This window comes from Molothrus aeneus, chromosome 4 (assembly GCF_037042795.1).
Source record: "Molothrus aeneus isolate 106 chromosome 4, BPBGC_Maene_1.0, whole genome shotgun sequence".
In the NCBI taxonomy this organism is placed as follows: Eukaryota; Metazoa; Chordata; class Aves; order Passeriformes; family Icteridae; genus Molothrus; species Molothrus aeneus.
In genome coordinates, this window is record NC_089649.1 from 58,060,858 (window position 1) to 58,349,215 (window position 288,358).

Here is a 288,358-nt window from a genome sequence, read left to right on the forward strand (position 1 = left end):
TTAATGTCTATACCTCTTTTCTAAAGGCCAGCTCGACTAATGTAAATGTCCCATGATCTGAATTGCATGCAGTAATCTTGAGGGGAGAATACATATTTGGCACCATTTTCAATGATCAAGACACTTTACATGACATTCTTGTTTAAACGGCATGAAAATCAGAGTTAAGTGCTGTGCAAATGAGGGCAGAATAGAGCCCTTTGTATCTCATTTTCCAACTGCCCTGGGATCATCTGGAGGTATAACCACATAAATCCCCCGAGGATATGTCTCCAAGTCTCTCCCTTAACATGCTGTTCCCTGATCACACTGGAAATCCACTCAATTTAGATTTAATCTCAGCAAAATCTACCCAGGACTTGCTTTCTAAATTTGAAATACTGTCTTTTTGGTGTTTTTTTTTTTTTTTGCTTGGGTTATTATGCTTAACTGCATTTTTCCTTACCCATTCTCAAGCCTGCTTCTCTGTGGGGCTACCACTGTGTGCCAGGAGGGCAGGGGTCTCTAAAAATTAGAGATGAAACTGTTGGCTCAGCCTCATGCATGGGAGCATATTGCTTCCTCTGTCACTGAATGCTGCATGATGTTAGCATTCTTTCTGCCTTACTTATCTTATATAAAATATGACAATTATGTTTTCCAAACGTTTTTAACTTCCTAATTTTTTTCAACCTAAGACTCTGCATTGCATGGAGCAAAAGTACAAATATTGCCCCCACCCAAAAGGAAGCTTGTAATGAATGAGTACAGCAAATTTACAAGTAAAAAATAAATAGCAAGTCGCATGTGGGGAAAGAGAAAGAGACACAGAGACAGATGGTTTTATATAAATTCAGCTTTTAAAGTGGTGGTTGGTTGGGGTTTTTTAAAATTAAATAATTGTAAGCAGTAACCAGCTGTAGTATTATTCTTCACTGTGTAATCTGCACAGTGAAATGTAAACAGGGGGTCAGGCTCTCCTGTGGCCATATGACCCTCTCAGCAGGAAAAGGGGGCACGGCGAGAGGCTGTGCACAGAGAAGCATACAAGGATATTCATGAGCTGGGAAATTTTGCAGCAAAAAATAGCTTTCCTGCATAGTCAATGGTGCATAGCGTTCAGTTTAAAAACCCTTATTAAATTAAGAGGAGCTTTCTGCATCCCCCAGCCTTTGCTGCTGCTGCTGTTTGTACTTCCATAATGTTGTTGAGAAAACTGGGGCTTAATATCAACTTGAAGGTTTAGAAAAATGCAATAACATTCAGATACAACTTGATTACAGACCAAACAGAGATACAGAACACAAAAACTGATATGTCTCGGGAATCTAGCTCTTCTGAATCTCTTTGTTCCTTTAAAAAAGACTTATTTCTTAAAAAATAAATGTGTATGTCTATATGCATTCCTTTGTCAATACAGGAAGATGGAGGGATTGGCAGCTAGGCATTCTTCAATTTGTTAATTATCTAATGTTTTCTGTTCTTTAAAATTATCTTGTTGTTCTTCCTTTATTTTTTCTCCGATTAAAAGGCTCAGCCCTTCTCTTGCACTCTGATCATAGTTCTCATGCTGTGTATTTAACACAGCATGTTTTTTTAATTCACAAACATACTCTTTCTGTCATTGCTGTGGCCACTATAGCTCTGACTACCTTTTTGTTGTGGTGTAAACATCTTTTCCCTGCGGTATGTTTATGACATAACAAACCTTTATTTATTTCTTCATTTATTATTTTAAAAACCAATACAGTTTTCCACCTGAAATACCCATTTTTTACATAACCTTGAGATGCCTATTCATTCTTTCTCAGGAGGAGTTCAGGGGAAAGGTGCAGCGCCCCTCTAAATCACAAATGAAATGAGTTTGTTGGCTTGAATAGTATTTCTCCTTTCAACCCTCACACATTTCAGTGCATTCCATTAGTCATTGTTCAAATGAGGCTGTTTTCTGACCCCAGAGGCAGGGGAGGAGGGAGTTTGGGGCTTAAATGAGTTTGCCGATCAGTACATAGAGGCACATTGTTTCTCATCTTATATTTTGCATGTCCTGTTTACAGAATATAACCCTGGTTCCCACCACCAAAATGTTTCAGGTTTTGAGCATACTGTATGTTTGATGCAGCTAATTTAAATAAATGACTTTCACATTTAAGCAATTAAACCTATAATTAGCACTGTTTGAATGAACTAATCAGCTAATACCCCATGACACACGGTTCTTTTTTTCTCTAAATATTTTTAAAGGGAAAGGAAAGAGATTTATAAAAAAATTATAGAAGATGCAGTAAAAAAATAAGCTTTGATTCATGAAAATTAAAAAACACCACCACAACCTATTTAGACCAATGTTTGCTTTTGCCTTCCAGGGAATGTGGAATTATGCACATTCATTTCCTCTGAATTCTGGGGGAAAGACTGCAATAAACAAAGTAGTGAATCTTTTTAAAATGAGGCTAACTTCTACCACTGTTGTGTGTTTTTAATACTTAAACACACTTTCAGAGGTTCTCTGGGCTCACTGTATTTTAAAACGTGTCCATACATCTAATCCAGTGGTAGGAGAGCTGCGTAAGACACACCCTTGGGAGATTCCCTCTGACTGGCAGAACTTTAGCTGCTCTCAGTAAGATGGAAATTTATTAGGAGGAAATTGTCCTGGTGTCCTCTGAAAAACAGCATTTCTGATAAAAATCTTGTTCTCTGACAGAAGTCTAACAAGCTACATTTGTCAGCTGGTTTCACTCCTTAGATTCATCTGTTAATTTCAATTCTTATGTTGCACTGCTCTGTATTTATGTTCTGAGGCAGACATGATCTATGTGTGCACACTGGAGATTGAGAGGGTGGTGGTGAGAGAGCACAGAAGTTTAGGAGAAAGTTTCCCTTTTCTTTTTTTTTCCCTCTACTTACAGGGGAAGAAAACCCTTACATTTTTATTAAATCTGGAATTTGTAGATAAATGTTGTGCTTTTTTGTGTCCCTGTTGCTATAGATTTCTATTACTAGAGAAATAAGCCTAACTTACCATATATTTTTTCTTTTCTTCAGCACTGTTGTCCCTAAATGTCATAGTGCCGCACATAGGCCATACATCACATACCAAAATTTTACTTTTTTTTCCATTAGAACACCATTAAATGTCTTCAAATGTGGAAAACAGCTTGAACACCCTTGAGTTAAACTCTGCCTGTTTTCACAGTAGCTCCACTAAGGCTGGGATTCAAGATCCTTCTCTGCAGCCTAGTTTTCCCTCAAGCCTCTACCTCATGTGGGGTTGAGGCTGGAAGATTTCTGAAGAAGGAATGTTGATTTTTAATAAATAAAGCTGGCATTAGGAGCCCCTCTCCCAGCATTATGACTTACCAGAGTCAATGGGTATGCAGTGGTCTGTTCTTGCAGAGCAAAAGGACAGCAGGAAGATGGCTCATAATCTTTAGTGGTTATATGGCTCACCAAAACTTAGGTGAACTTGTTTCTCTTTCTGTGTGATAACTGCCCTCTGAAAGTACTTTTTCATCTGTCAACCTTAGGGTAAGAATTAGTTTAGATTTTGATTATTTTTATCAAATATTTTGGGTAGAGTAGGAGAGATAAAAGGGGTCAGATGAAAGTACTGCCATACCAAAACTTTTAAAAATAGAATTAGATTCACCCTTGCTTTGGATGGAAAGTCTCACTTCAACAGGGAATTTTATGGTGGTTTTTATTTTATTATTTTTTTTTAATAAGAGAAAGGTATGCTACTACCCTATGCAACCAATACTGAGAAGATCTGGGTTTAAATCATTTGGTTCAGAGAAGAAACTTGTACCTCAGGCTTTTACACTTTGTGGTGAAGGACTTAATCACCTAGTCATTTCCCATGGTGAGTCTTTCTGCCTGATGCTTCCAAATATTTCCTCCAACCTGGACAAGGGAAAAAAATTATTTTACTAAGATTTATCGTGATTTCTTAGCTCTGATTCTGAAAATCAGGGTAAGGATGTCTGAAGCACTGACAGTTCTTCCTGCAGATGAAATCTGAAGGAGCAGCAGATGACCAACAGCCCAGGAAAACCAAAGCCTATGTATTTAATGCTGGGCAACTAATCACTGAGGCACTCCAAACTTGAGGAATTTATAAATTTTAGTTTTAATCTTGCTATGTTTTGAAGCTAATATGCAAAACCAGAAGTACTCATGCTCTATTATAAAACAGAAGAATTTATCTGTATAGAAAGAGGTGCCTCCATTTTGGAGGTACATTATACTGGAGAAGTTTCTAGAAGAGGTCATGAGAAAATAGATAATTTCTTATTTGGGTAGCTTTGTGTAGTGAAGTGTAGTGAATATTATATGTCAGGGCTGGCAAAGTTCCCACATGGACTGAAGAACCTTTTTCTATGATAAGAAAATCCTGAGCACTGACACTCAGCACCAGTAGAAAGGAGGTGGCCCCACAAGTCACCCCACTGGATCATGGTCAGTCTTGCAGAAGTTCTCTGGAAATCTCAACTATGATCACTCCAGGGTGCAGATTAACTGGACCTTTTCTTAGTGCACATCTGCTGAATCTATATGTTGGCACAACAAAGGCCTGCTAGAGAAATTCTACTAAATTACTCTAGTCATAATTTCACGGATTTGGAATGAAGTGTTTTTGCTACCAGGTAAATCCTAACTTCTTGAGCAGAATGAAAATGGGAAAGACTTCAAAACTACTTAAATATATATATATATCTATATTATTTAAAAATGTCTGTATGATATAAAATAATGGTTGTTCTGATTAAGTATTGACAGCAATTACCTCTAAATGCAATTCTTTAAATGCCAGGAAATATCCAGCTAAAACAGCTTCTCTGACATAACCACCTCTTACACAGCACTCTAACCTATCACTTTGTTAGGGTCTGCGCCTCTCCAATGCTGTTAGAACAGCTGACCTCATGCACCAAAAATTATATCTGCAAAAAGATTCTAACTACCATTCCAGTTGGTTCAAGGTTTAAGATTCTCCTTTGAAACGTAGAAATGTTATTCTCAAAACTATTCTGCTTGTTGTTTTTATTCACTGTTTCCATGGCAGAGCTGAAAACTGTAACAGCTGTGTTTTGGGTGGTCTATTGTATGCCACTGTTGGTTTTGATTATTACATTCAACACTCTCTTGGTATGTGTTTCACTGTCCACTGTCTCCACTTAAACATGGAGTGGTGCTGCCTCCACCCGTTGTTTATTCAATTGCTCTGGGTTACAAAGTGGGAAACCTAACTTTTTTTCCCCTCTTCTGCTTAGGGGGTTGGGTTCACAACTCCTAGAAGCATGCCATAAACACTAGGTTATAGCTCAATATTTAAGAAGACATTGCTCTGCCCTTCCCTCAGGAAAAGTTGCAGAGTCAAATATAGAACACTGAAGAAGCAGCAGAATTCAATGTCCAAGGGACAATGATGGCTGGCTGAGATGAGGACACCAGGTTTCTGCTGGTCAAATTAAAAAAAAAAAAAAAAGAAAAAAAAAAAGAAAACCCAAAACCACCACCACCAAAAAAACCCCAAAAAACAACCAAGTAATGTAGAAGGACAGATCTAGCCTAAGGTATTCCTGGCCTGATTTTTAAACATACTCTTATAAAGACTTGCTAAAGTCAATCAGGCAATACATATATATTCCATTTGCCTGGAATATACTGCACAGTGTAACTTTCAATAACATGAGGTTGAATGTCTGAATTTGAACATTGCTCAAAAAGATGTGATTTATTAAAGGTTCATAACCCTCTAAACTGTATTATGAGTAGTTAAAATACTGACTGCTGTCTGTAAAATACACACATCATTTGCTGCAGAAAATATATTAAAAAAAAAAGGGGAAAATAAAAGACACAGAATTGTGAAAATGAGTGACTGATGGTGTAAAATTAAGGATTACCTGTAAAAAAGGACAGTTATAAATACTGTGTGTCTAAGCTGACCAGAAGAACCTGTCCTGTGCATCAGCTAGCCTGGCTCATGAAACCATGTTGGGGCCTGTTCTCTCCTGCTTTCAATCAGTGGCATTTGATCTCATGCAGATGAAGCAGGACCTTGCAGCCTGGCCATAAGAAACATCCCTTGGAAACCTGAATCTTAAAGTGTGCTTAGGACAGTGAGACATGTACCTGGAATCAGAAGTAGCTGATGCCTTGCAACAGTCAACAGAAAACTTTCTTATGCCGTGTATTTTTCTTAACTATGTGATCTCATGTGGTTTTAATTACTTGACGTAAGTGTTCCCATTTTATTTTGGTATTTCTTTGTCCAGTTTTCACCAAGAATAGGAAATATGCAAAGGCAAGATTTTAAACTGAAATCACAATTCCAAACTTTTGGTGTTTGTCTGAAACTCATCTGAGCTGTCTGCATGTGTGTCTCTACGTTAGTTTGGGCAATATTATTAAATGAACTTTTTGAATGTAAGATCTTCAATCATTGATGTAAGATTAAGTCATTGTTACTTGTGAATTATTAAAGGGTTCTAAAATTAGGATCAATTCTCATGAAGGAGCAATATACAAGATAGGACACATCCCCCTCAACACCACTAAGCTTTTGTATTCAGGAGAAACAGAAGCCTGTAACCCACTTGGCTTAAGAGTAGAGCTGGAGTTGGTTGAACACCTGAAAGGGCATAACTCTGGGTTAAATGGGGATGACCACAAACCACATACATCCTACTGTGAACACCATTGCCTCCTCTGTTTTCTCTGGCTATATCCAAGTCTTGAATACATATTTCAAGGAACTGTGACCTAAATTCAGATGATTGATCACAGTAGCAGTAGAGTAAGCTTTCAGTATATCTTCACATTGACAGTGAACCTGGTATCAAACTTTTACCTGCAGCACTTTGCTTTCATATAAAATAAAAATATTCTGTCTTAAATCATTACCTTTTCAGAAACCTTAACAAAAACATGAAGGCCAACTTTTTTCTCCTTTCCACTGATTTCCATATAATTCCAAGTTTCTTATCTCTGTTTTCTCATGTACTCCCCCTTACCTTTCCTGATCTCCCACAAAACCCTGGCAGACTACCAGCAGATCTGATAGCTTCTTCTGGGCTGGCTGCCATTACCATATTTATGTCCTTCAGGGTTTCTGTGGGACTGATGACGCACAATACATCACTGGGCTGCTGTGACCAAACAAGGTTTGTGTGCTGCAGCTTCCCCCAGCATTTTGCCAGAAGTGCTGAGACCTGTCAAGGGGATGAAGAAAGATGAGTAAATGTTGATGAGGGATGGAGGAATAGTGTTGAAACAGAGTAGATGTTGGGTAGGAGGAGAGGTCTAAAAACAGTGGCAGGGGGAAGAGTTAGTAGGTGTTTCAGAAATATCTGAAATTGAAGGGAAATATAAGTATTCTGGTTCAGGATAAGTTGTAAGGAATGGACTTTGAGAGGGAAAGGAAAATTGGGTATTAAACAGAATAGATGAAAAAGTTGAGCTTGTATGGGAAGAATGATGATGCTCCACCCAGCACAGGATGATGAAGATGAAGAAGAAGCTTCATTAGGATTTGGCATTTTTGTGTCTATGCCTTTGGCTGAACTGAACTCTACTTTCCAGCCTTTGTGAAATAGCCTGTCCCTTGCTGTGGTCCATCACTGAATGAGTGTGAACCAATGCATGATGAGGATTATGTCTACATGGCAGGATAGGATCCCATGGGTGAGCCTTGTAGTGATGCTCTAACTGAGTGTTAGGAGAACAATGGGATGTGCTGCCTGCCCCTTTACCTCACTGCCAGCAGAAGACCTGGCTTCATGAACTGACATGTGTGACTGGAGAGACATCAGTCTGAACAGCTGGGCAATCAGTGTCACAAGCACACTGGAGAGTGTGTCTGCCTTGATACTCACCACCGGGTTCCACTGATCCCATGCTCTTATGGTATGTGTAGGAATAGCATTTGCACACAATATGCCTACAGAAATGCCATTCTGAAATTAGCAATAAATTATGTCAAGCTGTATGCATGATATATGCTCCCAGTTTCTTACAAGAAACACCATTAACTTAAATTTTAGGTTGTTAAACTTCATTTAGCACCATTGTACCCTGTAAAAATTCAAGGCTGCTAATACAGTCACTCAGCTCACTATTCCAGTCTCCCCTCTCAGTCTCACCTCTTAACTCTTTATCATAATGAGCAGTTTCTTTGAAGAATGGTCGTGGGAGATGCATGACAACCCGAAATACATGTAAACAAAAATTTTGGAAGATGAGGCAGAGGGGTCTCTCCTTTTTATATTACAGCTTCATTACCTCACTGAGACTATGACAAGTGTAATCTCTGCCTACATAAAAGCCTGCTTTTTCCCTAAAGATTTTCCCAGTGACTCAATTTGATTGTTTTGAATCAAGGACATTAATTTGAACTTGAATTTTAGGATTTCCAAAGTGTCAAAGGCTTAAAATTGTGCCAAAATACATATATTTACAACTAAGACCTGGGAAGAAAGAATGAGGTAAAAGCAGTAAACATACAGAAATTAGTCTGGGTAAGTTATCAACAATAGGACTTTATTTTAAAATATTTCCTCTGTACAAGTTAATAAAAATGAAGCTTAAGTATTGAATACTTAGAACAACTATTACTGCTTTTGACTTATTTGCCATCAGATGAGCTCCTTAAAACTATATAGAGAATCCTGAGCCACCAAATGGAAGTGTGACTGAAGATCATATACAAACTAGCTGTCATTTCCTTGCAGAGGGAATAGTAGCAGCAAGGACTCAACTGATGGGTATATCCTTCCATGAACTTGACTACACACACTGGTCATGTGCTCATCCTGACACCCCATCCCACTGTTATTTTAATTACTTCACTAAAACACCCTCAGTGAGCTTAGCTGTGTCTGGTAAACACTGTGGTCTGGCCCATAATGCAAAGAGCTTCAGAAAATTGAAACAGTTCATCAAAATGTGAAATGGTTTAAATGTTGGGGTTTTTTCAATGGCATGTTTCAGTGTAGACTGAACTCCAGTTCTGTGAACACCTCCTTGGTTTTGATCTCTATGCAATGCATATTACTAACTAGGGTGTGATTATAATGTACGTATATACATGAAATACAAAGGTTGTATGAAGACTTAGAAAATTTTCAGTGCTCATGCTGTTATTGCAAAAATGTCCTGCAATTGTCCTTGTTATGTTCATAATTCTTTAGCTGACTAAATGTCCCTTCTCACACACTTTCATTTGTTCTTTTCCTCAAATCTTAAGATGACCAGTTTAAAAATGCAAAAAAGTATAATACTCTGACTTAGAGTCTTAATGCCTGAATTCAGTCCAGAATTTCATATCATGTTAAGGATGTTGTTAAAACAATTACAAAGTTGTTTTTAAAATAATGGGCATTGTTGTGCTACCCTTTCTAGCTAAGACATGCAGGTCCTCTGATAATTGTACTTGCTTTTTTGGCTTTTGCAAATTAACACAAATGTCTTGCTGGTTAATTTAAAGGCTTTTATCTTCCCTCCAAAATTTCTATCTTTATTGGATTCACATCTGTAGTTTTATTTAATGTGAACCAGATGTTGAAATCAAGGCAATGTTTACTAAGATACTTGCACTGAAGAAGGCATGCTACAGAGTGTTGTGCCAGTTCTCTGGGTGTTGAGAAAAATAAAGTGTTCTGGAGGTTTTTTCTGTTTGTCTAATTAGAACCAAACTTTCTAATCAATAACTTTCAAACTTCAAGCTCCACAAGCAAAGAGAAATGGGAAAATGCACTAGAATTCCACAAGCTGTTGTACTGCATGCACAAAACATTGTGTTTTTGTTAAAATGGTGGGATTTTAGTGCACCACTATAAAATCCACCATGGCATGGCTGGAGAGTACATGCAATGGGATGATGCTGGGAAGACAGCAGAGAGCAGAGAGCAGAATGCACTCTTAGAATCAGAAATCAAAGATAGCAATGAGGGTTGAAGGTGGGAGATGCAGCTGCTGCCATTGAGCAGCTGGCTGGTGGTGCCCTGTCTGCAGGAGAGACAGTGGCTCCTGATGTGGGCCAAGTTTCAAGTCAGAGGGAGCTCAGATCTGCTGCTTCTCCAGAGATGTCAATATCTTTCCATGCTCTCTGCAATATGCACATGCCAGACTTGTTTAAAATGCATCTGGTGTGTTTTAAATACTGAATTAGATCCATGTTCATTTTTTTGGTCATTGTTTGCATATATATAGGTCACTGAGTAGCACACCAGGAAGGTATGAGATATCAGAAGAACAGAATCTATGAGATAGAGTAGATAAAGATGTATTTAGTATATATTTTCCTTAGCCTCTATTTTTCTGTGCAAAGTCATTATTCACTTAAAGGAGAGGCACAGCCAGTCTTTCATCCTCATGAGCTGGAACATTTTGCTCTTGCAGCATAATCAGATTTTCCAAGCAAAACTCCTGGTTATTTCACTCACATTTATGCAGCCCTACAAGGCCTTGGCAAAATTCAAGCACTGCAGAGCATGGTAACATTTCAAATTATAAAACTTAAAATGATAACATGTACTTAAATTTTAAAGACCAAATTAAAAAAAAATTATGTTGTGTCTACAAAATATGCATACAGGTAATTGATTGCATTTTTCATGTATTGAGTGTGCAGTCTAAAGCAGTGGAAAGAGTACCTGAAACAGTGATACCCAGAATCTCAATGGATTGTATGCTGCATGCTTTCATTTCCTGGCAAGTTTGGGCTTGTGTTTTGCAAATGCAAAGGTCTAAGATCAAATTAAGATCAAAATGCTTATGATGAAGTCTTTACAAAAAAAAATGGAGTATGAATTATAAACGTGAAATAAAAGACAAAAAAAAAATCCGTGTAGTAAAGAATATTTTTTCAATATAAATTTCTTTATGCAATTGGTTGGGACTTTGTGTTAAAATAATTGAATAAATAAAACAGAGTGGCACTGCATGTTTTGTAGTAAAGTATAGCAGTTGGTTCAGAACAACATGGTGGATGCAGCCCAGGTCTTGGTGGAACCTTGTTTCATTTACATGGTAAAGACATAGTTACAAGGTCCAGATTGGTCTGAAATTAATCCCACCTTGGTACCAGGCACAGAATTTCTCCATGCATCATTCCCTTTCACACCAGTTCTCCTGACCATCCCTGGCTTGTTCTGCTTAGTATGTATATCTCTGCTGTGCAAGATCCAAATGCAAATCCTTAAGTCATAGTTTCCTGAGGTATAACTACATTTCTGCCATTGACCTCCTCAGTCATTCACCCCTCCCTTACCTTCCATGCCTGTAAAATAGGGACAGAGACCTATATGCAGGAGGTTGCACAGTTTTCTCATAGTGCTAATCACCACAGTGTCTCTATGAATGTTTATAAAGTGCTTTGAAGATGAAAATTGCCAAATAAGCTAGGGCTGATTATTATAAGTTAATGAATAAATTTCAACATGTATTTGATTGCCAGGTAATTCAGAAGGGAATCACCAACCCTACCCTCTCTTCGAAGAAGAAAAGTTGACAGTCAGCTAGTTGCTAATTAGCACTCAACTGAAATGCCTCCAGAGCTGAGTGCTCCCAGTTGAGTCCTTTAAAAAGTAATCTTTCAACTAATTGAAATATGCTGGAAGTTGAGCAGTGGGTGAGGTGTGTAACAGGTAAATTGGTATGGTGGAGTTGGTTATGTAGAAGAAATACTAAGCTTTTCCAGGTAGGAAAAGCCAGCCAAAATGAACATCTCTGGTCAATCACCAGCCAAAGCAAGAATCTCTTTTTCATATTCACATATCTGTTCTAAGACCCAGGTTAGGGAGGAAGGGTTGTTTGGAGAGTGTGTTGAAGCCTAGTATTGTTTATTTCTTACCATATTAAAGGGCAGTTATCATGATTCTTGCTTTGGACTGATACTGAAGAAATTTGAAATAAAACATTGCCTAATACATTAAAGCTGAGTGACTGTGCCACCTGCATTTAATTCTTATTTAGCTTGTCTGTAAGGGAAACTAGAATATCAGAAAGTGGCTCAGATGCTTCAGGCCCTTTCCTCTCTCCTGACCTGTCTGATTTTTTGCTGGAGGGTCAGTCTGCCAGACCATAGTCTGCTCCTGCAGCCTCCCCCACTTCTTTGGAGATTTTTCTGTGGCTGTCTGCCAACGCTATAAACCGCAGCACTGTCTTCTCTGCTGCTGAAGGCTGTTTTCTTCCTCAGCCGCTGGGAGATGGCTGCAAAAGGCAAATTACAGGAATTTCATCCTTTTCTTTCCCCTGTTTCACTGCTCTAGATTCACCATCCTCAGCACCACTTCTTCATACTTTCTTCAGGGGAAACACTCTCAGCAAAACTTGCTGAGCACTTTGAGTGGAGAATCTCAGTTGCTTCAAACAGTCCTTCCCAGCATCAGTCTCCAGTGATAATCCACCCCAAACTTCAGCAGCATGCAGCCCCATGCAGGTGGTGGGGGAGGGAAAACCCAGTTTGTAGAATGGGAAGCTACCAAGGCAGGTATGATTCATGGAAAAGGAATTCCACTCCAAAAGTGGGCAGGTATGAGCAATATGAAGGAAAAGGGGAGATGGAACAAAACAAGACAAAAGTGTTCTTGAAGCTGCTGGATTCTCAAAAGCAGCCTTCATTGTGTCCTCAGAGATTCAACAAAATCAAGGTATATTAAATCTCTTTGCTGTTTTACTAGTCTGGAAGATGCTGTCAATGGACAGCACCATATCCCTTGGTCTCCTGAAGCTGCTGCAGCCCAGATAAGCTTCCCTAGAGGTCAAGGGCTGAATAATATCACACTTTAGACCTCTTACTATCCTCCCAGCACCTATTTCCCCTAACAGTAGTCCCCCTCACATGGTCACAAAGTACTTTGTAGTTACAAAGTGTGATGCACGGTAGGTGAGGACTGCCCAAGTCCACTCAGGAGCTGCATTGACAGTGTGGTGAGGAGCAAAATGAAGCCACTTAGGCTTAAAGCAAGAGTCTCCTGTGAGCTGAGGAGCTGGACAGCAGCTGGGAGCTCCTACAGACCAGTATCCCTCTGCAATGGCACAAAGGGAGGACACTTAAACACACAGCACTGGCTTACCACAGCTTAATCAGAGAGATGGCAAGTCAGTTTGTCTGCCATATCTTGGTGGGTTTAAAAGGCCAATCAATGTAACATCAAGGTAAGATTTTCACCACTCCAGGTTTGTTCCATGGTTACTTCCCCTGCTCTGTCACCTTCGGGTACTGTGCAGGACCCGGATGAGTAAAGCAGACAGACTGCTCAGTCAGGCATGGGCAGGCTCCTCAAAGACTGCTTTCAGCTGAGCATTCATAAAGTGTCCAGACAAAATTAAATATCCATTTTGATTGAGGACAAAGACATTGTGTACATTGAAGAACTCAAAACATTCAAAATCCTTCTGTGTTATCATCAATTTAGAAGTACTTCTAGCATCACTAGTGAGTGCTGGAGCTGTAACTCTAATTTACTAGGATTAAATAGGGAAAGAGAATTCTTAGAATTTTCATTTGTATTGAATTATAATTACATGTAATTTATGCAAGGTAGGCTTGAGTCCGCAAAAAGCCTGAACCATTTAAAATATGTGAACCCTTCTTGCCACACTCTGAAATACAGTAGTTTTGGTGGGTCCTACTTATGGATTTTTTAAAAACCCTTCTGATAAAAACAATCATGCCATTCATTAATGACAGAAATTGAAAATTATTACAACAAAAGTAAAATGTAATCCACATGGAAAAAGTCTGGAAGTGTACACTGAGCTCCGTAATTTTTTTAACAATGGATTGAACAGATTTATTTGGTTTCCTGTCCACAAATTATCTGTGAAAGGGCACTGTTTTCTGGAATATATTTTTATTTCAATGTACTAATATTTAATGCAAAGAAATTACAGGTTCTACTTTTGCTATAAATTGCAAGCATCTGGTACACTCTATTCTATAGCTGTAGAAATGAATGGAAGTAACCTGAAGCCTGTCAAAATCTGTGTCTGAGCTGTGCAGTTGAGTATATGTTACAGATGGTTGGGTATTGCTGGTGGTTCTTCATTGTGCATCCCAGCTTTTGATAAGCATATTTCATGTAGTCACTCTTGAGCATTCACAGGAAAACAGTTTTGTTCTTTTACCTAAGGCCACTCCATCAGAAGTCTTCAGTACTATTTGGCTTTTGTATAAACAAAGGATATGAAAATGTAGTGTTGTTAGTTTTTTAAAAAACAATCTTGTTTACTTGAGCATTCTCAATATTCAAGTACTTGTAGTTTCTATCTCTTCATATGCTATGTGTCTTTAACTAAGATCAGTCTCTCCTTTACTGTCTTTCAACAGCTACAAACCACCTTAAATGTATCCTTGTAAACCTGATTTAAGACAGAGACTGAACAGTCAACACATACTAGGGATAAATACAGCAATTACACCTATTTTCAGCTGTATCGCTTTTCTACATTATTATGATTATTATTACTAAGCAGTTATTAAAAATAGAGCTGCCTTCAGAGCTGTTTCCATTGTCAGCCTGGCAGGGTGAGGGCTGTGCCTTTGGCAGGGCTGTGCCTTTGGCAGGGCTGTGCCTGTGGCAGGGCTGTGCTCCAGGGCTGTGCCTGTGGCAGGGCTGTGCCTTTGGCAGGGCTGTGCCTGTGGCAGGGCTGTGCCTGTGGCAGGGCTGTGCTCCAGGGCTGTGCTCCAGGGCTGTGCCTTTGGCAGGGCTGTGCCTTTGGCAAGGCTGTGCTCCAGGGCTGTGCCTTTGGCAGGGCTGTGCCTTTGGCAGGGCTGTGTTCCAGGGCTGTGCCTTTGGCAGGGCTGTGCCTGTGGCAGGGCTGTGCTCCAGGGCTGTGCCTGTGGCAGGGCTGTGCCTGTGGCAGGGCCGTGCCTGTGGCAGGGCTGTGCTCCAGGGCTGTGCCTGTGGCAGGGCTGTGCTCCAGGGCTGTGCCTGTGGCAGGGCTGTGCCTTTGGCAGGGCTGTGCCTTTGGCAGGGCTGTGTTCCAGGGCTGTGCCTGTGGCAGGGCTGTGCTCCAGGGCTGTGCCCTCCCAGTGCAGGCTGGGCAGGACCCCCTGTGCCAGGTGCTCCAGCATGGACAGATGAACAGATTGCTCTGCTTCATCCTTTCTTGCTCCCTGCTTTTGTCCTGGAAGTTTCTGCTCTTGGTTTTTGGTTCTATCGTAGTGCAACGTGGCTACTCAGAGGTGCTACAGGTATCACAGAGGTGGGTGCAGAGACAGAGGACATGCCCCCTTCTGCTCCACCAGACCCATGCTTTCCCCCAAAATGAGAGGAAATTGTCCTCCTGAGCTGTCAGGAGTCCTTGACTCGTGTGGGGTCCTTCTGTTTCTGCCCAGGAGAGGGCAATCCAGCACCCAGGCAGCAGGCAGATTATCCCAGCCCTCCTTTGGGGTGCCGAGGGACGATGTGGTGGTGAGTGCCTCGCTAGAGGGACACAAAACATGGCTCTGTGTCGGCTGGTGGGTCTAATGGCACACTTCCAGCCAGCTGGGAATCACAAGCCTGTGTCCTGGTCCCTCTCTGCTCTGGTGCCTTGTTTCGTGCTCATGTGCAGCATGAGGGCAGAGTTAGGGTAAGCCAATGCACTGTGCAGGTTTGGGGACTGGGGAACCAAGGATGTGTCCCAGCACTTCCTTCCTGGCCTCCAGGCACTGGTGTAAGTCTCACCACTCTGAGGTGCAGCAGGATTTGCATGTGCATACACCCACCTAAAGACAACTCTGCACATGGTTTCCTCATCTGTTGGTAGCCATGCCTATGCACAGGCACAGGAATAGACTCATGTTCAGATCTGAGAAGACTCTTCCTCTAGTTTTCCTCCACCTCTTTTTCTCCTCTGCTCTCATTAAACTTGTTTTCCAGATTAAGGAATATATTGACTGCCCTAAATCTTGGGCCAGATATTTGCCTTTGACCCCAGGGCCACCCCATCAGCTTGATGCCAGTGGTTCAGGGGCTTTGGAGCAGCCCAGGCAGTGGGGCTGGCTGCATGCCCCCTAACCCACGCCCCCAGAGCACACACAAAACTTAAAAGGCGGCAGATCCAAGTGGGAATCGAGATGACACTGTCAGGATCCCTGTAACTTTATGTTCCTTTGATTTTGCCTTCTGTTTTACTGCTCTGCACATCACACTAGTCTAGATGATAACAGGCAACTGGAAGAGCTGCCGGAGCCTGTAATTAGCAGGCTCCTACCCTGGGACTTGGTTCTTGCTGGTGGGCTGTAGGTGTGGGATAATTTGCCAGTTAATCAATGGGAATTATTAAAATATCACTGCATATTTTTGCTTTGTGCTAGACCCATACACAGAAGCTCTTATAAGGGGGTTGAGGGGAGTATCTGGGGTTTCTACTCATGAAAGCAAATTCTACTGCTCCTTCCTTTCCCACCACCTCAGCCAAAATAAAAATACTAATATAATTGCCATGTTTAACTTCAGTGAAACAGTGAATTTTAGCTTAATCAAAAAGCCCTTAAAACAGAAATAGCTTACAAGCTATGCAAAATTCCACCATTTTAATTACAGAGAGCAGTGTGTCCTTTCTTAGGCAAACATATTATATTTTGGATTTGCTTTGCAAAGAAGGTAAAATCCATAACTTGGCAGATTTCTGGTCGGGTTTTTTTGACATTTTTAAAAGTATGTCATACTTTGGTTATAAATACTGTGTTTATTAATGCTGTAACTCAATTTTTTCTGGTCATTTTGGGTTTAAGTTTTAAGGTAGCCTTGCTGCGATCTTTTGGAGAACAAGGTGGATGCAGAGAAGTTTTCTCGTAGGTGTGTAGCCATGCTACAGGGTTTTCATGGGGTCAGCAAGCCCTGGCAGAACACTGCCACAGTCACTGCAGCACTGCTGAGCCAAATGTTGCACATGCTATTTATTAAACTCAGCACCTCCAGTAATGGTACTGGAGTGGCAGTGTAGTATTGCTACATAGCTGGGGTGCTCTTAAAGAGAGAAGTGACATTCCTCATGTATTATCTGTTGTCTCTGTGTTTAGTGACAGAAGCTGTGGGAAGTCTATAAAAACAGCTCAATACGTCACTTCTTATGGAAACTGTTATTCCATAAGAACATTCAGAAATAGTTTTGCTAAACAACTACTGGTAGGGGAAAGATAAATTATGATTCTGATCAGTGGCCAGTAGAATATGAAGTATGAAATGTCATATTTTATCCTGAAAAGAGAGGTCAGACTTTCCAGAATTAGCCAGATGCCAGTGAAAACTAGAATTTTTCAAATATCTCTTAAAATATTCCTACATTCAGTCAGATTTAAATTAAATTTTTGACAGTGGGTAAAGCCATACCATGCTCAAATATTTTTGGGATTATTACAAAAATTTAGAAAAAGTAATGGCGTGTGCCTTGATTTCCCCATCTGTGAAATGGGCGATCCCGCAGCGCTCATGCAGAGCACTCCGACTGAGAACCGTTGTGGCTGCAGCTCATTGTTATTCTCTTAATCATATTAGTTAACTAAATCTGTTCCTAGAGTGGTTCCATTTGCTTGAATGAATTTACATGAGAGATTAATTCAGCGCTGTTTATTGTTGTTTTTACATTTATTCAGTACTGTAAATAATGCCTGATACATACAGCTGTGTATGAGGACACAGTCTGTGCTTCGAGGACTTTTCCTACAGGTAATATGAAGGCTCCCCTTCTAGACCTGGCACTTTCCCATGGAGTACATGAGCCCATTTTGTTTATTCTATATTTTTAGGACTTTTCGTTCACGTGGTGTCCGCTCCCAGCACTTTCCTGCAAGTATGATTCAACAGATAAAGTTCATCCCTCACCTCCAAGGGGGGATCTCCTCCCCTTGCCCTCCCCTCCTCCCTCGGGACCCCCCTCCCGAATGTCAGCTATTCACTGGCAACGCTCTCTAACCGCTACTGGATTAATGCCCAGCAATGATCCCCAAATCTGGGAGCAGTCTCCCACCTAGCTGCCGACGCCTCCACGCCGGACAGCGGCGTCCAGAACGCCCCATTTGTGTTGGGCTGACCCCCGCCGAAGGGCACTGCCGCTGCTTGTCCGGGGGTCCCGCTCTGCCACCCGCCCCTTTGTGCTTTCCCATTTTCCTGGAGGTTCCTGCGGCTGGCATCCGAGTGCTCTCTCCATTGTGTGAAGTGTGGCGTGCGGGGCTATTTCTTTGTGCCGTGCCGTGCCCCGGGTGCGGCCCCGGCCCGGGCAGCGCGGAGCGGCGGCCCCGGGCGGGCAGCGGGCGCTGCGGGAGCCGTCGGGCGCGGGGGAAGCGGCGCTGCCCGCGGCGGGATGGCCGTGGCCTGTGTTTATGTATTTTGTAGTAATCACATTTCTGACATTACCCGCGGGGTGATTGGCTCAGGCAGCTTTTAAACCACCTATATGCTAACGAGCCCGCCGCGGCTCCGGCGGGGGCCTGCGGGGGGACAGCGAACCCCAACCCGCACCTCTGCCAGGCGGGGAGGGGGGGATGGCATTTCTGAACTAGTCGGCAGCGCGGACAGGAAATGACCCCTCCAGAAACTGCTGCTTTAAAACCGAGCGGCGGTGCCTGAAGCTATCCAGCCTCCCGCTCCGTGTCTGGAGCCTGAGCGCTCCCGCTCCCCCCACCCCCCGCCCGTCTCCGCCGGAGCGGGCTCCCACAGCAGTCCCCAGCCAGTGCGTGCAGCCTGGATGTGTGTGTGTGTGTGCGCGCCGCTACTTTGTACTGTGAAGAACACACAGCCCATGTGCTCTGTATGGATGTTGATGATACTCTGTGTAGCTTGAATCTCTGCAAGCAGGCAAGATGTCCAGCACACCACATGACCCTTTCTATTCTTCTCCTTTTGGCCCATTTTATAGGAGACACACACCATACATGGTGCAACCAGAGTACCGAATATATGAAATGAACAAGAGGCTGCAGTCGCGGACGGAGGTAAGTCCCCCAGCCTTGTTTTCCTGTGCATGGACCGTGGTTGGTTTCAGCCCGAATTCCAGCTGAAGCGTCCCACTAGACAGTAGAGTATATGCAGGCATGAACCCTAATTAATTTAGTAGTTTAATTGGGGAATCCCTCATTATGTGTCCACGCAGAGCAACTCTTTAAGGAGATACCAGCTTAGGCTGAAATCATGAAATTACAGTACAGCACTTCAGGATTGATTATAACGCTGGTCTCAGGAAATTTCTTTGCCTTAGTGTGTTGTTTGTTCAGGATCCGTCCTGCTGGCATTTGCAGCTATAATATTGTGAAGTATTGCTTCGGCTTTTGCACAAAATTAATTCTGGAATGTTGCAGGTTTAGGGGGAGAGACGAACATTTGGGTTTTGTTGTGTGAACTCATTAAAATGAAAAATGGATGATAACTGAAAAAGAGAGAGGAGTTTTAGAAACTTATTCCTAGGCTACTCTTAAAGAACACATGTTTGGGACAACCGACAAGAGAAATTTGTGTTTACATTTAGAATGCTGTTGCTTTTAGCAAGAGAGATGGTCAGTTCACTACTTTATCATGTAGCTGTCAAAAGTACCCAGTAATGTAAACTACATTCACTGTTGGTTATGCTTTGTAAAATGTGTTAGTGGTTTATATACCTATCCTGGCTTCAAAATCCAGATCAGCCACTGCAAAGAACATACTGAATGAGAGGGGTAAATGCTTTTGTCATTAAAAAAAAAAAAAAAAGAAATACTGGGGGCTGCATCTTGTTATTTACATGGTTAAGGAAAGCACACTTTTCAAGTCTAATGAAGTGAAAGTGAATCAGGCTGCATTTCTTCCATGTGTCTGTGTTTGTGCAGCAAACATTCTTGGTGCTGCAATTTTTCATAGTAGTCTATTAGTGGTGCCCTGAAAAGACTTTTTAAAAGTATGAATCTTATCTAGTAAATGGCTTTATGTAGTGCCAAATGCCAGGTTTGTGACACACAGTGTGGTGAAGGATCTCAGGCTGGTCTGTTTGTCGTACTGTGATTCTTTAATGTAACATGAGGTTATCATAAAATAAAACACACATGCCTGAATTGTCAGCTAAGCCATGGAGAATCTGTGACGTTTAATGTATATGATACAGCTAACGAGATGTGACCTGCTTTCTGATTGGGCACCGCCACAGGGTAGCTGCTTTTCTATCCCTGTTACCACTGCCAGCCTTGAAACGTTGCTGGGGAGCAATTGGTGATACACTTTGTGCTGGCTAAAAACTCCAAGCAGCTCTTTGCTCCCAAAATCATGGCAAGTGTCTGTCAGTTTTGCCCTAAGTTGTTGGCTGCAGAGGGTTGCTGCCATTTAGAATGAGGGTTTGTTTGCTGCTGCTTGTTTGTTACTGTCTTGCAACTCTGTTCCTTACATTCCTGTACATATTAATGTCATAATTTATAGACTTTTTCAAGTGAAAAGAGCAAATATGTATCACTGAGTGATTTCTTCAGGGTTTTATATACAACCTGCTCTAAAAGCTGTCAGTGCTAACTTAGCCTTTTTACATATTATTTTAGTGGTACTTTTAATACTTGACCAGTTCCTGATTTTAGCTCCTTTATGGATGTTACACTAGAAAAGTTTTTGAGGGACTTGTGAAACAGCTTTCCCTTCCTTTGTTGTGGAGGTGTGCTGAATTAAACTTCAGCACTTTTAATTGTAATTTTTGCTGCGCAGATTCAGATGGAGTGTTGTGGACAAAAAGCAATAACCCACTCTTTCTTGTTAGGAGTGCCTTGCTAGGTTTCAGCAGCATTTTACTTTGACAGTCAGTATTTAGTTAATGAAGGCCTTATGCTCCAGCATTTCTTTTATTTGCTCAGAATAAAAATTCTTTTGCTTTGTGATTGTTCAGTGTTTACATTCTGGTTCTCTGTTTTTTCAGTTTATGAGCTCTGTGCTGTAAGCATTGTTGTTCATTGAAATGTGTTTTTTAGCTAACTTCAGTTCATCTCATTCATCTTCCTATGGAAACATCTCCATAATAAACAAACAAAAATATTAAACTTATTTCCTGGGACACTAGAGTGACTAGGTGTGGACAGTCTGTAAAGAATTATTCTGGCTTTTTGGGCAGGTCAGAAAGTGGAAGTTTCACATTTATTTTATGCACTTCCAAACATGTTTGGGATTGGTAGGTGAAGGCTTCTGGAGCATGTACAACTAGCTCTGAATTTTTTGAATCCAGAGCCTCGTATGTCATGGAAGGAATGTGCTTGTGCTGTGGGTGATACAGGCTTGCTGCATGAACGTTTCTCTTCAGGCAGTCTTTGGAATAATGTAGGCACTGGTCTCTGAAGGAGGCTGCTTGTGCTCTGTGAGCCCCAGGGGGTAGGTGAGCACAGGCAAAGCAGCTTAAGGCGAAAGGAATTACAAAGAAACTCTCCAAAAGACTGGGAGTAGCAAGCTGGCAGATTCCACATGGACCCAACTTGTGCAGAGGGACAGTGGCAAATGAGGATGCATTAAAAAAATGGGAAACTACAGCCTTTATCCCAAATATATCCATGGAAAGCCTTTGGGATTTTTCTGGTGTCATAAAACATAAAAATGTTCTTAATAACCTGTAGAGCCAGATTCTCTACTGTCCCTTGCAGAGGTGGAAGTTCCAAGGCAGAGCAAAACATACATAATTTAGTAAATTTATACAGAGGATGGATGGAGAGCCTGTGAAAGGAGCATCTATATGTCATGTCTATCTGTTTTCTCCTCTCCCTTCCCATTGTAGTGCTCCAAAGCTTGCAGGTAGGTGAGAAATTACTTAAAAAAAAAAAAAGGCAATGAGCTGGTAGAAGCACCATTGGGGAATCCACCACAGGCCATTCCTGCTCCTGCTCTCCCAGCAGCAGGGTCGATGGCTGGGGGAGGTAGAAGTGTTCTCAAAAGGGCTCAGTGCTTGGGGACCCTTCCTGAGGAATCCACTGCTTCCACTCCAGTTTCTGTCAGCACTGGGTGGAAGGGAATAACAGTCAGTGTGAGGGATGTGCTCGGTGTATTAAGCAGACAAAGTACACAGTGATAAAGAAAGGTCATTTAGATGCAGCATAGCTATCTTTGTTGTTCCTGTTTTCTTTAGGAAGAAATGGAAGTCATGAAAGTAAAGAATTAGCAGCTTTAGCTTGTGCTAGACGTGCAAACTTTTGCTCTCCAAACTTCTTATAACTTTATGGGCTCCTCAGACAGAACCTACAACTGCCTTTTTAAATTCAGGGTCAGTCTTAGGCGAAGAATTCCAATCACACCCAGGCAGGGGGTGGTTTTATGATGTAAGTACTGGCAAAAGTCCACCACCTAGCTAATTCTTATGTGATCTAAAGTAAATTAGGGAGTCTGAGTAACTAAACAGTCTACAGGAAAACTGAACCTTCCTTAAAAGTTGCTCAAAGAAATCTAATGTGGTAATACTTTTTTCTAAATTAATACATGCTTTCTTAATAATACTTTGGGAGCATCCAGTGCCATTTTGTAATGCATCAACAATCCCTATTTAAAGAAGTAAAATGAATATTTAAATGTTTAATAATCTCTGGCAGATATAAAGATAAATCTTGCTTACTTCTTTCATAGTTGATTAACTTCTGGTTAAACAAAATGCAGCTGTTTCCTTGCTCTGTGTGTGGTTTTCAGGATTTCATTCCCATTCACTCATACTTGGTTTATCTTAATTTTTTTATATCTGTGTTAGTTTAACATTTCAAGAAAGTAATCCTGTTGTGGCATAATCAGCACTTTCTGAAGTTCTAGGTAGCAATACACAATATAAGTAAATGTCTCTGTGTTTCATAAAACTTGATGTTTAAAAAGGCACCTCTTTTCCTCTTTGATGTTGTAAATCCTTTTCTGTTCTAATTTTTAATCATTTGAAACTGCTTACACTTAAAAGAAAAAAAGGTGATTATATCTTGTATATAATTATTCAGTAACATTACAGAGTGCTGTGAATAGATCGCTTAAAGTTGCTGACAGCTTAAAGTTTGAGGCGTTGCTTTATTGTCAGTAATCAAAGAAATGTAGCAAGTCCCCTGTATTGTTAGAACTTTTGTGTATCACAATACATTAAATTCACCTGTATCTCTCTCTGTCACTACAAGAGATTATGCTTTACATCACCATTGGATGCAACACACAGCTTTCCCTCTGGCTAAGGGAGCAGTGTTTTTAAGGGTGACTAGAGACCTTGATTAGTAGCATATTTATTTTAAAGACAATCAGCTTAATCAAATGATATTAAACTCCTATTAAACTGTATAGTGAATTTAACAAAGATTTCATGATGGAAAAATATATAAAGAAAATTAAAAGGAAAATAAAGGAGGATGTTATGATTATTTAAAAGCTGCTAAATGAACTGGAAGCTTACACAGACATTCATACGCAACCAAATATTTAATGCAAATCAAAGCAAAACAAATTTTCTGCAGTTTAATGAAAGTCTCTTATTTTTCTTTCTCACATTGCTATCTGATGAAATAATCTTCTTCTTCCTGATGCATTTTTAATAGATTAGTCATAAAAATCTATGTTGTGACATCACATTTGTTCGCCTAGCAACTTAGTATGGCAAACAGATCTCTGATATTGTGTACATAAGTCTGAGTTTGTCCAATGAGTTTGTTTTTTTGAGGGGAAAACACATAAACTTCTGTTTTAAAGTAATTTTGAGAAAATATTCTTTCACCCACAAATATATTAATACTTAGCAATTCTAGGAACATGAGTAAAGTATTTTGAGAGTACTTATGAACCATGCTTTGCTGAAACTAAAAGGTCAGTGTTAAAAGAAAACCCTGGAATGCCTTTAGGCAGACGCTGACTTCAGAATGGATTCAAGGCTCTTTTTACTGATTTTCTTTTATTTCATACATGTTTTCTATCCGTTAAAAAAATTTCAGTTGCAGCTGCTTTCAATTAAAATTGTTGCAAACTAACAATTCTTATGAGGCCAGGGGAGAAAAAAAAGACTCCACTTCCTTTACATGTTGATCCTTAGCTTACGATCAGGGATATCTTGCTGCTCCTGCCCACCCTCCCCCCAAAAAAAGTCATATAATAGAAGGGAAACTGCAAGCATGCTGCATTTGGGGGTAGGGGCTGGTGAGGGTGGAGAAAGAGTCACTGCAAAAGTGTAAGAATGGGTCTTGTTTGCAATTATTCTGATGCTTACTAGATCATTTTCTATAAAGAAACCTTTTCAACTCTTCTTTTTTTTTTTCTTTACTCGTTAAGCCATAAATCCACTCAGAAAAACCCCTAAACTTTGGCTTTCCCTGATGTAAACAAGATTTACTATGCAGATCCAGTCTCAAAAATAGAAGCTGTTGGTTAGTGAGAAGGAACAAAATAGAGATCATAACAAGGAGCCAGTCCTGTGCTATTATTTAAGCTGGAGTTTCGCCTGCAGTAAGATTGCAAGATCAGATAAAAAAGAAAATAATTTGGGTTTTGTATATGCATTTTCTTTGTTTGAAAAGGGATAAGATTGCTAAACTCTTTGCAGTATTTTTTAGCTGGACTTCTTACTTCAAATGGTATTTTTTGTGCATCCCTTTGCTAGAAGTTGCACATCTACTATAAACACGCATTTCACCATGCTGGTTCTTTGTTCAGTTGTTTCCTCCCCGAGAAGAGCCTTCTTCCCTGCACTGTGCTGTGTAAACAGGTCAGGATAGATCCCCACTTTTGCCAGGTACTCTTTTCCAGAAGTTGTGATTTGTGGCATGAACAAGGTTGCCCCAAAGAGGCTGACGATTAGTCTCCAAAAAAGGCTGTGGTAGGGCAGGACCTGTTGGACAGTTCTCAATGGTCCTATTTATTACAAAAAATTAGTAGTGGAAGAAACGTCACCAAACCCCTGGCTAAAATCTTTTCCCCCAAGCCTGCGCCTTTCTTTTCCCTGGTACATTCTTTCTGTGTTTGGTTACTGTCAGAATTTCAGAGAGAAGGCAATTTATGGTCAGAATACTGTTTCTATCACATTGTGGTTGACAGCCATGCCCTACTAAACTAAAACCTGAAAATTATTGATCTAGGCTGAGTAGTCCACTTGGTACTTCTGAGGTAACAGGGAATTGGCTAGACCATCTGCAGAACTTGAACCTCAGTTTGAGAACAGCAGATACCTCTGAAAACATCTCCAGTACTTGCATGCTTTAAAAGGTTAGTGAAAAACCAACTGCTCTGGAAAAATGAGACCTTTTCAGAGCTAGACATGAAGTAGAACTCTGTGTGTTTCTAAACCTATCACCTCTTCAGGATTCAAGAGTTGTTGGTTCTGAGGAGTCTTTGCAAAGGCCATAAATTTTACAGCCACAGGCTGTCCTCTCTGTCAGACTTAGGTCATCTTGGCATCACCTTGGTGTTTCTGCAGTGTTGTCAAGGAGGCATGCCCATGTTGAAGCTTCTGGCCAGGGCCTGTACCCATCCTCAGCATACAGACTTGAATCACAGACTCACAGATGGTTTGGATTGTAGTGATTTTGGGTTGAACTAGAGCCAAAATAAAAGTATCACACTAGAATTTCTCCCTGAGGTCTTTCTCTTGTCAATATTCACATTCAGGTGCTTATCCAGAGCAGAATGGCAAACTCAGAACTGATGCAGTAAAGCCCACAGCTTTATGTAGGTTTCTAAATGTGCTTAAATCTACTGCTGGGTCAGCTGCAAACCAAATAGTTTGCATCCTTTGGAGCACCTAATGAACTGGAATGTTGCTGTAAATCTGTCATATGTGATCTGCAGTACCTGTTGATATCCATCTTCCCTGGTTCTAAGCTTGCCAAGCATAGTTAGCTGAGCAGGAACATCATTTGTATGTGTATTAAAAAGGGGAGGGAGAAATCTAACCTCAGGATAGTTTTGACATCAGGTTGCTCACATAAAGCAGATTCATTATCTGTCTAGATCCCATGCTTTTTACCCAACTGCTAGCTGCAGACTGTAACATCCAAAAAGAATTGCCTGGCTGAATGACCTTATCTGTTGCATTCAAAGTACAAAGACACATTATGTGTGTAAAAAAGTCACCCCCTGATTAAAGCAGACTCAAGAATAGATTGAATCATAGATCCACTTTGCTTATTCTTGAAAAACTAAATACCTGGAAAAAACAATTGACCATGTTTGAGTATTAATATGTGCAGTGGACTATTTTGACTTTCTTTTTGGACTTTCAAACATTTGGTTTTCCCCTGACTACATTTTTATTAGGTTATTTTCTAAAGTAGTAAATTGAGAAAATTATGACTTAGAGCACATTGTGCATTTGAAGTATTTTATGTACCTTATTGTGATTTTTGTTCCAGTTGTGTAGTTTTGCTCAGCCATTAGCAGAGAATTTTATCAGACAAATAGCTGCCATCTGTCCTAGAGCAGGTTACAAATAGATTTCTGAGATATTAATAACTACATTATACAAAAAAGAAATATTCTAAATCTTTAAATACAATAGATACATGAACAGAGAAAAATGCTCAGAAATCAGGAAAATAGAGTGAAACTTTTTCATTTTATTTCTTCTTATGCTGAAGCACCTTCAGCACACATCATTCCTTAGGAAGGTAGTCAGCACCAGCATTTCTAACCATCTTCTGTGGACTAGACATGCTCGAGGATGAGGTGGTTTGCAACCAGGCCTCTAGCTTTGCAACCAGGACAACCCTTAATAAGTGGAAAAAGGGAAGATGAAATACCTTGCGCCCAGAATGCTGTGTTTAATTTCTGCAGTTTACAAAAATCTCATGCATGGGTCATTTGACAGTGGAGAATGCCTACAACTGTGTTTTACTCCCCCACATTCTAATAGTAACTTGCCTTTTCAGATTAATGCCACTCACCATCTTCCATAGTTCTTGTAGCTGGTTTGAGTACTTAAAATGTTACCATGTTACTCTATCTCTCATCACAATGATGTGAAAGGAAAAGAGTTGCTATATAATAGTTCCTTTAGAGCAAATGAAAATAATTCTTGTTGTTCAGTATGTTGCAAGAGGGACTTCCTTCCTTTTGGCACTCATTTATCCACCTTTTTTCTCCATACCAAGATGTTGAAAACATTCACAGAATCTTCACAGTATCTCAATTTCACAGAATCTCACAGAATCTCTGATGGACTTGAGAGTTGCAGTTGCATTCATACCTTTTGCTGTAGTGGATAAAGGCAACACAATAATTCTATTGCTTCTACCTAGACTTAATCACTGGAATATCAGTTAACCCTTAGGGTAATTAGGTAATAATGTTGATGATGTGATTTGAAGTATCATTTCAAGCAATTAGAAGTTCAGATATAATGTGATGCAGTTATGCATTGTATAGTGCATCTATCCATTTTACACAGCAAAAATTACCATATGTTTTTTGGGAAGCTTGGCATTTTGCAGTGACTGGGGTTCTGCTTGTATTTATGAACAGCATGCCTGTAAACTGTGGTAATAACTCTTTGAAGGCCACACCTATGCACACTGCTGATTATGTTAAATAGCATAGGCCCATTTTAATGAATGTGTTGGCATGAATAATGGGACATGAAAAGCCAACACACTGGGTAAATGTTCATTACCTGAGTGCAACAAATACTACATGAAAAATTTCCGTGACAATTCACTTGAGTTTAGCAGTGAATTTGCTTTGGCTGTGTTCGTGCTCTTTATGCTTTTCTGTGAATGTTTGATCAGTGGAGTTTTATTCTTACAAATAATTGCAGAATGCAAATTTCAATTTGTTAACCATTACTGAAAGAATTTGCTTATTTTATACGGGCTAAGCTGAGAGGCAGTGTTTCCTGTTTTGAGCTTACCTCCCAGATAGAACCATGATACTTAGAAATTAAATACACCAGAGAAGAATCTCTGATTGCTTTGCAGTGAGGACTGACTGGTGTATGAATGTAAAGCAAATTAATAACAATGGCTGGTTGCAATGGGAAAATTACAAGTCAGTAAATATGATGTATGTGCATAATTTTTTCATGGAACGGAATGCTGCTTAGTGTGCAGTTACATTAGAAAAATGGTAAAAATTTTCTAAGCTTCCTGGCATTTTAAGCTCTAGCTCCATCTGTGCTCATCCAGTCAAAGATGCAAAACAGTAACACACAATATATGACCAACTACAATATATAGTCTTAGCAGAATATTACATGCTTAGAGCACATTGCTTGTTATGAAGGGCAAGCAGAAATATGTCATAAATTTGAATAATTAGTGCATTCAAATAAATTGTTACTAATTCCTAGAAACTCTTGGTAGAACAAAGTGGTATTCATAAAAATTTTTATTTGATATGAATGATTAGCTCAACTCTTTTCAGTACTTCCTAACACTGGCAAGGTTAATAATTCAAAGTGAAAAGATTGGCCAAGATGCCAGGGCACCAAGTACTTCTCTTGCCCGACAGTGCTGTAAGATTATTTAATGCCCGTATAAAAAACATCCTTAGGCAACCGAGTTGCACCTTGACTGATCGTTTCATCCAAAGGTCTGCACTTCTAAATATGCAGTGTAGCACAGACTTCCTCGCAGGGAGCGGTGTTAGCACTGGTTTGTAACCTGAAGCCACAACCTGCGTGTCCAGACTGACAAGAATCCTACCACTTGAGCCACTGTGACACCTTGTGGCTTGTGAAGCAGCACAAGCATCTTTTAGAAAACTAACAGGTAAAAAAAACAGAGGTTAATGGGTATTGACAAATGTCCTTTCATACAAATACCAATAGAAATCTCTTTGCTAGGTTGCTATACTGGGTTTTCAAAATACAGTTAAATTAGGTTTAGTGGGCTCATTTCTGTTTGTGTCTTTATAGCATGTATTTTACTGCTAAGTGGCAAAAGCTGAGGCATCATTTTGCTAAGTCTGACCTGCTGCTATTATCTCCATGGCTTTGGTGTTTGCTCGTCAGTCAGATTACATAAAGAAACACTGGTTTTGGATGCAGTACAGAGTAAATATATTATTTGTTTGAGACCACTAATTTGGTGAACCAAAACAATGCTTGAAGGGTGAAGAGTACTTTTTGACACTGAGTATGTTTTAAATGGTAGCTAACTTCAACTAAGTTATAGTTAGCATTTGGCAATGAGCAAGTAACTCTGTACAACCATGAATCTGGGGTTAAATAGATCAACATTTCACCTTTGGATAGTTTATTAACTACAATGAAGCTGTATTTTGCTGAGAAATTACCATTAAACTTTGGCCAATAGTGCATGGAGCTTAGAAAGAACCCTGCATCTATAAATGCTCAGGACCTCAGGGTACTGTACTAGTGTCTTGATTGTCACTTGTTACATCTTCAAATAAGCATGTCCATGCTTTTCCACCATGATCCTGAGCATCTGAGGGGACTTGCCTGTAAACTCATGCTTTATGTCCTGTAACAATTTCTTGGCTCTGATGTTTTCAAAAACTAGGCAACAACTGGGCTGAAATAGTTGCCTTCTGTTGCCAAACACCACCTTATTGCTGAATACGCCCTTATGATGCAGAGGGTCTGCATCCCTCTTTGTCCCTCATCTTCAGGTGTGTCCACAGTGCTGTCACTTAGCATAATACATAGACAAACATGCCCAAACTTTCATTTAACTTGATGTTGTGGGGAAAGATAGCAGCCCAGGACTCAGGGTGTGCAATCTGCCTTATTTCATGCACATGTTGATCCTTTGCTGAGCTTTATGCTTGTAAAATTAGGTGGTTACTGATGCTCATAGTACCTTGTCTTCACGATGTGCACTTTTACTAAAAGGTTCTTGGGCCTGGAACCACCTTCTCTCTTCTTGTACAGTGCTAAACTGTAGAATTCAGGTCTGTATCTGCAGCATGCTTTTATTATTGTGCTGTGTATTGAAACTAACTAAAGGCTAAAAGTTGGTAGTAGTATTTAAAATACTTTCAAACCCAAATCTATATATATCATTGTCAGTTTGATGTCATAAATAAAACATTTTAATTGATATTATGTGTATTTATGCACTAAAAAGAATTGTCTGACTAGAAAGTACCATAATAGTCTAAGTTCTTGGAAGATGACTGTTTAATGTTATTAACACATTTTGTTACTTCTCAACTAATTCAGCACACCCGTGCAAATCTATTGGTTTTGCCAAGGAACCACAAATATATTTGAGCCAGTATTCTGCTGGTTGATTTGTACATCTGATATTGTTATTAAATAAAAATATCTTTTGCTTTTCAAGTGTGATTTTTCAGTAGATTCATGTCAATCAAAGAAGTCCATTCTAATTCCACATTTTCTTAAGAGTGGAAAAGCCATCTTAAATTCTACAGGACAAGCATATAATTTTTGATGGGAACTGGTGCTGTGGAATATGTATCTTATTTCATGATGATTTGGGGAGGGAATATTGTAAAGCCTGGTAATAAATTAAGTTCTTGTAATAAGTAGAAATGAATCAGGGAGGTTGTTCTAGGGAAGAAAGGCAACACTTATTTTTTCTTTTATTGTTTGCACTCTACTGATTTAATTAGCCAGTGAGAACAGACCCACTTTGAATATTAAAAAGACAAAATCAACTTCCCCCTCCCCCGTCCCCACATCTGTTGCCTTTTGAAGACTACTTATAGTACCAAAACTACCCAGAGTCTAATGGATTTTGCTTTTTAACAGACATTACCTGTATTTGCTCACAAATAAATGAGGTACTTATTAGTATTTTATTCTGGGTCTGGGAAAAACGTGCTGTTTAAAATGTCATTTTGAAAGGAACTGGGCTACCTTAAGCAAAACCAATGCGTTTTTAGTGTTATACAAATGAAGTCAGTCTTGATGCATTTCTGAATGGTGATCTAATAGAAATATCTTAATGGTTACCATATTATAGAAACTTAAATAATTCTTAGGACTGCTTGAAGTCAGAAAGAGTGAAGTCCTGTGTGGGGTTATATATTGGTCAGGAGCAGGAGAGCATAGATTGATAAAACTACTGAAGTGATCTCTGGTCTGTTTCATTATGCTGCTGCCTTCTGGAGTATCAATTAGATGGACTGGATTTCAGTAAGGCAGTGAAGCAGTTTGCTGCACCTCTGCTGGGTTAGGCCCACCCTTGCACAGAGCTCCAGCCTTCTTTCTAATCACAGCCTGGAGTGTGAATATTAATGCCTTACCCAGACTGCAGTGTTGCAGGGCCAAGGCATCCTTGTCAGTGGGTCCTGCTCTGTGACCATGCTATTTTGACACCTTTTATCACCAGAATTATGAATTCCCTTAGCTTTGTTTAATGCCACATTTAAAGCCATCAAAAAAGGGTGAAATTTTTAAATTGCATTTTTTCTTGCCATTTTTATAGGCATACATGAGCTACTTTATTAAAATATTTTTCCTGTTGAGAGGAAAGAACTCTCTCAATTTTGCTGAAGGTGGCTTTTTAGAAACACAATTACCTATATAATTTTCAAGATTATTAGGAAATATATGAAACTATTAGGACCATGGGAACTTGGATAAACCCACCTGGTGTGCAAATTTTGTTACCAGAATAACTGCACTAAGGTTGAGAACACTGTGTGTGATTATAAGAGTCAACTGAGAAACATAAATTGAGAGCTCAGCCCAGCAGTCTTTCCCTTCCTTGGAGATTGATGGCACACAGATGCACAATTGCAAATAACATAATTTGTAGGCCAGCGGTGCTGTTGTGATAAAAAAAAAAAAAAAAGGAAAAAAAGTGGGAAAAAGGAAAAAAAATCTGTTTCTCTGTCAGAAGCTTCCTAGGTTTGCTTCAGTTTGGTCTTGTAACTGCAGCTCCTTATACCATGCAGAGATTTCTTCTTTAAGTCAATGAAATGAACAATATATATGAAGGTGTTAGAATGCTAGAACAAGGTGCAGAAACTGGAACAGCAAAAACTTGGTTTTGTGGAACCTACCTATTCTAATGGATTTAGCAAAAGGACTGGTAATATTCATCTTTTCAGTGTTGTCCATAGTTGGCTCTGCAATAAAACTGCGTGTTCAGGGACTTGTATTATGTTTGCACTTAAAATTTCACAAAATACAAAAGGTATAATAGAAAGCATGGTTAAGAACAAGCAGCAGTCATTATTAAGGAGTATTGTGTAGCAAAACAAATAACAGAAACTGAGTGAAGTTTTTCCTCAATCAGAAATTTAGCTGGAGAGAAATGTATGGCTCATAAATTAGCAGAATAGTAGGTAGATCTGGCAGGCTGAATGAGGTGCATAATTTAGGTGAGCTTATCAACACTTTGAAAGTGGACTACAAAGCCCACATTGTTAGATGTATTAATAAAAACAAAATTTTCAAGATTTGGGGTTATTCTAATGCTGATCAAAACCAAATCCTGGATGTGCATAGTTAATATTTTCCAGTGTTTTTCTCCAGGAACTGCTAGCTTCTGCTGCTTTACCAGGAAGGGGAAGGATGATAAAATGAAATTCACAGCCTTTTAGTGTCTGCTCAGCCTGCAACTGGCAGCATTTGGGGTTTGTGGCTGCTGACCTGGCAGACTTACAGCATTTTTATGACATCAAGTGCACACATCATGGGTCTGTACAAGCTAAATACGAGCTTCAGCCTCCCTTCTACGCCCCCCACCCCCATTTGTTTTCATTTGGGAGACTAAGGACTTCTCCCAGTAAAAGTATGAGAGAGAGAACTGAGCTGTTCACTGCACTCTCAAACTTGTGTGTGGCAGCGTGACCTGAGTTACTGGGCTCAGCAGCTTGTTTTTGTAGAGATGCTTTCTATATAGTGCTTTATTTGCTTGGTATGGTAAATGGTAACTTGATGGTTTAATAAGTGAAAAATGGATGCAGCTAGCAAATCTGAGCTCTGCTCAAATAAATAGCAAGTTCTTCATTAGCTTCAATATCACCAGCACCATATAAAGTATGGATTCCTTAGATTGCTATTTGTATGAACTTTTGAGCTCTTTTGTTAAGAAAATGAGATTGAAATAATTATGTATCTACAAGGTTTTATATATCTTGACAAAATGTTACTGTCTGTTTCACACTCAGTTGTATTTAAAACCTGTGGGTGCATTTCAGGCCATAAAATAAGTTTACAAAATAACAGCCGCTTGCATTCACAGTTGTACTTAATGATTTATTTATTTCTAGGAATTGCATTTGAAATTCCCAGACATCTAAAGCTTTTTCAGCATCAAACTGACCACTGATCTTAGAAAATTATCTACATCAGCACCAACTCAATCACTGACAAGGGCTGGAGGAAATGAAACATCTGGGATCTATTAAGATTTTTATTTATGCTTTTAAATATTGAAGTGTGCATAGCTGCTTGGCTTTTACACTTTGAGCATGAATCCATTTAAGAAAGCTCTCACAACACAAACAGTTGCAAGGAGAAGTGATTTGGGCTGGAAACCTGGGACCCCACCATGTAATTGCAGGGGAATTGCAAGGAAGGCAATGACTGTGGTGATAGGTTTGTCTATTTATTGTGGTGACAGAAAAGTTCTTCCCAAAGATAACTCTTCAAATTTCTCAAGGCTTCTTGCAGAATATGCTTCACCTTTGCATTTATCTCCCTTCTGTATGCTCTGCATTTGAGGTGCAACCTTGCTGCATCTTCAGTGGTAGGTGATGGCATGAAGTTTTGTTGCTGTCAAATAAGCCCCTGCCTGCACCCTCACCAAAGGACAATGTGTTTGATTATTAGCTTGCCTGTGCTCTGGGAAGGAGGCTGTTAGGCCAGGGGCTCAGGCTGTTTCCACAAACTCTGCTAAATCTGCTCTACTCTCCTGTGTTCCTCTGGAGTGCTGGGGTGCAGGATAGAGGTTGGGGTTGCAGCCTCTGAGATGCTCTGTCACCATAATACCTAGCAGATTGTAAATATATAGTTAAAGACTGAGGCAGTGCAGCTACCAGGCTTTTTCAGAGATCAGTTAAGGACAGGCCTGAGTGGGAATGCAGTCAGGTTTTCCACAGGCCAGCCCTGCACCTCGAAGGCAGCATCTCCACCTGAACGAGGCATGTTGTGGTGGGGCTGAAACAGCTGGGCCTGCAGACTCCTGATGCTTTCTAAACACACCTTTGTGCCTTGCTCCTCCTTCAGCCAGTGCCTCTGATTGCTAAGCTACAGAATGGCCTGGGCTGCTCTCGTTAATGAGGTGCTGGCAGAGGGCAGGCTGCAGCATGGCTGCGCGTACAGCGGCCGGAGCGCTCTGCACCGCCAGCAGGGCTGCAGTGGGGCTCCAGGCAGGCACCAGTGAGTAACTGTGTCCCATTGTCACCTGGACCACTCACTAGAGGGAGGAGATCTTATAGTCTGGGTTAACAAACCTCGAACATCACAAGCATTTCGGTGGAAGATTGTAAATCCTATTTATAGTGGCTGGTGGAAAGAGAAGTGCAGTACCAGGTAGTGATCCCTCAGCTGAGGCCAAGCCTCTTCCATCCTGCAGAAACACTCCTGTAAAATATATTTGGGATTTTGTCTGTGGCTTGCTGATTTCACGGAAGACTCTGAAAATAGCATCTGGAAAGAATTAACTGGAAACCATGTGAGTTTGGGGAAGAGGAAGGAAAAAGGATGCATTCTTTCAGAGAGCAGGTACATTCAAGGTATGCCTCCCTTAGTGAGTTTTACCAGAATTTTCCATTCTTTACTTTGGGATTCATGGAAATGGGAGAATGATACAGTAAATAGTGTTAGCCTTAGGAAGAGATAGGATTTCAGAAGTGACTTTCCAACAAATACATGAGTCTGAATGGCCACAAACAGGCAAAAGTTTAAATACCATTTTAATAGACATTACTAACCTAAAGGGAACAATAAAAGCAAAAGGGTTTCCTGGTGTAGCATACAGTGTCTTTAAAAGGACATTTTGAAATTTCTTGTGACCTGACATGAAATTTCATGATTGGATAATAACCTGTAGCAAAGGTGACATAGTTAGTTTAGTTGTATTGTCTTGATGAGCTCCATTTAAAACTTGCTTAGGATGTATCTCAAAAGCTATACTGAAGCAGTAACTCATGGAAAGCTTATCTATTATTTATCAACAAATGTTAACTAGGTTGCACAGATTTGAATACCCTTCAGGATTTCCCTTTGGGTCTTTTCACAAGTAGACATAAAAATGTTAGATACATCAGCAGAAAAACTTAAAGAAAAATGAAATTTGTTGAAGTTTCACCCAGAACCTGCATTGCTGATACAGGGAACTGCAATGAATACAGATGATTCCACTGATTATTATCATTCAAAATACCAGCGCTGTGGGTTTTCCCCTATAAGTGACATTGTAAGAGAGATTTATTGTTTTACAAGTTTAAATTGGCATTTCTCATTCATTTAGAGAGATGCACTATGTTGTAATACCTAGCAACTTAAACTTAGGCTATGAATGAAAAAGCACATTTAGAAAATCTTGGAGCTAGATCATAGTGTGGCAGCTCTGTGAAAGATTGCCTGCTCAATGATTAGTTGCAGCACTCCTACCAAATGTGTTTCAATTCAGTTTTTGTCACTGAGAAATCAAGAAATAGGTGGCTTATAAAAGGTGACCACATCCTTTTATGCAAATTTAATGCACTTGGCAGGTTTATCATGATAAATAGTCAGGATGAGATGGTTCATGATGTATCTCTAATCTCTTCTGTGAAGATGTTCGTGTCTTGCAGGAAGTAGCCCCTTGAGAGTTCAAATCTTTAGAAGTATGTGACAGATGGTGATGTCTGCAGAGTCTCATAGACTTGCTTTGAAGTAACTCCAAATAGTGCCTTCAGTTCATGTTCAGTTTTTGCAAGTTCTCTGGCTTCATCTCTCCTTTGGTGCCCTCCTCTCTCCTCCATCATGTTGCCTCCCCAAGTTGTTCCACGTACTGAGAGGACCACGCGCCACATCTTAGAGAGTACATTACAACTCTCTCCCCAGTCCTGTCATATTTTTGTCTGTAAAGTTGTTCTTCCATTAGACATCTTGCATATTTTAAGGAAAGTGATTCACAACATAAAAACAATAAAACAGAACAAATGTCTTAGAAAATCCCATCTATCATTCATGCATCATGTTTAGTTTTTTAGTAACTCTTTTGAGTAAGGAGCTAGCATCAGTTGCCAGTGTCATATTAACTGTGCTATGTTGTGTTAATTATAATCAATTGTCAATATTAATTAGGCCAACTTCTCTTTAGATTAGTAACAAGAAATGGTTAAATTTTAATGCTGCTGCAGGGGATCTGAAGGAACTCACATAATCAAAAAAAACCACTGCAAAGTTTTTTATGTAAATCTTATTCTACCAGAATACAGTTAATGAAATTGATATAAAAGCATCAAAAATACATAAAAAATACATCTGAATAATGGTATATTTTCAGAGCTTAATGTTTTCACTTTTCATTACTTGGCCGTGGTTGATCTGAGTTTGGAAGGGCTTCTCTTCTAAAATCAAGTACCAAATTTCATGTAAAGTTTTATACCTGTCATAGTTCCTTTCTAAGCTCCCATTTTAGAATAATTCTTCTTAAATATTGTTGTTACTATCACCACTATACATAACCTTGTGTGTAATAATTGTTAATGTTTAGTTCGGTATACATAAATTTTTAGTGTATAGATGTTTTTTGGCATGACTTCTTTCTCAAATGGAATTCCCACAACTTTTCAAGGAAAATTTGGGGAAATCATTAACTTCCATGATTAGTCTGGTTTAAAAATTCTTGGGTTTGAGGTTGTACTTTTAGCCATCAATCTATGCCATTAAATAACCTCATTTTGGATGGTTGACATGTTTTAATGAAGTGTCAGTAATTAAATGTTGAAGGACACTAGTACATCTTCATCAACATATGTTTTAGATTCTTATTATGCTTTGAAAACATTGTACTTTTATATCACAGTGTAATTATATTATAGTAGTAGTTGTAGTAATAATAATAAAAACAAAAGCCCTGAAAAATGGTACCACAGACCTGATCAGCTGTCTATAGTCTAGGAGGGAGGTACTGATGAATTGTACAATCTCCATGTTAAAATTCTGCTTGTGAGTTAAGAAAAAGACTGTAGTGACGTTTCTGGCTCTGTGACATTACCTTTGTTTCTGATTATTGCTACAGCATGTTATCCTAAAGTGATTTATGGAATCACTTTGACTGATTCTCAATTTATAAGAATTTATTTGCAGAGCAGAGGTGTTATTTTGTTTCTGTAATGAAAAAGAAAGTCCAAAATTATAGTTGCAATCTTTATTTAAAGATATATAATTTTAATTTAAAGATACATATATTCTCTTATCCAATTGATACTCTTTATAGTCTACATCTACAAGATTTCTATTTCTTACATAAATAATTCCTGCAGTTCTAATGCAGACTCAATAAACATTTTAATAATCATGAGTCTTGTACTATATTTTAATAAGTTATGTGATGAAATGCATAGTTAGATTACCCTTAGTCAGAGAGCCTGCCTGAAAGGTCACCATTACATTTCTTCTCTTGCTTTGAACTGGCAAACCATTTGTACATGTGAATGAAACAATGATAGATAATCACCTGCTTACTATGATAGATAATCACCTGCTTACTACTGCTGTCAGTAGTTTGGCTCATGGGGACTGAAGCAGCACCTGTAACATGCTGTGCTCCACCACAGACCATATTAAAGTGGAATGGACCTTGGAGCCACTGGAGCCAATATGGCCATGACCAGAAGATTCATTTGTTCACTTCTCACCTATTTTACGATTCAGCTTTTGAAAATATGTCTGGATTGTGTGAATCCCTCTTGGTTGCTGCTGTTTGCCTGTGAGCCATGCTGGTTGTCTCTCCTTTGTTAAGCAGTACTGTTTCTTTCCCAGCTTGCTTTCAGACCCAGACCTAGACCTCCTCAGTGCCATGTTCTGGTCTAACTCTCTTCTCTGGCCTTGGAAAGATAGTTAATAATACTGTGCCATGGTTTTACTAGTGAAGTTCAGTAATGGATGTTGAACTTCTCTGCATCATTTTTGAGCCTTTCTGGAGCAGCACCCAACCAACCAATAAACCAACCAATTCTAAATTTTCCAACTTTGATGTTAGTTTTTTGTAGATTTTTTTTGTTTTGAATGATGGGCAAATAAACTTCATTCACTATGATTCTGATAATTGTCATAATTATCATATACCTGCATTGCAAAATGTATATGCAATCCAGTGGTTTCAGTGAAGAATGTCCTGAATAGTATATTCATTGCACACGTTGTGAATCATAACCCAAATCTTTTATCTAGGGCATCTTTTGACTGCTTATGAGTGGATTGCTATGATCTTCAGAAGAGAAAAGCTGCTTAAGTGGAGAGAAAAAAAATAGGAAAAAGGGGGGGGGGGGGAAGATAATGCCATCCAGACTAACTGCTTCACCAATAGGTAATATCTGTGCCCACAGAACTGATACTACTTAGCAATCAATAATATGCACTGATAAAAAAGAAGTGGAAAACACAAAATATTTACTCGACAGTCTGTTTGCTTTTATAGTAGCAACCAGTCTAGGCTTTTATTTGCAAACTGTGAACAAAAATGGAACATCAAAATAACTGTGCAGTTTCCTAAATTTTTTCTTTTTTTTTTTTTTTTGTCTCTTTGGAAGCCATTTACATGACTGTCAGTTTAGTAAATGAGCACATTTTTAAACTTCAGGCATCACACATGATAGGTGTATAAACTAGCTAGAGCAATTCACTTACAGGAATGCCAGCAAAGCTCTGAAAACTAAAGTATATGCTAAAGCTAACTGATTGTCCTGGCTGTGTGGGCACAAACATGAAGATATGGTGCCATCTCTTCTGTGTTGCTTGGCCAGACTGCCTGGAAAGAGAGATCAGGAAAAGACAGATTGGCATAAGCCCTCTTGCTCAGTTCCTGTGAACACCATGATAAAACAGATTCAAACTCAATAGTACTGGGGGCTGGCTAGCAGAGTAAGGAAAATATTGGCAAAGTAACAGCTTTAGAACAGGGTTTAGAACAGCCTGGAGGCTCTTATTTTTGTGAGTCAGTAAGAGGAAAGATAGTTGATAGATGCTATTTAGATTAGTCAGCTTTGATGCTCTCTTTCTATTACTGAGGATTGCTTTAAATAAATCTCATTTCTTTTTATTCATAGAAGAATATTCCTCTGGACTTAACAGAAGTGTTAAGAAGGGTCACCTAGTGATGATCAATACAGTAACTTGTTTTTCATCAGTGAAATGAGTGTGCACAATGAGTGAGCCTGTAACCATCATGTTTATGCAAAGGACAAAGCTGGTAAATAGTTTGAAATGTGTTACTTGACAATTTTCTGTGAGATCTAATACAGAGAAGAGAAGGTGAAGGACAGAGTCTACAAATATATCTGATATCTTATAGATGTAAGGAGCTGTAAAAGGAGATGGTACTGCAGGATTCTCTTCTGTCCCCCCGTATGTGAGAAAAGAATGTGTGCATCAAAGGAAGCAAAACAACATGAACTCCTGGCATTATCTTCAGCCAAAAAGTGGCAGTTCTGCTTACCAAAATAATATAGGTTTTGTGTTCTCAACAGGAGAATATTGTCAAAAGGAGCAAATGAATAAATTCTCTCTAAAATATATGGGTTCAGGTCCTGTGAATTTCTCATAGTTGAGTCTAATATCACTTAGGAAAATGTAGAGCCCTTGAAAACACACAAGTGAAACCCCTAGAAAATTCTGTTGTTGCTTTTTCATCCAAAGTCCCCATTTGACTTTGTTTAAGATTCATATCTGAAATTATAGTTAAAAATAATACTGTCAGCTTTATATAAAAAAACAAGACACCAGAATCCCTTGCCAGTAGTGCCATAAACAGAACAATTTTTAAAAAGGTCTTCTGTACCTACCTCACACCATTTAGTGTGTATTCTTCAAATTTGCATAGTGTTTTCTACCTGGTAGTGAAAATACATTTTTTTTTTTTAATTCCTGGTTGTGGTGGATTTTTTGGAGGTATTTCCTGGAGCTGGTTGACTGGTTGGCAGGACTACTGATAAGGGTTTCATAAACGGTAACCAGGAAGAAAAACTCCTTGTTGGAAACCTTTATTTGCCTTACAGATGCTAGCAAATCTACTTAAAATTTGTAGGTGTCTGCATATTGTGGTTTCGTTGTCATATTTTAAATACCATTGTGCAGTATCTGGATTACAAATAAACCAGTTCATTTTCTTCTACTTCAGACCTGATATGCAGGCTTAGAGATCTCAACACAGATCCATTGAACTTCTTTAGTTCTGACTATAGCTCCCAAGTTTGTCTGCTAATTGATAAAAATAGTAAACAAAGACTTAAAATGATCATCCTTACCCACGCGCACAACAAAAAAAAAAAAAAGGCAAAAAAGGGCTGGATGCTTGGCTTGAACTGCCAGACATTATCTGTTTAAATTCTCAAAGAGAGTGAGTGAAATCTGCATAGAAACTCAGAAAGAGCATCTATAGACTGAACACTTTCTCACATGTCAGTGCTCTCACAGGCTGGCATGTCAGAAAAGGCTTTGCAGTTTTGTTTTTTAGGGTGTCACAAGCTAGCACAAGCATGCAAGCCTTCTTCAATGCATGAAATTTTAAGAAATAAGTTGGATCACTGAATGAATGGAAGGAGTGAAGCTCTCAATGCTGGCAGTGAAAGTTTAACATATGAATTACATGCTTCATCCTTCAGCTCATCTAACTACTCTTGTGCACCTGATAAGAGCTGGGCTGGCATATCACTCTCTTACAGTGAAACAATTTTTGAATTTTTGTCCTAATCTGCCTGCCTAGAATCTTGTATTAATACTCATTGCATTGTGTGTGAGTACTTCCCAAGTGTCAGAACAACAATGATATCTCTCTCTTCCTTCCCCAGCAGGGATGGAAACAGTTGGTTTGTTCTTTCGTCGTCAGGGAACTCAAAAGGGGTCAGGGAGGCAGGATGGTTAACAATATGGTTTTGTAACTTAGCTGCCTGGGTGGATTTCATCCCCATTGTTGCTTTCTTCCTGCTTTGTGGTGGTTGCATGCTCACTTGCCAGCTTCCCTTCCTGGTCATTGGCACAACTCAAAAGAGGAAAGGAAGGCTCTAAGTGGCTGGGTGCAGAATTGAGGCTGGGAAGAGGTGAGATGTTGTATGAAACAGACTGATAAGAAGCTTGATGACAAGATCAGATAGAGGAGCTTTAGAAGGCTAAAGTCAGACCTGCTGAGAAAGATTTATTGCAGTAGAAAGAGGTCATGTATTTTTCTCTTGTGAAGCCCCATAGGAATGGACTAGAGTGCAGAGAACTGTGTGGCAGACCCAATAGTAAAGGAAGATGAGTTAGTTTTTCTCACAAACCAGTGGAGAGGAAGTCATACACTGAATTGTATGGGTAAATATGCAAGGTGGAAGTTGGATAGCTGGGAGCAGGCCTCAGCTTTGCTGTAGTTGGGTGCTGTGTAGTACCTCCTTCTCCCAAAGGCAGTGACTTTACAGGATCCTTCTAGTAGACTACTCATGTACCAGAAAGTGACTGAAAATATTTTTGAGTGAAATAAAAAATTAAAAATCCATTGCTGACAATAAATATTTATTGATCTCAAAAACATTTTAGCAGTGTCCATGTAACCTCTGCATGACAGCTGTGAGAGATTTCATCCTTAATCTTCTGAGACAGTTTGGATGGAAGAAGGGAAGTAGAACAGGAAAGACAGGGTGGTGCTGAGAAGCTCAGAGCCACGGGACTGTGGAGTGTAGGACCATTCTGCCTCATTAAGGCAGGAGACAGCACTGGCTCAAACATGTCAGACCTGCTGGCTGCATGGTCAGATCAAAGAAATGCTGCATTCTCACACACTGGGGTTTGCTAGGCATTCCAGAGTGGGTGAAATGCAGAGGGTTTGCATTTCTTTTTTAAGAAGATAAAATGTCTGTGCACTGTATGTCCACTCCAACCCTCTGTACAAACAGCAGTAGTGACACAACTAAGTGTAACAATGCAGCATTGCACATGATATTTCCACTGTGCTCAGTAATTTTGACAGGATTCTTAATGCAGGGAGTATTTGCAGTATGAATTGCTGCCAGAACTACAGGCACATTATTGCTAGAACAGCAAACAGCAGAGAGCTAAAAATACCAGGGGTCAAAATTTACTGTTGGAATAAATCTGAGAACTGCTTTAGTTTTGAGGGACTTCCTCATGCATGACCAATTTGCCACATATGTTGCTTGATATCTGGCCATACAAACTCTTTGCTTTCTCATTTTTGTAGTCCAGGATTTATCCATATCTGCTTTATGTCTTTTTGGAAGCAAAGTGCCTGGCATTTGAGAATTCTCTTTCCCTCTGTATTTTTTTTTCCTTCCTCTGTTTTTTAACCCTTCCTTGGTTTTGCACACCTTTGGTTCAGAAAAGCTGATGTCTTGAGAAGCTGTCAATGCACAGGATATTCCAGTGCCAGCTGGTGATTGATAGGTCCTGTACTGAACCTTGATGTCTTTCTTCATCCCCTTCCCTTACTGTGTTTCATTTCCTTTTCCCCTCGACAATATAGTGTTTTCCAAACTGAATGTCTTTGACTCTGCTGTGGCTTTAAAAATACTTCAAATTTAGATATTTTGGGAGTTCTGGAAAGGGAGAAAGAATGGTGGAGGGCTTTTGTCTTCCTCTTATTTTCTGATGAAGTTTGAATTTCCTTCAATTCCCACGGGAATTTCCCATGGGAAAGAGAGCAACTTTCACAAGGAACAGCTTTGCCAGGCTGTCTTGAACTTAGACCCTGGGAACTTGCACAACTATTCACCTGTACTATGAATGCAACAGTCAGAATATCTCCTATAATTTTCATCTTGGGATTCAGACTACAAAAAAAAAAGTTCATTCAATTATAAGAAAAAGAAAAGAAAGAAAAATAAGAAAAAAAAAAAAAAACAAGAGGAAAAAGCAGGTGTCCACCTCTTACTATGCTTCCTCTGTCAGGAATTAAAAGGCTTCCTTTTTTTCAGTGGTGTCATCTCTTGCCTTTGCTGAGGTTTTTGCAATGAAGATTTGTCTCTATTCTCCCATTTTCCTTTAGAATTTGGATTTGGTTCGTATATTTGTTCTTCCATAAAGTGGAACACAGTATCAGAGGCAATTCTTTGCACATCACTCCCTGTGCTAATGTCCCCTCCATGACCAGAACAGCCTGATTGGCTGGCAAAGCCCCTCATCTGATAATTGTATGTATTTGTTTAATGGTACTGCAACTCTCTAAAGAGTTTCCACACACCCAAACTTCGGTTATATCCTCTACATTGCAGGTATATTATCCTGTCTCTATTTTCTGTTGAACTTTGCACTGTTCAAATTTGAAACTCCCTGGTGCAGATGAGACTTGGAATAGGAAGTTTTAAGCCAGCCCATCTTCCAACTCCATATTTTTAAGTGATAGCATGAAAGAAATGGAAAGCTGATTTATACAGCCCAAGAACAATTTATCTTTGTACAGACATCTCTGTGTGCTGTGATAGCAGAGAATTCTTATGGGAGTGTGAAGTAACCTGTGCAGTATTTGGGGCAAAACTGCTGATGGTGGGAAAAAGAAGTGTTTCCTGACCACTTCTATTTTCATGGGGTTGAAAACAATGTTGGCCATTACTTGTTGACTGAGATGCTGCCTTGATCCTTTTGGCCTCAGAGACCAAGAATAAAAGTATGAAAGGCTTAACATGACTCAGTTACAGGCAGTTATTTGCTACACTGAATAACACAATCTAGACATTTTCACCCTATCTACATGTTAGCTTTGGCTTAATAGTTCAGGAGGGTGATCCAGAAAATAGCTCTCCTGCCTTAGTAATTTCAGCAAGCATTTATTTGTGTTCATATAAACTGCATGCAGTCTGAAATTCTTTCAAATAATAAATATAATTCCCTCACATGCCACATGTTTTCTACAGTCTATTAGTATTTATTTGTGTGTGTGTCTTTAAAATAACACTAGATAGAAATGCTAGTCCATGCTTTTTTTCCTGTGCATGATTCAGCTGAACCCTTCTCTCCATGGTGGACTGTTCCTACACCCCATTCCCACAGGAGGTTTTCCTCTCCTGAGATTGGTTGTAATGCCATAAGTATTAGGGTAAACACATAAATATCACGATAAACAAGCCTGATCACTAATCAACACTCAGCATTCCCCAGGTGGAACAACACCTGTTCCTTTGGACATGGGGAATATGCAGTGAAACCATTCCTGTTACAATAAATAATGTTTTGTTAGCTTTGAAATTAGTCTTCTAAAATATACAAAGAACTGAGGAAAATTCTGGGTGTATAATTCTATTAAACATGCTTGTTTTGCATTGATAAAAGTTGATGAATGCTGATGCTACAGTGACCAGATTAATTGGGGAATACATATCTGACCAACAGAAACAAGAAAGGCACCTGCCATACAGGAGCATTTTAAATTCAGCTTCCTCCTTCAGGACTGGATGACAGATGATGAAGGAGGAAGATAGCATCACCCATGTAATCCTGCTATGATCCTTCATTAAACAATCCAAAGTGATAAAGAAAAAGCAAGAGGAAACTTTTTAGAAGTGTTATCCCTCTTAGGCCTCCCTACTTAAACCTTCAGCCTGTTGATCATGTTTGAAGATGTGTTACACTACATGCCTCTGGGCCTTTACCCTCCTTCTCTAGGCACCTCTGGATCACGTTAATTGGTTTTGCTAGTGTTCTGTTGTGTTTATATTTGAGTTTTTGTTTAGTTGATTTATTTTTTTCTTAAATCTGGCTTCTTTAGTTTGAAGTGCCTAATTCAGACTTAGTTGTAAGTTTCAGCAGTGAGATTTAAATATCTTGGCCATAATGTTCATACTGCACTGAAATATTGAATCTGTTCTCGCTAACAAGGCAGTTTTTCACACATTAAAGGAATATGTCGAATGTTGAATCTGTTATACTCCTCAAGTGTTGGATCTCTCCCCTACTCAGAACAGCAGTCCTCATCACAGATTGTAATTCAACAGTAAAATATTGAAATTCTATTGAATCACATGGATTCTCCCCATGCTTCAGTTCTTAAAAGAAAAACCAAAAAAACAAAGCTCAATTAACCCCTAGAGCCTGAGACAAAATTTCATTGACACTGTTAAAAGGAAAAGTGCCTTAAAGTACTATATTATCTTTTAGCTTTATATGTCCTCTGCAAATATTAGGGGAGTGAAACAGCCATCACAACCCACAGTGATTGTGTATAACATGTACTGCCTATTCCTTCCCTGAATCTTTTCAGGTTTAGTGCATGGCACTGTCTGTGTCTCTGCTCAGAGCTTGTGTAAAACCAATATGCCTATTAGCTTTCTGTAAACTCTGTTTATATGGTCTCCTGGACCTCTTCAGGAGACATTTAATTCACTGAGAAATACCTCAGCTCTTTTATAGGTAAATGATAGAATTCTGTGCTTCAGTAAAACTGAGGTAATAACACATCTTAACAAAAAGTGAAATAGCTGGAACTTTAGGATACTACTTAAAAAAAATAAAACCTTCTAAAATAGAATTTTTAGTGAAACAGCGAGCAAAGCTGTGCAAGAAGTATCTTTAAAAAGCAACATTTCTGGGTGATTAGAGTTTGTTTTTAGTGTTAACAGTACTGAGTTGCACACATATATTGAAAGCCCATAAATAGTGCTTCAGCTCCTGTATGGGAAGAGGATGTTGCAGAAATAATAATTATGACATGATGTGATAACCCCTTCCTAAAAAAAAAAAAAAAAAAGGAAAAAAGCAAAGCAAAACAATACTGCAGTGTTCTGGCCATCAGGAAACCACTACAATGCTCCCACCTTTTTCCTGTGGCTTACCCAGAGTTCCTTCCAGACGACAGAGATAACTGACTGCTGTAGACTGGATCCTGTGCCAAATGAAAATAATTTTTTTTTGTTAAATATATAATCTGATTAAAAATTACTCTTAACAATGCTTTTTTTTTTTTTTTTTGACATTCAATTTTACAGCTCTTTAGCTAAAATATGTCTTTGTAACTTGAAAATTGCCTAATTTCTTAGTGTGAGTGTTACTCCAGCAGGACAAGGATGAAAAGTAACTTCATTTTGTAAATTCATATTTCATAAACTAACCGTGATTGAATAAGAACATTGTTCATCTCTGTTTCTGCTTAAGAAAAACTACTTAAAGTTAGCTTTTATGATTCTCTGGGACTTGAGTATTCATGAAACAATTTGTCAATAATGCTTTTTAAGGTGCATGTGACTCAGGGAGACCTTTCACAGTGTTTGAAATGCAGATGTACTCCCCTACATGTGAACCTTTGGGGTTGTAGACCTTTATGGACATCCTCCTGTTCTCTGAGCATCCATGGGTGTGTTTTACTGTCCCCTCTGTTCTCTGGGTAGGGAGGAGCTGGAGCAGCTCTGCAGCCAAGGCTGCAGCAGTGCAGGAGTTGTGGCTTTAGAGGTCCTTGGGGTCCTGCTTAGAATGAGGCCCCTTTTATCTCTTTAGGAATGGTATCTAGATAAAACACCCCATCACTGCAGGGCTCTGCAAGCATGTCCATGGGAGGTGCAGCATGGATTAGGAACTGGCTGTGACACCAGGGTACAAATAAACTCTTGCTGGGCAAGAAGGAGTCTCTCTGGTGTGTGTGAGTGATGCTGGGATCCACAGGGCCTTGCTGTGCTTCCCATCAGCACACACACACAGTTATTCCATGCTCTCCTTACAGATTGGGAATTCTTTCTAGTCCCTTGTTTTCAGCTCAGCTCACTCAGTTAATTTCCACAGGCATTTTGCAGGGTTATTTATGCTTCAGCCTGGACTTAGCAGCCAAGTTATTTTTTTTTCTGACTGGCTACTAATGAAGAATAAGTCAATTTATCCTCATCAGTTAAATTATAAATACAGAGAAAACAGAGTAAAAATGTCACCACATGGAGATGGCTTTGCTTTTTTCCATTCCCTAAATCCTGGTTTATGTAAACTGAGATAAATATTTATAAAAAATGCTGGGCACACTAACCCTCTTTTTAAAACTATTTGGATTAGCCTGTGAGATGTAACTATTGATAACACAGTTTGGTACCTTTGTAAGTAGATTTACTTTGTACAGCAATGTCATCCATTAAGTTTTAAAATAAATGTTGTGTTTTATTTGAGCTGTGTAAGAAAAGAATGTGCGAACCACCAAAAAAGAAGAAAAGCTGTCAGAAGACGGTTAATTTTTATTCTGTATATTGTGATTTTAAAAAAGAAAATGTCTTACTATCAAGCCAAAACTTGTCCCCATACCAAATGGAATTGAGGAAGACAGACAGGAGGAACTTCATGGAATGTTCTGGGCACCCAAAACTTGTGTAGGAAGCAAAGTGTCAGTGCAGGTGTGCAGGTCAGCTCCCTGCCCCTCAGCACGTGGGCTGTGGGCAATGAGGCTGCTGATTGTCTCCATCAAAGCCTCTCTCAGAGGGGCTGATCCTGCTCCTCTTGAAATCAATGCTAGGGCTCCCCTGTATTTCACATGAACAGGGTTAAACTCTTCGTTACATGCCCTGGGGTTTGTCCTCTGGTGTGACCACCTTGTGCCACCTCATCCTCACAATTGCTACTTCTGCTGTTGTAAGTGTGCAAGCCAGAAGTGTGAGAGTTTTGGGGTTTTTTTCTGAAGTATACAATGAGGGATTTCAGCATCTTGCGATGTTTTTAATAATTAATTGTCAAAAAACACAACAAAAATAGATGGAGCATTAAAGCAAATTTGCAAGCCATTGAAGTAAGGAGCTGCAAATAGAAGCAATGGCTGTGTTCTACCTTTAGCTATCAGTATAAAACTCATCAAAGTAAACCAGTTTTATTTAGACATCTGGAAAATGTACTTTGACAAACATCCACTTGATGACTGTCAGTGTCTTATAAAAAGACTTTGATATCAAAGATCCACGGAAACTGTCAGAATAAACTGATTGTTTTTTTTCTTTTGACAGAAGGTTGTTTCCTAGCCACGATTTCTATTGTCTGGATGATATGATTTTAATATCTTAATACAAAGGATTATTTTTACAAATGTTTTTGTATCTACTTGTGCAAAATGTCATGACTTTAAGAAGATATATTTACAAGTTAAGCAGACTAGAAATGCAGACTCTGTATTCCTGCTCCTTCCAGCAGTCTTAATTGTTCTGTCCTCGAGGTTAATGGATAGTGATTTTAAGACTTTGTATTTTTGATAGACTCACAGAGCTTAGGTAATCTATCAAAACCTCTTTTCAAGAAGATGAAGAGAATACAGTAATCATGTCAGTATCTGAAGGGAGGGTGTTAAGAGGATGGAGCCAGCTCTGCTCAGTGGTGCCAAGTAACAGGCAAAGAGGCAATGGGCAGAAACTGATGCCCAGGAAGTTCCACCTGAATATGAGAAAGAATTTTACTGTGCAGGTGACCACAAATGGAAAAGTTTGGCCAGAGAGGTTGTGGAGTCTCCCTCACTGGAGATATTCAAGAGTGTCTGGATGCAATTCTGTGCCATGTGCTCTGGGATGGCCCTGCTTGAGCAGGGCGGTTGGAGCAGATCACCCACTGTGGTGCCTCCCAGTCTTACCCCTTCTGTGATTCTTGGATACTGTACTTCGAGTGATATTGTTTCCTTGCATTTAATACTACTGAATTATATAGAGACAGAGCAAAATGCAGTTGATTCTGTTACATATTTTAGCCTTTCTACAAAAGGCTTTTCATCACCCATAATCCAGCATACCTCACCTTAGACAGAAAGAACTGTTTGAGGCAGTAGGTATAACTGCAGATGTCTAAAACAGCTTTTTCCTCTTGGCTTTTTTTATTTTATTTTTTATATCCAGAAAGAAGGTGTTGCCTTGCAGTGTTACTGGAGATGCTGAATACATTAAAGTAGGAAGATGAGAGGAATGCCTTGTGGGGAGTTCTTGTAAACATGCAGCATGATTGCTTTTTATTGGAAAAGGCATTTCTGCGATGTTCAGTGCAGTGCTGTAGTGCCACAGACATGTTGAAAACGCTATGAAATCCTTAACTATTTAATTCTCATAATCCATCTGTGAGCACTAAGTGATTAGTTGCAGTTTATCCCAGTATGGATGCTGGGATAATCCTGCCCTGCAAGGTCCTGCTGGAGATGGCAATGCCCAAGCTCAGTGTGGCTGGAAAACTTCTCTAGATGAACAAGAGAGCTGGCAGGGTGGCCCTGGGCAAACAGAAAAGTCTGCAATAGGTGAGCAGTTTAAACTGGTTGGAAGAGTAATAGTGTAGTTTCTTGATGGCTACAAGGATGGTTGTACTGACTAATTTTAGACATCAGATTTAGGACTATAATTTCCTGTTTTGTCATTAGGGAACAGAGACTTCTCATGTATATGAACCAGATCAAGAGGAAAGCTAAATTTTAGGATATATGTATACATACATACATATATATACACACACACACATATATATATATATATATATATATATATATATATTCTTCTCAGCCTCACTTACATAGTCTGGTATTTGCTTAAAGGTAGGTTTCTGTACATGTGTTTTTCTGGTTCCAAAGATATGCCCTGGCCATTGTCCCAGCTTTGGGCGAGCACATTGTTTTGCAGAAAGGCATTTTATGGACAGATAAAATAAATACAAGAATCTTGAAACATTTTGTTTTAGGAAAGCAGGCTGCCTTGGAGTGGATATCCTGTGTGGAGTCAGGAAGGTATAGGAGGGTACAGGAGATGCTGTGCTTGCAGTGGCTGTAGATCTAGAAATGGATAACAAAGGGGCGGGGGAGGGAAGTTAGTTGCTTTTTTGCTCATTCTCTCAGACACAGATGCTATTTTTATCTAGCAAATACCAACTCATCAGTATTATAAAGCAATCCTACTAAGGAAATACCCTTTTTTAAAGTCTTTGCTAAAAAATTGCAGAATGTTTAGTCAACTGTACTTCAAAAAATGAAATTTCTTCATTATTTCACCATTTACTTTCAGGGTGGCTAAACAACAATTCAGTTCTGTCTGAAATACTACACTATTTCAGAGCAACTGTTTGTGGTACAGGCAATTCCAGGATACAATTCTCTCATGTAAGGATGGCTGTTCAGGGAATCACAGGTATCAGCATACTGGACACAACTAGCATTGCCTGCAGCATTAACATTGGATTAAACAAGTTTGAAGGAGGCCATTTATATCATTAAGGAGATGCTGGAGAATTACCTAAAATAACTGTATGCTGATAAACTCTGTCCTGCAAGGCAATAATATAAGCTGTTTTGACTAGGTGGAGAAGTTTTTAATGCTGTGGCCTGGGTTCTTTGAAAATAGCTTGTATGTTTGTGGCAGCTATGTCCTGGATTGTATTGACTGGTTTCTTTTTATGACCATAAGTGTTTGAGCTCACCAACATGGATTTGGAGGAAGGAGCTGCTTTCAGCTGATTTGGGTGGGTTGCTTTCCTTGACCTGGGGATTGCGTTCTTCCTCTCTACCTGCACATCTTTCTTGAGGGAAGTGGCCTCCTCTGCTGGTCATTCTATTTTTTCTTCAAATATGTGAGAGACAACTAGTATCCTCGTTTCCCCTTTTTTTTGAATCCACAGAAATGATCTTCAGTTGTTTGTTTTGGCAAATGATTCCTACAAAAGGATCCGTGAGAGCAATTGTTACTATCATATTAGCTTCCCCTAAGTTCTTTGTAGCACCACTCCAAGTCACCTCCTTTCTCTGCTTTTCGTCTTCTTGACTGCTTCCACTCTGGTTTCCTTTGAGGTTTTTTTGTTCTTGTTGCCTGTTTATATCTTTTTGTTGTCTTTTCAGTTATGATTTTTCATCCATCAACTCACTGCTTTTCTAAGCCAAGCCAAAAAAATTGCAGTAGTTTGCACCTACACTCACACAGAGATTTAAATCTTCAAGCTTCTGACTGTAATTTGTCTGCCAGTTCTCACCTTTTTTCCCCCTCTGTATGAACAGCCTGTGTCTTTCCAAATTCCAATTTTGGGATGCTTTTCTCTTCCCCCGTCCCAGTTTAATTCCTAGGAAGAATAAAATCCTGGCTCCACTGCATGCTCTTTGCTACAGAGCAGTGCCCACACTTTCCATCTCTGTGACTCACAGCCTACAAAATTAGTGCCTGCAAAGCTCGAGGAGCAGGGAGAAGCTGCAGCTCCCAGGAAACCCTGTTAGCAGGCATCAGCTACTGCTCTCACTGAACATGGCGACTTTTTCTTCTCTGGGCTTATCCCTCTTGCCCGCCCTGCCTTTTTTCCTTATGCCAGAAAAAGCATTTGTGTAACTTTCCCAGATCAGGACAAGATTTCAGTTAGAGCAACTGGGGGAAATGAAAGACTAATTTGATTTGTTTTGTGTGTGTCAAATGAAAATATTTTTAGCTTGATTTTTTTCCTTCTTTTTAAGGACTTTTGATTAGTTGTTTCCAATTTTTGTTTTCATGGATTCTGTGATGATAAAGACTACTTAAATGCTGTGTGCACTGTCAGAGAAAATGTCCAAAATTTTACATTATACATCTGTTCAGGTTTTCCTGTGGTAGCCAGAGACCTGCCAAAACTATGGATTCGTAGGGAATTTCCCAGGTCTCCAATGAAATCTCATATCAGCTACAAATTTATATAAAAAAGAAAATAATAATTTTTTTTCTTTTACCACACCATTTAAGAAACAAAAGTTACTATCATGCAGAAGCTTCCTGTTTGGAAAGTATTTCAGTTGTAAGTGGAAGATGAGAAACTTGGTGTATTCAGAGCATTATTTCAGCAACTGTAGCTAACAATGTAGTTTTAAGAATAATTTAGAACACAGGATTAAAGTTGTCATGTTTGTTTCCATCTAAATCCAAACTAGTCTCCTTATTTGACTTAAATTTCAAAACTGTGTTTTAATAATTGTGTATCTGATGTAGTTTCATGTATTCAGTGTTTAATTGTTATGCTGAAAACTTACAGTTGGTACAGATAAAAATATTTAAGGGTCCAAAAAGTTAAATTATCAGATTTTGATTGATCAATATGTATACACGCAGATGCATATATATGTATATATATATATTTATTTATGCATATGTATACACTGTTTCATAAATATAGCTAACAATATGTTTTTCTGCTAGATGAAAAAACACCCAGTAGAGCAGGGTGTAAGTAGTGTAATAAGCTAAAATAAATAATCCAAAAAAGCTGAGGTGACCATATTTTGTTCAAAGCTGCATAACTGCCCATTTCAGAATTATGACATAATAGATATTTATAGCTGTCATCACAGTTTTTGTAATTCATCCAGATCTTAAAACATTTGAAACAGCACATAATATTCTTCTCTGTTTAGGGGTGCTTTCCTGTAAATTTAAGTCAGCTCCTAAATGCTAATGCAAGAGCTAGTTATAGTTCAGTTGAATTTTAACAAGTGTTTCTGTGAAATAAAATTCAGTGTAACTTTCCAGGGTACTTGCTCTGCCAAGAAATATGTAATTTCCCATGCTAACTGTATTTAATTGTTGGAGGATATCTTGTAGTTTCTAGTGGTAAAAATGGAAAAATATGCCAAAATTGGTCAGGCTAGGTAATACTATTTTGAGCTCAGTCCTACATAGATAGCACTGAGTATCTCCATCATTTCTTCATCCTTGTGGAAGGAAGACAGCCAGGAGGGAGACCCAGTGATGCTCATTTTCTTTCTGTCCTACTTCGTAGTGCAGTTGTGGATCCAGAGCAAATGGATCACTCCTTAGCCCCAGATGGAGATTATACCCATTTAACTCTGTGTTTGTTCTCTAACTCCTTTCTGAGAAACCATTTCCTCTTATAAGAAGGATGGCTTTTGGTTTTAACTGGAATCAATTCACAGAAATGGGTTGGAGTGAACAAATACCAGCCAGCTGCAATGGTTGTGTGGTGCTTTTGCAGCACACGAGGGGAAAGAGAAAGGGGCTGAGTGCAGGCTGGGGGGAATGTGAAGGAATGAGGGAGGGGTGAATGATGGAGCACACTCAGCCCTGTGTCCTGGCTGGGCTGTTCCATCAATGACCTCTTAAGCTCCTGGTTTTTGTCACAGTGGTATCCTTCCAGCCATGCCCTCTCTTTTAGTTGCAATGGCACATCTTGAACCCCTCCATGGATTGATTTGTCTTGCTGAAGAAACAGAAAGCTACCACAGCAAACCAACAGTGAAATCCCTGCAGTGTTTGCCAGGTGAATGGCTTGCCTGGCCCACAGAGGAGCTAGATGAGCCCAAAGCAGGAGGTGGAGGGCCTGCAGAGCCATTAGAGAAAGGGAAGGAAGCTGAAAGGCTGCTCATTTTGACACAAGGTGCTGTCGGACAGGCTCCTCTGTGCAGCTTATCCACACTCTCAAAAGAGGATTTATGGCATCCAGGACACTCTGCAGGGAACCTGCCACCCTAGTCACCAAGAAAAACAGGAGGAAAACCAGGAGCTGTAAATCTTGTCTTTGCTTTGGTCTTCAGGGAAACATTTCATTAGGGCTGTTGGCTCAAATGCTTCCTGAAGCAGCCCATTGATCCTTTTCTGGCCCAAATTTATTTCTTTGCTTAAGGTGCTGGTGAAGAGGTTCCTCAGCTGTCTTGCTCATGCTGAGCTAGCATGGTGGTCCCAGAGAGCTGCATATGTGCTTACTGAGCAGGGTGGGGCTGGAGAAGAGACTCTAGACCACAGGTTAGGGAGTAGGGCACTCACCTGAAATGGGGAAATCTGGGATTCAGCCCTGTTCCCAGCACACTGACCACAGCTCTGATTATGTGCAAAGAGGAGACTTCTGCAAATAGGAAGAGTGGGATTCACCTGACCAAATGTGGATGGTGACCTCTGAGTCCCTTTTCTAGACTCCATGTACTGGAGAGAAACATGTTTGCACAGAAAACAGCTCTCCTCCCATTGTGGAGATTTGAAATAGACACGATGAATTGCAGCTTCATCTTATTCTCTCTCTCATACTACAAGGAATTTAGAAAAGCAGCCCACATGTAGATGACTGCACCAAAGGAGCCTGGTTGGCATAAATGTTGCAAAAGGTAACTGAGGAATTCAGGGGTATTTTGAGAACACTTTCAAATTCTATTGTCTGAATTTTCCTATCAGCTTCTAAGCAATTTAGTGGAACTAGGTCATGATACCTTACAGGATAGAATCCTTCTGCCCCAGAATAGATTTTTCACATCCAAATATCTTAAAAACATATACATATCCATATAACAGGTGTGGCTGGCTGTGATCCAAACAGGTTGGTGTCAGAGTTTGTGGCATATGAATAAAGTCTACTCAGGACCAAACACCAGTGGCAAATAAAGACTTCCCTATCCTCCACTGCCTATCCATGGGCTATAACAAATAGTGGCCTTACTGTGATATTTTCCTGTCAATATAATTCTCCAAGTCAGAATTTAGGTTTAAAATCAACATTTGCATTTTTCATCAAAACAGTAATATTTCAGCAAAAATGGGCTGGAAGTTTTAAGAAAGAAATTATCCATTATTTAAATAATGAGATAAAGTGAATTAGTGAGAACTAATCAAATTTAAGTATTCTGTATTTATATATCTCAGAGTATTGCAGTACCTTTCAATCAAATGACAGTTGCTTTATAGTGACTGTGGTACCAATCATAGTAAAGCAACAGGTAAAAACCACAGTAATTTAATTAATTAAACTTGAAACATTAATTTTCCCTGTATTTGAGTCATAGTTTTGGGAAAGAATAACAGAAAAGTTGTGTTCATTATTAGAAGTTGTTCCTTCATAGAAGATTTGGTTTAGCTTTTTTATTTTTTTATTTTCTAAGCTTCACACAGTGGTTTGATTCTGATTTAGTTAATGTTCAGCCTATTCAGAAGGGTAAAATTACTGGAGTGAGCCTTTATTGCTGTAATGGAGGTCTTGAGAAATTTAAATTGAGAAGTATTCTAATGCATCTCTGTAGAATATTATCTGCCTCACTTCTGAATGCTTTGCTACCATGTGCAGAACATGGCACATAAGTGGCTTTTGGGGCTCAATGCACTTATGCAAGTGTTTTTCCTTGCCATCTCTTAACACAACAAAAAGACACTTGAAGCCTTTACTTGGGGCTTATCTTTATTCCAGATTTAAATGTAAAGAGACCAAAGTTCATCACAATGCACCTGCAGGCTTTTTTTTTCTTTCAACTCTAGACATTGTGATGATTTTCAATGGAAAATTCTGTTGCCAAGGAATTGCTGAAGTGAAAGTTTGCAAAATTCTATTGTTTAAGGTAGAGCCAAGATTAAATTTTAAAAAATTATTTTTGCAGTGGGTTGCAGGTGAAAATTGTTTATAAGCTTATATTAGCTAGTCAGGGAACATAAACTTTATTTTGTGCTTTACACAGACTGTTCTATAGTGCAAATGTTGAACTGCATCTAACAAATTATCTAAGGAATATGCCCTGTGAACAGTTGCAAACATTATATGCTGAGATATGTTCAGTACACTGTTCATTGAGCAACTCTGAAGAGTAATAGTAATAATAATAATAATAGGAGCCTATTTGCAGACAGTTGCAAGCAGGAGAAATGGCTAAATGCTTCAGTTAAATTATTCCTTATTTGCCTTGTCATACTATGTGGTAACAGTTAATAATATAATGTGTTTTAATAATGGATTGGGGTTTTTTCCTGTGTTACTTCCTCTGTCCAGACTATTCTCTTCCATTAGCCCATTCTCAGTGGTTTATTTGTTTGTGAAGTCCATCCAATGGTTATAGGCTGACTTCAAACTTTGCTTTCCTGCTATGTCCAAGTGATGAAGTAATGTCTTTTGTGGACACTTATCCAGCAGATCTACTAGAGGGTTTTACTGATATTTTACTGAAATTCTTCCTGGAGACTTGGTAATAGCTGTGCTGAGTATCAAAGCCGAAGATGAAGATGGACCTTGGCCCTCCCTTACACATTTCAGATAATTTCTAACCCCATTTTCTGATCTTTAATATTATAAGATACTTCAACAAATATTATGATTGAGATTTTCAAATAATCAGACTTAAGATAGTATTAGGTCACTTTAAAATTACATCACTTGAAGTTCTAATGTGAGACTTTACACCTCACTAAGCTTTTCTATTTGTATTTAACTCATCTATTACTTTCTGCAGAGAAAAGTATTTAAGCTTGTTGAGGAACATGTCTTCTCTGAGCTGTTTACAACGAGCTGATTAATGTAATGTGTTACAAATAATGTGGTATTCAGTTGTTTGGGGTTTTTTTAAACTAAATCAGTTCATATCAGATTTTATAAAAATGCTAACGGCACAAAATATATTCAGATACATCCATCTAAAAGCAGAGGAACATTGTGCAGTAGAGTGAAACAGGAGGAATTTCAGTGTATGCAGTAGATATTGCCACTTGCATAACAATTCACCTCTCTCTGTTGCTAGTGAATATTCATATTCCCATAGTAAGGCTCTTTGTATTTACTGTTCTGCCGAAGAGTGAGATGGCATCCAAGCCCTCTAGTGTTTTATCGGAGTAGACATGTCATTTGCAATGTTATTCTAAGCCTCCCTAAACAGAACAAGCTGAGATGAACAATACTCTTGTATACCTCTCCTAAAACTCCTTAAAATGTAAATGTAATGTGATATTGACTCTGTTATAACTGCCTGTTTTTGTAAAATCCCTTACACTGGCTTGACTTGGAGTACGAGTGAAGATGGGGGAAGGGAGAGAGTGAGCTTCTCTGGACCCTGGGCAGACCATATTTGTAGCCCAGAAAGCAAACTAGGAATCACCTGCATTAGAAGAAATAGATTTCAGCTTGCAGGAGAGAACTATTACACAGAAAAAAATTTCTATAAGTTACACATGAATCCATTCAAGGATTCTGCCTTTTGTGTATCTGAAGTACAAACTTTCCAATAGCCATCATTTCCTGTCTGTAGAAGCACAGCTTGTAACTGTGAACCATAGACTGCTTAAAAATAAGTAATCAGCATGATTCCTGGCAGTGTTCCCTGCTCTGGCTAGTCCTGCCTTCAGAGCTGTTCCCTTGCTTCTTACAATGTCCTTCCTACCTGTGCTCTCCCCCAGGCCTTCCCACTCTCACCTCAAGTTTTCACGTGCTTCATCTTTTTCAGAAAAGCAGCAGTCCCTGGTACCAACAGCAGCTTGGGGGCTGTGGTTGTTTGCCTCCTCTTCCTCACCCTCTGCTGCTGCCTTTCCTCTCAGTCAGCTCATTACCTCGGCAGGTTAAGTAACACCCAAGAGTTACATGCAGCTGCATTTACAGCTGCATTTGCTGCTTTTGCCTAGGGAGGCCCCACTGGACTGATCTGGGCACAAAGCAGGACAGCACTAGGTGCTCTCCCTGGCTCTGGGGGGCTGTTATCTCTGTTCTCTGAGCAGTCTGAGATGAGTGGAGTTTCAGGCAAAGCCTGAAATCAGGACTATCCAGGTTAGATCCAGACAGGAGGCAAGGATACAGCACAGCTTCAGGTGCTTCCAATGTTTCAAAACAGATGTTAATAACTTCTGTCTTGAAAGGGATTCAAACCTATCTGCATAGTCACCCTTATCAGTTAGCTTGTTCTCCTACAGTTAATTTGTACAGTGTTTGTGTGCAAATAGGGCTTTAAAGTGATCAGACAGCATAATTAAGCAAAACTGTACTTTAGAAATACCAAGTGAGTTTCCTCTTCATCTTGGTGGGAAAAGAGATAACAACCATCAGGCCTCACTCTTTAGAGTGACAGAGTTGTATGACTCTGTAGCTGCTCTTCAGTGCCTCTCTAATCAAGGTGCTTCTCTTCAGATCACAGTTGATGCTTTGGGAAATCTTCATCAGCCTTCAGTGCACTGCAAGGACTGGGAATGCAAACATGGAAATAACAACCTGTTGTTCTGATGGATTGTTGTGAGTTGTGCAGGGGCTGGTGAATGAAAATCAGAGGGGTGCTGGAAGGTTTGTGTTCAACTGTGCCAGAGAGGGCTGAGCTGCTGGTGTGCTTGATCAGGAGGTGCTGGATCCTGAGAGCAGCTCTGCAGCTTCAGTGGTGCAGCCCTGCGAACTGCTGAGGGCTTTTCTGGGAGCCATGGGACAGGGATTCAAATCCTGCAGACAGACAGACAGACACCACTAGGCAGTGTAAGGGAAATACTTGACTGCTTTTATCCACTGTCCTTATTATGTGTATTCCCAAATATATGAAGGCAGAGTTTTTGTCCTCAGACTGTGTGGTGACTTTTGCGCACCATCTGTATTCACTGTATTTTATCTGTATTCTCTAGAAATATGCCATTACAGGTAAGTCATATTTATTCAGGTGCTTGTTCCCTAATGAAAACCTCATTGCCACAGGTTTCTGTCAGGTCAGGAGCCATTCAAGCAGCAGATGGGAGCCAGGTGTCTCATTCCAGTTACATTTCTTTGACTTTTGTGTGTTGCCACTGTGATCCTGTTGGGTGTCCTTTTTGCTAGTATAGTTCTTACATGTGAGTTAAAGTACTGATTTTGTTTAGTGATTATTGCTATCAATAAAGATAATTTTAGTAATTATCTTCCTATAACATCTTAATTTTGCACCATCACTGGGTTATATTTGCTATTTGATTTTATTGCAGTCTGTTAATTTGAGTCTGATTCTTCTTACCTTATTACAATAGCCACTATATTTTATAAATATAAATAACTTATGACTTGAATCACTTGAGACGACATTATAACTTGTCATTTTGTATTTTGGAAAACAGATTTTCATTATTTTGTCAAGGAAACTTTAGGATAAAATGCCCCTACCTGTAAATGAACAGTGTAACTTAACTTGGCTGGAAGATCTGATGTAAGTTGAGTAAGACAACAACATTGCTTTGTGTGTCTTGCACGGGTGATACTTTAATCAAAAATAATGATTCTTAGAACCATCTTTTCATGGGAGTTTTTCCTTGTCCTCAACACTTCAGAACATACAAGAACTCATTTTACAGACATATATGTGTATGTAGTTAAAGATGGGGTGTATTCCAGACAGCACCAGATGCCTCTGATGGAAGAGAAGGGGAATGCAATTGCTTCTGTGGAAGTCTGTACATATTTGCCAGAATTTATAAATGTTTACAAGTAACTGGTCTTCACATAAGCAGGGCCCTCAGGGAGTGCTAGGCCCCCATCTGCTGGAGAGTTTTATGTCAATTCTGGTGATTTTTAGGTTATTTTTCCTGCATTTTTCTCTAAGAATTATCATCACTTGGCTTACTTACTTAAATACTGAGAGTGCCTGGAGAGGCAAAGGCCTTATTGTTTGGAGTAGTCTACATACATATGGTGAGAGACAGTTTCTCTCCCAACAAGTTTTCCATCTAAATAAACAAGGTTAACAGGGCTGGGAAGAAGCAGTAACTCCCCATTTCACAGGGGAAGTACCAGCAAGTGAGAGGAGCTGAGCACTGAGCCCCAATCCTGACAGGCACCAAAACGTTTGCTCCTGGCAGGGCCAGAGGGTTCTGGAAAATATTTTCAAGTTGAAAACAGTTGGAAATGTACTTCAAGAAAAATAAACACTGCAATCTGCTTGGATAGCTAAGCAGGAATGGCACAGAACTTGGTATCCCAGAGGTTCTGGGGATTAAAGGCTCTCAGCTACTTTTACTTTTTTGGGGATATTCTGTGGCCTCCTGAGTGTTTTTTGGTAGCTAAATTTGCAGCTTTTCCTTGTGGCAATGCTGCCTAGAGCTGTGCCTTTGACTGGAGTCTCTCAACTGTAGTTACACAGCAAACATGTGACTGAAGTCTGAGTGTGAAATGATCCTTGCTGGTTTTGAGGAGCCTGAGAAGGTAGCTGAGATGCCTGCCTTGCTGTTTGCAGAGAAGGCTTGCCTGAGGACACAGATGGGGACTCTTTCTAGGATGCTGTTTGTCTTCTGTGCACTGTTGGTTGGATGACCATCAGGAGCATGTAACTGAGAAGAGTCAGGCTTGTACAGAAATTCCTTCCTTTGCCCCATCTCTCCCCCAGCATGGCCACTGCAGAAAGCAGCAGTGGGAGTGCTCCTGGAACCAGCCTTACAGCTCTTGGCAGCCACCTCAGGGCACTGTGTTCCAGTGGCTGGAGTAAGATTAATTGCACACTTGAATTTCACACACATCTTTGAGGGCACATCTAATTATGAATGCATTACAGATTGCAGTTAAGATTGTAACATTGGGAATGTTTAAAAACAGACATTTGTCATCAGCAGGGAAGCCTTTAAGAAGGTAAATCTTACATTGCTATTTCCCTCTTCTCCTATGTAGGAATAGTAGTGGGCGAAGAGGGAAAATCAAGGGTATGGTAGAGGAAAAACCTCTCTGTCCAGTGGAGACAGCATTACAACATCCAGGTTTGGGGATTCTTTGGGAAATCTGTTGTTTTTCTTCTAGTAGACCTAAGAAATAGCTCACAGTCCTGCCCAAAGAAACTAGTCTGAAGCTGAGCCCAAACTGTGCCAGCAAAGAGTGGCACACATTGTAGTTTGAAGAGACTGGGTTATCACGTTGGGCTTATTTGCAGGGAAAATGAATATTTAGGTAGAAATGCATATTTAGTAGAATCTATTTATTGCTGCAAATTACAGTCACTTTGATAGTGGATTGATTTACCTGGTTCCTCTGAAGTCCTCCTTTCATTCTCTGACTTGATGTGGTGTAGAAAGAATCAAACCATCTCTATATTAAAAAAAAGAAAAGAGAGAAACTGTACTCAAACCATAAAAAGGTTTTTGGTTTCTTCAAAAGAAGAAAAGCAGTCTTGCCATAAATTTGGTAAACTGCTTTTATAGTGCTTATGCCCACAGATTTAGCTTGTAACAGGGAAATGTGCTATGTTTAAATACCCAGAAGGAGTCTGGAAGACAGATTTGTCCTGATAGCTTGTCATTTACCAAAATGGGTAGTGATAATTGGACACAGGAGACACTTGCAGATCAGCCTTTAGTGACAGTGCTGATAGCTACTGAAAACATAAAATATCTCATGGTGGAGCTTCAGTGTCTTCTCTGTCATCAGCCCAGGCAATGTCCCCAGCAAACACCATATGCATCATTGCCAACTGCATTTTATCAAAATACTCTCACTTCAATCCTTTTCTTGGTCTTTAAAATATTCTACAACCCTACACATTAAAATTTACAGAATATTAATGAAATAGGAGAAGTGTAAGGGGGATGGATAAACCCATCCTTCCTGTGTTGCTTTTGGCTGTGATAGCTCTGGCCTGGAGTGAAGCAGGCACATTAGCTGTCTACCAGGTATGAACGTGTTTTCTGAACCTTGCTCCCCTTGATCAGCATTATGTTGCTAATCTTCCCCTTTTAGCTGCCCTGTTGCTATCCTGTGCCCTAGGACTCAGTGTTGCTCTGATGGAGTGGGACAAGATGAAGAAGAAAATTACTTATTTGATGAGTGAGTTATCACACTTAACTGAGAATCTGGGTATCAAAAAGCCCTCCAAAGTTCCTTAATTAGAACCCTTTCTTTTGCATTGCTTTTAAGTATAATTTATTGCAACTTCCTTGTTATTTAGCTTGTGCTTTTGAGAAAATATGGGGTTTTTTTGGGGGGCACTGTACGCAGCTATAAAATAATTGCAGAAATCCCAGCAAAAGGTCGTCTATCATCCTGACTTCTCCAACTACACTTCTGCCAGTCAAATAACTTAGAAGAACTGGGTTTTTTTTTACATGCTTGAGTGCCACATCTCAGATGCAGGATACTTTTCTCCTTGCTCTGAGCTGTTTTTTCAGCACTTTCAACTGGTCCCTTTCCTGCTTCTTGCAAAGCATGCACAACACGGCCTGCAATGGATGCTTGTATTGCTTAGTTGTAACATTTGGCTGTCTAAGGAGCTGCTGAAGATTATATTCAGATGAAGCTAAATTGGCAGCTAAGTATTGAATTGAGCAGTAGATGGTGATGTCCCATGTGGTATTTTATTATTAATCTCATCAGGAGGTTGTAAAGAACAATACTAGTAATTAGTCATACCTTCTAACCCTGTAAACCAGGACATATTGGTTATATTGCCCTTCAAAGTGTACTTTATTAATTAATTCCTATTTTACTGATGTATTATGATGTAAGAAGGATTGCTGGATCTTAATGAAGGTATTATGTGAACTAAAGAATAAAATTTGACTGAACAGGTTAAAATTTATTTATTCATAACTAAATCATATCTTGGCATCTTAGTGTGTATGATTGAAAAGGTAGGTTTTTTTAAAAAATGAGACCTTGGATTAATAAATGCTGTAAAGATTTAAGAACTTCCTTTTCTGCCCTTTTGCTGATGTTGTTACCCTAGATATAAGGTTTTCAGGCTGTATGTTATATTCATATCCACTGCTTCTAAGACATGTGACGTGAATGTGGCAAAAAGATAATTTTATAATATAATGGTAAGAAACTATAAGAAAAGGAAATGAGGCCAGTAGCTACCCTATAATGAAGGTTCTGTTTGAGGAAAAGATCCCTGTACAGCAGAGCTGTTAATATCTGCTAAAATAAATGGCATTTAGGCATATACATAAACACACACCCCAGTGTTATTAATCAGGATCAGAAAGTTTTTTAATTCAGTCAAGATAAAACATATGAGCATGTTTTCCCTGTCTTGTTGTGGATTCAGTAAACTGTATTTTCAATTACATCATTTTACCTAAAAGTTATTGGGAAAAAAACATCCAAGGGAGTTCAGTAACATAGACTCGCTCAAGTTCTCAAGACAGCACAAATACTAAATACATTTATAGATTTAACTTTCAGGCATTTTACTAAAAATTACTTGATTTAGCATTTCTTGCAATGTGCCAGAAACAGTTCCTCTGCCCATACGTTTGATGTATGTATGAATATCAGGTTGGCTGCGTGCTTTGAACTGGTAAATATTTACATAGGAAGTTGTTGGTTTTTCTGTAGCTATCAAGCTGATGAGTGGCTGGTATAGATCTGATGTGAAGAGAAATTCCATCTCAAGTCAACGCTCCTCAAAGTAGGCCAGACACCAAGTCCATCTGTTTTGCCACAAACTTGCTCCCCACAAGCCACAAATTGCCCTTTTAGGAAAGCAAAGCAACCTTAAGGCAATAATAATCTGCACTGCTCAGGCAAAAGCACTTTTTAAATGGGCTTGCAAACATTGCTGTAGAAAGACACAAAAGCAATTAAAACTTCAAATAAATAATAAAAGAAAAGGAGAAAGAAGGTAATTTTAAATTTCAGAATGGTCTATCAGTATTTAAACTTAGGTTTGAAATCCCATCTCTATCTTGAAACCTACAGATTGGATGTAGAAGAAAAAAATCCTGCTTTTCCTCTTCAGAATCTTCAGATTTTCATTTATTCTTGTCTTTGGCACAAATGAATCCAACTTGGATAAACTTAATGTTCTATTTTTTTCAAGCGGTTGAGGAGGAAGAGGAGTACAAACCAGTTTTCAGGTCTTTAGAAAGCAAGCTTTAGTGCTTGCCTACTTTTTTTGTTTGTTTTGTCTTGGAGTGTTGGTTTTTATCACTCTATTTTTTTTTTTCTGTGAGAGATAGGCTGATCTGACAGACATTCAAAAACCTTGTAATCTGTATTTATTACTCAGTGGAAGACACAAGGCTAATGGAACAAATTGAGAGTGCTCTATATACACATGCTGTATTTACCTAGTTCTGCTTAAGTCTGAATGGAAATTTTACTTATTGTTTAACTAATAATTAGTTTACCAGCTATATTAGTTCTGAGTATTGATTTTATGCTAGTGGTAAATTTGATAGATCTTTTTACAACTATTTAATTGTTTATTTCTTTGTTTGTAGATAATAGAATTAAAAGTTCTAGCTGAGATACTGAGGTGCCAAGAATAAACACACACCTATAGAAACACAAAAATAATATTTTTCTCAGAAAATTCTTTGCAGATATCAAACTGTTTTCTGATCTTTGTACCCACATATATTTAAATATTAAATTTTTAAAATTTAATACTTGTTGAAAATACTAGTTGAAAATACTAAACCACTATTAGTTCTGAATCCAAGTGTCTGAAGTTGGAGTAAGATGCCCAGTTATAAGTCCAAATGAGGAATAAAGTTTTAACTACAGTTAACTGTCCTGCAAATTTTAAATTGAGTTACAGATGCTTAAAGGTGCATGGAACCACTGCAGGGGAGAGCAGGGATCTAAACACTACCCAGGCCCCACTTGAGTTAGTGAGGCAGAGTCCTGATAAATCTGTGTTTAAGCATTGTTCCTGGTGGGTGCATGGTAAAGAAAAGCATCTTTGGAGAAGTGTTGGTTTGGAGTGATGTTCTGTTGCTCATTTAGATCATGAACCTTTGTCAATACGAACAATTAGTGGGCTAAAGATTCCATTGACCACACGACAGGAATCAATACACACAGTACTTGTTAGTTATTTACCACAGAGTGTATTAAAGCCTGTAGATTCACCATAAATCCTTTAAAGCTGTCCTGCTATGATCCTTGCCACAACATGCATTGACACATCAATAAATCCTTTTGACAAGGGCGATATGTGAAAATCAATACCAGTTTATCAGCTATTTCCATGTAGTCTTTTCTACAGAGGTTTAAAGATCTTTTCCCAAAGCTGTACAACTGACATGGTGTAGGGACGGATCTTGAATCAAATAGTGACCTTGATTAATGCTGTTCACACAAAAAAACTTTTAAATCCCATATAAAGGACATACAACCATTTCTGATGAGGTTAACTTTTGGAAAGTGCTTTTCAAATCTTTTAATGATTTTTTTTCTTTTTTTTGGAAAGTGAATTAACTTTGTGTGCACACAGACCACAATGGGTGCTTTTTTTTCTCAAAGAGAAAGTTTTTTCTGCTGATAAAAAATTGCCAGATGTTTCTGTTTCACTAAATTATTTTCTACAACACGTTGCCAAAGGCTGTGCTATGTACTTATTCTGCTATACAAACTTTATTGCATTATAAAAATAGGTTCAATGCATATATTTATAATGGGAAGTTTACAGTTTAGGCAGAGTAGAACCATTTTTTAGTTGGTTCTTCTGAATTGTTTGAGGAACTTTGAACTGATGCTATCTGACTTCAAGTGTCAAGAAATCTTTTAAAAATCTAGGCACCTTAGGCTTCCAGTGGTGGTTATCTTTCATGTCTAAGTAACAGATTATTTAGATTCCTATAGGGATTCCTTCTATGCATACTGTCCTCCAAATGGATGCAGTAGTTTTATCCTGAAGTTTTATACATTGCTTATTTCATCAGGAAGTTCTAATTGGCCTGGAGGATGTAAAAACTTTCAGAGCCAAAGTCAAGAAAAAAAAGAAATGTCCCTAAAATACAGAAATATAGTTGAAACAAAACCAGAAAATAATGGCTACATTAATTACACTAATTGTTATTCTTTTTAATTTAAATATTTTGCCACTTTCTTGCACAAAAAATTAAATATTTTAATTCCAAGGTAGGCAAAATATTAAATTAGTTCTGCATCTTGCATTCAGGGGCATATAAGTTATGCAGCAGCTTAAAAAAGATCTCAAATTCCACAGAGAGGAAAAGATAAGGAAGCCTAATACCTGGCTCTGTGGGACTACCTCTGCCAAAATCAGCTTTGATAGAAGCAAATCCAGTTCTCTCTTTAGTCGATGGGAGCTGGCACTGCTAAAGGCAGGGTTTGGTTCTGACCCTTGGTATAATTTTTCCTGTGAAAGTTCAGTGTACTGAATGTGTTTCCTGTAAAGCTTTCTACAGATACTGACCCTAAAGGAAGGAATAAGAAAGCTTTGGCTTATGTTGTTTTAAGGGATGCAAAAGCTAAGTGTAACACTCATGATGGAGATTCAGGTCTCTTGGTCTTTCCCTGCCCAACTCTATACAACATTTCACTGTAAAAATCTTACCTAAAGCCTCCACTCTAAAATCTCAGTTATGCTGCTACGTGTATGATATAAAGCACACCTTGTTATCTGCCTTTCTTTCTCCCCTTTAGTTTCCTCTCCTCCATCATTTCTCCTTTATCATGTTCCCTCTGGTGAATCTCTTTAAGTATGGATAAATGTAATGCATTAAATGGCATTAAAATACAGGAAAAACTCTGTTTTGTTTAACTACCTTGTTTATGGTAATAAAGACATTTAATTAATATCCCCTCTTCAGTTAGATACATGAACCATCCTTAAAAATAATTAGTGAATTTGTCACTTTTCACAAAAGATTTGTTAAATACCTTCTCTCTGTCTCTTTATCTTCTTCAAAGAGGAAAACTGTTCTCACCTAATGCTGCTCTTTCCCATTAGAGTAGTCTGGATTTCTTGGTGCACAACCAGGATGGGGTTCTGGTGTGTCCCTCAGGGACTGCAAGCTGAAAAGGGAAGACAGTATGAAGAAAAGGGTGGAATAAAATCCACGTAAACAAGTGAAGAACAATGATCCCTGAATAAAAAACAAGGTAGAATAGCCTCGGGCAACAGATAACCCAAGCTCCATCTGACCTTGGCAGCATGACTGGGTCTCTATATAAGGACAGAATCCTCCAGCAATTTCATCAGTTTTGCCCCACTGTCAACCTTGCATCCATTATTATTTTACTTTTTTCCCCTTATGCTCACATGTATTTATTGCTTAAATATATTTGCTATGACTAATAGAAGGAAGATCCCTAACTAAGCTTGAGCTTTCTTAAGTCTCTCAGACTCCTGAGGACTGATGAAATTCAGGACCCTTTTTTTTGTTTCAAATCTTCTGAGCCTGAGAAAATCAGACACCAGCTCTGCATCACCAGGGTTGAATTTTGAGCCTAAGAGCAGTCTTGCTTCTCATTTTGGCATAGTTGTAGAGTGTATCTTTTGTCCTTTCTGCTGTGAATGTGGAGTTAAACTAACAGCAGAGGATGGAAAGGCAGCTGTCTTGAGCCCATCACTTGGCAGTGACCAGACCTTAAGCATGAACAGATTTGTTGAGGCAGCTTTCCCAGCCTATTCAGTACAGGGAACCAGTTCTGAGCCTTGTGTACTATGAGCTGATGGGGTCTATTAAATATCCTCATATAAAGTGTGCCAGGGGCCAGTGTAAGGGAAAGAAAGGAGTATTCACTGAGAGATGTAAGCTAAAAACTGTCTTCTGTGTTGCCAAGAATTCGTTTGTTTGTGAAGGATGCATCAATGCATCCTGCTTTAAAATTGTATGGGCTGCATGGTTTTATATCATGTAAGAATTTTGGCATTTCTTTGGCTATAACAAATTATCATGCCACTGCATCCACAGCTGGTATATATGAATGAAACTCCATATATTCAGCTGAGAGAGGAATATTGCTTAGTGGTGTTTTTCTAACAGGCTACCATGTACCCTATGCACCTGTGCTTTAAAGTCACAACATTTGAACAAGAGTCAAACACTTGTGAACTAAGCTGTACAGGATAAAAATGTGTTACCATGGTGTTTTGATGTTTTAGCCATTTTAAATATTAATATAATTTAAGAGAGTGAATTGCAAATTTTAGTTGATCATTGCAGAAGGAACATTTCTACTGTTTGAATAATTTTGTGCATATCTTCATTTGATGCTGATGAACTAATTTCCAATGTGTTTATTTTTAAAAGAAAGAGTCCTATAATTTAAAAGCACACTAGTAAAAATACTGTTAATTTTTAATGCTGCTGAAAATAAAGGGGCCTTGTGCTCATATAATTAAAAAGGAAACTTCTTTCATTAGAGTAGATTGATAAGTTATTACATGGAACATGGTTTGCTGTTTTCAAAAGCAGGGAAAAATTTTGTAGTTCTTCTGGTTACACCCATCTTCATCAGATTTTCCTGCAGAGGAGGTGCAGGGGAAGAAATCTGTGAAAAAAAATATGGTGTTGCTGCATGACCATGAGGTCTCTTCAAGAAATTATTTTTCCTTATTATCCCTTATTATCCTTATCCCATCCTCTGTAGTTGACAATTTGAGTTAGGAGAAAAGTTAAAAGTTTGAATGATCAAACAAACAAATGGGAAGAAGCAAGAGAATCCTGGGATTTCAGAGGCAAGGATTTGTTTGGGGGCCAGCAAGATGGTTTTATTCCCACCCTCCAATCTGACCCATTTCCTTTGCTTTAATTATTTCATAGTTTTATGTGAGCAGTGATAAAGCACGTGTGCTAAATGCCTGTCAAAAAGAGGTTCTATTTCAGTAGAAAGTCTGTATCAATTGCTTTAGTTAGTTTGTAAATATGCTTGTAGAGATGCTGAATTCAGAAGTCCTGAAAATGCTGCATAAATGTTTACCTGAAATAAGGATAAGGTGTAAAATCACACCAGGCTTCTAGATGGGGGAGCAACAAGCCTATTTTGGTTTCACCTTCAACTGTTGTCTGACAAAACCAAACCACCCATTCTTCACTTTGTGCCTTGCACAGAGGGAATGACAGAATATTTTACTTCTCTTCAGGTATATGGTGCTAGTGTTCTAAAAAACTCAAATTTTTTTTTTTGTTTTTCCTCCTAGAAATAATATCTCCTCAGCTTCTAGGATCACTGATGTAAAATTCTTTGAATAAAAAACCAAAACCAAAAAAAAACCCTCCAAAAATCTCTTGGAAGCCTAGTGTGTGCAGTCAGTCCACACATTATATGCTTGTTCATGGGAATTTCTTGTTTCCTGGGATTCAGACATCCCTTCCATAAGCTGACTGATACTGGGGCCTGTGCTGGACTCAGCTTAAAAGAGGAAGGGCTTACTTTTAAAGATGTCTCTGTGCATTTTGGCTGAGGTCTTTTCGGGAGCTGTAAAGAAATTTGTCAGGTGAAATGCAGCAGTCCTTTGAAAAGATGTTTTCTCATGTTTGAACAGCTCTGGTGGCCGCTGCCAAGGAGGGACAACTGCCAGTCACTCCTGAACTCTTCCCAGCCCTTTTTGGGAGAAACTGATGTCATGATTCATCTTTGCATGAGACAGTGCTCATGTTTCCCTGCTGTTTTATGCCTCAGCACAGGAGGAGGTTCTTTGTTTTCTCTCCCCTTGGGCTCGTTTCTTGCAGTCCCATGCAGGGCTGAATACAATCTGGCCTGTGGTAGATATTTAGAATCTGTTTGCTTGCTCTTCTACAGCTTTCAAGGCTTGCCAGCAATACTGTGGGAAGCCTGGAAAAAATTAAAGTGTTATTCTATCCTGAAACTTGTTTCTGCAAAAATGCTATTCTAGGCTTCCATGTTTATTGTTTCTCCATGATTCTCCATATGAAATTTGATCTGTTTCAAAAGGGGAAGGAAAAAAGCAACAAAAAAAAAGAAATAAAATTTCTGATTACCTGTCCAGCGGATGCCTTCTTTGAGCAGACAACCTGAATTCTCTCTCCTCAACCTGAGAATCATAATCTCTTCTGGTGAAAGGAATCAGACCCAGCTGAGAATGGCTCTGCTGTGTTTGAACTTAGAATTCTTTTAGCTGAAAAAAAATGAAGCAACTTCACAGCAAATTCACAGTGCGAGGTTATTTTTAAATGTTAGTATACTGGCTGGTTCATAGGGAAGGCAGGACTGTAAATAGTGGGGCAGGACCTGGGGTTTCCTCTGAGAAATCTTTTTGTCACCTGCTTTCCAGTGTCATTTATTCAGCCTGCAGAACAACTTCTTATGTTTCAAATGCAAGTCACAGACCAGTTTTCCACTGCATGTTCTTACAATAGCCCAAATCACCCCTGTATTAGTCCAGTTGGAGAGAACCCATGAAGATTTAAATATTTTATCTCTGTAAAATTCAGTGAAGTTTATTGTGGAATTTCCTTTGGAAGCTTTTATTGGGAGAAGATGTACATGGTACATAGCTTGCCTTTACCTTTAGGCTGGTGACAGAGAAGTTCTGAAACTGTGTCATAAATACAGGGAGGCCCATCACAGGCCCTGATGTGAACATGACCTGCAAGAATTCTGGATTGTAAACAGCAGATTTGTTAATGGTCAGATCTTGTAAACTGGTGGTGGCCTTTCTCTCATCTGGAAACTGTTTCTGTTTATATTCAAAAAACAAACAAGTATGTTCTATCAGACCTTCTTGATCAATGAAAAATAAAGTTCTTCTGAGCTACAGAGCCACAAATAAGACACTTTAACCACTTACTTTCCAAGGAACTAAGAGCTTGGCCATTATTAGTTAGTTTGGGAGTGTAATTACCACCTTAGATATAATTTATAAAGATCAGTCCTAATGGACCACTATTTTTTAAAAAAGCCTGGAAAAGCCAGGAGACTCAGAAGGCACATATGCAAATCTATCTTTCAATTATAGTTATATCTATACAGCACCTCTTGATAGTCACATATGAGAGGCCAGAGAAAGGGGAGGGACTCTGTACAAGTCCTTGCAGTGGTTCCCCTCTGACCTGGTGCCACGTCCTGGGTTAGAGGAGCTGCTGGCTCTGGGTGCCTCAGTGTTTGAATGCTGGTGTTGCTGCCCATCACCAGGAAGGGGAACTGGGCTTCACTGCACTCAGTGGGGTAAATTACTGCCTCCAGCCCCAGTCCTAGCTGTGACTCTCCTTATTTATCTGCATTTAAAACTGGCTTTTCTTCAGTTAGTATGTCTCATTTAAAATACTGCTAGTTTCCCATTTTTGAAAATCAATCATAATTTTAAAAAATTGTGGATATTTCCAAACAAAGAAAATTGCAGGGAAATATTTGTTGCAGTCATTGCCAGGGCTGGTGTTACAATTACTTCGAATTTTAAAAGTCCTCTTGACCCATGACAAAAATGACTTTTTAAATTTGATGACAACTTGCAAAATAAAATAATGGACTCTTAAAATAATGTGCAATGAAATTACTACCAAAATCTATCACTGAAATCTATGTTTTCATTACATCAAAAGCATCAGTAATCACATATTTTGTGCTACATTTTGTTCTCTTTGGTGCTACAACAGATAAGGTTTTACTAAGGTTGCATAATGTTATCCATGATAGCACCCAGTTTGCAGTTGCTGATAGCTTTGCCAGACTTTAACTGTTTGGCTTCTCTGTGAGGTGAAGCTTTTCACACTGCTTTTCTTCTTAGTTGAATCTGTTTTGGAAAATTTCAGAAAAAAAGATTCAAACATTTCCAGGCATTAGGCAATGGGAATATATATTTTTTTTGACCACACTGAAAAGTCCTGGCAAACCTTGCTCTGAATAGCTGTAGCTTCCCCTCCCTCCTTCCCTCCCTCCCTCTACTGCCCATCCTATTGTTTGAGAATACAGATTTGAAATTTGGCAGGAGGATGCTCTTTGTCTAATAAAATTCTTATGAAAAGCATCACATTGCGTGAACTTAAAAGTCTTTGCGAAAGTGTAATGAAGGCAGGTGGGAGAGTGGAATCAGCTGAGAAAGGAATTGTTCTATCTTTGGAAGTATTGGTGGAAAGCAAGGGGGAAAGGGATATGAGCAGAGAAACAGTTAATTGAGGATGAGACACTGATACGAACCTGGAAGTCAAAGGGAGTTACAGGATTTAATATTTACTACACAGAAGATCAGGCCTTGGAATCAGCCTTTTCAGAAGGGAAGATTTATGGGGAAGGAGGGTCAGATGTCAACTATCCTGCCACCAGTAGCAGATGGATTGGGAAAGGATAAGTGAGCAAAACTGGGAAATGACCAAACATTTTTTACTGATATATCAGCTCATCCCAAATGGGAGATTGTGCCTGGAGCACTACATTCTGGAATTGCCAGTGGATTCTGCCTCTGCTAATACACCTAATATGTTTTAAAATTTGTTTATGCTTGTAACTTGAAGCCCAGCAGCAATGAATTCTACAGCTTGTGCATTGCATGAAAAATTATTTCCTCTTACTGGGTTTAAAACTGTGAGCTAATTTTATTGTGTCCTCAGATTTTTTTTGTAATTTATTTATTACAATGATGATTTTTAGACTTAATAATCATTCTCTAATCACAGAAAGTCCAGAACTTTCATGACTTGCAAACCTCCGTTGTACCCATCCCCAGTTACCTTTTTTTTCCTGATCTGAAAGCATGTGGTTGGCCTTTTTTATTACTACATATCATTAAACCAACATTTCCATGGAATTATCCATAATGGTTCAGAGATTTTTGTGCCGCATGATAATAGCTAGGGTCCATTGTGGTGTAGATCTAATTAGGATTTTTTCCCTCATATGCATTACTTTGCATTCATCAATACCCTCTGCTGTTTTATTGTTGTTTAGTATTTTAAGCTCCCCACAACTCTTTGCATTCAGATCAGCTAGCCAGAGTGACTCTCCGTGCCTGGTAATTTTTTTCATGTTGTTATCCATCTTCTTTCAAAGTCCTACAAGACTCTACCTAACATCTCAGGTCCTTGGGAGTTGGTTAGGTAGCTTTCCTCTGTTGCAAAAGCTTGCCAGTTATTTCCACCCTTTGTTTGCTATCTTTTAATGATTTATTGACCAAATCATAGCCTTCCCTTTATTAAAACTTAGAATAACATAAAAACTGTCTGCGTTTCACAAAAAACCCCTCAAATGTTGTGGCATTCTGTAAGAAATTCTGGATGAACAAAGACACATACAGAGATATATAAATAGATGGACCTTTGTTCATAAGATCCTTCTTTTAAGTCTAATTCAGAATTCCATTATTAGTATTATAAGAAAATATCTTTGTCTTTAGGCAGCTGAAGAACCATTGTCCACTATGGTAAAGAACAATTGCTTGCAAATGATTAGACTTAAATGTTGACAAAATAATACCTAAATTCTTAAGACAACTCTCGTGTTTATAAATCAACACCAGCTGTTCCTGTTTATTCAATACTTTGTAAACATAAAAGAATAAAATAGAACATTATATGACAGCTCACAGACCAAGATTCAGCTTTTTGCGAAAACAAATCAGGCCATTAAAAAAACGTGGGGTTTGTGTCAGATATTCTAGCAAAGCCAGCTAGTCTCGTGGTAATAAATGTAACCATGTTTCTCTAATGCCTTTAGGCATATGGCAGGTACCTGGAAAGGAGATTCTAGAGCTGAGGCATCAGAGAGGTTTTCTTGCTCTCTCCTGGAAGGGACTAATAGGAAGAGCCCCCCTCACAGGCAGCACCTGTCAAGCATTCCTGAGCCATGTCAGCTCCAAATTTGCCCTAAGTGCCAAATTCTGATTTCTGTCACACAGATTCTGTCACAGGAAGGGAAAGGATCCTCCAAAGTCAGTGGGGTTTTCTTTAGTTTAATTGTCCTCAGATCATCCACAAATCTCTCTTAGGAGTAGATGTATTGTACATTTGGTACATTCCTCTCTACTAAACTCAAAGTTAAAAGCTCTTGCTTATTTTGGTGATTATTTCTCATGTGCAGAGGATTAGATGTTAGCTAAAACCAGTTAAGTTTGAAAAAAAAGTAAAGTTTGGTAATCTCACAGCTAGGTGCATGGCCCCCAGAAGGAAATGAAACCACAGGCTGCTTCCATGTGAAGTGCAGTGTGAAAGCCAGGCACCTCAGAGCAGAGTTTCAAACTAGCCCTTTGCTAAGGTGAGCACTGAACTCTTGATGGTGTGGTCTTTAGAAAGGGGGATTATTTTCTGTTTTTTTTGTGGAAGCTCAGCATCCTATCAGAGCTGGGATTCACCCAGAGAAAGCTGCCTATCTAAATCCCTGAGGGTAGGGACCTAAAATTTTCTTCTCAAAAAGCAGGCAAGAAATGAGCTCTATTTTTCCTCTTAATTTTTTCTGGGAAAGTTAAGAGGGGATGCTTCTTCACCACTGCTAATGTTTTAATTTGTACTTGGATTGCTGCTTTGGAAGTAAGTCATGTGAATGTGTCAATTTACTGGATGTCAGGGCATGTTGCAAAGCAGTCTTGGTGTGTGTGAACTGCACTTGAGGGTCTCTGACTACTCTTTGCCACTCAGCCCATGAGATTGGTCTCAAGCCAATTGAAATTTAACCATTTCTTCCTCTTCATTTGCCCTACAAAATCCATATATTGTGGACATTGGATCAGGTGCAGGACCTTGCATTTGGCTGTGTGGAACCTCATGTGATTTGTCTGTGTGGAAGCTCATGGCACACTTCTAGAGTTTGTCCAGGTCCCTCTGAATTCTGTCTCACCCCTCAGGTGTGTCAGCTGCACCACTCAGCTTCACGTTGTCTGTGTCACTGATGGAGATGAACCAGCACTGGTCCCAGTGCTGTCCCTCAGGGACACTGCTCAGCACTGGAGAGACACTTAGGTGCCCTTCCTACCTACCAAGCTTTGTGCAACATCTGGAAACTGAAGACAAGAAATGCTGAAATCTCAGCTTTTCTGTTTAGAGATTTTCTGGGACATGATATTTCAGGGGCAGAATCCACTAAATAGAACACATTATTTTGGAACTCTATTTTTAGCTTCTTTATTTACGACTTGGCAGACTCCTAGTCAGGAGGGGATAACCCTGGCCCTAGTGATAAGTTCTAACAACTACATGTTTATGCACCAGTAGGTATCAGGAGGTCAGTCATAAAAACCTGTCAGTTTGTATTACTTCTCTGTTGACTCTCTATCAAAGCATGAAGGAAATGGGAACTGCCATCTTTCTTTTCCTACCACTGGGTAGTATGTCATGAATTAGATAAAATAACCCGGTTTTTTTTTCTAATATTGGTGCAAAATACAGTCCCTTTGACAACTGGAGGAAAAACAATTAAATTTCTATCTAGCTATTCAGTTACTGAAGCAGAGATACCACTTTTGCAGGTGAAGGCAATGGAAATGTAAAATACATGATGCTTCTGGGCCTTTTTAAAAACACATGGGCAGTACTTTCAGATGCTTGTGAATCTGGTGTTGAATTCTGGTCAGGTGTCCCCTAAGCACATCTCTTTGGATTTTAATGAACTGTTAATTTTTTAAGTTACACACAACAGGGAATTGTGAAACTTGCATCACCTTTAATATGTTCAGGTCACTTCCTTTTGAAGTGACCAACACTCAAATCAAAGAAACTGAATGAGATAAGAGAATATCAATGATGATCATGGTTTCTGCTCCATATGAGAAATTTATACTCTGTTTAACACCCTGCCTCCAAGTGAGCTTCCAGTTATTTGATATTGATGGCCATGAGAATGAAAATACACAATTAAAATACATAAACCATTCTGTGCTTCTTCACCCAAAGCATAGCCAGGTCTGAAGATGATGCCATTGGCTGAAATTCGTCCTATTGAAGAAGAAAAGAGTTTGGAATTCCCTTTCTTTCATTGCTCATGTTTAAATGCATTTCATGACACTCTAACTTCTCTCTGCAACCATGGCTACAATTAGGTTAGACTCCTGTTCAGAAAAAAAACCAACTTTATTGTTTATCTAGAAAACATGAGAGCTTTGATTTCAAGTTATTTTTTTGATAGGACAAGTTACAGAGTGCAAAGTCTACAGAAGAAGAGTTGGGACTGAGATATTCTGAGCTTGTATCAAGAATCCAGATACTAAAGACTGACAATTTCAGAGTTCTGCAATTCTATCTGTGTGCTCCAAGCACCACACCATGCAGAACAGATACTGCTGCATCTCACCTCAGGTAGACCCTGTAGATCAGGAAGGCATCCAGGATTATTTTGATCATTATCTGGATGGAGAAAAATATTTTCATTTTTATAATGAAAATGTGTATATGTATATATATATATATATAATGCGAATTCCTTAGAGCTGTTTATGATAGTAGTAGTCAAAGTAGAAAAAACTGTAGCTTGTTTCTCTTTATTTTATCATGGGTCATGGGTTTAAGTTACTTTTGTGTTTTTCTCTTTTAAAATCTAAAACATAGACACCTTGGAAGTACAAAAAGGATTACTTGATTAAATCTATGAAGTATACCTGGCAAGTGGACATTTTCTAGGAGTGCAAAAAGATCTTTTCAAGTAGGAAACATAAGTTCTTAGAGCAATGGTTACTTCACCCTGTATCATCTTTTCACCCTGCATTTCCTAAGGATACATTTATTATCCCTGACTGCTGTGCCTATTATCATATGAACATTGTGGAACACCCTGCTTCCTTTTATGTTTGCAAGGCACTGCTGCTGATGGTCTGATAGGTTAGATATTTCCCTAGGACATTCTTTATTGTGAGACTCATCATGTACAACATAGACTGCACTTCTGTTTTCACATCCCATCTTGACCATTGCATTCAGTTGATATCTATATCTATCTGTATCTATCTATCTATATCTATATCTATATCTGTATCTATATCCATATCTATATCTATCTATATATATAATCTATATCTATATCTATCTATATCATCTATATCTATATCATCTTTATCAGCTATATCTATATCAATGTGTATCAGATTGTTCAACAAATGTGTATCAGCTCACAAACCATTTTATCTGCTGCATACTACATAATGCAGCTGAAAATATTCAGTATCTCTGCAGTTTCTAGGCCATGTGCCCTGGGCAGTTTGGTGTCACCTCTTTGACTGATTCTATTGAGTGCTTGGAATATTGGCAAAGGAATGAGGAGAGTACTGACAGTGTAATCCTGCTTGTGGTCCCTTCAGATCAAGGTGCATGAGTGTTTGCAGGGAGAGACAGGGAAGCTGCTTTGATTCTGTCCTTGTTCTGCAAGTCTATTGAGACTTCAGGATGTGAAGGCCTGTGATTGTCAGCTGTACTGGAGAGGGTTGAATCAAGTCAGAAGGAACTCAGTCCAGACCTGACTCCTGCCAGTTGCTGAGCCTTTCTGAACAAGTACATATACAGGAGTCTGAACAAGGAGCTGCTTGCTTAATTCAAAGTATATTTGATCCTCAGTACACTCCTTTGCCCTTGCTGATATGCCATGAGATACATGGTGGGCTCTGTGCTGACCTGGCAGCTGCTGCTGGGCTTCTTGCAGCTTTCAAATCTCACATGTGGAGGTTATAAAAAGTTCACATTCATTCTAGAATGCCTCAGGTTGGCGATAACTTGATTTGTGATTTTAAGAAACAGATTACCTAATCTAGGAGACACTACTACTGAAGCTGAGAGTATCAACAAAAATGTGTGTCTGTGCATCTGATTTTAGAAAAAAACTTTACCAACCAGAAAGTAGAACTAAGAGAGGAAGAGGGGAGAAAAAAAGAGTAATTTTGTTCTAGAGCAGAGAGGTGATCCTTCAGTGTGCCAGATAGAAATCAGATGTAAAATTCAAGTGACTGGGGAAGAACTCATTTAGAGGAGTAGAATCCTAAGAAGAGTCAGCACCTGAAGCCAGCACCCTCCGAAGGGCATCTTTGCTATTTTGATATAATATTTCATTGAGGACCTAGAGAGTGATCCAGCTACAACTGATTTTGTAGGTTCTGACAAAACATAGGGCAAAGAAATATGATAACATCTCACAGTGGTTGTCATTGCACGAGTAGAAAACAAGCTGCTTGATGTGGATCCATATATTCTGGGCTGAGCTTGACATAAGGTTCTCCTAGTCTAAGAAGGCATTAGCACTGAATCTTTTCTGATTTTCTGTCTCACTTTCAGATGACAGCTCCTCTGGCAGTTAACACATTCCCAGAAATGGAACTGTGTAGTTTCTTGGCTTTGTCAATGCTATTACTCCTGTCTCAGGCTCCTTGGTACTACGAACACTAATCTTTTAGGAAAGCTCTGAAATTATAGATGCTCTGGGTTTATGGCACTCCAGGGAAACACACTGTAATTAGAAAAAAAATTAAGGTTCTGAACATGACCATTGTATATTTTAGTTAGAAATGCACAGCTGTAATGAAACAGACAAACAATGGTATGCCCAAAGTATATTTTATTGTTAATATATGAGGATTTAGATTTTTGAAAATAGGTCTGAGCTGCTCGATAGGGACACTTCTGTGAGCTCCTGAAGTTATTTCAGTCTCCTCTGCAGCAACTTTGTCCATACTTATCCATGTTATGCAAAACTGTTTTCTTTCTTAAAATAGTTTTCTGTGTGTTTGAGCTTTCTCACAGATTCATATTCTTTCTGGTTTTAAACATTTTGTATCAACACTGGTAGGTTTTTTTAGGCTGTAGGTACACATATGTCTCTAAATCCTATTCCTTAGCTGGGGAGGAAGGAAACTGCTTTTTCAAAAGCTTTGCTTGCTCTTTGTCAGGAGATGCCTTCACCTGGCAGGCACTGAGGGTAAAAATCTACATCAGCGGTCCAAGGTGTCACTTGGCTCTGACTAATGTGAAAATGAAAAATCAGAAAGACACATTAGTCATTATTTCACAATGTAGCTTGCTGGCTGGCAGGAACACACCAAGAAAGACCCGAGTTTCAAAGCAAATTCACGTTTTCTGTAAGCAAGTTTTCTGAATTGTCACTTTTTTGCACTTCTTTATGTACTGCAACTTTACACAGAGAAATTTTGACAGCATTAGAAAAGAGGAAAGGCCAAATATCACTTCTAGCAAACTAAGAAATCTTAACTGAATCAGTTTTACTGATTTAACATGTCCACAGAGTCTGAAGTGATTGGTTGTAGTTCATAGGAGGCCACTGTTGTAATGAAAAGATGTTTAAAATTTCATTAAAAGTTTACAGGCCCAGAGGTGAGGCCCCAGTAGATTATCATATACAACATAAAGGCATATTAAAAAAAAAAAACCTAATACCTGTTATGAGCTTTCAACTGGATTGTATCAGGTCTCAGCTTCAAGGACGACCTTAGTGGGTGATTTCCTTGACATATGTAGCTCACACTTGACTTTGCTTACTTTGTTTAAATTTAGATTTATACATTTTTCATGTTTAAGCAGTAGGGTAGCTAGTAAATAGACATTTTTTGTAAGTAATTGCTCATGTTGTTACTAGTTGACTGACAGCAAATGAAATCCTACAAGGATTTTTATACATACTAGTGATAGTGATACAGCTAAGTGGCCACTTGGTAGGTGAAAGCTTTGTTTGTCTAGGGTTTTAGCATAATCATTAAATCACAGCTTTCTCTAATTGCTTCAGCTGCAGCCAAACTCAGTTGGATGGGATTCTGAAGCAAATGGAATTCTGTCACATTCAATATCAGTGTTTGCTTTATTAAATAGCATTTCTCTGGGGACCAGCATAGACTTTTGGAGTTTTTAATTTGTTACAGTATGTAGTAGCTGGCTTCTGTAAAGGAATTGTTCACCAAGCTGCAATTTTATTATTACTATTGATGCCTTTTTACTTTAAATGAGGTTGACAAGATAAGAGATGCCATTTAGAAGAAAGCTTTACTTACTTTCTTCGATGAAGACTGAGTTTTGAAAGGGAGCACTTCTTGGCATGCATAAATTCTCCCATTTCTTTTGAAGTGAAAATGTAAGGTAAATAATTAAAACAAACACACAAACCCACTCTGTTATCACAACCTCTGTGCTTCATTCTCTCTATATTTCTTTCAGTGCCTTTCAGTACAGTATACCCTTTGATTTAGCCACCGTAACAGCCTTGTCAGTGATCTGTTACACTGTTCTACAATATTATAGCAGCAATAACAGTAAAAGTTTTGATTCTAAGTAGATTTTTCATGGCGAGCAGGCAATTCAGACATCTCCATTTGAATCAGAATTTTAATTTGTAAATGCAAATGTCAGTTTAAAAAGTGCACTACCTTGTGCTTCTCACCACCAAAACTTGAAAACCATTGTGTACACTGAGAATATGCAAGTGTCTGGAGCCCAGCTCATCCTCACTTTGTCAAAGCAACCTGAACTCCTGATTATGTTCCTTTGTTAGCCAGATGTGGCTGTACCTGCCCAGCAGTGAGTGTTATGTGCTGGGAAGGGTAGTGCTACCCCACAGAAACAGAGCAGCTGAGTGATCTGAGGGCCACAGGATAATGCAGGAGAAATGTCAGTATTTGATTTGTGTTGTCTTGACCTGGGATTTCCTTATATTTCAGATTACCCAGGACATAGGAAGATATACATAAGCAATTCTGTCTCTAGCTTAATTGTATTTTGGGCAGGACTTTTGTATCCAAATACAGTATGAGATTAAAAAAAAAAAGGCTTGAGGGCCTTTATTTGCAACTATGGCTAGCTGGGGAGTAAAGTTAGGAAGCCAGGCAAATAATCACATCTTCTTCATTTAAAGTATTTCATACTGGCAGAAGTCTTTAACCAGTTCTCCAACTTCTGTCTGCCACTTGGAGCTTTTTATATGAAACAGCAGGAACCTGGCAGCCTGGAGATCTTTGAGAATTGTGAGCAGAAAACTTGAACATCATTTATAGGTTTTCCTGCCAAGACTGTAAAAATCTAGACAAAGTAGATACAGTTGTTTCATCCAGCTTTTCACGTATTTTTGTCCTTCACTAAGCTCTCAAAGCCTCAACCAGTTTTCTTTCTGACTTTTAAATTCTCAGTAGATATATAGAATAGGATTTATCTTACCTATCTTTATCCCTAAAAAAGTTACATGGCTAGACTGAACCATTCTCTAGGCTCCCTCTACAGACAGTGAAGAGACAGAGATCTGCAGGAGGCTTTTTATCTCACATGAATTTAGACAACTGTCTTGGGGTGAGATGAATCCCAGCCCTGTTGTCACCCTCTAGCTTTGATTCAGCAAATGTAACAAGTTCCATTTCCATGCTGGGATTTGGAGCCTTGTATAGAATATTCCAACACCTGATTTCCACTTAATTTAATGGAAAATGAATGCGTAAGTCTTTTAATTAGCTTTGAAAATCTCTGCCTTAATGTTTGATTAAGTTTGAATGCACATGTGTTTGTATATTTAAAAAATTGCAAGCCATAAATGTAGCTGTATTATTTTCAAATACCTGAGCATCTGATAACTGCAGCTGACCAGTGGTTCAAATGGCCACTGAAGATGAAACTATGCTGCATTGCTGAAAACTGGAAAAAGTAAATAGAGTCTAAAATATAGACTTAATAACTTAATACCTCAACGCTACCTTTTTTCTTATCTCTCTCTTAAGTAGAATTTAGATTCTGAAACACATTTAACACAGATAATATTTGTAGGTAGAGTGACATCACCAGCTGACAAAAATGACTGTGATTACCCATCCTAATAAGTACAGAATGCACACAGGAATTAACTTGGAGTGTAGTTTTGCTATAAAAAAGAAATAATCTTTTAAAAACTTCTACAAGAGTGGGGCTTCTGATATGGCTTAAATAAAAATTGTGAATGAACTTTTAAGGGACATAATTTGCAGGTCACTGTAACTCTTTTATGAAATTATTTTTTAATTACCACAGTGAAGTTTTTTGCTTAAAGAATATGCACTGTTTATGAAGCGAAGATAAAGAGGGATTTTTCTATTACCTATACATAACAAAGAACTCATATTTGTGCTTTACCATTGCTTCTTGACAAAATTTCTGTAGAGTGCCATAATGTTTACTTCTCTGTACTGTCTGGAATTATACAGTGCTTTACAATTTCTTTGGGTGATACCTGGACACCCAAAACCACAGTCATATTATTAAACAATTAAATGCAGCAATATATAATTTAAAGTATAGATAGGGTTGTAAATTTTAAAATGAGTGGTTTCTTCAATACTTCTTTCTTAATTGTTTTCTCTTTTTCTGACTAGTTGCTAAATTAAATTTTTGTGCATGAGATTACCTGTCCTCCAGAGGAGATGGGACACACAATACACTTGATCTTTTCCACTTCCTGTACCTTCCCAAGAAATAACAGCTCTTTGGCTAGAGCTGTCCATAATTTTGATATGCTCTTATCTGGTTGCAAAGCTTAATAGGAAGTTGTAATTTTGAGTTAATTAGACTTGCAGACTGGCAAAAGCATAGATGGATCTCAGCTCAGCAAAACATTTAAACATATCCTAAATTTTAAAAGTCTCTTGCTGAGTCTTAGCAAGAGTTTTCTCAAAGTCCTGTGGGGTAAAGTTGTGCTAGAGTTCTGTATAATGGGCTGGGCTGGAGGGGACCCTAAAGATCATCTGCTTCCAGATCCTCTGCACTTTTTACTGGACCACATTGCTCAGAGCTCCAGCCAGCCCAGCCTTGGACACTGCCAGGGATGGGGCATCCACAGCTGCTCTGGCCAACCTGTGCCAGTGCCTCACCACCCTCACAGTGCTAATTAAAACATGCTGGCTTTCAGTTTGGAGCCATTTCCCCTTGTACTATCACTACATGCTCTTGTAAATAATCCCTCTCAGGCTTTTTTTCTGTATGTAGAGATATGTATCTCCTCATCTACATGTCTTTTCAATCCATATAATCTTTTCTTATGATGAAATCAACTCTTTGTAGCTGCATTACCTAGCCCTTTCACTATTTGATACTTCTGCTCCAGAATGTAACTGGGAGGATGGCTTGTCTTACCTGTGTTTCCCTTTCCTACCTAGATCACCAGATTCACACAAGAATAAGGAAAAATACATAGCAGAATAAGTCTGTCAGCTCAGCTGAAGAGCCATGTATGACCTCTCAAAGAACAGTCTGTTGGATCATAGTTTAGACTGCAGTTTTCCAGAATCAGGGACCTCTGAAGGTCCCAGCTTTGTACTCGTCTCCAACGCCCGTGGTGCTTCTGTGAGACTGCAGTAATCAAAGGGGTGGGGAGAGTCCAGTGTGGAATGGAGGTGTCAAGGACTCTCCACCATGTTCCAATGTAGTATTTAGAAGCTGTCAGTAATAATTTTTTTCCCACTGTAATAAATGATAAAGGGATTTGTGTTCACTAAATTTTAGAGCCTTGGGAGTTGGTGCAGTTGGATAGATAGACCTAGAGAGACTCACTTAGTAATCTTGCTGGGAATATGAGTTTTTTTTCTGTGCCCTAGTGACACATAATATTTGATGGTCTATATTCACTCAGGGCAATACTAGGTATTGCCTTTTCATTGGAATAGATGGCATAGCAGCTTCCATTTACTCATAGAGATGGAAGTAAACAAGGTAAAAAAGAAACCAGGTCAAAATGTCAGAATAAAATAAGAACATTTGTATGGCTGACAGTAGTACATTAGATAATAGACACACTTAATATTCCATCTCTATAAACTATTCTCAAAGGCAGAGGCTGTGGGGTATTCTCTGGCAGAATAGAGAAATGTAACTGTGGTTCATTTTTGATAAACACAAAACTCAGGTCTGTGATTTGTCTGGAGTGATCATGGATTGAGAATATTACTAAGTAAATCTATTACTGTTTCCAGCCAGCCAGAGATATTTTCAATGCCTATTGAAAAAAGGGCTCAATTTTAAAACAATTTTGAATATTGATTTAGTATGCACCATATATATACCAAGTACTAACAGATAATCTGCTGTGGGTGGAAGTGTATAGCTCTGTAAAAACTGCACAATTTGGTTGTTAATGCCCAGTCTTTTTGTTCTCACAGCCAGAATATAGGTCTTCTCCCTGGAGACCAAGTGCAATCTATCCCATATATTTTAAAAGGACAAAAGAGCATCTTCTGCTGGTCAATGCTGATATTGCTGTGAAATCTCAAGGATGATGCCACATTGGCAGTAAGGAATTGGCAGTGGAGTATGTCTTAAGCCCAGCTTTACTGCTCTTTTCCCTCCCTTCTTTCTCCTATCCATTCGTGTGCACAAGTTTCAGGAATGGAAATAATGAATTCAAATTAAAGAAGCCAGTGAAATGACACATTTCACAAGTTAACTCCTTCTGCTCTGTACTGCTTACAGACAAGTATTAAACTGCAGTCTCCTGTCTGCTGCAGGTGAATAGTCAAACATGCAGAGAGTGGATATTTAAGAATTCATTTCTCTTTTGTCCACAAGCTTCAGTAAAATTTAAAGACTGACAAATAATAGGTTTTAGACCAGGCATTCTTCTCTGATTCTGTTATTAGACTGAATCAGGTATGTCTCTGTCTTATCCTTTCCTGACAACTTAAGTTAAAAATCTCTGTAATTTTAAGCACTACAATTTTAAAAGGATATCCAAATTGTTATACATGTGGCATCTGTGTAGATGGAAAAATCAGGTGGCTGAGATGTAGTGGAATAACTGTTCTTTTATAGCTGTGTGTAGACTGGTCTTGCTGTTTGCCAGCCTAGTGAGTATTTCCCACAAATACTCTAACAAAAGGTATCTAATTTGGGCATATGTTAGTGCAAGGGGTCAACTGTCCTTATGAACACAAGAAAAATATTAGTTGTCCTTATTTCAGTGTGAGCATGTTTCAGTTAATCTGGCAAAATTTCCCAGTGAGGACTTGCTATTTGTGACATAGAATTGACATTATCTCAAAGCACTATATCTGCAAAGCTGAGTTGTATGACAGTGTCATTACAGCACAGTGTTTTTGCTAAAATGATGCTGATTCTCACCTGCCTGGGTTCAGAGTGCAACAAGAAAATGGCATGGATCAATTTGTGTATTTTGCAAAGCCTCTCTCTTTTTCTATTATTTTTCCTCCCATTTGTATCTGAAATCAAATAATTCATGTTTGATTTTCTGTTGCCTGATAGTGTACTGATTTATAGGCAATAAAAATAAGATCCTTGATATATTAGGCATTTCTAGTGAATGTGTAAGAGTAACTCCCTATTATCGACCTTTCCCTGGAATTCCTTTGGATTTTTAAACTTACTCCAGATTTACATGAGAAACAGAGATGTTGCCCCCATTTTGCACCCCAGTCAGTCTCTCTGAGGAAGTATTGCTGTGAGGATCTGTTACATGACTATACTTTGCCTTTTCAGTTGAACAGAAACTTGGTGGTGTTTCTTTACTGTACAATTGAAGATAAGTTCCTAAGTGAAATGTAAACAATAGTTCAATTAATGATTAAGTGAGCTGAAGGACTGATATGTTTTGGGCACTGAGCAGAGTTTTGGCAAGAAGTTGCAAGTGTATAATGGAACAGAAAACTACTTATGACCAAAGCCAAGTCTTAAAATCTTTTAGCCAGGTTTACTACACATTGTTTGAGACATGGAATCCAGCCACACTAGTAAGTGAAATAAAAGAAAGCAACACCATTAAATTGTGAATAGGTGTGAAATAACGAATGGAAGGAATAGAGTGGGGCATTCCTGGCAGGGAAAGGGAGATGGAGATTCTGTAAATTACCACCAGGTGCAAGATTAAAGGTATATTTAATTCTGTGTAAAATATGCTTTATATTTGAAATAAAATAAATGAGATAGAATAACAAATGGAAAAACAATGGAAGAGGTTCTTAAAAACTAGCCCTGAGTAACCAGATTGGTCCTCTTTCTCAAGTACTTTTACTAACTATAGGGGACCACATATTCTTAGCAAGGATACTGGGGAAATAGGAAAGGTGTGCATGTTCTTGTATAACAGACAGCCATATATGGGTTTGCCACCTACATACATATGAGCATTCCACTCTTTCACTCTGTTCATACTGTTTCCAGGAAAGCCAATCATGGACTCAGTATCTGTCGTCCACACTGGATGTATACAAATAGCAGAAAGCCCTATGCCAGATTATAAAACCATTGTGCTTTGCAGGGCCAGACCTACAGATGAGTGCTCAAATTTCCAAATCTACACAATTAAGATATATAGATCCCTATTAATTTGTTACTCATTTGTATCAGAATCTTAAATATATTAGGTAGAGACAATATTGGTCTAATTTAAAACTAATGGGGAAATTATTGATTTCTTGTATTTGGACATTTTATTTAACATGGTTTTTCCGTTTGCTTTGAGTATAGACTTCAATGTCAGATTTTTTTTTAACCTGTGAGTTTTGTAATCTGTAATGTCTGTGGAGTTTTTCCAGGTGTATTTAATGGCACAATCTTATCTTGAACTGCATTTTGAAAGCTCAAGTGTAGTTTAATTTGCTGGGAACAGGAGGAGGGAAGGAATGCTGTTCTTTCCTTAGGGAGACAGCAGTTCCTTGTGCAACATTAACTTAAAAGAATATGAGACACATATATGTTGCCAACAGGAATGTAGATGTATAGAGTTCTGAAAATAGTAAGTGTCAATAGGGAAGGGTTGCAGATGCCAGAAGAAAAATGTAAGCTCCCAAGTGCACACTCTCTTTTTATTTTTGCCTTGTCCAATGCCAAGATTGACATTAAAATTCAGGTTTTCCCTAAAAAGTGATTATTTAAAAAAAAGTCTGACTTCAGAACAGATGTGTTTCCTGCGTGTATTCAGAATTGTATTTATTTGTTTCCGTAACTCTGTTTGAATGTACTGTTTTCACCTGTTAGACATGTGCAGCCAAAAGCAGTGTGAGGGAGAAACCACATTGAGGTTCTCACTGGGCGTGAGCTGTGGAGCTGCTGTACAGGGGCAGCTCTGCCCGAGGCTCGTGGGCAGCAGGATCTCTACACCCGCTCCCCTTGGGAACACAGCAGTTGTGCTCTGCAGCTCTTTCCCCTCTGCAAAACACTAGCCTAGAAATCTGTAACAGGGCATTAATCCACTTAACCTGCACTGGCAGCAAACTGAACCAATTATTACTTCTATCTGTGTTAGCCACCAAGGACGAGTGTTCACTCTTCTTTATAGCAATCTTTTCATATAGTTGAGGACTGTCATCATGTTCCCTGTGAGTTTCTTCTGTCTTACACAAAACACAGCTAGATCCTACTACCTTTCTTCCTTTGAGTCTTTTGGGGTTGGTTGCATGTGTCTTTAGACTCATTTATTGCTGTGGTTCTCAGCTAATTCCTTTAAGAGTGGGTGGCCCAGACTGGGCCATAGTACTCCAGAAGTGGACAAGCTATTGCAGTTGAAGTCTTCCCAGAGATGTGTTTGCTGGGTGGAAGGGTATTGTATCTAAGACATTTCCTTTATTCCCAAGAGCAATTGACATATTTGCTTCGTGATCTGGACCGTTTTCTACAGTACTGCTTAGTCAGTTATTCCCCATTTTGTTTTTGTACTTTTGTCACTTTACTTTATTGAATTTCATCTTCATTTCAGGACATTTCTCCAATCTATCAAAATAATTTTGAATTCTGCTTCTGTCCTGCAAGATATCTGCATCCTTTAAAGTGTAATTTCATGTACTGACTTTTTATGTCAGTCCATTCTGCCTTCCAAGTTATTAAAAATAAAGGAATTTGAAGAAAATGCCATAGTCTCAGTTGGCCTCATATTCCAGTTGCAAGATCTATCACAGGCAAATGGAAAAGCTTCATTTAGCTTGCAGACTCTTAATCATGTAAGTGTGTAAGGTGTAAAGAAGAACCCAGCTTGACTCTCAGATCACACAGTGAACATACGGGACTTTTAGATGGAAGGGGAAAAAGAACATCATTGTACTTAAAATCTGATTACCTTTGCCAAAGAAAATCAGAGTCAGGAAAAAATATTGAAACAGTAGGATTCCATTTACTTGGAGACCCTATTCAGACTTGAGCCATGCTTCAAATTACAAATAATACCAGGGGTGGAGGGGATCAGAGGGAACAATGACATTTGTGGAAGAAGTAGTTTTGCTGCTTGGGTACGTGGCCACAGCAGCACGGCATCTTCACTTCTGACCCAACTTGCTGGCTGTGTCTGCCCTCTTCTCTCCTGTGACCCATTCCTTAAGTTTATTTTAATACAAAATATTTTTAGAGAATTAATATTTTTTTGGTTATGTTTAGGCCATTATTTCAGTGTTTGAGCATGTGAGTGCACTACGTGAAAGGGAGGTTGCCATGGTAATTTCTCATTATTGTTGAATAGAAAAATAATTACTCTGGCGAAATCCCCCATAACCTGTCAAAGCATAAGTTAAAGATGCCTGAGGGCAGTCTTGCCTTCACCATCCACTTTTTGCAAAAAAAAAGAAATAAAAAAAGAAAAAAAAGGGTTTTTTTTAATAACGGGATCCTATTTTGGTTTGGCTGGGGACACCTCATTGGGTTTTGTTCACATTTGTCTTTGAGAGTAGGTGGGCCCACCTGTGACAAGGGTGGGGCAGAAAATTAATCAGCAGGGCATTTCAAAGGTTGACAAGATATATATACTCTTTTTTAAGGATGGGTTTTCTTTCTGGGGGTAGGGTGTTGCATTTTATATTTTTCTTTCTTTCTCGCCTAAAATATGCAAAAGCTTAAGATAAAGACTTTGGACTGTGTTCAAACTTGAGAGAGTCTGGATATTTCATCTGACCAGGGAGGGAATCCACAGTAATTCCATTTCCACATTCTTCTTGCTTTCAAGACTGCTTGGGAGCCAGCATGAGTGCAGATATGTGTGGTTTTGAGGTGAGGCCCTGCACTTTCCCTGCTCTTCTCTATCTTTCCCACATGCAGTTAAGTCCTAAGCATGGCATGGCTATGCCATGCTCTCCTTTGTGTTCCCATGTCATTGGATGCTACAGGAGTAGCTCCAGTGATACCCAACATTAACAAGAGCTGCAAATGTGGTGTGTGGCATTGCTGAAATTCTTCCTTCCCTATGACAAGTATGTCCAAAAGGTTAAATGGTACTGCAGCCTCTCTTTAGTCAAATGGCAGAGTGGGAGCTCATAGCTACTCGTTGGACAATACACCCTGCTATGGGCTTGTAATGCAACCCCCAGGTTGTGCTGAGTGCAGGGCCCTGTGCAGGAGTGTGTTGAACACCTGTGAGTGTTTCATGCTGCCCACTGTGTGTTTCATCCTGCCCACTGTGTGTTTCATGCTGCCCACTGTGTATTTCATGCTTTCTGTTGTGGCTGCTTGGCTGCTCAACACAGCAGCATTTGCACGTGGGAACACTTATCAGGTTTACACCAGGAAAGAACAACAGCTCTCTGTGACAGCAGATTTCTGAGATGTGGGGACAGCTTTGATACCTCTTTGTGTGACTGAATGGCAGGGCTGTATGATCCTGTCACTGCCAGGTTGGATGAGCCTTGGCAGGGAAAGTGTATTACAGGCTCTGACTCAGACAAGAAGTCTCTCTAGGGTCTCTGGAAGGAACCAGATTGTTAAAACCTGTCCTTACCATTTCTCCATTGGATGCTTGACAAAAAATCAAAGTGAAATTGAGAGGAATATATACCTTGCTTAACATTTTGGAGCGAAATCCAAAAGTAACATCATCAGGAAATACAGCAGCAGAACTAAAATCCCCAGATTGCTCTGCATGTGTACATAATGAATATGATAGATGCATATTTTCTTTTAAATTGGCATTTTATCTCAGGATCTTTTTCCTGTGAAGCAAACATTTGTTTGCTTCATCTCTGGCCTAATCTATATTGCTCAGGCATTAAGAGGTGCTCAGACCTCACTGCTCAGTGAACCTGGCCTTGCTCACTGGAAAGGGAGGTACTGAGTGGGATAGAGTGGCTCTGAGGAGTGCAGCCAGGGCATCTTCAGAAGTGTATTTCCAGCTTTGTTACTGACCTTGTGTGCTACAAGCCTTGGGGCCTCAAAGGAGCAGAAGAGACTGAACCAAAAATTTTGAATCCAGCTATTAAATATAACCATAGCTTTCAAATGAAACAGTCGGTGGGTTTTGTGTTGCCCAACTTCTATAAAATCCTTGCAAGCTGGACCACTTGCTCAGGTGCTAGACATTGAGGTGTGTGCCTGTTGTTGATCATCCAGGTCTGAAAATGCCTGGTTCAATTGATAAAGTCAAGGAACTTCCTGTAGTGCTGTGTTGGTATATGTTTTACATTGTTCACTATTTTAATAATTGCCCTGTTCCAGCTATGTGTATTACTCTAAGTATGCACAAGTCATCTTAAATTTTTTTTCCACTGCTTGTATCACACTTAAAAGTGAAGATTTCTCACAACAATTACATTTAAGTAACTAGCTGGTATTTAATCAACCTGAAGTATTGTATTTATATTAAATTCATTGGAGTTGAATGGCCATTATATTTCGTTTCTAAATAACTTCCTTGTCATCTTGTGCTGATGATGAGGTTATGTAACATTATAGAATTAGGTATGGAGGATTTTTCATTACCAGGGCCAAGCATTTGAGACACACAGCCCAGAAAAGGAGGGAAAACTCATAATTGCTTTATTTGCAACTGATATATAATGCCATATTTAACATTTGGAGAAAAAATGTTATGGAAAAGAAAGTTTTTACATATTTAGTATGCTAGATAAAATGAAAGTTTATTATACAGTAAATTAAACACTTCAGGTTTTTTTCCAAAATTAGAACCACAGCTTTATCTAGGAAAAATTAGTTTGAAATATCGTATAGACATCTGTACCCCAAAACCACAGGTGAAGGAGCCAAACTAGGTGTGATCCTGTTGAATTTCTTTTACAACAGATGAACATATTTTCGTTTTGCCTCCTGTTAAGTGAATGATCTGTTGCTTCCTAGGATAGTGACAACCTCTGGTGGGATGCCTTTGCAACTGAATTTTTTGAAGATGATGCAACCTTAACACTTTCATTTTGTTTGGAAGATGGACCAAAGCGATACAGTAAGAAATGTATATTTTTTGTTCTAATGTTAAGTATGAGTTTTGAAAAACAGTTTATCTGTACAAGACAGATGCAATCCTGTCAATGACAAAGTCACTTGTGTATATTCAGTGACTATTAAGTTACATTAAAGAATTCCATGAATTGGGAATCCATTTTTTATGGAATTCCTCTGAGTTTTATTACATGAAAATAAATTATTTCCTAGCAGAATGAAGCAAATAATGAAATATAATCTTTGGATTTTTTTTAAATTAGTGGGCTTTGTGGCTGTGCTGGCACTCTTTGGTAATTTGTCTTCTGAAAAAAATCCAAGTATTGAGTCTTGTGGGCAAAATCGTTCACAGAAAGGGAACTTTATGGCAAATATCAGTATTATTGCTGGAAGGGCCTCCAAAATTAAAGAGGGATCAGAAAAAGAACAAATTAAAATGTATATCTTTGCTGATGTAGATAAGTGTTATTCCATCAACAGTGTGGATCTGTGCTGCTTGCCCACATTAAGGACCAGCCTTGGATGCTGTCTGAGCAGTAGTGGAAGTGTAGAATACTCTCAATTGAGCACTAAGTGAAAGCTTGAATAAAAGTGAAGCAGTGAATAAATCTGATGGCATTGGAATCCATTGCCTGCACACACTGAGCAGCAAAAAGGGATAAAATTCATTGAACAAATTGTTTGAAGTGAATAATTCACTCAGCTTTAGCACCAAGCAACAGAGGGAAGTAAACACTGAAAAACTGCATTACCAATTGTTTGACTCCATTCAGAGTGACCCCTGCTTCATGGTGACAGATTGTGCTCTCTACTTAATGCTCTGAATCTTTTGAGGTTCTTCTTTTTCATGAGAGTGACTGATTGTCAGCCTATCACTCACATACTTCTAATTCCTATTATCAGTTATCTCAGGTATTTATTTGACAAGTGTTACCTTCTTCTGAAGAAAATATAGCAACCACTTTGAATGCACGTTTCTGGGATTAGTGTTGACAGAATTACAGTTTCTTGCCTTTCAAAGCAAGTGATAACTCTCTAAAGGTCCTCAAATTACAGCCTATAGCAACGTTGGTAACAGCTGATCTGTCCTGATTAGGTTGAGTCAACTTGTCAGATATCAGATTTGCTAGTTGTGTTATCAGTCCAGAAGGCACAGATACATCAGCAAAAAAGCAATTAATGTCCAGTTAGATCAGAGGGAGTTGTGATTCTGGAAAACAGTGCTGCATATGAAAGAATTTGTCAATGTGTAAACTACTCCTGTTGTCACTAATGCTTGAGAATGGTTGTATTGTCTGTAACTGGGACAGTTTGGCATGGGGTAATACTGTGATTCTTAGCATTGTTGCTGATAAGAATGATCAATTTACTGTAGTCATGGTTTTAAAAGTGACTAGTACACAGAATTTTTCTTCTGGTTTTAATTTCTGGCCTCTGAACAAACCGATTGGTTTATTCTCAACATCTGGAATTGAAGCTCTGCACTTAAGGCTCTTTGCTGGTAATTAATATTTCCTTTTCTTTGTTAGTTAATATTTACTAACTAGTGAATAGTTAATAGTAAATCAATAGTTACTGAACTACAGTATTAGTGATGCTTTTTGACATGAGCAGTATTCCAACTCAAGGAAACTCTGAAGAGCACGCTTGTGGCTCTTCCAGTTTGAGACTTCCATTGCCTTCTTAGAAGGCTTTGGGAGCAGTCTTGAGGCCTCTGTGCTGTCCAAGTCCCTGCTTGGGGACACATTTGGCATTGCAGTGGTGGCTGCAGGGTGGAGGTGGGATGCTCAGAGTAGCCCTCTCTTCCTAGTTGGGAATTTTGTGTCCAAAACCACGTCCAGGAGTTGAGAACAGAGAAGTCTGCTCCCCTTACAGCTTCTGTTTTGAGAGAGCCATGCTCATGCTCTGCTGTTCTCTTATGGGTGCTCTTGGCATCTCCCAAGAACCACAATGGCACCCAGAACTTCTATTCCAAGCTGGTGGAATTGCTAACCAGGGGCTGTGGCTCCTGTTAGGTGAGTATGGCTCGTGGTTGCAGCACCAAACATGGGGTTCTGAAAGGGGTGAAACAAAATTGCCCTTTCCTTCATCTGTGCTGTCTCCGGCATAACACCTACCTCCTTGCCTAGAGAGTATGCTCTTAAGGGTGGAGAGGGCATTAAACACACTGGAACTGGCAGAGAGGAGAGAGGAAAGACAAATTGTTTGTTCTTATTCTTGTAGGCACAGACAGTAATGGAGGGAACCAAGATAAGGCCCAGGAAAGGAGAAAAAGGCATCCTTTGAGAAGTTGTTTATAAAGTTGAAAGTGATGAAAGATGCCAACCTCTTGCCTTTGCTCTAGGATTCAGGTCAAAATTGCCTGCCTTTGTCTTGCTTCAGCCTGTGAGAGCTTTGCTTACATCTCTGACATTGACTGTGGCCACCATGTCTTTTTTTTTTTCCTTTGGGCAATGTTTTCCCTCTTCTGAGAACTAAAATATTCTTTTTTGGAGCAAAAAAATTCAAAAAAACCCACTGCATGTGTGCATGTGTGGAAAGGACAATACCCTTTTTGCTGTCCAGGGCCTCATTTTTCTCTGGGTTATGGCAATTCCAAGTCCATTTCCCTCCTTCTTCTCAGGCGCTATTTAGCACTTGTGTTAAGCCATCACAGACATGAAGAAGCACTCAGTTTTGTCCCAGGTTCCTTCTTCAAAGCCCCTCGAGAATGTTGTGGGAGGCTGCTGGGAACTAATCTGGAGTGCAGCTCCCAAATTTCTTTGGGGCTTTTTTCTCTTGGTTGCTGTAGACTTTTTCTTTCTGTGAGTTTGGTATCATAGCCTGTTTCCCAGCTGGCTCTCTCTGCCCTCTGCTCTTACCTGAACAGTCCAATTCCACAGCCAATGCAAATGTTCAGAGCAGGCCTGTAAATCAGTGTTTGTGTAAATGGTAGAAGATTAAAAAAAAAAAAAATTACTTTTATTTGCCTCCCTCTTTGGTTTAACTTTAATATACACTTTTTTCCAAGAAATTATAAGGGTTGTGAACTCACCTTTTTTTTTGCTGTCTCAAAAAAAAAAAAAGTTGCTTATTTACTTTTGTGGCCCAAAACTGAAGCTTTATGAAGAACACAAAATATTTTTAGGTGTTTCATTCATATTACCATGTTTTACAGCACTCCTCTCTATACTGAGAAAAGCAGTTTTCTTGCCTTTGCTGTTCTCAATGTTTCTCTTCAACTGTCAGCTCTGAGATTCTTTCATTTGTAGGGAAAATTAGATATGGTTAAAATGGGGGTTTTAAGTCACTGGGTTATGTTTACTTTGCTTCACGTCAGGCAACACTATGTACTGATACTTGAGCCAGCTCTAAATGTCCCTGTATCTGCATGGCACAGCATGTAAAGGTACTTACTTATGCCCTGGGAAGAGCGGAGGTTTGTTAGTTCAGTGATCCACCTGTGTTAATTAATTTGATTGCCAGGTTTGTTAGACCTAGACCTAGTTATCTGTGCAGAACAATATTCTGCCTTGGAGAGATGTGACTTGAAAGCCCAGCTTAACTTTTTCATGCAGAGTATCTGTGTCAGACCAGAAATAGCTGCTGTGCCCATCTTTGCAGCTCCTTTTGTCTTTCTTCAGTATTTGATTTCTGTACATGCAAGACCTTTACCTTCTGCAATCCTTTCTCCCTGGCACAGTGTTCCAGAAAGAAGATATTATCTTCTTTCAAACAGACACTGAAAATATGTTTTTCTCCTACTTGCTTATACCCCTCAGCTATTCTTTTGGTCTGCTATTATCTATGAACCCTACTTATATTACTGAATTCTATGTTGAGATTTTAATGAAAATGATGCAGAAAATAAAGATATATTTTAAGTTAACAAAGGTGCAAATTATGCATTTCTCTTGTCTGGCTTTTCAGGGTAGCATGGCTACCCTGAGGTGGAGAGAAACCTCACCAATGAAACATTCCAATGCTTAAAAACAAGGAAAGATTCCCAAAAGTAGAGATGCTACCTGTCTTATTATAGTCAATAGAAACTAGGACGTAAACACATGAAGTTCATTCTACAGTGAGGGCAAAAAGAAATTTGCTCCAATATATTATGCCCTGATTTGATTGTTCAAGAAATAAATAGGATTTAAACAAAATCGAAAAAAGAAAATATGCCTAATGAAGCAGAATTTTTGTTTCCTTGTTGTGGATAAAGCATTCATTTCCTGTTAAGAGGCTTCTATCCCTGTAAAAGAGTAAATACTAGACTCTGATCCATTGTTGCCCAGGTTCTTTGTTTCTCAGAGACAAAATATTTCCCGAACAGATAAGAGAAACAAGTTTGATTGACAGCTCTTAGCAGAGTCTCATCAGCTGCTGTGCTGACAGCCTGGTGATGCGCACTGTGCTGATGTGGTAGGGACTGACAGGTGATTGACAGCCCAAGACTGGGGAGACAGGAAAGATGAAGCATGCTCAGTAAGAATAATGTGCAGTGTTTATGCAGCACTGCAGAGAATAGGAGCTAGAAAGTTAACTCTTTCAGGGAAAGTGCTTTTTTGAGCACATAATGAATGCGGTTGCCACTGTACAGAAAATTAGAGCTTGTCTACGTTTCTCTTCTGTTCACTAAATGGTTTCTGTCCACGGAGGAACTATAATGCTGTGAGGAAGCAAAAGCATAAGCTATTACATTTGTAGCTGTAAAAAAATTTCATGTGTAGTAGATATGATGGAGTCCTCAAAATGGATTTATTGATTTAAGCTTATAGATATAGAATATATTGAGAATTTCAGGCACTTTTTATAGGCTTTCATCACCCAATTTCATATGGCATTGCATAATGTTACACAGTAGAAATTTCAAAAGGAAAAATTTGATCACTTTGCTCTCCCTATCCTTAGGAAAATATAGTGATTTCAGTTTTATTGTTGCTCTGAATCTGTAACTGATAATTGAATATGTGTTTTCTGTTATAATTTCTACTGCAGTTTGTGTTTGGAATGTACAAGGTAACTATACCATGCTTTGCATTTTATGCCTTTTTTTTAATTTTCTCTACTTGGCTCATGAACCCTGTTTGATTTTTTTTTCATTTCAAGAAAGAAAGAAATAAAGAGGAAGGAAGGAAGGAAGGAAGGAAGGAAGGAAGGAAGGAAGGAAGGAAGGAAGGAAGGAAGGAAGGAAGGAAGGAAGGAAGGAAGGAAGGAAGGAAGGAAGGAAGGAAGGAAGGAAGGAAGGAAGGAAGGAAGGAAGGAAGGAAGGGCTGGCTTACTGGACAATAGTCTCAGAGTGAACTTTGGACCAAGCTGCAAAATCATCAACTTCGAAGTGCTTATCTAAGTTTTTCTGTGTGCCTTTAGAATATATTGCATAACTGTCTTTTAGATTTTACTACAAATTATTCAATTAATGCACAGCAAGAAAGCTGCAACAGATTCATTGTGAATTTGTCCCTGTTTTTATAACCTGTGCAATGCAGGTAATTTTATAGCCCTTTATTGAAAAAAAAATTGCAGGAGTTAATGGTGAGAAGCTACATCTAGTGGGTATTTCTTATAAGCATAATTTGGGAATAAACAGGGAAAGTTCATTACACATTACCCACTTGCATAACTATTTTCAAAAAGATGGTTTGAGGGGCCAGCATGTTACATTATCACCCCAGGTTTCTCTAAAACTCTCATCTAGCTTCTCTCCTATAAGTCTTAGAGAGAAAATTAAATTTGCCTAGAGAAAGAGATTGTTTTATTTCCAGGAACATCTTCTTTATTTTTCCCTTTATTTCCTTTATTTTTTTTTTTCACAAGAAATCACAGTCATTAAATATCATTTGAGCATTCAGGTACAACACAGTAAATTGGCCTAGCATTGTGAGACAGATTATTCTGTGTGACTCCCTGGTATTCATCTTTATATACCACTAGTCTAGTTCTTGGTTTTTTCAAAGTTTCTTGGCATTAGTTTTGAATTTAATTTCAGAACATAGGTAAAAATTTCATTAAAATCAGATGTAAAAGGTCCACAACTGCCTGGATCACCACTAGCCCCTCCATCCTCCAGCTAATGATTTCTAATTAACAATTACTTCCTAAAATTGATGTTTTAAAGAGTTCTCAATCAATTTTACATACACTCTATGAAAATTGTATATTAATAAAGGTCAGTAAGAATATAAGTAATGCACTAGAAAGTTGAATGCTTTACAGGTATCTAAGTGTATTACAGCCATGCACTTCTCTTTATCACCCAAACTTTTGTAAGCTCATCAAAGAATAAAATGAGATTTGTTTGACAAGTGCTATTTTGCATAAACCCATGTTGACTGGCATTAATTACATCCCTTTCACTTCAATCTTTGTCAGTTAAATCCTGTATAATTTTTTTCACTATTTTGTCTGGATTGATATCAAGCAAGTGTATTATGTTATGCTGTTCCCTGACTCTATAGTGTCCCTTAAATATCAGCTCAGCAGTAGCGGATTTTTAAAATTCCCTCAGTAGTTCTTTTATTTCTTTAATTAATATTTTAGAATACCAGATAGAAATGGGAAAAAAACCCCTTAGAACTGCTAATTTCAAAACATTTACTTCTCATAGATACTATTTAAGATCCATCTTAGTTGCCAATGGACTAGAAAGCACTTTTCACTCAAGAGCAACATTCTTTCCAAAAGTAGAACAAAAAAGCTTCTTATATGTTGAAAGTTTTTCCGTTCCTAAAATAAATTAAGGTTTGATAAATTTCAAGGTCTTATTTTCGCTAGTTTTTATGGATATGAATTTTTCACTGCCAACTTCAGCATCTCATTCTGATATTTTATATTTCATAATATGTTTTTACAGAACATTTCCCCTTTTTTATCTTTGTTTTATTTTCTACAGGCATCATAATTATCAGGATTTTTTTCCCTTCTAATTATTGCTTTCGTTTCCCTACTTATTTTTTTTGCTGAAGTTGTTTTCTTTTTCACCTTCTAGCTTCATCTTTTAGATATCTTAGGAAGTCTCTTTAACAGATTGTTAATTTTCATGCATAGTTTTTTTCTGTATTTTCTCCCCATCAATTGAGCTATGGTGAATCCACTATTCTGAAGCACCAGCTGTATCTCTCCTACTGACTGGGATTGCCTTTTCTTTGTCTGTACTGAATGCATGTTTTGGATGGCATTTGTGCAGAAACATGTGGTCTGATTGGAGAGTGTATAGGGGAAAGCAAAAGTCTTGAAATGAACTTACTAAGAAAAATTGAAGAATTTGAGTTGGTCAGTCTGCAGAAAAGAAGACATGGAAAAAAAGGAAAGAGGAAAATGGGACATAATAACAGGACATATCAAGAAAAGGCATGTGGTCTGTTTCAGTAGCCATGATGAGCAGGAGAAGAGATGCAGGCCTTAAATTGCAGTTTTATATATATATATATATATATATATATATAGGTGTATATATAGGTATATATATATATATATATATATATATATATAGGTATATATATATATATATAAGTATATATATAGGTATATATATATGTATATATGAAAAAAATAAAAAAGAGGGGTTCACTCTTACAGGTGATAAAAAAGGGAGTGCTTGGAGAGATTTCCTGGGGAGGCTGTGGAGCCTCCTGTACTCGGTCTGACCTTCACCTCTGTTTCCCTGAAGTCACCAGTCCCAGAGCTGGTGTCAGTTTCAGTCCCCTGGTCAGTTCAGTCTCAGCCATCATGTCCAGTTCTGGAACAACCTACTCATCTTGGATGCTAACTTTTTTGTGATTAAAAACACCTTACTATTTCTAATTTTGAGTAGTAGAAATAATGCTTTTCTAATACTGCTGGCTAAGCAAAACTTTGCACATGCATCTTCCACCAATTTCCTTCAAAAGACCATTTTTCTTTTTCTCCATATTACTGACAGGTGTTAAAGGAACTGTTCCTGCTAGTTCCTGATTTGCAATTAGCAGGTATGAATTAGACTCTCACCTCTGCCAGCTGCAGTCTTGTTACCTAGCTTAGTATTCCTGCACCTCTGAGTTATCAATACCTCCAAAATACAAAAGAAGGCTTCACTGCAAGGTGCCAGCCACATGCAATGTGTGTGGGTGTTGCCTGTGTGCACACACAACATCAGTTAGGTGGAAAAGTTTATCATGAAAACTGTTTCATCAGCCTCTTTCTCAACTATCCTAACAAATAATGTAAAATTTCAGATATCTTGTAAAGGGAGAGGTCAGATTTCTTCTGCTTGTAACTAAGCCTGTACAAATCAATATGGGAGACCCTATGTCTGTGAAGTGGTACATGGAAAAGGGCTACTCATGTAATAGGGGCTACTAACTCCAAATGTGAATATTGTGCAATTATATGGAGCCTCTAATTGCAGTTTCTGAAACTGTCCAGTCAATCAGATTGGTTCTGCTGCTGTATAAACAATTTAAGTTTATACAGATAAGCCCTCTTTAGGAGAAATCTTAATATCACAGGACATGACACATTAGAGGTGTCTCGGGTCTGTTCAGAAGGAGAAAGAATAAAGGTAAAATTAAAATGAGAGAATCACAGTGATTTATGGGCTTTTCCCCTGCTCAGTACAAATAATCCCTTTGTTGTGGTTGGCCTTTGTTCACCCAATTGGTCCAAATTATGTAGCATTCAGTTCTTTCTGCAGGAAGTGATGTTAATAAAATGATGGAAACTCATGCTAAATAATGGAAGTTAATAGCTTTTTACATCAAAATATTAACCAATTTTACACTATTTTAAAATTCATGTTAAATAATTTCTTAATTGTTTTGTGTGCATAGTGTAATGGAAATTGTGAGGAATTGGTCAGTACTTTTTCTGTTTTGCTGAATAACTGTGTTTGACTTCAAATGTTGTCTGTACATTAAATAAATTTTCTTTTATTGAGAAATAAAAGTGTTGCTCTACTAGAGACATTTTAGATTTTTTCCCATGAAATTGAAAATATCCAGTGGTTAATGTTATCAAGTGATTTTTAAGATGCTAATTTAATATATGTTATGTTTTTTCAGTGAAATGTCCTAACATAGTTACAGAGTTCCTGTAAGAAACAAGACTGAATGAGAATATTCATGTTTCCCTTAGTAGTCAAGAATTTTTTTTCAGCATTTTTCATTCTTTTCCTTTTCTTTTGTTACATTCATGTTCTTTCTTTTTCAGAAGTGAAACACCTCACTTTATGAATTACCTAAGCAACACCATAAAAATACAGAAGTTTTGTGGCAGAGGATATTTTCATATTGTTGTCTCATTTCTAAAACAGAGAGGCATTTAATTAAGTATAGTAGTTTTATCCACAATTGGTATGAACTATAACACTTCTGAGCACACAGATTGCCTGAAGTCATTAGAAATAAATTTCCTTTTATAGAGCACTGAATAACTAAACTATGGGCCAGATTTTTTCTTCTCTTTTTTGAATCTTTAGGTATAAGTGATCCAGTACAAAATTCCTAATTGTTCTAGGAAGTTATGCATATTGGGATGACTTTGTAATACTTTATAAATACTGTATTGTGCATTTACTCTTACTGGTGCAGTTAGTGGTGTTGAATACTTCATGGCTTTAGCACACTGTCAGGACAGGGCTTGTAGGTGCAGATGATCTTTTTTAAGTTCAGATAATAAAATATTTGCTCTTCTACCCACAAATTTAATCTTGCAGACCTGTATACACACACAAATAGAACACAGTCAAATAGACAAACACACATCTTAATATAGTGTAGGTTCTATTACACAAAATGTGCATGCTTCTGTTTAATGTAGAAATAAAACTTTATTAAGACTTTTACATTGTATTTCTATGATGGAGTAGAGCTGTTCCACATAATGTACCTTATTTTTAGGCACTAGGTATTTACTGTAGTGCAATATTTTAAATGGCTTAGGAGAACACAACATGCAACATCACCAAAAATTATAGAATCTTTATAGAAATACATTTAAACTGGGTCAGCTGCAGCTCCATGATTAGTAGAAATAGACCCAAAAGCTGATTCTGGACACTGAGATACTATTCCCAATTCCATATTGAAAGTTTCCTTGAATTAATGCAGTCATGATTTATTTTTTAAAGTCTACTGTGTATGGGAAGGCTCAGATATTATACAGTGACTATCATTCTTTATCATATTGAATTCTGCACTCCAAATTATATTACCCTTAAAATGTTGCTGACATTTTGCTGTTCCACTCTTCTGATCCATATAGGTTTTATACCATAATATTTTAAGTTCATTCTGGTGCATATAGCAGTGTAAGCAGTACCTTGCATTTCTTGTTTCTTCTCCCCTTATTTTCACAGAAAGTGGTCTCTGTGAAATATTTGCTTAAGATTTTTCAAGACAAATGAACTCAATACATAGATACTATTAAAAGTTTACATCAGAGAGGACAGTTTATAAGTATATGTAGAGGATTTGGAACAGAATGATTAAGATTTATAATATTCCTTTGTTTTCGTGGAGTTTGAACTACTTTTCTATTGAACTGCTGGGAATATCCTGGCCCCTGAAGGACACTGGTGTCCAGCTCTGCCTGTGCAGGACAAAGTGCTAGTGCAGGTCCATTGTTCCAGATATGCTCTTCCTTGAAGGATCTGTTTCAGGTCATTGAAAGTGTTGGTATCTTGGTTTTATATTGTATGAGAAAGCCAAGAGTAGGATTGCAAGCAAGCTGTGTGCTGCTGAGGAGATCCTGCCACAGCACATGGCATTGCCTGCAGCCTTGTGGTTACACTGTGTAGGGCTGTTCCCTTGCTGCCCCCCAGCCAAGACATAGGAATCAGCAGTCAGTGGCTGAGAAAATTTTGTTGCTGAAGGGCACTATCACATGCAGAGTCTGGGTGTTGTCTCTTCCATAGCTCTGCTCCAGAATAAACTGCACATCTAAGTGTTCCTTCAGCCAAAGAGGCTTGTGCCTTGACTCAAGGGTCAGGAAAGTGCTATTCCTTCATTATCAGTGGTACCCTTTGCACACCATTCAGCTTCAAACATGTTTTTGTCTGTGACTTGGGCTAATCTTAGCTTCCCATTTTGAATATAGTACAGGAATATGTGCAGAGAAGCACCAATGCATAGCTGTCTGTCCAATGGCTGCTTCTGAGTCAACTCCATTGATGCAGCTCACTGGGTACCTGAAAGTAGATGTTGACCATTTTGTTGTATCTATTGAAAACTCATCACTCCCAACTCCATTTGGCTGTGATAAAGGTTTTTATATACAATTTTATCTAGTCCAGATATATTAGAACACTCTGTAATTCAATTTTATTTTTGTCTTTAATGTCTGAACTTGAATTAATACAGCATTACTTTTCATCCTGATATCAATCTTGTTCCTTTCATTCAGATCCAAGTTCCTTTGTAGTACATGATTTAATTCACTAAAATAAGGTAAAATGAAACCCTGGTCCAGGAAACATTAAACTAACATATTGTTCATGTCATATGTGATAGCAGCAGTCTGTTGTATAACTGTTGGTGTTTCCCTCCCCTCTTTTAGTTGCTGACAGACTTTAAAACTTTTTTCCCTCTCAAGAATTGATATTACCTCTATTTGTTCTTCCCCCCAACCCTACCCCCATCTTCAGCATTAAGGAAAATCAATTAATCCATTATTAAATTATATTAGAGAGATTAAAAAACATACTTCTCTTTTATAAACTCAAGTCCCTATTTTTTAAGCAATTTTGAACTCAAACTAGTTTGGTATTCTCTAACTGTGGATCTGTGCTTTCTTTTGTGGCAAATTAGTTTTGATTTGACAGCTATTTTTGTTTCAAGATTGTAGGCACACCAGCTTTACTGAGGCTTGGCTCTTAGGGACAGTTGCACATGCATGGCTGGCTGTGCATCAAATTCTGTAATCCAAAGGGATGCTCCAGGTCATGGTCTTAAAAAAAAGAAAAAAAAAAGAAAGGAAAAAAAAAAGTCCAGGCAAAAAGATTTCGAACCACGACATGGACTTGCAGCAAGAAAAGATATATCAAGCTGGAAAACAAAGGAATGTCTTTCCTTTCCAGACTGTTTTTTCTGTTCAGTATTCTTCTTTTCCACATTATGCATGCACAGTTAAAGGAATTAGTTAATAGTTTTAAAATGCAAATCAAACAGAGGGTATCTTATACTGAGAAGGCTTAAACTTAGCTTAGTGAAACATGCACAGCCTGTAGTGTGAATTTGTGTACAACTTGGGAGTTGTATTATGGTAGGGAGAAGGTTCTTGACTAAAGAGAAAGTCTGGACAATACAATTCCAGCCACCTTCAGAAAGGCAGAGTTGGTACTGTCAGTACTCTCAGGGCCAGCTTGTTGATTTAATTTATAATCTGTTGTGCTGGCAGCTGGATGCTACGCTGACATCAGCAGGCAGTGCAGTGCAGTCAGAATTGCAGTATTGAGGGCTTGCACATCCACACAGCTCACGTTTGGCAGAGGTCCAGCCTGTTGGTTGGCATGCATTAAGTGCATTCCTGGAGTCCATCTGACTCCTTTCTTATGAAGACTTTAGAGTCTGTGAGCTTAGAGACCTCTCCACATCATGGACCAAAGCAAGGTGATTCAGCCACTGACTTCAGAAGTGTCCCCTAACTGAGCTAAAAAGTGAGTGTGAATTAGGTATGGAGTAGGAATTCCTTTGTCATAATGCCTTCATTAGGCACCCAGACAGATGCCATCTGTGCCCTCCTGGGACAAAAAGTTCACTTAATTTTACTTTGAAATTATTTATACCATAGACCTAATAACCCTCTGCTGTTCTCCTTTACTTCTATGAAAAGCATCCAAGTCCTGGAGGAGTCTATTCTATATACTCAGCACCAGTCATGTTCCTTGACAATGCTCTTCTCTGGTCTGATGACAATTCCTCTTCCTCAAACACCTGGTTGATTTTTTTTTTCTCTAGAGCTGTGGAGAAGGTAGACTGTTCAGCACACAATCTCCCACCCTTTTTGCTTATTTTAGTCTTTGTGAGGTCTGCAGCCTTGCTCTACAGCTGTGTCTCAGCCCCTCCTGTGCTTGGCAGTAGCTTGTTGTGCTGCTTGGACCTATTTCCCCCATGTTGGGTTGAGGAATCAGCCCCATCTGACAGCCCTAGAGTGCTCTGTAGGAACCACATCTCATGGATAAGGTCATCATGCATGCTCTTGGCATACTTTGAAAGCCAGTCTTAAATCCCAAAATGCTTTCTTCTAAAGCTTCTTTCCCCCCATCAATTCTCTTTAATAATAACAAAGAAAAAAAACCTGTTTAGGATCTGATGATGTGATTCTGCAGTAGAGGGCTCAGATATAATAAATATAACTTTGGCTGCTCCTAGCAATAACTTTCAACAGAATGTAACCAATATGTCAGTAGATATATTGTGAACTGCATGGTTTCAAATAAGTATTAATATACCTTGATATGTCTCTGGATTGTAGGAAGGGGCACACATATATATATATTTACACTGTAGTAAATTTGTATACTATCAAATTCATTTGTGCAAATATATGTGATCATGTAATTACACTCTGTATTATTGTGATACAGATGCACAGGGAAGCAGGATTAAGATTGTGCTGTCAGCTTCAATTTGAATAACCCCTGGCATCTGAGAACACTGCAGTGGAACATTAGCTATTGGTGTGGCTTTTGCTGCAGCTGCTGGAATTAGGATCAATGCCTGCATCTCTTTGGCAAGTTTCTGCTATCCTGAACACAGGTGTGTGTACCTGGTCATTCTGATCAGTGCACTGCTCATCAGCAGCACACAAAAGAAGTAATAGAAATGAGGGTAACGTCCATGGGGAGCATTAGCTAGGACAGAAATGGCAGTGTAGCTTCTCAGCAGGAGCAGTCACTGAGAGCTATGGCACAGGCTACAGAGCAGAGCTTTCCATGGACTGGGCCAGCACAAGTGCATCTTGTTACAAGAAAGTAATGAAGTGGCCTGCTAGAGAGTTAGCAAGGACAAGCACTCATCATCACCCAACTTCCAGATGTCCTACTAGAAAGGAGAAGAATGTCATTATTTTATTTTTGCTTGTTTGTATAGAGTATTATGAGATAGTCATTCAATCTGTTTAAGTTGAATGATTGTTTAAAGACATCTTAGTATCTACTGAAAGCGCTAGTTAATAGCAGAGACAGCAAACAAAAGATATTGTTTACAGGGAGCATGTAAAACCATTTTTAAGCAATGCTTTAATGAGATAATATTGGCACATGAGAATTTTCTGGTTTGCATGTCTTGCCAATTGAGTTTTCCCCTTCTGTCACTTCTGTTTTAAAGTAAGGTTTATTGGAATTGCACAGCATATATATAATTTGTCTTTATGAAACTGATACATTTACTCACCAGACCATGACACATTTCTCTAGACCTGTTGATAGGATCTAAACTGTACTTCTTCTGTGTGCTTTCAATTTGAAAGCAAAAGTCAGCAGGATTGAAAGGGACAACCATGAGTCATTTACCATGAAATTTTGGAACAGTTTTAATATGAGAGGAAAAGAGCTGGAAGCCTGCATCAGACAGCTGTGTTACAATAGCACAATACAGTGTTTCAAATGCACATTACTATATGATTTTCATTCTCACTGAAAAAAAAAAATTGGAAGCTTTTCAACTGCCTTAGTCTTAGTCTTCTCCTTCATTATACCATCATAGTTATACTATTTTTGTCACTGTTAATTTATGAAATGATGTTTGATATGTCTAGCTAGTTTAGTTATTAAGGAAGGAAGCAACAAGAAAGTAGCATTCTACTATACTAATTATATTCAAGTCACCAGTGTTTGGAAAAAAACTCCAGCTTTTGATATATACTCCTCATTGCCTTACCTATGCAATGATGAGTCAAAAGGACAGAGAGCAAAATTTTCAGAGGTCACTAATTCTTACAGTCATTTTTACAAATGTTAATGTAAACCTCTCATTAATATATCCATACTTGCCATTATATACAGCCATCTGATGAAAAGAAAAATTGTTATTAAAAATATTGGTTTATTTGTTTAGAATCTCACCATCAGTTGTGAAACTTTTACTTTTGCTTTTTTGTAAAATAATTATTAGTGTACCCAGTTTTCTGGCACAACAATCTTGGTAAAATGTCATGCATATATAGCCTTCCTATTTGAAAAGCAGTCCAGGAAAGATAACATTTGATTGACTGCTTATGAGTAAACTTCCTATTCCAGACAATGTAGCTGAACATATTTTATGCAAAAATCTTAAAATGAATGGTTTTCTGAAACAAAAAAAAAATGATAGGCCAAAACATCAGTGATTATAAAAGTGTTTATGCAATACAACAGTTCTCTTTCATTTGAAAATTACCTTTTTAAGCTCGTGTCCAGCTAGCTCTGTATATTTTAAACAAAAATAATTTTCTTGTTAATTCGTGGCAGAGCTCCATCACTCTTCATCAAAATATTGGTCTGAAATTTTGACTTAGTTTTTGATTTTCTGGACTGAAGTAAGCAACTCCTTCTTGGATTTCCTCTTCATCATTTGCCACTCTATTTTTCCATTACTTCAAATTACACCATATTTAGTTATAGAGTCATAGTGTGGTTTGTTTTTTTTAAGTGACCTTAAAGTTCATCTGGTTCCAACTCCCTGCCATGATCAGGACCATCTTTCACTAGACCAGGTTGCTCAAAGCCCCACCCAGCCTGGGGTGGGGGCTTGAACACTTCCAGGATGGAACATCCACAGGTTTTTTTGGGCAACGTTTTCCAGCATCTTACCACCTTCATTGTAAAGAATTTCTTACTAATAGCTACTCTAAACCCACCCTCTTAGTTTAGAGCTATTACCCCTTGTTCTGTCACTACATCACCTTTTTAAAAAGTCTCTCCCCAGCTTTCTTGTAGCCCCCTTTAAGTACTGGAAGGTGCTCTAAGGTCTCTCTGGAGCCTTCTCTTCTTCAGGCTGAAACAGCACATCTCTCTCAGCCTGTCTTTATAGCAGAAGTGCTCCAGCCCCCAGATCATCTTTTGGAGTTTGCCCAGGTCCCTCTGGATGGCATCCCTTCCCTCCAGCCTTGCTGCATCACACAGGTTGGTGTCATCTGCAGCTCTGCTGAGGGTGCTCCTGATCCCACTGTCCATGTCATGATAAAGGTGTTCAACAGCCCTGGTCCCAGTACAGGCTCCTGTAGAATGCCACTTGTCCACAGCTCTTTGAGTACAACCATCCTGACAACTCCTTGTCCTCTGAGTGCTTCATCCACCTAATCCATGTCTCTCCAGTTTAGAGACAAGGTGGTTGTGTTGTACAGTGTCACATGCTTTGCACATGTCCAGGTAGATGGCATCAGTCCCTCTTCCCTCCTCACCAACATTGCAAATCACAGTGTCTGTGTCTGGACGAGTTCTGCCCAGTGCTAGCAGCCCTACACAAGTGGCAAGAATTCCCCATCTCAGTACAAGCCAAAGAGTGTGATTTTTATTTTTTTTTTGCCTGTCCCTTTTCTCTCTAACTCTGGTTGGTACAATTTTAAAAATGGGAAAGCGTATACCAACTTTTTAACTCATTGCTTATTTTTCAGACTAATGATAGACAAGGATCATGTTATAGGGATGACAGATAACACAAAAATCATTTAACAAAACATGTAAATGTTTCCTTGGATGATGTGAAAATGTCTACAAATGCTCAAAGGGAGTTTTCTTTTTTTTCCTGCTTCAAATGTAGTTCAGACTTCTTTAGTGATATTGCTGAGAACTATTAACAGACTTAGATCAGTGGAAACCTTTCTTAAAAGTTACATTTTCTTTTTTTTTCTTCCAAAAGAAATCTAACTTTCTGTTTCACATCTCAGATGCCTTATGCTCACTGAGAATAGCAGCAATCAGGTTTTTCCTGTTGCTGAACTAGCTTAAATATATACATCTACAAAGGTGGCAGTAATGAATCTCAGCTAATATCCTGTTTATTTTTACAGAGCTTTTGTACAGATTCCTTTGCTGTCACTAAAGATGCTTTTATAATTTCTGGAATGAATTTGTCTTTCAAAACAGCAGATAATCTTTCATCTGTTTGCTATCGTTGCTACTTACAATTGCAGTGGCACTAAAGATGATCCTCCTTAAGTTTCCAATCCACAGTATTTTCTCAGGTGCTTCAAAACTGCAAGAAGTTATTTCAGAGATAATATATTTAATAAAGACAATTAAATCTGATGCCTTCAATTCCTCAAGATGTGTCACAAGTGACTCAAGTTCTTATTTTTTTTTCCTATGGACCACATGAGAAGATCCTTTTATTTGAAATTAAACCAATTTTATCCAGTACTAAAAGTGCAATGAAAATTAGTTCAGGATGGTGGAAATATCATTATATATATATATATATATATGTATATACGTGTATATATATGTATATACGTGTATATATATGTATATACGTGTATATATATATATATATATATGTGTATATATATATATAAATAAATATATCAGAGTCCTCCAGTCAGTGCTCTAGACATGATGCAGAGTAGGATAGTCCAATTTTCTGTCTAATAAAAATAAAAAGGTATGGGAGGATGGGTAGGGATGTTTCAAAGTCCTCCTTTGCTTTTACTTAACATGACATCTTAAGTAGTCAGTTCTTTTTTGACAGTTCTTTCTGGATGGCAGTTGAGTGCCCAGTTCCCTCATAGACCTTCACACCCCGACCTTCTGCATAATCTGAGAACATAAAAGTGGGAGAGGGCAGGAAGGGGCTCTGGCTGGCTGGAACCCCTCTGAGAAGGACTGGTTACGCTGACCAGCCCCGGAGCTGCCAGTGCACAGCACTGTGCTATGTGACACACGGGAGTGCCCCCTGCAGCCTCCAGGATGACCCTAATTCCCATGTGCTTGGGAGCTGAATTGCCTCAGGAGCTGCTCCCTGCCTCTTAGTAGAAAGAACCATCTGTTTATCCTCTTTGGGAATGTTTACATTCCAGGTGTTGAGCCTACTTTGCCCTCACCAGGCACTCAGGCTCATAGCTGCAAGGATCCCCAGATGATCTTTAAGGTCCCTTCGAACTGTAGCTATTATATGAATCTGTGTTCCTTGAAATGCTTTGAAACTAGGACTTGAGTGATTCATCCCACCTAACTGAGCCATCTGTTAGAAGATATCTGGATTTTTCTGGTTTAGAGTTTTAGGATTCTTCCTTTTTAAAATTTGTGTTAAAGTAAGAAACTGCAAGATTCAGTCCAGCCCTTTTCCTGTTCACACAGCAATACATTGCTATGCAGAATTTTACTGAATAACACCTACCTTTCATCTGAAGGTTGATCAGACTCTGCTATTTCTATTAAGTTTATTGGGACACAAGTGTTCATTAGTACTACATCTCTGTGGCCAGACAAGTGTCTTTTGGAATTAAAAGAGTACCACACTTCTGAATCTCAGTGTCAAGGTGTACAAATTTAACACAGCTGGGAACAGTTTTATTATTCTTATTTCTGTAGAATTTGGACATCAGAGCAGAGCTCCTCCATGCTCCCATTACCTGCCACTTCCTTCATCCCCTCCTCTCCAGTGCATGAAAAGAGACAGCAGGGGCCCTGCCACAGGACCAAAGTCTTCTTCTAGCTGGAGATAGAAGGTCACTGGCCAAAGAAATGGGACCTGAGACTTTGATGGGTATCTGGAACAGGGGAAAATGAGGGGTTGTAAAAGTTTATTGTATCTGCTGGGGGGGTAAAGCCAGCAGAAGGAGGTAGGAGAAAGACAGACCACAAATACTCTTTTTAGTGTGTTTATTGCTAAAATGTAATTGAGAGTCAGAATTTGGCTTACAGCAAGTAAAGGCCATGCAGGGAAACCCAGTACCTGAACAACATAGTGATTGTGTTCTGGGGTTTGTTTAAAGCAGACATCAAGACAGGCTTGGTTTGCTTTGGTTGTTTTTTTTTCCCTCTAATTTTTCAGTGTTCTGAGGTCTTATCTCTTCTCAAGGACAACACATGACCAGGATAAGTAGTACTCTAAAAATTCTGGAAATAATGAGTGCAATATGAATTGTCTTACTCTAGTTACATGTAGATGATAGGAAGAAAACCCAAATCCTCTGAGTTGTAACTCCTGAAATTTCACTAAAAATCAGATTTTTTTTTTAGATCACCCTTTCTGAAGTTTTAGACAAGATGTTGTGTAGTTAGAAAATTATTTCTTTAGTTAATCTCTTCTTTTACTATTACTTATTGCTCTTATTTTTCTAGTATTGTCACCTTTGGCACATTTTCCCTAATTTTAGATAGAAGGTGCTGAAATGGCATGGGACCTGCTGTTTCCTCAGGATCTGAAAAATTGCCAAGTCCTGTGCTAAATGGCTTATCATTCTAAGAGATCAAATCTGGTTCTAAAATCAGGCTCAGTGAGTTCTAGCTATGTAACCAGAAGTTTGAAAGCATGCATGATCTAAACTGGGCCTCTAGTGAGTTGTATAGCACCATAAATTGCAAAGCAAATATTTTTCTCTTGCTCTAAGTACTGTTTGAGGTCTGAGAAGAATTCACAGATCTTCCACAGGAGGAACAAAAATTCTCTCTTCCACACTGCCATCATTAATCCTATGCCATGCATTTTCTAGGGCAAAATACAAATTAATTTTATGTAGCACAGAGCTAAAAATCAAAGGTAATAAAACCTTGCAGGTTACTTCTAATCTGTGGTATGTCTGGCTGCATCATATTATCCATGGAGAAGAGACAGTTTCCATTTGAGCAGAGCCTTTTTCTGCTTTAGTTGGTTTTTTTTTATATTACCTCTAGTTTTTATGAGGAAAATTACCATGCTCTCATCTATTTTGTCTCTGACATTTTTATTGTCCTGGAGGTTAAAAAATTCTATACACAGTGATTCCTGTCCAGTAACTGTCCTGAAAATTTGTGCTTTTGCAAACTTTTTTCTTCTTTAATTCAGAACCAAAACCTGTAGATAACACTGTGCAAACAATGTATTAGCACATATATTGTATGTGCTAAATAAAGCTGCTGCCTTCTGCTGTGATTTGTGACTGAAGTTACACCTCAACAAGTGTAGGTCTAAGCCATGCAGCCAACAGGATCAAAATCTCATCTATTCAGATTGTGACAGTTAATTCAGGTAAGATTTTTTCTGTTGGAAAAGTCCAGATGCTTTTTTTGATTGCCTATCCTAAACACTTCCTCACATGGGAGATGGACATCAGGCAGCTCAAACTACCCACATGCACAGGTTCTGGGAGCCTCCAGGCTCATCAGAGTTACCTTCTGCACAAATAAATGCAAAGACTTTCCAGTTAACCTTCTTGCAAATAGAAGTCCAGAAACCTTAGATGGAAACAGATAGTGTGAATTTTGGATATGATGCTTGCAATAAAGTGTTTGCTTGCAACACACACCAGTTCTACTTAGATGTGTTCTTGTATCTCCATTCCTTATTACCCAGGCAGCATTTTACACTGTGAGGATGAAGAACACGGACAAAAAGTGTCCACAACAGGGTCCTGAATATGTTCTAAAACGTGTGTCTAAAGCTATAAAAATTTACCTCATTTTCAAAATTCCAACACATCTAATTTTCCACAAAATCAGTGGAAGTAACTTGCATGGTTGAGGGGAGGATTGTCATAGGCATGCAAAGGACAGAAATGCCTCCGATGTGTGGCAAGCCACTGGAAGATTCGGTGGCTGATATCACTAAGTGCAGTTGAAAGTGCAGACCTGCATATCAAAGCATATTTAAAGAGCAAATCTGTGCCATGGAAAAAACTGGTCCTGCAAATAGCCAGCATTTTCATCTGTTAAGTTTTTAGCATCTAGGATACTGTCAGTCTGTAATTCCAAGTTTCTCATAGGTGAGAAAGCATCTTAGAGGCAGAAGATAAATTCTGGTCTCTCTCTGTTATTAAATATCTGATAGAAAAGGGCAATAGTTGTTCAAATCACATGGCAGTTGTACATTGGATTTGTGTGGCTAAACTGTTAGTGATTCATAGCTTTCTCATTTGGGGTAGGAGAGGTAACCTGTTATGTCCTTGGGAAAGACCAAGCCACTTCTTCAGTTATATCTTTTCAGGCAGCAGTGACAGCTTGTGTAGACTGCATCATCTTATCGTTGTCATTTGTCTTGTAACTGTTAGGTATCCCTATAGATACACGGCTAAGAAAATATAATTGAATGAACTATACAATAATTTTATTAGCTGACACAAAAATCAGCTTCTACATTTTCTTCCCCCTAGAGAAATACCATGACATTTGTGTAGATGTGAATTAAAAATGCCATATAGATAGGGCCTGGACTTCTGAACTCTGTTGAAAATGGAATATATATAGCTGTCAAAAACAGTAACAAAAAACAAGGCAGTGAGGAGGCAGATCTGTCATTCAGACTGATTGGGCTTACATATATTCACCACTTTCTGTATCTTGAACTGTGCAGTACTTGATTGTCCAGATGGCTTTTATCAGCTGTTCAACTGACAGAAGTCCATTGAAAACTGGCCTAACAGTGTTTGAATTACCTTGCTATGATTCCTCGGGCACCTGAGGGCGGCTGTTAAAAGTTGAATCCGATTTAAGTCTGTGCTCGTGTCAGACTACACAGGTGTTACTTCTGTTTTTGTTTTATCTGGTTTTTCGTTTAACAGAAATTGCCAAATTAAAAAAAAAAAAAAAACCAACAAAGCAATCCTGACAACTTCCTTCAGCTAAAGAGAGGAGAATTTGCTGAAACACATGCTTACTCCTTCTCTAATGTCAGTTTTGTTTCCGTTTCTTTAAATTACATATCCATGTTCAATTAAATTTAGTTTCCTCAAACAGCTACTTGTCTGTGCTTCTTCTGAAGCAAATTAGGCTTGAGGTTTTGCTTTATATATTTTAATGTAAAAAAAAAGACAGGAAGTATCAAAGAAAATTGAAACAGAAGGACCTTATTTACAGGAGAAAATTCTACAGATGTTACTGGCTTAAATCCAGTGAGTAAATTTTATTTTGATATTTCATAATTCCCAAATTTCTCTGGCTACTTCTGAAGTGCTGTTCCTGCTGTTTACCAACACTTAAAAATTTAAGAAGAGCAAAGACTTATTACATTAGTAGATTCATCTCCATTTCCTTGTCCTTTTCTGTTTTCAAGGTCACTCACTGCCTGGCAGGGAGCAGGCTGTTACCTCACCCTGCTCCCTCTGATACTTGTAAATGTAAATGGCCTACTGCCTTCATGTAAAAGGTGAGGCTCTTAGGACATGGCTAAATTGATAGAATCTAAGTAGCATAATGCATGTGGTGTGTTACACAAGTTAAAAATCACATACAACATGAAATGTTAATGGTGTTTGATGCACAAACCTCTGTCGTGAATGTAAGACTCACTGTGTCAAGCCCACATTGAAAAAACACCTTCTCCATTCTGAAGCCATCAGAAATGTGTCAAATTAAGGGCTTGTTTCTGTTCTATATTCTTTGTGTGTGTGTGTGTGTGTGCTTGTGTATATTTTCAAGAGTCCAAAAGTCGTAACTTATGGCTGCAGTTTTACTTATAAGAATAAATATTGAAGAATAAAACTTTGTGCGGACAAAGTTCTACAGTGCATAACATGAAGAGAGACATTTAAATCTCTCTGCACAAGTTGTAAGTCAGATTTGGCTTGAGTCTGTAACAAATCAGTTTGAGAAACTGAATTCTAGGAGGTGGCACCTCAATCTTACAGCACCTTGTTGTCCCAGTGTTGTCACTCCTTGGCTTGCAGCAAATTGCAAGACTAGACTTACATATGTGTGAAATGAGCATTAGACCTTTCACGAACCTAAACTTGGTTGTCTAGAGTGGATCTAGATATATAATTTGGATATGTCTACATTAGATAATAAAATTTGCTCTGTTTGGCAAGGAAGTGGAACTGCAGAGCATCTAAATCAATAACCTGAATCTCAAAAAATCCCAGTGCCTTCTAGGAGAACACAGGCATAAGTTTAGCATCTGTGACCACTTCTCTTGTTCTGGGTTACATGTGGGGTTCTACAAAGGTTATCTACAAAGAAATGGTAAAGGCATCAGCCTGATATCAAACCAGGCACTGTAGTTCATTTTTTGAGGTTTTGAAATAGATTATGTGAGTACAAATATTTGTCAGAACTGGTCCTGGCTATTCACTGATTTTAAACAACTGGATGACTGTCATACTGCTTCCCTAGGTGCTAAAAATCAACGATAATACCAGACTACTTCATTCATTGTTATTTTAGAAAATCCGTAATCAAAACAAGTATAAGTGCTGATGTGTGCTCAGTGGTGGAGTTTTGTGTGTTCCTTGGAAATATTATATTCCCTGGAGAGAGAGGAAAGGATTAGAAATGATAACCACTTTTTAAATACATCAGCTTGCTCATGTGTGTGGTGTTTTTTATCAGCTTTGCAGCAAAAGCTTCATTTGATTTGTGCAGGGATGTGGATAATAGGAAGAGAGGCCAGCAAGCTGATTTTTATAGTCTGTTTGTAGCTTAAACAAAGATCTGGGATTTTGCGGATAAAGACCAACTGAAATACCACAGATTATGCAGCTTTGGTTTTTTTCAAAGATTTGTTAATTTTTCCCCCACAGAGCCTGATTTTCTTGTGTCCACTCTACATGAAAACGTGGCGTTTTGAAATGGAATTTGTGTCCAAACTTTATCAAATCCTGCTCCTTGATTGTGGCTGATTCGCTGTATTTAGGAATGGGTCATAATTAGACACTCTCGCTTTTGTCATAAACAGGGTTTGAACTTAGACCACAATGGCATTAGCAGGCACAGTTCTCACTGCAAAAATGCCACTGTTCTGGATAAAATCTTTGAAGTCAAACGAGATGTGGAGCAAGCTGCTGTCTTTACTGGAAGGGGAATTTAAGTCAGTGGCATGGCTCCAGTTTTGCTGTGACACAGTTAGAAAGCTTAATGAAAATCATACTACATTGTCTCTTGTACAGGACTGGAAGGCACAACCCTGCCAACAGATTTCTCAATCCAGGCAGAATTTCCTTTTTTTCCCTTTGTTTATGGGAATACTATATCTAAAAAATGTGAACAACAGGCAAAGTTTACATTTTGTCTGGGGGAAAATAGCATTTCCTTTTTTTCATTGTATTTCTTTTGTGCAATGTGTACCTTTTGCTTAAGTTAGGATCACTTGAATGCAAAGTGGCTTCTGGATGCTGAGAGCTAAGTGAAAATTGCTGTTAAAGTCCAGCAGTGTGGCTCCTGCACAAACTGCAGTTCACAGCTTGCTGTCTTGTGAAGCTGAACCAGATGCCTTCACAACAGAGCTGGGTCTTCCTGCATTAGATGTTAGCTGGAAGTGCAAAGGAGCAGATAAATGAAAAGCATCACAGAGATGCTCTGTGTGAAAGCATCTGCGTTATTTTTAAATGCATAGAAGAAAGCCAGGCAAGTGCAAGGCGGAGTGGCAGGACAACACATCACTTTAGTGGTACTGCTCACTTTCTTATTTTGTCAAAGTTGTTGTTTTCACTGTTGGAAGAACTGGATGTTTTTAAAATTCATTTTTAGCTTGGTCTAAAATTTAGCTTCTTTCAGAACCTGTGATAGAGATGTTGGTCACATTTATTTTTAAATTCTAAGGGAAACAAATATAGAAATAAAATCATGTTTCCCTGCAGCACTTGGAAAACAGCTTTTTCATCCACCAGAACATGACCACCTGGAAATTCAATTGACTAAAAATTGACTAAACGAAAGAGAATCTGCAAGGAATATTTCCATTGCAGAGAAAACTCCAAGGAGTAACTCAGCAGCATTCTTGCTGGCATTGTGATATAGTGGGCAGAGCTCTGGCACAGCTCTGGGGCAGCATGTGGAGACATAGGTCTCAACTCCTGTAATTTGTAAAACAACTAAAGCAATGCTTTTGAATTTCATATTTTAATTTTTTCTGATACACGCCTTATATAATTTACATTTTCAACAAGCTACCTTTTTTCTTTTTCTTTTTAAAGCAGGAAATAGCAAACAGAAAATGGTAGTACAGGAAAAATGAAGCATTTCATTTAATAATGAAATTATTAAATGAAATGCTTCATTTAAATAAGCTAGAGCTACTTGTGGGAAGACTGAACCAGCTGTCAGTGACTTTAAACAGCTAAAACATGGGAGCTGATTTTGCTCTTAATAGCTAGACTGTCCCTCATTTTAGAAGACTTCTACATATTGTCAGCTTGTGTTTGAAAATGTGCCTTCTTAGATGTAGTCTTAGCACACCTCATGTACAATTGATGAGAGATTCCTGAGGACACCTCAGCCTGAGTGATCAATTGCTGCATATTCAATCTGTAAAGCATTTTGGGTTCTAGTCCTTATGGTAGGTAGCTAGTACCTAAGACTGTATCAGCTTCAGTGGGGATGTGTGTTGAATGCAGTGTTATTCAACATGAGTTAAGGTAGCTCACATAATCCTCCAAAGAACACATATGAGTATATAATAGATATGGTTTAAACAAAATGCCTTTATAAAACCATTGGCTATATGGGAAGAGGAGAATCTCAGAAAATAATACTCAGAGCTTTCAGAAATACAACTATTGTGACCTCTACCTCCAAATCATCAATAAGCATGCTTTATTTTGTAGTGCACTTCTGCATGATACCAGGCTGTTAGTTTAGATCATTTTCAGTTCTCTTGCAAGTGCCTGGCCCCAAAACACAGTTCTGAGTGACCTTCTTTTTATTTTGCTGATTTTAAAAGGACTGACGTGGTGTGGCTGCTGTTGAGGGACTGCCAGCCAACTGCCATCCTTAATTATATCTGGGCCTCTTCAGCTTCAGTAGGATGAAGTCACAAAGTCCCTTTAAGAGCCTTTTTTGCTCTACAGGAAATGTCACGTGTAAGGTATAGTAGAGTATCTATCATGAAGTGTTCATTTATGGGGCAAAACATTGCTAAGGGAGGTAAATTTGGTCTCTGGGAAGCAGATGAAATAGAAAGCAAGCTAAGAGTCTCCTGTATAAATGAAAGAAAAGTATCAAAAGAGTAATTGTGATTGTGTGAGATAAACCCTGTGTTGCAGTGACTTTCTTACTGCTGGCTGTTGGAATTCAGGGTCAGGTTGTGCTGGATACAAAAATGTATACATTGAGGACTTAATCCAAAGGGAAAAGCTTCCAGTGGGACAGGCTGCAGCCCAAGACTGAGCAGGGGTTTGTATGGCCACATTCATGCCATAGGACCTGAAGCAGAGGAGTATTGCACAGCTCAGTGTTTCCTTTTGTGTGGGTCAGTGTGGGCTTTTGAGCTGCGCCCACCATGCCTGGTGAGGAGCCCCTTGCTCTGGGGTTCCATGGGCCATGCTGTGGCATAAAGGGCTCCCTGTGGCATAAAGGCTTCTGGCCAGCACCAGAGGGAATTAATTACCTGAGATTTACCCTTGCTTGCTCGCTAGAAGGCTCCCACAAAACTGTGTCCCGTTTTTTAAGAAGTGGGTTATCTCAGTTGAGCATGTTGACTTCATTAGGGTCCTTTGAAGGTCTCCATGAGCTTTCTCCTGCAGGTGGAATAGGGACTCTCTGTCTCCACACCTCACTTCCAAATCATCAGCAGACTAGAAGTGAAGAATGCCCCAAAATTTGGTGGTGGTGGCAATACTTGACCCTCTGTATTTCCCAAGTGCTGCTTCCAGGAGTGCCAGTCGGCAGGAAACAATTTTTGTGTCTTCCTGTCTTGTTTTCTGCATTCCATTGATCTGCTCAGCACTTCAGAAATGGTAGAAACATGACTTTTCCTATGAATTTTTAACATAAGGGCCCTTATCTTACAAACTTGTCTGCATCTGCACACCCTAGAGGACTAAAGTCAGAACAGCTTGATAGAGTAGCAACATTTGTTAGCAGAGATCATCCTGGCAGAAGTGAAGCCTAAATTCTTTATGATTCTTTTAGAAATATAAAAAAAATTTAGGTTTTCTTTTTTAAAATATGTTAAGCAGAATCAAAAATTTAACCAGTATGTTACTTTCTCACCACATAGCAGTAATTTCAACCTGTTCTCCTTAGTATATAAAGTTAATTTTTATGCTTGAGTTTGCAATTTGGAATAGGATTTATGACATTCTATTACTGTACACAAATATGACAACATTCCACTATTAAACTTAAATTTTTTAACACACACTCATGGTTGGAAACAATCTCTGTTATTGTGAGACTGTTTAGTAATAAATTCAAGCTGAAATAAGTAAATTTTATCTGTTGAGAAAATAGTCTGTCATTGCTAAACAGAATTTCTATTATACACATATTGTTTACTGTTATTTGAATTAAAAAGAATTTATTCACATTACAAACTGTAAATTTAATTTACTGTTAAACAGTTAAATTACAGCATTTGCAAAGCTAAGCTGCCAGTAATTTGACCATAAATATATGCGATTTTTTTCCCCCAAATGCCTTACATTACACATTATGAAAATTCATACATTACAAGAATCCAGACAGGGAGTTCAATTCAGCTTCTCCTAATTTTTATCTGAAAATCTAACCATTTTCAGCATTAGAAAGGGAGATGCGATAATGTATTCAGAGTGATAGAACAAGGGATTCTGATGGCTTTCAGCATCTAACATCCTTCTTAATGCTTATAGGTTTTGATCCTTTCAGATATCATCTTGAAAATCATTGTGAAGGAAGCTACTATGATTTATGTGATACAATGCATCCAGTATCTGCTTTCGTGCTTTTTTTTTAGCTGCCCTTTTTTCAAGTGCTTTAAACTCATACATATTTCTAAATTGCTTTCTGTAGTCAACAGTTACTACTGACAACAGTTTTCCTATAATTCATGAAGGTCTGGGTCCTACAAGGTGTTGACTGCTGTGCTGTTGGTCTCACAAGGGTTCCCTCAGCTTTAACCAGAGCTCTTGTCTCATTTTCCCACTGACTTGGCAGTAGGGAGGGCTCACACCTGGCTGCTGGATTTGGGGAAGGAGCAGCCTCATGGACAGCAAAACAAGAGACCTGTCTGAGACTTGGCATCCACAGCATATGAGCCCTGAAAATGAAGGTCCAAATAAAGGCTATAACCCTTCCTTGCTGTCCATTCTGACTTCCAAACTGAAGGCTTTCAGTTCAAATTCTTGCTGGCATACACTTCTGGATGGCAGAAGGTGCTGTCATGTATTTTTCCTGCCCTATAAACATTAGCTCTAGTGATATACAGAAAGGAAACATATGGTGAGACCAGCCAGTCCACCAGCAGGACTAGTTAGTTTGCAACAGTGGTTTTTGAATGGTTAGTAGAAATTTTAAGTTAGTAGTGGGACATGGTTCTTATTTGATGTTTTCTTTGTCTGTTTTCTGTTACTGTGAAATGCTCAGAACACATACAGATCATTTGCCACTTTGGCACTTAATTTAAGCAAAGATGCCTATGGGTATCAGTTAATTTTTCAGAGACTATAAGGACATACTTTATGTGATCAATTTGTCCATTCTCTATCCCAGGAACTTAAAATTTGCATTTTCTTATATTAACTGTTCATTCTGGACATGACTTTTATTTTTTCTGCAGTGGATGGACCCCTATATTTAATTCTGTCCCTACCTACACTGAGACTGTGTCTCTTCTTTATCTGTACTGACATACCCTTTCTTCATTTTCTTTGGAACAGAAGTAAGAGTCAAATTTTTTCTTATATATAACTGGACAAACAATAAGATACTTTTAAATTTGATAATGGAGAACAAAGATAATTTTAACATCTTCAACAAATGACAAGCTGAAGTGCTTGTGCAAGAGCAATTGGAGCAATTACAATTTCACCATATTTCTTCTACTTCACCTATTCTACCCACCAACTTCATTAAAACTCTGGTGAAAATCTCATCCTGTCTTTCCATTTCCTTTAAGGTCTGCTTCTGTACCCATCACCTCTTACACTGAGGCACACTTGATAAACCAGAGTAGTGTGTGTCTTTACTGCGCTGTCACATCCAAGAAGTGTTTTGTGAATCTCACTGCTGGTTTCATTTCTACATGATGTGGTACAGTGTGTTTGCACAAGCTGTGCTGGCAGATAGGATGGAATATTGTACACCTACCTTGAACAACTGGTCTTTTCAAACATTGGTTGACTGTTTTGAGTTAGATCTTCTCCTGAAGAGAGTCACTCAGTGATAAACACGCTACATGGGCTCTTCACATGTGTTCTGAGAGAATTTCCTGTCAGACCCCCGAGGCACCAATGCAGCTGAATGTTCAGCTGATTGATCATGTGCACCACTGGCCCATTCCCCAGCTGTCCCCAGTTTGCCTGCTGTCAGCAGATTCACAAGGAGGACTTTGTGAGTAATGCTGTGGGCAGCTGGTGTGAACCAGTTGTTTGAGATGTGCAAACTCCTTTCCAAAATCTGAAAGACCATTACTTGGGGTAAGAGGAGGTCAGGATATATCTATTACCAGCAGGAAAGCCCCTCATTTGAGTCATGCAAGCAAATTTACTTGGAATTTCTTTTTCCTTTGCTCGGTGCTGTTGAGTTGCACGTATTGAGTTCCTTGCCTCACAGTAGTGTACCGTCAGTAGAGCCCTAAAAGGTCAGTATATAATGATAGACCAGTTTGTACTTGACGGCATTTTTCACACCGAATTTTTTCTCCTGAACATTTCTGAAAAAAATCACACAGTTTTTAAGCACTTCTGAGCTGAATTTGAACAAGCTGGCTTAGGAATTCACCATCTCAGTGCTCACCCATCCCTAACCTTGAAATGTTTAAAAATAAATAAATAAATGGATTAGCATAAAATAATATAGTAACCCACTGAATTTATTTAGTTTAATTTATGCTAATCATGGCATATTGGTACTCTGGCAGATAAAATAAAGCTGGTGGAGAAGATTGCGTCAAGGAAACTATGACAATTAACCCTGGAAATTATCACCCTGAAAGTGTGTTCAGCTTTGCCATTGAAAGGAACAAGTCCAGCAAATTCTGTAAACTGCCTCTGATAAGATCGATTTATTAATTTTAGGAATGTAAATTTAATTTTTTGATTATATATACACATATGTACACATGCATTTTCTTAAAGTTGTGCATATTCCTGTTCGATATTAGAATTTTAAATATTTGAATATAAGAAAACAACTTAATCCAGAACAACGCTCAGGTTATTTTACAGTGTTTTTTAATTATTTTTGGCTTATAGTTCTCAGAGGTTTTTCAACGGTTGCATAATATACCATGTTAGAAATAACCATACATAATACAGAAGTTAATATTAGTTTAGGCTTTCAGTATCCTCAAAAATAATGAAAATGACTAAGCAGAAAAGGTTGTATATAGTTTACTATTATTTTATCAGAGAAGGATAGATGGACTCTATCATGCTGTATCATTTATAAATGGTGTCTTGGCTCTGTCTACCAGAGGAAGCATACAGACCACGTAAATAAATAAAATTATTATCATAAACAAACAAGTATCTTAGGACTTCTCACATGCTTTAGTTCAAGTGTTTGCTAATTTAGTTTTAGATGTAAATTAACTCCTTTGGTTTCTCACTTAAAGCCTTATATAACACTCAATAGAAACAGAAATGTTCTATATAAGGCTTTAAGGCTTTTTCACTCAAAATGAAAAACTGAAATTGTGAGGGAGGGAAAAAAAGTTCCTTTCTTCACCTTAGACCACATCACATGAGGTAAATGTCAGATAGGACTTGAGTGCAAGCAGCCTCTGAAAAGGTAAGATGTACTCGGTTAGGGTTAGCATTTTTGTTGATTTGATTCACTTTTTAAGGTGTAGAATCACAGGCTTAAAGGTGATGGCAAGGATTTTGCAAAGAAGATGCCTCAATTAGGTTTTAATTCTCTTTAGGACATAAGTAGGTGGCCTGATTTTCAATACTGCAGAGCAAGCAATGGCAATCCAAGGCCCACGAGGACTGCGGGATTTTTAAAACTCATCCATTTTACTGCTGCATTTTGTGGCTTTAAATTGTTTTGTCCTGAACCTTTAAACAGATCTTTCCTCCTGATTACTGCCTGCAATGCCTGAGCAAATGGCAGGAGCTGAGCAAGTGAATGCCTCTGCACAGGGCAGAGTAAAATTGAGCATGTGCAACTTCTGCCATGCATGCAAAATGAACATGAAAACAAAGCTCATTTTCTCCAATGCCTTTTGTTTGCTGTTATTATTTGAAGCAAGAGACCCTATCAAATTTCCAGATGCTCTTATGGATTGCACTGCATGTTGAACTGACATAGTAGTTTTCATATGAACTTCTTGGTTTCAGTCAATTAAAACTTGCCAAAGTGTTCACTTGGAGGCTAAAAATACTCCTGCTGCACACCTACCTGGGAATCCCCTGTGCCTGAACATGGGTTGAGCTGTTTCCTGGTATGGGCCAAGAAAAAACAAACTTTTCCACGTTGTAGAGAATATTTGTAGACTCTGACAGCTTGTTCAGCTGTAGGTAAAAACTTGAAATTGGCATGGAAATAGCTCTCATGAAGGAGAATGCTATTAGTTTTTCTAGAGAAAATTGCTTTTGATTTGACTGAACTGTAAGCCTTTGGGAAGCAGAACAAAATTTTATTCTCTGAGCTTACAGGGTGTGTAGTAGAGGAAAGACTCCGTGCATATGGTTAATTTAGTGAAAGGGCAGAGTATAGTACAACATGCTTCTGAAAATGGGTGGAGGCACCTGAGGCTGGAACTTTATAAGGTACAAGGGACATGTCGAAAGAATTTTCAATTTATAGGTGCTAAGGCAAAGGCAGCTCCTTCTCCTCAGCTCTCAGAGATCTTACTAGCACAAGCAAGAAGGCTCTCCTACACACAGTCATATTACTCTGTCCCAGAAAAGCAAAAGAAGGAAGAGACTTCAAAGAAGTTTTTTTAGCCTCTTTTGGAATTGAAATGACATTATGGTTCACTACAGAAAATCCAGCAGATTTATCCTGCCATATACACCATGTCCCAGGTAGCAGGGTCTGTATCTAAGCTAGCATTTGCCACATCTTCTGCCTTTGTTTCTTCACTTCTATATAACATCAATCCCCCATTTAAGTATTTGAAATCCGTCTTTGGGTATCTTTCAGATTTTTAGTTTTCCTCACATTAAACATTAGTAGGGCTTTTCCCAGCCATCTTTCCAAAGATTATATAGTACACCCAGTCCTTTACCAAAGCTTATTTTATTAATTTAGCTATCTTTCCAATAGGGTCTCTACATTCTTCGCTTCTGTAATGTTCAGACTGGTCCTCAGGATAAGATGACGTAGGACAGAAGAAGGAATCTGTGGCATGTTCCTTCAAGAATAGCTTTTGTTTCCTGGACAGACAGCAGCTCTCCTGAGCTGTGAAAGGCTCTACCATGGCTCCAGCTCCTGAGCACCTCCTGCCTTTCTCCCTGACTGGGCCCTGGGCTTCCTTTCATGTGTAGCTATGTCACCTGGCTGTCACTTCAGAAGTAGATCTTCAATCCAGTCATCCATGAATCCATATCTTGTTGAACCCAAGATGTACTTAAAAGACCAGCTCTGTGGCAGGTCCAAGCACTTCACACTGTGCAATTTTACTGTCTAAAGCCCTGCCCAATGTAACTCCTCTGATAGACACTGATAGACACACCCCCTCCAACAGAGTCAAATCTCCCTAAAACTTCCCTCCAGCAGCTCTGGCTTGACTCTCTGCCCACAGACTTGGGTTCTGAAATTAGGTCAGTGCTTGGAGAGCAAGGCAGTTTCTCTCTGGTGTGCAGAGAGGTGTAAAAACCCTCCCTGAAGAACCTTCCTTCACCAGAGCTTCCTCACCAAAGGATGTCGGTGGAGACCAAAGAGACAGAGCAAGGGCACATCCATCATAGATCTACCTGTTGTAGAAGGATGCAGTGATTTTCATATTTCCCTTGTCTTTATTACAAAGCTCTTTTCTCCAGAAAAGCTGCCAAATAGACACATCATTCACGCTTGCTCAGGCTGTTGCTGCCTGTTGGCGTGTCCCGCTCTGTCAGAGCAGTAACGCTCCTGACCCCGCTGGACTTGATCCCTGGAGATTTTAGAGAAGGGAAGTATTTCTCCTTAGGCCTTTAGCTACCAGGCTTCCCCAGTACAGAGCAACACAATATCAAAGCCATTTTATTCACTACTAAATTAATTATGTTGTTAATTGGTTAACCTAGGGCAGAATGTATGGAAAAAATGCTTAATATGTGTTTGTTGCCAAGAGCGGATGGAGCTGGGCAATGGAGGTGCACAGATTATGACAATGAGATACTTTCAGAGTAAAATGTTGGAAGATGATGTACAGTCAAATGTTGTAAAGTATTGCTAATATTATTTGAATATACAGTATTCTCTAGAATCAAATCACAGACACTTTAGGACTGAGTGTAAGTAGTTCTGCTATCTCTTCACTTTTTTATGCTTAACTGGCTATCTTACCATTGCCTTGAGTCCTGTTCCAGCAAAAGGACAGGATGCCACTGCAAGCATAAAAAAAAATAGAAAGAGAAAAGAAAACTGGAAAAATTTCCAAAAGCAAAACCTCTCTGGAAATGTGCTGCAAAGAAATAAAGCATAATTAAATTGCCCAACTCATTTTAGCCCCAGAGCTTGAAAATGTCAGTAAATAAATTATTGGTTATGTAAAGATTACTCTTTTCTGCTAATAGAAGAGACGAAACAAAGCCATGAGGTGTTCCTTGTTTGATCCATAGCAAGAAACACAAACATAGTCAATATCACCAAAATGGAAAACAAAAAATACATATCCTTTCATAGCTGTCAGTACTCTCCTTGCTTTGGAAGGGAGGAAGGCAGGTTATCACTTGTGTATGTGTGAAATTCAGCCTTGTTTGCAGTATGATTGTATAAATAGCACTTTATTAAAAGCTAACTGTTATTTCCAGACTCTAAACTTAAACACAGACAAGTTCAGGGATAGATATAAAATCAATACAGCTCTTCAAGTAATGCAAGCAACATTTTGAACGGCAACTCTTTAGAGTGTAGCAAGTGATTTACTGATAAAGTTGCTCTGCTGATCCGTTTGTTGCTGATTTGCTATACCTTGTCCATTAACATGCAAAATGGGACTGTGAGCTTGGTTTGATTCTGCTGGAGGATTTTTATTTCATCCTCTGAAAAAAACTGAGAGCAGCATATCTGATACTTTGTAAGAGAGAACTTGTGACAATATGAAGCCACAGTGTGTTTTTACACAAAACATGCTATGCATTTCAGATGGTCTTCTAATCATTGTGCTAAAAATCTTGTATTTTGGAACAACTGGGTGTATACAAAACCCTAGCAGTGCATAAGCACAAGTGATGAAATAGAAAAAGACCATGTCTTTAACTATTCCTATTGCCTTTATATGGATTTTGAAGAAATGACACATGTATTTGCAGTATTTTGCAGTATTAATATTATTTTCCTTCAGTTACATGGACTGAAGTGAACACAGTAGCCATTAAACAAAGTTTCAATATTTCCTCTATGGCCCTATCTTCCTACCTTAGTTTCCCAGTTTATCTGGTTCTGAGTACCATCTAATAGGTGAATGTCATTCATTTCAGAGACATTGGTTTGATGTCAAATGTGACTTAGGCTTTGAGGTTGATGGGATGATAAGCAGCCCACCGTTTCCCCCTGTGGGAGATAATGTCTGCATCAACCTGCCTTTTTACATTCAGAGGTCATGTCCAGTTGAGAGAGCAACATGTACAAATGGGATTTTAGGTACACATTACCTTTTGCCCCTGAAAGTACAGGGGGGTTGTGACACAATAAATATGCAGGTTTTCCTTCAGTCCTACCTGTTCCTCTGACTAATCAAGCAATTTTAAAAATGTACACAATTTAGCTTAGACATGCTTGTCTCTTTAATTAGATCCTTCACCAGAAAAGTCTGCTTTTCAAAGCACAAATCAGTTGAAAGAACGAAAAAACTCCACAAGCATTTACTGGACAGTGGTTTTTTTATGTGTAATTGCTGTGATGAGCACAGTAGGACTCCTGTATGGTTTGAGGACAACAGATAGAATTGCTTCAGAATTATTTTTTTCTGAAGAGCTTTTTAAGTGAATTCAGTGATAGTACACTTTTGATCATATTTTTTATTTAGTATTTTAGGTCTCTTATTTTACTACCTACTCTAAACTAAAGTATAAAAAAAGGACATATAAATGCATACTGATACAGTGTTGAGTATGTGATGGGACAATATCTTACCACTTGGTAGTTCATATTGTGAAAATATCATTTTTTAATTGTGGTATTTATGCATAAGCACCATATTTTCAACCAGTGTGAGTTTTAACAGGTGAGACATTATTTTGTCCAAGGGAATACAGAGTTTATGGCAATATCACTGCCAGACCTCTAACTGCTGTTACCCTGACACTTCATAGTGACACTAGTGACCACCAATGTTATGAGTGTAAATTCTGCATGCATTGAGCTTTTATACACAAGTTGAAGGGTGAGGGAGGGAGGACAATGCTTCATGACTGGCTTTAGGGATATTAAATCCTTGCCAACCACTTAGATGGAGAGCACACTGTTTCTAAAATTTGCAAGTCAAAGGGAGACAGGCCTAAATTCTTTCCACTATGAAACCCCCACAGTCCTCTGCTTTTCAGGCAGAAGCAAAAAGGAATGGAAAATTCCAAACTAACGAGCGCTTCATTTTTTTTTTCTGCAGTGCTGTGCTTAGAAAAATTGCACTCTTTTTTTTCTAAGGCAAAGAAGTAAAATTAAAGTTGTATGACTGTTATAAATATTACATGTTCAGGGTATCAAGAGTACCTGTAGTTCTCTGGTTTCTGAGGGTGTTTTTGAATTAACCCTTTTATAGATACTGGCTGTTGGGAGGAAAGGATTCATTCTTAGGCAAATGTTACACTGTTAAGGAGAAAATATCCTATCCTAAAGGCTTGTGGTGTTTGTATATATGTTGTTTGCATAACTGTTTTGTAGAAGTGGACTGTAGGGCATTGAGAGAAATAATGACTTATCCAAGTTTCCCTGACAAGCCAGAAATGAAGCAAGAAACGGAACCCAATATCTTCATTCCAGATTCTCTCATGTTTTTTAATCCTTTCAGTTTTACTGAATATTAGAGATTAGTCAACATAAATGTTGGTTCTATATTAAATGCATCCAGGAGCAGCAGTAATTCAGGATTAGAAGATGGTGAACTTTTACTGAATTTCTCAAAGACTGAGACAAATATGCTGTCTTGTTTCACTGACATGTTTAAGAAGAACTTCTGACGGGTCTTTTGGGAGGAGTAATATAAGATGGAAGGAAATTGGAGCAGCCAGATTTCTTGGCTGAGATGTCCTCAGTCTGAAGGACCCACATGAGCAGGAATGGAGGTGCAGGAAGGCAGACTCTCCTGCTGATCCAGCCAAGAAACGCGCGCTGTGCAGGGCACTGGCACTCAGGCTTGGAGGTTGCCTGGAATTCACTCGGTCATGACCTTCACTTTAGATAAGTACTGCTCTTGCAGGGGATGAGATAATCCCAGATATCCTTCCTCTGTGGGTGAAACACACTTGTAGCGTTCTGCCGGGTCTTGTATAAGCAACAGACAGGCTCTCTATGTCCTTAATTATTCCATTTGCAACATCTTCCTAAATAAAATCTGCCTGTAATTTAACCTATACTGTCCAGATGACTATGATTAAGAAGAACTTCCATCTTAAGCCAAAGTCAAAAAGACTACCATTCAATTTCTTCTTTTTTCTTTCTTGTGATACTCTGAATTATTTTTTTAAAGCTGCTTCAATTCTGCTTCTCCATTTACTCCAGTCAATTTACTCATTGGATCAAACTCTATTTTTCCTTTTCAGCATAATACCTCAGCCACACTAGCAACTTTGTGCCTGCCTCCAGTCTTCATTTTGCAAGCTGCTCATAGCCAGTCATAATGATGTTGTTTCATTTTCTTCATAATCTTTAGCTGTCTTTGGGCTGGTTGATGTTCCCATAACTTTGGGAAATGTTACCCTACTGAAATAAATAAACATGTTAATTAGATTGTCAGGTATTAATGTAGATGGGACACCCCTAATGTAATTATTCTTTTCTGTATTAGTGTTTCAGGAGTGAATCATTTTTGTATACATGTTTTGAGGGTCTTAAATTGACTTCTCTCTCTCTCCTGCAGAAGAAATCAGTGATATTTGAGAAAAGTGTACCATTATGATAAACTTATACACCTTTAGTAATTGTATCACAGTCAGGCCAACAATTTGAAAATATATTAGGCTTTGTATTTCATTTATGTGGCATTTCTTAAACATTCTCCAACATGTCTGTCTCTTTAAAGTATTGACTTGCTTCAAAGCTGATTTTCCCTCTTACCACTATCTGATGAGAAATTCACATGTGCTAAATATACTTATGATAGTAATCTTATTTTCAGTCCTCCAGTAAAGATCCTGATGGTCTGAAAGGGATTTGAGTCTTCAATGGAGCTTCCCTGCCATTATTTTTTCCAGCAGATTTCAGGAGAAAGAAATGGTTAGAATGCTAAGCCATAAATACTGCTCTAATGTGGTTCAGCAATCATTTTGTCAATATAATAATAATATAGCAATAACAGTATGTTCAATGAAACAGTACAGTATATATAATAATGACAATTATGTTTGTCTCATAAAGGACTTTTAGAGAATAAGGGACTACAGAAAGGCATTAATAGAAATGAATTGCTTACACATACAATACAGTCCAGGTGTGAGAAGTATATTCCTCCTATGTGATAAATTTGGGACAGCAAGGAGTGTTGCACAATTATTAAGTTGTTCAACCAAACTTCAATTTGATTTTCACATCTCTGGGTTGCTGCTTGACATACAGACTGTGGCAACCCTCTCTGGTCAGTATACATGCATTGTTCTTGGATAGAAGTCAGTGAGACTATTGCAAAGTCACCTCAGAAAGAGCAGACGTAATTCAGGTTTCTTCTGGAACAGATCTCAATGCCACATTTCATCAATCATTTTGTCATGTTTAGGACAAATGGCATTGCCTGTATGGTTATGTGCTTTGTTTATACCACAGCTTAATTAGAACTCTTCTGATATTTCTGTGTTAGTCCTCTAGCTAAAGAAATTTTAGTTCCTGATGTAGCTGAGGCAGGTGACAGGGCTTAGGCACAACTACACTGTTGGCAAGTAATTACTGGTGCAATGCTCTGCAGAGAGAAGAGGGCACCCTGGTACGACTCTTGGTTGCCTTAAAAGTATTTGTGTAGCCTACAAGTAGCAATGTCTGTATTTTCATATCTTTGCCTGAGCTGGTCCACACAGAAGGAAGCAGCATGGTCAGTGTCCATCAGACATTTCTGCCAGTGAAACAAGAAAGCTGTAATGAGGTTCTGGAGGCTGCTGATGCAGACCTGTCAGATTACTGGTGAAAGACTAAAACAAAGAAACAAACAAAACCCCCAAACAGCAGCAACAACAAAATTATGAAACACAAAATTCCAAGATCTAAAAATCTGGGCATTATTGTTGAAAAAAGGTGGAAGGGAATATATGTGACTGTTATACCAACAGTGGTTTTATTACTGCATTGTTTCTTGAGATTAAGGCAATCTGTCAGAGTGGGATTATTTTTGAGAGTGAGAGCAATACGAGAGATCTCAGCCAATATATAGAGAATACAAAACACTGGGGTTTTGAGCTCCAAAAAAGAATCAATTTAATGAACTTTCTTTTCCAGATGCAGTCATGCAGACCATGAATTTTACTAGACATCTGAGCAACTTACTGCATACATGTCAAAGTTAGGTGGAGTAAATTACAAATTAAAACAATGATCAGGAACTGAACTCTTACTTTATTGTAACTGAATTTTAGATTTGAGCTAAGACCTAGATTTAAGCTTTTGTAACTTTGAGACTAATAATAATAATAATAATAATAATAATACCAAAGAATCTTTTTCTGTCATGAATAATTTTTAGGTTTTTCAGAAATTCCTAGTCTTATTCTATGAGAGTCTCCACATTTACATCTTTATTCATGGTGGTAGTTCTCCTTGAAGATTTTCACAAAGTTAGGGTTGTATTTGCAAATTCCTCTCCATCAAAACAATTGAAATAGTAGTAGAAGGTACATAATGAAAAGCTTTATCTGAATATTTAGCCCTGAAATTAAATAATAATTCAAATTATAAATTATAATTTTTTTTTTACTTAATTGCTTATCATGTCAGAAGATACAGATAGATAAATTAATTTTTCTGGTAACATTTTGAATAAAAGCATAATTTTAGTGATCAGGTTAACATTTTCTTCATTCTACTATCAAACTGACAGAAAACTATAATGCAAATGTATTTTTATAATTTGAAGACATGTTCCTTCCACAAATATTTGACCTGACTTAGAAAGTAAAGAAGATTATAGCTGTCTCTTGGTGTTTCATACTCAAGTGATGTTGGTTATCTAACAGGAAAAATTAGTAATGTGGTAAAGAGTCACACAGAATTCTGTGCTACAGAAGGGCATTTTATTTAGTAAATCTTACTCTCTTTTATTTTTCTTAGGTGAAAAAAATGAAATTTGGTTTTTATTTCTTTATAGTGCACTCCACTACCTCACATGCAGGTTTGTTACAATTTAGCAATACCAATAAATGTTTGAGCTCATCACATTTTATCCTGTACCTTAAACTAAAACCAGATTTTTTTCATCCTTGATTTCATGTTTAAATGGAATTTGGTTATTTATAGAAATAATTTTTGAGTATTTTTCTGATTCATTAACATACAAAATTCACTTTTGTCAATTTTGGGAAGCTAATTTAACCTCTTAGTGTGGTGTGAAATTTTAAGAATAATGGAGTTATAATACCCGAGCTTCATTTAATAGCTCAGTTTACAAACTCTGAGGATTGTCATCTTTAGGTAAGGAAAAATGGCATAGGCTTTCTACCCTTTTAAACCAAAATTAGTCAGTCAAGTGAATCACAGAGATATTTAGCTTGCTGGAGGTGTTTGAAGGCCATCTGCTCAATGCTTTTTCTCAAAGCAGGGCAAAAAGTTCAAAGGTATTCTGAAAGATGCATATCTAGGATCTACTCAGTGACAAAATAACCTATTCATTATTAATATTATTTTTTTAGTGTATTTACTTTCATTTTCCTTTAAAAAGGAAAATAACTGCAGTTCTTCCAGAAATTAAATAGTGGGTCTTTAAAGCACAGATTTCTGTATTTTATAACACAATCTAGATTAAAGCAGTTTTAGCTCAGTGAAATCCCATCATTTTTTATGCATAATTTGCTAGACTAGTGGTATGATTAACACTTCAGCTTGTTACAAATGCTAAAAGAACTAGAAAGGAAACAAACTGTTCCTTTTCATTTTATAGATAAATAATCTAAAAGGCTACAGGAGATTTCTCCAGTCAGAGCAGTCAGAGATAGGAATTGAGATGAGACACCCAACTTTTATCCACTTGTTCGGAAAACCCATGTTCTTTCTGTTCAGCTGTCCTCCCCATATGCACTAAAATACATAATTCTCACATAGCTAGAAATAAAATCTAGGTTTCTGTTTCCTTCTAGTTCCTCCAAACTAGATGGCTTCAATACCATCTAGTAACTGTAATAGCAGAAAATTGGTGATTTTCCCATCTAGGTCTTAGTCCATACAGAAGCTATATGACTTGTTGGGCATTAGAATTCCACAGTCAGAAATTTAGAGTGCATGTAAGAAACAAGATGATTAAGTTTTTGACTGGACAAAACAGCTGAAAAAGAAATCTAATGGAATGTAGTGATTTGGCACCATGAACAAATCATCTGCAATGAACACCAATGTTTTGCAGTAAAGTTTCTTCTCCGTCTTTCATCTGAAATTATACAATTCAGTAAAAGTATTTTGGATTTCAGCCATTTCTCAGACTTGGATTTCTGTGTTTCTCCTCAGTGTCACTGTAGATGTGAGAAGCTGTGAAAGCAGTTGCTCCTATCTTTTGGACTCAGTGGTCACTTTGTACTGTTTTATGTTGATTAACTTTTGCAGAGCCATCCAAAAATACCAAGGGAGATAGAGTCCATGGTGGTGATTTGAAATCACAGAAATTTTGGTTCTCAGGGACCTGGACACCAGTTTTCTTTACTGCACACTTCCTACCAACCATATGAAATTTAACACAGACAAATGCCAGATTCTACACCTTGGATGGGGTAGTTCTGGATGTAGGTTCAGGCTGGGGAATGAGATGCTGGAAAGCGGTGCTGTGGAAAGGGACCTTGGGGTCCTGGTTGATGGCAGGTTATGTCAGCAGTGCCCTGGCAGCCAGGAGGGCCATCAGGGGGGCATCAGAGACAGCATGGACAGCTGGGCAAGAGAGGGGATTGTCCCACTCTGGTCTGAGCTGGGACAGCCTTACCTCGAGTGCTGGGGGCAATTTTGGGTGCCACAATATACAAAAACATGAAGCTGTTAGTGAACATCCAAAGGAGGGCAACAAAGATGGTGAAGGGGCCTTGAGGGGAAGCCATACCAGGAGCAGCTGAGGTCACTTGGCTTGTTCAGCCTGGAGGAGACAGAGGGGAGACCTCATTGTGGTCTTTAACATCCCCATGAGGGCAAGAGGAGGGGCAGGCACTGATCTCTTCTCTCTGGTGACCAGTGACAGGACCTGAAGGAATGGCATGAAACAGAGTCAGGGGAGATTTAGGTTAGATACCAGGAAAAGATTCTTCACCTAGAGTGTGGCTGGGCGCTGAAACAGTTTTAAGGAAACTTCTCTGTCTAACAATCCAAAAGCCACTCTGGCAGTCTCTCACCCCACTTGAGCCAGGAGTGAAGCCCCTTTGCAGCTACACACCCCACACTCCCACAAGTTTTGTTACCAGCTCGATCCCAGGTTTCCCACAGCAGAGTCTCAGATGTCTTGATCCTTACAACAGTTTAATCATAATGCAATAAGAAAATAGTTCAAACTGGGTGCCTCCAAGGAGGTGCCTTAAAAAAAATTAGTGTTTTTATACTCTTGAAGTACAATCACGTGAAAAACTTGGGTAGTCAGCTCCTGCTGTGTCTCTGAGTGTCTGTGCCACAGACCCCTGTGTCCTTTGTCATGCAGAGGGTTGGCAGATCATGGCCTCTTGCCCAGGACTCCAACCCCAGATGTCAGACTGCAGCAGCACACCGAGCTACTGCACTGAATGCACTCCTTGACAACAGGAGCCCAGGGCAGTGGTGCCAGCACCAACCTGACAGAGTTCAAGAAGTGTTTGGCAATGCTCTCAGGCACATGGTGCTCTTGGGGCTGTCCTGTTCAGAGCCAGGAGCTGGACTTCCATGATCCTTGTGAGTTCCTGCCAACTCAGGATCTTCTATGATTCTTTGCTTCTGCACTGACTGCTTCTCCTCCTTCTCTTCTGCTTTGGCTGGTGCCACATGTTTCTGTAGAAGTGAACTCCAGTGCATTGCCATCAGATCTTTGAAAACACTGGAGTGAGGCTTCCCCTTCCTTGTACATTGAAGCCAAATGGGAACATAATGTGGACAATGGGCTTGGGCAGTTGAGGCCTTTCCCAGGTACATGTGAAAAAACAGAAACCTTGATATCAATCATGTGGAATGTATTATTACTATAGATAGATACATACCCACTCCCCCTCATCCCCCTTTCCTTCACAAGAAAGAACTTCAGGCTTCAGTGCATCCCTAGAGGATTCACCATCTGAAAAAAGGAAGAAAGCACAGATAATAGAAAAATAATTTAAACAGGCAAGAGGAAAAAAAAAAACAACAAAAACAAAACTGGAGAAGTTCCCAAATCAGTGTATAAGCCTTTCAAAAATGTCACTAAATTATTCTCATAAAGCAGCTTAGCTCTCTGTTTTGACACTCTTCATCCAGTGTTTTTGTGAGAGAAAGCAAGAAAGAGTCTCAAGTGAAACTGGTCATTTTTGATTCCTTGGTCATTCCCTATCTAATGTTTGGATTATTTTTCTTTCCACACTTAAGAAACTTGTAATGACTTTCATTTACCTCATCAGAGACCTGGGAAGGAGGAGTGTCTAATTCCCTCAGTGAACCTGATCTCAGCTAGGAACACCTCTCCTTCTCTATCTGTTTTTCTTCTCTTTTTTCAACTTCATATATATGAAGTATCTTCAAATGTATTTTTTAAGGCCAGGAAGCTCAACAAGGGGAGAATCATGTCTTCACTTGTACCAACTGTTTAAAGAAATTATATCACAGAATGATTTACAGATTTTTCTAAAAAGCAGTATTTTAAGGCATGAACAGTTCTTTTTATTTTTTTAAAGAACAAGCAAAGAGCTGTAGTAATTACCTTCAGTCAGCATAACCCTCAGCGTTCATTGCTGTCACAGAATAGAAAAATATTTCTTCTTTGTATTTCTGGATGCAATGTTTTCCACTTTTAACTGCAGTATAAAAGGACAATGATTTCCTTCTCCACCCCCAGAAGAGTTAGAGATGAATGTTTAATTAGAGCCAGAATTTGTAATGTTCACAGAACAATTTTTCCCCATAAGTGTCTTGGCTGATATGGATACTGTTTGTAGCTCATCTCCCTGCATCCCTTCTATCTACTAGCAACAGAGCCCTGCTGCAGTTGCTGCATAAGCAGTTTTTGCCTTTTTAATAAGGAGAGGGGAAGTCTTGTGGTTCATCCCAGTGGTGCAGTTTAAGAGAAAAACAAGAAATGAGGTAAACAAGGGCAAAGAGAAGATTCTTTTAACTCTCTGATTGCTTTTGCCACATTACTTAATTTACACTGGTGACAGAAATTTTGGCAGTGTGTCTGGTGCACCTCATTCTCCCTCACTGCCGAGAAATATCAACTGGCTACTGTCAAATGACTTTTACTTGCCATTTTTTCTTGCATTACTTGTCACAGCTTGTTATCTCCTGTGAGTATTGGCTCCCTCAGGTTGCTGTGGCATGTCAAAAAGGAGGAGGAGAAATAACAAACTGTTCAAATGGGATCTGTTCAGCAGGGCCCTGGTGAGAGAAAACCTGTAGAAACAAAAAAGAAAACTTGTGGCGAAAGCAGAGGAGAATGAAGACCAGGACAGTGACTGCCTTCTATTTTAAACTTTTTATAGAAATCACCAATTGTTTTCCTTAACTTTTGGCCTAATTTAAAGTTATTATAATGGAAATAATCTTATCGTGTTTAAAGGAGCTATTTGCTGCAATTTTTTCAGGAAGTAATTTGCCATAGTCTCCTGAATCTTTCAGAAACAGGTGGGAATCTAAGGGCTGTGTTTTTAAGGTGTGTTTGCCTGGCAGAAGCTGCACTGACCTTCACACTTTGCATCCTAATAGCCAATTAATTGCTCTTCTCTGATTCCAATGAAACCACTTACAGAAAGACAGTGCACTGTTGCCAGGCATAACATCCAAACCCCAAAGAGAAGTGGGATATAGGAAAGGGTGTGATGTTCATGTTAATCACTAATTCCAGTAAAAATGAAATATTGGGGATGGAGGGTTATGTGATCCCAGACATATTGCTGGAAGGAGCTGTAGCATCTCATTTATGGAGCAGTGAAATGTAGGAATGATAATAGCCTGAGTTTATATAGCACCTTCCATCACAAAGGATTCAGAGGTGATTTACAAACTTAAATTGTTACATAGATGGTACTTATAAAACAGAACACAATTGCTGTTTTCAGAGTAATGGTCTGAAACGCTACAGATTGCGTTAGTGCTACTGAAGTGATTTGGGCTGTTATTGGGGAATAGGTAGAATTCTTTATTTTTGTAGAATAAAAACTGAATCATAATGGCCAGCTCATGAATGAGCTACAACAGCTGTTAAAATGTTCTTGGAAAAGCAGCAAAATGCAGGATCCAGCACATCTGGGGAAGGTCCCTCTTTACACAGAAACTTTTGGAGTGATTCAGTAAAAGCAGTAGCATTAGCATCCCATGGAAAAAAATCTGTATGTAAGGGGTCCTGATCTCTCTGGTGTGGCTTTTCAAGAAGTTGTGACTTCTGCATTTCCTGAAAAAGTCTGTCCAACAGCTTGATGGCCCAAAGCACTGCAGGAGGAAAACAGGCTTGCAGTCCAGGTTCCTGGGGAGAAGTGGCCTCTGCTGAATTTGCAGTCTCTCTCCTGCCAACTTTTGGCTCCCTTGCAGGTTTCCTGCCCAGAAGCTGGTGCTGCCTGTGATGTTTAAATGTGGTTTATGGGAAAATAAACTGAGGGTATACTGTATGAGAAGTCCATATAGGTGTATCTGACACCTATAGGAGCTATCATTGGTTTTGTCACTCATTATACCTTTGAGTGTGATTGCAGAAGTGGTCTGGGTTGGCTCAGCTAGAAGAAGGCGGATAGAGGCAACTGCTGTGCAAAGTGCAGCTCTTTTGCCTGACTTCCATGATGCAAAGTGTTATCTCCCATGCCCCTGTTACAGGTGAAGTTACAGCACCACTCTCTCCAGCACAAATGTATTTCATCACTCATCTGACTATAAATCTTTGTTTGTATAGACTGAAAGCACATGTAGGTGAAAAGGGGTTCCAATGACTTCTACTGCTTGGCTACTAATTCCATACCAATCAAGAGGAAGTGTGCTGACACCTCATGCAATTCATGCTTCTGTCCTGGGCCTGCATTTCTGTGCAATTACCACTGTTCAATATTAAATGGAGGTTGTTTTCATCAGTGCTTTCAACAGTTTGTAAGAATTGTATAACATACACACTGTAAACTGTTACTGTGAAGTGTTTGGAAATATTTAGAAGATGGGCAGAGGAACTGTGTGGTTTTTGTTTCAGCAATAGATATAGTCAAATAAGCTGTTGGGAAGCAGTATCCATTTTATTTTTGTTTTCCTGTTGTACTGATTCATTGCGGACCCGTCCACTCCTGCAGTCTCTTCTGACCTAAAAAAAAATGTTTCAGATGCAATGTATTCTAACCACATAAAATTGAAGGAATGTGTCTTGCTGGCTATATGAAGTCTATTAACGTTAATAAAGTAGGGATTAAAAAAAATGTAAAAAATTTCTACTGAAAGATGTGAGATCAACTTGATTCTAAGCAGAGTGTTGGCAAATCTCTGTGTGGTAACAACTGTAACTATGTGACTCTTGTGCAATTTAGTCTGGAAAATGCAAGCCTTAAAAGTTTGCAAACCAATCTGAAAATATATTTTCCTGTCCTGTACTTATTCCAATACGGAGTGAAGAATAATTTTAAATGCAACTGTAGCTATACATACTGATCTACGTAATGGGATTTGTAGATTAAAGCTTAATTACGGCAAGTAGCTCATGAAAGCCTCCTCCAAAGTGCAGCTCTCTTCCCAAAAATGCACCACAGAGCAACTGGTAGCAGTCTTTCACCAAACACTCCTGTATTTGTAGCTAAGTAGACTAAATATCAAAAGGAGTATTGGTCTGGAATATGTATCTTGGTGCTGTTAAATCTGGAGTAAAGAACCACTGAAGTAGATGAATGCTGTGGGCTTTTTTTCTTTTTCTTGGTGGGAAATGGGGAATTTGCTCAGAAATATTAAAGTTAAAATAATCAACTATATGTAATCCTTCTTCACAAATGCTTGTACAAAACTCAAAGCTGTTCTTAATTCTTCCCCAAGAGATCAAATATTCTGCTCTGGACAGGTTGCTTTTTGTGCTAGATAGAATATCAAGAGACTGTGCTTCTATTTTGTTTAGCTAGTAGTCTGATACATTTTCTTACTATTGTTCTTGTCTTAATAGGTTTATTTCTTATATATGAGTTAGAAGTTGATGAGACAAGCTAAGACAATAATACTTTTCCGTGTATTCACATTTTATCAGTTCTGCTCAGTACAGCAATTCAACACAGAGATGCTTAAATTTAAGCCTGTGCATGCTTACTTTGCTCAAGTGTGTTCTTACTGTTCTTTTCAGATTTTGTTCACTATTTTGATAGCACTGTTGTTGATGTCAGTGGATATTCTGTCTCAGAAAGAATTCACTAGAACAAAAAGGAAATTTGAAGGTCTGACACAATCTACAAAAGGTTGAAATTGCTTGCACCAGAAATGCTGGCACAGAAGGCAGCTTTTACACAAAGGATGGTAATAGTGTGCAGCTCTATCCAGCTGAAATTACAAGGAAAGGTTACAAAGACATAATGTGACAACCCAAATTAGATTTTGGCAAACTGGGCAAAACTAACACTTTACCCTCAATTTTTTTTATAAGATTTCCAATGTCCCCAGTGGTCAGGACCTTAGATTTATTTCTTGTAAGAAAACTGGAGTGTTCAGGAGTAACACATGTGAATTAGAAGAGAACAGGGGGAAAGTAAGTCAAACAAAAAAAAACCCCAAACTAAACAACAAAACCCAAAACCCAAAATACAAAAAAAAATTAGAAGCACTTCTATTTATATGAGAAGAAGATAACAGTGTGTGCCTAGAATGCTAAATTTCTGTGTGTAGATCTGAAATGTTGCTGTTTTATGAAATTCAGTGTTGATCAAAGGGAGAGAATCAAGCTGTTAGCTTCTTTGAATGCATGCTAAAATGTGTGTTTTACTATGGTTTCAGGTACTTTTCAGCTGTGTGAATGCCATCCCTGTTGGCTGAGCTTGCTGGGGCTCCCAGGAGGGGAGGTGGGTGCAGGACCATGTGCGGCTGGGGCTGAGGGGCCCCGGTGAGCTCCCGCTGCTGCGCCGCTTCAGTGCGAATGCTTTTCACCAGGCATCTCATCAGAGAGTCCTGATTTAGAGCAAAAATATTTGTTGCGGTCTGTTTCGCTGATGGCCAGTTTTTGTGGGAAGGAAGGGCCCCTTGGAGACTGCACGCCAGACTGTGCTGTTACCTGCTCATGCTTAGTTAGCAGCAGGCTGAGGCAGACCTGGGAGAAAGCTTAGCCTTTACCAGGAGTGGTTCTGGGGAAAAAGAATCTGTTCACTGATGCAGAAAGTCTTTTCTTGTGCGAAGTGCCCCCGGCTCGTTCAGTTTTGTTTCCCAGAGTGGCTGTAGGCTCCTTCTGCGGCAGCTGGGGCACCACCGGGAGCCGGCTGTGTGTCCCCGGAGCATCGCCCGGCTGCGGCTCCCGGAGCGGCGTGCCGGCCTGCAGGCACGGCACGGGGGACACGGCCTCTGTCCGTGGGCTCTGCTGGCTGCGGGCATGGCCCGGGGGACACGGCCTCTGTCCGTGGGCTCTGCTGGCTGCGGGCATGGCCCGGGGGACACGGCCTCTGTCCGTGGGCTCTGCTGGCTGCGGGCATGGCCCGGGGAACACAGCCTCTGTCCGTGGGCTCTACTGGGGCTCAGCCCGCCCCGTGCCCACAGGCATGGCCCGGGGTGTCGTAGACATCTTTTTGTGAAAATCCTTTCTTAGGATTTTTCCCGTCTGAGAAGCTAAGAGGCCTCAGAAACAAAATGTAAACAATGGTTATCTGCTGGTGTGGAATGCAACAGGTGGATCCGTGATTGGTCTCCTGTGGATGTTTGGAATTAGTGACCAGTCACGGCAGAGCTGGCTCTCTCTCTCTCTGTCCGAGCCACAGACCTTTGTTTTCATTCCTTTCTATTCTTAGCTTAGCTAGCCTTCTGAGATGAAGCTTTTCCTTCTATTCTTTTTAGTATAGTTTTAATGTAATATATATATCATAAAATAATAAATCAAGCCTTCTGAACATGGAGTCAACATTCTCGTCTCTTCCCTCACCTGAAAACCCTGTGAACACTGTCACACCGGGGGACAAAGCCTCCGTCCATGGGGCTGTGCTGGGGCTCAGCATGGCCTGGGGATCACAGCCTCCATCCATGGGGCTCTGCTGGGGCTCAGCATGGCCTGGGGATCACAGCCTCCGTCCATGGGGCTCTGCTGGGGCTCAGCATGGCCTGGGGATCACAGCCTCCATCCATGGGGCTCTGCTGGGGCTCAGCATGGCCTGGGGATCACAGCCTCCGTCCATGGGGCTCTGCTGGGGCTCAGCATGGCCTGGGGATCACAGCCTCCGTCTGTGGGCTCTGCTGGGGCTCAGCACGGCCTGGGGTACACAGCTTCCGTCCATGGGGCTGTGCTGGGGCTCAGCATGGCCTGGGGATCACAGCCTCCATCCATGGGGCTCTGCTGGGGCTCAGCAGGCCCCTGGCTGAGGGCACGGCCCAGGGGACACATCCTCCATCCTTGGGGCTGTGCTGGGGCTCAGCACGGCTCTGGCTGTCGGCCCTGCTGGCACCACTGCAATGCCCACCCTTGGCAGCGCTGCACAGTGTGACCGTGCCGCTTTACAGGCACAACGCTACTGTGTCCCCACAAAAGCTGATCCACTCGTGTGGGTGCCCCCAGCCCCCCACTTGGACGATGCAAGAATTAGAGTAGGAGCTCATTTCTTCTTCTTTTCTCTCTGCCTGCTTGTACAACGCGCTACTGGGGACAAGGCAGCGGCTGCCAAATTGCATCCTACATCTGTTCTTTTCCAAATGCGCCTTTGTTAGGTGAAAAAGGAGGCCTCATTATTGGCTGTAAGTATGTAGTCACTTAGGAAAATAAGTCAATAAGTAAACATCTGAGTGAACAAATTGGTGATTTGCATCTCCTTGTTCCCTGAATGCGTTCACAAGTGGTGAGAAAAAGAGCCAGTGTCTCCAAACAAGTCCACGTGGCATTTCCCCACAATACAGTTTTTCAAATAGACTGTCTGGCTTTTTCAGCCAAATGATATGTAGTGAAGTCTGGAGAGAAGAAAGATGGATGTATTTGATTTAGCAGTATGGAATACTGAGGTGCAGGTACAAAGATTACGTTCCTCCTGGAATACTTCTGATTTACTCCTAAACACAAAGTTGACCATATGGAGAACTTTCTGTGTCTGAAAAAAAAGCAACTCCCTATTTCAGGTCTGCAAGGGAAATTTCTGCTTCTTGTGATAGTAAATCTCTGGCCTATCCATTTTTTCTATTCAGTAGACTGAAATTTAGATTCAGGAACAGTATAGAATTAGAGGCAAATAAACTGTTAGAGAAACTCTTAAGTCATATTGACTAAAGTGATGAACTCATGCCAAGAAAGTTAATGCAGGCAGCTCTGGGGGAATGCTGATCAACTGATTTATTCACCTCTGTTTGTTTTAAGCAAAAACATATGTCTAAGGAGGATTTCAAAGCAGATGAAAAAGCTGAAAAAACCCAAGTTTCCTTTAGACCCTTGTTGTCTTCACTCCATTGACTATATATTTTTCATGTACAGATAAAACAGTATGAAGAGATGAAAATACAGCATAAATGCCTTTTAAAGTACCTCTTTAATTCTATATTGAGATTTATTAAAAAGTAACCTTGGATTCCAGGTTGTGTGGTTCCACATCAGTAGGGCAGAATCTGGCTGTATGTTTTTGCTTGCTTTGTTCACTGCTGATCACCCTTGCCCACTTTGGTTATGCTTGCAGCCACTGCCTGTGGCTTTCTTATAAATTATTTCCTACAATTTATGCTTGACTGTAAGTTGGTACAAAGGTAGCTTAATACCCTAAGATCTAAAGTAAGTTTAGGCTGTTTCAAATTCTAGATGCATGTTGTCCACATAGACACACGGTCCCTTGTTGAATGAATGAATCTTTTTGGTTAGTAGCCCCCTGCATGGAATCCAGTCTCACCCTGCTATATAGATTTTTTGAGTCTCTTACTGTTAAAAAGAAACTGGATCCAATTTTCATTTTTATAACAACTCTCTGAAATGGAACAAAACAAAAATTTCATAAAAACTTGCATGAGAATACACATAAGGATTCTAGGAACACAAAAATATATTTTGTTTCTAGACTATAATTTTTCTTGGAAATGAATAAATATATGATGTTTACAACAAATTTGTGCTCTCAATTCAATATGGACTTTAATATAGCTAGTGACTCATTAGCATAGACTATAGAGCATCTGCACCAAGGCACTGAAGAAGCTTTTAAATATTGTATTTTTAATATATTTAATAGGGACTTACAAGTTCAGTTGTGATTGACTACCAGGCAAATAGTGCATGTTGCACTTGGAAACATACAGCTCTGAGGATTGACTGTGTAAATTAAATTTGTTTTGTAACTGTGATTGTGCATGCATCTGCCTGTTTCTGTGATAATCAGATGGAAAGATTACCACATCAACAATGAAAACCCACACCCATGAGAGATTTCACGTCTCTGTTTTGAATCCTTTCTCATAAGAATTCCTTGCATGTGCCTGGCTTTATTTATGTTTTTGCTTACATAAGAATTTAAAGGCTATCTTTTCTGCATCTGTATGTAAACATTGAGAAACACATTTAGCTCTACACACCACAAAGGAAGCATGCTTTTCTCTCCAAGAACGTATTTTTTTGTTCTTAGCTGTTCAGATCATTGGATGCTAGGTTATCAAAGTATTGAGAAACATTGTGTCTTTGCCCCCATATTCATTACCCCAACTCCTCTTTGCCACAGCATAACCATAAAGCTGCTTAACAAATAAGGAATCTGCTTCTCAGAGACTTTTCAAGAGCATTGTGATTGAGTGGCTATGGACTGACCAGCATTACTTGAAAGGAAAGCTCAAGTCCATTTGTTTGAAAGGGAGATAAATTAAAAAGAGCAGGTTTAGGCTGAATGCAATGGGAAAATGTCAGATGGGCCCAACAGCGCTCTCCACTGTGGAATGGTTAAATAAAACAGTTGAGCTGGATTAAAATTTAGGTAAATAAGAGTTTGAGAAAAGGCAGAGAAGTGTACCTCAGGGAATGATTTTACATGGTTTCAGGAAATGACCAAATAATACCTTCATTCTTATCTCTGTTATTCATCATAATATGAGCCAAAAGCTCTCCAGGTCTCTGAAGAGGCACATGGCTCATCATTTTTCAGTGTATATAGATAACAGAAATGAAATCCCAGATTCTTTCTTTCTCTCTAACTAAAGCACTCATTGTTAAACCTGATCCACTCTTAAGAAAAGGCCTTCCCCATCAGGCACATAAATCCTAGTGAACATAAAGATTCCCAAGTTGCAGCATGATGGAGAATTTGGATGTGAGCAGAATCAGAGGTGCCTTTGAATTCCTGAAGCAAAGGTCCTTGTTCATTAGCCCAGGAAATACTGCTCAGGATAGGGAGTTCTAGAGATGAACCAGGAGTTAACACCGAATATCTGAAAAGCATTTGTTGCATATGCAGCTCATGATAATTATATATGTGAATAAAAATTGTTGCACCAGACAGTAATGTCTACAGTTCACACTTTAAAAAACCCCATATATTAACCACAGCTGAAGTGTCTCCTGGCATAAAAAATGATGGCAATATTATATTTAAATTTGGAATTGTAAGTCTTTGGTATTGTTGAAAGACATAGTCCTGGTGGATCAAAAAGCCATGGCTTTACAAACATGAAAAATATTCTGAAAAGTCCCTCACAGATGACATATAGAATCATCTTTAAAAAGTAATACAAATAAATATAGAAATAATGAGGGAAAGTGGAAGTAGAAGCACTGAATTTAAATTACAGGTTTAAAATGCAGGCAGCGAAGAGGAGCTAAAGAAATCAATGAGCTATAAGTAGAAATAGTATTAAAGATAGTAAGAAAGGAGGAATAAAAATCACCTTTATCCAAGATAAAGGATATCAAATCAAATAATACAAAAAATTAAAAAATACAGAAACATTCAGTTAATAATTCTGTTCAATGTTTGAAGAGAAGTAAGAGATTAAAAAATGGTGGATGAAATGAGAAGTTTACCATCTGCAGTGAAGGCGAATGTGAAACAGTATGTTTTATAATTAAATGCCATAGAATCAAGAGCCACAGGGAAGTGCAATTAAAATCTTAGAGGAATTATCCAAAGAGCAGAAAGAGCTGAGTCAGTATGTGATTGAGACATAACTCTAGGACTGGACAGGGATAATTACCTGTGTAAGACAGGCTTGTTGGAAGCTTAGATATCACAAACAAAAGCACGTGAGGGTCCACTGGGCAAACATTGAACTTGAACAAATTTGGCCTCAAAGGAGATAGATTTTCCTTGTATTAAGGTAATTTAGCATGGGAACAGCTCACCAAGGAAGGTGGCAGACTCAGTTGGAGACTAAAATGAAATAAGATAACTCTTAGAAGAGTTGTGTCTCAGGAAAATTCTATTCTACAGACTACATTATCAGAGCAGTTCTTTTCGGTCACAGCATATATAAATTATAAATTAAACTCAAACTAATTTAGAAAAATATGTTTCAGCCCAAACTAGAGACTAATTTACTGTCTCCTGCATTAAACACTTCTCTCTTATAATGTCTCCAGCATAACTTCCATTGATTTTTTATTAATTAATTGCACAAGTTTCTGATGTGGTCTGTTTAGTGGCCATCTAGTAATTAGGTTCCTTTTGTGTGGCTAAGGTATATGCACATATAATGGATTATATATATAAAAAGGACTGCAAAAGAACTTACTCTCAAAAGAAAGCATGAGAGACAACAGGTGGGCAAAACAGTCCCATTGAAGGGGTCTGAGGGATGGTACAATACTTGGTGGAACTGAAGGGTTTCTATTGAGTACAAGAAGGTGCCATATGGTCAGACATGCCTGAATGTGTTCTGGGGGCTTTTCAGCAAGACTGGCTGCTCTAGCAAAAGGCTCACAATTAGCATTAAAAATGACTAGGAGGAAATTTTTATGAATTGTCAAAAAAAGCATACTCAACAGTGGAAGGTACAACAACCTGGCAAATACAGAGGGCAGCTGCACAGAATCTAGGCCTTCATAAATATTTTCAATATCCTTGTTTTAGAGGATGTTGGCATCCTGAGAGAAGCTGAGTTGAGTCATTAAAGTTATTCCTTGAAAAGCATTGAAACGTGTACTACTGTTCTGTGACACCTTCTTCCAAAAGTATCTGAGCAGTGTAGGATGTTTTATCATTGGCTCAAATAAAAGACAGGATGTGTCTCCTAGCATTTAAAATAAATTTGGAATGGAGCTGCAGTAAGAATGCATGTACTAAGTGAACTTTTAGATTAAGAAGTGTTGTGCTGCTTTCTTCCTGATCATTTGGAAGGACAGAGTGAACCTGGTAAACCCTGTGAAAGATACCCTGCTTTTAAACTCTCAGTGGCATTCTGTGCTTTACTGGGTACTTTTCACTTGTTCAGATACTGTTCTAAAAGAGTCTGGTTAATTATCTTTAAAGTATAAAGACAACAAAAGAAAAAATAAGCCAGATAAGCATCCTTCAAAACAACTTGCAGTAGTTGGAACATAGTGGGTTTCATATCTATATATATACACACATACATATAGAATTATATATAATGTGTATTATATAGTATTTATTTACTTACTTGTTTATTTCTGTAGCTAGCTGAATTGGTTGTGCTAGATAACCTACAATGATTCCTGTATTTCTGGGAAAGTATCCATGATGGACTGGGGAAACTAATTCTTTACTTGTAATACATGCAGTGGTATGTATATGGATACTTTTGTCTATAGCTGAATGTGGGACAAGTGTGTAAAGGGTGATAGAAAGCTTCAAAACTTAATGTGTCATCTCAGCTGGCATTTAATGTGCACTGTATATGGTGCTCTTATCTGTCGCTCTCCATACAGCTTGTTAAGAAGCAGAGGCAGTGGTTTGCTAATATGCTCATATATACAAGTACTGTGCAGGAGTACACAGTGCAAACTGAAATGTGGATCATTTGAAAAGAGGATTTTGTCCAGTGATTTCAGTGGGCAACAGATCAGGCCCATACCATTCATCATCATTTCTGTTTAAAGTCCCAGCAGCTGCTTCTGAAGAGGTGTGCAAACAGCAGCAGCAGAAAATCTTTATTTCTCAGCAACTAGTTAAAGTCATTCACTGAAGTATTGTGTGTGTCTGAGGAAGAGCAAAAGTGCTTGTGCTGCAGTAAGGCAAGATAGGCACCATTGGGGATTTTGCCTGCACTGAAACCCCAAGACTGGGACAACGCTGTAGTTTTTTTAAACTCTGCATAAGTCAGTTTGTATTACCATCATAGCTCATGGTCCTTGGCACAGGAAGAAGGATTAATAAAAAAAGATTCTTAATACATTTCTCAGGGCCCATGTCTGCCTGACTCTCTGGGTGTCTAATTATCAGTCATAGCGTGGCCTTCCTAGAATGCTGCACGTATTTATCATTGGACGTGTTTTTTCAGTCTGCTCTTTTTCTTGTAGAAAAGTAATGAATTCATAGTGCAAGCTGGGATGTTTCTAATATCCCCATAATCTGGAATTCAGGTGCATTAGGAGAAACTGGTGATGCTATTCTTTGCCCAGACAATACTGATCTGGAATCATTTTATTTTTTTCTAAAAATTGAACGATTGCAATCTTAATACAAATGTTAGATAGTTTTAATGTATCATTACTTATGCAAGCAGAACTATTGATTACAAAACATAAGTGATGGCAGATAGCTTCTTTTGTTTCTTACTGTGTTTGGCCTCACCATCTCAATTCTCAGACAGCAACTCTTTTCCTTCTTCTATGAAAGGCACATTTCATATTGTATTACTGAAATGTACAGCTGTGTTTAGTAGCTCCATTCTCACACATTTAAGAATAGCCATGCCTGATTTTTTTGAGATTGTGCCAGTATTCCAAATGGCTTCTCTTTTGTTTTGGAGAAGTTAAAGCTGAATTTTGGCATTTATCAGTTATGAAGTTATGTTCGGTTTCAACAGCCTTTTTTTTTTCCTAAGATGCATCATTTGAAATAACCCTCAGTAATTACAAGAATCAGTCAGGATGTTGCTGAGCACCTCCTGTGTGTGTTTTTGGAGAGAGGCGTGGGGCAGGAGGCGGGGAAGCACCAGCCCTGCCCGGGGAGTGCTGCCCAGCGCTGTCAGCACCAATCCACCTCGGCGCCTCCCCGCTCTTCAGTCAGGCTTTGTGGCCCCTCGTTGCTTGTTGTTCAAGCTGTGTGTCACAGGCAGTCACAACAGTTACTTCAAGCAAATTTTCACACTCTTTGGCTCAAACTGCTGGCAGCATTCCTAAAGACTCTGAGGAAATAATTCCACAAAGTGGCATAAATTAATGTGACTAATTAACATGATGTTAATTATTTGTAAATTGTATGTTTGGATACACATTACTTGAGAGGCATATGTTACATTCAATGTTTACTGAAACAAGTGACTGCTAATCGCATCTCCTGAGTGTTCCTTTCACAACAGTCAGCAAATAGAAGCTTTTCTAAAAATAAAAATTGTGTCCTAAGGGAATGCATGAACTATAGCATGCAGTGAAATGAGGAACTGAAGTAGAGAGTTACCTTCGTGGTGGCCTAAGAAGTGTGTTGAAATGAGTTTCATAGGTAGTAACTACTTTAATATGTAAGTCAGGACGTATTTAGTATATTAGCAGAAGATTTTCAAATGACCCTTTCCCATGCCAGTGGCCAAAATAACCAGAGCTCCTGCAATTAAAAGTTGCACACAAGGACAAGACCCCAATTTACAGCTGAAAAACCAACATTTACCGAGTTGTTTTCTAACTTTTGAGTTTCTGATGTGATGTTGAGACAGTCCTCCTGCATCACTAGCAGAAATTGCTGGCACTTGAGAGGTAAGTGCAAGAGGGGCAGAAATGTGACCTGCTCAGTAAGCTGTGACTTTCTCAGCAGGAGAGCCTCGTGTGGTGGATGACAATGTCTGCAGTCACCCACTCCCACTACAGCTGGCAGCAGACTCAGGTGCACGTTGTGCTGAGCCCACACAGGTTCTCCTGTGCTCTAGAGGGCATCCACAGATCACACTGGTGCTCATCAAGGGCCACTGCTATGATGACCAGGGAGTTTGGTTCTGAATGCCTCTACTAAAGGGCTATAACAGAGAAGTGCAGTAAGTCCAGTAGTGTGGTACCATATACTCCCTTTATTAAATTGGTCAAGCTCCATTATTTAGAATGTTCTCTCAGTATTGCTGTCAGAAAACTATTTTAGAATACAAGGTGGTAATGCTTAAAAACTCTTTTTATAATTTCTAGCTTACATTTCTCCATGATTGCTACAGCTATTCTTTTTGGTCATACCAACATTCTCTTTTAGATTAAGTAGTTCTTTTGCTTCTCCCACATTTCCTCTTCCATCTTCATTTGCATCAAATCTTTCAAAGTCCAGGTTCATAAAAGCTTAATTACTTTAAATGCTGGTTATTGTCCTGCCATAGCAGCTCCCTAAACTCACTTACCACCTGACTGCACATGCACTAGAGTTGGTGTAAAGCAGAGGAAGGGACCATGTGTTTGTAATATACAGGCACAGAGAGAAATATAGACAGAGATAAAAAAGGACAGGCGTAGCATATCTGTGAATTACTTTAGTAATTAGAATTTTGAGAAGTGATTTTTCAATCACAATACAACCATATTCTAGATATTAAGGAAACTTTTGTATTTCATTTTTTCTCTTCATCCTTCCATACTTCCCATTTTTGCTTCACAGATCAAGACAAATGAGCTTCCCAGTAAAGAAAAAGCGTATGACTTTTTTTAATTTTTTTTTTTTTTACCACAAGCAGACAACATATTTTTCTAACATGCTTTCTTCTTTTGGAGAGACAGAAGCTGCTTTTGTTGAAAGTTAAAAGATAAAATTTCATCTGAGGCAAACATCTAGCCTGGAAAATTTCAGTGAAAAAAATTACAGCTTGGCAAAGACTTAAGCAACTGAAACCAATGTATTATAATAAAAAATATTAGGCAAACTTAGCCAGAGCTCTTGTCTATAATAAAAATGTACGCAAGCATACATATGTATATACCGTGCTATTTTCTTATACATGTAATGAATAATGCAGTTCATTATTTTTGGAACTGTATCATTTGCAGTACTCTTTCAAGCCAGCTCCTGAATTCAATGGAGCTTATTGTATATGTAAAGTTTAATACATGCATAACTCTTTTGCAGAATCATATCCTACAATATTAATGTGGTATTCACATTATGAATTTACCTGCCTGAAAATCCAGAGTTTTTAAAAATATGGCAGCACACACACAGACAATAAAATTAGAAATCCTAGCATTCTACATTTTATATTTTTTTGGTGTGTAAAAGAGTTGCATATATTGAAAAAAGAAGACAACATGTAACTCCTGGATTGTTTTTTTTCTTGTAAATTTATTGTGGTTTGTAGTATTTTTGTGATTGTTTTTTCTTTCCCTGGAAGGAGAAGGGAATATGCATGCAAATGCGGATTGTACATTATGCTTGTTTAGGGAGTATTTGGGTGCATTGAGTTCATTACTGGCTAGGGTGGGGTGGAAGTCCCAGTTGCTGCTGTGATGAGGTGCAGATGTTGAAGAGGCTGGTTTGGGGCATGTGTTGACCTATCTCTACTTGCATAAAGAGCCTTCCATGAGCAGATGCTCTGAGAATCTGTTTTGTGACCAAGATTCTGATCTGTTTGAAATCTCTCAGCTGTTAAGTTAAAGGAAAAACTCAACTCTGGGCATGGATGCGCCACCTGGACTGGGATTTGGTGCTGAGATTATACAGAATATAACAGCAAACTTATTTTCAGAAAGTTACAAGTTCCAGACACTTTTCAAAAGAAACTTAGAAGAGCTTTATTATGCTGCAGTTCATAGTAACTCTGAATTCTCTGTACACTGTATTTTCAGATAAATGGAAAACGGTGAGTACTGGGAAAAGTTTTTGTTCATAGAAACAAAAATACAATCTTTGAGGTTTTGCAGTTATGCTGAAACCATACTATGGTTTTTTAAAGGAGAAATGAGAAATTACATAAAAATAGGGACAAACTGCAGGTCTTTAAGCTATGAAGTTTTTTTGATATGGAAATATTTATATATCTGTTCCTCAGTGGAAGTAGTTTTCTTGGCATTTAGATATTTCCTAGATATTTTGACAACAAAAAACAACTAGAATAACTCAAGGTATTTTAATTTTTTTTTGTTTTTTTTAATAGAAAGTAGTTATGATCTCTCACTCAGCCAGGCAGTTGCTAGCTGACTCTGATAGCAATTGAATCTATTACACTGACTAGGCCACCCTTAGAAAGATGAAGATGAAAAAGCATCCTGGCATGTCCTGTCTCATGTGGCTGTGTTGAGTCATGTGAAACAGAGACACTACCCACAATAAAATAATACAAAACAACCTTTGGATAGGGCAGGAGGTAAACAGCAGAATTTGCCAAGGAGAAATTGAAGCCTGCAGGCCAAATTAATCACCAGAGCTGGTCCTGGAAGATGCACTTGAAGTAAGTCCCAAGAAACACCACCTCACCTAAGCACATGTGCTAAGGACTGATTGTTTGGGGATCCAGTTTCCCCTATGGCATAGTCCTTCAGGGCTGAGAGCTTGCCCAGGCAGCTGGGCACTGAAAGGAAAGCTGTGGTGTGTTTGGCCACTCCACAGTGCTCGAGTGAGTCATCACTGGATGTTTCAGGCACAATCCAGCTGGGATTAGTCAGAGGACAGGCTGAGCTTGTGGAATCAACCATATACATGAATGTAACCTTAAGGACCTGACACAGACCCAGAGATTTGGTGGGGAAAACTGACTTCCACTCAACTGTTAACCATTTGTAGTTTTCTTCTTCCTGGTGACTGCACTCCCTGTGCTGATCAGCCCACAGAGGAGCTGTTGTGAAGTCCCAGGTGTGAAGGTGTGTGATGTACAGCTGACAGCCAGGGTTTGCTAATCCAATGGGTCTCAGTGGGTGTTCAGCCAGAGCCCAAAGACTGCGACAACACAGGAAACCCAGTGCTCTTTCTAAATTACCCCAGTCTTCAAGTTGTATTTTGTAATGGTACAAGGAGGAATTTTGGGAGACTGGTGGCTTTTTTTTTAACTTAAAGGTCAGTTTTGTTGATGAACTGGAAAATCGAAGAATCTCCAACAGATTATGGTGATCAAAAGGGTCAGATTAGGTCCCTAAAATTTAAAGTACCTCTCTGGCTGGGTCAAGTAAACTCCTGTCTCTTAAGGAGTTTAAAATTGAAGACAGCACTTAGGTTACACCCTAATTTCCTACTGGGAAAAATTGTGCCAATTAGATGTTTTTAGTTTGAGCATATACTGATTCACAAAAATAGCCAACTAAGGTTCAGTTAAACTGCAGGCATAAAACTTTTCATCTATGCATCACCTTTCTTTTAGGGGTGCTTCTATTTGTAGGTTTATCCCTGGGAACATGCATATCCCATCAAACAAAACTGAAAAACCTTCTCTTACTATATCCTTAAGGGACATATTCTTGTTCCACCCTTCTCTGCCTGATGGGTGACACATGGGCCAGATACACCCACCAGCCTCTTCAGTTTCATGTAACAAGACACAGTTCCAGCCCTTGTTAAGACGCCTATTGGCACTGTGCATCTCAAACATGATAAGTATCAGAATGAAAATCCAGCCCAGCATCTCTGTGTTAAAATTAGACATGCACAAAAAGTCACATGAATGTAATGTTCTTGTTAACTATATCCTTAAAAACTGCAATGACGTTCAGTAGTGTGTTTTAAGAATTTTGTGATAATATTGTCACAATTTGCCTATCCATTACTTAGGTATCTCAAATGGATGGATTAAAGGGCAATGGTGATGTGTTTGCTTCATTTATAGTCCAGTCTTCTCTCTAGCTTTCTGGCCTCCAGTGGGATTTCTATTTTTTGTTAAATCCCAGCATAATGGATACCACAGCTGCAATGGACAGCTGTAATTTTTACTGACTTCTGTCTTGATGTGTGTGACTCAGCTATGCAGTTCTCTAGTCAGCCAGTGTGTTTTGAAAATGGTTTTGAATAATATCTGTATATATTGTTTAATTCATAATAGAAAATGTTTATCCTTTTGAACTTCTCACTGTTAAAGAGAAAGAAAACGTGTCTGTTTTGTATTTAATATTAGCATTCCCTAGGTGCTTAATGAGGGAATGTACAGGACAGCTGTTTTGGATGTACACAGAGTGGAAACCCACAGTAGAGTGGGTTTAACTTTTTGAAATTACATTTAATTTTAAAGTCTCATGAAAGGTAAAGCAGTCACAAAACACTGAAGTGGTCATAAAATCTTATTACTAAGAGAACAGGATCCTTAGTACCTAACACCATGTTTTTGTGCTTGGAGAAGGGTTTCTTGCCACCATTTACTAACTCATTTTTCACCCCTGCACAAAAGCATTAGAAAGTACCTTCATCATCCCTGAGCTGAAATCGAATTGATATACCCAGCTTTTCACTAGAATATCCCAACACATTCAGCTTGTCATGTTCTACACTGGATCTTGTCCTTTGAATGACACCTGATACCTCATATAATTGAACAGGAATTGTATGCTGCTATTGTTGGGGTTTGTACTTAATACCAGGTAATACACACTTACATGTAACCTTCTTGAAAAGCTGAATATTTTCTTCTAAACAACTTTTACTGTGATAACATCTGTAAACACACACTAACCTCATGTCACTTTTCTGTGGAACCAAAGAAGAAAGATTTTATATTTGCACACACTGAAATGGAGCAATGTGCCCCAAAAACATGCTAAACTTAGCTTTTTGCACAAAACCCCCTGACAGTAAGAGCTGTCCCTGAGAAACAAGACAAATATGTCACTCAGCAATTTGGCCTCTCTGGTTTGTACCTGATATGCCAATGAACATCTCATCATCTTCTAAAGGAAACCTAAATTACTAAATGGTTTGCAGATAAAAAGCACAGTGCAAACTACAGTTTAAATATTTAAATATTATCTCCTCCATTGCATTAGGTAGAAATCTGTTTGCTGTCAACATTTAACTAGTCCAGCCTAGGATTTTACAAGAAATATCAGTTAATCACAAGTCTGTCTCTAGGCTATATGAGTCTCTCAAACATCCAGTTCCAGGAAAATTGCCACAGGGCTAATGTGTATCCAGCACTGCAGCATGTAGCACTCTCCATGAGATCAACTGTTATAGAAAAGTGGAAATAAATGCCTTAGTCTTTCCAGGTGGAGGTACATTAGTGTAGTGGTTGGCCATTTTTAATACCATTTGATATCTTGTAAGTGCATAAAAGTATTGAGAATTACTACTCTGTCAGGTGGTTTTCTAGCTCTTCTCCAGGTGAGAGAGTCTTGCTGTTAGCAGAGATATTTTAAGAGAGAAAACAGTGTCAATACATCCATTTTTTTATCTGATTGCTGTAGCTATTTAACATGATTCTTTACACCCTTGGTCAGGAAGAATGCTAAATACAGTCTGCTAATTAAAACTGGAAGGGTTTGGGTTTCCTTGGAAACTTTTTGGTCAACTGCCAAGTGAGTGGTCAGCAGAGACACTGGATACTTATGACAATATTCAGCTTCTAACTATCAGAGTCAAATTCTGCATTGGGTTGATAAAATTGAGAATATAAGGCTGTAAGAGGCAATGTAATAATAAAATTAGTAATCTTTGATACTTGGAAAATTGTGATAGCCAAGTACATTTCGAATATTTACAATTGAAACTTTATGAGCTTTGGAAATCAAGTTTTGATGTTATGGATCAGCATGTTGTTTACTGTTCCATTTAAGGGAGTTTGACTTTTAGATGGTTTAATACAAAGACTATCACTGTATGAAAAAAATCCAAACTTGTTCTTTCACCTAGCTACGATTTACATGACTAATGCAGTTAATGTAATAACACAGGTAAGGTTCTTCACAAATATACCAGCAATGGTATTATCCCTTTATTTATCTTTTGGTATTTACCTTTGCATCTGTGTGCTGTTGATTTTTCGTGTTAATAGTTTAATAATTTTGTACTCTCTTGTCAAATAACTTTCCATTAGAAGAAATGCCTTGTATGCAAGATCAAATACTGCGCTATGTACTCCACTCATTAAGGAATCAATAGCTGTTTTCTGTATTGTAAGTAGCTTGTTCAAAGTAACAGCTTGCAAAAGTAATAGTAAGACATCTCCAGTCTGTTTTTCTGTTTCCCTGGATATAAAAGGAGCAGCTGGTTAGAATCTGTTCTACCATATTAAATGACATCCCAGTAGGAACCGCTTCTCTCAGAGAGAGAAATCTAACACTGACTTACCAAAATGTGCAGTGTTGATTATACTTCAGCTTTTACTTTAATTTGTCCTGTAGGTCATGTCTAGGTACATGTTGCTGTTCTTCTAGGTATGATTATTCATTAATGTATTTCTTCATTATTTAATTTAAAAGCTCATAAATAGCAAGGAACATTAGATTTTTCAAAGTGAGGATGTAAAACTCAGATCCTGAATTTGAAAAGTCCTTTGGGAGGGATGGAAATTCTGTAAAAATATTTTTGGTGGCAGTTACAATATGTATGTCCACATATTAGGTATCTAGGCAAAAGCTGTGTGTAAGAATTTTCAGAAGAGCTTTGTGTATGGTGAGTCTGCAAATTAGATGCAGAGGTTTATTTTATTTAAAGTGTGTAGACATTTGTCACATAGCTTGGAAATAAGCTGCAAGTTAAAAAGTGTATGTCAAATTTTACAGAGTTTAAAATGTCTGAAGAGCATTCTGTTTAGGTGACATCTTTGACTATTAAGTACAAGGTACTCATCTGAGTGCCAAATATAAACTGTTAAGACAGCTATTTGGTATGTTGGCCTGTTGTATGTATTTTTTCTAAAATTTGCATTATAATACTTGTTAGATTTTTAAAACTTTCCCTTTATTTTGTAATCCAGATTTGTTGGTGATTATATTTGGAATGTGTTTGTGTAGATGTGCACAGACATACACCCTTAGACATAAGTATAAAATAGTGAGGTAACCATTCATACAGTAGTGAGTTATTAAAGCTTTAACATTGGTTACAGATTCATTATGCTCTTTGACATCATTATATCTGTATGAATAAACCATGAATTATTCTTCTTCCATAGAAAACTAAGCTTGTATTACTAAAATAATTAAAACGATTAAAAGGTAAAGTAGTAGTTAACCAGAAGCTCACCTGATGAATTAAATTTTATTTACTTAATATCCACTCCACTGTGCAGAAGTGTGGAGGAATTTCATGCAGATCTTCTCCTACACTATACCTGCAAGCAAGCAGTTGTTATTATGTCTTTCAACTAATCTAAACACAGGATTTTGCCCAGATTGTGTTGCATCTGTGCATGTTTGACATACCAGGGCAACATTTAGAAGCTGCACAGGAGACCAGATACCACCAAAGGCACCCCTTGTTTGTTGGTAGAGGTAGAGAATCTGCTCTGGCAGATGTGAGCTGTATAAATTGAGGCCAACTGAGGTGCTTCATCAGGACCCAGGTCAGCACTACCATGTGCCACCTTGCCTTGCTCAGGCATGGGGATGTGCAGTGCTGGGAACAGAAATCCTGCAGTCACTGAGGAAAGGCCGGGGAAAAGACTCTGTCTTTCATGAAGTCACAGAAATGAAGGCAACGTGTTACAGAACAGATTCCTTTTTTTGTTTGGAGCCTTTCTTAGGATGATAGAACAGGATTGTGCTCCCTCTGTTTGCTTGGGTTTTCTTTAGGAAAGGAATTTTACAAAGGAGAGAGCAAACATGTACTACTGTCCATGAGAGAGGTCAGTAAAATGTGTGTGCCCCCATGATGGGTTACAAAGACAGCTTTGTCATTAGAGATGGTGCGAGTTCCAGTGATATGTGTACAGCAGATGAGAAATTATTCTGGCACCTGCAGTTCCTGTAGTAATAGAAGCAGCTCATGCAGTAGTGAACTCTGGTTTTTATCTTTGTTGCTGCTTTCCATAATGTGAAATATTGGGGCCCATCCTTGCTGACTTTCCTGCTCAGACTACTGCAGTTCCATGCAAAAGCACTGCTTGTGGAGAAATTCAATACCACAGTCATGGAAGTTGCTGCTCTAGAAAATGATGCACAAACCAGCTCATCACATAGAAAAACATAAGTTATTCTTATATTCAGCTGGATCTGTGGTAATACATGTATAACATTTTAACAGAAAGTCGGAGAAAGTACTGTGGTAGTCTAGGGAATGGCTAATCTTCCTCAGTTTTTTCAGCTGTTCCTTACCAATGTACTTGGTACTATACCTTTAAACTTTCATTTCTGGTATTGAAAGTGTAGAGGAAAATGGATTCTGGCTGATATTCCTCACAAATAACTTCATTCAGGAAACAATAATTTTAATCTTTTCATTAACGTCATCTGATTCAGTCTTTTTTTTTTTTTTTTTGGTCATCCTTCTCTTGCTGTCTGCAATCAATTTTTTTATTTTTCCTTCTTGGAAGAAATGTGTGGCTAGATTGTTTCTTCCCATCATTCCTCCTCTTAGCTCTAACTTTCCCTTCATGTATGCTACAGCATGTACCAAAAGATCTTACTCATTTCAATAACCAAACAATCTCTGAGGTGGCAGCAGCATTTCTTAGTGTTCTGTAACAATTTTGGGAAACAGGATTAAATTTGGTGCAATGATGACAGGAACCCATTCACTATCATGGATAGATCATATTTAAATTGAAGAAACGTTTTACATTACAGGTTTATATTCATAAATTCCAGGGTGAAGGAAATAAATTCAAAACCTGTTCTTCAAAGCATGTAAGTGAGAGAAAAAGGCTCTTACAGAAACTAACTTTATTCATATGATAGACACTGCACCAGAGGAAAAGGGTCATCACTCCTGAGCTTTAAACAGGATTTTAAACATCCCACACCCAGATCTTTAAGTCACTTGGAACTAAGGCTGCAGAACTGACCTTAATGTAATATTCTGGAGGGAACTGGTGATTTGACATATTCTTGGCAGTATTTCCAAACTTATGGCTGAAGTACCCTACAGGCCTCCCTTTGGGAAGTGTTTGGTAGCCCCCATCCCATTGTCTGACTACAGAGGTGATTGTGCTGTGATCCAGGTAAATCAGGAGTGAGCCATATGGCAGCCACACAGCTGTCATATTCACCTCCTGGGTCATGCTGGGTCGTCTCAGCATCCTCCATCACATCAGGAAGGGCAGGAGCACCCCAGCATGTTCCAGATGGGACATTGTGGAGTTCCAGAAAGCAGGAGAAGGCAGTGAGGCAATCCCAGGAGGCACAGCTGGCCTCTGGTCTGGGCCTGAGCAGTCTTTCATTTAGAATACCCTTTCAAATGAGATAGAATACTGCCATATTCACTATTTATGGTTCCTTTCAATGTGATGTTTAAAGCTCAGGCAAGCTGCAGTGTTAGAGCCTGGTCAGACCTTCCTTTCAGCTGTGGATAGGCGTGTCAATTTAGTTACATGCTCTCAGAAACATCCTTGTTATCAGTGCTTAGTGGTTGCCTTCTGGGCAAGTACAGCTCCCCAGTAAAGATCTAAAAAGCTCCGGGAAAAAATGGGTCTAGTGGTGCAGAACATTTTCCAAAAACTCTTTCCACAGTCACATAATAACTACTGAATTTAGGCTAATAGCTGTGTTCACTTTCTGGCAATGGCAAACTCAAAACCCTTGCTAGAGCCCAATGCTAATCAGTCACTACTGAAGTCTCTAACCACCCTGGGAAATGTGCTGTTTGAAGAGTAAAAATTCATGTATTTGTAATTTTTAATTTTTCTGCCTAGCACTTATTTTCTTGCTATGCTCCATGGTCAATGAGAAAGAAGCTGGATAGATTGTCACAAATCTGTGCTTTCCAATTCTTTTCCTGTAATGTGAATATGCTGAATGCTTAGTTTGTTAATAGATATAGGAGGATAGTTATGTTTTAAACAAAGGTTCATAAAAAAATGTTTATTTCTTGCTACACATTGTATTGTAAGGCTCTCTATCAAATCTGCATCATAAATTATACTTTTTCTTACAATTGTTTTAGATCACTGCTGGTTAATAGCCAATTTTAAAGTGCTTTAGTTAATTTTTTGCATATAAGTTGTCTTTATTTCATAGGTTGCTGTGAAGTAAAGTTTCTTTAATGACAATTTTCCTAAGAGGTGATTTACTACAGTCTCATTTTGTCTGACCTTTAGATTAGTTTTATGCAACCACAGTATTAGAGCATTCAAGCAAAGGCAACATAGATTTATCAAAGTTATTATCCCAGTCTACATTGAGGAACTAGACATTCAGAAAATGTGGTATGCCTGATATTAGTCAAAGTTCAATATCTGATACAGGATCACACGTGGGAAATTATTAGTCCAGCTGAACAAGGTGAATGTAAGTAGTAGCATTGCAGAATGGAATAGAGCTGAGTAAAAAAGCCATCACAACAAGTTATGTTAAATGGAGAACTGTCACACTAGAAGGAACATATCAGTGGACTTTTTAAAGGAACAGTCTAGAGTACTTGACTTATTTAGCATTTTAATTAATGGTTTTGGCACAAAAGGTAGAACTGGAGGAATGGAATTTGGTGTGGCAAATATATTGTGAGGCATCATTGATGTAAAGGATTAAAGGATGGCCAGAATATTATGCAGGAGAAATTTTCTGACCTTGAGGACTAAAGTAATAGAAATAAGATTAAATTTAAGAATACTGATGGCACTTAAAGGCTGCTAGAAAGAATTTCTGTTAGAGACTTATCAGTTGAAAACAGAGGAGGCAAAAGACCTGGGTGTAACAATCAGTCATAGAACAACTATGAGTCACCAATATGATACAGCTGTGAGGAAAGCAGTGTGATCCTAGAAAGTATCAAATGAGATATTTCCTGTGGAGATGGGTAAATCTTAATGTTGTAGCAGCACTGGAGAGCTTGCTTTTTCAAAAACTGTACACCTGCTTTTAAGGAAGATTAAATCCAAGTGATGCAAGTGATCGGAAGGGTTATGTGGATGATTAGAATGATACAGAAGCAAACAATATGTACTGCAAACAGAATAAAAGGCTGTGGCTTGTTTAGGGTAATAATATATGGGTGAGAGGAGACTAGATTGCTGTCCACATGGTCTTTGGGGGGGAAACAGCAGGGTTGGAGAAAAGTGGCACTTGAGACTAAAAAAAAAGTGGATATGAGTGAATATGGGCTGGAAATTCAAAAAACATTTCTAGTGATCAGATCAATAGGGTCAGAATCAGCAGCAGCAGTGAAGAGGGGAATGGACTGGTTTTAAGCCAGAGCTCAGTAAACTTGTGGAAAGGTTTATATGGTATGATGTGATTTCACATGTTGTGATTTGCTGATTTAGTTGGGAACTAAATCTGCAGATTTGTGAAGTCTTGCATTCTTCATTGCTTAATCACCTGTGTATGCATCATATGTGTGTGATACTCAGAATAGTTATGTTTTTATACTTACTATAGACTTTATAAAGGCCACATTACAGTCTAAAAAAATATGTAATTATTTATCTGAAACTCACATTTCATAATTTTGGCAATGGCAACAGAATGTGGGTGCAAACAAAACTTCTGGGCTTCTAAGAGGATGTAAAGCACCTTTAATATCAGTAAAATTTACTGATATTATTTACTTCTTTTCTGACACAAGTGCAAATCTTAACAAAAACCCAAAAGCCCATAGTGTCTGTTCTCCCTATTGCATACAAACTTCTTCAACAACTTCACTGGAAAAGTGTAGTAGTAAGTTTTACTGAAGTAAGAGATTAAATTTGGCATAGAATATAAAGAAACCTCTTGGATGCTAAGATCCTTGCAATGTGAATTCCACCAGTAGAAATTCTATCAGGATAATTTCTATCAAGATGCAAAGGTTCTGGTTAGATAAAAATGTTGATCCTCAGATGCTTGTCAGTAACAATTAAAAAATAGAAAAGTATTCCCGTTAAAAATACTTGTAATGGGCTTTTCCAACCTTAGAAAATAACAATAATTTTAAAAGTATATGTAAGAAAAGTAAGAGGCTCTGGCAAACAAAGGTTACCTAATTTCAACCATGAAGTGTTTTTTCACTTTACTCCTTTATAGCCATGGATTGAGGGTGGGGAGGGGAAACAGTATGTCTTAATAGAGCACTTTAAATGACAAGAGTTGCTTTTAAGAGGAAGGAGAAGAAATTCTTAGGGAGGTGAGCATCTTGGATTTGCCTGGCTCACACTGCTGCAAAGTACTTGTCTTGTTTGAAAAATATTTTAGTATTTCAATTACAGAACCCTCTGGGCTCTTTGCAGAGCACAGTATCCCCTGCTTTACCATTGCAGAGTTTGCAGGAGATTGTGCATATGTTCTGCAAAGAATCAATTCTTCCAGTAGAAACATCCTCTTTGCAGAAAGTTGAAACAGAAAAAGAATGCATTACACTGACATGTTGCTAAGCAGCATATGTCAAGAACCATCCATATCTTTTGTATTAGTACACTTCCCTTCCTCACACCTTCATCACACAAGCTGTTATGGTTCTTATGTTCCCAAAATATGGAGAGAAATTACATAGAAGATAGTTTTTCCTCATTTCTTCTCTACTTCCCTTTTTTAAAGATCCAGCATTAAAGAGAGGTCCTTGGTGGGTCTAATCTGGTTGAGACATTACTAGTTTCAGGTCAGTTCAAGGCTTTAGGCATTTTTGGTGTGGATGATTAATTCATTAGTTGATGGGCATCCTGTAGTGAAGCCTTTTGGGTCTGGGATACTTCCAGAAATAAAATGAAAATCTTGCCAAAAGGGAGAATATTAACCTTAGAAATAAAACTGGCCTCTCTAGACCATGAGGAGGTCAGCAGTATTCTGCTGGAATAGTTAAGATCTACAAAATGGTGACTGCCAGAAATAAAGAGGTAATTAGAAAACATTAGCAAGTAGGAATTTTGAGATGGTTTTCACTGACCCCTACTTTATGTTGTTTGCCATATCTTTTATTCACTGGAGTAGGGGTAGCTTCTTCCTAGCAAGTTTTCATGGGTAAAGAGTTACAGTCTCCTTCTTGCTCTCCCAGAAACATTTGTGTGAGCAGTTTCGGTGACATGTATTTGTAGAGTGCATTAAAGACTTTTTGATAATTGCTTACAATTTTTGCAAGGATATATTTTATGGTGGTGACATTCCATGGTTTTAAAAACATTTATTTGCTGTGAAACTGTTACTGAGTACTTTCAGGACACACTGTCTTCCTGATAACAAATCTCTTCCAAAATGAAAAAGAGCTTTCCTTAATTTAAAATTTCAGTGTTGAGATTATTTTTCATTATTACAGCTATTTAATAATCTCTTCCAAGTCCTTTCATATTTTCAAGGTCAAGAATTTTTAAAAGGACTTACGGGACCCAAATTTCTTTTTGCTTCTGTCAGACCAACTGTGATGAGGTAATGGTGTTCTGCAAGTTGGCATTGGAACAACAAATTATACATCAGCCAGGGCTCATGCCTTTTTCCCTATGTGCCCTGTGACTATATGACTAATAAAATGCCTGTTTTATTGTGTGTGTGGTCCAGCTTCAGAATAATAATCATCCTTGAAGATTTAATTAATGAAAAATCAATTTAGCAATCAAATATTTCAGCCATAGTGGGTGGCTGAGTTAAGAAGGTATTATAAGCAGAGTATAATTTGTTCAGACACATATAGGCAGTTGCTGGATTTCTTATTCATCCATCAATTACTGCAAAATGGTTAGCTGAAATTACAATTAAATAATGGTTGCAAACCACACTGTTAGAGCACAGTCACACATGGAAACAGCTGTAGTTATTTTAGAAATGACCATCCCTGCTGGTTTTTACTGCTCTTCCTCTGGAGGTCACAGACATCAGAAAAGGGCTTCTGTCATGCCCTGCCTTGCTCAGGCAGCTTCAGCCACCACCAGTCCCTGGTTTGGGCAGGAGCCTTCCCAAGCCCTTGTGGTGTCTCCTGCTGGGCTTGTAGCTCCCAGCAGGGTGGCTGCAAGCAGCCAAGGCTGGTCACGTCCTGCCCTGCTCCCACTCTGCCTCAGGGGGTTTGCCTGTGAGCCTGGGCTTTGCTCACGTGGAGAATTGGTCCTTAACCCCTTTCAGGACAAGGCATTTGTAATGGCATCTCCCATGCCTGCATGCAAAGAGGGCTTACCCCAATAATATGTGTTTGCCCAGTGCTACTGTGACTGCTCCTGAAATGTCACTGCTCTAAGTGCTACAGTAACATTTACTGTCCAACAATTGCACTTCTGTCCAACTGTGCCTAGCTTAGCAACTAGGCTGTAAGAGCACTATTTTCAGGGAAAATATTTGAGGCTTTCTGTTTCAATTCCCCACCTTCAGTACCCATCTTCATGAAATGAGTAAAAATAATTAATTGCTTCTTGATTAAATAATTGCCCCCCAGTTTACTGTGTACCATAGGACATTACAGAGGACATGAGAGAGGCTTTGAAATTTGCTCTCAAGGTTTCCAAGGGAAAATGATGATAAATTAAGAATTTGGACCTCCTCATGATTTTGTGATTCCATTTCAGGGAAAAGCAGTGACTTAATAATCCAAGCCAAGTAATTCCTTTTTATTCATGGTACAGGGGGTTTTAGTACTTGCTATCTGTCTCACAGAGCACTATATGCTCACTTACATATTGGGTGGAAAGGTTGTTCTGTGCAGGCTTATCTGTTGCAATAGTTCTAGATACCCTGTTTTAAAGCATGTGCTGGTGGCCATATGTATGCAATACTTCATGAACAAATGCCAAAAAAAATCCTATAAAAACTTATTTTGTGTCGTGAAAGAGGATGTAAGTTCAGATGTGCTCCAGTGCTGCACCACGGATGTGCCTTTTGAGCAGTTTTACATGTAGGCGTTTGCTATTAGGTGTTTGCTATTGTTAAAAGTGACAGCTACATCCCCCTCTTTAGGTGAGCCTTTTAAAAATAAGTGTAATCTACATATGGTTTGCATATTTTAATTTGTCATTTGCATATGTTAATTGACAGCCATTGCAGCAGCAAATGCTATTGCATGTAGTCAGCCTGAGTTGTAAGAGTTACAGGAAAGTTTGCTCAAAGGCTCAGGAAAGACTGAGCTACCACTGATTGTCCCCAGTGATGCTGAGGATGGGGAGGGCTCTGTACTGCACACTTCAAAAGTGTCAATGAATAAACACAATGGTTGATCTCCTGGTTTTAAAACACATCTTGCAACTTTGGAAGGGAATTATTCCCTGCTGTGCAGTAAACTTCGTGCCAGATCATATAGAAAATTGTTCTTAAAGTGAGCCTACATTTCTAGAACTTCTGGGGGGAAAGAAAATCCTAATTTTACCAGTTAGATAATATATGAAGTAGCTATCTCTTGTACCCATGCAGAGGAGTCAAGAGACAGAACTGAGGTGCAGAGTGAACCACATGAACCCACCACTTTGTAGCATTGAAAACACGAGATTCATTTCTGCAGATCACCCATGTGTTTTGCAAGAACAAGACAGATCAGCATATTGAAAAACATCTATTGGAGGAGACATCAAAGTTTTTGCTCAAAAAGGTGTTAGATAGGAAACGACATAGTAGGCAATAACTACTTTAATGATATTTGGGTTGCTGAATATTGCAACACTTGACCTGTATTGGAATAATCTTGTAACAGGAGTCCCCTGGGATTCTTCTGCTCTGTAGCAGACACACTGGCATCAGTTTATGTATTTTCTAGGCCACTACATTTCAAATAAAGGCAGTTTCATATTACTACTGTCAGTGATGCATTCTGAAAAAATAGTGAAAAAGACAAAAAGAAAACCTGTACAATTTTCCATCACAGTGACACCATTGTGGTATCGATAATATGAATCATCCATCTTGCAGTAGTGTTTTCCTGTGGTTAGCAGACAAGTGGCCAATGACTCTTCCCTTCAGCATATCTAATGACACTGGCAGTACAGTTTTTATTTCATGTTTCAGTGAGACTTCAGCTTAGAATCACATTTAATAAAGGCAAGGTAGAAATTCCTGGTAAATCTAAGAGAATGATTCATAGATGGGCAGGTATTTGGAAGAATCCCCTATAATTGTCATCTCACTGTGCCTTTTAAGAAACATCCATTGGCAGTCACAGTCTTGGGCCTAGTTTACAAATGCAGCAGGGGGAATGCTGCATTTGGCCTAGGATGTGTCACCCCAGTGTACCACAGTCAGTACAGGCAGCATGGTGAACAGAAAGGAAATAATTATTCAACATCAGTTGGCTAGTTATATAAAGGAGTTTTTATTTAAAATAGATTACTGTACAATATATCAAAATATTCTTAATATCTGGAATCACTGGGGAGACAAAAAAAGAGACCCATAACATAGATACTATAAATTTTTTCAATGACATCGGAGTGTAAACATAGACATTTCTCTGAAGAAAAAGAAAAAAGTAAGAATTTTTCTTGGTTTCTGATCCTATTTGGGTTAAAATTTACTCCTTATAAAGTAAACGCCACTTCTTCTTGACACTGTTAAGAGTGTCATTTCCTCAAGTGTAACTTGTAACTGATGCAGTAAACAAAAATGTTGTTTTGTTAATACTACCATTTGCTCTTAAATCTTCTAACACTTGCATGAAAACCTGTGTTTTGAAATTCAACCATTCTCATTACCTTTCTTATGATTCTGAAGGTTTGGGTGCATTTATCACTACTCAGAACATACAGAGCACACATAACAAACAAGCGGCAAACACAAATTCTTCAATGAAATGCTTTGGGTGACCCTGTGAGTGACTTCCATGTGAGTACCCCTTTGAAGGACATTGAATGGAGCAGACAGCTTACAACATGGGAGAGTAAAATGTGAATGGGATGACATACAAGTGATGAAACTCAAGGGGAAAAAAGCAGGTGGAAATAGAAGAGGAGGAGCAAAAGTTCAGCTTCCCTAGGCAGCATCCCCACGCAGAGCAAAGGCTTCCTGTGAAGTTGCTCTTTGGGGGTGTAGCCTGCCATCTGCCTTGGAAGTGGTGGATTTTTAGGAGACATTAAAGGTGACAAAAGTCATTCAGAGCCACTGTTTGTGACTATGCTGCACACCACCTCATGGGAATAGCTCTGGGAAATCAGACTCCTGCTGCCTTGCTGACAAAATGCGTGTGTGGTTGGGAGCTCCTGTTCCACCCCAGCAGGATACTGCATGAGTGTGTAGGCATAGATGGTTTTCCTGGAGAAATTCAGCATTACTTTGCTAAATGTGTAGTGCTCCTGAAGTGGGCACATTGTGGACACAAAGCACTGCTGTGACAGAGGGTTGGTCTTTTCTTCTTTCAGAAATGTGGGGCCCTATGCCCTGTGCCAGCGTCAGGGCAGTGACAGGGGAGACTCAGCTGTGTGCTGTGGCAAAACAAACCACCCCTGAATCTTGTCTGCAGCTGTGTGACGTGCTCTGTGGAACATTGTGCAGTGTGGGCACCTTCTGGGTACATAGCCTGGGCAGGAGAGGTTTTATATCACATTGGTTGCTGTGAATTGTTTTCTATGTTATCTTGCATACATTCAAATATTTAATGGGTTATTTCTAAGTTCAAAGCCATAGCTCAGCCCATCAAAGTAATTTCAGTCTCTTGCAGTGGCAAGGAAAATTGCCATCCCTTTTTAAGGCCCTCTTGCCTCTGAGGTTCTTGCAAAAGCAGGAAACAACAAGAATTTCAGGCTCAACAGACTGAAAGAATAAACTTCCTCACATGATTTTTAGCACTTCCTAACTCTAAGCAGATGTGAGGTATGCAATAACAGCCTTTTAATTTATAATTGTAGTTGTGCTGATTCTAGGAGCAGGAGGATAGGAGTGATGTGGTTAAAGTACTGTATGAAATACAAGACAGTTGATCCAAAAAAATTTTAAATGTCATGTTCAGTCCAAGGCTTGTGCAGAGGTCTGGGAACAACTCCTATTTATCTAAATTGCTTTATGCTTCACTGTGGGCAAATTTTCCTCCATTTCTTCTTTTTTTTTTCTTCTTTTTTTTTCTGTAGCAAAATGACATTTTAGTTTTGAATTAATCCACAATTTTGCTGGAAAAAAATATGCAAGCTTCACTTTGTATTAGAGAGCAGCTGCAGAGAAGAGCCCATGTTTTCAGGTTGTGCTCAGCATGCTTTATTGGCATAATCCAGAAGCATGGGGAGCAGAAACAGTGCAGCCACCTGGCCTGCATCAGAGTACAGCACTGCTCCTCTGCCCTCACCTCGTAGCTGACTAACTTCACATTATTTTCTTTATTCTCCTCATCATTATGCAAAAAAAATTTCTGCTGTTTAAGTGGAGATCCATGGGAGGCCAATGTTTGTGAATAACCAACTTTGTAGGACTGTTCTTTTCTATTACTCTTCTCTGTAATGGATGCTCACAACAGAATAATTTTGGACTGGTGTTTTCTGCATTTTATTCCAGCGCATTTTATATTTGTCATATAATAAAAGTATGAATTGGTTTCTACCAAGCTTAGTCTTACATGGTGTTCAGTTTTGTAAACAAATAAGTCAGCTTTCTATTCACTGCAGTAACTCTGTTTCCAGATCCTGAGTTGAGTTTGCAATGCTGAAGTTAAAAAAAACATATTCTTGGTTGTGAGATATGTACAAATTATTTAAAAGTCAAGGAGATATTTCAAATACATATGAATACAGTAATATATTTGCATGTTCACACTGCAAGGTGGAGTATCTTATTTTTTATGCAGAGTCTTTGACATAATGGGTCTGAAGTATACCAAATTAAATTAGGTTTCCCACATTAGGTGCTTTCTGTACATTTTTAAAATTTGGTAGATTTAAAAAAATACATTTAATTTTTCAAAGAAGCACTTTGAATTGCATAGTCATATATATATTAGGATATCAGAACATCAAGTTATTTATCTGGGATTCTCTTGGATTTTAACAGGGATTCTTATTGGGAGACTGGTACTATAACCCTATCAAGCACTGCTGATAGATAAAAGTTTTTGCTAAACCTTTAGAAAAGGGCTTCCCACCTTGAATTTCTCTCAGAGTACTGCAGGAAAACATGTTCCAAGAGAATTTTTTTATATGCTTTCAGCCTAAGATAATATGGTCTGTATATATTTTCCCGTAATTAAATTAGGAGGTTTTAGGGGTGGCACCTGGAGAGTGGGGTTCCCTGCTCTGTCACTATTTGGATGTCAGTAGCTGTTAGTACCTCTGACTTCCTTGTCTAACTGTAGGCAACCATCACTTCTGTGACTTTCCACCTATTTGTTTTTGGAAGTAGGTGTGATGGACCAGGGCAAGGATTGTGCCACACTTCTTTTTTTTTTTACATTTTTTTCTTAGATTTCTAGTTTGTCTGCTGTTAAGCAATGATGTTGTTCTGGGTAGACATTTGGGTTCATGCTGTGCAGTGGTTGTGGTCAGGCAGTCCCTGAAATTGTCCAAACAGTGGCAGTTCAAGACTGTCATGGGAACTGTATCTTACCTATGGTAGTTCCAGAAATCACAGTGAGTCATTGCAGAAAAACTGTTCCAAGAAGATAATATAATGACTCTCTAAGAAATGTGAAAAAATGTATCATACAGCTAAAAGGTGGTTGTTTCAACTTCAGCACAGATTTCTTGTAGTACTTATTACTGATGTTACCTTTTTCAAGTTAAGAGGATTTTGCATTGCTTGCATAAAATTTTATTAAAAACCACATATAATGTGTGTTCTGACTGAAGCTTATAAATCTGCTACATTGCTTGCCCTTTTCTGAAACTGCTGCTTTATTATTTCATGTTCTTTTGTCAGACATCTGATTTGTATAAGTGAACACAGGGCACTTAGCTTCATTTTAAGGGTAATAAACAAGACAGACTTAAAACCAACAAAATATTTTTAAATAGTAGACTATTTTTCTAATTATCTTGTCCACTGCGTTCAATCCCATTTTTACTTTCTCTGCAGTTAGCTTCCATGATCTTGAAAGAGAAAGAGAGTGGGAAAGCAAGCTTTGTTGCTGAAAAAAAAAAAATCAAAGCCAACTTCCAACAGCTTTTTGAAAAAGAGTGTTCTGGTTGTTATAAAACATGTATATAACCGACAGCTGATATTATCCACTGGTGAGATATTGTTCATACATCTACAGCATAACATTACCAGAAAAATCATGCTGGTTATCAATCCACATGTGCTCAATGCAGTTTGAGGATTTTAAGAATGCCATGTATATCTTTTATCATGTTACTGTAACCCCTCACCTCCCACCAGTTCTCCAGACACACTCCCCACTACGTTATCTCCCCTTTGATGCACATATCAACCCATTTCACCTCTGATATTTTTCACCTGAATGTGGACCATGCTGTGATGCTTGACTGACAGTGGATGAGCACTAAGTCCTGTGTTGGGGGAAAGGATTTTTTTTCCTTCACATGGCCAGCCTGTGGGTTTCAGTCTTGCCAGGAAAATAATTCTTACAGTGTTGAGGAGGTCAGCTGCACCTGTGGGGCAAATGCCTGTATGAGCTTGTTTTCCCCCCACACACCAAGCTGATCAGATGCTGTGTGGCCATTTTCATGTCTCAGAGCTCCTTCTTCATGGGAATGGCTTCCTCAGACATGATGCTGAGCTATGCAAACGTGTAGCTTTGGGGTTACTCCATGTTGGTGTCTGCCTACAGTATGCTTTACAGAAATATCCATGGCTATGTTTGCACTGCACCAACCACAGTGAAGGAATAGCTTTGAATACTTAACCTAGCTGCCATAAGTACTGGTATTGCTATCTCTCAGTAGAAGGGAGCTTGTGGAGAGCTGCAGAAAGCATCCAAGAAGAAAAGTAAATTCTGCTTGAGCTAAACCCTCTGAGGTCCCAGCAGCCTGTGCTTGCCCTCAGACTTCACATCATGAGTGGTGTCCTCAGGCTTTTCATCGGGCATGGTGGTGATGACATGAGGTGCTATTCTGGCAGATACAAACTGGACTGAAACCAAAAATATAATTTATCATAGTTGCAGCTAATTGAAGGTGCCTGATGTTGCTGATTTTGCCTGGATGAAAATCAAGAACTTTAGAAGTGGAAAAGTCCTCCACTACACATGGTACACATGGTACTCTGTCTCAGTCACTCACAGCTTCTCTTCCAACATTTCTAAGGGTCAAAGTGCATTTTTCAGATCAGTACTTTCTCAGTTGTTTAGTCTTCCCTTATATAGACTGCACATGTTTAACAGTATTTCTAGAATACATGTAAGGCTTTTTTCCTGCCTCAGCTTCCCATCTCAGTGTGGCTCAGAGGAGACACTGGACATGAGAAACTGGTAGAATATATTTGTAGACATCTGTCTCCAGGAAAATTTCACTCCAGAAAATATAGCAAACAGATCTTCCTATGTGTTTTCGTAGCAATAATTGGAATATTTATAACAATTTGGGGGTAGGAAGGGGAAAGGGAAGTGAGATCCCTAGCATAACAACCAAGTTCTTAGCAAGTGGTAATTGGTGTGGCTCTAGTGAATTGCCAAATTTTCATTGAACTGTTTGGTTTAGACCAATAAAAGAGAAATCAAGTCAATGGCTGTGAAATGTGTGGGTTGGTCACTTAACCCAGCGCCAGCACCACACACCACAGAAAGGCAGACACCTTTGTTCTGCAGCACTCAAGCTTTGGTTTTGAAGTTTCTGTCTACATTCTGATTCAGACCAGCTTGGGTACCTGCCTAAAAGGATTGTGGCAGTATGTGAGGGTATGGCAAATATCACTTTATCTTTACATCATTTTGCTTAAGTTTTTACATAATTCTTTTTTTTTTCTCATGCCATGTTTAGCATTCTGCTAGGTCAGATGAAGTCAGGGGTCAGGGATATGCTTGATTTAATACAACTGGATGGTTTCCCTGGTTTTTGTCCATTCCTTTTGGTGTCCTGTCATTTGAATTTTATGGTTTTGTCTTTATTTCTTGAGACAACTTTTCTGGGTATCATTTTCTCTGCTGTGTTGGTCCTTTATGCTGGTACAGATTGCATTTGTTCATCTAAAATGCCTGTCCTGCACAATTTCCATCATTTTTACAGTCTTACATTTTGTCATTTTCTGCTTGAGTTTGGTTGTGGTTTGTTATGTTTTGACAGTGGTTTGTCATACAGCTGTGAATAACCTCTTTGGTTTGCTTTTAAAACTCTCTTCTTTGCAGTTGTTGAACAAAGTTAACTGAATTACTCTTTCTTCAAACTGAATGATTAGCACAGACAGAAGTGTGAGTGGCTGTATACTGAAAGCAGGCAAACCATTTGTTCTGGCTTGATTTGCATTCAGAGTGTAGAATTTTTATGCAAACACAAATACTCTCTTGTCTAAATTTTCATCATGGGATGAAAATTTGATTTATAGGACATAGAAGTTTTAGAGTTAAAACTGGAGCTTCCTCATCTAAGGTATATCTTTTTGTCTGTGGAACAAGAATATGGGAAACCCACCCATTTCTCACCTCCAGCCTAAAAAAATTAGACTGTATGTTTCCTGATAAAGCTGCCTGCCATGACAAATTCTGAATTTTTTAATGTCGTTTGAGGGTCTGGCCTGCTCTGTACTATTAGAAATCTAATTCAGTTGTTTAAGCAATAAATTGTGTGGGCTCTGAGTTTTCATTTTAGGATTGAGTAGCAGGCTTCCTAAGTTATTAGTGTTGTCAATGGATACAGAGGAAAAAAATTAAAGCTTGAAGCTGGTACAGAACTGTGCAGGGCTGGTGCTCTGCTATTTGTGCTTCAGCTTGAGACACTGGTTATGAGACCTGCAGGAAAGGAGCTGAGAGTTGAAGATGACTGTGAGCCAGCAATGTGCCACTGCAGCAAAAAAATCAACAGCCTCCTGGGCTGCATAGGCAGAGTTTGAGGGAGGTGGTGGGGGTGATCTTTCCCTCAGCACTGGAGAGGCAGATCTGGTGTAGGATAGTCAGTTTGGAGTCACCATTTAGAAGCAAGACATGGATATACTGGAGTGAGTCCAGAAACGAGACATGAATGTGATTAAAGGCTTGGAGGATTTGCAATGTGAGAAGTGGCTGAGAGAGTTGAGACTCTGCAGCCTGGAGAAGCCTATAATGTGTGTAAATATATGATGGGACAGAGTAAAGAATATAGAATCAGACTTTCAGTGTTGTGGAGTGTAATGCAAGAGGCAGTGAGCACAAAGTGCAACACAGAAAATTCCATTTAAACACAACAAAAACTGTTTTCTTTCAAAGGTGGTCAAACACTTGCACAAGTTACCCAGAGAGGTTGTGAAGGCTTCATCTTTGGAGGCACTCAAAACCCAATTGGACACAGCCTTGACAAGTCACTGCAGATGCCCCTTCTCTGAATGGAGGGTGGGATGATTTCCAGAGGTGCTCTCCAAGTCCAGGTGCTATCCTGTAAAGGGATCTTGGACTCTGCTGTTTGCTCTCTACATTCCCTGGTCTAGATTCTCTTAGCCTGAGGCTGAAATACTCGAGATGTGATAAATGAATTTTGTACTGAGCAGTTCTTTAAACTCTGGTGGTCAGCTACCAGTGTAATAAGAAAAAGGTTGGGAGGAGATTTTGTTGTAGGGTGGCCTACAACAAACCCTAATTAAAAATTACTTTCATGCAGTTTAGCTTTGTGCTGAGACATATAGGGGATTTTATAGTTCTTTTCTCAATTTTTTTACCAAAATGAATTCTAGTGAAATATTGTCTCCAGAGGAATAAAGGATTTAAGACTGAGTTGCAGATTAGGTGTCTATTGAGAATAAGGGTCATAAGGTGCAGGGAGTAAAGCTGAGGTCTCATTGTCATAGTTTCTGTTACTTGCTCTTGACTCAAGTGTGTTTTAGAGGATTGAAGTGCTGGTTACACTCTTTCGAGAAAAGGAAATACACTGTCAAGTGAATCAAATTTTACACACAAATCCTCACCAGGGTAAAATGTTGTTAGAAAACACTGGAGAAAAGGCACAGTCAGATCTAACATAATGATTGAATTACACAGGCTAGAAGGAATTGGAAAGAAAAAATCTATACATTTGCAACTTTATAAGCTTTAATATTTTAGTTTATAGCCTTTAACTGTAGGCAATGTTGTTGATATAAAATAAATAAGATACTGCAAACAGATCCCATGAAAGTGAAATGGATCTAAACAAAACCATTGGGTTCTGGCTGTGGGAAGGATTCAATTCACTCAGTAACAATACTGAATCCATGTTACACTTCCCACTTTGTAATTTTGACACAAAATTGAGAACAAAGGCAAATTGGTTAGAAGCATTAGATTTCCACAATGTCCAGAAAGTGCAGTGTAGATAATTAAAAATAAAAACATGAGTTTAAGTACACGGGAAGCATATATATGTAAGATGCTAATTTAACTCCTCAATAGGTGTGCTTTTGCAATACGGAGGTACTATTTCCACTCTCTTCCAAATTTCATGGTGTTTAAAATTGATAATGTGTGTAGATTATGCAGATGGTTTTGGAATGTGCAAATACAATGTAGCATATTACTAGTATAATACTATTAAAAGCACACTAGTGTACTCTAATACAGTATTATCTTTATTACTATTGTATAGATTTTACATCATACTTTTACTTAATATTTAATTAGTATAAATAACCAGAAATCTCTATTAGTGAAAATTAATCATACATTCTAATTTTATTTTAAAAGTAATCTACGTGATAGAAGCCCAGTCTCACACACTAGATAGGGATTAAAAAAGGACAGGTCTGTGTGTGCCAGATTTTGCCTTGGATACATGTGGGTGGTTTAATCAACATGGCCCACATGTCTCTGAGACAGAATTTGGACTTATTAGACTGCCTTTTCACTGCCTTCTGTGCAACACTATCAAATCTGACAGTAGCTTTTCCTAGGAATTGACTGATTTGTGTTGTTTGGGTCTGAATCCACTCAGCAGATAAGGTGTTACAGAGGTGGAGGAGCAGTCCCTTGAGCATCCTGCCTTGCAGCTCTTCCAGAGCTGCAGATTTGCTGTTGTCCAGCTTCAGAGAGGGATTCCTCCCTGCACATCCCAGCCAGATGCACTGTGTCTGGAAGAGAACACAGCTGATCTGCTCTTTCACTGGGACTATTTTGGGCAAACAGAAGTGTAGGCAGAGCAACAGCAGTGACACCACTATGTAACTTTGTGAAGTTTTGCTCTGTGTGTACTGGTGTGTTTACTTCAGTTACATATGTTCAGAAACATATGTAAATGAACATGCCAAGCCCTGGCCCACGCAGATGTTAATTGGCTGTGCCCACAGATGTCAATTAACAATTAACAGAAAGCTCATGCTCTCTTTTGCAGTGCCCAGAAAGGCTCATTTGCAATCAATGGGCTGTTGTCTCCTGGCTTCCCTAGTCCCTGCATCTGGCTGAGGAGAGTTAGTTACATCTCCATTTAATTACTGAGATCCAACTGTGATAATCTCTCAAGCAAGAGACTCTCATAGTCTGCCTAGAGCTTTATGGGACAGCTCAACATTTTGTGTTGGAAGCCAAAAAAACCCCACAGCCCCAACCAGCAGAGTTCCTCAAGCCCATCTATAGTGTGCTGATGAGATAATCAGCTGCAGGCTGCACCAGAGCTTCCAGAGCTCCTTTGAGCTATAGGCAGAGGGTGTTTTTTCATTCTGTTGCTGATTCTGTGGAACTTTTAAGGGCTTTTTATCTTTTATATTTTTGCGGTTTATTTGTTTCTGTTTTATTACTTATTTTATGACCTAGCTTTAATTAAAGACAGAGGACTTGACAGGATTCAAGCTGCAAAAAACCAGCCTGAAAACAATAAACCAAATATTTTTATTTCACTGATTAACACTTCCATTGTTCTTTGCTACACCAACTTGGCAGTTATTTTACATGGTATATATGCTAAATCCAAATGCCTGATCCTGAGAGCTTCTACTGTAAATGCAACACATGAGCAGTTCAGTGAGCAGGGAGGGGTTTGCTATCAGGCCCTGCTTCTGCAAAGAGGCCATGACCCCTCATTCTGTAGAGGGGGCACTGAGATTTTGACAGCCTATATTTGGCACACAAAGGGAGGAAATGTTCTACTATTCCTATCCCACAAATAATACCAGTTTCCTGTGAACTAGAAAAACATGTTTACTTTCTAATTTACTCAAATCTTCCTTGGGGGGAAAAAAACCCAACCATTCAACAGTACCATCACCACCACGCTGTGTGGTGGTACCAAAATTATATTGTAAACTATTTTTTCAGCTGGCTTTCTACCCATAGCTCATCTGATGCTTGGAAAAACCCTGAACTTCACAAGTTATGGATAATCCCATCTGGAGATCATTGGACTTTTTGGCTCAGTTAGGGATGGAATAATAATTCTAGAGTTAAACACATTCCTAACAGAACTAAGTGTTTTATGCTCAGGCAAAGATATCTAAAAGGGAAAATAAACTAAAGAAACAGAGTGAGAGAGGGACATCCTAATCATCACTGTTACATGGCCAGGCCAAAAAACAGGAGTGTGACCTCAGTGCATCCCTCCTTGAGAGGCAGGCCTGGGGCTGTTTAATATGTCAGATGGTTTCATTCTATTCTTTAGAATTCCCCATGGGTGATACTTGAAGAATTATATACAATATAACTGTTACTGACCTATAAAGCTTCTCACCTATGTTCATAGATTGAATTAATTGATTTCTGGACCACTCATATTTGAGGGGGGGGGGGGAGGTCACAAATCTATCTTACTTCAATTCTAAAATTGCTTTTTTGTCTCTGATTCATGGAAAAGTTACATGGAATCACATTTAGCCAAGCTGTCATGCTACAACATAAGCTAATGTTATGTCATGCCAGTGGATGACAGAATTCTTTATTGGTGCAAAATATTCATTTCTGATATGCCTTTCTTAGAGACATTTTCATGTAAAAAAACTATTTCTTGTGGCTAAATCCAGCTGATCTTTGTCACTTTGCCTTGCTATTTGGGCAACTGCTAGCAAAATCAAGCAAAGATTAAGTGGCAGTGCCCACTTCTCACAAGAAATCCTCCCTCAGCTAGGGAAGGATGCTGCCCAGGACAAAATGATGATTTAAAGCAGCATTCCAGTGATCTGGAATTAATGCCTGAATGCTGAGGAGCAGATGATTTTTCCTTCTAGTATATACAGTACCTTGCAATGTGGAGTGTCACATTTCACACCATTAAATGCTCTTTTCTGGATAATAGGACATAAAAGCCTGTTATTATTTGTATAGATGAAGGTGGTTTTTCCGTGTTATGAAATTATTGCAAGCTTGTTTTAAAATGTTTAAAAAAAATATGCTTTGGAATAGGGCTGCTCAGCTTTGTGGTAGGTATATCCCTTTGTCCTCTTTGTGGAAATCTGACTGAATTTAACAGATTTCTAAATATTTTTGGGAAAAGAAAGGTGCCCATTCTCAGGTATTCAGTGCAAGCTTTACTAAAGCTTGGCAGCTACAATTTTCAAGGTCTCCCTTCCCAGGAACATAGCTCAGTGGGGCATCCACATGCAAACTACACAGAGTAACTTGATATTTTGCAGGTCGGGGCTATGTGGAATCACGGTCATTTCCATTACAAAATCCACAGGGCAGGCTCAGCCAGGTGCATGCAAGAGCAGGAAACACTTTCTCCTACACTGCTGGCAGATGTGCCTGGGATCCAGGTGGCCTTAAGGAGGAAGGAACTTGACCTGAATGTAGAGGAAAGAAAAGGGAAGAGGAAGAGGAGAAAATGGAGGGTAAAAATCAGGACCAGATGCTATTGATATGATAGAGGAGAGAGAAGTAGTAACTGGGAGATGAAAGGAGAAGATGGAGGATGATTGAGTAAGGAACGGTTGGGAGTCAATGAGAGAAATACAGGGAATGGGGATATGTTTGGCTGGGTGAGGGTATACAGAGAAAAGAGGTCCTCTTGACTGGTCTCTGGCTGATGAGAAACTGAAGGAAGCAAGGAAAGATGGGATTAATTTGGAGAAAGAATATGCTGTTGCAGGGAGAGAGTGGAAAAAGTGCAGAGAGAGAATGGGGCACACAAAATCAAAATCCAGGAGAGCTTAGGCTGCTAAGGCAGGGAGGCTGGAAAAAGCAGCTGTGGAAGCCTGGATGGGTAGGAAGGGCACTGAAAAAGTGTGTGTGAAGCTGGTATTTTGGGCAGTGAGGAAGGAAAATGAGAAAACTGAGACTAAATAACTGGGCCTTCTTAATTAAGAAGAATAAAAAAATCATGTAGATTTAGGGTAGGTATTGAGTTTCCTTGAGCCAAAGAAAAAGAGGCATCATTTGAGGGGGAGGAGAAGGCAAGGAGGTACTGGGAGTTAAACAGTGAGCTTGGAAGATAAGCAACCAACCATAAGCTGAGAAAACAGGACTGGACCATGAGGATGGGTGAGGAAAAAAAATGGAGAAAGAATAAAGCCCTGACATTAAGAAAGGAATGACAAGAACTTCTCCATATTTAAACTGCTTCTGCAAATGTTCAGCTCAGAGCTCCTTTAGCTAAGATCTATATGCTAGCTCTGAAGGCTCCATGTGATGCTCTAGGGAAGAGTGGTGTGGTAGGGAGGAGCCCTACAAAACCATGCACAGACACACATTCTTCAACATGGATTCTCTGGAGTAAAAGCCAAGCTCTAAAATATGAGGAATTCCAGTAAAGCGCATGAAGCTTCATTCAGCAATTGGATGTGCTATAGACTATACTTTCCATTCTTGCTGTGAGTGGCACTGGGGAATTGCAAACCCAAGGCCAGGCTTGCTCTGTGCTCTGCAAGGGGTGAGTTCATTTCACTGGCAGAAGGATGGCTGGACCACCTCCTGAAGTGGCCACAATTATCCAGTTGTTCTATAGTTCTGCCTTCACATTATTTGGGGTCCTCCTAGAAAGTATCCTGCTATCTCCAGCAGAAGATATGTGGTGTTGCTAAGATCTTGTTGACATGTACAGCAGCAGGCACAGGTGGAGTGTGTGCATCCACGTGTGAGCATGTCCATCTACTGCAAGTAGGGAGAGAAAAACACCATTGCCGTGTTCCCATTCTTTTTCTCAGGAAAGGATTGTATGTATGCATGCGGCAGAGCAGGGTGTGCACACACAGATGAGCATGTGTTTGCATGCTCATCTACACAACTATGTCTTGGAGGAGAAAAATTCAAGGAATAGTCCTTTGCATTAAAAAGTGTTTGGGATGATCTCTAGACTTCATAAGAGTTATTCCACAGCCCTTTGTTTTTCTTGGAAATTCCATTTCCTGCACAAAACCCCTTGTTACTGCTGTGGAGTTTCATGTTTATCCTAGAAATTAAATGATTTTTAAAGCCATTGGGTGCTTCAGGAAGAGAACCAAAACCTTGAACATGCTTCAGTCTTTGGTGGCAAAACTGACGTCTGCTTATTAACACAGGTTTCCATTACTCTTTCTTCTGGAGCTGAATATTTAGCTATAAACATTTACACTGGATATTTACATCAGTTATTTTCAGTTCTGCAGACTGACAGGGTCTGCACGTGCATCTGTCATGGAAAATGAGGTTCCATGGAGCACATCCTTGTCTGCACCTCTATTCATCTTCAGTTCTTTGGTCTCCCACTTTGTTCTCAACAGTAGCATATCCCTGTGGCAAGCGTAGATAACACTTACAGGAAAAAACTTTTATTAAAAATGCTTACTATTAATAAGAATAAATTATTTAATGTATTTCTAGCCTTTTTTAATGTGTTGTAGCTGTAAATACAGGGCAAAAAGCAACACCACATGACCATGCTGCTTTGGGAACAGTCTATAAACTGCAGTTTAATAGTTTCAAGATATTTATGCAGTGCATAAGTCACAGGAATAGAGGTTTATCACAATCAGTAGGAATGCTGGATTTTCATATCACCCATTTGCTGCTTAAGATGATTAGCAGGAAATTTAATTTGCACTAATTAGCCTTAGGGGAGCAAGAAATTAACTTGATGGGTAAATTTCACTTTTTACTGTATACCACACCAACATGAAGAAATTTGAGTTGAACCATGAATTAAATCCTATGCTAATATGCTGGACTTCAGTTTTTCGAAATTAAATTAAAAGACTGTAAAAATTATTCTGTGCATGGTTACTGGGTGGGGTTATTTTAGGATCTACAGTTGTACAACAGTCTTTCAATATATCCACTGAATTGTCAGCTACTTCCAGAGAGTGTGGTATATTTTTGTACATTAAACTACATTCATATGTGATCTTACAGCAAAAGCTTTTACAATTCCTAATTTTCTCTATTTGCATATTTTCATTACACAATATGCGTTATGACTGCCTATTCAATATTTCACATTGCAATGCACAGAAAAAAAACAGTATTCACAGAACTGCTGTGAAAATTCCCTATTTTTTAATTTGCAACAACCATTTGCAAATGCATTTTTAGGTTCAGGAGCCTTTGTTCATATGCTGGCAAAATTTCTATGAAAATAGTTTTTTAGAAATCACTCTCAAAAGTATATAGCAAATAAGGGAGGCATGAGTCACCACATAGTCCTAATAGAAAAATTAGAATTAGGAACTAATAACCTCTAATCTTGCCTGTGGATGGTGACTTTTCTACCTTATTCTTCCAAGAGACCATTTAGATTGCTTGGTTTTTCCCTGTAAAATGAAGGCAATTTTTATGTATCCACCACTCAAAATTACTGTGGATTGATTAATGCTTGCAAAGCAATGAGTCATTTGGTATGGAAGTATCCATCTATTATAATGTGAAATGTTCTCTTATACCAGGCTTGTGGTTACATTCAAATTTATCTGTAAAGAAGGAGATGGAAAGCATCAGTTGCATATGAGATAATTGCCTTTGATGTCAGTGCTGCTGCTGGTTTGTGCATCTGAAGCACTCTCAGAAGCTCACTCTCACTACTACATTTTTGTAATTAGACCTTGCAAAACTTACCTAAAACTACTACTGAAGTGAGAGATGTGACTTCAGTGAGTTTTGCCTGACTAAATAATTTTGAATTGGGTACTTCAGTCCATAGTTAGGGGTTTAAGTGGTGCATGTAAGGGAGTCCAGGTGTCTGCTCAGACTTTCAGACATAAAGCCTATGACATAAATACTGGTCTAAAGAGAGATCTCAGATAGATCTATGGGTAGTCATATATTGTATAACATTCTATTTTCCCTTCTCAGTCCTCCTTCAATCCCAAGTGCTCTGATTTCTCAGTAGCAGCCCTCCTGTTGGATCCAGAGTGCATGTGCATGTGTGTGTGTGCACATGTATGGGTGGGTATATATAAATATACCCGTGCCCACACACAAAAAAACATATATGTGTACACAACCCCCTTATATAAAAGTGCTTTACTTTTTTGGGTGTAGAAATTTCTGTCAATACTCACCACTTGTATTTGTACACTTATGGGTAATATTCAGCTTTCAGTAGTAATTGACATCATGTGGAGTTTTGTGTAATAATTACTTTGGGACAAAAAAACCTTGCAGATGGTTTCAAGAGTGACTCTAACTTGCCATCAATGTAAAAAAATTAAATATGATGAGCCCACTCCCTCTGAATGGAGTCAGCCATTTTCATTGATTTCAGTGGGAGCAGGCACAACTTTTTGTCTATACAAAAGGGAGAGAACATGCATTATATTCATTAAATGAAAGTTTGATTTCATTGCACTTAAAATTATTCATGTGCTGTTAGCTAATGGTTTAAGATTTTATAACGTAGAGCATTTGCTGAATTCTGCTTTGTATTTTCCTCACAGCAATTGGAAGAACGCTCATTCCTCGTTATTTTAGCACTGTCTTTGAAGGAGGTGTAACAGACCTGTATTACATTCTCAAGCACTCAAAAGAGTCATACCACAACTCATCCATCACAGTGGACTGTGATCAATGCACCATGGTCACTCAGCATGGAAAACCCATGTTTACCAAGGTAATAGGGAAGACTCAATAAAGCATGTTGTTGGTTTTTGGTTTTCTTTTTCTTTTACAGTGTGTATAAGGGTGAAGAATATTGGCTGTTGAATTTTTCTGATAGCCTGAGATTATTTCTAATACTGAAAACCCTTGGAGCCATTTAATTACTGTTTTCTATATTCATTATGTGACTGGAAGATTCTGTGGGTATCTCCTGTAATTCTCCCAGAAAGATTGCAAGAGGAGTACATAATGCCAGGTTGCCAGAACTATCAGTTTTATGTGAATTAAATTCACATAAATCTGCCCATCTCCTTTTCTCTGGCTTTGATTTTAAAGCAACAATGAGATTTCACATTGCTGGTACCTACCATTTGGGATGGTATGCATTACATTTGATACTTACCTAGTACAAGGACTATAAATCTCTAGGAAAATACTGATTTAATACAGTAGGATGCCAGTCCAAAAGGCTAGGAAGTCAATGGAAGGAGTCAATTGAAGCATGCTCTGGCTAAAACAGTTAGTGAATATTCAATATTTGTAATTGATAGTGAATTATCTTCATGCATAGAGCACATCCAGTCCTGTAATTAAAATGGGTGCCATATATGTGTATAAAAAAGCAGTACCAAAAGGGTGAAAAATAAAAATTAAAACATAATTTTTCTTATATTAAAAAAATCAGTAAACTTGCTTCAGAGTTACATTTTAATACATTAACAGTAAATAATGATACTAGGAATTACTGATTTCCCATCTTGTACCTGTTCATCTTTAACTTTTTCATAAAGAAAAGAACAAAGGAAGAAGGGCCAGCAGGAGAAAGTAGCTAATCTGTTTTGCCCTTGAATTGCAGGACTGTGGAAGTTTTAATTTTAAGTCCCTGGCTATTGACAGCATCATGACAGGGTTACATGGCTTTTGCTGTTTTAGCATGTATGGGAGTCCCATCCCTCTGCAGGTCCTGCTCTGCCATCTGCCCTGGGTGGGGCTCAGAGGGAGGAGAAGCTGCTGGTGTGCGGTGCACTGGTGAGCCAGGACAAGAGAGCCCATCCAGCCCCTGTGGCTCACACAGACACAGACAGACAGAGAAGAGACCAGACTGGCACCTCTTTGCTACCTCACTGCTCATGAGGAGCTGTGAGTCCTGGCCAGGTGCAGATGTGCCAAAGTTCCACAGTAGCTGCTTCATTGCTGAGCTCCCTACAGCGATTTCTGTGTCCTTCCCCTTTGTGTTGGCTTTAATGCAATAGCAAATAAAAGGGAGTTGATGTGTTTTTTTTTTTTTAACCAGTAAATACATGATGCTTTTCTCAATTCAATTATATTATTTTACTTATCATGGCAGCACATGACAGTGTTATTTTGGAAAGGAGGTTTGAGGTATGGACTGGGCTGGGTGCCCCCTCGTGTGAAGGGGCCACGGTTGCCTCCCATGGCACTGTCCTACTGTGTACAGTGGGTCCCTGTCTGCTGCAGCCCTGGCAGTGCACAGCTTGCCTCAGCCTTCACATTTCTCTGGCAGATTCCAATATAAACCTGTGCTCTGGTAGAAAAGTTCAGGTGGGGATTTGATTTGGATTCTAGGAGAAAAATTAGGAAGTTTAATGACTGCGTGTTTAAAATACAACTTTTTAGTAAGAGCAAATCTGAAATAAAGCACAGTAGTTGATGGAATAGGGGAGAAGAAATAATACTCTCTCAGAAATAAGTTAAAGCTGAATGTTGTCTCAGCTGTGCTTGTTTACCTTCTAGCAGAGATACCAAGGGCACAGATCTTGTACCCAAAGGTAAATTCCTACTCTCACAGCATCAGTGATGGAACAAAGCAGACATCCCATAATGAGCACCACTGCAATGGGCTGTGTAGCTCTTTGGATCATATCTGAATTTGACCCTCTGAAACTATCCTGGGGCTTGAGGAGTTAACGCAAAAATACAAGCTGTTTCAGTTTCACAAGCAAATTCTATGCTGCAAATTCACTAACTTCTAATACAACAGACTAAACCACTTTTCATTATGTATTGAATCAAAAATCCACAGAATCAAGAATCAAATGTATTTTATTCATTTGAACATTTTGCTAGTTAGAGCAACTCACTGCATACAGCAGTATTAGATGAATATATAAAATGGCATTTCCAATTCTTTTGTAACAAATATGGCCAGAACATGCCTAGCAGTAAGAATATGAATAGTCCAGCTTGTCTTTTGAGGCTAAAAGGTCCTTGTAAAATGTCACACGCTTAAAAATTGTTTCATCAAGATGTAAATAAATAGTATAAAGATTTTATAATAGTTCAATTGCATAAATAAAATGTTGTAAAATACTGAAGCCAAGACCACTATGCTTTTTTACCTGGGAAATGCTCCACTTTTTTCTTCAGGCAGAAGAAAGTTTTAGGAGTCCTCCTAAGTCCCTTTTTTCACTGTGTTTACTCCAACTCTGGCACTCCCACTTTATGTGTAGGCAAATTGTTTTTCTACAGTGATCAATGATTATGTTTCCCAGTTGTGTGGTTGGGGTGGGCATTGCCCTCACCACTAAAGCAGTGAGTGCCCCAAGTGCTCCCTACTCACAGCCTTCTCCCAGGAGTGCGGCCATCAGCTGGATTTTATTGGTGAAGCCCTTAAAATCAGTGAATCTAATCCCTACTAATAATATCAGGCATTGCCAAGATTTTTATAAGCTTTAGGTTTCTTTTAAAGCAACAACTCATGCTTGAGAAGTGGTAGTTAATAAAGGGGGAACACTTTTAAATGTTCCCCCTGTGCCATGTGTTTGGAGAATGAGACTGTGAACAAGAAGGCATAGGACTAAAGCTGGTTTTCATAGGCACAAGCAGTTGAAATTCCTACAATTAATAAGTGCAGTGAAGGGGTTAAAAAGCTATTGGTTAGTTTGAGAAATGTTCTTTTTTAGTTTTTTCCTGGCCTAGTCTAGAGCAACCACGTGATACACTGAATGCCTGCCAGCCTCTTTCTTGTTGATCCTCCGGAGACCATCTGTGCTGGGGGCATTGATTAGAGTGTGTCTGCTGGGATTACATCTTTTCTGTTGCCATGCCAACTAATCAGCTGATTTTGGTTACCACAGAAACAAAATGTCAGAGCTCACAGTACGGTAACATGAATTCAGCACAACAGAAAATGTTTTCTTAATTGGAGACCCTTTTGATTTTTTGGATTCTATGTAAAAGGCAGCTTTCAGGAAAAAAAATAGCCCTTTTAAAATAAGAACTGTGCCAATTTTATTGATTAAAAGCAATGTGTAAAATTCTACTTTACATGAGGAAATTAAATTTCTTTATAAGATGCATAAATTTTTACCACTGTAATATGAAGAATGTGTTATTCTATTAAAATTTGTTAATGCTAGTGCCTAAAATCTGCTAAGAGCTTTGGTGGTGTGAGCTTAACAAAAGAAACATTTGAGAAGCCACTGGTATTATTATGAAAAAAATTGTTTTAAACCTGAAATATTTTCACATTAACTGATCAGTTACCAGGATCTTTGGCCTCAACACAGCACAATTAATACAAAATATTTTCCTACTAATATTTTCCACTTATGTGTGTGCATGTGTATTGTGTAATTTCTCATCATAGTGCAGGTGATGTGAAAATCAAAGGTGAAACATAAAGCACATTAAATATCTGAAGGCATCACTAAGGTGTGTTGAAAAGGGCAGATGAGAACCTGTTGCAAGATTCTCCTTCACAGGTCTGTAGGAATTTGTCCATATAGTATGCCTGTTAAAATTACCTGTGTGTTTTAGCAGAAACAATAAGGAGGAAAAATTGTAAGGACATTAAGTGGACTGTTAACAAGAAAAGACACACATTGGCCAAGTGAGAGCTGGCCAAGTCTGAGTTGGAGCTTTTAAAAAGGCTCAACAGACTCAACTGAATCTGGGATGGTTATTTTTCAATCAAATACTGTATTAAAATTAAGGTTTCAGAAGCCCTCTCATTTGAAAGCCATTACACCCTGTTTCCACAATATCTCTGTACCCTGCACTTGCAAGTTTACTAGAAGAGGGATTGGAAGCCTAAATCTACAATTAAAAAAAATCAACAGAGGTAGTTAATTTTCAAATCAGACATATTTTTCAATACTCCACAGTATCCTCAATCAAGATACCGTGTTGGGCTTGTATTTTTCACCTTAAAGAAGACCAGAACCATGCACATTTTCCACAAAAAATTGTGGAGAGTTGTTTAAAAGTGCCCAGTAATTTATTTTACTTTTCATTTATAGGTAGTACCCTTTTGCTACATTTATTCCTCCTATATTTTCTGTCCCTTTTTAGACAAGATTCCTCACAAAGCTGTGTGAGCCACTTTCTGTGGAAGTAGCTCCATTTTCTGGCTCTCCTCTGCTCCCCTCACTCTCAAACCTGTGAGCAATGCAGCTCATAGGTTCCCATGGCAGGCACCCACCTGGCTTTCCTTGGAAGAGGGGGTTAGTAAAATTAGATGAGAGGAAAATAAACAAAAAAAAACCCACAATAAACCCCCCCCCAAAACAAAACAACAAAACAAAACAAAAAAAAACAACAACAAAAAACCTCACCATAAAAAACAAACTGAACAGAAGAAAATGCTTGGAAAATAAAAAAATTATTTAAAAAGTTATGAAAAATGATGAAAAAAACCCAGGTTTGGCCACGGGCATTCAGGGCACTGCCTACTCCAACTGGACATGAGAGAAAGGTTTGTATACCAAGCTGTAGTAAGTCTAAAACAGGTTGGGAATGACTGGTTCAGCAACTTGCCATCAAGTGCACTCACTTGCACCACAGTCACCTCCACTGTGAGGTTCAGTCATTAATTAGCAGTAGCAAACCATGAGGAAAAGAGAATTGATGCAATAAATAAGATTTAGCACACAATATTCTATGTTTGTAAAATGCTATAAAATCTATAGCATTATAAGTTACTGTCTCTGAGGTAAGGCCTATGAAGTAATTTTCCCACATTCATTTTTTCTCCCCGAGAGGATGAAAAACAATTAATCTAGCAGAGATGAACAATAGAATACTGCTCTGATATTTTTGAATGTTGTTTAATCGATGATACAATACCAATGAAAACAAAATTCCTGAGAATTTATTTCATGCATTTTATATATTCTAGGTATGCACAGAAGGACGTCTTATCTTGGAGTTTACTTTTGATGACCTTATGAGAATAAAAACATGGCACTTTACTATTAGACAATACAGAGAATTAGTCCCACGCAGCATTCTAGCCATGCATGTAAGTAATCCTTTATTCATTTGACCTAATGCAAAGAGATGAGATTAGGTTTATGAAGAACTCTGGCAAATTTCACACCCAAGGCAATTAACTATAAATATTTTGGTCTGCCTGCAACTACATCTATTCACAAGTTCTTCCTCCCTTGTTTTTCAGTGCTCTATTATTGCCACTGTTGCTATGTTTTCATTCTATTTTAGCACATAATTTTCTTTTTAATCTCACTTGGTGGTTTGTATGATTTGGGTCCAAAATCTCTTCCTATTGACCTGAACTATACCAAAATCTGTGAATTTTCATTGTTGTAGGTACCAATGATAGATTTGAAATGAAGCAAAGTGATGTTGCCCTTGCATAGACAGAAGTTAAGAAATTGACATATATTTACTTAGAAACCTTTAGATTTTAATTTTAATGCAGACCATTTTGTTTCACATTTCACAACTTTCTTTTGTTATTTGATGAAAACACACACAATGAAACATTAAAGTATTAAATATTCTACAAGTTAAAGTCAAAATACAATAAGGTAAATTGTAGAGAAACAAAGAACATACTTTATTGACACTTTCATTTCTTCAGCATAGACCCACTCCTGCTAGTAGCGCCCTGATATACAAAATCAATTGCAGTACTGGGGTTTTATAAAGGGTAAGAACACAGACACAAAGATTTTCCTATATTTTGACATCAAGTTACTTAGATATCCCCAGATAAAAATATATTAATAGTGAGGAATTGTATACAGCTTAAACTGGACTTTTTTCAAAGTGCTATTACAAGCCTGAAGAAAACACCTTTGAAAACCCACCCCACCATTTCTGTCCCAGGATTATCTGCTCTTTTAAGGGACTGATCAACTGAGCTCTTCAACAGTATCCCATTAAGGGATGATGGGGATGGCCATGATTGACATTATGGATTTAGGGGGCTGCTAAATTCAGAGTGGAAGCAGGTTTGACAGCAACCAGCAGGTATTTTAGTAATGAGATTGATCTCATTTTAAAGAGGAGGCTGGTCTCACAGGTAAAGCTCCTGGCTAGGGTCAGGGAAGGACTATACTTGTATTTTTCCCCATTTAATTCTGGGAAAATAACTTAGATCAGAAGGGTTCTCCACACTGTGCTTAATGTCAGATATTTGATGAGGTCTTTCTGCTGTAGTTTCTTCCCCACAAAAGGAAAATGATATGTTCTTTATTCCTGCCTTTTTCTGTCTAGTCCCCTGGGACTCACAGCCAACCAATAGAAGGCTCAAAGTGTACTGCAATCCCTCAGGAAGCTCTTTGGTCACTTGCATGACCAGACCTCTTAGGTCTACCTTTTGAATGGGTGGTCAGGGATCAAAGGAACATATTGGAAAACAGTCTTTAGTCTGCTCCAATATCATAATGCTTTGCATTTTCCCTTGCATATGGAACTCTAGCTTATTACATAAATTTAGCATCAGTGTGTAATTTTTCCATAGCAGTGGCACTGCTTTTAAGGGAACCCTCCCTGCATTCCACTAAGCACATAGAAAAAATACCCCAATGAAAAGCAAAGTGAAAATTCTTTTTTCCTTTGTTGTTTAGGCACAAGACCCTCAGGTGCTGGAGCAGCTGTCCAAAAACATCACTCGAATGGGTCTGACAAACTTCACCCTCAACTACCTCAGGGTAAGCATACCATAGCTGTATTTTTGTGAGCATTTTTTAAAAGGTACTGCTGGCTTTGAGTCAAGATAATGGCAGCAGAGCCTGTGTTGATCAGGTAAGAAATTGACCTAACCCTTAATGAGGGTGGAGGAAAAACAAAGACACTGCAGTGGAGATGTAGCTGATAACAATAGGCTATTAAAAAGGCTAAGAATTTTATCATTCACTCCAAGCCTTGTGTGAGTAGCCCCTCTTTTTAACAGTCTTTCTTCTCAGTTTTGAGCAATGCCTTTATTTTATTGTAAGCAAGGAATTCCCAGTATTTTTCCTCTCTGTTTCACTGTGCCTGAGAAAATGGCAGCTAATTCTTATTAAAAGCTGCCTGTCTCCTCCAGATTTTCAACCTTGTCACCTCTCCCAGGCAGAGGCAGGGCTGAGGGAAGGTTCAGCTCCAGCTCTGTTTGCAGCAGCCCCTCAAAGCAGTCCTCACTTCACATGCCTCTGGGAGCCTGAGCTTCCTCCTTAGCCTTGCCCTGAATCGAGTGTGGTTTTTACGATTAAATAATGCATTTGTTCCCATTGCTTTTTGACCCTTAAAGTGCATTCAAAGTTTAGATGTTTATTTTTATTTTTGAAAGTGTTCCCTGGTGTGGGCTTACAATACATACACAGAAATACAGATTTGTAGAGTTCATATTTCAAGCTTAAAATTCAGATTTTTCCTATTTCTAGATGTGCCATCAGTGGATAAAATGAGGCAAATTGCACAATGATACATGAAGACAACTTGGCCAGGACTATCTGGTTTTATTCTTTTTAATTTTATGAGTAAATGTTCAACATACTTTTCTTAACTAACACAAACACTAGAAAATGCACTGTTGCATGATTTTGAATAAGGACCAGAAACTAAGCAAAAAATAAAAAAGTTTCAGCCTAATGTAGAGCTGTACCTAAGTGTGCAATTTAGCTGTACTTCATTTAGTTCTATGAACCTTGTAATGCCTTCCCTATGGATGGATGGAGTCCTTTCCCCAGAGTGTTTTGCACTCCAGGGAGAGAGTGCAGAACCGAAATGCTGGTGAGATGTGTCTCACTGTGTCCCCACAGGTTATTGATAGCCTGTAGCTGTACTTACTCTCCCAACAGCATAAGCCATTGCTGATTGTTGGTTATGTGGTCTTAATGTAAAAATTACTGTTCAAATTACAGCCTGAATGGTACAGGGCAGGTCTGGTTGTTTGTAAATGAAAGAAGAATATGGCATAGAACCTCAGAGGAATAATACATTGCATAAGGATTTTTCTGTGTGTAAATGTAAGATTAACATGTCCATGTAATGCACATTGTATTCTCCTGGTTAGTTTAGTTTGTGATTTGGTACAGAGAGAAGCTCTTGTGCTCTGGCAACCCTACAGCCACGCTGTCAGTGTTTTGTGGTGGGGCATCCTCGAGAAAATCCCACTGGGGATTCCTCCTCAGTCATGGCAGGTTTTGCATTTCATGCTTGTGGCAAACTGGGCAGAAAGTGGTTGACTTTTCACGGGGATTTCCGTGGTTTCTTTGCAAACTGTGCAGTGGCACCAGGCATTGACCACATCTGGGGTGTTTGCTCCCCTGGCTGTGACAGGACATGCTGTCACACACCTGGGCTGTCACACACCTGGGCTGTCACACACCTGGGCTGGCCCCCAGCAGCCTCTGGGAGGCTCCAGGGCCAGGTGAGACTCGCGGCATCGCCTCTGTCACTGACCCCTCTGCATTGTCTGTGTGACAATGCAAATGACAAAGGCAGGGCTCTGGTTAGGAGGCAGCTGCCATCAGGTACCCATGCTGCTCCCTCTGTTAGCATCAAAAAAAAAAAAAAAAAGCAAGAAAGGAAGAGGGAGAGGGAGGAAAAAAAAACTCAGAAAAAGAAAAGTGGGATCAAGATAAGCACTAGGGAGATGAGCAGTGAAGTGGGAGGGGATGAAAAGATAAAGTCTTACTTTTTTTCTTCTTCCAGACCAGTTTTGTTAACTTAACAGACGACATTAGGTCTCTGGGTGCAAAGCTTCCTCTGGCTCCTGCTGTGGTGATTCCAAGAGGAAATCTTTTTTTCTCAAGCCAATCTTTACACATCTCTTTTTCTTGTGGTGAGGGATTGATCATTCTGCTCTTTTTACCAGATGTTTGGCTCATCATGGCAGCGTATATTACATGGTGTATTTCCATTTTGATTTGCTTCTTTTCCAGTTACTTTCCTCTGTTAATTTTAACATGAAAATGTTTTCTGAGCTCATGCACTAAAAATCATGTACTAAAATAATGTGGTAAATGTACGTAGATTTAAGGTGTTCTGTTTTGTGTGTTTTTAAGTCAGCATTTTATGATATTTTATTCAGTCTTCCCAGTGTTTAGTAATTAGCTCTGTTGCATGATTTTGAATAAGGACCAGAAACTAAGCAAAAAAATTATTTTCTTTTTTTTCTGCTGCACACAGAAAAGGCTTGTGATACTCATAAGCAAAAACTTCAGTGATGGGCGGAATTAATCATTTTTATTCTCCAGCGTGCACACAGCAGCAAGCTGTGCTGCAGTTTCTTTAAAGGCAGAATTTAAACCTGCATTTCAGATGGTTGTGAAATAAAGGCATAGCCTGTGTTTTTGGGCTCTAGATATCACAGAATGCTAAATCATTGCTAGTTGGGATAATTGCAGTTGCTGGCATGTAAACCTCCATTCCTGAGTGCCACATGCTTGTAGAGCCACAGCTTTGGATGTGTGCCCAGGTTTGTCTTCATTCACTGCAAGTAAAGCTGTCCAGCATAGAAGAACATTGATTTTTTAAATCATATATAATACAAATTTAAAATATTTCTTGGAACCTGGAAATGAAATGTTTTGTCCTATGTCAATTGCCAAATGGGCTTTCTCTCTGTTTTCTCTGGCTCTGTATAAAACCATAGGCTTACTTTCTTTCTAGTTACAAGTTTGTTTTGTTCCAGCATAATTGATTACCTCATCAGTGGGGTCAGCGTACTTTGCTGTAGCTGCTGACTAGAAGTTGAATAGGCTGTCTCAGAAATAATAAGCAAAACCTTGTAGGTTTTAAATTAATATCAGGCTTTTTAAAATGTAATTTCTTATCAAGTCATCAAGAAGTAGATATTACGAACTATCAGATAATAAGGCCAAGACCTAGTCTCAGTCAGTACGAGTCCAGGAACAAACAGGAATCCTGTAAAGAATTTGGAGGTGAAGATAACATTGAGAAGAACAGTTTCCACCAAGCTACAATAATTTAGTCCCCACAGTACCTTTTTTTTTTTTCTAATTTTTTAGTTGCTGAGCTATTTTATCTATATCTTCAATGTATAGTGGATTTGAATGTACTCTAAAAACAATAGCTCTATACTAGCAGCATTATTGAAAATTTGGAACTCAGCTATTTCTTGTTGCCATCTATAAAATGATTCATTCTCTTAAAGTTTCTGATATTATTACAAAGTCAGCCCCTACTGTCAATTAAGCAGGACTACCTGGCCTAAGCCTTGGAAGATAATTGTATCTTGCCCAGCTGGTTTTCAAAATTTGCCTCTGCTTTCTTGTGCTGGCTGGGCTGGAGTGATTTCTCAGAGCTCTTCCCCAGATGTGGATGTTGCCTCCTCCCCACACTGTGGCCTGCTCTGGTGGCCAGTTTATTGATGTTAGCGGAGCTAAATCTGCACCTGCCCCTTGCAATGTCAGAGTCAGCGTGGCAGAGCGCTCCCGCTCTGCGTCAGGAGAGGAGCCTGGGCAGGGGAAGGCACACTCCCATTGCCCCTCACATCCTGTATGGCTCCATTCTCCAGGGCTTGCTTATCTGAGCTACAAATTGTCCAATTTGTTTGTTCTCCATATAAGACAATAACGAGGTGTTACTATTGCTACACAGAGGACAATATTTTCTAAGTCCTCTCTTTCACTAATTTAGTTCCTCGCTAGACATTTTTGGATTTCTGCTGCTGGGAAGATAATGTAAATTCTTTAATGGGACACAATTTTCTAAAGGCACTACTTACACTGTAATCAAAAGCTGTTTGTATGTATACCCATCGTGTACACAAAATTTTCTTTTCCACATGCAAAATAGACACACATGCAACACTTTCCTTTAAATGTGCAGGGAAATTTGATTTTCTAAATATGGTTTCAAGCACGGGAAAGATAAGAGCTGAAATCATTTTGGAGCTGTTTTGCTCCTAATCCATAACAGTTTGTGGCAGCTATCTGGCCAATATTTTATGGCTGTTGGTGTATCTTCAGTGAAGAAGGAGAAAGTTTACATGCATACATGTTCAGGATGCAAAGTCAGGTGCTTGGGGGAGAATAAATACTGTCACATGAGACAATAAGTATGGCATATGAACGTATGCTATGAACAGCATATGAACATGTGAACTCATTTCCCTTTGTGGGTTATGTTGTGGCATCATCAAATGGCATCATCAGGCAGTGCATGGGCTAACCAGCCCTCACTCAATAGCAAGTGCTCCAGTGCTACTCATTTTCTTGTAGGGTCTTCCCCAGTATCATTCTGCTGCCCAGGGAAGTGGTGGAGTCACAATTCCTGGAGGTATTTAAAAGACCTGTGGAGGTGGCACTTAGGGACATGGCTTAGCGGTGGCCTTGCAGTGCTGGGTTAGTGGCTGGACTCAATGATCTTAGAAGTGTTTCCCAACTTAAACAACTCTCTGATTTCATCTGAGCTGCAAACCTTAATGGCTGCATGGCTTCTACCATGCCAGTTAAGCAGGCATTGTCTGCATTCCAGTGTGCACATGTGGCATTAGGGCACATGGATGAGCACTGGGGCAGTCTAAGGGGACAGCTGAAGGGAAGTGCCCTTTCTGAGAAAGCAAGGGCCTGATGTTGCACAACACTTGGGATTTCATCTTGCCCCATATACTAACAACAAAACCATTGCTGTTGGATGCAGTCTGTTGTCTAAGGCTGGCTATGTATGTGAAAGAGTAGATGGTGTTTCTGGAAGCACACTAGTGAAGATCCTTTTTCCATGGCTGAGTATCACAGTGAAGCTTGGGAACAAGGGCAGTTTGGTAAAGCAGCCCTGGGCTACTCTAAGGCCTACCCTTTCTTGTTCTGCAGTCCCTGCTTCTGCCATGTTTCCATGTCTTCAGTACCTACAAGTGAAGCCCTACACAAAGGAATTTTATTTGTTTGTGCTGTGCACTGAATGGGGGGTGCTAGGGAAACAGAGGATGGGTTCAGGTGCTGTACCCTACTGTGCTGTAGATGGTGAAAGCAGACAACAATATTTTGTAGTCTTAATTCCTGTAAAAAATGGAATTTTTCAATCTAAAGCAATTGATCTTGGGGTAGCTCTCCACAGGAAAATACAGCCAAACCCAGAGGATTGTCACAGAAGGATTCAGATTACTGTAGCTGGCTATCCATAATCTATCTGTGCCAACTATAATTAGCTGATTCTGCCAAGGTTTTCTGGTAATGTAATTTCTTAGCATTTATTTTAGTAATGATCACAGTAGTTTCTGTTCCTCTCTTTTATGCATTTAATACTTTAGGGATAGTGCTATATGTTACTTTCAGAATAATAAATGAGAAGAAATGTATTTGCTCATACAGTCAAATGTTAGCTTTTCACTTTTAATAAAGACAGAACATCACAGAATCTGTATATCAGGAGTTAATTCATCATAAGCATGAAATAGCAGAACAGGCATGGGAGAGTTGCAGAAGATGGGGCAGGTAGAGAATTAAGCACCAACTTAGAATTTTCTAAAGCAAAAATGGACTCTGAAGCAATGACTGGATAGGACATGGATTGGAAAGATAATATTCATATTGTTAGAAATAATACTGGTATGCTTTTCATCCCTTGATTTCTAAGTATTTTGCTAAAACAAATGGGAAAATTACAGCACATGAGAAACAAAAAAAAGATGGAGCAAACCCAATAGCATTTTAAAAGTCAGATGACAGTTTTAAACCAGACTGGAGAGTACAGTGAGCTGGTGCAGTAGTGTCCTCTTCTGCTCCTAATGACTCAGAAACAGATTTTAGTGTCTGTGAGCATCAGAAATTTCAGAAGTCAGTGAAAAGTGGGCAATGGCAACAAAGAACAAGAGACAACAGACAGCAGAATACAAATTGGGATTTCAGCAGAAATGGCAGATTTTATCAATGTTCTGGGGATGGTAATGGCAAGTTTTCACACAAAGAGCACTAACAGGCTCATGAGTATCAGTTAAGGAGAAAGATGTATGTGTATGAGCACAAGCCAGTTACTGTGCTCCCTGGACATACAGACCATATGACCTTTGAAATAAAATTAAGGTCTGGGCTAATGGAAGGATGATAATCAGCAATGTGAGTCCTTGAAGCATCCATGAGTAAGAAATCAGAATGAAGTTAGGTTGGAGCAGTTTAAAATTAAAAATGTCAGAAGGGTAGAAGGGAGAAAAAGAAAGACAAAGACAAAGCACTAGTCATATAAAAACAAGCTAAAAGATTTGAACTAATAATGTTATTTCAGAAAAGAAAAAAGATGAAAAAAAATTCAAAGAACACAGCCACAGGCTCTCTTTTTAGAAGACCAATTTGGACTAGTATGCAGTACAGTCATAAATAATAATAACTATTAATTAAGTTTAGGAATGAGACCTGCAGAGGTACAATTTGTATGAAGACCTGAAAATGCCCAAGCCATCTTCTTGTTCAAAGCAATGAAAACAGCAAAAAAATTTAATTAGTTGTTTAATATTGAATATCCATCAGTATTTGGTATGAATTGGTATGCAGGGAGGAGTGAGTGATCCGAAGCAGTCAAGGAATGGGCTTTAATGCAAAGCTGGTGGTTCGAACCTTTGTTCTTGGAAGGTGTTGTTTTAGAGCTTAAAATATTTATTGTGGAAAGCTTATGGCAACCCTGAGGTCTGATATTCATCTGGAAAGGGAATCCTGTAGCATACACATTCATGTTTTTAATCTTCATGAAGATAATTTCATGAGTCTGTCTATTGTGATATAACAAGCAACTAGCTCATATAACCTTGTAAAGTAGTTTTCTATTCATAGTTAACTTCACTGGTTAGCCTGCCTATCCCCTTCCCTTCCCCTACTCTTTGAATGGGTAAAACAGCATTACTGTTTACCCATCTCTGCTGGAGAGATCTTTCATGCACCTCAAGCTAAAATTTGACTGTTCAATAGAAGGTTTTCCTTGGGCTATTGAGTTTGATCCTACTTCTAGGAAGTTTCTGAAAAGCCTTTGCCTTTCTTGTGTGATGCCCTGATCCTTGTGTTTATGGAGGATACCTATCCACTTTGTCACTTTATTCTGTCTATGTACTTCTATTTTATAATCTGTCTATTTAAATCTCTCTCTGTAATCCCTCCATTTTATAGTCACAACAGAACCCCTAAATACCAAAATCTGACTCTAAACAGTAAAATACTTTAGAGACTATTAGTCTGGGTTAGAGACTGGCACACAGAAAGCTAAATTTGTCTTGTGATCACCTCTCTTGTACTGGTGCAAGCACTGTTGGAGTCAGGTCAGGTGACTGATCTGTTGAAACAGCCAATCTAATCCTTTTCACCTAAATTATGACCATCCTTAATAGCTCCCCAAGTGCTACTTGCACTGGGCAGAGAACAGAGAAGCAAGATGGATTCATATCAGCTGGCTCCTGTCAAAGCTGGACCTCATCTCCAAATGTGCCAGCACTGATAGAAGCTGACAAGAAAGAGCTGGGGGATCCTACAGATTAAGAAGGATTCCATAAAGGTGTAAATTTCCCCTTTATTCTTCTGGATCTGGAACATTATACTGATTGTGTCTCATGTATTACTGTTTTAAATGTGTTCATATCATTAGAGTGACCACCGACTTTCAACCGTAGATTTTAGAGAAGACACTTGCTCAAAACAGATTACCATTATTTACAAAACTTGAATTGAAAACAAAATAAGCATAAGAGAAAATGTTGATTTTTTGCACTACTTCTGAATGAAAAAGAAAATTCTATCTGTATACAGTCATGTACCTATATAAAGAGGATACACATTTCTGTAGGTATGCTGTGAACCATACTGTTCACTATCTTTGCAATTAATTGTCACTATTCTCCCACTGGAAACCTTCAGTAAAATTTTTCCTTGATGTATGCACACGTGCATGAATATTGGTGCTCATCATGAATGTGTAGATCTGTGCATTCCTTTAGATTTCTAAGCATAACTTTTGTTGATATTAAAGGGAATATCAACAGGTGTATCAAATTCATAACTGGAAATCCATGATTTTGTGTTTACCCTGCTTCAGGTAGACCCATGGGATATAATGTGGAGAATTTATAAGCAGCACTAATGAGAAAAGGTGCTGAACCAAACCTGTCCTGATGGCCATAAGGCTTGTGAGCACAGGGGGCCAGAGGACATTGAGACTTGACACAAGAACTGTGTCATTTCTAGTGCTGTGTTCTGCATGGCCAGAAAGCTGTGCTGTGGTAAATATTCCTCCCTACTCTGAATTCCTTCCTCAGCCTTGTGCCTTGTTACCTTTTCTGCTTGGTGTTGCTGCCTCACAATTTCACATAATAAGGAAGTTTGTTAATCAAGGATCCAGTTCAACATCCATTAGAGTCAATGGGTATATCTCCTTTGATCCAAATGTCATCTCATAGTTTTTCATTTGTTTGGAGGTATTTTATGCACATAAAATCCAATTTATTGAAATTAATTTCTGTATTCCTTTAGGCAGTTTTAGCCATGAAAATGTCACGCTTTGTGAACAGCCACAACAAATGGTTATTTTTATTGCTTTTTTGTTTTTCTTTTCTTTTCAAATTTTGTGACAAAAGAAAAATTAGCTTGATTAACCACAGATTATAGTTCTGAGGTGAGCCCAAAGGAACAAATATCAACTTGGGGATCTGATTTGAAGAAAGACTTCAAGCATAGAAAAGAATGGAGGAATACAGAAAAATAGAGCTTTCATAGCAAGACAGAGAATCTTCTCATTTTATTAATCGTTCAGGCAAAACTTAGAGCTGACTTAATTAAAGGCCTGTGCACCATTTCTATCCATGATAAGATGGTTTTCCATAAAGTGAGTATGAGTGACATGAAAAAAAACTCCACAGCTGTATTCCCTAGCTAAGATTTCATAGCATTTCATTTTTAAAGCAGAATTGGACTCAGTCGTGCTGGATCAAAACCTACAAAGAAAACACAAGCAGCACCATTTTGTATGAACAAAATGGTGTTGGTGATTAGGCAGAAATCACAGTACTCTGGAGCAGACCTTGTCTCATTCTGGACTTTACTAGTCCAGCTTTTCAGTAATACTGCTGCATACCACAATGGAATGCAGGTTCCATGTCTACACGATGGCAGAGGTTTCTTTCTAGAGGCTTTCCAATCCAAGTAAGGAAATAAAAAAGGGAATAATTTTTTAATAGTGATATGCAAAGGAAGGAAGTAAATTTCCATCTTCTAAACACTACACCAGACCTTTTCACTGATTAACTTTTGATGAGGTATATTAGAGCTATAGTATCATTTGAAATATTTTAGTCTATTTAACAGCAATTCTGTATTTTATAACTAACCCAGCATCACGGTGGTATTCTAGTGTATCCTTGGATACCTTACTGATTTTCTTTAGCAGTGTGTGAGATGAGATTTTCAGGCATACAAAGGACAGTATATCATATATTCTATTGCTAAGTGCTCTTGAACAATGTAATTTTAAAAATGAGTTAATTTTACTAAAATAATTGCAGTAAAAAACAGAACATGAAATATAGCTTGCTCTTTATGATAGTTAACTGTGTAAGAATGAAAAATTATTCAGAACAAAACATATATTCTTGAAGTTTTTCAATGTTATCACCAAATATCATATTCATGATTCTTTTCGTTTCTTTTAGGCACCTTCTTGATGTCTAATTGTATTTTGAAGACCATCTGGTCTCTTTATTTCTCAGTTTCTTTGAGTTCTTTCTAGTTTAGTATAAGGATAGGTTGATTCCTATAGTCTTACTCTAATATTTAGATTCCTACTATGGGCCACTTTACTACCTCAGTAACCTTTCTGTTGCTGTAATAAATGATAAGGAAAACTTCTGCTTTTAATCACACATAAATACAAACTGGAACAACATCTTGGAAAGCAGTGACCTTTCTCCAGAGTGACATCAGTGGGTGCCAAGCTTCTCCTGGGTAGTTATGTGTTTAATTACCTGTAGAAATACAAGGTATGAACATCATCAGATTAATCACAGCAGTGAAGGACATGTGGACACTGTCGTGGTCTGACCTCCAAGGCTCGCTCCAAAGTCTCTGCTATCAGCCCACTTCTGCTGAGGACACAGGGCCCAGCTGAGCATTTCTCAAGGCTCAATTTCCCTTTAAACAAACCCTGTTTAAAGGGAACTGTCTTTTCATTGACTATTAGGGCTGTCTTTTCATTGTCTTTTTCATTGACTATTAGGGCAGAGATTAGAAACTGCAGAAACAAAATCTACCCACATAAACCAAAGCTCTGTAGCCCCCAGGAGACTTGAGAAGGATCCTGTCTATGGAGGTGCTCTCACTTTCTGCTTGCACTGTCCTCCTACATTTCTTGCATCAAATTCTGCTGAAGACCACTTCCTTAAAGAGCAAAGGATACCAGAGAAATCATTGAAAGGGTCATAATATAAAACATACTTCTTAAATGCTGAGTGGTTTGGGAAGATATTTTAGGCTTTTTTCTTGCCTTTTCCTTTAAGTGAAATTAAAGAGGAAAACAGCTTTTTTGATACCTGCTACGAAGGCTGTTACTGGTCATTGATAATGCCTTTGTGTAAGTAGAAGTTGTGATTGCTTAGTACTTTCAAAATGGATGTATCATACCAGCTTTTATTCCTAATTTATATTCTCAAGCAAACCTAAAGGGAGCTTACATTTTTAACTTCCAGTGTTTGATTTCATTGTTCAAAGTTTTATTCTTTTTTTTTTCTTGGTTTCTTTCTGAACAAAAATTAGATTAGAAAGAACTTCAAAGGATATCAGCTGCAAGAGGCTTGTTGATTTCAGTGGAATTATACCACGTTATAAAAAAATCAGGTCAAAACAGGGAAAAAACTTATAGAAGTATATGCATTTAATATTCTTCAAGCTTGCTTTGACAAAGCTTTTGAAAGGTGATCTGCTTGCATTTTGCTCACACTCATTTCTTTTAGGTACTTAAATGGATGTTTTTCCAAGCAATTAATACAGTTCATCTTTGCTCAGCTTCATACTAGTAAGGCTGGAATCAAGTTCTTGAAACAGTGTCTGAGGTTAGTTATAGATGCAATCCAAAAAGCTATTTATTCATCTATATGTGTGATCATGGAAGGTGAGGTGTACAAAGGTGGAAACAACCATTTGGCATTGCATTTAGCATAAAGATGGTCTGTGCCTTAGGAATAAGGCAATATGGACAGATCTCATTAGCCACTTTATTCCTATCTGCAAGGGCTGTTAGAATCATCCATTTAATGACATTCAACTTTCTGCACTTTAATAAATAAGGCTGTATGAATCTAGAATATCATAGGAATTGTGATTATGCAGAAAACTCCTTTGGTGATGAACAATTCAACTTCTCACTTGGGAGTACTCAAAAAACTTAAACAAAACACTGAAGGGGTTAATCTGTCATGACATTTTTGGGTTTTTGCTTATCATATAGATATTTTTATATGAATATAAAATTTTGTGTTTTCCTCAATTTAGTTGAAAAAAACCACCCCTATATTTGTTGACCATTTTAGGCTGTGTTACTGCAGCAATGGGAAAGTCTAGAGAGTGCATCTCTGCTTGGTTATCAGTCTTAAACACCTTGAATAAATAGCATAGCATCAGGAAAACCAGATGACTTCAGCCATCCAAAAATACAAGAAAATGCATTGCCTGCAGCCTCTTGCAACTATTATGAAATAGAAATAATTATGGAGAGGGGGAAAAAGTTCAGCCATGTACATTTACTAAAGCATATGTCCGTGTCATCATTTAAAATGTGCCTGAAAGTTCTAGCATACTAAAGCCATTTCATATAATGAATTTTGTTATGCCTTCTCATTTTCTGTGGACTCTGAAAATCTAGATCTACCTGGACTCTCATCATCATAGTATCTGATGGGTTTGCATTTTTATTTTATTTTATTTTATCCATATGGCTGTAAAAGCTATTATATCCATTGCACAGCTGAGGAGCTGAGGATGCTAAGAAGGACATAAAGCCACAGTCTGACATAGTGGCTTCACTGCAGCCTTCAGCTAGAGGCTTATCTTTTTGGATTTCATTGCTTGGAACACCACAGACATCTGTGCCACCCCAGCTTCGGCCAGTCACTGTGTTGTTTATTTTTACAGCAAAGCGTGAGAGGTGGGAGGAGATGCCTGGCTTTTTCTGGTATTCCAGAGCCCTTGCCCCAAAGTCTTGACATATGGGTCAACATTGTACTTAACCTGAGGGAGTCAAAAGCCTCGTGTGCACATACACCACGAACAGGCTAAAAAAAATATGGTGGGTGCTGTGAGCAACTTATTGAAGCAGGGCCATGATGCAACCAGGAGGGCAGGGCTCCGTGGGTCAAAAAATGAGCCAGGCTGATTCAGCTGCTGGAGAGTATGGCTGACTCAAAACAAGGAGTTGTCTTTTCCAGTCTGCTCTCAGGATTCATTATTTAGTTGAAGAGTGAGTGAACAGCAGGTTGGAGTGACCATGCTAGTGGTTGCTCTTCTGAACATGTACACAACTTGTACTTCTGTGTGCTTAGGCTGTCCATGTCTGACAGACTTAGAGCTCATTTGACTTTTCAAGACCCTCAGGTTTTGTCCATCTTTGTATATTAAACAGCATCTAGTGGTGTTCTTGGGTACCTGAATGCACTGTCTGTACTCTTTTAGAGCTGTTCCTGCCTACTTTGCTCACTCCCAAAGAATTCCTGGGCACAGTTCAGGAGTTGGCATGATAGTCAGCCCACTGCTGGAAGGGAATTTGTATGTAGTCTCCTGTCTTGGTACATAAGAAGGCTTAACTTTGTGAAGGTAGGACAGTCTCTGCCAGTCGGCCTCACTGCCAGAGAACAGTGCTGGCACATTTAATTTACTAGATTTGCTATGTCTTAACAGTCTTAAACATGATGTTTTTGAATTCTGGATTGTTTGAGTATGTACCAGGCTCACCTCAACCAAGGTAGGTGAAACACGGGACTTTTGTGGCTCATACTCTTGGAGTCAAATGCTTAAATGTAGGTACTTTGGGATCCCTTTTTTCTGATATTTGATTTAGTACTACAACTGAGGTCACAGACCAAGAATGAGCTTTAAGATCAGCTCTCCTAATTTTTTTCCAGATATCATTATCACCATTTCATTCAGCTATTTCTTCTGCATTAACAGAAACACATGCCTGTGTGTATCTTTTATTTCTGTCACTGGAAAATGCTACTATTGTTCTCATGTGTACTGGGATCACAGTAGGTAATAACAATTTTCCCTGTCAGCTAGCAGGAAAAATGGTATTCTCTTTTTACTCCATTCCCATATACACTTCTAGAAGTGAAAGAAACTTGTCTCACTGGAAGAGGCCTGCAGCCTGGACTGAAGGCAGGCATGTAGCAGCCAAGCAGAGTGGCCAGCTGGTGAGAATGTGTTCAACAGAACAAAACCCAGGATGTGAGGAAAAGTCCTGAATGCCATGGAGAACCTATAACATTTGGAAATGTGTATCTGGTACACAAAATGGGGCTAAAATCTGAAAAAAAAAATTAAAATTAACAGCTCCTTCTTGCATACCTCTGGTCTTTGTGTGTCTGAGTGAAGTAAGAATTTACCTTTTGATGTCTTCAGTTTGTGCTGCAAAGTCAGGCAGCTGGCACAGATTAGAGGGGCTCTTCCTTTCTGAGTCACATTTTACAGCAGAACAGGTAAGGGCCAAGTGCAGGGTTGATGCATGAAACAGAAGGAACACAGCTTGACTTTCAAACTCCAAGCAAGAATTTGCAGTACTAGCAATTAGGAAAAAGATATTTGTACATGTAAACTGCAAGTCTTATCTGGAAATCACTGAGTTAATAATCTTGGGACCTTATGTTTCCTTTACCAAGACACAGCAGTTTAAGGACACTGTTGTGTGAAACTTTGTACAAATCTGGTAATAGATCAGCTGGTCTGTTTTTAAAAGGAGGGAAGGAAGACTATTTATTTCCCCCCAGAGGAACTGCTACAAAGCTATTTTCCTTATCAGAAGAACACCTTTTTCCTGAATGTTATCTCTGACATTTGTTCTTTATAACCTAATGAGGGCAGGTGGAACACCATGAGAATGAGTAATTGTTGATTTGATATAATTTTAACTTTTGTTGCAAGCCTGCACATGGAGTTGGTATTTTGAGCCTTCATTTTGCTTATTGGTGACCTTGGGCTATTTTGTAGTCAATAAGAGGGGGGAAAGATAGGGCTTCTTTTTACAGCTAGGTTGTTAGATGGCTCAAACTCTTGCCTAGAGACTGTGCAATGTTTCTATTTTTTTTTTTTTTTCATTTGTGAGCAGCAGAGAGTGTTCTCGATGTTCCCACATAAAATGATAGGGCATATTTGTAATTTAGGTTCTTTGAATGTTTGAATTAGACCCCTTACACATCTTGTAACAAGCACACAGTGGCCTTCCAGTCTAAGGGCCCTGCTGTGCAGGGGGAGAGAGGCAGCGCTGTGGCCCTGCCTGCTGCCCCCAGTGCTCAGTAGGGCTGGAAGTCAGCTGGGTGTTGCTGCCCTGGCACACAACCTGACCTTTTCTCCTTAGGAAAGGTTCCAGGAATTCCCCCAGGGATCTTTGGACATGGTCATTCCCAGGAGATGGACTTTCCTCTACCAGACATAAGGGGCTATGCAAACCTTACTCCACTGGCCAGTGGTATTGGCACAGGGATTGATCCTCTCTGCACTGGATGCAGCTTTGTGCACGCAGTAAAACCCAGTGGCTGGGAGAGAAGCTTGTGTGTCCTCAGATATGCCCATGCTGCACCCATGGCCAGCCTGTTTTAATTTGCCTTCTTGGTACTAAACAAGTAGGGGTGACACTGATGTTAAAAACTTTCAGCATGAAAAGTAAAGTCATGAAAAATAAAGATTTAACCTCATCTTTGCCCAGGTGCAGCCTCTTTCTATCCTGGCATGAACCCAGTAGTGTGTTAAATTCTGAATACAAAATATGAGCTTGTAGAGTATCAAAGCTCAGGGAATAGTCTGATGCACTCTCTTGAATCTTAAATGGCTGAACAACCATGTTATTTTTGCATGTCCCCAGTACTTTACAGGGTACTCTAATACCAAATCCTAGATGAAGGTGAATACCCAGTGTTGCTACTCTGCCAGGATCAGAGGACAGCTTCTATAACAATAGGCAGAAAAACTGCTTTGGCTCAGACTGACAGTTAAATGACCATTCTTTGTATTTCCATCAGGAAAAGGGTTCTTCCAAATACCACTTTCTTCTCTTCACCATACTTGGCTGCTGGGAAAACCACAAGAGTCATACACAGATAAAAAGTAATTTAAATGTAATATAAAACTAAATGTAGTTTTTTTCTATTGTCATCTCTCTTGACTACTGGCCAAAGAGATTTGGTACCCAGCTGTTACGTCATCTTACTCATGGATGTGTGAGGGTGATCCTCAAGAGCTCATCCAAGTCTGGGCCTGAGAGCCACAAGCCCCCACAGTAACATCATCCTCTGTGCCAGGATGACCCTTTCTGGGGAGCTGTGACAATCAGCAGTAATAACAGCTAAAATGAGATGGCTTTCCTTAAAGAAGCCAGCAAGAATCTGGCTCAGAACACAATCCTGAAGATGCCTTTGTCTATCACCAAGCAGAAAACTGTCTCCAGTTGCTTTCATATGTCTGTACATTTTCTTAAGCAGCATTGGTCCTGGTTTCAGCCACACATTTCTGCCCACATGCTGCCTAATTCCTTAGTTATTTCTTGGACAGATCTCTTGCCCCAGCTGTTTTGCTGTACAGCCACACAAATAGCAGTGTTTGCACAGCATTGGGACAGCATGGTGCTGCTTTAGCTGGCATTGCCACCTAAGAAACACCAGCCTTGGTGCAGTGTCCTTTAGATCCTGTCCCTTCCAAACCTTCCATGGGATATTTTCTGGCCTTGCTTTCCAGAAGAGGAGGAGAAGGAGGAGAAAACAGTCTATGAATACTAACATCTCTGAATTAAGGTTTTTTCTAAGTAGCAGTTTATTCAAAAATGATGGACCATTCAATCACAGGTTGAATAAAAGTACTTGCAGTCTTTTCAGAAGAAAAGTTTAACTCATTTATCCACTAATTCCCAGATTAATGGAGGGCTGGGGACACTGGGGCATACTTAGAGAACATAAAAATATTGCCATAATTTTTTATGTTCTCCACACCACAAATGTTCACTTCATGGTGCACATACCATATTGCTTTCCAGAATACCCAGACTAGGATTCTTTTGCAGTCTGCAAAACCCATTAAAAGCTTAAAAACAAGTGGTCTGAAAGAGCATATTCCTGCTAAACCTTTACTGGTCAGTGGTGTCTGCAGAGTAATTTATCCTCACTTCTTGATCAATTCACTCATACCATAATGATCTCATCCTTTTCCCATTCAAATTCAGAATGATTTTAATGATTGGAAATCTCTGTCTCTGGCTGTGATTTATACCATTTTATAGATGTGCCATTTTATAGATTTCAGGAAATTTCTTAGCAAGAGTTTCCACCTTTCATTGGAGCTAACTAAGGGGCACTTCAAATTGTATGATTCTTCAGCAGCACCTCCCAGAATGAACCCACTCAGGAAGAACAAGACAAATCAAATAATATAGGCAAGGACATAATGCAGACAATTCACAATAACAAAATATCTGTGTTAGTCTCAAAACAGCAATTCAGAGGAGCATAGGATTAACCAAATACTCAATATATGCCAGTTCATTTGCACCATCTGCTGAACCACATATCAGAAGGTGAAAGGATAATAGACACATGGGGCTGTGTGTTGAAATAGATTTGGAAAAAGAAAATTGCTTCAGAAAGCTATGAAAACAAAAATCTGGGTGCTTACAAATCTGCAGCCAGGAGAGGGAAGAAGGAATGATGTCACTTTGTAGACCTCAGAGATTTGCTTTTTTTGTTTACCATTTTTAGAAGTGGGGAAGGTTGTGGAGCTTGATATAATGTACTCTGGAGCCCAGTTCAGACAGGAATTGCTATTTAACTGTAGGAACCACAAGCATGGTTCCTGTTATGCAGAGAACATGAAGCACAAATTTTTCAAATGTACATGGATGCTGTGAGTGAGTACGTGCAAAGCTGGGGCTTGGACAGAGCCACCAGGACACAGTCCCAGACTGACTGTGTTTAGATGGCTTAGACATTGCAGCCACTTGCTAAGAATCTTCTGTGTTCACCAGAGCATGTGAAAGACATTTGGAAACTTTCAGCTGATCCTCAGATCAATAATATTACTGAGAATGCTTTCCTAGAAAATGTGATCAAAAGCTGAGAAATTACATTGTTCAGGTACTGTTGTAAAATATGTGTATTAGTCAAAAGATGATATTGGATTTCTGCATTGCCAAACACAGGACCACTAAAAAAGGGAAAAAGAGCCCATTATTCCAGAAGTCTGGGAAGTGCTGGTGGATCTCTCTGAAGTGTCATATGGTGTATTAGCATAAACCAACCTATTTCAAACCCTGAAAATATGTGTTTATTTCTCTTCATCAAGACTGCTTAAATATTGGAAGTTACAGTTTTTGCCTTGTAATATAAATTGCTATAAGAAATGTAAATTAATTGTTACTTATTTAATTGATAATAATTACACTTATCAATCTGTGCTGCAAAAGGTAATGGATGTAAAAGTCAAAAGGCATTTGCACAGAAGTTTAACTTGGTGATAAATGGCTTCCTTTTGTGAGATGACACATAAGAGCTGCAAATACAGTCCCATCTTTAAAGACTTGAAAAATTCTAGTTTAGCTGCAAGGAAAAAAAATAAATATCTGTGTCTCTTCTTTTGGTGTTGAATAGGACAGTATTCTGGAACACGATTGTAAAAATTAGAAAGGTTCCTTTAAAATGCAGTAAAAAGTAATTGTTTATTTTAAATTTCAGCTCTTATAGTGTCAGAACACCCCAAAAATACTCATGAAAGCATCATTGATTCATAGAGAGATGGTGTTAAAGGACATAAGGCATCAGAATAGAATTCAGTCTGACTTTATGTATATCACAGGCCGTTATACCTCACTGAATTACTGCCAAACTGAGCCTAGTAGCTTCAATTTCACTGAGACATAACTGGTGTTTGGCAAGAGCAGAAAGTATCCTCAGAGTACCCATTTCAAATTATGGAATTATTAGTTTCCTTATTATATAGATGGGACACAGAGTAGTTTGGGGAACCATTGAAAGGTCTTTCTGGATGCTATATGCTCTACCAAGAGGCTATTTTCTCATGGAAAAAAAAACCAAAAACACCACAGGAATCTTGAGGTCTCACTAACTCCTTCTCCATAAAACTGACTTCTCCTGATGCTAAGGGTGATAATGAGAATTTGACGATTGTTCTGTGACTTGTGAGATATTTTTGTTCCTGGCTGGAACACATTAAAAAGCTGTTTTGAAGATAGAGGATACATTACTGTGATCACACTAGCAAAAAAAGTTCAACATCTCTCCTTGGTCTCTAAAAGCACTGAACTGCCTGAAGAAAATAGATGTGTTAGCATAGGCAAAATTACCCAAACCTAGTGCCAGAAATGAAATTCACATTGCCTTGCTAACGTAAGAAGGTGTAAATTATATTTTTTAATATAAATAAAGTTTTAAAAGCCAAATTGTAGTTGTTTTTGTGGTCAGAGTTTCCAGCAACAGGCACCATGTCTTGTGAGCTTCTGAACATGTTGTGACCACTCTGGAAATAAGAGTTGCACTGACCCCAGCAGCACTGGGACCACTGCACACTCTCTACATGCATCAGTAATATATGGACAGTGCTATTTGCAAGAGACCACAGATATTGGCTTCCTCATGCAGTCTGTCCAATGAGTCCAGTTCCTCTTCGTTATGGAAACAAGCAGGACATTCCAGTCACCAGACCTGTGGCTGTCATTGGGTAGATGATGTCCCCTGCCTGCATTTCTACTAGCAAATGAAACAGACCTTTGGCACTGAGAGCTGGCATATAAGTGTCTGCCCATATATGACCCGTTGGCATGTTATCCCAATTCATCCCATGCCACCTCACTGTCTCCCAAAATGTCTTGGTGCCTTTTTCAGAGCAACCTGGGTGAGAGTGGTTTTTGGTAAGTGTGGCTGAGGCCACCCTCTGCTGGGAGCAGGCAGAGCTGAGCTGTGTGCACACAAGTGCTGCACTGACACCCTTCCTGAGGGCTGAAGAATGGGCCTCAACTGCTCCATTTGGGAATATTGCACTTTATAATGTATCCATAAGTGGTTCTATACCCATTAGCAGTGTATCCTTGTGCATTGGATCAGCAAGTCACATAAATTTAGAATGGCTCAGATTGGAGTAAAATTATATTTCTGTTCTATTAACAAAGCATCCATTGTGGAACTGAGGCTGACTTTGTTGTCTGTGTTGGGCAATACCTGATCTGATGCTGGAATGGAGCTGGCAGATGATCCCTTGTATGCCATGAAGCATGCTGATACAAAAGTAATTGTCAAATTTTCTTGAAAAATATTGAACTGGTCAAATTAATATCTACAAGCACAGCTGTCTGCATCACTGATACCCAGGAGCTTTAACACCAGGGCTGCTGTGCTGCTGAAGCACAACCTTAGTCACACACTTTAACAGCTTTGAGAGCAGTGCTGCAGTGCAATTGGTAGCACTGATATACACACAGAAGACCTTTCTCAATATTGCTGTTACTGAGAACTTCAAATGAATGGATGCATTTGAAAGACTTCCCAGAAAATACATCTCCTTTTCAGCTGGCAGCTCAGTTATTCATCTAAGTAGTCTGTGGATTAAGTAATTTGACACATTTCTTTTGTGAAACAATTGTGTGTTATTGCTCTCTCCTTTTTCCATCTCACCTGTACAACTAACCCAGAAATTCAGCACAGATATTTCAAGGCACATGCCAGGACCAGCCAGCAGCCACCCCAAGTACTCTGTGATGGTTCTGGTAGGCACCACAGGGCCCATAAATGGGTTCATAAACCAGAGAGGCAAAATCAGAAACAGGGAAAGGGTTAAGAATGTTGTTTTTTCCTATTTGCTTATTAGCTCAGTTCTTGGCATAAATCTCTGTGGACATGGACAAAGAGGGAGCACAGATTTTAGTCATTTAATGTCTGGGAAGATTAGTGCAAGGAGGTCAGATTGAGGTACAGCATCATTTATGCTTTATAACACAGCAGAATGATCTGGTGTCTAATTCTTTAAGTGACCAGCTGATGGGACATCCTGATTTTTCTATGTGTAGGAACTCTCAATTTGTTCCTACTGTTAGTACTTTCTTCTGTTTATGCCTGTGCTGCAGGGTGGGGTGGGTAGGAAGAGGCTGGACTCTCCCCATTCAGAGGCAGCTGCCATGTCATGGCACTTTCCTGTGTGTTTCCCTGGGGATGACTTTCCCAGCACAGACACTCAGACCATGAGCACTCTGAGCAGGTGGTGTAAGGCAGTGCCAGTGTCCCCACACAATGTCCCACACAATGTCCCACACAATGTCCCCACAGCACTGCAAGAAGCAGTCGTTCTGGGAAGCAGAGGCCACATGTGCCATTGTGTTTTACATCCACCTGATCATCATATCCACCCACCTAAAACTCCATCTCTGTTTTCTATATAGATCCTGACAGAACAGCTCAAGTACACTGTGTACAGTCAGAGGACAAGTATTGATTTTGCTGTACCTGAATAAAATTCTTAACAGAAAAACAAAGCTAATGTTGGTGTTTCGGTGTTCCTCTCTTTTGACTTCTGTGTGTGGGTTTCTGTTCTCTCCATATAGTATTTGATCTATGTGAGGTGCACAGTCAGTCCTTGATTTTTAAGATGTGCACGACCCAGGCTCTGATCTGTGCAGGCACAATTTCAGAGCCAGTAAATAATTTTGCCTATGTTTTATTGTCTGTATTTAACTGACATGCAAAACAATTATTTCCTTCCTACTGACAAATCAGCTAATCAAATAGACAGCTATTACATTTTTCTGGTGTAATTATGAGGAACCATGCCCTACCACACCACCATTGCCTAAAAGTTTCCATGTGAAGTTTATTTGCACTTCACTGGGCCAAGGGACAGCTAGCCTGATCTGAAGTGTATCCTTATTTATTTCAAAGATGTTGCTGTGAATTAAGGTTATTAAGGCATTATTTTAATAGTAGGTATAGTATGCATTATTTGTGTTGCTAATTATATTGTCATGAAAACATTTGAAGCCTTATTAATGCACACACCATCGATACTTAAAAGCATCATTGCCTGATGGTGATAATACAGCTTCACTAGTGGATGATCTATGACTGCAAGCATTAAATACTCCCTACTTTAAAGTCATTAATCCCTACTTTCTTCGAATACATTTAATTAAAAAGTTCCATTTCCCAGTAATTGCTGTTTTTATATAACCCCGAAATGGAATTTTATTTAGGCGCAAGGTCTTTTATATAAACATCCATCTGTCCACAGCATAGCAGTGCTGGGACAAGTTTTGTGGATTGGGTGAGAAGTGAAGAGATTACAGAAGACTCTGTGTCCCTGTAAGAACTGTGAACTTTTGTCCTCTGTGTAACAGCTTTGGAGCATTTTTGCTTTCAGAATTTTGGTGCCAAACAAGGAACTGCAGACTCAATAGCAGAGAAAATCATGAAACAATGGGGTTTATGCCTACTGGAGTGGCAGTATTAGTTTATAAAAAAGCTCCTTCCTTATGCCTTTTTCTTTTTATGTCAAGGTTTGCACTGCAAAGTATCCTCCTTTCCAGTTGAACACAGAATTAAGCAAACCTCAATTGCATGTATAAAAATACACATATGTATATTTATCTATATATCTATATCTGTCTATCTATATATAGATATATATAGAGATATATCTATCTTCTCTATGCTTCAGGCTGAGAGATATCATTAATAAAAAGAAAATATATTGGTATTAATAAGGTTGGCATTCAAAAAGTATGAAATAAATGCATGGAAGTTTGTCAGCTTATTAATCATTCTATTACAAGTAGTGTTTTTACTTTCATTGCTCTAACATCTAACCACAGTTCACTGGCTAAAGCCCAAGGTAGCTTTTGCACTGGCACATTACCATGCAGTGTACTTCTGTACTTCTCTTCCATTTATTAATGCTGCAGACTTCCTACAATTCAGGCTAAAAATAGAACTGGTTATGTGAAAAACACTGCATTTGTGCTTGAGCTGCAGTATAGAAACAAGAGGATTTTATATGGATGGGGGAAGAGATTCATGACACAGAAGAGCTAGCTGGTTATATTCTGGAAAAAGCTTTCTTTTTTCATGGTTGTAAATAAAATTAGAGTTGCTATGTACACGTTAGTCTGAAGGATGAATCACAGTTGTTGTATTGCCTCAGTCTGTATGAATCTTTATGTGTATCTTTTGTATGAAGGAGAGATGATTTCTTGTACAAGAAAACCTGAAAATAAAACAATGTATGGAAGAGAATTTGTAAAATCAAAGGTGAATGTGATGTTTTGTTTTCCAGTATAGAGACTGTCTTCGTTTGTGGCACGTGTTTTGAGGCAGCCACAAAAATTTTATGCAGATGAAAAACTTCAACCTCACCACTAAATTTTTGGACTTGCATTTTGGCCATGCATAGCTTCTCCTATTGTTCTGCTTTCAGTAACTTTTAGTCAGCGTTTGCTGTCTGCAGACCACCACAAAAACATTTCCAAACTTATTTCCAAGCTGTAATACAGCTGCACACTAAAAATTGTCAGCATTCAAATGCAGTTCTTACACTCTTGATCTTTTTTATAATGCTGTGATTTGTTTTGAATCAACAGTAGTTTGAACAAGACAAACAACATACCGGATTCCATCTGAACCTAAGGCAGCTGCCAGGGACACAGGTGAAGAGTGATAGTGGATGCATTTCATAGTCAAAATGAAAAGTGGCAAAACTGATAAGGTCTCATTGTTGCACAAACAGAAAAAGCTAACAGTTTGCATATCAGAAATATCAGGTGTTAGGATTTGACTCAGAACTGCTGAATAGGAGCTTGTTTGCCTTTGGAGAAATAGAAAGGAAGGAAATGTCATGCAGCAACCTCGCACGTGGTAGTGGTGGGAGATGGCAAACAAGGAAATAGACCTTTCCCATGCTGCTTCCGACAGATACTGCTTGGGCTGGCTGGGATGGTGCACTATTAAGGAATTCTGGTTATTAAATATCTGTGCCTGGCAAAGAATAAGAGAGCAATAAACCTCTCTTAAGTGCATGACAAGGTCTCCAAAGTCACCCTTGTTTTGTTCTTATCTTGGTACTGTGTAAGAAATAAAATTGGTGATCGTGTTAGAAGCCGAGGCAATAATATTGAAATGAGAACAAATTGTAAGCTGTATGATTTTTGAGCTATCTAGAGAAAATGAAATTAAGAAACTTTCAAATGCCATGTGCTTTGCACCAGGCCACTGAAACACAGTGAGATAAAACAATAGCTACTGTGTTTCTCTGTCAATTCATAACCCATAATTGGACTTAAAAAAAGAGGTATTAGTTCACAGGACAAGGCTTAAGTAAAAAAATTTGGTGCAAAGTGCTTAATTCCTCCTCTTAATTACTACAGACCAGCCTTAAACCTTACCTAACAGTGGAACTCCATCCAAATCTAGTATAGACTGAAATTAATGAATCTGCTCCAATTACATTAAAATTTAATTTTGTCCTGACAAGCTCTCTGAAATTGATACTCACTGCAATAGAGTGCAGTATAAAAGATCATATCATGCAGTCAACATGATGCACTTTGCAATGTAATTTAACACTAATGTTGAATTAAATTACAAAGATAAATTTTATTGCTCTCTCTTAAAATCATTTAAGAGCTTAATTCTTATCTGAGATGTGTAAGACACAAATCTTTCCTATTGATCACTGACTATACAGATAATTGTGAGAGAATAATCACAAAATATGATGGGCTGTCCAAGGCTTTTCTTTATGATACAGACTTGTTATTTGATGTGTTAGTCCTTTATTGCAACTAGGACCACTGCTGAAGGAAAAGGCTCAAGTAGCTTGTCCTCATTGAAGAAAACACTGATCTGAACAGTTTGGATGAGGCCAAATTGCACAATAAAGAAGATTTAGACAATTTTAAACAAGACTTGGAAGATTCAGATTGTAGATTTCCGTGGTCCTCAGAACTAAGCCAATCAGGAGGAAGATGAGACTCATCCAAATTTTCATTAGCTGAAAATACATACAGCAACTGGATGCAGTTTGCCCCTGCCATTGGGATTCCAGGAATATTTACTTATGTTATTAAAACCAAGTGCCCTTACTTTGATTTGTCATCAAGGGAAGGGAAAGGAAGCAGATAACCTTCACTGTTCACTTTGGTGTAGGAAGAACTGTGAGCCCAGCTGGTGGAAACAAAATTAAAAGTCCATAAGACTTGTGTGTGATGCTGTTGAAGAAAGAGATTTTCACAACATCTCCCCATTGTACAGGAGGTGAATAGGAAAAAAAACATTTGCTGAGAGGACATTCTTTTGATGTCTGGGTAATGACAGGAAGAGTTTAAAGTTGTAAAGTTCTTGCACAGAATCAAAAAAAATATAAATAATAGAAATAATTTTTAAAAACTTCAAAGAGAAGCAAAACTACAAACAGTGGACCTCCTTTCTAAGCCCTTTCTAAACAATGGATCTTAAATAAAAAGATTAAGCAAAATCACAAGGAAAAACCTTTCAGAGTTTGAGGGAAGGGGGTTATCAAATAGTTACAGCAATGTAAAACATTTTTTTAATGCTTAAGAATATTCTGAAACAGAATTCCTTCCAGCACATGCTGTAATGATGAGCATGCTGACTAAAGTGATAACTAAATAAGGTATATGTCAAAGTCATCTCCACAAATGCACTCAGCTTCCCCTTGGACAAGGAAAGGAGAGCACATCTGTCCAGTTCAACATTCATTATGTGGCACCTTGAAGGTGCTTCACACCACTCATTACTTACAAACTGAAGATGTCACTAAAACCGATCATCTCCACTGTAAGAAATGCTCAGTTTAATATGATATGATGCTAAGTAGGCCCTCAAATTAGGTCCTTTTCAGGGAAGAATGGGCTCAGCTATCTGCACTTCAGCAGCAGCTCTGCAGGAGCCGGGACATTGACAGGGATGGTTCTGGGACTCTTAAAGGCAGAGCCCTTCTGCCAGCCTGGGCACACTGCAGGGAGTGAGGAACCTGCAGTCCTTGCAGGGATGCAAGGAGGGAGGCAGACACTTTCTGAACTGTAAAGGAGGTTGGGCTCCCTGCTGACCAGGTGAACAGTTTTGATGCTGCCATGGTGCCACCAAAGGAAAGGCAGAATGAATAGCCACAAGATCTAACAAAGTTTCCTTAGGAAGTTTCCATAGTCACCTGAATTGCTCCAGAGTGCATGGAGGAGAGGACACTGGTGGAAGTTGTTATCTAGCTGGTGTGTTAAGGAGGGGGAAAAGAAAGGAAGAAAAGAAAAAAGAAAAGAAAAAAAAGGAAGGGAAGGGAAGGGAAGGGAAGGGAAGGGAAGGGAAGGGAAGGGAAGGGAAGGGAAGGGAAGGGAAGGGAAGGGAAGGGAAGGGAAGGGAAGGGAAGGGAAGGGAAGGGAAGGGAAGGGAAGGGAAGGGAAGGGAAGGGAAGGGAAGGGAAGGGAAGGGAAGGGAAGGGAAGGGAAGGGAAGGGAAGGGAAGGGAAGGGAAGGGAAGGGAAGGGAAGGGAAGGGAAGGGAAGGGAAGGGAAGGAAAGGAAAGGAAAGGAAAGGAAAGGAAAGGAAAGGAAAGGAAAGGAAAGGAAAGGAAAGGAAAGGAAAGGAAAGGAAAGGAAAGGAAAGGAAAGGAAAGGAAAGGAAAGGAAAGGAAAGGAAAGGAAAAAGAAAAGAAAGTAAAAAATGGGGGGAGGGTGGGAAAGATTAAATTAGGGTGCAACACTCTAACTGGAATTAGCTGCAGTGGTGGTGATGTCTGTGCTGTTTTAAGATATGTTTCATATCCACTCATAGTTATTTGCCTGAAAAAACATGTTTTTCTAGCTTAGTCTTACCTGAAATGAATGCTGCTTCTTTCCATTATCACTGTTGCTGGGAATTGAAATGGCTGCAGATACAGAACAGTGTAAAAACATGATGAGCTATGTAGCTTGGGAGCAATTGAGCAGCTGAATACTGCATTATTGAGAAATCATTCGCTACCTCTGGGTGTTAGTGAGAAACTGGAGAGTCCTAGACTGGCATGCAGGGCATAGCATAGGGTGAATAAACATTGCTGAGTGCTGAGTATTTGCTAGTGAATCCAGCATGGAGCTTCAGCAGTTGTGTGTCATCCCACTGCATCCTCCAGGGCTGGCAACACACACAAAAGGAACAGTGAATGCCAGGAGCCTTGTGGCAGGATTGTTTCCTAAATAACCAAGTTATCAATGAAATTAATGACATTTTATATGATGTGCAGCAGGCAAAACAGCCATATTTTCAAGTGTCAATGTGTGAGAACCATTTAAATATATATCAGTAGTCCTCAAGGGACTTGTAGATAGATGCATGAAATTGTTGTTTTTATGTGCATACCTGTATATTGCCAAATTATTCCTGGCTTAGTATTTTACCTCCTATCTAGTTAAGATAGGAATCTCTTTAGAACAAGGGGCTCAATATTTTGTAAAATATACATATATCTCTGTCATTTTACAAATAATAAGCTGTAGATGCAAATGATCGCTAATATTGCATTTGTTAAGCTAGAAATTCTAATTCCTAGCTTCTTAGGTGATTGCAAGTACAAATGTTTCTTGACTCAGCATGGTGTCACAAAACATGGAACCTTCTCCCATGCTGAGTGGTGGTTATTAAGTATATCCTAGACCCTGTAAATCTCAGGTTATGGAATTTGTCCCAGAATCTGCTTTTGCTGTGGTATTGTGCTGCAGAAACTCATCCTGTATTTTTTAAAGCTAACACAAAATATCCATTCCATATGGTTTTGGAGATGTACTTAAAATATGAGCCAAGTTCAACCTGATGCAGTGCTGTCTTGCTGAGCCCTGAGCTAGTCTAAAGCAATTTCTTTCAGAGGTGTGATCCCATTCATGTCAATGAGATTTTAAGTCAAAGCCTAAAGAAAGTATTTTTAGTAACAGCTTTAAAACCTTTTCATTACTATCTGTTTAAATCAAATGTCTTTAATTTAGGAGTAAATACAGTAAGCGTGCCTATACCATAATTCCAAGCAGCTTCCCACCTCCTTGTAGATTTCAAAACTCCTATTGTTTCCTACCTATGTAGCAAACCCAAGGACTTCAGTCTGTTTATACACAGCCAATTTAAAAAATCTTTGGCACAGAAGGAATTGGAAATATGGAGAGAACTAGTCACAGTAAACAAGCTAGGGATTACTCTGTGGTATTGGACTACTTAAGCTATTGAGGTTAAGAGCTGGCTTTTCATTCTGTCCCAAAGATCATCTAAGGTTTCACTAAAATAAATGACCCTGTGCAGACTGGATTTTGAATACTCAGGTTAAAATAACTGGGTTTATAATTTAAGTTGAAGCAGTTACTGTATTTGCTGCTTGCTACACTAACTACTGTCAAAACTGAACATTTATTTATTCCATATATGTCACTACATGGGATGTACAATGAACATTTATTAGTTCCACATCTCAGCAGGAGTGCACAGTGGCTTTTCAAAAAGGAAAAGCAGGTAGCAAGAATAGTAAATTGAGTGATGGCAATCTCAAAACCTCTTCTTTTGGCTTAAAGTTTACCTTGCAGGGAAGGACCATGGATATAGCTGATCCACTGAAATGTACTGATGGAAGAGACTTGTATTTGACTTGACATACTGGGCAACAGTTTAAAACAAAGCCAAAGCATTCCCCCCTTAGAAAACAAGTATGTAAAAAAACACCTAATTTCTTTCAGTTTGTAAAAACCCCAAAACATTTCTCATTTATATCTTCATGTTTTTAGTGGAAAACAAAGATGGTTTTTAAGAGGAAAGTGTTCTGTATTCACATGTGATCCTTAAAAAACACATGCTATTTTGAGCAGTGAATTGCAAGCCGGCCAGTGAAAGAAGCAGCAATATGTTCCTAGGAAATTTTCATTCCTCCCTCTGTTCTGCAGGGGAATGAAACTTACATTAATTCTGAAAAACAAGCATGAGCAGAGAAATTTAAAATCAGCCATAAGCTTTCTCTGTTTCTAACTCCAAAAATGAACTGTATTGAGGACTGCAGCAATGCTTTCCTGTTTCAGTGCCATGCTGCTGGGGGTCCAGGGAACTCATACAGAGTTTTGAAACCACTCAAGGAAGACAAACTTCCAAGTATAGCTCTTTTACAAGAAAAAACGTCCCTAGTGTGTCCCCTGCCTCACTGCAGGTGTGTCAGTAACATATTGTGGACATCTGGAAATGTGTACCTGTGGATGGGCATAAAACAGTGGATGTGGATGTGCAGAGACATTTCAGTTCTTTGCAGCAATCCTGCCCCTCTGAAGAAATGGGACCTTTCTCAGGGAAATGCCCTGGGGCCAGAATTTCTCTAGCAGCATGAACTGGAGTTGTTTTCTCTAGAGCACATAGAGGGTGTGCAGAGGGAAGACTACATTTCAGCATAGAAATAAAATGTTGTTTTGTTTAGATTTGTTGGTTGATAACTCAGAGTCTTTGTGGAGGATAAAAAATGAGCTCTAAAAGAACACTGAACCTCTTCAAGGCTGCACATTGTATTCCAGGTATACCTTCACTGTCAACATCCAACCTGAATATTAGCTAATGATTAATCCTCCCATTCAAATGGGGGTTTTGTCACTTTTAGGAAGGGCTGTAAATCAATATGAGCCCTGAATATGCAACAGTTCCTATAATTTTCAAGTGATTAATACAGGCATTTGACCAAGAGATGTTCCAAGTATCAAAGAGTTAAAACTACATTTTAGTAGAACTTCAGGGAACACTCTCATTGCTGCCTGGTTCCTTGCTGGCTCATTCAGAAAAAAATGATGTTACATTATACATTTACATTCTTAAGTGTCATCTACATGAAAAATTTTAGCCATTTCCATTTTTTAAATTGTACTTAGTGAAACTTTTATGTATTCAGACAAAATAGGCAGCCATAGGAAGATAGCTAAAACTTGCTTGTTTTGGTAGACCGTGGGACTTGTTGGCCACCTGGCTTACTGACCAGATATGTTTCCTGATTTAAAGAAACTGCCTGGTGATTCTGTAGTGTCACCAGCTCAATACGGCAAGCCTGGAGGCTCGCCGGTTTCCCTTTGGAACGCAGAAAGCCCCGGGAAGCGGAGCGCTGCCGCTCCTTTGTGCTGCCGGCGCGGAGGAGCGGAGCGCCTTGGCCGGGGCAGCTCTGCCCCCTGCAGCTCCGCGCCGGCAGCGCCGCTTCCCGCCAGGCAAAAACCCTCCCGCAGCAGGGCGGCTTCTGCAGGAGGGGCATCGCCGCTGAAACTGGAAATATAGCGCATGAGCCTGTGGAATGCGAAAGGTAAAAGAGAGCTGTCGCATCCGTGCTTCTTGGTAATACTGCTTCCAGAAGGAGTATCTGTTCTCGGAGTGGAATAAAAACCCAGCATTAGAGCAAAAATCGTAAGGGTAAAACTATTCTTGGTGTGACTGGACTGATCTCAGAGCTGAATATGACCCCTTACTGATGAAGGCTGGTTTGGGCTCTGCTGATATCTGAGGTATTACAGGAAATTATGTGTGGATCCATATTCTCAGAACCCTTTAACTCTGTCTGCAGTGCCACCACTATCTCCTCATATAACTCCATTCTTGAAAAACACTGGGTTTTGAAACCTGTAAATGCTAGTTATCTCCTCAAAAAAAAATAATTAAAAAATAAAAAAAAATAATAATAAAAAAAACAACAACCAAACAACCCAAAACACCCCCCAAACATTATTATGTTCCCTATTTTCATTCCCTCAGCCCCAAGGATATAGCATTACCACTTTGTCAAGTTGGATCCAAGCCCTCTAACTGATGAATTGTCCATAGGATCCATATGGAGCTCCAGGAAAGTCACTGCTAGTGTGTATAGTTCCAAACCATGTGCATGGGTCGCAGTGTGTACTGGACACCCACAAACACAGGCTGCTCATGCCAGTGACCTCCCAGAGTGAAGCACTGTGCTCATCCCTAGAGCTGGCTCCACCTCACAGCTCTGACAGTGAAACAGCAGTGGTTCTGAGCAGTGGTCAGACACCATCACAACAAGCTCAGATAAGATGGCTAGAAACTAATTCTAATAGTATTGGGTTACTAAGCATAATGTGGAGTTCTTTCAGTGAGTTTTAGTACCACAGAGGGAAAGTACATAATCCATTATGATACACATTTTTCCAAATACATTTTAAAAGCTAAAACAAACATAATTTTTTCTTCAAACTTTAGGCTTTGTTCAACTGCACACACGATTAAGGCACATTCTAGTGCCTGTGACATCCACAAGGAGCTTTGTGTCCTTCTGGGACAGCAAGAGCGATCTGGTGGATCAGACCCAGCATCATCTAGGGCATTTCAGCTGCACTAGACACCTGTGCACAGCCATATGGATCCCAACTCTAGTGTTGCCTAAGTGTGGAACTCAGAAATATCTCTCTTGTCAAGCATTGCCATTAAAGGTTCTGTATTCCTAGGAATGTAGAAAGTATTTCTGTAATCATACATCGTCACCGCACTAAATTCTTGAAGTCTTTAGGCTATTTTCTTGGGTGACTGATTTCAAGCTGTGAAGAAACTGCTTGTAAAAGAGATTGGTTTTGTTGGTGTTCCAAATATTATTAATATAGTACTGTAGTAAAAACTTGTACATTTTGGTATTATCCAGTGCCTGAAAAAATGTTAAAATGGATGTTGTGAAGAAATCTCACAGAGGGAGACTAGATGATCTGTGGGGAATAGATAGTTTAAGCCTCAGGCTTCTATAAGCCAATGAATGCAGGAGAATAAAACATTTCATTAGCTCTGTTTTAAGAACTCACTCTGTCAACCCAGCCTGCCAGTTATCTGCTCACCATTGTTTAAAAACATCAGGTGGTGTTGGCCAATCAAGCTTTTAAATGCATCTTGTCCCTACATTTTTAAACTGGCTTTTTTTTGAAAAAAAAAAAAAAAACACCAAGTTACTGATTGTCAATGACAAGTTCCTTGGACTTAAGATAATTGGAGCATAATCATTTCCTCTTTCAAGGATTTGGGTTTGAGTTACTTTAGATTTCAAGTAGGTCTCAAAGATCACCAAAAGGGACTGTGAAATTTGATATCAATCATTTTTAATCCAGTTAATTTTACACTTATGCCAAATTCACATCAGGTAGGTACATTTAAAACTATAGAATTCAATGCCCTGCTATTACTCAAGTATCCAAAGGCGACCTTACAATTTTAGAGGAAGAAAATGGTTGTGAATTCTCCAAAAACCAGAAGAAGAATTCATGTGAGTGGGTACAGCTCCCAAGTATTCAGAAGCTGAGACTTTCCCATGTCCTAGAGTAGGTCCCTCAATGCCCATATGGTTTTCTCTATGCAAGTGAGATCAGTCAAGCATTTCTACACATTGGGTCTGTATTCCATTTTAATCTTGTGAGTGAAGTGAAAGAGGTTATATACAGGATTAGCAGTCAAGATATCCACAGGCAGTGGGGACAGCATAGTTCTCAGTGCACATTATGGTTAGAGCACAATAGCAAACATCTTTGCCAAGATGATAAAGAAACGTTCTCTTTGTTGCCAATAATAAATATCTAGGGAAGAGTAAGTATATAATGAATAAACTGTCCTTAAGGAAATGTTAGAAGAACCTACATATATATTTCTGTATTTTTAGTCCCAGCAGCAGTAGAGCTGTGTGAGTCTAGTGCTCTGCCCAGGGTAACTAGTTTGCTCAGAATTATCACAAGTATTTTTTCCTGCTTGCTGCTGTCAGCTCATAATGAGGAAATTTAGCCAGCCATGCCAGAAACCCAGACTTTTGAGAGACAAAACGATGGTGTCCATTACAATCACAAATCTCTTTCTCACTCACATACACAAACACACAAAACCTGAGCAAGCACCTGCAGGTTTCAGAATAAATTAAATATCAACTCAAAATACAACACCTTTTTCACAGCATAAACTGGATCCTGCATATATTTTAGGACCTGATGATCTTAATTTTTGTTGAATATTGAACTAGACGAAAATCCAAACCCAGAGTGTACTTTGTGATAGTAGCTCTCTATTAGATTATCTTGCAAATATTCATTTACAAAAAATATGTAAAAACTATGTAAGAAAAACATCAATGAGCCAACTGCAGATTCAATTTCTGCAGTTGGAAAAAAATAATTTCTCATAGTCAAGCTCTTTATTCTCCCTGCTGCTTTATGTTATCTCTGTTTTAACTGCTGTTAATGGAAGGCTCATCAAACAGCAGTGCCAATACACAGTAATATTTAAATGCTGAATTAGACTCATTCCTCATGGCAGTCCTCACCCTTTCAACTATTTTCCCTGCATACATTGTGTCTCCATTTATGTGAATGAGAGAAGGGTGCACTTAGGGAGAATGGAGCAAGCATTGCTCAGCTCTGCAGCCCAGAGAGAAGAATTTGTCTCCTGTCTTATATATTTGTCAAAGAACAAAGGGAAAACATCTCCTGCTAAAGAAAATCCAGGACACTCCTTCAGCAAAACTTCCTAAAATTAAGGAAATAATTCAAAACAAGATTTGGCTTAAATTACACCTTTCTTCGGTTGCCATTCTAACTTCCAATAATTTGATCAACTTGTTGCCCTACTTCTGTTGGTAAAAAAAGCCAAACCTGCCCCTGCTTCTAAATGCAGCTCTGCTTTGAAAAGTGAGTAAAAATGGCATGCAGGCTCCATGCTTATTCTGTGCCAGCTACTTCCTTATCATATGTGCTCAGTTTGCAAGTAAGGAGCCATTTCCTCCTATGTGCCAGCTCTGCAAATTTCAGGTAGCACCTGTAGGTCAGCCTGGAATTTTTGTCCTCGTTTAGGATGCCTAAAAACCAAGGCTCTGGCAAACAAGAGTAAGCCCTCAGTCACAGATGTGCAATTTTGTAGCCTTCTATGGCTTTGAGTGAGGTTTAAATGACTGGAAATGATTCTGTGTGTATAAACAGGAGAGACTAGAAAGCAGCATGGTGTTCTTTCTACTGGATCTGCTGTGCTAACAGGAGTAGAAAGCAGTGAACAATATTTAATTATTAAGTGAACAGGTAGAAAATATATAAGACTCTATTTAAAAAAAGAAGTTTGAAATTCCATATTTTCAGAAATCTGTATCCTATATATTCAGCATTCAAGCAGACAAAAAAAATAAAGTGCTTCTCTTTTTTTCCTATATGGGTCATTCATATGATAAGAAGAGAGTGTATAGTCCTCATATAACAAAAAAAGCCCAAAATTACCTGAATTATTTTGCATGAAATATCAAAATAAAAGATCATTTATAAGTTCTCATTGTGGTGTGCAGTAGGTCAGAAGAACCTGTTTTGCTGTATGTGAATGCTAATCAACTATGGGCATTTATTATTTATCAATCTTTGTAGCTTTGGCAATGAAGCATGAACATTTTCTACTCTTCTGAAATCTCTGTAGCCTGGAAGACTAGAGTTGAAGTTTATCTGATATATCCATAAATTACCTAGGATAATAAATAGCAAGAAGAAGTTTTCCTAATTCAGAGTTTTTATTTTGCAATCCAAGTGCAGATTAAACTGAACTGTATAAGGCATGCTCCATTAGCAAGAGTAAAAGAAATCCAAAAATATAATTTCCAGCTATGTAAATACTGATCAATGGAGGCTTTGCTTGGATGAAATTGTTCTATTCTGTTTTTTTCTTCTAGTTGTGTGTTATACTGGAGCCAATGCAGGAACTGATGTCAAGACATAAAACTTACAATCTAAGTCCTCGAGACTGCTTGAAGACTTGCTTATTTCAAAAATGGCAGAGAATGGTGGCCCCACCAGGTATGTTTCACTTCCAAAATTCTACTTATTTTATAATAAAATTAATAGAGAAGCAATGGGAAAGCTTACTTATAAAGGAAAGTAATAAAAACTAACAATGTTCCCGAAGCAAGCCTGAACATTATTCTGATATTTTATGATTTCAGTCTGGCACAACTGATTTATAGATGTGCACACTGAGATGGCTTCACTATGACTAGGATATAATTTAGTACAAAAATATGTGTAGATGGAATGCAAAATGCCTACTGGCTCCATTAGAATTCATTGTTTGTGTAATCCTGCTTCCTGGTGTGACTCTGAAATTACAGCTACAATTCATAATTAATTATCTTTGAGACTAATATTAAGTTATGTACAGGTCTAGACCTAATCTCATTCTTCTTACACTTCAAAATAATAATTCTCTCTTTTTTCAGATTATAAAGATTTTTATATCTTAGAGTTTTCACATGGGTGCCCAGGCCAAATTTTGAGAAGAACAATTGTCCCGCTGTGCTTTGCCAGTTTAAGCAAAGCTCTGTGATTGTCCTGATTCAGTCTGAGGGTTGCAGGCTTGCAGGGCAATACCATTTTGCTTGTTGCTTGCTGTATGGATGGCAGCAGTAGGGTAGAGTTTGAGGCTGCTCCCTCCATCACAGTAGGACCCGCATTTTCATTTAGCACCATTTCTTGCTGTGTGACCTTCAGCAAGTTCCATAGTCACTTTGACCATCATGATCATTATCATGATACTCCCATCAGTAAAAGTCTTTTGAATACCTTTATTGACAATGCAGGGAAAATAAGTTTTGTTAATCCATCAGAAAAAATTGAAAGCAGATTCCATTGGTTTGAGTCCAAATATCATTCTACGGTTTGTATGTTAAATCTAACACAACTGCTGCTATTAAACTTAGCAATTCAAAACTAATTGAAAAAGTATTTCAGCACCACTTCTTATGGATCATTTTAGTTCTTGCTTAACAGTATCTGCCATTTGCTTTCCTTCTTATCATTTTATTGCAGCAGAACCCACAAGACAACCAACAACCAAACGGAGGAAAAGGAAAAACTCTACCAGCAGCACTTCCAACAGCAGTGCTGGGAACAATGCAAATAGTACCAACAGCAAGAAAAAGTCAGCTGCTGCAAACCTGAGTCTATCAAGTCAGGTACCTGTAAGTCTCACTTTCCTTTTAGGCCTGAATCACTTATGGTGCTTTAATTCTTTCCATACATTGTAAAGAAGGTGCATTCTTGAGCCAAACTATCACATGCCAAAGGCAATCTTGCACAGTGTGCTCTGGAAGTGGGGAATTAGTGGAGAGGTGGGAAGAAGCTGTTCTGCAGTGCAGCTTTAATGCAGGACCCTCAAACAGAAGTGTCCTGAGGATCAGATGTGATTTTTTTAAAGGCCTGGGCCAGTTCCCCTTTTTGTCAGGGGGAGTCCCTTCAGTAGTGGTGGGACTCCGCTCAGGCCTCGTGTTTTTAGACATAGCATGAGCCTTGCAGACTTCACCTGCCAGGTGCTAAGCAAGGATGTGTTCCAGTGGTGCAGGAGAGCTGTACCTGAGGAAGCTGCTGGTCTCTCTGTCTTAGTACCTTACCAGGTTCAGATGCTGAACAGGAACAGGTTATGATTTAACTTACCTGCAGATTTTATCTCTTTGTCCAATCACTCCCCTTGCAGAGGGTAGATCCCCCGGAATGTGTTACTCAGCTTATCCACCCTACTAGCTGAAACTCTTGACATCCTAATTGTATAGGGAGACACCAAGTTATTTCCAGAGCAACAACTGTATCAGCTCTTCAATAATGTCACATTTACTGCCTTAGTCACAATACAGGGGTATTCAGACCCCAAATTGTGACAAAGTGTGCCTTAGTCAATAAGGAGATAGCTTACGCATTTTAAAGCTTGGGAAATTAATTTGATATTATAGGAACCATAAAGTCATATCCTGGAAATAATATGCAGGTATTTTATTGGATTTTTGATCAGCAGATAGGAAGGGGTGGGTGTCCTCTGAAACCTGACAAAGAATATAGGCGTTTTGCTAGCACAAAGCAGACACTTCCTGGGAAGCTTGAATATCCAGATTTTAAAAAGAGGAGTAGACTAACACCAGTGAAATGAAATGAAGATTTTTGTTTAGCAGCTGATTTAGCAATCCACTAGTTTACAGCTTTGGGCTTCAGTACATTAAACTCATATTTCCTCCTTGTCATATTAAAATTGGCTTGCATCCCCAGAGTCAGATTCTTTCCCTAATATAGGCATCTCTGTGTTTTTCTGGCAGCACAAAGCAGTCAGAAGGCTGACTACCTGATCTCCTGGTGGCAGGCACCACTCTGCCCCACTGATGCTATCTGCCAGGAAAACCTTTGGATCAATATTCAACCATATTTAAGAAAAAACTGCAATGAAGTGCAAAACCAAGCAACCAGCTAGTTCCCTGCTGTCTCCAACTTTAAAAGACAGTAGACATTTTCTGTCAGCTACATCCTGCTCAGAGTTCAGCAGGACCAGAATGTGACCCCCCGCCTCTCTTCAGCCTGCTCCTCCCTGGAGAGAGGACTTTTGTGGCATTCAGTGGTAGCTGTGTGTACTTGAACGTTTGAATGTGGTTGAGCCCTCTGATAGTTACCTGTCACTCCCACTGATAGTGAAAGTGACTTCAGGTGCTGAAGGCTGCTCCTGACAGATGAAGCAGTCAAGGCTGCTCTTCTGATGGAGATGATAGTTGAGCATCTGAGACATATTGGTGAAGTTTATTATGGTATGAGGGATGGGGTTTTAGCCTTCTTTTACTTTCAGGATGTTGCATACTCAATGGTTTTCAATATTCTTTGCTTTCTGTACCAGTGTAGCAAAATGGTCCAAACTCTTTTGTATGGAGGATCAGGTTCCATTTTTAGGACACTTCTCCTTTCCATCTGCAAAGGGGAAAATGCTTAGCTGTTCAATTTGACATACTAACAGCTCTTCCCATCTTCCCCACAGCAAAGATAGCAAACCAGATGGAATTGATGGTTTGGCCACCCTGTAGAGTAGACAACTCAAAATAATTTTAGCAGGAGGATATTTTGGTGTAAAACTATTCAACGCTTTTCAGTTTAATAAAGAGATGTTATCCCACGCTTCTTCAAAATTATGCATTCTTTGAAGTGGACCTTGTTGCCATTGCTTTCTGAAGATAGCTGCAGGTAGCAGGAACTTGCTTTCTGTTTCTTTCCCATAACTGTACTTTAAAGTGTATCATTTAGTAGTTAATGTTTGGTTTCCCTCACATGCAATAGAAGACAAGAGATCCTTGAACACAATTTGGCAGTTTTCAATTCACTGAAATATTCATTTGGCTGTACAGCTTTCTGTGAATGGGACTTTTCTGATCAGTAGAAAAAAACCCCACCCTACTGAAATCATTCACTTTCAGTGTTAAAAGCATTTCCCCTCTCTTTATTAGAGAAGAGGAATGAAATCACTGCATCATCTATCCAGATGACTCAAATAACCAGAGCTAGTTTCAGTTCCATTTTTCTCATTCTCCTCTCTGGAGAACCCCACAATGAGCTCATATCTATATCAACCCTGGATTAATATGAAGTCCTGTATTCCAACTTTTTCTCCAATGATTTCTTTCCTGCCAGCAAAGTCAGTCTCTCCATCATAATCACATCAAATTTCCTGTCTCTTTTATGCTTCTGTTTTAACTTTGATATTAAATTAATCCTGATTAAATAGTGTTTTTTAGCCTCTATTCTATGTGATGTTTCTTGGTTTAGGACATTAGTAATTATTCCATTTTGCTCCTACATTAATGCTGCATGCAATCTGGCAAATATGTGAACTTACCACACACCTCATCCCCATTTCTCACTCACACCATTAACTTCTGTTTCTTTAATGAGGTCTTCATGCCTAGAGAGGTAAATGTCCCATGTTCAGGATAGTGTCCAGATAACAGAAGCACCATCAGCTATGGAAAATCTTGAAACTTCAGAGTTTTGTCATTTTCCCCACAGCCCCTTCCAGCTCTTCAGATAAATACATTGGGCAAACCTTGATTAATGAGGGAATGTTACTTGCCAGATAGACATTCTTCCACTAGTAGATGGAGAAGGTTGTGCCATTTCCTCCACCTGCATTATTTTCTGATCAGTTGTCCAGGCACAGACAGTGCAGACAATAGAGAGCCAAGCTCAGAAGGTGAAATGATGTGATTGTGTTTCCATGCATGGGTCAGATTGGCACTGCATCCTGAAGTTGTTGAAGCCTAATCGATCAGTATCATTTGTACTCCTTGTGTTGCCTTAAATTTATTAGCATTTCCACAGTGCTGCCACATACTGATACATCTCTAATGACAACCCATAACAGCATCTGAAGGGTCTCTGCTAGTGGGTGGGTACCTTCCCTTTCATCAGGAATTTGAAAATGTTCACTCTCAGTCCATCCTCCTATCTCTAACTATGTTGATGCTTTCTCAACTGTGGTAAATAAAATACAATTTTTTGTCCTTTTGACAGTCACCTGCACTCTATGTACCCATTTTCTCTTGTGATGGTGGGATGAACAGTAGTTTCTGTGATTCAGTTCATTCTCAGGCTACTGATTGCAGACCCTCAGGATCCCCTCAGGATCTCTTGTCAACATGACTCTTCTGGCCCAAGTCCCTTGTTTAATACCTTTTCTATGTACTACATATTTCCTACATTCTTAATACAAATGCAGTTAGCCAGTGGGTCACATGATTGCACCACACAACTCATTCTTAGTTTGGCTCATTGCTTGTCCAGTGATGCTTTTGACCCAAATCCTGTAGGTGCTGAGGTAACACAGTGTAGTGTGGTGGAAGTAGAACTAAGTGCTGCTAAAGTCAGCACAAATCCAAAAACGTTTTTCTCACCAGAAATTTCCTGTTCTCAGGCTCTCCTGGGTGCAGGCTCAGTACTGCCAGTGCTCCCCATAGGTAAATTGCCTGGTTTTAGTGCATAAAAGAAACAGACAAGACAGGGACCCAGAAAGTGTAGTCCTCTCAGCTGCCTTAGTCTCAGCAGATGCCAGTAAGTTAAACTTGGATCTGTTCATATTCTCAATCACATCTGATCTTTGGAAGGCTTATTGGGCAGAAACTGGAGTTACCAATTTCCTCTAGACAAAGAGCAAAGATGAGCAAGAGTCCTTCTGCAAGGTTCATAGAAAACCTGCCTTCCTATCATTTTAAAGAAATTAGTTACCTAATTTGGGTGTGTCATTGTCTTACCACTTACACAGTACTAATAATTTCCTCTAGTGTTTGAAGCTAGCTGCAATAATTTCCCAAATCTTTGCTCAGTTTTCAAGCCTTCTCACTGACTAAAATCATATTCCTTAGCATTTTTCATATTCTTCTGTTTCAAATAAAACTATCCCGAAAGCCCAAACCCTTGTATTGTAGAGCAGTGACTTGTATATTGAGATCTGTGAATTACAGGTATAAGCAAGGTCATCAGAAGGGGTTCATCCAGCTATTTTCACTTAAATATCACTCTCTGTTAAGTTTAATTTTAAAAGGGCATATTGATCTATTTTCATATTTTTGAAACTTGATAGCAATCCACAACTCTCACAAACTCTAAGAACCATTGCTCTATGCTGCTCCCAGTCATCACCACAGAAATTAATCGGTGGATTTTGCTTTCATTTACTAATGAAGATCCCATTGAGTGTAGTGCTGTAACCATAAACCCAGTGAAATACCATGTGTTGGAAAGACTAAAGCATCACTACATGCCACTGAGTAAATGAAACATCCAGAGTCTAAAGTAGAACCTCCTTACACTCTTTAAGCAAGTTACGTACCTCAATAATCTCTTTCTCTTTGTAGCTCTCTGTAAATTCAGAAACCAAATCCATAAATAAACCTGCTAATGTGGAAGGGAGCAATGCATCTCGTATGTGTTTCAGAAACAGGGAAGGTTTAGGAGGTTTGTAATGGATGTTGTAGAACCAGAGCTACAGTGCCAGGGCCAGAGATTAGTGTCAGAAATTATCTCATGTCTCAAAACCATGCAAATCAGTCTAAGATTTAGTAGTAAAGAGTTGAGAGAGAATAACTTGGTTTCCAGTTTTTGTGCTTTAGGAAAAACATTCCAAACAAGAACAGAATGTCAAGTTAACAGTGAGAATTATGATGAGATGTGAAAGATTTTTCTCTAGAAAGTGTTTACTCTGAAACCTAATTAAGTCAGTTCTGTTTCTAAAAATCATTTCAATACCAGTCAGTCTGATGTTTTTCTCATGGAAGCAGTGACCATTATGGCTGTGGGCAGCAGTGGGGCTCTCAGTCAATAATAATTTTTGTGCCAAGGAGCTAAAAAGTCAATTATTAAAATAATTACCACTAACACAATTCCATAAGAAGGAAAGCAGGAGGAGAAACCCTTCTTCCTTTGACTTAGCACTTAGAGGTATGCCAGCTGCTAAAACTAGTGCAGCTTTCAGTCCTTGGAGCATGAGATGTGCTTGAATGATACACTTGAGAGTGCCAGGCATTTTTAATTACCTTAGGCTTGAGAAGCACTGTTTGTCTACTTCTGGGGGCTGTGACAGCAGAGCTACAAACTGACCACTGTAACAGAACTACAAACTGACCACTGTAACAGAGCTACAATCTGACCACTGTAACAGAGCTACAATCTGACCACTGTAACAGAACTACAGTCTGATCACTGTAACAGAGCTACAAACTGACCACTGTAACAGAGCTACAAACTGACCACTGTAACAGAGCTACAAACTGACCACTGTAACAGAACTACAAACTGACCACTGTAACAGAGATACAAACTGACCACTGTAACAGAGATACAAACTGACCACTGTAATAGGACTACAAACTGACCACTGTAACAGGACTACAAACTGACCACTGTAACAGAGCTACAAACTGACCACTGTAACAGAGCTACAATCTGATCACTGTAACAGAGCTACAAACTGACCACTGTAACAGAGCTACAAAATGACCACTGTAACAGGACTAAAAACTGACCACTGTAACAGAGCTACAAACTGACCACTGTAACAGAGCTACAAAATGACCACTGTAACAGGACTAAAAACTGACCACTGTAACAGAGCTACAAACTGACCACTGTAACAGGACTACAATCTGATCACTGTAACAGAGCTACAATCTGACCACTGTAACAGGACTACAATCTGACCACTGTAACAGAGCTACAAACTGACCACTGTAACAGAGATACAAACTGACCACTGTAACAGAACTACAAACTGACCACTGTAATAGAACTACAGTCTGACCACTGTAACAGAGCTACAAACTGACCACTGTAACAGAGATACAAACTGACCACTGTAACAGGACTACAAACTGACCACTGTAACAGGACTAAAAACTGACCACTGTAACAGAGCCACAGTCTGACCACTGTAACAGAGCCACAATCTGATCACTGTAACAGGACTACAGTCTGACCACTGTAACAGGACTACAAACTGACCACTGTGACACACTGATCGAGGCTACGCATTAACAGCAGCAAAGATGGAAGGCAAGGGGATGGGGAACTTTACATTGCCCAACAGATTTTTTTGCCTCTAAACTTCGCCAGGACATTGTTTAGCCATAGGGTGGTCCCAAGTTAAAAAGTTTAGTCACTTAACTGGGCAGGGCAGAGCTAAATTTTGAGGCTTGGTATAAAAAAAAAAGATAAAACCTAGAAATGACCAGTCTGTTAAATAGAAGTGCTTGCATTTGAGTGTTGTGTGAAGTGATCTCTGTTTATATAGTTTATGTGCATCAATTTAAGTTTGGATGGCAACTAGGGTTATTACAGGATGAAAGGTATGATATACATGAAAGCTTCTTTTGTGGTTATATTATAAAATACTACATTTCTATCACATAATGTAAAACGACCACTGCTTTATTTACAGTGCTTCACTACAGCCATATTTTACTATCATGAGACATTCCTTGACCAAAAATGTTGTTTCTAATCACAGAGTAAATTAATAAGATTGAGTGACTACAGTCTAAATCTTTTTTAAACTAATTTAGTCAAATATGTGCTACCATAACTAGGCCATAGCAGTGTGTGCTGCCATGCAAGAGACTAGGGTTTAATTCTTGGATTCTGCTTCTCACTCCATGAGCAGGAGCTAGGAGCACTCCAGAGCTGCAGCCTCAACCCTGGGAGGGATGGAGCCTTGTGTCATTCAACAGCAGTGACCCCCACTGGCCAATTTAAGGAGAAGCATTGAGGGGCTCTAAAAGGAGTCACTTCCAGTCCTCCTCAGAGGTTGGTGGTCATTGCACGGGATCTAGTGAGTGGAGGTTCAATGGGGTGCACTTGGTGGGGTCTTCAGCTTTCAGTCTGAGGAGCAGAATCCTCTGGGGAGGAAACAGCATGTGCGCTTCCTGAGACACTATTTTTGCCTGATATAACTGTAAGTGGCAAGATTGTCAAGAATTTTTTTCAGATGTCCTGACGAATGCTGTGATATCTATCTTTTAAACAGAGCGAGGGAAAACTCCACTAACCTCAATATAATTGTAGTTCAATTCCCAGAGAGAGAGAGAGAAGGACTCAATAGCATAGAGGGAAATACAAGTGCAAACTGTTCTCTCAGTGGGAGTCATGATATGAAAGGAATAATATTTGAAATGAACCTGAGAAATCAGAGGTGGAAATACTCACAAGGTCATTGAACATCTCCCCACTGATGCACGAATGTTTCCTACCACAGATTGAGATTTTTTCCCAGCCTAGTGTTAGGTGACCTGAGCAGTAAAACTAGCACTGTCCCATGGGATGGTTAATCCTCAGCCTGCCATTATCAGGAACAGGAATATTGTTTTAGGAGTGGGGATTACACTTTTGTTTATGTTAATGCCATCTTAGTACCCTAGTCTACATCTCCTCAGATTGGCCTAGAGTGATTGTCTTCCTTTCAGCACTTGCAGCTGTTGAGCACATTTCCCCTCCCCATCATTTGGTGGATGTAACACATATTTAACTCTCTCCCTGCCTCCCCAGCCAGCTGCTGCAGCCCCACAGTGACTTTGGATGTGCTTGTCTGAGTCCCATCCGAGGTGCTGACCTCTTGCTGGTCTGGCAGCAGAGAGAGCTTGAGGCCTGCCCTTGAGAATGCCAAAGTCAAAGGAGCTGTTGCCACCTCGGTGTGTGATCCTGTGTTTCAGCCCCTGGGGTCCTTTTTGCCTGCCCTGTAACCCTGCACACTCACACGCAGCTCGCTGTCCTCTGCCAGGTCTCCTTGGTCATTAATGCTCTCCATGCAACGGGATCAGGTCTGGTCCAGCAGGGCACACCACACATTGCCTGTTCTTTAGAGGGATGGGATAAATTAGAATAAACTTTTGCTTATCAACACCTTTGTCTTTTAAACGATGTCACAAAGCTGTGTGTGAGGTTTTTTTAACCAAATATTTCATGGATATATGGAGTAACAAAACAGACAAAGTGAAGAAGAAATAATGTAAAAATTTTCATATACTCACAATTTTTTTACATAGCACAGGCTGAAAATGTGACACAAACATTCTTTTGTAACATGCCAGCCTTTGCTGAGGGATATCAAGAAATAGTGTAAACACTGGCAAGCAATAATTTATATTGTTTTGTGGTGAAGGAGGTAGATATCTGATTAAAAAGAAACCTTATTAAATGCAAACATTTGTCTTCTGTTTGCTATTAACATTCATAAGGAGGAACAGATCCTTTAAAAAAATGAATCCATTGTTCACCAGAATTCTTGGAAGGGCTTGTTAAATCAGCAGGAACAAAGCTATACATCTGGAATTACTGCACTTCTACCAAGCACTACCTGGTGCCCTGACACCTGAGCTGCATGAAAAGATGCATCCCACATTTCTTTAGCTGTTAGCACAGCAGCCTGATTCTCCCTTGAACAGAGAGAACAAGAGAGCTCTCTGGCTTTGCACCTTTGCTTTCCAATCTCAAGTTTGCACCTTTCTATCCCATGCTGCTTAGGTTTTTTTTGCAGCAAATCTGTGATGCACTGGAGTACAGTAGGCGGTTTACTTGTTTTCATGGAAGGACAATTTGTACTTAAAGCAGTGATTAGATGAATTCTTTCTTTCTTGCATGCTTTAGTTTCTGATGAGTACTAGCTTCATCAGTGTAATTATAATTAGCACTCTTCATCTTGCTTTTATGGTACCAGCTGGACAGATTGGTCCTCTTACTGCACAGATTGGCGGCAGGGTTGCCTACATGGAGTTAGGTGACAGGCACCATGAAATAACAGATGGTAAATTCAGGGCTTGTTGGCAATCAGCAGGTTTTTGCTAATGACTTAATTAGCTATGCAAATTGTCAAATCAGTGTGAACATTGTTTTTATCGAAAACTTTACCTAAATTAATTACCATAATTAAGTAGCAGAATGTCAAGTATATTGGATGCGCAAAAGGGCTTGGCTGGCTATGGATAAGAGAGTTACCATCTTTATTAGAGTGCTGTGCTCCACGTTTGAGAAGTCTGAGGATAAGAAATGTGGTTTCTTTTAAACTACTTTTAAAATACGCATATCACCAAGTTCCTACTGAGATACACCCTGGTGCCTTTCCAAAGAAAATGGCTCAGGAAAGATTTACTGGATAAAGGCTAAATATTTTAAGGAGAAGTTTAAAGGCAGTTTCATAGCCTGTTTATTTGCTTAAAATCAGGCATATTTTTCAGCCTACCTGCTTTTCAGTTCTGGGGTATCTGAGATCCAGAGCCATGAGCATGCGGCTATAGAGATGTGTTATAATTTTTAATTAAATTAAAAATAAAGTGTAAGCCTCTCTCCTTGTTCCTACTATATGGGAACTTTTAACTGTTGTTCAAATGTCACAAAGTAAAAGAGATGCGAATTCTCTAACATAATTTTTTTAAGTTGATTTTTTCTCTCTCAAGGTTTCCATATAACAAATATTGGGTGCTGTTCACAGGATGTGATGGTGGTAGGAGAACCAACTCTGATGGGAGGCGAATTTGGGGATGAAGACGAAAGGCTTATCACTAGATTAGAGAATACACAGTATGATGCAGCAAATGGCATGGATGATGAAGAAGATTTCAACAATTCACCTGCACTGGGAAATAACAGCCCATGGAACAGCAAACCTGCTGCTAACCAGGAGACTAAATCTGAAAACCCTACACCACAAGCTTCCCAATAGGTTATTCTGCAGCAGTGCCCACTGCAATGTACCTCAGTGGGTTATTAATTACTGTTTCACAGCATTCTTCAAAATAAAATTTAAAAGAAACACCTTTCAAATGATACAGTATCTATTTCTAAACTAAAGCTATACAACTTTTTCGTTAGGGAAAACTCTTGTATAAGCTTCCATGTACATTCCTTGGAAGTATTGTCATACAACTAGATACTGGCACTGACCTCAATTAAAATAATTGAAAATTAAACAGCATCTCATGGCAAATTTCTGACAGTGCATTTTATTGGAAGGGGTTGTTTTTTTCCTCATCAAACAATGGCCATATTTTAACAAGTCATCAGTGCTCAGGATCTCATTAACATAACTATGTAAAACTTTTTACAATTGTAATATATTTTCTGCTTTTCAACTTGCACCTGAAATTTCTTGTTTCAGAAAAAGATCAGCTTTTAAAGAAAAGTAAATTAAAGTAACTTTTGTTCAGTCTTTAACTTTTCTTTCATCAGTTAATCATTCAATGGATCCAGCATTTTTAATTTACATTTAGCTGATGCCAGTAGATACTCTATCCATCATTTAATAAAAATACTGAAACAAGAAATGTCTTTTTTTCATCAAAGACATGAGAAATATTTTTATGTGGAAAAAGACACCCAGTCCTATGAGAGTTTATGCTTTGTAAAATTGCTGTCGATCCAGATATTTTAAAGCCATGTAATCCATTAACTTTGTGGGCAGCTTAATAAATCTAAAACTTTTGTGTTTTCATTATTGTATCTGAGTTGGCTTTGTTGTTATTTCTTTTCATAGTATATTTCTTGTATAATATTTTTGTAAAGCCCTCATTTTTTTGTTTTACTTTTTCGTTTTGTTTTGTTTTTTATTCCGGTGTATTTATGTGAAACTTTATAAAAGAAACTAATTTTTTTTCATTTACATATTAATATGTTCAACTCATCATGTAAAGACACAGTGAGTCAGTGTGTTATATAATACAACTGTATTTTATGTATGCTTTGCCAATAAGTGTGCCAATAAACTGTGTTAACAAATGTGCTCTTATACAGCATTTACAGTTCCTTGTATGCACAACAACACACCCGTGTTCAGGATCGTGCACCAGGGATTTCTGGAATTAGTGTTTCACTGAATTGCAGTCTTTTTCCAGCTAAGGGGAAAGCCTTTGGGTGGGTGTGAATCACTTGCAGCTCAATTTGGTTTGATGCTCTTTTTCTAACAAGGATGTGCAGCACCACATATGAGTTACAGCAGTGAGAGCCAAGTGTGAGGGACTGCAGGGCATCCCGTTAGAGAAGCTCCATCCTGAACTTTGCATCCCTTGCCTTCCAGGGCCAAGGTTTATCAGAGCAGGGATTTCCACTCTGCTGAGTGCTGTCTGATAGTTTTATGATGAGAGGACTTAAAAAATTCTCCTTTCTTTGCTTTGCTATCATATCAGTTGTTCACAGGCACCAGTGAAACCCCTGGAGTTGTGCAGGTGCCCCAAGCACAGCCCAGCCTGCAAAGCCCTGGGCTGAGCTGGAGGACTGAGGCACACATAGCCAGGCACCTGGGAAGCCCTGCAAGGTGCACCCTGAGAGTGGCAAACACAGGAAGAACTGTCAGCAGGGAGATGCTGAATCTACACAATCCTGCCTTTTGTGCAGGGGAGGGGTGTTTTGTTCTTCCATGCAACTCTACTTTCAATATTGCTGACATTGTAAGAGCAGCTGAAGAACTCCTAGGTTTTTCTGAGTGGCTGTAAGTGTACCCAGAAGCCAGCCTAGGGAAATGTGTCTCCTTAGCACATATACATATTTTTTTATTCATGCTTTTGCTGGATGTGATTCTACCAAACAGGTTTGAAGCCACCACTACAGAAGGAGTACAAGGCAAAGCACCCTGTATGGCCACTTGGTTCTTGGTGAGAGACAGCTCCCTCCCTGCCCCAGGAACCAGCCTTGGCCCCTGGTGTGGGATCATGCTCCTGCGAGCAAAATCCTTATTCAATGAATTTCGGTACCTATGGTACTCCTTGCAGGAAGATAGCCAAAAAGACATTCCAAGCTCTAGAGCACAAAGGATATCAACTATAGGATTTAAAACTAGCTGAAGAACAAACATGGATAGCCATGCTGCTCCTTCATAACATTTTCAGATTGTAGGAAACTGTAGTTTTATCATTCAGTGACTACATCAGCCCTGATTTCTCCATGTAAATAATTAAATTCACAATGTGTTCCGTTAGGGGATCTCTGGCTTCTATATAACCACTATAACATTACAATTATACACTGTAATTCTAATGTTCAAGAACACTAATCATTCATATTACATCTCCATGAGCACACTCTAAAAGGCGTTCCTTATTATTAATCTTTCAAGACTGGCACTAGTATTTCCATTTTTAAAAGATTTATGATGTCATATTACTCCTGTTGTTTCAGTAAATAAACACAGGAACGCTTGAAAAATGGGCAACAGACTCCTTAGAGTGCTGTCCTTGAATTAATCTCCAAGGACACTTTCTCCATATCTCCTCAAAACCCTTGTCTACAGCTATCAATCCACCCTATTGTGGTTAGGGTGAGCAACAGATACAGCTAGCTGATTTTATTTATTCACTTATTTATTCATAAAAGAAATGTCCAAAATGGGCTAGCTGGAGGAAGTGGTTGAGATGGACAGCAGCTGGACTCAGTCTCCTCACTGTTACCTCCTTCAGCCCCGTGCCTGGGCTGCTGCATGGGCTTTTCATGTTTGAAATGGCATGGTAGACTCAGGACAGAGGTGTGATCCCATTTCTGATCCTAAGAGCTTATGCCCTGTCCCCAGGAATGCCCTCCACAGGCTGAGGATTAAAGAGCAGTGATCACATGAACATGAATGGATTTTATGGCTTTTGTTTGTGGTTTGTCATTAAATGACACTGGGGCTTCCATGTGCTCCAGGACTGCCTGGCACAGAGCAGTGGGAAAGGTGAATAAACACCACAGGTGAGTTGAAGCAACAGCCTTGTAAGGGCTGAGGTTGCAGCCTGAAGAATGAAAGCTGGAAACCAATAGTTAATTCTACTGTAATCTAATCTCACCACCTACCAGAACATTGTATCTCTCTCAGAATTTGGAAGGAAATAATGTTTTTGGTACTTCCCCCTGGGGAACACTGAAGCTATTAAAAGGAGGAAGGAAACTTATCTCATGATGTTGAACTACTTTCAAAAAGAAAGCTCTTGTTTGTTTTAGCTAAATGGAGGGAAATACTGGCCCTGAGAAGTGCCTGCACAAATCAGAGGGAGGAAATTCCAGGAGTTTACTTGGAAAAGTTGAATCACATAATTAGTAAAGTGACCAAATACGAACACTAATAACAAAGCTGGTTGCTGTTACAAAGAACTTAAATCATGGAAGAGTCACAAGCAACTGGGTTTTGATCAAATCTGGTGGGTTTTGATTATTCTTTGAATTGCTTTGTTTGGGGACTGTTTTATTTTTTGGGGTGTCTTTGTTGAGCAAAGTCCATTTTTTAGAGAATGGACTTTTTCAACTCCTGTGAATCACCAGCTGGTCTCACCAGCTGCCCCTTGTGAGAACATTTCAGTTCCTAAAGCTCCTTTCTCTCTTTCCACAACAAGCAAAAATAAGCAGTATTTGCAAATTTGCAATCTCTTCAGAAAGCAGGTTTTCTCATGTTTCATTATCTTAGCATTGATATGTATGGGTCTAATAATTTGGTAGGATAATTAAATTTGGAAGGGACCTTGTATATAGGGTATAACTTGTTATGGGGTATAACTAGAATTTGCATTCTTTCAGCATCACAGGCCTCTGTGAAAATCATGACTAATTTTTAGCCTTGGTCCTGGAGGAGTTACTGCTCTCAAAGATTTGGGAAGTAACCAACTTGTGTCCTTGGGGAACAGAGCAATAGCACCCCATGCCAGAGAGCCAAGGCATGGATGGTCAGTCAGAGTGTGCAGGAAGACAGAGGGGTTAGAGGGGGAGGAAACTTCCTAAGGAAAAGGCAAAACACTGAACACCACTGGGTATTCTCTAACACTGGGGTGGAGAGAGGCTCCCTACCCAGCCATGGCTGCAAAACACCATTAAAGGAGTCTAAATGATAGAACAGACTAAATTTTGCAATTTCACAGCCTCCATGAAAATCCCATTTTAGCAAAGACAGGATGAAAGAGAAAACATGAATGATTGATATTGAAGGAAACCCAGTTTGTGTCTAATATATCCTGGAGAAACTGCTAATGGAAATTGAATAGTCCTGAAAATATTTCCTGAGACTGCAACTCTGATCAAGTAGCCCTATGGTGATATATTGCATGTCCAAATTAAAGCTGCCCTGGGGCACATGGAACCCCAGCAGCTGGTTTTACTGTGCAGGACTGGATGATTTGTATGTTTTTTCTAGCTTTTTGACAGCATATTTTTATACAAGGCTAAGGCCTGAATCTTCTACTGAATATTTAACATCCCATAGAACTGATGTTACTCCAGCATGTCATTATGCTCTATTAGGAAGCCTGGTGGTGGTGCCCCACTGCAGAATGGCAGATGGTACCTTTAGATAGAGAGACACTTATGCAAGTCTCTAAATTTATGGACCATACTCATACATTTCTTGAGAAAATCTGTATTTCCACTGTATGCTCTCTGTATTAAAATCTGTTCTAATTTACCATGTTATTTTGACAGCAACTAGTATCAATTCTTTAAAGGGGAGAGGTTTTATTAGGAACAGTGATGGAGCAATCTAACTGTAAAAGCATTTCTTCCATGACCCTGGGAATCACTTCTGAAATAAAAGAACTTTATCCCTCACATCAAGAAATAATTTTTAATGGGTCTGTGGGCAATCTTAATTCATAAGCACATTTTAAAACACCATTATGTACTAAAGATGACATCAGGAAATAATTCACTTATGCGTACAGAATCAAAAACTTTATAAAAAGCATCCATCTACAAAAGAGCACAAACACTCCAGCTGCCCAAGAAATTCCCAATTCTGCTTACATCAGTTTTACAGGGATCAGGATGAGATTGACCACCTTTAGTTTGAATAAAATACTGAATCCATCCCTGATAATTCATATTACATCCTTTACTGCACATTAGCAGGGAAATGTGCTTCAGCCAAACCAGATAAATGCCCAGTGTGCCTCTACACAATGTCCAATTTGGGTGGACAACCAAATTCAGGATCTTTTAGGTCAGTGCTCATGCCTGGAGTCCAAATTTCTTCAGGTTCATTTTCTTTTTTTTTTTTTTCCTGTGTGTGGTTGTGGGGATTTTATGAGGGTGGGGATTTTTAATTTGGGAATATTTGGGGCCTTTTTTTTTTTTTCTTCAATCTGTACAGTGCCCTGTAAGTACTTCTCAGATGTCCAAGACCATATCAGTTGGAAGGTGACAAGCAGAGCACATGTTAGACTGTGTGTGTAGCAGTATTTTATATTATGTTAAAAGAAACTCTGTGTGATCTCTGGAGATCCTTAAGTTGTGTATCACCCCAGTTTAATTAATAGTTCTGTCTCAACAACTCTGAATTCATCTAAGTTGCTATGTATAATTTTGTATTGAAGAGCTGTAATGTATAAGGTTAGCATCTCCTTTGTAATGCATTAGGAGACATTTTAGCAAATGCTTGATATAAAGCAGGCATTTAACACTTCCTTATCACATTCGACTGCGACTTTCATTTCATCACATGAAGTTTCATCCTCCCTGAGTAATCTCTTGGGGGGTCTAAGTACTGAAAAAGCTTTTAAGAGCTGGTGTTTGGTGCTTTCAGATGCTGGGGATTTTTTTTTCCCATTCTATTTTTTCCATCTCTCTCTTTGATAGCTTATGAAAATTTGTTTGTCATTTTGCACAAAGTTTTTTAACTTTCCATCTTCTTCTGGCCATGTGCAAAACAGAACTCAGGACTCGCATGTGCTCCACACAGACAAACCCATCAAAACCAAGGTGGGTTGCTCCTGCCTTGCCAAGAGAGATCAAATTCAGCAGACAGAAGGTGTGAAATTTAGGAACTGCGATCGATACTGGGGCTTGTGTCTGTCTTTGACTGCAAACTCCATTCTGAAAGGGAATTTTCAGCTGTTTTCTTTGAAATCTCCCCTCCAGGTTGAACTCATGTTCCAAAGGGTGATAACAAAGGGTGAACTACTGAGACAGCTTTCTTTTCATTTGCGTTTGTCAGCGGCTCTGCCTCTGTGTGTGTGCTTAGACCACCAGCTCCTCCAATGTGAATCAGGTGGGAAGTGCTGCAGGAGCTGGGCTTATTGCTCAGGTGTCCCTGGACAGCAATCAGGAACCTTTATTGTGGTTCCTGAGCCCTGCAGCAGCAATGCAATTTCATTTTTGCATATCACAGATATCTCCTCTGCTGCTCTTTGTTCAACAGAGATGGGGAACTTCAAGTTGGCTTTGTTTGTTTTGCTGCTATTTCAGCCTAGAAGCTAAAAAAATATAACCTGTATCGGCCTTCTTTTTTTCCAGAAAATGTACTATTTTTAAATATAACCCCTTTTTCAAAGAAGTCAGGACTTCCTTGTGAAGGGCCTAACTCAAATTTCACACAGCAGGATTTGGGTTTACTGTAGATGCTGGTTGCATTCCTGAGAGGGAGGAAAAAATACTAATGGCCAGGTTATAATGAGGGGCTGAACAGTGGCACTCCACAGGGAGGCAACATTTTTGAGCTCAAGACCATGTAATAGTAGGATATGGACTTTTAAAATGGAAAGAGAGTCGTCGAGTCCTGTGATTTTTCTGTGAGACCCACAGCATGGCCAGTTCTCAAGTAGGGAAGGGAACTGCTGGGGAAGGAAGGAGTGGTCTGTATAATAATTGCCTTCAAACAGTCTGAGGCTTCTGAAAGTGGCAATCTACAAGACAGCAGTTTCCAAGAAAAGGCCATATACAGGGGGAGAAAACTGTAATCAGTAATGAAGGAAACCTTCTAGCAATGGGCCTCATGCAGGCACTGCCATGTACCAGGATGGGCACACAGCTGCAAGGTCAATTCTCAAAGGGGAAAATGGAAAATTGATCTTATTTAATATGTTTCTAATTTTATTAACTTGTTTTATTTTTTAATAATCTGTGATCATGCTGTTCAGCGCCAAAACTTCTGATTTCTTAACTGCAACAACAACCTCCTTTAGCTGATTAACAGGCACATTAATTTGAAATATCCTTTGGGGTAGAAGAAAGCAAACACAGGGACGGCCCTACCTTAAAGCCAGTAGAATCACTGTGTTACACTAAAAGCCTGGCTGCAGCCACAGCTTTTCTGGGACTGTTATACTCATCTACCTACACCTCACCCTCCATCCAGGTACGCTACCATCTCCTCCAGGTGAGTGCCTTACTTAGGAGAAGGTTTGTGGTGATTTGACTATCACTTAAAAATGTATGCCTAAATGACATTATGCAGGCTGCTGTGAAATATTCAGAGTAGATGTACAGGAATAATGGTATCTCAAAATCACGATTCTTTAATATTTTGTTTTGTTGGGGGTTTTTTGTTTGCTTCGTTGGTTGGTTGGTTTTTTGTTCAACCAAAACATTTCATTTGTTTGGAATGCATTTTTCCTTCAGGTTCCTTCTGGGGATTGAAATTTCAAGTTGTACTTTGATAATTTTCTTTCCAGATGTCATTGTCATGAAATTACAAGCACCAAAGAACTGTTTTCAGTTTAAAACAAACAGTTAAAATTTTATGGAGCTTGAAGTAAAATATCAAATACAAATAGCTCTGAACTAGCCAGGGGTGGGCTGATGAGGTTCCCTTCTCAAGGCTCCTGACTAAGCCACAACATTTAACAATGTTAAGTGACAGATTGTGTCCTGCCCAGCTCTCTGCAGAGATATGCTTGTAAACATTGCAGAGAGATATTTTGAAGGACATATGAATGATATAGAATGATAGAGATCACCCAGAGTATCAGTTATTGCATCTTTCTGCTCTCCTTCCTTCCCCAATCCCCTTCAATATTTGAAAATAGACTAATCCAGGAGACTTGCAATTAAAAAAAAATTTAAAAAAAGAGTGGTGAAGACTTGTCAGCTCTGGCTTTCCAGTTACAAGGGCTGGTCTCAGGATGCTGTTGTGTCAGCTAGTGCTTGACATGACCAGAACAGGATAACCCTGACTGGGCTGTGGCCACTGTGTACACGTGTGGCTTTGGGGCCCTTTCTGCGCATAGAGCACAGCAAGCAGCTCCCAAAAAGCACAGTTTCCTATAATTCCCACAAAAGGACTGCACTTTCTGTACAAAAGAAAAAAGGCTTCAGAGCTTACCTGGCCTCATGGCACATCCTTGGTCCCTGATGAGGAGCACAGTGCACTCCAGTGCCCGGTTCATTCCCAACCCCATCCCAGCCCCTGGCAGCAGGCACAGTCCCTCTGCCTGAGCATCCACAGTCCTGCACTGGGGCCACTCAGCCTTTTACACAACCCAAGATATTTGCATGTCTTAACATTTGTGAGTCTTGAGTGGAGCTGGGCCAATTTAGATCCCTTTATTAGCAGTATTAAATTCCATTGTGCAGGTATTTCCACAGCTGTGAGTTATTCAACATAAACTACTGAAGTAGAGAAAAGGCTGCAAATAACCCACCAGGGAACAATTTCTTGAGTGCTAGTCATCCAGCAAATTCCTTTATTCTCAGTTTTTATAGCAGGATTATTTGATGTCAAGGATATGTCCAGGTTATAATGGATTTGATTATTTATAGCAGATATCTTGTGTCATGAGCTCTATTTTAAAATGGACAAGGATTATTGGAACTAGACAGATGTGATGTTAATTTCCAAAACTAACCTCATTTTCAGTGGAGCCTGTGCTATTGCTTGTACTTTTGACTTTTCTGGTAATTTGTCAACCCCCCCCAGTTCTTTTGCTACTAAGCATCCTGTGATTTTTCTGTTTCCTATATCTTTCCTTCATGACTATTTCTATTTCCTAGTGAAATATTTCCCTCCCAATGCCACCAAATGGATCCCCCTGTATGGAAAAAAAAGCTCTTTTTCTGTTCTACTCTTCATCAACACTCAAGATATGTTTTCAATTCTGTGGAGGCCCCAAGAGGTGTCACCTGCTTCATATCCCCCTGAATGGAAACTCCCTCTTCTGTGTCACCTGCCTGAGTGTGGTCTCTCTCCTGGGAAATGTATTTAGAGGATATACACCTTTTTTTAAATGCTACTCCATTGCCCTAAAGACAAGGAGACCTTTACACCATTCTTGCTGGTGTCTCCAAATCCAGCTGTTGTCACAGCTGGAAACTGAGTACCACAAATCTCCTTGCTCACACCCCACCTACCCTTCCACACACACTTCCTCTCTGGTGAGATGGGGAGGGGAATCAAGGAAAAGAAATATAAAACTCCTGGACTGAGATAAGAACAGTTTAATAATTGAAAGTAAAATTTATTAATATCAATGATAATAATAGCAATTGTAATGAAAATGAGAGAGGGAAAGGAATAAAACCCAAGAGAAACAAGTTATGCCCACTACAATTGCTCAGCACTCACTGCCCCATACTCTGCCCACCCCTGAGCAGCAATTGGTGCCCCCCAGCCACCTCCCCCAGCTGATATAATCAGCATGTCCTGTGGAATGGAGCAGCCCTTTGGTCAGTCTGGGTCAGCTCTCCTGGCCACGCTCCCTCCTGGCTTCTTGTGCACCTGCTGGCTGGCAAAGCACAGGGCACTGAGAGGTCCTGGATTTAGAGTAAAAGCCAGAATATCAGTGTGTTATCAACATGATTCCCACACTGAATACAAACCACAGCACTGTACCATATGAAGAAAATTAACTCTGTCCAGCCAAAACCAGGACAATGGTTCAGTTCCTTTTGGAGGCTGTTGCTGCTCTCTCTCTTCACCCCTTGTTTACTATTGAAAATATTTTGACTGACACAGTAACATCCCTGAGGGCCTCTACATCTTGTACCAACAGGGTTGCTGAACACCAGCTCCACATTCAGCTTCTCTGCCACCCCCCTGCTTTCACAAAGGTGGCCAAATTTCCCAGCTTTTCTGCCTGCAGCTTCCAGAGCAACCCATCAGCCCGAGGCTGGATTCTGTCCCACCAAGAAACATGCTCAGAAGGGATGGCAAGTGTGCTAGAGCAGTGGCCAGGCAGTGAAGTCTTAGCAGATGCTGTGCCTCTCTATTTGCAGTTCCATTTGCCCCTTTCTTCCATGTGATGGAGAAACCAGCTCTGGAATGCATTTTTGAGGTTATTCCACACTGAGCAGAGCCATTAAAGTGCATTGCCTACAACTAAGGTCCTTTTTTATTATTTTTGTTTAATTCCCATGTATTTATGGTGTCACACTGGTGTGGTTTCAAAGTGCTGTGCATGGTTTTTATTTGTGAAAATTCCATTGATTTTTTAATTTATTTTTTTTAATAGAAACTGTAGCAAAATCTTTCAAGTGCCTCTTAACAGTGCTAGGATTTCATTCCTGTCATCCTTATCCTTTTTTTTTGCAGACTATTCAGCCAGCAATATTCAAAGCTTTTCTTAATGCCTTCCATCTCCTCTGTGCTGCTGGGAAGGGGCCAGCTATCAGCCAAACAGCAAGTAAATAGACTGCCTGCATTTAGGGGAGTGACAGGCACATATGTTTTTAGTGAAGAGTTTATTTGCCAGAAGAAAACTAGTTTGAAAATTCAGGTCAACTTTTGGTGAATAACTTAGAGCTAATAAATATAAGAGGTGAGGACAGAAAGATTTCAGAAGTGCAAGAAAAGCTCATATCAATTTTTCTGGAACCAATCAGCTCTGTTTAGTTGGGCTAGGCTACTCCTGTTTCCAGCAGGGAAAAAAACAAATAAACAAAAACAACAACAAAAAAACCAACCAAAAAAAAACCAAACAACAAAAAAAACCCCAAACAAAACAGGGAGGGAGGAGAAGGAAAACAGGACAGGAGATTGCCCCAAACACAGCATCTAAGTCAGAGGTGTTTAATAAATCCATTTCCTTTGGTGCCCATGGCCCTCCCTCCCCAGCCCTTGCCCCAGCTCTCCCCCTCTCCAGTGACAAAACTCCTATTTCTGAACCTATCCACTTCAACCTTCCCCATCCCTTGGCCCTTTTCATGGACATGCCCAGGTGCCAGCTGGAGAGCCCCCAGCCCCTGCCATCCCCATATCTTTCCAAAGCTCTGCATTAAATTCCCCTTGTCCAAACCCACCAAGAGTTCCCCACATTCAAGCACCTCCAAAAATCCTCCCCAAATCCCCTTCTTGGTTCACTCCTCTGTGTCAGAGCAGGCACTTGGCTCTCCCCAACTGGCTGCTGCAGCTCACTGTGCCCCCCTTGCCTCCTGAAAAAGCCTCAGCCAGTGCTCCAGCAGCAAGCCAAAGATTCCTGGGGGGTGCTGTGCTCACTAGCAGCACAAAGTCCTGTCCTAACAGGTCTCCATGGGAAGGAAAGAAGTACTATGATGAGGGAATATCTGATGGACAGGAAGCATTTCTTCAGGATATGTTCACAGCAGGCTGAAATGTCACTTATATCCTTAAAAATATTGCCCTTAACAAGATGTAGAAGAGCTGGATTCAGCCTCCCATGTTATTCAGCCTCCCATGTTATGTGAGGGTTACGCTGAAGAGGGGCCAATCTCATCTCCTGTGGAAGGGCAAAGGGGCTCTCAGTGGTATCTGGGCCAGAGGATAGTGAGTGCCTCCAGAATGTGCTGATGCCTTCTGCAGAAAATTAGTCTGTATCTATATCTATCCCCAAAGCAAGTCCCAGGGAATGTGAGCTTGGTTTTTGTACCTCACAGAACACACTATCCTGTTTGCTATTCAGGTGCCACCAGCATCATGATCGTACTGTCATCTGTAAACCTCAAGTTTAATTTTTCTTAAATTACATAAAAGACCAAGTGAACAGAGCATGATTCTTTCAAGCACACCGGGAAATTTTTGTTGAAAGCTGACTCCAAACATCCATACATAATTTAACTTCTTTTTCATTTAGTACATTACAAAGCAGTGCTACTGAGAGATGTCCAGCCATGTGTCCCTGCCATGGAAGGACAAGGGTGTTTTGGTCCCAGGGGAGCTGCCTTGTTCATGCAGAGAGGAGGGACTCCAAGGTACCATGTAACAAGATGGCAGTTTCCCACTGGGGCAGGCACTTCCACTGATTTTGGTGAAATAAAAAGCTCTGAAGCTCAAAATCCTGATGTTAACCTGCTACCAGCACACTAAATCCTTGTTCTGGCTTTTTGAGGTCGGTGAATTCAGCTCATGCAGCTCTTGTCAGCAACCACTGGTGCAGCTATTTCAGCAAAATGGTCCTTCAGCATGGGCACAGCAAAGCTGAGGAGATTTATGGAGGATGCCATCACAGAGAGCTGAAGATGACAGAGGTGAGTGCCAGTGTGATGGACCAGAGCCAGACTCCAAGCACTGAACAGAATGCCTCTCCTGCAGAGGTGGCTCTGTCTCTGCCCTGCCTCCCACCTCCCCTGGCACTGCCAGCCCAGTTGCAAAGCTCCAGCCCTCACCAACGCCAGCCACGGTGCCCACCTTGAGCAAAGCCCGTGTTCAGTCCTCATCCCGACTCACAAAACCAACACATCTGCAGCCTGACTGCCGGCCATTCAGCAAACGACCTCATTTGGAAACTGCCCCCCTCAGCCCAATTATCCCTCTTCTCCAGCCACATGCCCTTATGTAGCAGCATTCTCATTTATATGCTAATTTTGCTAAGTCTACTTCAAAGGGGAGAATTGTTTGTTAAAAATCTTACACTCCAGCCTGAGTTCAGACCATCTCATTATTTACCTGCAAATTTAGGGAGATATGGGTAAAAGCTCTGTTCTTTTATGATCTATTGTCTAGGTGATCAAAGGAAACCATTCAATATGAAGATCAAAAAGAGTCTGGCTCCCAGCAGCCCAGTAGCTGGCTCTGCCAACTCCCAAAGTCCACAACCTCAGTTATAAGTAAAGACTGATTCTACTATTAAATAACTTTTGATTACAAATTGGAGGGAATAAAAAAACCCAAAAAACAAAACAACAACAACAACAAAAACCAACAAAAAAAAAAAAAAAAAAACAAAAACCACCCAACCTCACATCATAGTCTCTTTACTAAGGTGTTAATGAAACTAGGTTTCATATTGATATTATCTCAATTATTAGTCCAGGAATAATCACTATGTATATAGTGTCTCTATTAATAATCCTCAGATAATGAAAAATATCCCACAGACATAACTAATACTGGTTGATAAATTGCTGGTGGACCACAGCTAACCCAGATTTTCTTTTTTTTATATAGATATGCTGCTCAAAAGACTTTTTAAAACAGGAACTCAGTGACAGAAGTGTTTATTATTTAGAGGAGGCAAAAGCAGTGGCAGTAGGTTGAAGTATCAAAATGGGACACCTCTTGTCCCAGTCTGTTAGGGAATTATGTCAACAGAATAACACGATGTGAATAATGAACCCATGCTTTTCAGGGCTGACATAATTCCTCAGCCTAAGGAATTTCAAGAACCATGATTTGTAGAAATCCTACTCTTCTTAAAAAGATAACCCACAGAGACAATTTTTCATCTTTGCCACAAATAAACATTAAATAGTATACAGCTTGCTTTAGAAAAATAATGTGAGAAGTGAAAATGTATGGACTTTCAGGCTTTAATCTTCCCTTTAAAGTCAACACACTGTTGTTATTCACTACAGCGAGTTCCTTTTCCATGCTACAAATGCCAACAAACAAGCGGCTGAGCACTGAGGTGTATCTGGGGCTTGTGCAAGGGGGGCACAAGGATGTTTTGACTGCTGAGATAATAAAATATGTTGGTTTTTTTATTGGATGCATTTCTGAAAATACACTGAAAATTCTCCTAAAAGCATTAAGCCTCCAGTGCTGGTATGAGAGATATTTTGCTTGCTGTGCTTTACTTTGGCTTGTTTGTGTGAATCAGTATGTTGCAGCCTTCCTGTCAGTCAGCACTAAATGAACACCTGAACAGGTCTAGGATGACTTCTAGTGCTGTTCTCATTTGGAGCAGGTCTAAAGCTGATGTTTTGAACAGTTGTTAGTATTAAAGATCCAATGGCATTTTAGAGGAGGGTTGGGGTGTCAGTTTTGGTGTCCTGGCCAAATTCCAAAATGTGTAATTAAATTCTGTCCATCTAAACTTCCCTCTGTGGTTTTAGTTGGCTCAGGCATTCTTAATTTCCTGCCTTAAAATGTTCCACAGTGTTGCAGCGGTGCTGTTAAAGAGTTGCCAGGTTTCACCTGGGATGTGTGAGATGATTCATCCCTTACAGATCTGCAGATAGCAGCACGCTCAGGGCAGCCTGTGGGAGCTGCAGAAAGGGCAGAGCTGGAATGACAAGATGTCAGAATGGCTGCTCCTTCCATTCATTTCCTAATTTTGTGTCGCTTCAGAAAGATGTAATGAAATCTCTCTGGTTTTTAATGAAATAAGCTCCTCTCCCCCTCGACCCTTCCGTTCCTTGCATCCCCAGGAGAGAAGAGAGAAGCTGAAGAGATGTGTGCAGGGTTAAATGCAAACCCAGATCCCTGACTATGTCAGGATGTGAGGAGAACTGATGTCTACATCTGACCTGCTCAGAAGAGCACTTTTCACCTCACATACTTCGATGCTTTGAGAAATTTCAATTCCACATCAAAGCTTTATGCCCTTATGGTAGTTTTTCTTCTTAAAATGTGGCAACACAGCACCAAAAGAGTGCTGAAGGAAAGATGAGCCCAAGTTAATGTGTCTTTTAAGTTGCTCCCTGTTTTGTTCTTTCACTGGCAGTTTAAAAGCTAAGCCAAGTCTAAATTGCACATACACACCCCCCACAAAAACAAAATACAGCCTACAGAAAATCCTTGTTCAGAATGGCATGCACTGTTATTTGCCACTCCTTCATTGTTATCTGCCCTGTTTTTTTCCTTTAGTTTTCTTCAGTCTTTCAAAACTTCTGAACTCAGTCTGGATATGAGGGAAGAGCTTTAAGTATTCAGTCTTTCATCAAAAATAAGTTAGGAGGTGATAATGTCTTTAATAGGGAAAAGAGGTTTTTCTATTAGGTGATTCAGCCCACCCAAAAATCCACTGAGTGCCCTAGAGACATCTACCTGAATCCATTGCTCATGTAAGAAATACAAAATGAGGCTTTTGACTTTAGCACCTGACTTTGTTGCCTACGGTGGGAGGAATAGCCCTGCCATTTTAACACAATATGTAATGTGCCTGTCTTGTGGTATGGCTCATGAATTTATCATGAGGTAGCAAAACCAGAACAGTAATTAGTGAAATTTCATTTTCATACAAATTTCTGAAAAGTCTCAATGGCTATTACAACCACTGTGAGCCCAGCAAACTATCACTACTGTCCTCTGCAGTGTCCAGTATAACAACAATCACTTCTGGAAGAGCAGGGAAGGAGCTGAGATGTGTAAGAGCTCAGTACTGCTGGTTTTGTGGCTTTCCCCACAGACCTTGCTCCAGGAAGCATCACCAGTGCAGCTCACAGGGAGAGCTTTGTCCAGCCTGTCTGCTGAGGAGCTCGGGGAGCTCTGGCTGTGCTACAACTGCTGGGCTGCAGCTCTGCCAGTGAGGGACAATGGACAGACTTTTAAACTCTTTAAACAAGGAAAAAAGCTCTTTCAGAAAGAGAAAGCAAATATGTGCAGGTTTTTTAATGACAAGACCAGAGTAGTAAAAAAGGGGGGAAATATTAATGCAACCTTGGGATCAAAGTGCTTTGAGGAGGCACATCTTTAACTAACCAGGAAGCTCTGGACAGTAGGCCTAATCTTTTTGGTCTAAGCAAAAAAAATTTGCATACAATTTTTCTGTCAGAAAGACAGTTTTTCTTCTCTTGAGGGTTCCTGAAATGATATCAGCTGGGGCTTGATCCTGGAAACCTTGGGGGAGCTGAACTCCCAGGAACCACTGTGCAGTAGACTGAAGGGAAAAAAAAGTTTTGTGACACCTTGAGTGAAAAAAAGTTGAGCCCTTCTTGATGAGGATAATCACTGGCTACATAAAACTAAAAAGGGATGAAAGATGTGGTGTAGGGAGTCCCAGTGATGCTGTTTGAAAGTCAAGAGTTTTCATTTTTGTCCTCATGAATGCAGGCAGGGATCATTTGCTGGAGCTGCTCCAATCCTACTGCCCTTAAACATATAAAAGTCCCACTTCAGTCAATGGGATCTGTGCATGCTGAAGAGCAACTGGGTTTGAGCTTGTAAATGTCTGACAGTGATTGTGTGACACATGGGTGCTCTCATGGCTGATTGAAGGAACAAAGTACCAGCAGCAGATGAGACCTTTGCACAAATAGGATAACAACACCATGGCAGCATTTTCCTAACGTGTGAATAAGTGCTTGAGGAACAGGGCATCCAGTATTCCAGAAACTGGAGTGTGGGAGATGGCTGAGAAAGCTTGCTGAATTCTTATCTAAACACCAAAAAGCCATATTAAATATTAAATCAAATTATTAGCATTAGAACATTAAATGTTAGCATGACACTTCACCTTCTCTAAAGCTGTGTGTTGCCACTTGCCCTTGATGTAAAATCATGTGCTAAATGAATGATTTTCTGTTACGGCTTTCCAGTGTGAGATCAATGGGGTGGAAAAGGTGTTGTTTTGTCAAAGAGGAATTCCCAGACCGGACTGCATGATGTGGTTACTGGAAGTGGCAGCAGTGGGGTACATGTGTGACACTTGGCCTTTGCAGTGTGTGAGGACAGGGTATGAAATGGTCTTAAGGCACCCTGAAGCCCTCCAGCCCCTTGGGTTCCAGCCCCAGGACAAGTCCTATGCAAGCAGTGAAGCAGCGCTGCTTTCTTCTGCTTCATGCCTTGTTCAATTCAGCACAGAAACAGCTAATTGTGAAAGGATAACTGCATTTTTGAGATCACTAATTGATCTGATTCTAATTGATTTTTTATTTATGTTTGCTTACTTCAAGCTTAAACAGAAACCTCCACCATGTAGATGTACAAATGTGTTTGAAGAGGCTTGAGTGGTGTCTGGGACCACCTGGGCATCCTACAAACATTTTATCCTTGTTCTTCCAGTACCAAAGTCAGTGTTACAGTTTATAGGAGCAGTTCAGAAGAGAAAGAAGAAGAGAAGTGGTGGTCAGCCCTGCCCTGAACACATACAAGGGCTTCCCTTCCCAGGAAAGCTGCTTCTTGCTACTTGACTTGCAGCTGCTCTGTAGCCCCTAACAGGGCAGGACATCTCACCTGCTTTTTTACAAACTACAGTGTTGTATGTTTATCAATGTTTTTCAGTATTGCTTTTTTATAGAGAGGTAGGTTTTAATTTTTCTCAAGTCCAACACAGTGAGAGTGGCTCTTGCTTACTCCCTTTTCCCCATCTCCTTAAAAGGGATACATGTAGGAATATGAATTCCTCATCAGCTCAGTGCTGTCCTTTGTCTTTCCTCCCTGATAACCCTGAGCCCTCACAGTGACACCTCCTGTGTAACCTCCTGTACCTCAGGGTATTTAGGCTCTCCAAAGACAAAGCTGGGTAGCAGTGCCAGTTACCTGGGTTACTTGCATGGTTGTGACCATGGCAGACACAAGTCCATCTCTGCCCACAAGATTTCTTTCAGGAGTTTTATGTAAAAAATGTATTGGCAACAAAAAAATGGAATCAGACAAAAAGAACCAAGCTAGTATTTAAGCCAGGATCCTTGGAAAAACAGAAGACAGGAACTACAGTTGGATCTACTCTGAGCAGGACCTGGACCAGAAGACCTTCAGAGCTCCCTTCAAAGCTGCTGGAGTCTGGGTGTGGATGGAGGGATGGTGTGGAAGTGCATCAACATGTTTTTGCAATGAATGTGCCCAGTTCAGATCTTGGACACTCATAAGAAAAGGAATGTGAGGTTTCATGATTCAGAAGTGGATCCCAGACCTCCCAGAAATCTGTGTACTGCTGGGCAGGCTTGGATGAGCTGCATTAGTTTCAGGACATAAGCACAGAGGCTCAGTCTTTAAGGGAAATGCAGGAGGCCTTCAAAGTGCTTGGAGTGAGCACCTGATGTCTTAAACTCAGGGCAAGAAGCTCTGGGGAGTTTGGAATTCCTCAGAAGCAGACTGAAAAGCTCAGTCACTTCAGTGCCAAATTAGTGGGGATTTCTGATGATATCTGGGTCCTACAAGAAAGCTGGTCATGGTTCAGCAGTGTCTGTAACAACAGGACTTTCACATCTATGTGTTTGCAATAGAATTTCTAATTCTGTAAAGTACCTCAGTGCTTGTGAAGCCCATTGCATGAATGAATAAATAATAATATCTTGGAAACTGCAAGAAATTCTGCCTCAAATCTAAGAGGACTCTAATCCTTTCATGCTAGGAGGACATCTTTTCTATATTCTCTTCTTGGGATGTCAAAGATAAATTTTTCCAAAGCATTTGAACAATTTGACTGGGTCCCAAGGGGAAATTATGGATGCATTGTGGTGGAGTAATGAGTCAGAAAGTTTTCTTGCCAGGGATTGAGAAATGCCTGACCTCATTTCTGAGAACACTGCATGAGAGGGAGAGATTTTGCCCTTAGTGGAATTCTAAATGTTTAGTGTAGACCTCTGAGCATAAAGCAGCAGCATTTCTTTTACAACAACAAAAACAACAACAACAACAAGAGGATCTGTGATTATTCTTGTATTAACCTCTAGAGAAATAAATTTTTAGGTCAAATTTAAAACTAATTTTAGGTGTCAAAAGAATATAATAGTAAGCATATTCTAATTATTGTTTATTGAATATATAGCTTTGACCTAAAGTGCAGCTTTATATACATAACATTGTCTTTTAAATCCTAAATCTGGGAAGCCAATGGGGGCAGCCCCCTGCACCAAGGCAGGATTAGCCATGTCTATCACCTTTCTGACAAGTATTAATCTAATTACTTCTTAGAGATCTCCAGCACTGAAGATGCCCCAGAAACCTGTTTGACTGTCTAATCTGAGTCATCCTTGCTCCAAAGGTAAGCCCAGTGTCTCTCAGATGTAGAGAACAGCAGGCACATATTAGCCCTGTGACTACAGGGCACAAGTTTTACTGAACTGCTAGCAATTAAAATTTGGGTCATTTTTGTGTTTGGTGTGATTTGGCTTCTTTTATAGTCCCTGGGTCTGTAATCAATATATCTTTTCCATAAAAAGAATTAATACTGTGCCTAAGTACATAAATAATTGCATATTTTGTATCATTTTCTTCTGCAGAGGATGCTCAATTGCTGAGGTGCGCAGCAAAGCCTCTGTGGCTGCAGCTGCTCTTTGGGTGGCAGGCTGGGTGTAATCCCCACTGGCTGCAGGCAGCTCTCTGCTTTGCTTTTTTGTTTGCTTTGCTTTAAGATCTACCTCTGGAAGTCAATAAACAATATTATTCACTGAATTCCATTTATTTGCCACAAATCTGTTTGAATTGACTACATAAAGGATCACTGCCATGTTATCTTGGTATCTGGTCATCAGACACATCCAGGTGAATATGAAAATCCATGGTAAAGTTACCAAAGATGACAGCTCACTGAAGTTTTCTTAATGGTAATTGTTCCAACTGATGATATTCTACAAAGGAAGTTCCTCCATATACAAAACTTTTTTTTATTATTACTTTATCTTTTCTTTAATGAAAATCAGTCTTTTTATCTCAGAGGCTAATATAGCTCCTGGCCCTGGAGTTTGAACCCTATCTCCCTACACTGTCAGAGCATTCTCATTTTTCATCCCCGCTGAGAACACAGCTACAGCACATTTCCTAATTTCTATCATATGTTACTGTATTTTGTGAAGTGCAGTTCCTTTTTTTTTAATAAAAATAATCAAATAAAACACTTCTGAATGAATAGATGTTTTTCACTTTTTGCCTTACTTGATCAACTCATTTGAGAAGCCAGTTATTTTCACTGAAGCTAGAATTTTTAAGACTTCAGTCAAAAATGTGACTTTTTTATATCTTATTAAATTTCATGTGGCTTATGTAGAAAATAAATTACATGCAACTGTACTACCTAAGTACCACTGCTGTATTTTTTTTTTCACTGAGCAATTTTTGAAAGCAGTATAAATCATAGGCTAAATTTTCCTGCCCTTCCTCCAACCTTGCTAAGCCAAAATCCCATTAAAGTTAACTTTGAGATTTGGCCCCATGACTGGATGAGTATGGGAAAGCCTGTAATTTATAAGGCCATATCCAGTCCATTATATGTCTGGAAAATGTGCAGAAATATATTTTTAAGAGACTTTCCTCTCCAAGTTCCTAAAAAGGCCTGAGTAATTTCAGGGAGGCAATCTGATAGACAGATTTGTATGAATATTTATATAACTAATAACAGAGCCAATATTTCTAAATATTTTCTAAGAATGTTCACTCAAGGAAAACAGTGAATGTGTCTTGGCTGTTTGTCTTCTTTCCATTTACTTTCTGTGACTATTCCTGCAGATGAGTTCCCAGGCAGGAGTGTTGAAGAATATTTGAGAATAATGACACTATTCACCAAGTGAATTTAAACTTGTAGTTCACAGCAGTTTCATCAGAAATCTCTCCTAATTTGCAAATAGAAATTATGATGTGCAGCAAGTGAAGTTCAAAATTATCTTGCATTTTTAATTTTGAATAGTAAATCTTTCAAACATAAACAATCTACAGGTGATATTCAGAGAACCTATTGAAAGAGTAATTTCCACTAATTTAAGAAAATTATAAAGCATCTTCAGAACATATGCAAACAGAGAAAGGTTAAAACAATTAAGTAGGTTATTTGCTACAAAATATTCATTCAACCATGGAAACTAACCCCAAACAGATGTACACTGCTCTGATGTACACTTGTGGTCTATTTGAAGACAAATTAAAATGCTTCTCTTAATATCACATAAATACTCTTCAAAATGCTTCTTCAGATCTTCAGCCATTACCATGACCATGTGTGGTGCAGAATCAAACACTGCAAATATGTGCATCTTGATGGTCAGGATTTGAATGGCGATGTCTGTATTTACAACGTAGAAATTAATAAATTCACACATATCCTATATGCCTGACATCAAGTCCTTCATTAAATGTATTGAATCTTGGTGGCTGGGATGAAAACAACCCAATAAAAATTTAGGAATGCCCTAAAAGCCATTTTCCTTGTAGCCTGAGTCCCCACTGATGGGCAGGTCCCATAAAGCTGGGGATCCACATTTTATCTCCTCCTCACTGTTTAATTAAGGAAAGGAAATCCAGGGAAATGCATCAGTTAGGTCCATTTTTCTCCCTGCTTACTGCCCACCAGCAAGGGGGGACAGACTAAAGCTTCTCTGTCTGAACAAGCAGTATGGACACATTTCCAGGACGTGCAGAAAAGCTGGCACTGATTAGAAGAGTGTCTTGGATCCATTAACAGTAAAGCTCAGTATAGATTTTAAAACTGTAGGCTGTTCAAGTAACAGGCATTTACTACAGGGCCAAGTACTTAATTCATGGAAGTTTTATGTTCTTATATGTTTAAACTGCTTGCACACATTTATATAAAAACCCAGATACTTAAATGTGCACATGGCCTACAATTGTTCATGGAAAAACTTCCATAACTTGTCAGACATAGCTGGTTATAACAGTTTGCAAGCACTAATATGACTGATTGATGTTAATGTGTTCTGATTAAATTTACTGCTGATTAGTTGATCATCACTTGGAACAACAAGAAATTATATTTCACTGTTTTTATTACACTGATTGGCATTTAGTTTATCAGCCATGGCACCAACGGTAATTATCAGAGCTAAGTGATTTCTAATGAGGATATATTAATTACATAAATGTAAAGAAATTCAATCAATTATAATCTGTTTTATTTTAAAATCAGCAATCATGAAACTAAGAAAAGGAAACATCCAGAATCCTACAGTAATCCTTAAATTCTCCACAAGTACAATGAGTTATACTTTAGCTTGATCTGCCTGTGCAATGGATATTCACTTCTGAGCCTTTTTCCTCTGATTCTGACTGAAGATTTGAAGAATTCTTTTTTTCTTTTAACATATTGTGTTTTTTCATCAAAAAGAAAATCCTAATGGGAGAAATAATTATTTTGGTTTTATATCATAGCATTTCACGTCTTCTGGTGTAAGAGAAAATTATTTTAAATAATGCTATTATTAGTTTAAAAATATGAGTAGAAAAGAATCAAGGACATAAAATTTAAAAGTTTAAAAAAATAAAGCAATTAAAAACCTCTTTAGAGTCCTTGCTTAAAATCTCATATATCTGCTTTCCACTGCTTGAGGGTGCCAAGACAAAATGTTAAATAGTTTTGCAGTTTTTAATACCAGATTTCTGAGTTTTGGTTCATGACTCAATTGCACCCCTATTCTCTGGTTTCACATTCTGATATCATCAGTGCCATTGGCCCTAATTCAGAAAAGTACTTGTGTATGTGTACAAATCCCACTCAGAGAGGGTGTGCTCTTTGCTAAATGAGGATCTGCTGACATCACAAAATTAAATGGGGGAGAAAATCCCTATAGTCAAGGCTTTCATATATAACCAGAAACCCACCAGCTGTGCATGCAGACCTCTGCTTGCATTTTCCAGGATACTGTCCCAGCCAGCCTGCTTAAGCTGCTCTGGACTATGGGGATGCAGTATCCTCCCACCAATGAACCTTCATGCCTTTGCTCCACATTTTCATTCACCCTCTCCCCCTTTCTCTTTGTCAGATGAATTTGGTGTTTCACAGGCTGCAGTCTCCATCCTGCTTTAATGCCTTCTGAAAGCTGCTTGTTGCAGGCTCAGGATCATATCTAGCTTGTTTGTGAGTATTATCTTTAAAGCTCTTGCTGTCTTTTAGACCTGCTAATGAAGGCTGAAGTGTTTTACTTAATGTACCCAGAAGGAATTTTTTTCAATGCATTCTACTTGGGGAATAAGTCGACAGTTTCTTATGAGCACATGCTCCAAGAAGAAAGCACATACACTCCATCTTTAGGGAATTGCTGGCTGTCTTAACACCTCTCCAACATGATTAATGCTAAAGCTCTTAGAAATATCTGTCTGTCCATGTGTCCAACTTCCACAGGCTGTGCAGAAGCAGCAGGAGTGGCCTATTGGTATGAATAATTTATGGCAGGGGGTAAAACATTTTTACGTATTCATATGTTCACCCATTAGATGGAATTCAAAACCCACAGGAATGCACAGAATTTAGGGACTTCACCAAACCCCAGGAGCCTTAAAGGAAAAGAAACTTATCTGCCAACACTGAAAAAAAATTAGGAAAACTGTTTCTAATGTAGTATTTCAAATGGAGGATCTTAAGACACTTAATATTTCTTAATTATTTTACTGCCATGGTACTGACCATAAGATAGATGCCAAACTGACAGCACAGTTATTACCTGAATGCTAAAGTTCAGCTTTACAGATGGATGTGTTTGCAGCATAGACTCATTAAAGAATACATTTCCAAACAGATTTAACTCTTTATATTCTTACAAGACTCCTGAAATAAAAGAGTTTATTATTCATTGATAAGATGCTTACAAAGCACAGTTTGTTTTCATGAATTCTCACCTTAACTCAAAAGGTTTGGTTTATTTTTTACAGTAAAATAGGAACGTGTCCTATTTTCAGATGTGTGCAATTTATTAAAATTCTCAAATTCCATATTTAAATATGCTTCTGCTTTTACAAGGTTGACATTCAACTAATGGTGTTTAGCCATCACTAAATACTACATTAGTGATGGAAAAGGAAAAATACTCTCCCACTATGTTTATGGGGCCTGTGACATGTTTCCAGATGGACTGTGTTGTATGGGGAAGGGTAGGTATTAATATGAAGAACTTGGGTATTTTAAAAGTGTCTGGCCAGAGCTGAAGCAGTAGGTAAACAAACCCCAAAGTAACCATAAATTCAAGAGATTCAGAGTTGACAGTCCTCATTAATCTACAGGAAGGTGCACAATTGCTGTAGAAAAGGGTCTTTGAGAAGCAGCCCCTTGCTGGTATGGACAGTGCCAGAATTATCACTTGGCAAATGCTTTCAGCAGAGCTGCAGCCTTGCTGGGAAGTCTGAGCAGCCCATAGCCAATATTTTGGTTAGGCTGGGGGATGGCTCAGGCACAGAACAGTCTGAACTGGTAAACAGGAGCTTCAAGAAGATGGAGTCTGCACAATGTAGGTGAAATCTACTGACAACTGGTCAAAACTCTGATGTGTCACAACAGGGCAAGAAGAAAACACATGAATTTTCATGAGCTTGAAAAAAAGGAGTGTCACTAACACCAAACCAACACCCTTGGCCAGATTTCAAACTCTGCTCTAATTATGAGCATGTTAGAGGCTTTCTTAAAAAGTAGTGTTTCAACTCTAGAAAGGGAATTCTCCCTCTGGAAAAAGCTGTAAATCTGTCCTAATTCTGGAAAAGCCACCTGAATACTGATTCCCAAGATCTCCAAGAAGTATCACATGGCACTGAACTGAAGCACAGAACATTTCAGAGCAGCTGCTTAATGCTTGACAAAACCATCAGAACTCACAATAGGAGTGGCCAAACAAGTCACTGCTGAGGACAGAGACGGGCCTGAAGAGCTCACGGGTGCCAAGCCAAGCACTGAGCAGTCAGAAAACCAAACTTGAATTTGCCCCACGTAACCTTCAAACACTTGATGACACATTTCTCTTGTTCCTTCCCACTGAACCACCACCATCTCCAGTGCCCAGAACGAGCAAGGCTCAATTGAGGAGCAGATCTTTTCTGGAGAATGGAGTTCAGTGTGAGAAAGACAAGTTTCCCTTTGCATACTCCTTTGAAAGTTATTTGTGTTCACTGAAATGAAAAAGTTTCTAAAACATTTGTCTGAGCCAGAATCAATGACATCAAACCAGCAAGGTACCACAAACTTAAAGGCATCATGAAGAAGGTAAAAAATAGGTAAAGGTACAACAGGAAAGCCTGTGGAACTGTAGCAGCAGTGAAGTTAGTATTAAAGAAAACCAACCAACCAATCAAACAAAATTTCTTACAATTACCTGAAAAACAAAAGCCTGCTTATTAAGTTTACACACACTGTCAAATTTACAGGCTTGTTGATGGTAAGGAAAGCCCAGTTTACTTCTTTAACAGTTACACAAAATATGTTTACAGCTAAAAGATAACATTTTGTGAACACTTGCTATTTTAAAAAGTGGCAAAACATTTTTCATAAAACATGATTGATAATGTCAATATTTTTTATAATATTTTGAGTTTAAAAATAAATACAATTGGCTGAAAATTCTTCAAAAGCTCCTTGAAACTGATTAGCCTTGGCTGCCAGTCCTAAAGGAACAAGAAAACTGGTGCATTTAGGGAAGTACAGACCAGTAGTTAAACCTGGTACTTTGCAGGATTTATTTCCATGAACAGAATGCCGATAGGAAGGATGCTACTACATTATTTTCTGACTTTATCCAAAGCAATACACTGGAGAAGGTGTGTGAAGGTAGGCAGCCCTTACTTCTGAAAGGGGAATATGCATCCTGGAATATATGCTTTGCATCAAAACATCTTTAGAAACAAAAGCTGTTTCCCTGCAGATGTAGTTCTGATTCTGGATCTTTTATTATGAAGGTTTTTGTTCCTCTATTGTGATGCTGAAATTGTTAACAGCAAACTTTTGAAATGAGATTTGAAAAGCTTGATGAAAGAGCCTGATGTTTTGCCTGATTTTTCTTTTCCTCTACGGACAAAGGCCTTGAACGCTGAAGGCTGAAAAGCCTATTATCACCAGAAAGAAATGTAAGTAAACAAGGCATTACAATAATGAATTCTACAGTACACGAAGGCAAGAACCAGTTCTGTGCAGCAAGCAGTGAAAGATTTGGCTGTATCTTGGCAATTTTTCAAAAATGATAACAATAAGAGGTTTTGTCACTTCAGACATGTAAATCAAAAGGATATTTCAGAACTAAAAGGATACTGAGTTTCTAACCATTGACCCCAAACCAGTATTCAAAAATAGACATTAAAACTAAGAAGCTATAATCTACAAGCCATGCACAATCAAACCTAAAGAGCTAAAATGATTGAATTTTTAAAGTCCATTTGAAATTAGGTTGGCAATAACTACCCTTATCCACAGGAGAAGAATTTCTGATATTCAAAGTTAAGATGTGATAAAAAGGAATAATCCAAAAATTATACCAAGAGTATATTTCAAAACCAGCATTTGAAATGGTCTGATATTCCCCAAACTTGCTCCTAAATAAACAGCAAATACAGAGGCCATGCACAAAGGTAGTTTGTGCTATAAGATGCAGAGCATTTTATTTGTAAGAAGTTAAAGAGTGAATAAGTGAAATGTGAAGATTGTGTAATTTGATATTTAGGCTTTTTATAGTGTAATAACAAACTGTGCTAATGTGCCTAAAAGCAGATAAAACCAGCAGCTTGGCCAAAGAGGGGCAGTAGAGTTGTGGTGGAGCAGAAGGGATTGGTTAAAATTTATCTACTGGTAGAATTTAAAGCTGCTTGAAACTCCCAAGGCAGAAGAGAGCATCCGTGTATGTGAGCAATGCCCTACAAACTCTAAAAGAACACAAAAAAGAAGGCAAGGTTTGCAACCCTTTAATGATGAAAATGGTGAATTGAGCCTTTTGCACTGCCTGTCTCATCTGTGAGGGAGGGCAAGAGCCCTGCTGCAGCAGCGTAGCTTTTTAATGCCACTGACAGCAGAGCACTGCTGACTTATCTGGGGCATCCTATGGGAACGAGCAGTGTCACTTCCAGAGACACATCCAAACTGCATCCAGGATTGGACTAGGCACTTGTTCCTTTCCTTACCTAAGCCCTCCTCACATACTCACATGAAGACAAGCACACAAAAGACCAAAAGATGGCTTAAACAAAACACACACTCTGGTGAAGTGAAACCACCGCAGATGGGGTGCAGGTTGGATTCAGGTATTGGAACCAACTCCACTGAGATCCACACTGCATCTGGCAATGCCTGGACCTGAGAAAAGCAGCTGCTTTTCTCTCACATCAAACTGGATAAGTGTCACAGTTTCTCAGCCTTCCCTTTGGGATTTGCCCCTTGAGTAATTTGCCAGAGCCAGGTTCACAGAGAAGGAACACAGGAAGTTCAGGTGACAAAACCCCTCAAATATCACTTCAGGAATTTGTGTTCCTTTGCATCAATCATCTTCCCCACAAAGACAAACCCAAAAGACTCCACTTGACAAGCCTGATGCCTGAAAGGGCAGCACAGAAAAGGCAAAACAACCCCTGAGGGATTTTTAGCATAGGAGCTAGGCCAGGGAGTGTAGCTGAGAGGATTAGATATGGGTGAAGACGACCTTTGGGGTACAGAGTCCTCTTGTACAGATGGTCATCAAAGGGTCAGCACCCAGGCTGCAACATGAAGAAGGCAATCCCAAACTAAGGGTTTGGTCCATGGGAAAAACTTTCACTCTTGGAAGGATCCGATTTGGCTTATATCCAGGCTTGGATCATCCCAAGCTACAAGTACTTCGGTGCAGCTCAGCGAATTCCAGTGCACACAATGCACAAATCAGTGTCAGTCCAGGGATCAGAAGTGAGAATAACATGCAACAAACACAATAATATCCCCCCACAAGTTCAGAAATTTCTTTATGGCGTTGGGTGGCAGAACATGGCATGGTCTTATACAGCTGTGTATAAGATCTTTCAGTAGCAGAAGCACCTACAGAGAAAAACAAAGTAAAAAACCCCCAAACAAACAAACCTCCAAACAAAGCAAAACAAAACAAAACAAAAAAAAACCCAACAACAGAAGCCCTTGACCTCTTTAAGATCTACAGTAATAAATATATTTACATGAATCATGACATTAATAAGCTGTGAGACCTTTGTTAAGGTTTCTACCACTGGCCCAGAGTAGTGCTGAAACCTCTGCTCTCCATGGCAAAGTCCACTTTCCTAAAGGTCTGCCCTGGCTTCAGCATGGAGCTGAACAACTGAAAAAGCAGCTCATGGTTTCAGTTAGCACCAGAATTAGAATCAAGACCAAAGATTTGGTTCGTGATTTGTCCCTGCTAGATCAGCTCTGCTGACAGCAAGAAAAGTTGGTCTCAGTAAAAGCTCCAGCTCAGGATATATAAATGAACTAAATAAAATGTCAGAAACTATGATCTCTTTCAGTGATAAATAGTCTACTTGGGGTTATTTTACTGATTCCATTTAATAAATCATTTTAATATACATATGAGGTAATATTTTCAGGCCAATTTGAGTTGCTTGGTGCTGACTACCATAGGATATATATATATATATACACATCTACACAAAAATGAGGATGAACTAAGTGGACAAATAAAATAGTATAGATATTTGTACTGCAAAAAAAAAAAACTTGATTATTTGCTGAAACATGTAATTAGGCATTAATACTTCATAATGTGGAAACATTTATCTAAAAGTACCAAAAAAATTCTATTTCTCCTATTGTTGTTAGAGACCTAACATATATAGGTCATATATATATATAATCATATACTGCTTTCAGAGATGGAAATTGCTGCCATGAATATGAAAACTCTTGTTTAAATAATGTGCAAGGCAAACAAAAATAAGAGTTTAATTTTCCACATAGGCCTTTTATTCAGAAGTAGTTGGTATTTAGTACACTTACTGGAAGCACTGGGATTACAGGTGATCATGCAACTTTCAGCAGTATAAGTTACTAAACTTTCTGCCTTATCAGCATATCTCATGCATGCAGAAAATTTATTGCTGTTATAATGAAAAAGTTGTTGCAATAGCCATTGGGCTGGTATATTTTTTCTCAATATATAAATGGTTCCTCCAGAATTTTCTACTTTTCCCACACATAATTAATTCCCTATGGATTGAAGTCATTTTAGTAATTCATTGACAACATCAAAATACTTTATGTATCTAGAAGTTGAACCTGATATTTGTATTAAATTACTCCATTTGGATTAAAATATAGGTAGTGAAATACAGCTTCCATACACATTCCACAGTGTTCATGCTGAGCAGGTCACAAAACTATTAAAGTGTTATTTAATGGCTTAAACTCAAGAAGGTCTGGGGGGTGGTGGGGAATGGGATGAACCAGAGTGAGAACAGCCAGGTCAACCTAGAAAAATGCTCTAATTCCATAGACCATGCAGGCTTAGTGTATGTTATTTATCCAGAGAAAATATTATGCAGAAATGAGGAATAACACAGCATGATATGAAGAGGAATTGCATGGCAAATCAATTCAGTTTTTGAAAGAAAAGAAAGCTCTAAAAGGTTGTCATTGGACAATTAATCCAAAGAGAAGAGTGTAGATTTTAGGCCATGTGCCAGCCTGGTTACCTATGGAAGTCACTGAGTGTGTTGAAGACAAGAAAGCATGACATATCTATTCTTTGGGGTTTTTTTGGGTGGCTATAATTGTACCCCTTAATTTCCAGCCTAAGAACAGACTCATGGAACAGAGGAGCTTTGCTGAGCATTGTGTTCAAATTAACAAACTATAATGAAATTTTTTTTCACGATAAACTTGTTCCTGTAAATATTCTCCCAGTGTGGGAAGTCCATTGAGCTCACAGTGAACACTCCCTTTCTAACAGAAGCTGAAGTTGGTGCCTGTTTAGGTACCACCCAGAGCTCTAAGCTTCTTGGCACTGTCAGGATATATTTCACACCTAATATGAACACATCTGATGGGTACAGTCCCTGTTGGCCACCTGTCTGGTGCCTGGTCTAATAGCTAATTCTGACTGCCTCAGAGGGTAATAGTGCTTTTTCTGCTTTTGCTCAGCTTCTCTTTCCATTTCTCATTGGCCAATGCCTTAAATTATGCCTGTCTACTTCATATATCCTGGTCAGTTCCTGCTCCATGCAGCTGCACTTGAGAAACCAAAACCCTATTAGACTTGGTGCTATACAAACATCAGTTAAAAAAAAAAAAAAAAAAAAAAGAGAGATTGATCCTAGCATAAGGAATTAGGCAGAAAGAGTATGCCTGAGGAGATGCAGCAATGCTAATAGATGCTTGCACATTTTATAAGACTTTCTTATAGAGTGTTTTAAAAAGGAAGTCTATTTGCCAAGTTAGGTCAGAAGAGATGAGGAAAAAAAAAGAAAAATCAAGGTGAAAAAAGAGAATAGTGAAGGTAGCACTGACCACAGTTTGAAATCAGGCTGGTTTAGCTAATCCCAGAGTACACACCAATGCATGTAGATCTAGTCTGCCTGGAAATAAATCCATTTGCCTTATTTGTACCAACGCAGCCTGTATTAATGTTTGTATAATAAAGTGCTAATGACTAGAGAATAAAGCTCTACATGCCTTACAGCAGCAGTCCTCTGCAGCTGAAGGTCCTCACCTTCAGGGAAAAGAGGTCCTCACTTCCTCATATCTTAACAGTCTTGGACAAGAGTTTGGCCAAACTGACTAGCTGGCTATTACTGGATTTTATGTTCTTTATAAATAATTGTGGTGTTAGGCTTCTTTCTATTACATTTATAAAATTATGTTGCTTTTCACATATTTTATTCAGTATTTTTGTTACACAAATTGATTCGCAGAGATCTGGTTTTAATATTTTCAGTTAACTTCTTCTAAAATGAGTGCTTTGAAATGCTTTACTATTTTGGACTCTTTCCTGGAAAGCTGCCTGTGATTTCCAGTCAGGTATGGAAGTCTTCTGTCCCTTTGGGAACATATCTTCAGTGTCTGATTGCTCCCATTCATCACCTGGTGTCTCAGATCTCTGAGATGGGAGCGTGGCAAGGGTGCTGCTACAACTTCCACCATTACAGAAAGGTCCTGGAACAAATCCTTCAACCCAGGCAAGCTAGGAGAGCTGAGCTTTTCCCTACAGACTGGATGCTGCCAGCTTTCTGCATGTCAGTTAACTCAAACATCAGGGAACCTTCAGTTCTGTATCCCCTGAGTATAAAAAACACTGCTTTACTCCCCCATCCTATTCCTTAGACTTACTGAAAAAAGTCCCCGCAGACATTTTTACTTATATAATCAACTTATGGGTTAAACTCATCAAGGAATAAAGAATAGGTATCATATCAACAATTCACTGCAGTAAATCACATTTGTTAAAATTAGAAACTTGTTAAATAGGGCCTTGATGATAATTGCTAACATTGCGTATTTATGGTAAAGTGACACAGACTTAGTCATTAGAAAAGCAAAATTCAGCGTTTTGAAACTGTGGGTTTTCACTGACTATTGAAATTCAATATGGTATCACTGGAATTATTTATTGATCTATTAAACAGTTTTACAGACCATTGCTGTATACTTGTTAACCACCTTTTATGTTCAGTCCATCTTGTACTATGACACATTTCCTGGATGAACTATAAGCAATAAATTCCATGTTCGCTACGTGTTTTTGCAAAACTATAAAATCTATGGAGGCATCAAAAATAAAATTTTATAACACAGATGATGCCCAGACATTCCTTTCCCATTGAAAATCCTAAGGACTGACTTGCAGAGGAATCTAGATGAGCATTTCCCCCTGATTTCAGCAAAAGCTATGAATAAATCCTCAAAGTAACTTAGCCACTGAAATATCTTGCTCATAGATGATTGCCATCTAATACCACCTCCTTTCCTGATTTAGGAACCAGCAGAGAGCACTTGTGGGAGAAGAGAGAGCAGCTTTGCCAGACACAATTGCAGTTCAGAGGAGAAGACCAGCCCCAGGAGGTACAGAGGCTGAGGCACCTGGCTCAGACCAGGAGAGCTCCTTCAGCAGGATCCCAAGGAGTGAGACATGTCCTCCAACCATGCTCTGCTCCTGCTCACAGCCCAAACTTCAGACAACATTTTCCATCCCCTGGGTCAGTTTAGGATGAAACTTTCCAGCTGTCCCACTGCTGCTGTTCACTTGCTATAGTTAGCACAGGAATGAAGAGAGGCAGAACATATAGAATACTGTTAATTAACATAAACAGAATGCTCCTGCTCCAAGGGATATCCTTTATTTATTCATAATAAAAAAATCTCTAAGAAGCCACATTTGGAAAGTATAGAATAATCAAATAACTTGCCCATGGGGGATCTAGGGGAGGTGAATTTAAGCACATTCTATGGATCATAGAGAAGAAGAGTATGAATCTTGGTTCTTCATCTCCCTAAGGGATGCTCTCACTACCCAACTCCTCGGGACATATGCACACAGTCTCTCCCCCTCTCACTCCCTCTCCCTCCTTCTGTTTCATGCTTCAAGCCCACCCACTGACTCTCCTCCTGTTTCTTTGCACAGACTGAGATGTTGGCTTTGGTGCTGGGCAGCAGTGATAGCAAACCATATGTAAGTTTCTATATGCTAAAGAATGGAAATATTTCCTACTTGAGTCTTGTCCTAATCATTGTACCAATTTTGTCAACTACAATTCTGCTATTTTTAAAAGAATTGATAGAGTTTTCCCATTATAATTTTTTGCATATTTTAACAGAAGCAATTAAAGAGAAAAAAGAAGGTTGAAAGATACAGATGCAACTGAAAATGTTTAGAAAATGAAAATGAAGTTTTACACTCCAGTACCCAAATTCAGCTAACACATACTTGGACTGGGACAATTAAATTGCCACAATTTGTCTGACTTCAAAAAAATTTTTTGCAGTATCTCCATATGTATCTCTATTTTCTTGATAAAGACATGAATAGAGAAAAAAAAGAAAAAAAGAAAGAGCTTGTGTGTGAAACTCATCCTTTTACCACATTTGCTAAAGACAAATAACAGCATCAGTATTGGATTTGCTTGGAATTGAAGAACAGGATCTTCAGATGTCTATAAAGCAGAGGTTAGGTATTTCCTAGCTTTAAATGTAGTACTAAGAGCCAAAGAGAAAGTCTTGCAAAAGAGAATGAGAGATGAGTCTTTGGGTGTCCATGTGGGCGGGTTTTCACAATTATCTGCTTTTCCTGGTCCAGTGACAACCAGGAAAGAAAGACTGGTGGCACTTAAATTCACTAGCTGGCCTTTACACTGGGACAGTGCTCAGCAGCTGGGCCGGGCAAATCAGTCAGCTGGGCTGCAGGCACAACAGCTCACCCTGAAATCTGAAGCAAGGACAGCCAAGTGCACACTGAGCTGTCCTCTACACTTGAAAGCATATGACCATTTGTCACAGCCTCCAGGAAAGTATGGATATGAGCAGGTACATCATCTTTTACTTACAACCCTGGACAATCTTTGGGTAACCTTATGTGGGTGCCAAGACCTCACTGCTTTTCTGCCAGTACACCTAGCTGCAAACTGACCAGAAATTAGTCCTCAGTATTTTAACAGGATTAGTCCTAAGTATTTTAACAGCAAATCTTTTCCAATAACAAGAAAAAGCATTTTATCCTTTGGTCAATAAATATTTTCAAGCACTGAAAAAGCTAAACAAGAGAGCTCCAAAGGTTTGGGAATACTAAATCCTGATTGATTAGGATTAAGCATCTATAATGAAAGAACTGATTGCTTCATTCACACCTCAGAGTCCTGCAGTATTTCATGAGGTATTTGAGGGATGCAGATTTTAAATGAAAATATGACATTTTTAAATGCAAAATTCAACACAGTAGTTGCAGCTAAGAAGTGTGAACTGGTGAAGGAGGCATTCTCCCTTTCTGTCATTTTATTTATAAATCCATAGTCTCTCTGGTGGGTCAAGTTTTGTCTTAATGCATTTGAATATTGTGGCACATCACAAACTTTATAAGATGGGGCTTAACTGCTAGAATGGAAGAGTGTTGATTTTATGCCATGCCTTGCGATAAATGTGCCTTTGTGTAAAGCAGTAAAAATTGGTAGAGATGGGATACAAGTAGCAGTAAAAAGAAAAATGTTGAGACTCTTTTAAAATACATCCTGCAGTTTAGCTATAAAGCTCCTTATTTTTAGAAAACCAGTAGAATTGTTCAGGCTCTGCCCCTGCAGTTTCAATAGCAGTCTAGTGCTTTAAAACCCTGACCTTGAAAAGAAAGCGTTTACATTGTAAATGCACTGGCAGTATGGAGACTATTCTATGACTGAGTATCCAACTGCAGCAAAAAGTTCAGAAGCAAGTTTTCTTTCTTCTGAAAGGCCTAATCCATGGGGCTTTTTTAGTTGGTAAAAGCACTTGGCACTAATTGTGACTTACTTCTAGCAGTGAACCTGTATAATTCTCAAATTTCACACAGCCAATTAATTCCCATGAATACCAGGAATCACAGACTTTGATAGGTTTTTATATACAGCATTTTTTGATGCTTAGATTTTCTGCAAACGTAGGGGACCTCTCAAAGCTGGTTCTTGTGTCTAAAATGAAGTGTGGTTTCATAGCTTGGGGTCACACACCAGTTTATGATGACCAGAGTACTTAAAGGATAAGCAGAAAACAATCTGTGGAGGTACCACAGGGATGAAGTGTGGCACTGGAGGGATGTGCAACCCCCCTGCTCTTGGGCTGCCTGTCAGATGAAGGAGGACGGAGAAGAGACAATGCACAACTGCAGGGACTCCCTGCATTGAGCCCAATTCACAGCAAATCCTTTGTAAAATGTCTCAATTTCAAGAATGTCCTTGAAAAAGGCTCACTTGTCCCAACTGCTCACAAAGTTAACAGGTCCTCAGCTCTGCTCTTAAGACCTTGGTCACAACTCTGTGGTTTAGGGAGACTTCTCTCTTGCTTCTAGAGCATAGAGTTACCATTTTTACTATGGACAAAAAATGAGCTCACCTCTCCAATCTTACAATTCTCATCCTTTAAAAACAGGTTGAGTGTTCTGAGAACTAATAAACAAATCTGTTAATTTGGGCTAAAATTATACTGGTTATTTAAAGAAATTTAACATCTGTTCTTTGACCTGAATAATCTTAAAACTACAGACTCTTTCAACTCTCCATGAGTTAAAATTAATCAAAAACTTGTGCACAAGCTGTACTGTATAAAAATAGATTGCAGTTAAGATAAGTTGTTAATTATTGTTTTATCTAATTGTTTTTAATATGCAGGATGCAAGGAGGGTCAGGTCAACAGTTAACTCTTCAGTGGAGCTACTTCAGCAATGTAGCTTGTCACCATCCTCCTCTACAGCTGCTCTTCACCAAACAAGTCTGCTAGATATGACAGGGATCCAGCTCTGGGAGGTCATGCCAAGTCTCCAGCACCAGTATATCTTTTTGCACCAGTCTTACTGGCTAAATGACTGAAAGGTCTCTTAGCTGGCATTGTGCTGTGTTAATTAATTAATGACTGAAAGGTCTCTTAGCTGGTATTGTGCAGTGTTTCAGATTTAGGATGACAATAATACTGACCTCACACTGATGTTTTAGTTGTTAATGACCAGTGCCTACACTAATTCAGTGACTTCTCCACCATTCAGACCACCCATCAGTGGAGAGGGTGCAGGTGCCTGGAGCTGGAGGGGACACAGACAGGACAGTTGACCCCAATGAGCCCAAGGGATACACATTATCATATGGCATCATAGTGAGCAAAAACCAGAGGGGAAGTTGGCTGTGGGGCAGTGGCTACTGCTTGGGGACTGGGTGGGCATTGGTCAGTGGGTGCACAATTGCATTGTGCAGAGCTTGTTTTGTATATCCCTTTATCATTATTGCTATTTTCCCTTGCCTTTCAGTCCTATTAAACTGTCATTATCTCAGCCCATGAGTCGTACCCTTTTTCCAGTTCTCTCCCAGATCTCACTGGAGAAGGGTGAGAAAGCAGCTGTGTGGGGTTTAGCTGCCTGACAGGTCAAACATGCTGCACCAATAGCAGTTCCCTTCAAGTTGCAGTGGTACCATGACTGTGCTAAAGAACCTGATGAATGCTGTTGCTGGGCAAGATCTAGAAATTCTTTAGTTAATCATACCCTGCTACATTGAATGAATAACTGATGAAACCATTGAAAATAAAAACCCACCAATTGTGGGCATGTTCCATGAATTTGTGCTAAATATGATACAATCACAACCTTCTAGAGTGTTGTTGTGAAAATTTGATATCCTCAAAAAGGCTACTGAGGCAGCAGTTATTGCTATACAGGCTCTCAAGCCTCTCAAACATCCTCAGCACTCTGTGTTATGCTTCTTAAAGAAATAATTGGTGCACTCTTCACATCACAGCTGGACAGTTTAATACAGAGCTGGTCATATTCCAGTGTCAATGGCAGCTTGATAGTTATGTCCAGGGACTCCATTTGACAAGATAAATAATCAGGTCACTGTACACTACTTGCTACACATTCAATTGAATCCCTCCTGCAAGAATTCATCAAATGAAGCCAACAAGACAATGTCATTCTAGCAGTTGATATCCTGAAGTAAAACAGTGTCAACTCAAAGGTCCATCAAGCAGTCAATGAAGACCTCAAAAAAATGGTAGTAGAAGGTCACAGCCTTGCCAAATGAACCCACCTTGTTAGCAGGGAAAGCACAAAATAGCAATACATTTTTAAGGTTTTATAAATAAACCAGGGCAGTCAGTTTGTGAGTTAATTTTCATTTAAAAGGTTATCTTGAATAAAAGCGATGCTCTGTTCGTCTGATCTCAGTACAATAGAAGACTCTTTATACTCTTGAAGTACTTAAAGCTGTGCCCTATCCTCTATCATAGTGTTGTAGGATTAACAACCATTTCCCCCCCTTAAACATTGTTTTTAGATTTTTTTCTGCAGAAAATTTCATGGACAGTGTGAAAAACTTCTCATTCAAAATGAGAGGTTGCTTTTTCCTTAATGGAAGTGACTTTCTGGTACGATGTTGCATCTATACTCTGCTTAAATAACCAGAGTCAGAATAGAACCCACCAGACTCCCTGCCCTGGCTCTCTGAGGGCATATTTATGGCTATGGGATTTGTTACAGCTGAGCTCCCAGTGTCCAAAAATGAAACACTCAGGCTGCCCATCAATCCCAGCTACCTTTGTAGCATATGGTATGAGGTACAGGCGGAGTGCCTTCCTAGGAAAGATGCCAAGAAATCCAGTCTGCAGGCTGCTGGCCAGCCCATGGCACCAGCATGGCTCCAGCCATGCAGAGCAGCAGCACAGCCCCAGCCCATGGCAAGGGACAGAGGATTCCAGTCTGACCCTGCTCCTCCCTGGCCTCTTTGAGGCTTGCAGTGCTGGTGTGCAGAGAGCTTATGATGAAAAAGCAGAGCAGAAGAAGCTTAAATCCACAGAGGCATTTTGAGAAGAACAGCATGTTTCCATTGTTCTTCCTGCAGCTGAGATCACAGGTTTCTCTTAATGAAAGTAGCTGCTGGCTATATTCTTAATGGCAACACTATGATGACACAAAGAGAAAAGAAAAAAAAAAAGATAATTTCTATTTTTAGACAAACATTTGAATCTGGAGCTAGAAACACAAAATTCCCCTCACTGGAATGATTTATTTTATTTGATAATGTTAGACAGCAGAGCTTTCTTGGATGCTGTTTCTGAGCATTTCTCATGCTATCTTCTATATACGTCCTTAAAAGGTCAATTGCCTTTGAAATTTCAGATACTATGTATGTAGGATTTTGCATAATTACATGATTTCTACAAACTTCTTGTTTAGTTTGAGCTTAAATTGAACTTTATTTCAATGCAATCGGTCATTTTCCTTGACACAGAATATTTTCTGTTCTTAAGCACCTGCAGCTAGTTGCACACAAGTCCTTGAAAACAGAATAAATAGGTCATCCTGTCAATTTCTCTGCCTCAAGGAAGAATCAACCATACCTATGTCATTCCTGGCAGATATTTGTGCAACTTGTTCTAAAGAGTTCTAATGATTTAATTTTAACAATTTCCTTATCTATTCCAACACTTAAATATCTTCTCAAAACTGTAATTCTTACGAGATTATTGAGAATTAAACCATGCCACCACATCTTGCACTGGAGTCCTTTAAATTAATGTGAAATGACATCTTAATGTAAAAATGAACAACTGTGCCTAGCAGTTTGTGCATGATGGGTGCCCTCTCACTCACACAAGAGATAAAGAATGATCCCTAACCTTCCAGCTCTACAAGCAATTGCGAATTCCTTTTCTTCATTTCCCTTTTCCTAATTCTGTGAGCAGGCATTGCATATCTTAACTACCTGCATGTCTCTCAAAGTTCTTCAGGAGCCTTGGTCAAGGAGATATTAGATGTTTATGCAGGAGCAATCTGGTGCTAAGATTAAAATTATACAGTAGGCATCTAGATAGTGTATCATGAACACAGATCTCTCAGTTTTATGTTGGGAGATTCTTTGAATCATGTTCTCTACCTGAGCTATTATTTGAGACCTTGGTAATAATCTCATGTCCCTGGGCCCCACCCAGCTGTTTCATGCAGTACAGAGCCTTTAGGAGGGGCACAGCTTTCCATAGACTGACTTTGTCTGCTTTTGCCATGTCCCAGCTGCTCACCCCATCCTGCTCCTTGCAGGACTAAACTCTGGCTGTGAGCTCCTGGAGAAAAGCTGTCTCCTCACCACACACTGGTACGCCTTGTTGAGCAACACCTTGATCCTTTCACAGTGCCAGTAATGAATACTAACAAAGCATAACTAAACTCAAAATAATGACAGCATATCATCAAAAGCTGTTTCGGTAATAATAGTAACAAACAGTTGTGGGTATTTCATGTAAATGGGCAACCTTTTAAATCAAGCTGCTCTTCAGAAAATATATTGCATTTCTTTAGAGATTCACAAACAATGTTTTCATTTAAGAACTCTCCATAACATACAGGTCTTTGAGGAAATTTCAAGGTAGACATATAAAATTTTTATTGTTGAGTTTTTTTTCCACAATGGGGGCAGTAACTGGCATGGTCCCTTCATTCACCCTGCTGCCAGCTACTTTATTAGCTGCTTTAGCTGTCGTGGTGCAGGACAAACAAGCCACCAGAGAGACCAGTTGAAAGGCAGGTTAAGCAGCTGAATGAAAAATGGCTGGAGGAATAGGGGAGCATAAAGCAAATACCTTTAAAAAAAGTTAAATATTTTGTTTTGCTTTTCTTTAAAGTAAAAAATGCAGTGGGATTTTCTGAGGCACCTGTTCTTTCTCCTGAAGTGCAGAACTCTGATTTTCTGAAAAGCTGGAGACTGCTGAAATCGCCTGCACTCAGAACCTTAACAAAGACTGACCCATCCTAGGAATATTATTTCCCTGTAAGTTATAACAACCAAGCTTGAATAAGCTTATTTATTATCATGCAGGCACAAAGAAACTGGAAAGAGGAAGAAAATGAAGAGATCTTTTCCTTCCTCCATTCTGCTGGTTGCTGGGTCACATTCTCCATCCACCCCCTTCAAGACAGTGGTGGGTTTGCAACCCTCCCTTGTCTCCAGCCAAGGTTGCCTGGGGTCATCATCATATTTCCTTTGGGACCTCTGGAACCTCTGCAACTCTGCACAGCTAAAATCCCTTGGGATTTTATCTGCAGAGCACAGTGGGAAGTCCAAAGGGACTTCTGCTGCAGCACAAAAAGGACCCAGTCCCTTATGGGCTACATCAAACTGAGTGCCCAAATTGCTTGTGAACCTGACTTTATAAAGAGAAGCTTTAGAAAAGCAGACTCAGCTCCTCAAAGGACAAGCCCTGGTGAGGTTCTCCTGAATCTGTGAGGCAGTAAGGCACCTCCTGTCCCAGCAGAGCAGCTCAGAGGCAGATAACCCTGCTCTGCACGCGCGCAGCTAAGCACAACTCCAACATATGTTCTTTGCTTTTTTGGCTGAAGTTACTGTTGTCTTTGCTTTCCTCCATCTCTCCCCCCAACTCTCTCTCACAGTAACTCTCACAGGAGCAATAAATGCCAGCAGTAAATATTCTCAGCCTTACAAGGATTTCAGTAAATTAAAGTTCACATCCAAGCTTTGGGCAACTTCCTGTGTTCTAAATGGGATCCAAATGAAGGTTTTCCAAAGCGTATACACTATAATAATAATAAAAAACATATCTAAATCATTAAAATGAGTGACAGCATTCCCTATACTAGTTCTGGGCTCCATAAATAATGTATAAAACCAACCTGCATTATATTAGCAAAAGATAAAAATTAGAAAAGGGTGAGAGTAAAACCCCGAGTTTAATTTTTCAGTGACACAAAGAACATCATCCCCGCTCCTGAGCTGCGAGCTCCATCTTGTGGGGATGGTGGAGATGCAGTGGTTTTCTGCTTACCGCAGTACTATTATTCTTTAAATTTTCAGGCATTTTAAATAAATCATTATGATAATACAAGCTTTTTATCGAAAAATAAAAGCAAATCAAAGGAGGTAAAGCAAACTAGTGCAGCCTCACGACCTGACATGCCTCTGCTGCATCCCACCTTTCTTCCCAGACTCACTTGTTAGAAACAGGCCAGTAATTTGTTCCCATCACTGTGGTTCCAGCCCAAACGAATGCCCTTGGGTTCCAGCCCAAATGAAGAGCTGTGGTGCCCTGTGTCCCCGGGGTGCCTGCCACAGCGGGGCTCCCAGAAGGGCTCCTCGGGGGCTGAACCCCATGGAGCACAGCTCCACCTGCTCTGGGGTGGCAGAGGATTGGCACAGGGCAGCTATTCTGGCCAGGACAAGGGCGCTGATCAGCCTCCCCTGCCTTCTTCTGCCCCTGCCCACACCTGGCAGATCTCCACTGGAAGGAATCCTCCCCCAAAAACGTTTGCAATTGCTATTTCATTTATGCAACATCTGGAATGTACTTCCAGGATGAAAGACTACTTATCTGGTTAGCTTTATTGCCTAATTTCATCCCATTATGCCTTGATAGATACCCTTTGATGCCAGGAGTTCCTGTAGGGCAGCACTATCTCTTCGAGCCACCCTTCAAATATTTGTGAATACATTCCTCATTCTCTTACCAAGAGACGTGAGATAAAGCATTAAAAACCTAAGCTTTTCAGTGATTGCCTTTTTCTTTTCTTTTTGTTAATGCACTCTACAGAATTAGAGAGGCTTTAAATTTAACCATTATTTTCTAGGCATTATTAGCCGACAAAAAGTGTTTTGTTACAGGCAATGGTGAATAGAAATGCAGAGTTTACAAAGCAATACCCTCCTAAGCACTACCAAACGCAGCAACCTCTACTCTGTCAGTCTTGGAATTAATAGAAATTCGGACACAGCCTTGGCTTTTAAAAATTGCAGACCAGAGCTCAGAGGAGGCCTAAGGAATGAGACAGTATCAAAAAAGGGAGGATACAGATATTTAATCAAAAATGGGCAAAATCTCCCTGGAGGGCAGACCACAACAGAAATGACATCCAGAGCAAGCACATTAAAGAAGTGTGTGGTTTCCACAGCTGTTGTGCCACCAGAAGTAAGGAGCACGGGTAAGGAGCCACCTCCCTTCCCCCACTGCTGAGACTGGAGCCAGAAGTTTTTGGACTCAGGACAAACACTTTGCTACTGGGGCTGAGGAGGGGGCTCTCCCTGAGAGCCAGGTGTTTCTAAATTGCAGCTCTAGCTGGGTGTCCCAGCTCTTAGGGAACTGCAAAAGAACAAAATGCAAATCTAATCCCCTTCCCTTTTCCTTCCAAAGCAACTATGTAGTTTGGCCATACTGGGCACTTATGCCCAAAAGGATCTGCACTAGACCTCAAAACTCCGAATTTCATATGAAACTCATGGGACAAGTGGAAACCTACGGAGAGGTGAAGGACAATAGGCTGGAGGACCATGCCATTTCTTTCTCAGCTGAGGCAAGAGCTCACCTAGACAGCAGTGGAAGGTCTGAGTGCTGATCCTGCTCTTGAGCACAGCACAGCACAGACTTTGAAGCAGGGTGGTGAGCTGCAGGTCTGAGATCAACAATGCTTTTTGTGATGGAGCAGGAAAAAACAAGACATGAAAACCAGAGGAAAGAAAGGCAAAAATTAAGGAGCTTACCAATTTAACCTTGTATATACTAGACAGAATAAAATGTTGGTGCTCTGCAACATTTATACTAAAGCAGAGGAAGTACTGTTAGGTGGATTGCTGCAGTTCAATGGCCATCAGCTGTTCATAAATCAAGTAGCCAGAAAGACTGCAGACTGCCCTGCTGCCATGACAAAGACAAGGTGATTAATGCTTCTGTTGTGGATTAGGGAGGCACTGAGGTACTATTACAAATAATACTGAGATGTTGCCTTTGTTTTTACTTCTCAGTTGACGGCCAAGCAAAGTTTGGTCAATATTGCTCAGAATCAAACTGTTAGGGGAGTGCTATATGTTTTATAACATACACACATGCCTGTACTTGCAAATAGTTTCATAATTTTTTTCTTATTTTAGTAAATTGAAGAATGATTATGCAGGAAATTTGTCAGTATTTTCTTGCACTTATTTCCCTATTTGTGTTATGTAAGTTTCTGTACAGGCTGTGTTTTAGCATATATGTATATATAATTCCATTCCCTTTGCTGAGGCAGTTCTTCAGTCTCTGCAGTGTTGCATCAATGTAGTAGCTACAAATCATCTGGTCTTTTCAGCCTGGAGAAGAAAGGAATGACTAGAAATCCTCTAGATTCTTTAGGGAGAATGAGCAAAAAGAGTCTGAAGGCTTTCAGAAGGAAGAATCATCGTGCCCCAGTTTGCAGAGACTGATCCTCCTCTGCCAGGAGGATCAGGAGGGGTCTGGGATGTGGTGGATACAGCACACACAGCTGTCCTGCATCCTCCCTCCCCTCCAGACCATAAGGCTCTTTCCTCTCACATGCTTTTTGTATACAAACTCCTGCCAGTAAACTCTGACTAGCCTAGCCCTTGGAAGGGAATAATACAGGGGCAATGTAGCAGGACTGTTTTCCCACATTAAATACATTCTGAAAAACCTCAAGAAACTATAAGATCTGTAAGAGCCCCTCCTCTCCAATGCCCTTTTAATGCCTCCTTCTATTTTTCTCTGCCTATGTGCAAAGACTCAGAGGATTCCACAATGGCATTTCCCAATCTCATTAACTGACCAAGCTGGGGGGAAAAAAGTCACAGACACTGATAAAGGTAATATCTGAGTCTGGATTCCCACATTTTAAAATGTAGCAGATCTTTTGCTCCCCATTGCATCTGCCTGGTGCCCATGATTGTGGGATTCCAGAGTTTTTAGCTGAAGGCACTGTCTAATAGATGGCAGTATTCTAACCTAAATTGAAATACATTTGTGTGAATCATTGTAAGGAAAAAAATCTAACTCTAAATTTAAAAATGTACTCTTCTATGGTTTCATTTGTTGATGAAAAATAAGTGAACTGAAATTAACTAAAATGTAAAACATATCCATCCCTACATTTCTAGAAAAAGTAATTTACAGCTATTTTAGCAAAATGCTCACAGAACTCATAGAACATATTTCCTCAGTTTCTTGTTATTGTAGGCATTGGTCCATGTCTATCAAAAACCTTGGAGAAACATCATGTTCTTATGTGATAAAAGCACAATGTTAGTGGACAAACTGTTCACTTATTTTTTTTTTCTTCACAAGAAAGGCAGCTGCTGTATTTCGAATACACACCATGTTTCTAATATATTGCTGTGTGCCCATCTCACTGTTTGCCTGCTTAATTCTGTCAGTAGGTATCTTACGAAGAGTACAGACTGCTGCAAATGATTCCAAATACTTTGGAATTTATTCACCCCTTTCTTTTTTGCCTTTATTTATTAACAAGGCAGGAACACTTGTCTTCCAAATCTTTTACTGATTTAATAGTTCAGCTTTTATGAAGCACACAGGTTTCATGAGAAAAGCTCATCAAAGTCATTCATATTCTATATCTATTTGCATCAATCAATCCTCAATTAGTCATTTGTATATACTAATTTCTTCTTCATACTCCTCTATTATCCATTTATCCCTTGTACAATTGATTATGTTTTTAGTTTAACTTTACCAGGCAAAGTCAAGACTGTTACAGAGGGTCAAAATTAAAAATAACATTATTGATGCTGTTTTTTCCCTTGGTAAAATATTAAAAAACATATCTTATTCACATTGATCTTCCTTAGCATACATTTGCTGGTTCAGTAGGTTTCAGCTATTTTCCTTTTGATTTTAAATAAAGCTTTTCAGTACAAATATTTCTTTCAGACTATTCAAATCTTTTAGCATGATAAACAGGCATTGAAATTTGAATGAATCACTATATAGGTAAATAGTTCTTTATTTCACAAAAATTTCAGGAATTGTTGTGACAACTATTTGCATTTTCATATACAGTTCCAGCTCTTTCAGATACTCAGGAAAAGCATTTACACTAAATGCTTTGCAGTTAAGTCATAGGAAAGGCTCTTTCTTAGGCATGAGTCTCATTTTAGAAGGTCTCATTTGGGAATTACTCTATCATCTAACATTAGTTAATCAGATAGGTGTGATTTTAAGTAACTTCAGAGCCTGAGAAGACAAAACACTCAGGCCTTACTCTTACTGTGGGTATACAAAAGTCTTCCTCAGACTTCTCATATGACTTCAACATACCTGTTCATGGTCTGCCAAGGTGCATGGAGCTCCAGGATATAGAAATGTACCTTAAATCCTGATTGTGGGGCCCTAAGCTCTAATTCCTGCCTTGGAGATCCTGGCAGTTAATGGTTCTGTTCTGTTTTCTATACACAGAAAAGGTCACTACACCCTTGCAGTGTGGACACTGCTCTTACACACTGGCTCATCACTGCAGGGCTCTGAGCTCTGTCCTTTGGCATCCAGCTTTAAATGGACACTCAGCTTTCCAAGAGTATGGGATTCTCTGCTAGGCATGGCAAAGTCTAAATAGGGGTAGGAAGGAGTTGTTATTGTTCTTTGCCCTAACTAGTTTACTAGTAGTTTGTTGCAAGAAGAATATACAGTAAATCAAAGTGGTTCCTAATAAAAGTGAGCAATAACATTTCTCATTTGGCTTTTTGCCCTTCCCCTTGGCAGTGTCTTTTCCTGAATAAATGATGCTCTGCCTCATCAGCTTTGTCTTTTTAATTTTCCTTTGGTAAAGATGGGTCCTTGGCTCTATCAGTACCAGTGGGAGAGGTGTGGATTATGGAACACCTTTCTTCTCAAGAGGAGGAACTTCTAATGTGGTTTAAAACTGCAAGTGTGAAAACCTGTCAAGTTTCATCAGCTACATGCTTTAATTATTGTGACTCCAAGTCTGGTGATATCTTACATCAAGGAATAAGGACATTTACAAAACCCCAGGTCTTTATGGTAATGATCAATAACTGATCAATAAATACAAAAAATCCACTTCCCTGTGATGTAAAACAATGGCCCAGAGGAGACCAATAGTTTAATGACATTAAACTGCAGCTTTCCTCATTAGAGCTCTTGGTAAGTTGTGCCCTGTGATTAATGACAGATCATTTATAAAGCATTACCAGCAGCAAATAATTCTAATTACCAATAACATTAAATCCTGATCACTATGCAAATAATTTACATAATGTAATGGAATATCTGGTCATTACAGGGCAAACAATTCACAATGTTAACTGAGGTTAGTCAGTTATCACAGAGTAAATAACATTAGAAATTAAACAAGGCCAAGCTAATATCAGGTTTTATCCAGTTAATAAGCAGTGAACATATCCCTAGCAAAGCACATCAGACCATGTAAAAACACATCAGACCATGTTACTTTGCTGTCTAATGCAATACAAATTTGAGATAACATAAAAATATCTTACCTAGCAGGATGTTCCTGGCTATCAGGAGGTGTGTAAACAAGGGGGTGGAGGGATTCATGGTGAAGCTTACTGATTTTTATTGCTTCATTGATTATATTTTCCTGTCTTTGATGCTTTGTCTTTGATCCTGTCTTCAGATGCAGGCTACAGGATCCTTACACTCTGAAGGATAAAGCACTATGGCAGTCAAAACCAGCCCAGGTGAGGCCATTCTCATTCAAGTGTTTATACACTTAAAACATAGCTGTAGAGGTAGCATTATATGAAATCTGGCATTGATCTAAATCTGTTAACAGTTATTTATAACTATGGAATCAGATAATGTCCTCATCAGGCAGATGAGGCATGCAACATTCCAGGAATATGGTGGGAAAGAAGACAACACAATATACAGAAGGTAATATATTTGGGGGAAAAAAGTCAAAAGGCAGCCCAGAGAAGGCTGGAATACCACAATTCTGAGAATATGGATGCAAGAATTGAGTTACATACTTGACTAAGGAGATGGGAGAGAGAGGTAAAAGGAATCGTTGGGTTTTAGTTTTTCATTTCCCTACAGAGAGGAAAGGATTGCTACTTGAAATAATGCCTGAAAACTAACAGCTGTACTTGTGAGCTTCAATAGAGAAGATTTTTTACTAAATATATACTGATTTTTCTTGATTTTTCTCATTTTGTTTTGTCTTCTGAAGTGATGAAGCAGAAGAGGATACTTGGGTTAAAATGCCAGACACTCAGGTACTCTAGGTAACCTCAGGGGCATTAAAGAATTTTTCACAAGGGACAAGTCTCCTTGTGATGTTGGAGGACATTTGGACATCAGTAGTGAATTCTTGTTGAAAACTCCATCCATGGTAATCAAATGAGAGACAAAGCCTTGATTTGGCCTCTATCCTTATTTGGCATGGCTCTTGTGACTACCTTTTGTTTTTGCAGTCTCAGGTTAGGACAGACATTCTCTGCAAGATCCCACAAGCCTGTTCAACCATTCTACCCCAGCTGCTTGCATATCCAGCACTGTCCTGGAGGCTCTGCTCCTGGAAGGGATCTGGGGTAGATTTGCTAAAATGCTTCTGGCAACCTTGGCCCTGCTTCTGCAAACCAGCATCATCAGCTGTTTAGCTGAACCCAGTTGTGCAGCAAATGCTGACAAGATTCCTCCTGAGGTCAATACCCTCTAGCACAATCAAGTAGCCACACATCTGGGGCAGAGAGAGTATTTCCAATGGGCAGAGCTGAGTGAATGCTCACCCTGATCTTGGCTGGCTGTGAGGAACAGCTGTACAGTAACTGAGCAGATTGAAAGCAGGTTTAAAAAACTGGCTCCATCAAAGGGATGAGAAATGTGGGGCATAGTCTTGAGGGTTGGCATGTTCAAGGACCTACAAAAAAGCTTAGTTTTCATACATGCTGCCTGGATTCTGCTCTTATGGAATCATAGAATATGCTGAGTTGGAAGGAAGCCATCAGGATCATTGAGTCTAACTCCTGGCTCTGTGTAGGACACCTCAAAAATCATCATGTGCCTGAAAGCTCATCTTGTCTTTTTTCTTACACACATGCAGGATAGCAAATACTGCTTGGAAGGAAGTGATTTATGGAAACATTGCTGCATTACCTGTGATCCACCTATGCTGTATTCAGGCTACATAACCTAAACCAGGGAAGAACACGTTCATAGAGCATTTCTGTATCTACATGTTTACTACATGAGCATTTGTATTTGGTGATTTTCTCATGGGAGAAAAGTTCCTGGATTTCATGCATATTCACATATTCTTCTTCCTAACCCTAATGTTGAGGCCATCACCTCTTTCATTTTAAATAGCATTGAGCAAAAGATGGAAATCTCACCAAAAAGTATTTATTTGCTGACCCCTCTGAATCTGGGCAGACGAGATAGCGTTTGATGGATTGTATGGAGTAGGAAAAAATAACAGTGTTTGCCTCTTGCAAAGTGATATAAAGAGAACATAAATGAAGCAGGACTAAGGCAGCAAAGAGAAAGCAAAGTGGTAACTGACTTCAGAAAATGGCTTTAGAAAGGGGAAAAGTACATAGACTGCCTATACTGAACCTGAAGGAGACAGCTGGGGTAAGCAGCAACAGAAGACTTTAGGAAAATTTCAGGTTATGGAAGTAAGTTTTATGGAAAGGCAAACACAAGCAGAAATGGGAGACAAATCTTGACAAGTTTTTAACTTAAGAGAGCGGTAAAAGCAGAGCAACCTCCTCTGTTAAATGAGTCACAGGTCAGTACTGCAAGTATTGAAAACTTCTGGAAAACTTGAGAGAAAAAGTAATTAAAAAAAAAGACATTTGTTTTGCAAAGCCAAAAGAATGGGAACAGTGATACTGAAATAACTGCATGACCTCAAACAAATCAGGTCTTTTTCCTGAGTGTTGTCAAACTTAACTGTGAGTATCTAGCCAGCTCTTAGGCAGTATCACTAATGTCTGTGATCCTCAAAAACTGAAATAAATTTAACCATTCAATGCAAAACAACAGATCAAAATACATTAGAAAACCCTCAATTTATTTGAAACCTTATGGTTGATAAAAGATATATTACTTTAACAAGTAATTAACAGGTTGCCCTGTTTTGGTGACTGAATTAGTCAGGAAGGCCCACAGCCAAAAATCATCCATAAATGATTTTAGTTATTTTTCTAAAACCAGCAGTTCCACTGAATAAGTCAAACACAGTCCAGCTTTCCTACTGCAAGCTCAAGATGTCAGTGAAGCAGCAAAGCTCCCCAGTTTCTCCAAGGTGCAGCACATGCAGACACGGCACAGCCTTGTTCAGACAAAGATGCAGGGAACTGCAGGGGCACATGCAGAGAAGTTTGGATTCTGGAGATAGCTGCAACTTGCATTCCACCTTTCAGCTGGGTTTTTGAGGTATCCCTAAGGTAGAGAATGCAGGAAGTGTGCAGAGCTCCCTGGGGAATGGTACAAGGTGAAGGAAAGGTTTTATGGCCACAAGGACTTAATAAATAGCACCCAACCCAGTTTTCTTACCACATGGCTTTGCCTTCTAACCACAAAGTAGGTTCAGAAAAGGATGTAGCTCTTTGTAGTTGGTATATGAGCCATGTGTCTCAGCACTAGCTCACTGCACTTCAAAAAAAGCAGGTTATGCTGTTAGCATTTGTCAAAGCAAACTGTGAGAAAGCAGGAACATCATGGCACATACAGGTTCAAGAGCTTAATTTGTCTGACACTCCTCATCAATCTCCAGCCAGCTGTGCTTTCTGAGCACCTGTAAATGAGAGTGTATTTATTTTTATTTTGTTACACCCAGTGGAATATTCAAAAGATTGCTGTGGTATAACTCAATAATTTCAAAATATCTGTTACAGCAACATCTGGCTCCCTGTGCAACTTTCCTCAAAAGTCAATCTTCAATGCAGTCTCCGTCTCTACCACTCAACTAGCTGCCCCTGCCTTCTCCATCTGTCTGAAAATACCTTCCAACAGAAAAAGAACTGCCACTCTGCCCATCTACACAATGTGCTCAGGATGTCAGCTCAGACACATCATGAAATGCAGCACTCCATTCACTGAAGTGTAGCAAATGTGTGAGTCACGAAATATGGGTAATACATGCATCATCTGTGTACATAAAACATGTACTTCATCCTGCACACAGAGTGCAACACACCAGACCTGCTGCATGTGCTAAAAAGTCAGCTCCACATACTTTCTACAAAAACATTATTTCTTAATTCACCATGATCATGCACTATTTGATCAAAACTGAAGGTGAACAAAGTATAAAATACTTAAAGCAATTCAATACCATGGTGCTGTCTTAACTGAACTTCTCACTCTTCCCTATGCAATCTTCCAAACTGGAGCTACCCACCACAAATTCTTCCAACAGATGTTTCTCCACCTCACTACAAGTGCACTTCCCTGGGAAAAAATATATCGGATTCTGTTACACACCAGCAGGTCACAGGAACAGTCACAAGATGGCAGCAGAGAATTAAAGATGTCTTATACCTTGTTTTTGGAGTTAAATGATTTAGTTAATGTTGATTTACACTATAAACAGTGAGATATTTTAGCAGTGCCCAAACCATTTTCTCTTTGGCGCTAAATTTAATAAATATTTTATAGAAGCCTAATTAAATATTTAGTTTATATTTTCCTAAAGAATTTCAGGCCTTTCTTTAAAAATCTGCTAACTTTTTGATTTTCTCAAAGAGAAATTGTTCTTATAAGCAGAAAAGCACACAAAATTTATATCCATGTCAGAATTAGAGAATTAGTGATAATTCAACTCCTGGCAAGAACTCTTCACTAGCAGCTATGTAGATCTAAGTCCACATTGAAAAAAAAAAATACAGTGCAGTGAAAGATGCATTTTTAAAACTCAAGAAGTTACTCATAAATAACTTACACATCATTAAGACAGAGTAGTGAACAAAGTTCTGAGTTGAAGGTCTCTAAGATCAACAGAGAGCCACAAAAAGCCATAATTCAAAAGGATATATGCTACCACAGGTGTGTGCAGCCCCAGGAGTACACTTGCCTAATCTAAATGTCTCCCATAATTTGTGCTGTCTGCTTATTTTCCTCCCAGAAAGAGCCAAGCCACAGGTGGAATGACAGACTACTCAGGGCATATTTTTCTCCTGCTTCAAATTTTCCCCGAGGTGGCTTTGGCAGACCCATCTCACAGTGGCTCTGCCAGTGGTGTGTCAGTGCCACCAGCTGCACACAGCTGTGCTCTGGAGCCTCTTGGTTTGGCCATGCAGTCATTCTTTGTTAACCTAGCTGTGGCAAGTCTCTAGACTATAAAATAGAATTAATTGCCTATTGTTTCCACAGTTCACAATGCTTTGTATTATTACTCAAAATTGTTAATCACTTAATGCCAACAGAGATTGTGGGCTTGCTGCCATTATTAGAGGTATGTAGATTCAATAGGCTATATCACTAATGTTTCCAAAATACCCATATAATCCACACATACTCAGACTCAATGGAATTTCTTCATCACACACATGATCAGTCCCAGCCCATTTTTCGCCTTCAAAACAGCATAAGGTCACAACTGATAAATGTGGAACACGTGAGTGACCCAGAAGCAATCTTCCCTTTCTGATGCCCTGGTCCTGCCTCCAGGGAGGTCCAGGTTACAGCACCAGTGTGAGGCAGAGACCAGTCAGCATCACCAACCAGTGAGACAGGAATGACCTCAGTCAGCCTGAAACACTGCTGAGCCAATTCTGTCAAAGCTGCAGAAGGGGATGAAAGCAGAATACAGCAAAAGCAGGGGATGTGCCAGAGCTACTCCACTACCTGACCCAGCTCATCCAGGGGTGCAACCACAGAAAGGCAGCACTCAGCCACTCTTTTGTTTTAAAGTGGTGAATTCTTTTCTGCTACTGGTAATTGCTCATTGTGTAGTCCTAAAAAGACCTGTCACACTGGAATGCACAAAATCTGTGTGTGTTTTGGATAATCAGATAAGCACAGCCACAGCTGGTGGGATTTCTCCTTACCATGAGGCACTATACTGTCTCCAGCAGCCTAACTTCAATCCCAATTGTTTTCTTCTGAGCAAAGAGCAAGAAATCCTGAAGCATACGAGGCTGGAATAAAAAGTAGTTGTATAGGCAGGTTTTCTAACTCTCATCAGTTAAAATTTGATTCATGTCCAAAAAAATGAAAATTAATTCTTACGACAGAACTGAATCTTTGCCAATTCAATTCTGGATATTATGGCTTCATTTCCTATTTGAAGCTGTTGTGCAGCATACCTATATGCTGTTAAAAGAGCTTTTCTTTATCCCCATTTTGATCCAATTTCAGCTGGGGAGATATTCTGAATGCTTTTAGCAGGGTGGGGGTTTATATATGTGTATGTATGTGTGTATTTATTTCTGACAGGCATGATTACACAATCTCTAGATGACAAAGTGAACCCTTGCTATCCTTTTGCTGAGTGTTTATCCAACATAGACATGAATAATCTTAGATATTATCTTTTGTTAATTTATTGTAGCTATATGACTCTGTGAGTAACACTAAAGTAAAATTTTGTGGGGCTTATATATTTTAAATCCAAGCTTAAGTTAATAAAAAGATTTTAAAACTGCTAGTATTTTCAAGAATAACTAAAAGTCATTGTGCTTTGGATCATTCATGTAGCTCTTCATTTGCCTGTTATATCTGCAAGCTTCATATCTATCTTGTACTCAGAATGAAAACCTTCTGGCTTGTAAAAAGCACCTTGTCCTTCCCTTTTTTCTCTTGCACAAACTAGCAAAATGTGTTATCATAGCAACTGCTTTTTTACCTCTCATAGCTGTACTCTTCATTTCCTCATAGTTTACTCCTTTTTCATTGTTATCACTTGATTTGTATTTGTTATAATCTCCTGTTCAGACAGGAAAATTCTTGGAACAAAATTTTGTTGTGCTTTATTTGTGGGGATGATACAATGAATTGATATGACTACATACACAACTGTAGCCATCATGCAAAAGAAATCCAGGTGTAAACCAAAGTTATGGTATTTCCCTTCCTTTTTTATTTCCTATTTGAGGATTTCAGAGATTTCACAGATACAACACTCATTATGCACGCCACACACAAACACACACACCCCACACCATGGCAGCAGGGTTGGAACTAGATGATCTTTAAGATCCCTTCCAACCCAAATCGTCCTATGATTCTGTGTTCCAGGATCAAGCACCACAGCTCTGGTAAAACGTGGCATATGTAAAAGTATCCTCATTTATACATAGGGAAAAAGTGCTATAATGATTCTACATCTGGAATAAAGAAAGAAACATGCTCATTCCTTATGGCTTAATGATACACTATTCTATTTTTCTTCTATTTTAAATGGTCATTGTGAGTCTTCTACTGCAGAGAAATCCCTTATTAGCCCCTCTGGCTGGGAAGCAGAGATGCTTTTCATTTGTATGCAAATTGATGAGATAGCTTTTTACTGAAATACTCTACTTTTTGTTCCACACATTTCATTTCTAGTTGGACTCAAATGTCAACAAATTGATCCTTGGCAAACTAAGCTTTCCACTACGTAATATCATTTCCTCATGGAACTAATTACTTCATCATCTCATTGCTTTTAAAGTAATTGGGGACTCATATATCCATATTCTTTATGCAAATTAAAATTAATAGCTATATTTAACAAATGAGAAAACTGTCTTGTTCGAGTAGTTCCCAACCTGGAAATTCATTTTCCACAAGAAACAAAGTCCAGTTGTTAACCCACACCTAAATTTAAGTTCCAACTTTTAAAACTGGGCGTCTAAAATGACCCTCTGTAACACAGATCTAAAATTTTCAATACAAATGGCTCCCTTGCAAAACTGTTTGCCACCTCCAACTGCCTCTAACCCAGCAGGACACAGTGCTCTCACTTCTCAGCACTGAGTTATCTGCTCAATGACCCCTGAAAGCCCATTGAAACTGGGCTTTGCTGCACAGAAAGAGCTGGCCCAGGATCAGTGTATTCCTTAACCTCCTAGAACAGAAGGCTTCTAGCACAACAGTGTTTGAGCAGCCATTGCAAACAAATGGGAGGGTGCTCCTCTCTCCCAGGACACCAGTTATTTTCCAGAGTGAAACACGCAGCTCCTGGCTGTGCCTGCTGGACACTGCGGTGCTCATCATGTGGCTGATTCAGCCAGGCATCAAATGTGCTCACTCAAGTTGGGCTAGAGGTCTGAAAAGTCCACAATACTGGTCAGGCAAAGTAAAGTTTGGCTGCCAAAGACCTGAGCAAAATGTGTTTTAAAAAACAAGATGTGTCCTGGAGGCACTGCAGAAAAAAAAAGGGTAATTTGCAATCATGAGTAATCTGAAGTCACGGCCTCAGAAATCAAGAGCATGCTGTGGTTAGGAAAGAGTAAATAAGAAGGCACAATAGTTCTTTGAACATCATTGACTTTTTTCCTGCTAATTCTCAGGTATCTCTTTCTTAGTCTATATCAGGGACTCCAATTTAAATGTACACTAGTGCTCTGTGGATAATCAGAAGTTATACTTTGTATATTACCATAAAGTGTGCTGCTTTCAATTAAGATGATAGCTTTGCATTCATCCAAGGGGCAGCACTCAGGCATTCAACTGTTCTTATTTCAATTTATAAATATCCTGATTTCATTTCAAACAATCTCACTTAAGGAAATGGGAGAATGGTTGTTATGGATTGTGAAATATAGGAGTACTGGGAGGGAACTGAATGTACCAGTTGGGAATATAAAAACGAGGGAATGAGTCATGTAATTTCCAGTCATTCAGAAAGGGTCATCCTGACTGGGCAGGGCTACAATTATTAAAATTTATGTATCAAGCATTTTATTCCTGGGTTGAATGAATAAATGGTCTTCTAGCAGACCATAACGATCCTAAATGACCTGTTAGCAATGCTGTGATAAAGGTTCTGTCAGCAATTAAATTATAGGGATTTATAATACAGAGCTAAAATAGTGCACCCTGGTCACTAAAATAACTCCAGAGTCAGACTTTGGATCAAGTTACCACAACCAAGCAACTGACTAATGTCCACAAAAATATCCATATGGGATATGGATATCCACATGGGAGTCATCTTTGGGCAGGCTGGTTGAATGCAATTGCGTGTTTAGGCTTGTTTTCATCAACACCTCCATGGGATATTGGGTACTTGGTCAGGGGAACATGCACCTCTGACCAAGGTGTGCAGGTGCTCTAAACAAACATTAACATCAATGCATATTGCTGCAAGTTTTTTAGGCCAGAACAAGCCATTAGAATGTAAAGAAGCATATATTCATAAACCTGAGATAGAAGTAAATCCTGCTAACTCAAATATTGTCAGAATTTTAAATGTAATAGTGTTTAGATACATAATTTACATTACTTTTTCTTAGTCATCTGCCTGTGTTTGAAAATGTGATCTCATTTTCCAAAAATGAATATATTTCATTTTGTTTCAATTAAATTGCTAGATTTTTTAACCTTTTCCTGAACTAGTAGGGGAGGGGCCATTTGAACCTGCTTTCTGGAGGGACCCCTTTGGAAGTTTCCTCCCAAATTTGCTCTAAACCAGGACAAATAGTTTCCCCAAGACATATGGTCTGGTATACCAATGTGAACTCAGCAACTGACAAATAGAATCTCAAGTTTTACACTTGATGGCTCTCCATGAGTTCTGTTATCTCAAAATGTGACTCTAGGGCATATAAATTGTGGAAAACTACAGAATCTCGCAACAAGAATAATTTGAAAATGGAAAGGAAAAGTATGTTTAGTTATTGTTGTGCTAGTTGATTGAAATATAGGGCAGGTAGGGTTACTCTGCAGGAATATAAAACACTTTCAGTGTCAAGTGCCTTTCTTTATGATCTGTCAGTGCTGAAAGAACAATCCCAATACATTCCACTGGATCTTGTTACTCATCAAGGTAGAGCAATTCCAACTCCTGCAGTTCCAAATGATAATTGGACTTGTAAGGAGCCTGCCAAATTAAAATTGCCTGCTTAAAATATAAAACTTGAGCAAAAAAAGGAAAAAAAGGACAGGAGATTTTGAGTTCAGCTAATGATCAGATTATCTCATCAGGCTACTACAGAGGGTCTTTGGCACATGAGAAATCACTCCCTTGATGCTCTCACTATGCTGTTGATAGACACAATTTGATATACTGATGGATATACCTTGTAAATGTATCAAAACTCTATACCTGCACACTAACATATAAAAGATTATACAGACTATATTGGTGTTACTGAAATTAATTTAGAGTTGAATTTGATCCAAATTCTGTTCTCACATTTGACAACTGAACTGTAAGAGTTAATAACAAAACAAATAAATAAAGCAAAAGCCTATCTAAAGGGATGATTCTTATTAAAAAAACACAGCACTGAACCCCTTCCTGAAAGAGAATGGCTAATTTTAAAACATCTTTATGTTAAAAAAATATTTACAATTGACCTTGATTTCAGCTCCTGAAGTTGACCTTGATTTCAGTATTTCGTTGTCATATATATGTAAATAAACATTTGCATGTCTATATATCTAAAAAAACAATGTGTATTCATGAAGAACAGTTCTGTAGAAAGTTTCTCACCCTTCTTATATGGATTAAGTGGATTAAGCGTACTTATTCTAGCATTGTTTAAATAACAAATAACAATTAAACAATAAAACATTTATTCTTTCAAACTTCAAATACTTTAAAACCAGTCCCAACCTCATGAACACTGCATGAGTACAGTAAAGGTCATGACTTTATTTTGACTTACAATGATTAAAGATTTAGTCTCAAAGCCATTCATCCTATATTTATAAGCAATACATTTCCTCTACTGTGCATGCTATAGTTTATGGTTTTCACATGCAAATATAATTACAAAATGAATGGTGATTTTCACAAATAGAAATCCAAGCTCAGTGTCCCAGAACCTCTTAATTGATCCGGTTAGTCTTACAGGAGGCACAATGTTTTTGAAGAACACATGGGCCTTGGTGGGATGCATCAATGACTGCTGAGAGAGCTGGCAGACACTGAAGTGATGCCACTCATGATCATCTTTGAAAGGTCATGGAGATCAGGAGAGGTGGCTGAGGACTGCAGGAAAGCAAATGTCACCCTGGTCTTCGAAAAGGACAAGAAGGAGGAGCCAAGGAACTACTGTCCAGTCAGCATGACCTCTGTTCCTGGAAAGGTAATGGAGTGTCTCATTCTGGAGGCCATCTCTTCTCATGGATGACTGGAAGGTGATTAGCAATAGTCAGCATGGATTCATTGAAGGTAAATCATGCTTAGCCAACCAGATTGCCTTTTATGGGGAAACCTGGAGGAATAAGGGGAGAGCAGCAGATATTGTCTACTCTGACTTCAGTAAGGCTTTCAACGCTTTCTCCCACAGCCTCCTCACACAGGTCAGGAATTGTGGACTGGATGAGTGGACAGTGAGCTGAATTGGGACCTGGCTGAACAGCAGATCCCAGAGGTTTGTAGTCAGGGGTACAGGATCTAGTTGGAGATCTGTCACAAGGGGTGTGCCCCAGGGTTCAGTACTGGTCTTAGGATTGTTTAACTTCTTCATCAGTGGCTTGGATGAAGGTCCAGCTGCCTCCTTAGCAAATTCGCTGACAACACAAAGCTGGGAAGAGCTTTGGGCTGGTTCCCCTGAGTGCTCCACAGCCCTTCAGAAGGCCCTGGGCAGGTTGGAGAAATGGGCAGAAAGGAACCATCTGGAATTCAACAAAGGCAAGTTCAGGGTCCTTAACTGGAAAAGAATAAACCTGGGCACCAGCACTGGTTGGGGGCTGACCTGCTGGAGACCCCAGCTCTGCAGAG

At 39.1% G+C, this 288,358-nt stretch overlaps 1 protein-coding gene across 13 annotated transcripts; it reads left to right on the forward strand.

Annotated features, from left to right (window-relative positions):
* Positions 1-18,490: 18,490 nt before the first annotated feature.
* Positions 18,491-232,409, forward strand: LDB2 (LIM domain binding 2). Of its 13 annotated transcripts, none has more exons than XM_066548591.1 (9): positions 18,491-18,913; positions 90,153-90,264; positions 178,772-178,944; positions 184,072-184,194; positions 185,768-185,851; positions 220,021-220,144; positions 221,153-221,304; positions 228,297-228,439; positions 231,117-231,226. In XM_066548591.1, the coding sequence occupies exons 1-8, from the start codon at positions 18,782-18,784 to the stop codon at positions 228,399-228,401; spliced, it is 1,005 nt and encodes a 334-aa protein (XP_066404688.1). In that variant the 5' UTR covers positions 18,491-18,781; the 3' UTR covers positions 228,402-228,439; positions 231,117-231,226. The 13 variants fall into 13 exon arrangements, with proteins under 13 accessions (XP_066404688.1, XP_066404689.1, XP_066404693.1 ...); XM_066548592.1 differs by having other exon boundaries at positions 221,153-221,298; XM_066548594.1 differs by having other exon boundaries at positions 18,494-18,913; positions 90,153-90,255; positions 221,156-221,304.
* Positions 232,410-288,358: the final 55,949 nt, after the last annotated feature.

What these genes read in the sequence shown, in the direction of transcription:
- LDB2 (XM_066548583.1), top strand. Translation starts at nt 18,782, where the DNA reads ATGTCCAGCACACCACATGACCCTTTCTATTCTTCTCCTTTTGGCCCA. An exon ending in GGCTGCAGTCGCGGACGGAG is followed by an intron (nt 18,914 to 90,152) that starts GTAAGTCCCCCA and finishes GTTGCTTCCTAG; the next exon opens with GATAGTGACAACCTCTGGTG. An exon ending in TCACCCTCAACTACCTCAGG is followed by an intron (nt 185,852 to 220,020) that starts GTAAGCATACCA and finishes TTTTTCTTCTAG; the next exon opens with TTGTGTGTTATACTGGAGCC.